Source organism: Helicoverpa zea, chromosome 22 (assembly GCF_022581195.2).
Source record: "Helicoverpa zea isolate HzStark_Cry1AcR chromosome 22, ilHelZeax1.1, whole genome shotgun sequence".
Classification (NCBI taxonomy): Eukaryota; Metazoa; Arthropoda; class Insecta; order Lepidoptera; family Noctuidae; genus Helicoverpa; species Helicoverpa zea.
The window spans coordinates 5101932-5382545 of NC_061473.1; the positions used below are offsets into that span (position 1 = coordinate 5101932).

Here is a 280614-nt window from a genome sequence, read left to right on the forward strand (position 1 = left end):
TTTTTTCAACTCAATTTGAAAATTAATTGAAGATGCCATGCAATTGCAAGACAGAGAGAGTCATCGTTTTAATTAAGTTACGAGGAGTTGATATCATGATACTAAGAAAGGATCGAGCGTCATGTGACATGTGCAAGCTTAGGAGGCTAATACGTCATCAGTCTTATACATTTTTATGATCTAAGAATTGGCGCGTGTCTGTGGTTGGAGATCCCAAGTAAGAATATTTGATTAGCGCAACTAGACGAAGAAAAACAACTGAATTAGGGTATATGCACACCAACGTCATAAAAGCACTGGTACTCAGCTACATCCGGTTAGACTGGAAGCCGACTCCAACATAGTTGGGAAAAAGGCTCGGAGGATGATGCACACCAACGTCATGAATCTTCTGTAGAAGTATTCGTTGATGCATTTTTATGCACGTTGATAAGAGGGCATAGATGACTGAAAAAAACTGAATAAGAATTCTGTCATCTTATCTTACGTTTTAGGGAATGGACGGACAGCAGGATTCAGGCCAAGGAAGACGACCGGCCAAACGACTGAAAGTCTAGGCGGATGATTGATGAATAGAACAGTTTGTCAATGTCATCAATGTTTTAAGAAAATAATAATAAAGTGATAAGCATTTTAGAGGAACTCTTGACTATGTCGTAGCAGCCATATGTGCTAAGCTGGCTTGAGTCCCGGCTGTTGGCTTGTTGATATTTAACAGACGTGACTAGTCAGAAGAATGAAAGTCTGACAGCCAGTCTTACATAAGGGTATCATGTTGAATGGTAACTGGATAGAGGAAGCCCAGATATAAGATCACCAGTTGTCTCATGAAAAACTTCTAGTACCTATTCAGCTGCAGTTTGTCTGGAGACAAGCTCGAAGACATTATGGCAGATACCTACCTTTAATAATTAATGAATTAGCGTAGAAAATAACAATGCGCTGACTACAATGTAGCAACATGAAGTTATGCAGTTAATATTCAATTGCGGTCTCTGTTGTCAGGAACGAATTAATTGATATATATTATCAATGTGTTCCGTCAAATCTCGGCGGGATCCAGTCAGTAAGAGTTCGCTTGGGCGCCGCGGTTGGTTCGCGCGGGACTGCGCGCGCACGGTATGCGCTCGAGTTGAAATTTGAATATGGCGGTTTATAGGTAAGCTTTTGAATATTTTATGGATTATTTAGTGATAGGAAGTAATATTAATTGATCGTTTCGACTTATGTTAACATGTATATCAATGAGTGATGGGTACTATGCCATCCCAATTAATTCTAGGAAGTGGTGTAGTTTTGGTTGGTCTATGATTGACGAGAAAAGTGCAAAACTATAATTAGCTCTAAGCTCAATAAATAATTTTGACTATTAATTTGTGTGGGTATTTGGGTATGCTTTTATATTTAATGAATGAGGTACTTCATTAAGTTCCTTAAGTTCATTAAAATATTCAGGATTCAGTTTGTGAAACTAGAATTATACACTTTTGCTAAATGACAATCGAATTTTAAATTTTTATTCTAATTGATTCACAATAGGAAAGTTAGGTAGGAAATAGGAAAGGCACGTATCTATATACCTACCTATTTAATATTTCTCAATAAAATAATATATCTAAATAGTTTTTTTTAATAATCATTTAGCCAGCTTTATAGCCATAAGACATTGATCCTTGTCATTTACGTATGCGGAACCTAATATGACCAGAGTCGTTAACAGCACGTCCATTAAACGGCACAAATGAATTAAATGATTGTATCACATCGCCGAATCATGCGCAACTACAAATATAACTACGTTTGTATAATTTGCGTGTGATCTGTGAATTAAGCTTAATAAGTTTCTGCTTATTAAATTCTTATCTGCTAGTGATACTCCTATTGAAAGTCGAAAATTTCCCGAAAAAAAGGAGTTATACCCGAGTAAACAATAAAAAAAAATGACTGTCTTTCTGCGCCATTAGTTGCTAAACATGAAGTAGACTTTAACTATCATCTCCCGAGGCTTTTCCCAACTATGTTGAGGTCAGCTTCCATTATAACCGGATGCGACTGAATACCTGTGTTTTATAAGGAGCAAGTATCTAACCTTCTCCACCCAGTTACCTGGCAATCCAATACCCCTTGGTAATGACCGGTGTCAAACTTACTAGCTAATGACTACCCGTAACGATGGCCAAGGATGTTAAATGATAGACGGGACCTACAGCTCAACTTGCCTTCCGAAACACAGTCATTGTTGTACAAAATATACTTAGAAAGTACATTCACACTTAGAAAAGTTTAATTGGTACTTGCTTGGCCTGGAATCGAACCCGTACTTGACAGGTCGGTTCATTACCCAGGCCAACACGACTTTTATGAAGTGGTACAAATTGAAATTTCGAAAATTATGACCGTCATTTGTATATCTAAATCAGTAGATGATACTGTGCTTCCGAAGATGAAGTTATGAATCACTTCAGCTGGGTCATCGTGATTCTTATTTTCAACATTATAAGTAGGATGATATGGAATACTTGTTCCGACATTACCTACACGTGGAAATACGCAAATGGGTCCTGATGTGTCACGGTTTGGGCTTGCCCTAGCTGTTGTTTTCATGTCTTTATTCGAATATAAAGTGTAGATATTAATTACAGAGACTACCTATTTTTTCTACTTTTCCATCACTTGGTGCATCTACTTCACGCATTGAAAAAGACCCGAAAAATTTCCTTAGAAATCAGTAACGCACACGCTGATAATACATTTTCTTTTCTCAATGCCAAGGTGTCTTGGCATTCAGGTATTCCCAAAGGGTATGGATTTTTCATTACATTGCCAGTTAAGCGTCTATACATGTAACCTGCATAATGCACTGAGGAACGAAACACAGAGAGTAGGTACCTAATTCTTGAATCGACGAAGTGCTCAAAAAGTATTATAAGTTTATAAGGTAACAATTTCCCAGTAGAAATCAAGATGCAGCTACTAGAAAAGCAATGCACCAAAGTTATAGCTCATGTTTTCCATTACGATCCCGATAAAATTCTTAGGCTGCATTCACGTTTGCTTATGAATACTCTCAGAAGCTTCAGTGTCATCACCACCTGGTCTATCATCCTAAACTATGGTCTCAAACTCACATTGCTTTATAAATAGTTAAATTATCGTATTATCTTGTGCACTAAAACTTTTGCCTTTTATGTAGGCACCTTTCTTTAGTCCTTTCATATTATCACCCATACACATGCATTGCCCTCATCTTCAGTAAGTACCTATCTACCTACTGTTTTGTTGTCACATTGACCCACTCAAGTGTTTTGACGTCAAAGTTCCGTTGAAGACCATCAAATTGGCTCATTGGCTGCTGAAGGTCAATCAAGTAGGTCGGAGACGCGGTTCAATTATTTGTTGACCTGAAGCTATCGAGATTCGATGCCCGAAGTAGGACGCTGTTGATGTTTCTATTTATTTGATGCGTTGACTCGCAGGTTAAGGTTAAGTCTCCGTAGAAAAATCCAGCGTTTATACGAGCTTCTTAGGTATATGTAAAAGTGTGGATTGAAACTAATATTCTAGGGCAACAGACAGAATTTTAAATTCAATGTCTTTAATGGGTTTTATCAAATGATCGCAATCAAATTAATATGTAAAATTACCTGCTCCTTAAGCCACACAAATATTTTTAATACTGAAATCCTGGATATCTACTAACTTTCTTTCAATTTATACAATAACAGTCTTTGAATAGTTATACTTAGTACCCTTACAATATTCTTACGGTCTTCAAGTAAGTTAGGTAAGTTGTTCAAATCCAGTCTAATTATGTTTATCTTTTTGTTTCAGGTTAACTATTTTTATAATCGTGATATCATCATATCCAATCAGTCATGGACAAACAGGTTAGTTTCATTATAATAATATCAATGAAATCAAACAAACAAACAAAGTAAAAGATATAGCGTACCCATGAACACTTATGTACGCACGCAACACAATTTTCAATGAATGCTCGTTTATCGATATGTGAATTTAGATGAGAACCATATAAATCATCTCTGACTTGTCCTCATCAACAGAACATTAAAAAACACATTAAATTGATATTGCAAGAATTGATCTGAACCAGTTCTGTCAATATTGGTCAATATCAACTGATTTCCAATTCACTTTTTGATGCGCTGAATCGATATTCCTTTAATGATGATGTATCTGCTATCCAGTACAATTTCTTTGGTACATAAATTAAAGTACCTATTCGACGATAGACACATGTCATCATCATCCTTTATTATTTCATACACACTATTTACACATAGGCATTTCTGGGAACAATGATATAGGAAATATTCTAATATGATTTACTTTTCTGCAGAAAATGATTGCCTGCATTACATACAACAGTAGCTATTAATAAAACAGTACAGTCTATCTTCTTTTAACAAGGCTAGATATATAGATAAGACACGTTTAACATCCTGAATTATTGCCTTCAGAATTAGGCTTCCTAACGCTCTTCAAGAGCCTTCGATGGTCACAACAACCGCATTAACCGGCAATTCCTCAAAACATTAGGTATATATCCCTATTTTCTACATATCAAGTGGCGAGACCCAAGTTCTCAACACAAATATGCTTTCAGAAAACGGCACGACGACAACCACAACATCAGAGCGACCGCAAGGGGACATGGGGAGTCCCTGCTCTCCCCATATGCCAGGAGACGTGGACTTCCAGACGGTAGACCTGATAGCAGTGTACCGCATGGACCAACCTGATGCCAAGGGTATCACGCTGGTGCAAGGGTCACAGGATTTGCAGAGAGCGTATAGGATTGGGCTTGATGTTAACTTGACTTTGCCTTTGCGGTGAGTACTTCATTTACACATAGAATTGCAGAATTCAACTGTATTTGTCAGGATATATCTTACAAACACAGCTTTCGTTTAAGGCTGCCTCTATTCTAAGACCATCTGTTGAGGTTTTTGTACCAACCACTGACTCACCACCAATGACTGTGTTTCGGATGGCACGTTAAACTGTAGGTCCCGGCTGTCATTGAACATCCTTGGCAGTCGTTACGGGTAGTCAGAAGCCAGTAAGTCTGACACCAGTCTAACCTAGGGGTATTGGGTTGCCCGGGTAACTGGGTTGAGGAGGTCAGATAGGCAGTCGCTTCTTGTAAAGCACTGGTACTCAGCCGAATCCGGTTAGACTGGAAGCCGACCCCAACATAGTTTGGGAAAAAGGCTCGGAGGATGATGACCCCCAAAACCTAGCTATACCTTACGTTCTCTTATGTATTATATAGAAAAAGTGCTCGTCACACGCAAAATAGCAGTTACCGCTCTGTTACGTTTGAATAAACCGACTCGTAACTCCATCGTCGTTTGAGGTCATAATTTTTCGTTGAATACCTTATTTTCCTTCAAAAGTAAATCTTTTGACCTCCAAATAGCCCAAATAACCAACAGTTTTATACTAAAATATGTGTGTATCCTCCCCATAGCGAGGTGTTCCCAACTGGTCTACCATCGCATTTCACGGTGGTAGGCACATTCAACGCCCGAGGTCAGCGGCGGCCCTGGAGCCTGGTGAGAGCCCGCTCCGAGTCCAGCCTGCAGTTCTCTCTCACCATGCTGCCGGTCTCCAAGAAGATTGCTGTCTTCATCGGCGGGTCGAGAGTCATGTTTAATAGTTATGAGGTATTTATTAAATGCATTTTACAGTTACAGTTACAGTTACAGCCTTTTTTATCGTCCCACTGCTGGGCACAGGCCTCCTCTCTCACGGAGAAGGATTGAGCATTAATCACCACTAATAATGCATTTTGCATAATGTAAAATGACGGATATAAAGCTTTCCATAAAGCTTTGGGTATTTTGTGTTGTAACTTTGTTACTGAAAACAAGGAGGTTGGTTTTTAATCAGATGGTAGAACTAGGTAGAACAGGTTATAATTATTTTTTCTTTTGAGTTTAGGGTAGTTTTAAGTCCCATGTTTGGGCTGGGCTGTAAGTTTGATGGAGGCTGTTAAATTAAAATGTTATTTTAGTAATTGATTGCGATTTTCCTCAGATATTCACTCCGGGCTGGCACAAGATTCACGCTTCTATTTCTAACGATACGGTTCATGTTGCTGTCGACTGCGTTGAGGTGAGAACATAAATATAATTACTGTTAAAAATCGAATACCAAAATACTAATTATTGAGTTTTTTTCATAACCTTAAATGTTTACAAGGTAGAGGTTTCATAAAAGTTTTCTTCGGAAAATGGGTTATCTAACACAGAAAGAATTTTGATAATTATGTAGTCGAGCTTCATCAGCTTTACAATACTAGTATGGATCATTAGAGTAAAAAAGTTATCAGATTTGAATAGTAATGGTACTTAAATAAAGTGTTGTAAATATTGTATCTCACAAGACAATAGTGGTATAACTTTAGCAAGAACGACAGCATCCAGAACAGTTTCTGTTGAAGTTTCATGTCATTGCACCGTTATTTGCGGCTTTGTGGGTTTTAGAAGACTTTCACAAAGCAGCCCGGAGCCTGGAAGCTGGTGATTGATACACCCGTGCATCGGAGAGCACGTAAATGTCGGTCCTGCGCCTGATCTCTCTCCGGTCGTGTCGGATTACCGTCCCATCGGGCTATGAGAGTTAAGGAATAGTGAGTGCACCTGTGTCTGCGCAAATGCTCGTGCACTATAATATGTCCTGCGTAGTTGGCTAATCTCCTTACATGAGAACAGCCGCCGTAGCCGATAATCGGCTAGGAGGACATCATCATCATTTGCGGCGTCAACTTTGTTACTTGGATAGTTGGCTGTAGCCTGTATGAAAATTGTGAGGGTGTGTGTGTTTTGATATTAAGTCTATGTAAGTGAATGTGTGTGTCTTGTCAAGTACTGAATCCTACTTTAATGCCCTAATCTCAGGAACTGGGGTTAGATAGCCTACTTCGGCTACTTTTTATCCATGTCCGTGAAGAAGCGGGAGAAACTTCTAGCAGAAGTTATTTTAAAGATGCATAGTTGACCTTCATTTCCTGCATTTTGATGTATTTTTGGTCACATGGCTTAAAACTAAGTCAGTGGCATCACTGAGTAATAATATTTTAATGTTCTTCCAGTTAATGCCAGAGAAGATCAGCTCTCGTGACTTCACGAACGCGACTTCTGTCACCATCGTGTCCAATGACGACGGCACTTCAGCACCTGTATGTGATTAGCTATTTAAAAGAAACTTATTAGGTTTTATACCAATGAAACAAATTCTAATTCTCCATCAGCGGGTCTTCTTCGTTTTTTTATGTGAAATCATTAAATGACCCCTCCCGCTGTGAGTGCAGTGTGAGGGAGTGTCAGACTCTTACTGACTAAAACCCATCATGTTCTTTCTTAAGCCCTTTATGTACCAGGGCTGCGGTAACTCTGTTGAACAATCTCGCGGGTCTGCTGGAAGAGATTTCATTAGATAAAAGCAGTACCTGTGTACATAAAGGATTGATTAAATAAAATGACAGTAAATCATTATTACTGAGCTAGGTATTAAGTGTACTTGTCCAGTCCATTCATATAAGTCGGTATTTGAACTCATGGATAATAAAATACAAGGTACTTTTTTCTCTATAATTTTTGTAAAAATATAAAAGAAAATACACAGAAAATAAATCTTACCTTAAGTACATAAAAAAAATTGTCCCGGATCCACAGTCCGCAATATTCATACCAAAAATTGTCCGGTTCATTTGGAGGGATTTGCGAGGTCGTCTCATATCCGGAGCAGGTATTAGACGGATGTGGTACGGCGTTATAATACCGGAAGAAGGGTCATTATATCCTATAGGTATGGTTGACGGTTGACACAGGACGATGTTTTATCTTGATGATCAAGGAATCCTTTATTAATTCAAATTATTTAAAGATTATAAAATTAAAGCCACCTGTTCGCTCTACCCGTTTGCCGAGAAAGTGTAACACAATCGAAAAATTTCAAATTAGTACAGTTTTCGCCAAACTTCAGCGCTTCGGAACATTGTGCTTGTCGCACAGAGATGATTTTTGCGGAGCAGCAACATGCAAATAACATGTGCTCGGAATTTAGTTACGAACTACCATTCACTTCAGCAAGAACTATAATTATAATAATTGCCTATGCGTAGTTTAGAAGGTCATTCACACACGTGTGTTTTTTGTTTTCAGATAGATCTGCAATGGCTATCGTTGAGCTGCGACCGATACAACCTGAGCCGAGATAGCTGTGAGGAAATTGTAAGCCACAAGCCACAACACCTCTATTTAATACATAATATCCTAAAAAATAAAGTTTTCCTTAAATATAACATTTAATCTGAAATTGTCTTACTCCGTACAAAACGTGTGAGCGAGCAATTTTAGGTGAATCTCGCCATTAGATCTTTGCCCAGAAATTCAATAGGCTGATTGTAATAGTGTTATGTTCTTTCTAGGATAAACCTCAGTACTTAGTGGCTACCTCACCACCAACGGTAAGTTAACCTTTTAATATAAAGCCAGTTTATTCTAAAGGTGCTAGTTGGAGGCGAGCTGTCGACTGCAACTGCAGATAAGTAGCACGTGCAGCGACTGCGAAACTGGTCGATAGTGCACTTAACGTCGGCAGTTGTGCCGTTGTCAGCTCGCTTTGAAATAGCACCTTAATGAAAAGGCATTCAATTGACGAATCTTTAAATGAAATTGTATTTCTATTCGATATGGTTTGTTTGTTCATTTGTTTTCAGTTTGACGTGGACCCGGCGTTGTTGGATCCTTTGGACTCGACAGTTTGCAATACCACCTGTCCTCCGGTAAGTTAAGTAGGTAATATTACAACAACGGCATACGTACTGAAAGTCCTGTATTGTTAAGACAGGTATATAATTGTGTATCGGTTAAAAAGTGATGTTTGATTGAAAATTAAGATGTCATGTTTGTTAATTCACAACCTCATAATAATAAACTACCAATTTTGAATAAGAGAAAATAGAGGGTAAATAGTATATACTTATATCTACTCTATATGGATTATATTGTTGACATTAAAATTTGAACTGTAGGTATTACTGAATATTTTTTTGTCATTTAGGGTCCAGAAGGACCACGTGGTCCTAAAGGGGAACCAGGACTGAGAGGATATACTGGTATACCGGTGAGTAGCAAACTAATACTTAATAGCACTTAAAATACGTACTTATTACACTATTTCAAGGGGAAATAATTACTATTTTAATTACAACTTCATAAAGGGGTGTTTTTGATAGGGTTTGAGTAGGTTATATTCTTGCATCGAGAACTTACGTTTCAGGGTATACGCGGTACAAAAGGAGAGATCGGGGCCCCGGGCCCCAGAGGCTTCAAAGGCGATATGGGTGAACCGGGCCCACCTGGACCCGTAGTCAATGTGAGTAATAAAATAAACTGTTTTTTTCTTCATGTCTTGTTGTTAATGAACACTACATAACGAATGCTATTTCTTTTGCTATTTTTATACAAGAAAAAAAATGCATGTAATAATTTGAACTCGGGAAATCAGTATGGTTAAAAAAAGTGTAAAACGAAATCTGTTGCATTTTAAGGCATCTGGTGTAGGGTACGTCGGACCACCAGGTGAACCGGGGAGGCGCGGACCAAAGGGAGAGAAAGGCGACGTGGGACCAAGAGGTAAACTCACATATTAAGTTTTATGTTGGACAAATATTGATGTTGTTTATAAATAATGTCAAGAAATATTTTCTAGTGTAAAATAAATCAAAAAACACATACCGACACTTTTGACTCAAAATATGTCGAAAATTGAGAGAGTAGCAAATTAATGATGAAAAATAACCCATTAGTATCATAATACACTCTTTTGCAAAAAAAACGGGCACCTATGCGAAATCTTAGTTTTAAGGACTTTACGTGTATTTCAAAGGGTTTTAATGATTGTAGTATGTTTCTAGCATCAAAAGAGTTAGCCGAGCATGCGTGAGAGTGTATTCTAAATTTGAATGTTGTAAAATTGCTAAGAAATTGGTTAAACCTTGTTTTGGACTAAATGCTGGCAGAAAGTTCGTCGGTGTTTTGAAAAGTTTTTGAAGTGATTTAAAGGAAAATGATAATGCAGTTTTAATTAATGATTAATGTACTTTTTTGTTAGATCAAAACATTTTTGAAAAACTATGCGTATTTGATAAAATTTTTACCTGCTCTAAATGGGCTATACTGATGATTGATGGCAATGTTAAGAGTTTCGGTATTTTAGTGTAAAGCGTTCTATTGTTTAGATATTGTACCCACGTGTTTTAAAATATCGCTTTTTCATAAATAAACACTATTTAGAAGAGTATCAGTACCTTTGGCTGCGACAAAACCAATTTAAAGTAAGCAGTGCCCATCACAACTCGTCTCCTATCGGACTTTGACATTAATAAAATACCAAATTTTGGGATAAATGTTAAAATTAAAAACATGAAAAATTATGAGAAGGGTTAAAGCTATCTAAAAAGTCAAATTATTGCCTCGTTGAAGCTCTCGACACTCTCACGCATGCTCGGCTAACTCTTTTAAACCCTTTGAAATACACGTAAAGTCCTTAAAACTAAGATTTCGCATAGGTGCCCGTTTTTTTTTGCAAAAGAGTTTATTTCAGCCAAAAATAAGTTAAATACTCAAGTAAATGATGTTAAAATAGGTGATCCAGGCGAGCGAGGGTTCGATGGAATCTCTGGACTGCCAGGAATTGATGGGAAAAATGTGAGTTTACGAATTTTACTGATTTAGACACATAACTTTATTAATCCTTTGTTTATTATATTTCTTTATTTTTTATTTAGGGTCTGCCTGGACCACCAGGGCCTGTGGGTCCCCGAGGCGAGCAGGGCTTCCCTGGTCCTCCGGGCCCTGCTAGTAACATCAATGCTTCTCTGATACAAGGTAAGTTGGTAACAATTTTTTAATCTTTTGGACATATTTTGCAAGGTCGATTACATCGCTGCGGTAAATATTTTTTATGAAATGTCAATATTCCAAATCAAAATGTTGGCTATCAACGTATTTGACAGTCAACATTATGTTTTTTGGGACTTCTCGATTATTGTGCTACAGGTGCTAAAGGCGAGAAGGGTGCCCCGGGGCGGGACGGCAGAGACGGCATCGCGGGCCCCAGAGGACCACCGGGGCATGACGGACCGACGGTAATAACAATAAAATAAATAATTTCCAGAAAACAGAGCTCATTAGGGGAGCTCATTAGTTCTTTTGTTGTATATCTATTAACTATTATATTTATTCTGCTGTCTTTCAGGGACAACCAGGACCGCAAGGTTTTTCTGGTGCGCCAGGCGTGCCGGGAGTGAGGGGGCCCCCAGGCCCTGCCGGTCCAGAGGGGAAGAGAGGATCAGATGGACTACCGGTATATGTCATGCAATAAAACGGAATCTGAAGCGACAATTAAAAGCGAAATGGACGTTTCTCAATTAAAGTAGCAACAGTAAAATTAACGATCTTCACATTAAATTACATATTGTCCCATCTTATATTTTATCATGGTAATAGACAAACAGATGTAAACGGCTGAAAATACCGACTAATAAAATAATGTAGTTTCATCTTATTTTATCTCTTTCTAGATCAGTTAGATCTTTTACTGCAGGACTAAAGATAAGATTTACAAACACAATTTTTTCTCAGGGGCCTGAAGGTCCACCAGGGGCCCCGGGTCGACCAGGGCCGCCGGGCGCTGCAGCTGCAACAGGCGCACTAGTTTCTATGCCTGGTCCTCAGGGCCCACCCGGACTAACAGGACAGGTAAATCTTACTGATTTTAATAATAGAATTCTTATTAAACATAATCTTTTCTCTCGTGATTTAAAACCGAAGTACCAACAGTCTTTTATATTTTTTTATGTAATTATTCCAAGGCATAATATGCATTATTCAAGTTTGTTGTCGAATTTAGTATTTTCTTTTCATGTTTTTAGAAAGGAGAGCCTGGTTTCCCAGGGTTCCCTGGCAAGCCTGGTGTGGATGGGATACCGGGGGCTCCGGGACCGATGGGCGCGCCAGGACTACCGGCGCCTCCTAGTATTGTAAGAGAGGTGAGACGCAATAGCTTTGTATTGTTAAATCCCGTACCTACCATAACACGAAATAACATTATAGTGTGATCTTCAAATTCTCTAGATACGATTTCATGACTTGCTTTTATGTCGTCTTTTATAATTTCAGGCGCCTTCTATCTCTGAAGCTGAAATAAGAAACATTTGTGAAGATATTATTAAAGGTTGGTAATTCGTGTGATTCTTGTGGGTATGCCATTTACATACAATATAATATGTATGGATATATATTTTTACTTACGTATTTAACCCACAATGTACACTTGCTGTTGAGTAAGTTGAATTTTTATGAGTTTAATATAATTTCTAATTTGAGATCCCTTATAAAATATTTTTCAAGACATTATACTACTGCAGCATCATCTAGAATTTAGTATAATTACTGCATACAATTTTCCACAGAGCGTTTACGAGAGCTGACTGCCAACCTAATATTGGAGACAAAAACTGTAGTTGGTAAGCGAGGACACCCGGGAAGACCAGGTCCACCGGGGCCACCGGGTAAGTACCAAATCAACATTATTCATTCATCCTTCATTCTTGTGTGTATTATAAACTTGAACATATTTTAAGTATGGCTTAGTTAGCCTTCGTTATAATGCAAGTGCGCTAAAAACCGTACCTAATTTAATGGGGCCCTTTAATAGCTCTTTAGATTAGATAGTTTAATTTGGAAAAATAATATATATTCAAGGCAAGGTTCTTCAGCAATTGTCCGTATTTCGTATCTGCCTGTAATATATACATAAGATACACAATTTAGCCTAGAATAGGTAACATTTAAACCAACTCTATTTATTTATTTCTAGGAATACAAGGTGATTCCGGAGAGCCAGGTCCGCGAGGATATCCCGGAGAAACAGGAGAGCCGGGCAAGCCTGGCAGTCCCGGGCAAGCTGGAGACAAGGGCGACAAGGGCGACAGGGGCCCTCAGGGCTTTGGAGTACAGGGGCCTGAGGGACCTAGAGGACAAATAGGTAAGTAGTAGCTGACGATGAGAAAACTAGGTATTTACTAGAATATAATTAAAACCTTTTAACCATTGTCATGAAATAAAGGTACTATTTATTTATTACAAATCAGTAAGACTCAAAATAAACTTTAGCCTTGCGAAATATTAAAATCTTCGGAATAAATAATAAAGACTTTAGCAGAAAACTAGTCAAAGCACGATTTACATAAACATTAAGGGCCTTACTACAAAAACTTTAAACCCTGTTTTACACTTGTCTAATAAAATTTTGGCTGCAAAATGAACCATATGTCAACGTCATAATTTGACATTTTTTTAGACAAGGTATAAACTGACGTTTAAAAGTTTTTGTGGTAAGACGGTAAGAGTTAAGTACAAAATATTCATGTTTCACAGGTCCCATGGGCCCAGCAGGCCATCCTGGAAGAACTGGAGACAGGGGCGACCCAGGACGAGAAGGTAATAAAATCAAAACATATTAATTGGTATACATATCACTTCAAAATATCCGAATGTTCTTGTATATTGGTGGCAAAAGATCAAGATTTTTAGAAAATTAGCAGGCGTAATATTGTAAATTTTTTTACAGGAGCGATAGGCCCTCGCGGTCATCCAGGGCCCCGGGGCACGTGCGAGTGTCCAATGGCCTACTACGCGTATTCGCCACAAGGACTCAGTAAGGGGCCCGGATGATCAGAACTAGAACATACCTGTACTTAATAAAACTTTAAAGTGATGCTCGTCGTTTTACTACATTGTATAAACCTTTTTTAAATGACTTACAGTAAGTGAAAATAAACAACATTCTAAATAAAACATAATTTAATAAAATTATACCAAAACATTATCGTCACTAAATACAAGAAATTATCTCCATACTTTATTTTATAAAAACAATGTAGGATCGCTATGATTTCCGTAGATTTAATTAAAGATATTGTTATAAATCGAGGTGTAGCCGCCATTTTAGATTGTGACGTCACAATATGGTGTCAGTTATTGGGTTCTATTTCGCGCACAGACTCGATGTCTGCTTTACAAAAGAAGCACTGTTTGCTGTTCAGTAAGTGTTGCATTATACAAGCTCTGGAAAAATAATAAAACATTATTTGTCTCGCTAAAAAAAAATTAACAGATTCCTAGAAATTTTTGCCAGTTTTGTTGTGCCAACTATTGGCACGCTCGGACTTGCATACTCATATGCTTGAATATTTTTCATGGATCGTTCTAGCTATTGGTGAAAATACATGAAAATCTGACAATAAGCTTTTCAGTAAGTATATCAAGTCATAACAGTAACACAGAACATAAAATATTGAAGTTCCTTTAACAAACCTGCAAGAATGATGTCCACAAGGCACAAAGGCTGTGTCAGCCGGCCTTGCATAGCATATGGTGCATAATAAGTCGGACTGCGCCCCGCTGGAGCCCGGGGACTTCGCTCTTACGATGGCGTCTCGAGCCACGCGTAGCCGATCCGCTACTATTTCTAGGGCTTTTAACTCGTCCATTGTTACATCGTCAGGGTCTAAAGAAGATGGCGTGATTCAGAATGAAAGGTACGAAGAGATAGTTTTAACGCATTATTTTTATTTAATTTGTATTTATAATAGTTTATAAGGTTGTTATATGTAACAGGAACCTTCCCTGTCGACTTCTTCTGCTGTTGAGTGCTTCAACAATATTTATTTTACTGGGTTAATCGTAGTCCCATCTTCAATAATTTTTCATGTATAATTCGCGTGTATAATGTTGCGTTTCCGGAGTTTGCCATTTAATTCTTGCACGTTAGTTATGATTGACTTCCCAATAGTAAACAAAGTACAAAATACTGCTGTGTATGTGAACTAGCTAACTTCAAAAACGCAAAGATATGTGGTGTGAACTGTAACCTGGTTTACTTACATTTATAAAATGAAAAGTGTTTGCTGTCTTTGGCCTTTCCAAGCATAAATTCCAGTCCATCCATTCTGAAGAGTGGTTCCGTTACTATTGCTTTCGTCACTTTGTCTAAATGCTAAAAAAAAAGTTATATTTTAAAATATTCCTTTTTCATATAGCTAATTAGACCTAAACCATCATCCACTAAAGTAAGCACCCGATATCGTTTTGAACCCAAAAGTCATATTGAAAGCTTACAAAACTCGGAATATTTGAGCTTGGAATTAAATAAGTCTGAAGCTAAGTACTGACTGCCTAAACATGGTTAAACATGGTTAATCAATGCTTTTGTTTCCTCTGAATGAGTATCGTACGTAATCGTTACCCGTAGTAGGTATATTTGAAATAAACATCCCTAACTTTGTAGATCATTAGACCATGAAAAAATGCTCTCAGTTTGTGACTAACCTCAGGAGGCAGCTTAGAATCCAGCATCCTGATCAGACAGCCGGCCACAGGAGCCAGTGCCACATAATAGTGTACACGATCCGTGTCGGGCAGGCCCCGGGCCACTAGGCGAGCGAAACTAGCGCCCCCACCGCCGCGTATACATACTCGAGATACTACGGCCATGAGGATCTGAAATTGAAGTGGCAAAATGGTTGAGGTTGGTATAGAAATTATTAGGGGCTTCTGAAAATTCTATGAGTTCGTTTAAGATCCATTTGGGTTATTTCACTGAAAATAGCCCCACCAAAATGTTCCTAGCCTGAAAATATCCTCTTTAATACTTCGTCAACATAATATTATTACCATGAACAGTGTATGTAAAAAAGGTATGTCTTTTTCCAGTCTTAAAAAGTTCAAAATTCAAGCGTGCCATAAGTCGGAGAATCCGCGATTTTGACTGCCAAATTAATGAAAGACAGCCTAGAAAATGACTCACACTTTCTACCATAATAATTTCTTTTGGAAAATACATACCTGGTGGGACAAAGTTTCCATCAACATGTAATAGGTACCTGATAGGTCCTGCCCAGTAGCAGCTCGTTCTGACTGTCGCAGGCTTCTGGCTGCGTCAGCAGTAGGGGTGCCAGGTGTAGTGTCATCCCTAACGCTCTGGCTAAGCCATGGTACAAGTTCAGCATGTTAGTGAGGATACCTGACAGGTCCTGCCCAATAGTAGCTCATTCTGACTGTCGCAGGCTTCTGGCTTAGTCAGCAGCAGGGGTGCCAGGTGAAGCGTCATCTCTAACGCTCTGGCTAAACCGTGGTACAGGTCGAAGCAAGTCGCGCATAGCTTGATCTGTCGCGACTCTAAGTGAGCGTCTATACTGACGCGATCCATCTAAATGCACATTCAAGGATTAATTGTTATCAAACTGAAATAAAATTTGGTTCTTTACAAAAGGTTGGTCATTCGTTCAAGGTTCCCTGGATTTGTTGCAGTTTTTAGGCGATGCCAGTTCTTTAAAACAATGGACCTTGACGGTTATTTATTATGATTTTTGGCCTTTATTTTGTTTAAAAACTTGATTGGAGGGTCATATGATCAAGGGACTTATGTTTATATTTGATAGCTACCTTCTGCTAATCTCCTCTCTTACCTCCTGCATCATCGTGATGAACTCTGAGAAGGCCCAGTTGAGTTGACTGAGCAGCGAGTTGAGGTACGCCGCCGCGGCAACTGGATGACCCGACAAGTAGTCCTTTATCCGACTCTGGATCACTTCCGAGGGGCAGGGACCTTCGTAATCAAAGAAGATTTGCAATTTTGATGCAATGTTTACAAGATGGCGCAATTTACATATCTAGTTTTTGAGCTTAAACCAAAATATCCCACAATGTGCTCACCAATACGCATGCCCAGCACGGTGAGTACCTATGGGTAATTTCCCCTCAACTCGGGGGAGCTTTTATTCAGGGGTGGTTTGGGCTCCAACAACGAATGTACAATTTTGTGAGGTGTTTGATTAATTAAAGAGTACTTACCAAAACACTGACTCATAAGTCCTGCGTCTACTTTTGCACCGAGGTTGTTGACTGTCGGTTCTCTGTCGCCATATCTATGTGAAAGAACACGTCATAACTTCTATTAGCTTATGTACGGTTTCCCATTCACGGCTTAACCGAGCCATGAAAGATTTTACAACTTTTCACCAGCACTTCCAAACGTCGAAAATATCAATTTACATTGATGCAATGTATCTCCGTCGTAACGTTCACTTCAATGGGTTCCATTTAGATATTGCGCCGATAAATCTCAATGATGTAAGGCCAATATATTTCAACGCAGATTGCTGCTCACTTACACTAACAGATATTGACCAGGCGATCATTTTAATGGGGATTTGAGACCCTCGTTTGTTTTATAGAATGGTGCGCTTAAGATTTTGCCAACAATAAAGGGTGATAATGTTGCTTGTTGAGAAAGGAATAGCGAATGAAGGATACCAGATTTTATCCTTTTTTGAGTGTGTAAAATTATTGGACATTGTCTGCCTCTTATTCTGACAGTAGACAACATTTTCAAGTAGTAGTTGCTTAAAGGTAAATTCATCAGGTATCATATAAAACAGCATGCGGTTTTAAAACCTGGCAACTATAAATAAGGCCTTCTTAAAATATGTTTCTCAGACAACGCTATTACAAAAGTCTAGCGAACAATGTTCATGTATTCTTGAAAAAAATTTAGAGACAGCAGTAAAAAAATAGTTTTAATAAGTAAAAAGCACGCTAATCAAGTATTGTCATCAAAACTCAGATCGTGTGCAAAATTTCATCCTAATCGAACACCGGGAAGTGGGTCAAATTAAGATTTCAAAATTTTCTTACATACATATTTAGTTACAAGTGAAGCTAAGTAATATAAGAGTATTCAAAATATTGTGTAACATAATATCCATAATAAACTATGTAAAATCGTACCTGGCAGCCAAATGTGGCCACTGTCGATGTCGGAAGCCGAACCCTGAGCCGTGCCAGAATCTGACAAGCACCCAGTTGGACTGCGCCCACGCACGGTTCTGATACGGACGCACCAGCTCCTCTACCATTGACATCTGTCTGGAGCAATGGAAGTATGCACTGTATTTGTGAAGTGTTTATACTTAGGAGATGGATTAGACAGATTAGACCATCTTTTTGTTACTTGATAGATAAAAGGTGATGGGAAGCTATTATTGCCGCGCGGAGACACCAGCAACATTAGAGAGAAGTCTTTTAAAAGGGAGTTGGTACGCTGTTTTATAAGAGGTTTGAAAGAAGTGTTGTTCTTGTGGTATAATGCCTTATAGTTGACGCTCTTAACAAACTTACTAAACGTACTTGTGAGCCTAGGTCTCTGATAGCCTTACTCCTACTGTGAATTAAATTCACAGATAACAGTATCTGATTGTCTTGCCAATTTTACGGACACTGAGTACAATTAAGCAGGGTCTGCTAGCTTGAACCCTGGAGCTTGAGAGAAGTAGTTCAGGGTACCAAAAAAGTTACATTGACATTCCATTTTTCATAAATAAACCAAGTAAGTGAAATCTACATAATGAAATCTACAGGTATGATATTTATTATTTACTCACTGTTTAAGCGGTACTCTTTCAATAGCTCTCATAGTGGCCGGTTGTGTGGCGAAGGACGCTAGTGTTTGAACTAGAGACTCTCTGGTACTAGCCAACACTATGCGCTGGTCTGCGAACTCAGCACAAAGGAACGATGCGCAGGATACCACCAGCTCTTCCCATTCTGAGAGAAAAAAAATAATTAAATACTCTAAACTTTGGTGGCTGGACAAGTCTCTTTTGGGTATAGGATCTTATTGGATTTAAAAAGTACCTACAGTTCGTGCCAGTTAGAGTGTGTAGAAATAAGTCATTTAACTCCTTGCTTCTTATAGATAGATCTTGTCGAGAAGCTTTACTTGTCCGAAGGCGTCTAGTTTTGACTTCATAATATGATGCCAGTCAAACATATAACAAACAAAATACTACTGTGCATGTGAGGCGTCAAATGGCTTGTTGCAGAAATGCAAATAAAATTAAAAATTACAGACAAAACTGAGGGACCAAAGGGCACGTATCGAAGGACTAAAAAGATCTAAATCTATAATAACCTATATAAACGAATACAAGTTTAACCAGAAATACTCAAACGTTTCTTGACACTACTCATAAAACTCTTTTCGCTAGAGCTTTTTGCCATAACAATAAAACACTGACGTTTGAGTCTTTAAAATTAAGTGAAGTTTAAATATTCGGGTGCAAGTCACCTGGTATCTGCTGCACCGGCACAGTGGGATGCATGTAAAGCCTCAGAGTATTGCACAGTTCCAACATGGCGTCCACATGGTATTCCGGCACGAAGGCGAACAGAGACTCTGCAAATTCTTGGCCGCCTGTATCTAAGCCCAAAATAATCCGTAATATGTGCTGTGGTACTTAAGCCCTGACATTATCTACGTATACTGCTATAAGGCTGAAGAGTTTTCTTGGACATGCAAATTTTAGGAACTATTGGAATTATTTGAAAAAGTATTTCAGTATTTATCCAGGAAGGTTACTTTTTATCTAGGTAGATGGAGTAGTTCCAAAGGGACCAAATGAAACCGCAGGTGGTTTATTATTATTAAATGAGAATCGACGAAGATATGCATGGATTGCTTGATAGACGGTGTGTGTGTGAGTAGAAAAGAGTTAACTTGAAATATGATTTTAGAAAAGATCTATGAAAAAAAAGACCAAGCTGTGCTTATTCCAAATGGAATTGGAAAAAGTGCATGAAGATAAATCCACAAAAATATATTTGTATATATTATATTGTATATATTTTATGTAATTATAAAAGGTATATATTTAATTTATTAAGGTATTATACATATATATTCTTTTTATTAGTATAAAGTTGCACATTTGCCCTACCCCATCAAATCACTCTTTCACTGTAAGGTTGGCTGTAAGAGAACCCAACACTGGGTTAAGCTCGCCGTTGTACATAATCTCTCTGTTTTCAGTGTGTCAAATGTATTTATGTGTGCAATAAAGAATAATAAAAAGTAGTATTTGCATAGTTCATTGATTTTTTCATCACTTAAGCAATCTTTAACTCTTTGAAAACCTTTCATTACAGTTTGTTATCACTATAATTATCAGGTTTGCTTTTGGATTAGCAGACTGAATATTAATGCTTACGATTTGAGGATCCTATTTGTGAATTGGACCCTGTTCTAGGAGTTGCCGCTCTTGATGTGGGACTCTGGGGACTGAAAATATTTAAAAGCTGTACATAACACATATTATTACTACGAGCGGCGAAAGCATTTTGCTCTCAAGAATAAAGTGTTCGATTTCAGGTCAGGAATCAATTATTTTTTTCTAATATGTCATTTACTAAAAGTATCATTGACGGCAATAACTGAGGGTGAAAAAAACCTCGTTGAGTTAACCTGGACGAGCGAAAGTGTGGAAGACCTAATCCGCTTTGATCAGGCCTGGTCATTAATACTCATTCTTTATCAGTGTGAGAAGAGACTTACGTCCATCAATAGGTTTACAAAAAGATGATGATGAGCACGAACCTTTGATCAGAACTGGAGGTATATTCAAGCTGCAGTGATGCGTAACTGGTGCCTCCCAGTAGAGAGCTTTTGCCGGGAAGTATTTCCTTACTCGCCACCTGTGCATACTGAACAAAGGTCAATTTATGAAGAATCAATGTAAAAGTATTAGGTAAAGGCTGGTGTATAAAATACAAAGGTAAAATGTTAATCAAGTTAAAACCATATTTTTTACAGTTAAGCAAAATTAGATTTATGGTTAAAGGTAATTAGTTAAATACTGTTTTTTTGCAAAAAAAAAAAAATCAGAGAGTGTGCTGTGGCAACATGAGAAAAAAGGAGCCGTGTTTTAGTAATTTCCATCATTTAACATAATCAACGATAGAATAATATTTTAGACCATATTTTAGACCACATACAGATACATTCACATGTATCGTTGGATTTCTATTATCCATCCGTTGATTTGCGATTAGAGCTTAAATTTTGACGTTTGCTCCTTGTAAATTATATGAAACATTGTATGTTAATTAAAATGCTAAATTGAAATTGCAAAACTCACTTGCACATGTGTGGCGTAGTCCGGGTCTGAAGAAAGTCGTAACGAGTGCAGGGTCCCGGAGAAGTGTTTTGCTAGTTCCGTCTGTCTCTGCTTCGTCCATATTGCGCCTATCACCCACGCCATTTGTAACGCTCCTGCTTCTAACTTCTCCTATCAGAGATATTGTTTTATTTTAAGTTCTCTAGTAAATCTTGCCTTAACTTAACTCAAATTAGGCAATCCTAATGTTATTTTTGACTAGATTCGTCGAATTCAACTTTTGAAAATTAATAGATCCTTTTATTTATCCCTTTATTTATTTCTAGTCGTTAATGTAATTATGCACTTAGCAAAAAAGTTAGCTATAAGTGCTGACCTCGTAAACCGTTTTGGATCTCTCTAACTCCTTGAGCATATTTTCCATTAATTGTTTTTTAATCTTATCTTCTTCCGACTGTATATTCTCAGCACCTGAATAAAAATTATGTATATCGTTAATGCGCTTTCGCTTCGCTATGCTATCTACGCGTTTTGTTAATGGCGTTGTTTATCTAACAAAGCTTTCACACGAGCGGAAAAAAATTGTAGCGCTATTTCAGGTGGCATCTTTGTACCGAAAGTTTTCAGTCGTTTGCTGTCTATACGAGCATGGTCGTGGGGAAAAATCGAGCGGACCATCCGTTAGAGTGAAAGCGCAGTAAAAAATAATAAACTAAAAGTGCTTCTTATTATAGGTTTTTGAATGAAATCGATGTACCACATCAATGTGTCAAGGATCTTGTACTACAAGTATATAGGTAGGTACACTAGGTACATTATAAAGGATGAAACAGACCTGTCCCAGTCTGCAGCTCCGCGGTAACAGTGTATATCCGATGTTCGATGTCGTGCAGACAATCCGCCATGTCCAGTTGATTGTCTCTGAGCTCACATAACTGTGATAATAAAACAAGACGGTTAAAGGATTTTATGTTATCACTTAAATGCAGTTTGTTGAACAATGTTACGTTACAATTTGTAGGTGATGTGTGCTATGGAAAAATTACTAGACTGTTTACTTGTGAAAGAAATACTGAATTAAGAAAAGAAAATTATTCTGGCAAGATTAATTCCGTAATGTCAAAAACAATTGATACAATACTTGAGAAATTAAGGACACTCAGGAAAAACGACCTTTTGGAGATAATTTAATAAGGCGGACAACCTCAAAGAACGCCAAACTTCCCTGTAAAATATCTCAAGACTTTTCCCTTTTCGACTAACATTTGCAATTCTTGTTGCAATTTTTACAGGCTAACAGATGTTCAAAGCAAACAGAAACATCAGTAAACTGCATACCACGCGGTGTGCAGGCGAGACGTGACCACGAGGTTTATAGTCGTGGGACACGCTACTGTGCATAGACATACAGACAAGTTGTAAACTTTATTGTACGTGACAGAGACAATGTGGTTTTTAACATCAAAACGTTTGGGCGGTTTCGGCTTTTAAAACAATCAAAATTAAGTAAAGGTTCAAATTCCAGACTTGATAATTTCCTCCTTTTTATGACTTTGTATGAAGAAGATGACCGCTTCAGAGAATCATTTAAGTGCGAAAAATATCACCCACGTTTATATATCTTTCTAGCATAATTATGTATAAATATAGATGGTTGATGGTTATTATTAAGACTTTTTATTACTACAATAACTGAGCCATTTACATCTATTCATTGTGATCAATGTTTTTATTTGTTTCCTACTTTCCCTAAAATAAAAGAAGCAAATAGAATAACAGAACGTTCATTCAGCAATATATCCCCTTTCATCCCCATACATACCTTCTCAGCATGCTTGATAGCCGCCCCATGGTACAAGGCGAGCAGGCCGTCGACCAGGCGAAGGTATGCCGACCTGATGTCAATGGAGCCAGCACCAGGCATCATGGACCTCGTGCCTTTGAGTGCCAGCGCTGTTTCACCTGTTGTTCTGTATGGACAGGTTATGGAGTCAGAAATCTTTGGTGACATTACAAAAAATATATATTATATGACTTACATGAATACTTTTAAATGGACAATATTTTTTTTACTTTTGTTAAAAGTTAAAAGCTACTTAAATCTCATTTAAATAGGTTTGTCGGTATTTAAGTTACGAATCGAAATAGGCACGTACATACAGTCTGAAATGGAATTCATCGGCAATATTTTTACTACGTGTTTTACTCATGATTGCTTTTTTGGCTAATAAAATAGTGAACCAAACTTAAAAAAAAAAACGCACAAAAACTTCCTATTATCAAACTGAAAAATAAAATAAACAAATCAATTTCTACGAAACAGCAGAATTTGCTTACAACAAGTTTGTATGGAATATTTTGATCCAAGCCACGTGTATGGATTTTAATCAAACAACTGTTCGTATTTTGACGGGTACTGTGCGGATTCCCAGAAATTCGTGTTAAGCCGAGAAGTCGAAGTTTTAGGTGCAATGGGAATTACATTTTGAAATGTTGCTATGCAGTATCTTATTTTCATGATATTTTGAAAATGTATGTAATTTTGAAGTATTTACAAGCTACTTTTTAATACACAGGAAGCATTTTTTTCTACGTTTGTTTGTACCCTTAAAGCTCCGGAAATTCTGAACCCATTTGAAAATTTCTTCCACTGTTGGAAAGCTACACTCTTCACGAGTAGCATAGGCTATATTTTATCCCAGTATCAGTAATAGTTCCTAAGGGACGGGCGCGAAACCGCGGGAAAACGCCTAGTAATAAATAAAAAATACTTTATCGCCAGAATGCTACGCCGTAGCAGTGGCTACGCCGTAGCCGGACGCTACGTAGCTTTATTGCATTTTTGTTCAACAGCTATCTCTTTAGTAAATGCCAGCTAACCAATTTTGGTTAGAGGCCAATTTTCACTGCACTAAAATACAGCCTTGTTGGGAAATTTCAGAATGTCTACATTACAAGCTTAATAGGTCTAAGTTTAAAAGTGGAAAGTACAAAATTGTGGAAGGCCAAAGAGATTATTTTATATGGGAGAAGGTTGTTACATATTTTATAATATTATATAGCATAGCCTATCAGGAAGCTATCTCACGGATATATTATATCTTTTGGTTTCACAGTTCTCGGATAGTAGTACCTGGCAGAAATTATAAGCAGCCTCTATCGGGTAGATACCTGACACTTTATCAGTAATCAGTGAAACCGGGCTTACATAATCCTAATAGTTTTCTATGTATTTCCCTTTTAAAATACCATCTACCTACATACATTAACCATGCTCTCACTTCAAGTAAAATCATTGATATATAAAATAATACAGTACCTGTTAGGCACCGGTGGCATCGGAGGATGCATGAACCTCGCCATTGAGGAGATGACCTGAGGCAAGGTCGCTAACCCTGGCGACCCGGCAGCCATGTCACTAACACCTGGTGACGTTCAATGGTAGAATGATCAAGGATTGCAAATGTTCTATCCATATTTCTGAAGATCATGATGACCTGAAAATTGTTTGTCGAAGGGGCAGGAATGGTGAATGAACTAGTTAAAAGGACTGCGTACATTGTTAGCGCTTACAGTAGGCAGGTAGGCACAAGTAGGTTATTATTATTTTCTTTATTGAAGAAAAAATGTACAATTTCTCAGTAGCAGCCTCTAGTTTGAGCTCATTTCTGACAATAGCTACAGCTACATCATAATCTGCCTAGTCTTTTCTTTTGTTTTTTAGGTTCGTTTTCCTTTTCCTAACATAGGATATAAAATAGAACCGTCTTTCAAAACCACTAAGTACGTTCAGGTACACAGTAACTTTAAAGTCATCATCTTCGCCCGAGCCTTTTCCTAACTATGTTGGGGTCGGCTTCCAGTCTAACCGGATGCAGCTGAGTACCAGTGTTTTACAAGGAGCGACTGCCTATCTGACCTCCTCAACCCATTTACTCGGGCAACCCAATACCCTTGTTAAGACACAGTAATTCTAAAGTCATGATGTTATATCAAATGACCACTCCAAGTCGGCGAGTAGTCCAGGGTCCTTAACAAAAGCGAGTCGTTGTGGGACCAACCGCGCGGCGAGTTGTGATGGACTGACCGCGACCGTCGCGCGCCAGCCTCCCAAGCCTGATCGGCCAGTCGGGGCACCTCTATACAATGAAATTATATAAAAAAAATGCTGCAATATTGCCATTTGGTTACACCAACCAGTACGGGATTGGTTCAGTTTGTAGGTCGGATAGTTATCAATATCCTCCATTCATATCCCATTTTCCTTCTTGTAGCTCGGGTAGTACCTACTTTGTAGTATTTTACAGTCAATTAATTTCTAGACTAAATACGGCAGCCATTTTATGACCTAACACTAACTATGTATGTGGTTACTATTGCACATGAAGATAAGCGGTTACAAAAGGATCACAGATGACCTGCTATCAGAGAATAGCATATCTCACGTGCCAATTGTGCGGTGATCTATTAAACACAGAAACGCTGCTTGATAGCAATTAAGGGAAGGTACAGTTCTCGTCAAACTCTATGGCAGCGCGGCACATTGTGCAAATCACACCATTTTTGTTTAAGATATTGAGTTCGACGAGATCTATAATGCTGGTTGTATTTCTCCGACCCCTCCGACCCGAAATAGTGTAACTGAGATGAATTTACCTACATATTTGTAAGTAATAAGTGTTTGTTGTACCTTACCTGTATCAATTCCTCCAGCGCGATTGTAGTTAGGTTCAAAACTCTGTATGAATGGATTGTCTTCTCCCAAAACACCCACTAGGTCTTGTCTGTCAAAAATTGGTATTTATTAAAGGTTCCGACAGTAGCGATTACATTAACCTCTACAATACAGCCCAATCGTACAGGCTAAACAAGCTCTTCTCCGCGGTTCCCAGAGTTCCCACGGTACTATTTCCTGCACTTGGATAAAAAAGTACCCAATGTCCTTTCTCAGACTTTAGACTAGCTATGTAATAGGCAAAGCCACAGCTCTCTATAAATTAGATATGGAGATTTACAAGTACTTTTTCCGTCAATTTTTGTCTTTCTTACCTCAATGTCCTGACTAGAAAGGGCAATACTCCACCAAGACGGTCAACGTTGTAGAAGTCCAGTTCTCCGTCAATAAACGTTCGAGCCGGCAAGTGGGGGTTTGTATGTCTAGAAATAAATGTCTTTTAAATATACGGCGTGTGTAAGAGTTTATTTAATTTCTACTTTATGTACAAACTGTAAAATGTAGTTTAGAAAATAATGAGATATTTTTGTGAAAAGTCCAAGACTAAGATTGAAATTAGCGTCAACATAAATGTCAGTTTTCTTAACGCAACTGTTTACTCATTCACTTTTAATTTTCAAAATAAACAGCTGTGTTAAAGAAAAGGGGCTAATGATGATCACTGATATTCTATATGATGAATGTTATTAATATTTTGTGCCTGTGTCAAATCAGAATTCTGTGTATGGAGATAAGAATTTTAAAGCTGCATTTGTGTGAGACAAGACAGTCCAATCTCAAATTCTATACTCGCCTAAAAGACGTACACTTGTACAAGATACATAAATGCAATAAAGTGAATTCTTTCTATCTCACTGTAACTTTAGAGCGATATAAAACATTCTAACACGGAATGCTATATCACCCCGAGGAAGAGACGTGTGAATTTCTATTTAAAGATAAGCTAAACCCACGGAGAAAAGAAATATAGCGGAGATGTCATAAGGAATATGGGTCAGGCGCCTGCTTGTAGGTCAAGCAACGTATAGAAGGCGTGATCAGTCAGTTACTAGAGGTAGAACTAACGAGACGTTCAGAGTCCTTGTCAAATCAAAACCAATCTGTCAAAGATTGGTCTTGATTGATTGGTGATTTTATTTTGAAAATAATGGATGGGTTCCCCAAAAGGCGTATAAGGGCGGAGCTAGTAACGTGCCTCGTCTCCCGAACACCCGCATTTAGGCGCGCTACTGTCTTTTTTATTTTTTGCGTTATGACATCTCCGCTAGTCTTTTGTTCTCCATGGTGTTACCCTTATCAGTTAGCTTGATATATGAGGGTGCAGTTTATTCAAATATATTGTTATATTATGTAAGGGCTGTCCTTTTAGCGGGATTTTGGAAAGTGAATAAAATGGGCTATTCGGAAAATAGTTTTAGATGACATTTTTATTTTCAATTGGATGGTGTTTTTTGGTAGGGTTTCGTTATTTTATTAAAATACATACTGCATTAGATGCAAATGATTTGAGCTATCAAAGCTATCAAAGTTTTTATAGATATAGTATTGTATATATATATTGATATGGTGAATTTTTATGTATTAGTTTATAAGTATTGTAATGTACGATATATGTGTATTTGTATTTTTATGGGCCCTAGTTGCCTGAAATAAAGGATTAAAAAAAAATAAAAGGACATCCAAATTGGTTAACAATTGAGCACTAGACAACTATCATTATGAATTAAAGTATACTAGCTGTTTTCCAATCGTTTCACTCTCTTTTAAATGAACGAAACAATTTCAGAGCTGGAAAACTTGTCAGTTTTAATTGTAACATGTAGACAAGTCTGTTGTACAAGTATATATCTAGTCAGACATACATATATGTAACTGAGTTACTACACATTATCATAAAGTCACAAGAAAATCTTACGGATTCCCAATAGGGTTTTCATTCCACAGCCTCAACACAGCAGTGAGGAGCCTCGAGTGGCAGCACCACGATATCGCCGGCGAATTCCGCGAGATGTTGAACAGCCTCTGAAATATGGCCTCCTGACACTTTTTATCGCGAAATTCGGTTACCCGAAATAAATAGAACCAAGTACAATTTAAATAATATCGGGACACCTTTTCACACACGGTCGGTTAGCCCCATGCTAAGTTATTAATTAATTTGTGTTATGGGTGCTAACACAACTGATAAACTACACATAGCCACCATGTAGGTATACATATTTATAAATACATGTAACATCCAGACCACAGCCAACAAGCATGTTCATCACACAAATGTCGACCGAACCGGGAATCGAACCCGGGACCTCAGATTCGGCAGTCAGGCATGGTGACCATTGCGCCATCGAGGTCGTCTCTTTGTAATCTGACTGATACCTTTCCCCACTTTTCTATATAATTTATTCGTCCATATTACACTAAATAAATTCCTCATTTAAAGAACTTCAGAGGAAAAAACAAATAATGTTCAGATTACCATATCGAGAATGCAGTTGTCCATGATATACCGTCGGAACTTCTCCAGGAATATCTTCCTGGTGGAGGGCACCATGTTCGTGCCGTCAGTGTTGTCCAGCAGAAGCAGGAGGAACTCTAGCTGTTGCCAAAAATGTACTTTAATATATAGGCCACCTAATTCAGAGTTTCTTTGATCTTGAAGAAAATTCATTGCAGACAAAAACAATTGGATTTGGGGCACTATTCTTGATGACTTCACTACTTTGGAGATGCTACGATGGATTTTCTCAATTTTGAAAAAAATAGGCAAGAAAATCATGTTCTGCTTATTTATTTTCCTTCTGTAAGACTAGTTTAGAATTTTTGAAAAGTGGAGCGGAGCGGGGAAATATTTAACAACCAATACAATTTCTTCGCTCAGTGACACTTTGCGAATTGGGAAAAGACGAGATGTTTTCAAAAACGAAAATCTATTGGTTGTTTAAACACTTTTGTACACCATAGTCTAGACCTAAGTACTTGCCTTCAAGGCACACTGAATTTTCTGCAATGCAATAACTGCATCTGCCAGTTATTTTGCATAACAACCGTCCAATGCGGGAAAGGCGCCAAAAGCAAAACGTTTTTTCGCGAATCGACCGTGAACTTTATGTGTTAGGCCTTCCTAGAGGTCACGGGTTTTGGCATGTTGTATCGGTATGCTTGTAGGTAGTTAGTATTGGTTCAGCTGGCATAAATATGCTATAAATATAAACGGTTTTATTTTTAGATATAGTGCCTTTTGCTTTGTAGTTATTGGTTGCCTTGTCATGGTTAGATGTAACCTAAAGAAAAAGAGAAATAAACTATTCCATTACTCTTCTTCAATCAATCTAGCGTTTTATTACCTTCGTAGGTAAGCAAGATATCGAAATTGTTGCATATTTATTGAAAAAGCTGATGCTATGGTCAGGATTATGATTGTGAATTATTTTATGTTAGGTTCTTTTCAACAAAAATACGAGATGCATTCAGAACCCACCTGCACCTGCACTCTGAAATGATATTTTATCTGGTACTTATTATTTGCTTATTTATTTAGCTTATTTTACCTGTACTTGTTCCAAGGGAGCTACCGCTTTCGTGATCTTACTGCAGTCCTCTCTGTACTGTGCTTCCAAAGCTGAGTCGTCTTGCACTGTCGGCAGTAGTTTAGATATTTTCTCTGAAATTATTTGAATAGTTCAATTAGTTGTATGTAGTTACTTCGGTAACATAGTTATGCGTGCTATAAATCGGTTTGTTCCTAAATTCGCAATTTTATATAGGTGTTACAAAAATATGAGACACTTAAGGGCTTTAGGGCGTTTACACATGACGCCACAGCTGTGGCGGTACCTCACACTCTGCAGCGCAATGTGTAAACGCGCTAATTGATATTAGTGATATTTTTGCTAAATCCATTCTATTTACTAATAACATAACATGTCATAGTTAAACGACTAAATATATTATCCAAAAAACAATGCGTTGCATATGTATACTTGTACATTTACCTAATAAAAGATTCAGATATTAGATATTACCTGTCCCGGTTGGCGCGAAAGGTGACCGCTTAATGGTGCCCTTCTCAGCCATTTCTGTGAATAAATAACAATATGTAGACTACATAACCTTTGCTATTTTTGTTTTGCCCGTAAATATATTTTACGAAATATATTTTGATAAAAGTGTAAATAGTCTAGCGCCTAGCGTTTTGTCTCTAAATGATAAGAACTGTTAAACAAAAGATTAATTATCATACTAAGATTTCATTAAACGACCTCAACATAGGAAAACGCTTGCTGAATGGTGAGATTTTGTAGCTCATATATTCTACTTCCCAAAACTCATAAAAAACTACTTTTAAGATTGGCAGTTTTAGGGAGACTCAATTATTCCCTATTGCTACGTCATTTAATTAATGTGTTGGTTACCAGCTATCCTAGGGTCTGTCTCCCCCTGTACGGAGGTGGGTCGCTGCCACCACGGTTTTCTGATGACAGTTCGCAGCACTGTGTCATCTGGACACTTCACGTTTAGGAAATTGTCGAACCTGGAAGTTGTGAAAGAAGTTATATTGGATTAAATATAAACCTCTTTGCGCAAAAGTACTGGAATTTTGGTTATATACTAAGCATTAGGTACTTTTTCAGTCTAAACCGCAATGTTCATGTAATTTTCCTTATAACCCAAGAAGCTCAGAAGACACTCATAACTAATAGAGAATAAACTATCGGCGGATTTCAGTAACTAATCTATCGTTGATTTCTGAATCGTTGATTTGCCTACTAAAGACAGGCAGTTGACATTACATATCATAGGGCTCAAAACTCAATCTCTAGAAGCAACTCTACACACAGACAGATTATTAAATTCAGCAGTATAGAAAGAGAATCTTATTTTAATATGTTCTCACGTGATCTTATTGAAGAACACGTATTTGACGAGATGGTGCCGTGTCTCCCGATGCTGCATCATACCGCACAATACGAATACCCCTTCCATCTGCTGGTTGAAGTACATGTCCTGGAAAACACCAGGAAAAGAGCTATTACATGGGATTGAAAGATTGTGCCAATATTGACTGGCTCTTTTCGCAAATGTAAGAGGCTTACCTCGCAATCCAACGAAAGTTACCTACCAATACGGTTAGGTTTTTCCAAATCCTACTTATATTATAAACGTGAAAGTTTGTGAGAATGTATGGATGTATGTTTGTTATTCAATCACGCAAAAACGGCTGGACCGATTTGATTGAAATTTGGTATGTAGATAGGTGATACCCTGGATAAACACATAGGCTACTTTTTATCAACACACCACGCGGGCGAAGCCGCTGGCGGAAGCTAGTATTTAATAATATAGACCTAGAAGATGGTTGGAAGCCTCGATCTATAGGACAAAAAATGCCTTAAGCATATGCCATGAATTAATTAATACTCCTGAAGAGGAGTGAATCTTCTGAAAAACTATGAATCTAAGCAATATTTTGACTTCTTATTTATCTAGAAACTGGCCGATTTCCTGCGGTTTCACCAGCGTCCCAAGATGTTGTGAAGCGTGACCAAGGGATATGCGGATTCATTTTGTGTAAAGAAGTATATTATATATTTATGTATAAAGAAGATGTAGAGTTAACATGCATTATATTACCTGTGACACCAAATCAAAGAGCAGACACTCTCTGACCACACAATGTTCTAAGACATCACACAACGCGGATTCGTCTAGAAACGTCCACAGCAAGTCCAGCATCATGCAAAGCCGTGGTTGAGGCTGCGCTAGAAGTTTTGCTGCAAGACCCACCTATTCCCCCAAGAAGAAGAAGAAAACAATTAAGTACGTAGGAACCAAATGTAATACTTAAAAAGCAATTATTCAAATTAAGCAAATTGTTAGACTAATTCAAGATTAAAAGACCTAAATATCTCGATTATCTCGCGAAGAAAAGATTCAAACCAATTCCACATATTCATTTAAATAATGTTTAGTTAACGAGTGTAATTTTAGAAACTGACCCCATTACCAGACATTTTTAACTCGAGCCTAAAGGTCAGTTTTGAAACCGGCAGGGATTACATAATATCGTATAGGTACCTATGTTTTTCTGTAAGTTAAAACACATTACAGAACTCTCTACTCAAAGGTAGTGTATAAACATTATCCAGAACTTTATATCGGGTGTGTCGTACCTAAGCACATTAAATCTTAGGTATCACATATACTTTATAATATTCTATGGCGTTTTTTTTCTTTGTGCTAATCGACACATATTAACCAGTATATTAACGTATTTAATTTAATGTGATTAGGCACGACACACCTGATATGTATTTTTACAATTCCAAAAACACATAGAACAATCTACTAACAAAATTCTCGTCCTTGCACTTGACATAGAACTCAGCAGCGTGCTGATCAGTGTGTATGCTCCTGCTCTTCAAGCCGATGAGGCCTCGGAGACGAGGGAGCAGTTCAGCTACCACAACGTACGAAAGGCGGAGGACTGTGCCTAATTCTACTACCACTAGCCGTGATAGAGACATAAGGAAGGCCTGGAGACGATCGTTAAACATATAGTGATATAGGATTCAATAATCTTTATAAAGCTAGGTTATTGAAATCTGCAGAATGTAAATATGAATACATATGAAAGGTTACAAGTTAAGAAAAAAGAGGGAATAGGATGAATGGATAGAATTAAAAATATTAGCAACTGTACGGACAGAAGAAGACTCAAATGTTATGCTATTGGTAAAGTAGCTAAGATATCACTAAAATTGGACCTGGTTTTGGATGGCAGGTAGCTTCAGGCGATTATTATGAACATGAAAGCAAAGAGCATTTGGAGGATAGGGGACCTATATAGGGTATTTGATCACTTTCTTATAAAAAAAAAACTATTCTAAAATATGTAAATGAAGTTATATTTAGTAAGATTAGAGCTGAACTTAAACTGCTAAGTTAAATCAACAAAATAAGCCAAGGAGATAAAAATATTCCGTACCTTTTTAGACATCTTCCTGACCTCCGTATTCTGTGCATCCACTATGGCGTGTGGTGAAGCTCGCGGACTGTACACAGACCCTGAACTGTGGATTCTTAATGCCACTTCCTCTTCAGCTGCTTTCGAAGAGTCTGATTTCGACTGGATAAAGGTATCATATCATATCATATCAAGAAGTAATTAGTTTTCTAATATGGTTCTCGCCAAACTTTATGTCGGCTCAGAACACTGCGTTACTTGTTGCGTTGAAACTATTTTAAGGGTTAAAGTTAAAATCGGATTTTAACTTTTATGGAAACTCTCTAGGTCCGCAGAGATATTCGTGCAAATGTATGTCCACATTTGTGTTCTAGAGATTTGTAGAAAAAAATTCTTCAGTGAAGGTAAGGTATCTATAACTATGGAAATATTTATTATTGAAATCTACATTTTTGGCAAGGATATGAAGCTCAAATACAAACCTCACATTTAAAGGATTCAAAAGTATTTAGAATTATTTATTCACATAAAACATACTACCCATTCAAAGATGTTACATAGGGTAAATCACACAAATTGACTATACCTTACTACTCCTAGCAGTGAGTGAAGTCTTCATATCTGAAGGTCGCGCCAGTTCATCCAGCAAGGCGTCTAAAGACTTGAACAGTAACGCTGCGCGCGCGCACTCTCGGTTAGGCGGAGCCTGTAGAGCTGCATAACCTTCTACTGGGAAACTGTTGGAAAGTAAATAGAATGTCACCATTAGCCTAGCCTTTTCCGAACTATGTTGGGGTCGGGCTTCCATTATCACTGGAAGCAGCTGGACGTAGCTCTACGCCCGTGAAAAAGATCATGGAAACACTGCATATCTGACCACTTTAACCCATACCTGGATATCCCCTTAGTGAGGACTCTGATTACCTGTAACGACCCCCAAAGTAATAACCAATCTATCGTATTTGACATACCGAGAAAAAAGGCAGAACTAAAGTAGACTCTCTTCTCTTTCATATAGATTCAAATCTTGCATAGCAAATATTTTCTACTCACACAAACGGCACATGTCCGAAGTTTGCATACAGGTGTTCTTGCATCGCCAGTGAGACGGCCGGGAAGTATGCCAGTCCAGCTCCATGGGTCACCTTGTCGAATGCCAAGCCCATTGATATGCCATTCCTATACGCAAAAATATGTTTTAAGACTTATGTAATCGGGCAGGATTCGGCTTGTATTAGAAGATGCAAACTCCAAAAAGGGGATACCGAAACAATAGGGCAAGCGTGCTTACCGACGTCAGATTGTCATATTGCCAATGTAAAGTATATCTAAAGAGCTATATATAAAGTCTATATTTGAATAATATTATTTGAATTTGGTAGTTTATTTATTTATTTCATAACATATTGTAGGAAGAAATATAAATGGGTTTGGTATTTACATCGATATATTTACATAATATTTACAAGATAAATTGAGACAATAAAAATATACATTTTCTTCCTACCAAAGAGAAAAAACCGACTGCCGACTGGTTTGACAAGTCTTCATTTTTACGAACGTAGCTGCCAAACCAGCCGGCCAGTACCAATAAGTGGCGAAAGAGGTAGGTCACCACATCACCCCCCCCCAGAGACCTTCAAGGGCGATAATAAGCTGGGAAGTGGACGCGACGTCCTGACCGCGTCGTTCTGATGACGCCATCGTCAGCCGAAGGTAAGCCTCGGTTATCCGCGTCAGGTGAGTAGTGATGAGTGTTATTGTCGAGTGGTGACTGTGGTGAGTTATGTGCGATAGTGTTGTGTGGTGAGTGTGCTGTGGTGTCAGGGTCACGCAGTATGAAGGCCGGCTTGATGCGGTCTATCGATACTGTGACCTGTTTACCGTTCACCAGTAGTTTGAACACCTTGTCACCTCGTTCGAGCACCTTGTGAGGTCCAGAGTATGCCGGTTTCAGACCACCACCAGCAGTGCAGTCCCTAAGGAACACGTGCGTGGCTGTAGCCAGCTCCTTGAAGACAAATGTCTTGAAGCGGCTGTTGTGTCTGACTGCTGGTGCTGGCTGCAAACTCCGGACAATACTCCGAAGCCTAGAAAGGTAATCGGTCATGTCGACCGTTTCCTCGACCCGCGGGTCGAAGAACTCGCCTGGAAGGCGCAGTGGCTGGCCGAACACTAACTCGGCAGCGGAAGCCTGTACGTCTTCCTTGAAGGCACTGCGCACTCCTAACAGCACAAGTGGAAGAGATTCCACCCAACTGCTGCCTGCGTGGCAGGTGATTGCAGCCTTCAGTTGACGGTGGAATCGCTCCACCAGTCCGTTGCAGGCTGGATGGTAGGCAGTGGTCCTACGATGCTGAAAGCCAGCAATGCCGGATAGGCACTTAAAGAGGGCCGATTCGAACTGCCTACCTCTATCGGTAACGATATCCGATGGGCAGCCGAATCGGGCAATCCATCCACCCAGTAAGGCCTTTGCCACGGTTTCTGCAGTGATGTCCGCCAGGGGTATTGCCTCAGGCCATCGCGTAAAGCGATCGACGGCGGTGAGACAATACCGGAAACCTTGACACAGCGGCAAAGGTCCTATGAGGTCAATGTGGATGAAGGCAAATCTCGCCTGGGGCAACTTAAAGGTCTGCAGTGGTGCAGAGACGTGCCGTGTGGTTTTAGAGCGCTGGCAAGCCAGACAACTCTGAGCCCAGTTACGACAGTCCTTCCTAACCCCAGGCCACACATAGCGGGCTGCAATCAGCCTGGCAGACGCCTTAGTACCAGGGTGACTCAAGGAGTGCAGGCTGAGAAAAATTGACCTGCGCAGCTCCTTGGGTACAAAAGGTCTAGGCGTGCCGCTGCTGAGGTCGCAGTACAGCTGCTGTTGTGAACCTGGGACGCTAACCAACTGCAGACGCAGTGAGTTGTCCCCGGCGAGCAGCTGCTGCAGCTCCTGGTCATCTTCTTGTGCTGCAGCGATCCTCTCGACGGGCACAGGTTGAGTAATCTCCTCAACCCGCGAAAGGGTATCCGCCACGACATTATCCTTCCCGGAGATGTGCCTGATGTCAGTAGTGAACTGAGCAATCAGGTCCAGGTGACGGAACTGTCGTGGGGAACAGTTTTCTTTACGAGAGGTGAAGGCGAATGTGAGAGGTTTGTGGTCCGTGTAGATCACGAAGTCACGAGCCTCCAGCATATGCCTGAAGTACTTCACGCTCTCGTAAATAGCGAGCAGTTCACGGTCGTAAGGAGAGTACTTAACCTGCGCGTCGCTCAGCTTCCTGGAAAAGAATGCCAGAGGCTCCCATGCTCCTCCGGTACGCTGCTGTAGAACTGCACCTATAGCCTTGTCAGACGCATCCGTGACCAGCGCCATCTTGGCGGTGCAGTCAGGATGCGCCAACAGTGCTGCTCGACACAGACTGTCCTTGCAGCCCTGGAACGCCTCACGTTGGTCCGCTGTGAAATTGACAGGGTGCGAACCCTTCACGGAGTCGGAGAGCAGGCTGTTGAGAGGTGCTTGACAGGCTGCGGCATTCGGGATGAACCTGCGGTAGAAATTTAGCATCCCGAGGAATCTGCGCAGCTCCCTGACCGTTTTTGGCTCAGGAAAATTCTGGACAGCCTCAACTTTGGCAGGCAACGGTCTCGTCCCTTTGGAAGAGATGTGATACCCTAAAAAATTAACCTCCGACGCACCAAAGACGCACTTAGCACTGTTGATGACCATACCATACTCTCGCAGTCTGGTGAACAGCTGACGCAGGTGCAGCTCGTGCGTCTTTTGGTCTTTCGAGAACACCAAAAAATCGTCAAGATATGCGTATGTAAAGTCCAAACCCCTGAGCATCTCATCCACGAAGCGCTGAAACGTCTGTGCGGCATTTCGAAGCCCGAACGTCATGAACGGAAATTCGAAAAGCCCGAACGGAGTCGTGATCGCAGTCTTCGGGATGTCATCCGGATGCACTGGAATCTGGTTATAAGCCTTAACTAGGTCAATCTGCGAGAAGATGGTACAGCCAGACAAGCTGTGCGCGAAGTCCTGGATGTGCCGGATAGGGTATTGATCCGGGACAGTGCGTGCGTTCAGCATCCTGTAGTCGCCACAAGGGCGCCATCTATTGCCCTTTTTAGGAACGAGGTGAAGAGGCGACGACCACGGTGACTCGGATAAACGGCAGATACCGGACCGCAACATGTCATCAAACTCAGCCTTCGCAATTTTTAATTTGTCCGGTGCTAATCTGCGTGGGGATGAAGATACTGGTGGCCCTGGCGTAGTACGAATGTGGTGTACTGTATTGTGTTTGGATGTGTCGTGTATGCCGCGAGGTCGAGTGATGTCGGGATATTCCCGCAGTATGTGTGTAAACGCGGAATCACCGAGACTCACCCTCACCGAAGACACATCATCAGAGCGGCGGACAGGCGACGCCGGGGTGGAGAGCGTAGTATGGTTGTCGATGAGGCGTTGGTTCCTGCAATCGACAACCAAATTATAATAAGACAAAAAATCCACACCTATTATCGCCCTTGTAACGTCTGCAACAATAAATCGCCAGGCGAAGTCGCGGCGCAACCCTAGGTTTAATGTTAAGCTCACAAAACCGTAAGTGTTTATCACAGTGCCGTTTGCTGCACGCAGTTCATACTCTGTTTTTCCTAATCGTCGCGGAATCGCCGACCGGGGGTATACACTGAGGTCGCTGCCGGTGTCAACCAAAAACTGTATCTTCAACCTTTGGTCGGTGACGAAGAGGCGACCAGCGCTCGGACAATCATCGGCCGCCATCACAGATTGCCCCGCGCATTTCCCGACGTTGTGTAGTCGCACGGTTTAATACACTTCTTAGCGTTATCACCGAACCGCTGGTGGTACCAGCACTGCGATCTTCTGGAGCTGGACCGGTGACGTGAGCGACTACGGGAACGGCTTCTGTTGCGGGATAACCTCTCGAGCTTGAGCGCCATCTTCTGCATCTGCCGGTTTAGCGCGGCGATCTCGGCGTGCAGACCGCTGGTGGACGACGACGGTGCAGTGGCGACGGCAGCTGTTGATGCCACCTGCGCGGGACCGGTGATGACGTGGATACGGTCCGCTAACTCGGCCAGCTCGGCCAAGTCCAGCTTGGATTGCGACGCCACTATGGTCTGCGTACCTGCTGACAGACGGCTCGTCCACATCGTCCGCAGAAACTCCTCGGGAACACCTGGACCGGCGAGGTTGAGGAGGTGCCGGTAAAACTGCGACGGCTTCCGGTCGCCGAGCTCCTCGTGCATGAGAAGCTGCTTCACCTTCTCCTCGCGTGAAGCTGACTGCCTCTTGATGAGCTCGGCCTTGAGCTTTTCATACTTATCGCTGGCGGGCGGGTTGGCGATTATGTCTTCGACGACGTCGGCGTATTTCGGGTCGAGGTGACCCGTGACGTAGAAGTATTTCGTCTCGTCGGTTTTGATGTTCGCCAGCGCGAATTGCGCGTCCATCTGCGCGAACCAAAGCGCCGGCTTCTCAGGGTAAAACGGTGGAACTCGCACGCCCACGCGGCATGCCTCCGCAGCGTCGATGCCGACTTTGCTAGTCTCAGCACCGTCAACGTCGGCTTTGCTGATCGACATTGTTGTCGTGCTCAGACAGGGTCACCAAATGTAGGAAGAAATATAAATGGGTTTGGTATTTACATCGATATATTTACATAATATTTACAAGATAAATTGAGACAATAAAAATATACATTTTCTTCCTACCAAAGAGAAAAAACCGACTGCCGACTGGTTTGACAAGTCTTCATTTTTACGAACGTAGCTGCCAAACCAGCCGGCCAGTACCAATAAGTGGCGAAAGAGGTAGGTCACCACAATATAATTTACATTTTTAAATATTAAATTATAAAAATAAAAATTATTATTATTTGAATTATTATTTATTGTGAGCTAAAGCAATTTCTTTGCCCTGGTAACTTTGCTCTAAGCATCTTCAATAACACTTGAGTTTATGCTAACAGCCTACCTAAAGTACGCTTTTTCAGGAAATATTGTCTATGAAGACCATCTTCTTCTTTAAGCCTTTTGTACTATGATGAATTATAACTATAGCTTAAATTAACAATCCATAAATCGTGATACGAAACGCTATTCCGAATTCAGTCCTCGCCTTGACATTTTACAAGGCAATGAAACATGAATAAATCTGAACGGTTATACATAACTCGATGCCCTTGTATTCGAATTGGTAAAAATAGCTAAAATCGATTCTCATACTCGAGATTGCATCGAGTGAACGGCACGAAGATGAATTTCCTGATCAATTTACGTTGGAATACAGTCAGGAGCTGAATTATTGATGTTTAAGCTGGAAATTGACGTAACAGGTTGGGAAACTTCGTTACTGAGCGAAGTTCGGTGCTTATGTGTTGTTAGTTTGTGTTGCTTTTAGAAGATGTTTGGTTTATTTTTAAAATGTCAAAACATTGTCAATTTGTTCAGATGCTAATACGCATCTCTGTTACTGAGTTTATCCAACTCCTGGGGAGTTTTCTAAGATCAAGTTTATTTAGATAATACGTAAAAAAATACTTGAAAAACTTTTACATAATAGGCAAAATTTTAGCTATTGCCTTATCCTCCAGAAAACAACAGTCTATTAATTTTAACTTCAAAATAACGTGTTACTAAATTCTTACCTATAAAATTCCAAAACCCCTTTATCCAGATCGATACAGGATCCTATAACATCACCAGGCAACCAGGCCTGGCCATATGGCGACGTGGCTACATTCCACTTCCTCACTCTGCCTCCGTCATATGCGTAGGAATGCGCCGTATCACCGACTCCTGTGTCCATTGAGAAGATGCAGGAGGCAGTGCACCAGCCAATCTGGGGAGAGTAAAAATGTGAAGTGTCTTGGGAAAAAGGTTAACATTAGGGTTTTTAAGGACATAGACATCTTGAAGTTGAAACCGTCAGATGGGCTTGATGTGAGCATGCCATTTTCAAACAGTTTTACCGTTAGACCTTGTTTTATTACGTGTTGAAGGAAAAAAAGCATTATGCAATATAAATGTTCCATCAAAAATATAAATGTTGCAAAATTAATATAAAATATAAATGTTGCAAAATTTAAAATTAAATTTAAGAAATGGCTAATTGACAAATGTTTTTATTCAATAGCTGAATTTATGTCTTGTACGTCGAGAAATATAGAAAGTTATTTGTAATTTTTTTTTTTTTTTGTTAAATCGCATTTATTTATATACATATAATTTGGTTTGTCAAATATGCCTAATGACTTTGTTTTAATATTCAATATTATTTTAGATTTTTTAAATTGTAATTCCACATTATGATAATGGTCATAATGATATTTGCATGCCGGTTAAACGGCGAGACATGTGAAACACATACCTACTGTAACATCTTGTAATACCATACCTGTTTCTAGCAAATAAAATTTCTGATTTCTGATTTCTGATTTCTGATCATACCGATTTACTTGGACGCTATGGCCTGATGATGGCGATGTTTGCCTGTATTTGTCTCAGCTGCAACCCTTTCTTTCGGTTCTCGTCAAATAACTTTACCCCTCCGAAGTCAGGCGTTTGATGCCCTTCGACGGGCAATTTGACTGTCACTAGCGGGCAAGACACACAGACGGCATAGCGGCAATTTTTTTTTTGGCTTCTTCCGACGTCATGAGGTAAAGTTATTTGCCGTCATTTAACAACATACTCGTACACTCAACTTCTACCTCACCTGCATAATCCCCTTAGTTCCAAGCTGCACCTCATACATCCATCTGCCAGCGTACACGCAAGCTGTCGCCCTGATGGTGGCGAAGCTCGAGAGACCCTGCACGCTCACCCTCTCGTCTCCCACCAGGACCAAGCGGCCGGTACCTGGAGTTAACGGTATGAGAGTACTTTTTATGTGATTGTTCAAAAAAGTTACGATGGCCCTGGTACAGAAATAGGTCCAGGAAGAACTCAGGTGGGTTTTAGGGTATTTTGTATATTTGTCTTGCGTTTGTGGTTGTCCATTGAGATGCAGGTTTATATGAAGATGATTTGAAATCTGGCGTAGTATGTAGGATATTTGGTATCCGGAACGTATGATGCAGCAGTAATTTACAGGAGATAAAATTGTTCCGAGGCAAAGTCGAAGTCAAAATATTTATTATTTGTAAAACATAGGTATAAAATAAAATGTAGACCTTAAAATTAAAATAGTGCGCTATGTTCTGTCTATGGACTGATGTATTTAGCTATGGTACCTAGGTTCGGGTTTTATTCTAAGTTTATCTCAAAGATCCGACTGAAAAACTATTCATCAAGGATTTCAAAAATGTAAAACACCAAATTATACTTAAATGTTAAACAATAAGTTATTGGTTTGACAAGCAAATAAAGTACATATATCTAAGACAATATCTCAAAACAAGCTACATAACCGCAACCAAGTCACAAAACCACACACCATTGAACTACAATTACCGATCTGTCCAACAAGCCTGGTACTATCACTAATTACGGTAATTATTCCACTAGACCCAGGCACAGAGCTCTGTGACGTAATGTTAACGGACTTTTGATGACGTGTCTACGCTAGCAAATGAGAATCAAATAACTACCGAAAATTATTGCTCGTTTAGTTAAATAGTGGAGCGTGTTTTTTTTTTGTAATAGGTACTTGAGGTTTTCAAGTGGTTATCAAAGAAGCTTTTTATTTAAAGTTACAGCGTAATATTTGCGGTTGTTTAATATTAGGTACAATCGCGAAAGTTTGTAAGAATGCTATGTATGTTTGTTAGTTATTTACGCAGAATCTATTGAATGGATCTTGATGAAACTTTGTAGTAACATACTCGTAGCTTATACGCATATCAGAACAACATAAAGTCTTTATCCATGTGTGTATTGCGTTTGAAAACTAACTACATCATGTAAAGAAAATATAAACTACAAGCTCACCTGTTGATGCATCGAAGACTACAATTTTCGGTCCAATCCGTCCAAATCTGTCATCTGTAGTGTCTGTCGTCTGAAAAATATAATATAGGTTTTATGTACTCCTATTTGATATCCCTGAAAAATACTCCTTAAGGGTACCTAAAACTCTATATTTTTCGTCTTTATCTGTCTACTTTATCGCGACACAAACACACTTTCGCATTTAAAATATTAGTGAAGGACAGTGTTCTCGTTACGGTAAAGTTCTTACCTCTGGTATGACGGGAGCGTGTTTCTTTGGCTTACTCTTGTGACTCAGCACTTTGGCGTCCAACATCTTGGGTAAGTTCTCGCGAATGTGACTCACGTATTTACTCCTTCTGGAAAATATTTGTTTTAGTTTGTGCTCGTTGAAATATGTGGTCTATACATAATTTAGTAATATGTATGTATATCCAGCCTTAGCACAATTCTTTTCAATGTGAAAAAAGGCTTGTGCCCCGCAATTGGACTGTAAAACGGCGGATAATGATCCACTTTGAGATATAGAGGTACATTTTTAATGAAATTATCTTTTATATGCCTTTGTGACAACTAAGCGTATTTTGTTTTTCCTCCGTTCTGTTTTCATTATAGTAAGTTCAACTCAGTCGTGCGCGCGGCCCTATGTGTGGGTAACCCTTGTACATATACAGTGACTTTGTGTGCGTGACAAGAGGTACAGTCGGGTACAAATACAGTTATTTAGGGGTTGTATACGGCTGTTTAAAGTACAGTTATTACGTAATTTAGTTTATTTATTTATAATGATTCTGTATCGCTACTTGAAAAATCAAATGATGAATTTTCGGATTCGCTACTTTCACCAATGTTAATTATAAATTCTGACTCCATGTCAAAATGTCTATAGTATTCTTCTTTTTTCTTTTGTACATGTCGACAAGTATTACCCAACATCCCTTCATCAATTTGACTTAAACGTTCATTTATGAGTTTCATTATTTCCGTCTTATTTTGGTCGACATTATGCGAAGCAATATAATTTTTTTAAATTCCCCACACATTTTGTTTCCATTATTATACTAAATTATAGGTCTTTTACATTCTTAGTCCACACATTTATTTATTGTCCGCGTACCCCGAGCTAGAAAATATGTAAGGAGTATTTAATTCATCTTAGATATTTCACTTCATTTATTTCTTAGATACTGTCAATGTCAATTTGAAAAGCCGTATGAGAAAATAATGATAAACTGTAAAATGTAATAATAAAAAGCTTTGAATGTTGTTTCATTTTTTTGAAACGCTACCTGACTCCTTAAAACATTTTCTCCGTGAAGAACTAGACATTTTCGTAAACGACTGTACCCATAACAAAAAGCGATGAGAACACGTCATGCTCGGACGACGTCACTGTCACACGAATGAAAGTTGTATATTTACAAGCCGACGCACACATAGGGCCGCGCGCAAATCTGAGTTGAACTATCTATACCTTATTATAGCATGCAATATCATCACATATATTTTCAAAGAAGACTTTTTTACGATTACAATTTGCTAAGTCTTTCTGTACCCATAAACTAAACTATTTAGGTACACTATCTTCACCAGTAGACAGTATAATTTATGAAGAAGGTTTAGGTATGCTATTATTATATTCCGAAAAGCCTGCTATTAACTGATTTGCTGCGTTCGCCATTTTTCTACGTCTAGCCTACCTTGGCCTCGAACTAGCCAGTCGTGGATAAAATTCCTTGACAGACCTTTGAAGGTTATTCACGCTTATTAGAGGTATAATGACAGGTGACAATCGCCAGGTGGCGTTACTTATTCCATTCTCAGCCCATTTGTCGCCGCAAAGTGGAAATTATTTATAATTGTGGATATATTATTGAAATTGCCACGTTATTATAAGTAGATATGCGTGGCATACAATGGAATGGATATGGAGTTTAAGTATTTGACGAAAATGTCTGCTAACTATACCAAAACGTTTGGTGATAGCAAAAGGTTTAGAAAAGAAATCTATTATAAAGGTGTAAGCGAATGAATTGCAATGCGATGTTGAAGTCTTAAAACCTTTGAATTTGCTTGCATCATGTTTGCTCGTATTTGCGGTAAGAAACGGTATGCGGGCTCCAAAGGAACTACATTGTACGTGTTTAAAAAGTAGGGTTCTTCTCTTCGCTAAATTATCTATCTAATGTTCCTAGGATAAACGCGTTCATCCAAACAAACAAGAACGAACTTTTCGACTTTACAACATTAGTAGAATATGCAGATGTATGTACTAACTGGAAATGTCTGTCCGTATTATCTTTCATGACCATTTCGTTGCCGAATACTCTCCGGATAGTATCATGGACCTCCCCCTTCTCAGCAGAACTGCTGCAGACACCAAACATGGACCGGAGGACATTCATCATTGGTGTTCCTGTTCCAGCCGTCTTCGAAAAATGCTCTACCAGTCTTTAATATCGACGGAACTTCAATCGCTTTGAATTTACACAGGTTTTTGAAACGGAGATTTTAACTTGGTGTGACGGTTCCTTCCTTTGCAAATATAATATTCGGTCCTTGCTATTAGCTCAGACCGTAAATATCTGCTAGAATATATTCATAGTTCATTATGCACACTGTACTATCAAAAAGGAATTTTAAAGCAATATTTTTCGAGCAAAAGCTAGAGGGTAAGTTTTCACAACACAAAAATGAAAGTCAAAAAAATATCTCTATTGTTTAAAAACGAGATGGATTTAAATAAATTCTAAAAGTAATTTATGCTACTATAATAAAGTTTTCACAGTACAAAATTATTTGTAAAATATATTTCAAAATCATATGGTGGGTAAGTAATTGTCAAAAACGCCACGTCATTTTGATGGAAGATGGATACGGTTACCAAAAAGGTTTATTGTAAAACAAGGTTTATTTTAAGACCGCACCGCGGATTTTTTGATTTTAGATAGCTCCGCCCACTACACTTCCGCGTCTATCGCGTCGCGCAAGCTATACTCTTCACTCAATGTGTAAAATTTGAATTTCGCGCCAATCGCACACGCCGAGGTCAGCGCGGGGTCAGGAGAACCGAACAGGGAAGATAGGGAGCCGCAACTTACCTAAGTTTTTTATTTTTTGATCGGATTTTTTTTTGTTGTACTTACAAAAATTATTTGTAATGAAAACTTTTTATGAAGAGTAATATGATAATTTGGACGCGTATGGTTGTGTGTATGTATGTGTGGTGTGTCGTGTATGAGTGTTTGTATATCCAGAACGGATGAATCGATATGTATTTAGGTTTTTTTGTTTGAAATGAAATTCATCGGGAGTGTTCCTAGCTTTATTTGGTGAATATCGGCCCAAGATGGCCGCCGCCACAAAATGGCGAATAACATATTTTTTTTACAATTCCTTCAGTATGGATATCAAATGAAAGGGCTTGATTAGTATGTAGAATCATGTATAATATTATTTAAAGTCCAAGATAGCCACCGCCAGAAAATGCTGAATTGCATTGTTTTTTTATAGCTCTCTCAATATGGGTATCAAATGAAAGCGTTTGACCAGTGTTAAATAATTTATACTAATGTTATAAAGAGGGAAGATTTGATTGTTTGTTTCTGTGGATTGTATAAGCTCTGAAACTGCTTAACTGATTTGATTTGCTTTCACAATTAGAGATTTACACTATCCCCAGTGAATGTAGGCCATATTTTATCCGGGCACAGGAAGAAGTTCCCCGGGAATGCGGCTAAAATCGCGTTAAACAGCTAGTAAAAATTAAGTGGTTAAGGAATAAAAGCGTCGCAGATCTTGTGTGTTATGTATGCTATAAATGTATGTAGTGAAGCTGTAAGGTATCAAAGAAGTAATGAAGCTTAGTAATTCATTTTTAAACATATTTATTAAAACTGAAATATAAATAATAATATAATGTAAAAAAAAAGAATTTATAGTATAACACGGTCTCCATAGATTTTTTGTTCTCAGAGTGCTTATAGTAAGTTCAACTCAGTCTTGCGCGCGGTTATGTGTGGGTAACCCTTGTACATATACAGTGACTTTGTGTGCGTGACAAGAGGTACAGTCGGGTACAAATACAGTTATTTAGGGGTTACGGCTGTTTAAGGAAAAACAGTTATTATAGTTCGGCCATTCAGAGAATGCGTTCCTGACACGTCGCGATTGAACTGACGACGTAATAACATTCATTGATTATTGATATAATAATGTTGTTTTAATGCTCCTCAATTGTTAAAACGGTAAACAACCAGCAAAAATATTTTTATCGTAACTGCAACGCCATTGCAAAGTTACGTCGTCAGTTCAATCGCGACGTGTCAGGAACGCATTCTCTGAATGGCCGAACTATACGTAATTTAATGTTTATTTATTTGTGTAAATATCTATTGAAATTATTAAGTTAGTTTTTGATTTGTTTAATACCCAATAAAAATATTTATTTATTTATAATGATTCTGAATCGCTACTTGAAAAATCAAGTCCACACTTTTATTTATTGTCCTCGTACCCCGAGCTAGAAAATATGTAAGGAGTATTTAATTCATCTTAGATATTTCACCTCATTTATTTCTTAGATACTGTCAATGTCAATTTGAAAAAACTTATGAGAAAATAATGAAAAACTGTAAGATGTAATAATAAAAAGCTTTGGATGTTGTTTCATTTTTTGAAACGCTACCTGACTCCTTAAACATTTTCTTCGTGAACAACTAGACATTTTTGTAAACGACTGTACCCATAACAAAAAGCGATAAGAACACGTCATGCTCGGACGACGTCACTGTCACACGAGCGAAAGTTGTATATTTACAAGCCGACGCACACATAGGGCCGCGCGCAAATCTGAGTTATCGTCACAAATTATTATACCTACGGCCGGAGCGACAACATGCGCAGGTCCGACCTCGACGAGGGCTATCGCCGGACTGGCTCGTCTCCGTACACATTGTGTATCAATCGCTAGAGCACGGACATAAGGTTCAGAATTGCGTAGCGTCTATCATGATCGCTGCCGCTCAAAAAATCCAATATCTTAAAACTTTAATTAAAAATGTTTGGTAATAGTTATGGAAAAATGACTTTGACAGAACGTTAATATTGATGTTAAGAATATATTAGAGTAATTTTGAAACATAAAGATAGTATAACTTCCTTGTAATTTCAAAAATAGTACTTTTTTAGACGTGTTTTCGGAATTAATTATGATCGAGTAAAATTATCAGTATCGTGTTTTCGTTCTGGCAGAATCTAGATAAAGATATCAATTTACCTATATCAAAATTTCAGATCCATTGGTAAGCGGGTAGTCCTATAATTTGGCATGGCAAACGGCTATCAAAATCACGGTGGCGTCTTAATGATAAAGGTACGCGTGAGTATTTTTTATTCGATTTGTTTTACATACCTTTATTAAGTAAAATTTCTTACTGATTGCAATTAAGTGTTTCACAACATAATCTGAGTATGTGAAAGTAGCTTCGTCTGTCTTTCAGTATGACCAACTAACGTAAGTTGCTCTTTTAAAAGAAGCGGTTCTCCTAGGATGTGGGACAAACTGGGAGGAACATGCTTATATAAAAATAATATTAGTGCTTCAATGGTAATGGTTTGGTTGAACAATGAGAACCCACACCACATTTTAGCTGTTTGATTCAACGTGTTAAAACAACGCATATCGGGTAACCAATTAAGTGAATGCAATCTGTCCATTCACAAAATCAAATAAACATGCTTTGTACGTCGATAATAGCCATTCCGATTGAATAGCCATTACAAATAAACATTTCTCTTGTGCCGGAGAGGCTATACATTTTAATGGCCCGGATCGAGGCTTCGCGTCCGTCCTTTCATTATTTTGAACAGCACCCACCCTGTTATTTATTGGTTTCTCTGAAGTTCACGTGACGTTGTATTTTTCTATTTACGTATATTATTAATTTACTGAAAAAATAACATATAGAGAGGAAATTAATTCGCTTCAAATAAGGGTAACTTTATCCTAATCCAAAATTTCGCTCAGCTCGGACTTTACGTATGTTTTATTGTCCCTCATTGAATATTTGGACAATAACAGTGTTACCAGGAGGTATCAGTTTGTCCGGGTAAATGGTTTAAGGAAGTCAGATAGGCAGTCGCTCCATGTGGCACACTGGTACTCAGCTGCATCCACTGAGACTGGAAGCCGACCCCATTACAGAACAACACAGGGGAGAACCAGTCAGATCATGATCGTTTTTTTTGTCTACGTGAAACAGTTGTTTTAAATTATCACATACCAAAAATATTTTGTACAGATATATGTACTAATTATTTCTGTGAACAAACTGAAGCCAACCATTTTTAATAACCATCAACATTTTTTCACGTGCTAATACCGAGGCTTGTAAATTTTAATGGTCTGTGAAAGTGTTTCGAGGCCTGGCTCGGCAATACATGGCGTGTAACGGAATCTGGTCCATAGCTCATGTTATTATTTCAGGCTATTTCACCCAGTTATTTAGAGATTCGCTTATTTGTCGTGATAGTGTCCTTTACTTTTCGTATTTTTTTTGGGTACAATTTTATTCCATGTTTTCGTTTACAGTGCGATTTTATGAAGTTTTAAGTGTAAGAGTTTTATCATCAGTTTTTTTTTTCTAGAAAATATATTTTTTACTAGCTCCCAGTGGCAGTTTTACCTGCTTTCAGTGGGTATGATTTCGCACCCGAAATCTTTCAGAACCCTTCCTCGATAAATGGGCTATCTGACACTGAAAGGTTTTTCAAATCGGAACAGTAGTTCTTGAGATTAGGGCTTTTCAGTAAGTACCTAAATAAACAATTCAGCTGTAAAAAACTAAAGTGTAGATTCTACAATAATTTTCTAGCTCTAAATAGAGTTATAGCTTCTTTCTTTTTTACACACTATCTGCATCTCTTCTTATTCTAACTCTCCCATAACGGGCCTGCTGGAAGAAATTTCTCTTGAAATAAGCTGTGCCTATGTACTATGTGTTCTATCTTTCTTCTTTTCTGTATTCTGTGTGTGTATCTGTGTACATGAACTATTAAATAAATGATTAACATTCACCTCTCATTTCAGTAGCAAAGTGTGACGTCACAGTAAACATGTTATACAAGTAATAAAGTGCGGAACCCGCGTGCCGGCAATATTACCCAGACTCGAACTGAGGTCAAGGTCAGCCCGTTTGTTTGTCAGTCTAGATTTTAGTTACGTGTTTGTTTTCTAGGTGGATTTTTTGGTATTGACGGTATGTTGGTAATTTGATATTAGGCTTTTTTATTGTGATTTTCGGGGATGTGGTCTATTGTTTTCATTTAAAATATGAGGTGTCTGATAGTGCTTGCTTCTAGGGATAAAATTATCCAAGGAGCTACTCTTTTTTTGATTGTATTTTCTAGAGGTATATTCTTTTCTATCATTATTGTCATCTGCCTTTTTCGAACTATGTTGGGGTCGGCGTCCAGTCTAACCGGGTGAAGCTGAGTACAAGTGTTGTACATGGAGTGACTGCCTATCTGACCCCCCCAATCCAGTTACCCGGGCAACCCGATATTACTACCGGTAACGATGATTTATGATAATGTTTTAATGACATTATTATAATGTTACTTATTACAAAATTATATTTCATACGCATATTTGGAAAATCGATATTGTTTATTTCCCACCATATTTCAATACTTAGTGGGATAAACTAGTCTTTATAATCTTGTGGAATGAAACTCTCCTGAGTTCATTCATTTCCATAACACCGCAAAGTTTATAGTATTTATACTTCTCTGCTAACATAATAAAGATGAATTGTTCTGTTTGTCTGTACCCTAAAAGCTCCAAAATCACTAAACCGATTTGAAAAATTCTTTCACTGTTGGAAAGCTACACTTTTTCCCGAGTAAAAGAGGCTATATTTTACCCGTGTACGGACAGTAGTCCTTACAGAAAGCTTGTGAAGTCGCAGGAAAACAGCTAACATTATAAAATAGATTCTACCACCGTTTTCACTCCCATGAGAATTACAACCTAAAGTTCAAAGTGCGATGCCAAGCGTCAGAGCTTAGAACAATGTAGGTTCTTAATTAACCTGATCCGAAATGCCGGTGAGAGCTAATTAAGCCAGACGGAACTATTGTATCAAATCGCACCAGTAACAGCTTTGTATGTACCCACTGACAATGGGAGACGTTACTATTCAGTTGCGAGCTAATTAATTGTAGATTTCCTGAATCACATTGTAGAGTTTCGTATCGACTAGACATTGTAATTTAACGTGTTGGAGGTAGATGCTTTAACTCACGAAAACGGGTGAGCCATACTAAACGTATGTGTACGTAAAAATACTATATAAAACTTTGAACTTTTGAACTTCAGATAAAATTTTATTTAAGTTCTAGAATGTTTAGCCAAACTGCTTTTTTTCAGGTGTTAGCTACTATCATTAGATTAATTACACAAAAAAACATCTGTAAATGTTAGGAAAAAAGGTAAAATAGAAAAAACAATGTTGAAATGAAATACACGGAAAAAAATTAAAAACAATTCTAGCTCCTAAACTATAAAAAATCGCTGAACATACATGGGGGTGATTCGGATACCCCACAGCATAGAGCTTCTAAATTTTTCTTTTGGACGCCTATGGATGGGCCACCCTGTATATGCATATTTGCATGGTATAGAAATATGGAGTACGTAATTTAAGTGCATCTTACGCATACAAGACATACCTTTTTTTTTTTTAACGACATCAAAAATCATCAAATGACCTCTCCCGCTGTGGGTTAGCAGCGGTGAGGGAGTGTCAGACTCTTACTGACTAAAAACCGTCGTGTTCCGTCATAGGCCTTTTATGTACCAGGGCCGCGGTATCTCTTTCGAACAACCCGCAGCCCCGGCAGGCCTTGGCCCTGCTGGGCCCCGCTGGGGTTGCTGACATCTCTTTGAGGAGCGCGTGGAACAACGCGCGCCGTCGACACAGGTCTGTCGTCTAAGTAGACAGAGGGGCGATGAGCCACCCGAACTCACCGCCCACAGACCCACGCCTACGGTGGCCGGTGTTTACCTGGTCCAGCGCGGCGGCCGGGATGAGAGGTGCGTACTCTCTGGCGTTCCGCCTCCTCCTTCTCGAGCATGACCGCTTCGCAGAAGGAGGCGACGGCATCCCATTCCCTCTCGCCCCGGACCATGGCATGAACCAGGGCCGGACGCGAGAGGTCGCCGCCGCCCAAAGCCTCGACGAGGACCCAAAACAAAAGAACATTTAAAGAGAACTTCTCAATAAATAACATTCATAGTTTCTTTGTATGCTTATATTTACATTTAATTTACTTCATCATTCACATACCTGCGTCCTATTTCAAGGAATTTCCATTAATACCTGTACCCTGGTACATATTATTGCTTGTACATATGGAATTTCTTGGCATTCAGACACAAACCAGATAAATTGTGATATTTCCTAAAACAATTTGAAGCGTTCACTACCTGTAGTATTTACGTGTTCAGAAATTATTACGTAAACAAACTGTCATTGTGGAATTATCAGGAAATGTGAATTTATAATCTGTAGTTTGATATTCTTGGTATAGGTTTGGGCCTTATTTTCGTGTATTTGTGTAATGTTATAGTGATTTTAATAATTCCACTAAAATAACTAAAACTCTGAACAATTTCCCCCACTTTTCAATCGTAATGAATACTCGTAAAATGTTTATAAAGTGAGAATCAATAATGAAACTTACATGTAATGCGTTGTCTGTCTTTCCTAATAAGTATTGAGCGTTTAAGCTATAGCCGTATAAACACAGGGTCTTCTTGATTTATTCCTGATTTTACTCACCAATTAAATTTTATTGATGCTCAGCTGATGCCACTTGGTTCAAATTAAATTCTTATTCTCATTAATAAAAAAAAAAAAAAAATCAAGCAAGGCAACGCAATTCGCGCCCTTTTTTCATTTTGAATGCGCGACTGTTCGAATATGGAACAAATTCTTTTTCGTCTGTAGCCAAAAAAGTGAAAAAGAGTTTTTATTGTGATTTGAAGTTCAATTTCTTATGGTTTTTGTGCTCTATGTGATTTCGTCTGAGGATTTTTTATACTGTGGATCGTTTTAGCTGATGAGTTAAAGTACCTCGTCTTGATATTAGTACTCAGGCAAAAAATAAGTCCCATTTCATCAGACCTAATCCAGCTATAAAATCAACACTCCAGTTTTACTAATTATGAGCTCAAAACACATTGCATAACATACAATCGAGTTCGTTGCCAAAATAACACGTTAATAACAGTTAGAGCGAGTCCCCGGTCGCATAAGCACCGCAATCTAAATATAATCGATACGAACAAAACGATTCATGCATCGGACTCGATTTAATCGATGTTTACAAGCGAATGCTTGTTTGTGGTAGCCAAGAACCAACCTCTATGTATGAATGTAGGTTCGACTTCTGGTCAGGCAAGTGCTAGTGCAACTTTTTCAAGTGTGTATGTACTTTCTAAGTATACCTTCGACACCAATGATCGTGTTTCGGAGGGCACGATATAAACTGTAGGTCCCGGCTGTCATTGAAAATCTTAGGCAGCCAGAAGCCAGTACTTTTGACAGTCAGTCTTACCTAAGGGTATTGGGATGCCAGGGTAACTGGATTGAGGAGGTCAGATAGGTACTCGATCTTGTAAAACACTGGTATTCAGCTGCATCTGAATCTGGTTAGATTGTCCCCAACATAGTTGGGCAAAGGCTCGGCATATGATGAAATCGAATTTAGCAAGACTCGGTTTAATCGATGTTTACAAACGAATGCTTGTTTATTTGAACGTTGGAACTTGAAGTTTGTAGTTACGATTGCAATATCAGTCGGAGCTGTTTATTTGGCTTCAGTTAGTATTGTTACTGGAACTAAACAACTGCACTTCGAATCGATCCTGTAATTCATTCGGTTTCCTTGAACTGGGGATAAGATAAGCATCTTGGGTACCTACTATATGTATTTGCCTACCTAAATGAGAGTTGTTGGTGGGTACTGGGTATAAGAAACATGTGGTAATTTTTGGGGTACATGTGGTAACTTTTGGGGTACATGTGGTAACTAATAATACTATTTAGGACATTAGAAAGTTTGTGAGGATGTATGGACTTACGTATGTTAAAATCTGTTGAATAGATTTTTATGAAACTTGGCAGTGACTGCTAGCTAATAATGTATCAAAATAACATATAGGTTTGCTATTTATCCAAGTACCACGGTACTCCGTACTACTGTACTCTCGGGACGTGGGTGAAACCGCAATTTGAAGGTAATCTTTCATACACGTAAAATGCCATTTCTAAACTATAATTACAACAAAACAGTATCTACACTCACATTAGCCTAGTACACTCCATGTAGAACATAGGTACACATATGTACATGATAGATACATACTAAAAATGTTTACAAATTCTCAAAATACCCCTTAGGTACGTAGATTCGGGAACAGAAAATTAATTCCAGTCAATCGCTCCACGTTATTATTCAAATGTCCGGATGTGACGTAACGTGTCGCCATATTGTTATGACCCGCGCCATAAATGGCTGGTCGTTGAAATGACCCGGGTAGCCCGGGTATTCGTGCGGGAAAGAGATGGTGGTTGGACTTGTATAGACGTTTCTCTTTCACTCTGGTGAGAAAGAGGTGTTAAGTGTGTCTTACAAGAGCAGCTTATAATATTCTGAGTAGAAAAGTAATAACTGTGTCGGTATTTAGATTATATTATTGTGGATTAATATTGTTTTATGAAAGTATGTAAAGTACGTCCCACGTATGTAGCTATCTCAAAACCCCAATAGAACCAGGTAAAAACACCGTAACCAAGTTGGTTTATCCGTGTAAGAGATACGGTGCCGCAGACACACTACACTACACACGATAACAGTATTTTTTTTGCGTTGCGGGTTAAAAATTATCATAATATATTTAGTAATCTTAGACATCAATGGCTGATAAAAAGTTGAAGGAACACACATCTTGAGGAAACCTGGACTATAAAGTCTGAAATCACCAACCCGCATTGAGCAAGCGTGGTGATTAATGCTCAATCCTTCTCCGTGTGAGAGGAGGCCTGTGCCCAGCAGTGGGACGATAAAAAGGATGTAACAATTTAGTTACATTATTATATTTACCATTGAACACAGCTTTAAGAAGGCAGCAATTTCGGTATAAGACGAGATTATCTTCACACGCGTGACGTAATACAAGATTAATGGATCGGCAGGGGATTAAGCAGTGAGGGATTAACAGCTTTGTTAATGAAATTGTAGGTCTTGCTTTACGTAGTTTGGTATATACCAAAGATTAGAAGGAACAATATATTTCACACTTTTAAATAAATAAACGATTTATCGTCCATGTGCGAACTAGTTATTCCCTGGTAAGTAAATCAATAAATAAATAGAATATTGGGCATGGCTGATAGTCAGTAAGATTCAGACCCGCAGAGAAAGGGGAAATTTCACTGTTAAAACTGTCATAATTAAAAAAAAAACTCTCTCTCATATTAATTATTATAATCAAAATAGCTGCTTTTTACTAAAATATAACTATCAACCCAATCACCAATAGTCTACAGCAATAATAAATTGTCTCAATAAAACCCAGTGTTTTCCTGTAAACAGTTTTATCGGCGTCCTGTCTGCTAGACTGGAAATTATTGCCACCAAATTCTAGGTTGTTCTAGTGATATGGTTGTTTTTGAAATCTGTTTTGTACTAATATTGTACATAGTCTATACCTATCCACTAACATCATACGCAGTCTTGCTTAACTAGTGGCTAAGAGCCGCACATTTTCGGAGGTAAGGTTCATGAAATGCTTAACGCGGTCGATCCGTGGATGGGTGGCCATAAATTGATGGGGCTGTCATTTTAAAATCTTTGTAAGTCATTATGGGTAGTCAGAAGCCATAAAGTCTTTCCAGCCTATCGAGGGGTATCGGGTTGTTCGGGTAACTGTTTTGAGAAGGTCAGAAATAGTCAGCAGTTCCATGTAAAACAGAGGTACTCAGCTGAATCCAGTCAGACTGGAAGCTAACCAAACATAATTAAGAAACGGCTAGGTAGATGATCATTATACGTAGTCTTTAAACTTGTAATAAATGTTTATAGAATTGTAATAGTACTTTTTTGATTTGAAGCGTGTATTTCTACTGCGATTGAGTGATTATTCTCAGCGGGCAAAGTCGATTGATTGATCACAGATGGGAGACTTTACCTATAAGCAATATAGTAAGTACCTAATTGTTTTCTTTAATTGATTTGTTATGATATTTGTATATACGTATCTCGCGGGAACTACTTTGCGCACCTGGCAAAAAGGCTCATATCTAACTTTGAAGAAATTTTTCAAAATTGGTTCATGGAGTCCTGGGGTTAGTGCGTTAGCAAATAAATTCTCAAATATACAATAGATACTTTTATTTGCATTGAAAAAGTCGTGGTGGCCTAGTGGGTAAAGGACCAACCTCTCAAGTATGAGGGCGCGGGTTCGATCCCAGGTCAGGCAAGTACCAATGCAACTTTTCTAAGTTTGTATGTACTTTCTAAGTATATCTTAGACACCATGGACTGTGTTTCGGATGGCACGTTAAACTGTAGGTCCCGGCTGTCATTGAACATCCTTGGCAGTCGTTACGGGTAGTCAGAAGCCAGTAAGTCTGACACCAGTCTAACCAAGGGGTATCGGGTTGCCCGGGTAACTGGGTTGAGGAGGTCAGATAGGCAGTCGCTTCTTGTAAAGCACTGGTATTCAGCTGAATCCGGTTAGACTGGAAGCCGACCCCAACATGATTGGGAAAAGGCTCGGAGGATGATGACTTTTATTTGCATTGAATATAGGTATATACATAAGTTATTTCATCAACTATACCAATGTATTCTCCAACTTTAATATATGAGGTATAGATAAGTGTTGTCTAATTATTTTAACATTTCTTTTCGCAATAAATCTACCCGTTAATTAACTGCCAAAAAACGAAAAAAGCTACCAAAATTCACTAGAATTTCATGGCACAAATTCTAGCAGAAATAGCAGCAATTCAGTGAAGTTAGTGTTGCAAGTTAACTCTAGTTAACGTAACAAGGATTTCAATTACTCGTTAGCTGCAGTTCAGAGTTGGCACGTTAATTCTGTTAATGCACTCGCCGCTTCCGATATCAGTAGAGACTTGTATGAGAATCTTGAAGTGAATTATGCGATTTTATTTGGATACACTTGTACTCCTCTTATGTACTCTATTATGAAGTCCTTTTATGTGCTCTCCTTATGTACTCTCTTATGTACTCTCAATTATGTACTCTCTTATGTACTCCTCTTATGTACTCCCTTATGTACTCTCTTATGTACTCCTTTTATGTACTCTCTTATGTAATCCTCTTATGTGTTTTCTTATGTACTCTCTCTTATGTACTCTCTTATGTACTCTCAATTATGTACTCTCTTATGTACTCTCTTATGTGTTTTCTTATGTACTCCTTTTATGTACTCTCTTATGTACTCTCTTATGTACTCTCTTATGTGCTTTCTTATGTACTCCTCTTATGTACTCCTCGTATGTACTCTCTTATGTGTTTTCTTATGTACTCTCTTATGTTCTCCTTTTATGTACTCTCTCATGTACTCTCTTATGTACTCCTTTTATGTACTCTCTTATTTACTCTCTTATGTGTTTTCTTATGTACTCTCTCATGTACTCTCTTAAGTTCTCCTTTTATGTACTCTCTCATGTACTCTCTTATGTACTCCTTTTATGTACTCTCTTATGTACTCTCTGATGTGCTTTCTTATGTACTCCTCTTATGTACTCCTCATATGTACTCTCTTATGTGTTTTCTTATGTACTCTCTCATGTACTCTCAATTATGTACTGTCTTATGTTCTCTCTTATGTACTCTCAATTATGTACTCTCTTGTGTGTTTTCTTATGTACTCTCTCATGTACTCTCTTATGTTCTCCTTTTATGTACTCTCTCATGTACTCTCTTATGTACTCCTTTTATGTACTCTCTTATTTACTCTCTTATGTGCTTTCTTATGTACTCTCTTATGTACTAGTCTTATGTACTCTCTCATGTACTCTCTCATGTACTCTCAATTATGTACTGTCTTATGTTCTCTCTTATGTACTCTCAATTATGTACTCTCTTATGTGTTTTCTTATGTACTTTCTCATGTACTCTCTTATGTACACCTTTTATGTACTCTCTTATGTTATCTCTTATGTGCTCCTGTTATGTACTCTCTTATGTACTCTCTTATGTACTCTCTTATGTTCTCTCTTATGTACTCTCTTATGTTCTCTCTTATGTACTCCTCTTATGTACTCTCTTATGTGCTCTCTTATGTACTCTCTTATGTACTCTCTTATGTGCTCTCTTGTGTACTCCTCTTATGTTCTCTCTTATGTACTCTCTTATGTACTCTCTTATGTACTCTCTTATGTTCTCTCTTACGTACTCCTCTTATGTACTCTCCTATGTGCTCTCTTATGTACTCTCTTATGTACTCTCTTATGTACTCTCAATTATGTACTCTCTTATGTACTCCTCTTATGTACTCTCTTATGTTCTTTCTTATGTACTCCTCTTATGTACTCTCTTATGTGCTCTCTTATGTACTCTCTTATGTACTCTCTTATGTGCTCTCTTGTGTACTCCTCTTATGTACTCTCTTATGTACTCTCTTATGTACTCTCTTATGTTCTCTCTTATGTACTCCTCTTATGTACTCTCTTATGTGCTCTCTTATGTACTCTCTTATGTACTCTCTTATGTACTCTCTTATGTGCTCTCTTGTGTACTCCTCTTATGTACTCTCTTATGTGCTCCTCTTATCTACTCTCATATGTTCTCTCTTATGTACTCTCTTATGTAATCCTCTTATGTACTCTCTTATGTGCTCTCTTATGTACTCTCTTATGTACTCTCTTAAGGTGAGTATAGACTACAACATTTACTTGTAACAGAACAAAGAGCAGCTCTATGAGATGTTCTAGTGTATCATCCTTCTACGAACAAAACGTCGAGCACGCTCGCCTGTTTGTTACAAACCAACGAGCATATTGGTGTAACATTTCATCGAGCGTTTTGGTGTAACATTTCGTCGAGCCAAGTGCGGGCGATGCGCGGTTGCGGGGTGACGCGGAAGGAGAGGGACGAAAGACGCACGCGATCCGCGCGGTCGTTTAGGGCATTTCCAGCTTTTGTCGGCACCGGTCAGCGCTTATCGGCGCGTGTTCATATATTTTTCTGCGCGGGTTACCAGCGCTGTCAAGCGCCGATAAGCGCTTATAAGTTCCAGCTTCTTCCAGCTTCCTTTCTGTATACGGCCTTAAGCTTGTCTTTTCAGCCTGCGTATTTGATACAATTACACCTTCAACTGTTCTTAGAGTAAGTACAAATAAAACAACTCCAATCTATAATTGCACAAACAAAATTAGAAAAAACATTAAAAGTTCTTATAGAAATAGCTTGAGGCAGTAGTTTCTAACAAAGATTTCAATTACGTTCCAGTCTGGGGTAGTCGAGAGTCGGGGGCAGTTGAGCGTAACTTTGTTAGGGCCCCGACTAGTGACGGAGATTGTGTTACATTCTCACTGAACAAGGGAAAATTAATTCTTGGATTTTTTTTTAACGACGTCAAACATCATCAAATGACCCCTCCCGCTTAGGGTTAGCAGCGGTGAGGGAGTGTCAGACTCTTACTGACTAAAAACCGTCGTGTTCCGTCATAGGCCTTTTATGTACCAGGGCCCTACTGGGCCCCGCTGGGGTTGCTGACATCTCTTTACTTCAATACTTGGATTTGTATTAAAATAGTAGCCCATAACATATTGAAGTGTTTTTTTTATGATAAAATAGGTTAAGCTGTTTTTCGATTGTTTAAGAGAGCAACTCGTACACATGTGTACAAATAGATAATAGTACAAATGTACGTTAACTTTCAGTTCATTCATTCATAACTTTATGTCCTCGTGGACTCCTAGGTACCAGTACCTACAGAGTTGGCAAATGAAAGCAATTACTATAAATCGTTGGTACCAGCGGTTTGCGGTCCCTGATTGGTCGGCCGCCCCCCGCTGGCAAATTAACTTGTAGTGCAGATTAAAATCTTTGGTCTGCTACTAATATATTGAATTATTTTAAGTGCTGTTTGTTTAACTTGGATTTGATTGTTTGATTATTTGTGGAGTGAGACCATTAGTTAATTTTTGGAGCAGATTCTTATCTCACGGCCGAATACTGAAACGTCTCACAAAATCACGTAAGACATTTTATTTGAAGTTATATCCCGTGATAATGCCTATATTCCTTGGGAATGGCTACAGTAACCAGAAGCTCCCATGTACTAAATGTAAAGTTTTAGCACATTGCTATACAGTTCTCATAAAATAAGTTTACCCCTCTGAAGTTAGCTTTACTGACTGTAACTGTACTGACTATTTGAAGAGATTTATATTGAACTACGTTCAATTACTTAGATTTAATTGTGTTGTCCTAACAGACAGAAACAAACACTAACTAAGACATTTGTAATAATTAGTAAATTAATCCACTTATTGTAAAACAACCAATAAACCATCAGCTTTCTAATAGTCGTATCAAAGAATTAGAAACACATTTATCTTTATTTAATTCACTATTTTTTCATTGGCAACATCTATTTTGGGAGCCGATCAATACCTACCATTAATCTACTACAAGTCACGCTTCTCAGAGTTATCTAAAAATAGGATTTCTTTGATCCAATTGCCTTTGATGTCCGTCGCTAGATAAACAACTGTAAACAGCATCTTGTACGTTATTTTAAAAAAAAAATAGATCGTGTATTACGAAAAAACCGGCCAAGTGCGAGTCCGACTCGCGCACGAAGGGTTCCGTACCATTATTTATAGAATGAGCAAAAAAATCACGTTTGTCGTATGGGAGCCCCCCAAAATATTTATTCTATTCTATTTGTTGTTATAGCGGCAACAGAAATACATCATCTGTGAAAATTTCAACTCTCTAACTATCACGGTTCATGAGATACAGCCGGGTGATAGACGGACGGACGGAGGGACAAAGGGGCGAAAACAATAGGGTCCCGTTTTACCCTTTGGGTACGGAACCCTAAAAGTAACACAGTTTGTAACTTAACTGTCCCATGAGTCATATGTGATACACACCGATTGTTTAACTATTGTGTCTGCTTCGTGGACAGTCATCATCATCATCCTCCGAGCCTTTTGCCAACTATGTTGGGGTCGGCTTCCAGTCTAACCGGATTCAGCTGAGTACCAGTGCTTTACAAGAAGCGACTGCCTATCTGACCTCCTCAACCCAGTTACCCGGGCAACCCGATACCCCTTAGTTAGACTGGTGTCAGACTTACTGGCTTCTGACTACCCGTAACGACTGTCAAGGATGTTCAATGACAGCCGGGACCTACAGTTTAACGTGCCATCCGAAACACAGTCATTGGTGTCTAAGATATACTTAGAAAGTACATACAAACTTAGAAAAGTGAAGTGGCAGTGAAGTGGTTAAGAATTGTTTGCGAATTTTTCTTAAATATATTTCGAACGTGTATAAGAATTTGCGAAATAATGTTCCAATCAAAATCATCTAACCACCATAACCCTTAAAATGGATTATTACCAAAAAGAAAAAAACACTTTATTTTGCAATCAAATTATCCGTATAGAAGTAACATACAATCAAATCAAACGAAACGAAAGAATCACATTTATTTATGAAGAAATCCTAATTCACTTACGAATCAAATTCACATCAGGGATACGAAATAGCATTAAATGATACAGTGGTTTGAGAGAAATCATGTCAATATTATATATACGCAATTGTATGTTCGTTTACATATTTATACGGCACAAAAGCTGAAGAGGTTTAGATAAAATTTGATATACCTGCCATATCAAGTTTTATCTAAATCTCTTCAGCTTTTGGGTATGAGATTTTTTATCCTGATACCAGAAATACCTACATAGTTACTGAGGAACACGGGTGAAAGGGTTGTATGTAAGTATATGTATTTTTAAGAAAATTACCTAGACAAAAAATTAGGTTCTTTCATTTTTTGATTTTTGACAAATCTCCATTTAACTTAAAGAGTGCCCCTTTTGCGAAGTTCACAATTTGAGAAGAGCACCAGTTGCGAAGTGTACCATTTGAATATGATCTACAAGTTAAGAAGTGCACAAAATGGTTTTTCACCCGGGTTTGACCCCGGGTGAAACAGCGGGAACAATTAGTTATTTTTTGGCTTGAGTCTTTGTTGTCATGACTAGTAAATATGATACAACCGTTTATCATCGAAAGGGTTGATTGAGTTGATCGATATGAAGTTAGTCGGCAGCCGTGGTCGACGTATACTTTACCGATTTTCGTGGTTAATAATGTAAATGGCTTCGTATTGTGAGTGGCCTGACAAAAATAGCTTTTGTTATGTTTATGCTGCTTATAAGCCGACCTCAATAAATAACTTATTCTTCTTCTTCTTTCGTGTCGATGACATGTCTTATAGTGAGACTACACTTTGTCAGCCCAATATGCCGCAACAGCGAGAGCACGGCCGGATGCTCTCATGAGGTCCTGCCGCGAGCAAGTCTCAGGGCACAGTGGACATGTGATGAGGTGGGACATGGTCTGCATAGCAGCCCCGCACTCGCACCCAAGGTCCGTCCCGCCCGTGAAACCCCACCTGGACCGATTGTCTTTGCTTCAGCCGACCTGCGTTCGGAGTCTGTTTAAGGACTTATAAATATTACAATTAGAATTCCAAGAGAACATCAAGAGTACAGGCAAAAAAGTAATAACTTATTTTTTTTTTTTTTTTTTATAATACCTAAATATTTTTATTTACAAATAACTTTTTACAATAACTTAATAATAAATATATAACTTAATTAGATACTTTTTTCATTTATATAAGTTAAATATAATCTTTAAAATACACAATACATAAAAAAAGCTGAGTACTAATACTTTTATCATAGGTACACTTACTATTCTATATTCAGACCTAACATCAAGGCCCTTCAAAAAGGTTAGAGCTTTGATTTCGTCCGTTTTTGATCCGGGATCGAGGCGGGCTTCGTTCAAACCCACCCTAATGAGGGCAATTTGGAAATAAGACCAATTTAATTCGTATAAGAAATAGCTTATCCCGTAAAATTGCTCTTTATTTCCAAATCAGTGGAATTTAATCTACTTCAGGGCGCAGACGGGTGGACTAATTTTAACATCGTGCTGACTTCGGAACCTTTTTTTTTTCTTTGAGAAATATAAAAGAGGGTATTGGCCTGAAAAATAATTGTAAAAGGTCCAAAGGGTTTTCAAATGTTATATAGACGATTTAAAGACATTTAAGTCTTACTACAAGTAGGTATATTGATCTTTTACTCATTTATTTAATTGTGTATTTGTTCTTCAAAAATCTGACAGACTGATACATAATTAAAGTAAGATAATTATATTTTGGCTTAAACGTTGCGATTTTCATAAAACAAAGATCGTGTTATTGAATTATTCAAAGTCAAAGTCAAAAACGTTTATTGAAACTAGGCTATTCTCTTTTCAAAATCTTCTTTTTTTTTCAAAATTCTATTATAAAATCACTTACACTAGCGTAATGTGTACATTATATAGTAAATTATTGTCAGGTCTACTAAACTACACAACAAAACTAGACTACTCTAACTTTGACAATTTCACTTGACAGCTCACGACTACGGGAATCGGCAGTCGTACTATAATGTTTGGACAACGGCATTTAACTGCATGGCATATGTTATGCATGCATACCATTTGAAGTTAGTTATTGACTGACCTAGACTAACTATAACGTACTTCCACAACGAATTGATCAGAATCAAAGTCCACTTTCTTTTTCTAAATCTAGATAGAAATAGATCTACTTATTTCAAATAGATCTAGATAATGGTAATGGTGACTGCACAGCTGTCAGAATCAATCGCAAAGAAATCGAATTCCCTCAAATGTCACATCTGTGATTCTTCCAGACTTGGATTATTTGACCGATTAGTCGTTAGTATGGAATTAATACGATTTCATATAAAGAAAACCAAAATTCGTTTTTACGGACGCTGCAGTCGATTTTGATAGGTGTGCATCTTATAAAAAGACAAGCTACACAAAACTAAAACTGTTGAAAACACTCCTGCATTTAATATTATTCCCAAGCGAAAAACGGTTAAAAATTTACAGAGTCGTTAATTAATTTATGAATCATTTAAATTCAGTTTTACTTTAATCTGTGCCATTTTCTCCGGCTACTTAGTTCTTTCACAGAATAAAGATATACAGTTGTGAAGCTACCTGCTAATGTTCGTGAAAATGTCACTCACACACGCATGTGCATCGATGAGCTTTTACCGGTGCTACCGGTGCTGTCAGTACTGAGTGTCGTGCGTCGAGCATATGCGTGTGTGAGTGACATAATATTGTTACGAACGTTAGTATGAGTTAGTTGTTAAGTTATTGATATCGAAAGATGTTTATTTTGTGACCGATTTTACGGTTACAGTCGTCATAGTAGGCCACGGCGGCAACGCGAAACCGGTTTACTGACGCGAGCGCTGCTCCAAGCGCGTAAGAATAGTTGGTATCCATATTTTGCTGATTTTAGGGCGGACAAAAGAATGAAAAATTTTACTGATGATGCAGATATGTTCTGTTAATGATTCTGGATCACCAGTTTTTTTTGCGCTCTGCTTTAAATTCATTCCTGTATATATTGTGTAAACAGCGGTTCTGTTTAATCCGTGGCACGGGCATTGGCGCTGGCGTGTGTAGAGGTAGGAGTAAAATCGGTTAAACGTTGTTCACTTGACTATCTTGTCACGTTGGCCTGCAGTGCGACAGCGGTCGATCTCTTCGGTAATCTGTGGAGTTGAACACCTGTTCTATTTTGTAGATGGGATATATCATAAAGCTGCGCGTCTAACTGTGATTAGGAGACTGAGTTCAACCAACAGAAGGCAGTATAATCATCGGCACGAATCTTGAGCGCTGACCTTCACCTGCGCAGAAGTGATTTATTAGCAAAGAACCACCCCGAGTGACGGCTATGACGCGATGCACTGGGACACAGTATCCCTTTTGAACAATCCTGCAATACGCGTATCTGAAAATCTTATGTTTTTTGTTCCAAGACCGTTTTCCAAGCATTTTTGATCGGTTTCTGCGAAATCTTCCACGTTTCGCAATTTATTCGAATGCCTCAATTTATGATCTTTAAGAAAAATATATTTGATCAATTGATAAAAGCTGCTAGGCGCTTCTTATGACAAAAAGGTGATGAATAAGTTTTACGCAAAACTGAACCTTATTGCATTGATTTAAAGGCGACACGTCAAAAACATCAGTCGTCAAGACATTACAGGGTGAGTTATAAACGTTAAAGGCCGATAAGTCAAGTGTTTATTGCGTGTTTAAAGGTCCTAGTGAATTTTATGAAGCCTTAAGTGTTACCACCCTGTATAACGGAAACTATAATAATATTATATTGTGAGAACAGCCTGTGTGTAGAGGCGTTTTAGTAGTTTTGTTGGCTGGAATAATAATTCGTACAGATAGATGGTTTATTTGATTTATTTCATAAAACCAGGTGAGCTTTACTTGTGTGTACGCACACACGTTATCTTTGTATGAATATGCGGCTCAGCCAATTCTGAGCGCTCTTCCATGCAAGAGTAATTTTTAGGAGGAAATCTGTGATAGCTACCTTCTCAAAAACTCGATATGTGTGTATAAGCGACACGACAACACGAGACTGAATGGTGAATATTAGATAGGCTACATGTCATAGATAATATGTATAAGGGACTGCGTTACAAAAGGCCCGCAATATGCTGATACAAGATTTTTTTACAATAGAAAGCTAGCTACGTTATTGTCTATCATTGTACATTGTGTTTTGTTCTCCTGGAAAAAATCCGATAGATCGAAAACCACACAGTCGTAATCGCAGTTGGAAATACTTATGAAAATGCGAAGGGTTTGAGCTAACTGAAGAAACGTATACTTGGTGTCCTATTGATGATTAGGTATAAGATTTAAAATGCCTACGTAACATAATAATACGTGGTAATTTACTTATACACGTGCCTCGCTGTCAATAATGCAATAATCTTGGAAATTTATGTCAGCACTTAAATGTATTATAGGCAATTACGTTCATATAAGCCCATACAGCGCTCAGGAATTCAGACATCGCTCCATGACAGACAATTCGCCCTTACATCTACATGATTCTGCGAATTATTTCAATAGACGTCTCCTTCACAATAAATACGCAACAACTAACAAAATTCAGAAGCACATCACAATACCCGAACATTTACACAACAAATGACTTTTGAAATTGGCAGGCTAGTCGCAGAATCACGTCGAGTTTTCCATGAAGCTGGGGATTTTAGAAGGTCATTTCTCGTATTGACGCGAAAGGAGGGCGCGGCTTTTCAATTTGGCAGGGTGCTGTTGCCCAGAGCAGCCCCGCCCACCATTCGCTACCCCTGAATTCATTCATTCATTCGTTACCGGGGGCTCGCCCGCGCCGGGTGTGTGTGACGTGCCGTGATCGCGAGTTTACGTGGAAAAATATAAACAAATTGTTGATCGCCATTTCGAGGTATATCCTAATATAAGGTAAGTGCTTCTTCGTATTTGGGTCACGTACGGTTATTGTTTTTATTGTAATTTAGTGTGACATCGTGAGTTTGCGATAAAAGCGTGTCTGTGAAACAGGTTGAATGTTTCTGTGTCTTTTGTAGCTATTTTGGAATATTCCGACGTGTTTTGGCTGTGACAGTAACGTTAAGTGATGGTAGACCAATCTATTAGCGACGTGTCAAAAATATTGTAGGAAGCCTTCGACGAAATATTTTGTTTTGTGTGACGATTTCATATAAGTGTTTCGGTTATTATTTTAATAATTATTTAGAAATAATTATGAGAATTTACTGTCAATTTACTAGTTTATTTTATCCACATTAATACGCACGTGGCTACCGATTCCTGGTCCTCTATTCTTTATTTTCTGTATAATATACGATCATATAATTTATATCAACAACAAAAAACCTCATACACACAGAAAAATACCTACCTACCTAAATATTACGCATAACTGTCATAAATATTACGCATACAATGCATAGGGTATGGTAACATAAAATTACTCTAATGCAAACCCTGAAAAGCAATTTCCACATTGACAGCCAATATTTATTTATTTTCAAAACGACGCCATTTGGTTCCAGCTGTACTGGAACCAAACGGCTTGGCACGCGACGACGGTAAGAGACCAGACGGCATGTCGTTATTCCCTTGGAAGATGGGTAGGCCTTTAGTATGGGCCGCAACCTGCGTCGATACTCTTGCGCCATCACACCTTCCAAGTTCTGCGTGCTGTGCTGCTGCTGCCGCTGCGGCCGCGGAGTACCTCAAGCGGCGGAAATATAGTGGCCTTGTCGGCAACTATATTTTCGAACCGTTTGGGGTTGAAACCCTCGGGTCGTGGGGTCCGAATGCGCACACCCTATTTAAAGACCTGTCTAGGCGGCTGGTTGACGCTTCTCGTGACCAAAAGGCTGGCTATTACCTCGGACAAAGGATCAGCATGGCCATCCAACGAGGTAATGCTGCCAGCCTCTTGGGTACGCTCCCAGTTGACAGCGATGGGGATGAATTTTTTGACGCCTTTTAGATATAGTGTATATACAAGCTGTTGATTTGCATCCGTGCCATATTCAAGGAGGTAATTATGCTAATGATTCTCGACCCAAATAAATAAAAAAATTGGTACGTAATTTTTTTTCTTTATTTTTTTTTCGGAATTCCGTAAATGTCATCTAGCCTTATTGAAACTTGGCGCGTATGTTACTGGCGTTAAAACCGTGCTGCACCCTCACACAAACGCAAACACAAAGCATAGGCAATGATCACTCATAAATTTCATTCATAAAATTGGATTACTTCGGAAATACCACGACATTACAATGGCAAAAAAAGCAGTGCATATTAGTTATTTCCCCATCTACTGTAATTCCAATTGATTATTTACGTATTGTATGTCCTCCTCCTGAACTATGGCACAAATGCAAATCAACAGCTTGTATATATATTTATATATTTTTTTTATTGTTCTACTAGGAAAGTTTTTTTTTGTGTTGTAAATATCTATGTATATAACTTTTCAAAACCATTTTACAATTTCTCGCCAAAGTACCTAATAAAACCACGCAAAAACCTAAAACTAGCCTCTGCACCTCTAAAAACTATTTCTAAATATTCCGCCATACGTAGATATATATACGTATATACATATAAATAGGCATGTCTGTTGAAACCCGTCTGTCTACGTTAAAGATTAATGGCACCAGGTCTGCCACTGTCATTGCTCCTCACGCTCACTCTTGACATAAAGGTCGATACCACATTTATACAAACTTCTATAAGTACTCAAATAGATCAGGCCATCAATTTCTGATGGGGACTGGTGTGCTGACATTGAAATATAGACGGGTAAGAATAGGCAACTATTTTTATATAAGGTACAATTTAAAATGCCACGAAACGTCATCATTATCTGCCTAGCCTTTTCTTAACTATGTTGGGGTCGGCTTCCAGTCTAATCGGATGCAGCTGAGTACCAGTGTTTTTACAAGGACCGACCGCCTATCTGACCTCCTCAACCCAGTTATCCGGGCAAAAAATCGTATGAAAAAGGCGTTTATGGTAGATACGAAACCTTACTTTTTCACCCGAGAAGATTGAGTTCATTGATCATTACTCTTGCTTAAAGCTGATTGACTTTTTGAAATACTTACTTATATGAGTCCAAGCTATGTCGTGGTTGCGGGATTGTTCGAAAGAGTTACCGCTGCTCTGGTACATAAAAGGCCTACGACGGAACACGACGGTTTTTAGTCAGTAAGAGTCTGACACTTCCTCACCGCTGCTAACCCACAGCGGGAGGGGTCATTTGATAATTTTGGGAGTCGTTAAAAAAAGCTATCTGGTTGTGCTTTCATCAACAACTATGCAGACATTTGCCATCCAAAGATACAAAATATAAAATAACAATTTGAAGACCTAACTTACTCAAATGATCGTTATCTAGCCCTGAAAATCTTATTGATTTTACATTACATATTAAAATGAACTTGCTTTCAAATCAATTAGTAGTTGGTCTGTTAAGTTGCAAAATAAGTCTGATATCGCTTTTTATACTCATATAAAATATAATTTTACAGTATTTATACTTAAGTAAATAAAAAAAACTGGCCAAGTGCAATCGGACTCGCGCACGAAGGGCTCCGTACCGATTTATAAAACAGACAAAAAAATCACGTTTGTTGTATGGGAGCGCCCCAAATATTTATTTAATTCTAGTTTTCAGTATTTATTGTTATAGCGGCAACAATAATACATCATCTGTGAAAATTTCAGCTCTCTCACTATCACGGTTCATGAGATACGGCCTGGTGACAGACGAACGGACGGACGGACGGACAGAGGAGCGAAAACAATAGGTCCCGTTTTACCCTTTGGGTACGGAACCCTAATAAAGTGATTTGTGTTTTGACAGCTCATTAAAGAAAATTGATTGCGGGTGTTCACAAATACGAATTTGTATGTTCAAATAGTGGTGATAGGTACTTCTTTTGATACGTACATATTTCATATTATTTTCAGTGAGTACAATATTGAAGTATGTGAGGTATAGTGTTGTGAAAGGAAACACGTCAGGTCACGACAAGCGTTTATTGTAGACTACTAGGGCTACATGTTGCTTATTACTAAGTTGCTTATAACTACATTTTACCTCTTCACCTCCGGGGGTGAAAGAAAAAAAAAAGAATACATATATTATTATTTTTTTTTTGACAATTAATTATAATTAAGCAAAGGTACCTTTTCTTAAATTTTACTTACATACTAAATTTTTTTGTCCTATCCTTATGTATGACATCTAATTTACCATTTTTAATTATCTTTACATTAACGCCTAAATCTTCCAACACTTCAAATGGTCCATCAAAAACGCAGTCTAATTTACGAGCACATTCATTCTTAACTAAAATAAGATCATTTTTCTTATAAAATACAGGATTACATGTTTTATCATATTTGTTTTTTCTTTTTTCCTTACAAGTTACCAAATTTTGTCTTGCATCTCTTAAAGCTACTTGCATTTTATATCTTAAATCTAAACAATAATCATCAGTATTATAAAGTGGTTCTACATCATGTTCTAAACTGTTTGGCAAACGACATAGTCTTCCAAATACAAGTTCGTAAGGGGTATACTTTGTTTGCGTGTTTACACTAGTATTAAAACTAAAACACCAAAAAGGTAACCAATCCGACCACGAATGGTACACGTTATTACAATAAGTTCTTAAAAATGCTCCTAAGTGTTTATGAGCTATCTCTAGGGAACCGATTGTTTGATGGTGGTATGCAGTGGATGTTAACTTTTCTATTTTTAATAATTTACACACGTTTTCCATAACTTGAGAAACGAATTCTGTTCCCCTATCCGTAGCTATAGATTTAGGGATACCAAATCGTAAAATAAAATTATTTACAAAAGCCTTGGCTACAGTTATCGTTTCCTTATTTTGTAAAGGGTATGCTTCTATGTATTTTGTCAACTCGCATTGTAGGGTTAAAATATAACAATTTCCTGACTCATCCCTATCCATAGGTCCAACTAAATCGAGGAAAACTTTATCAAAAGCAGCAAACGCTGTGGTAGTTATAGTCATGGGTTGCCTTGTATATTTACTTTGTTTCATTTTCTGACACGCCTCACATTTACCTATAAATTTTTGAATATCTGCATTTAATCCTGGCCAGTAATATTTGCGCTTAATATTATTGGCCATTCTATTTATACCCGCATGGCCACTAGTGGGTAATAAATGATAATTATTCAAAATAAAATCTTTTTCTTTCTCGTCATATATTCTTTTAATTCCTCTCAAAATACATATTCGGGGTCCTGCCCATTCTTTCATGGATTTTATTTCACTACATAATCTTTTAATAAATTCCTTATTGCCATCGTCTTTTACTATGCATAGCTCTTTTACTTTTATTCCTTCACAAAACTCTTTTAACTTAGTTGCAAATTCGGCTCGCGAGAAATGCAAACTAAAGCTAAGATTAATACACAATAACATTTTACTCGGTATATAAACAAAACAATCCTTTTCTTTCTCTATCCTGTTTTCTCTTTTAAACTTTTTTATAGTTAAATCTTCTACTAATTTCATTTCAATAGAATCACACGGCTGTCTTAGTAATTCCACAACTCTTGGTTGATCAGGCCAATCGTCGGTATATTCTGGTCTGTCTGAATAACAGGGCCGTTACATTGACGGAATTTGTCGCGCGTAGCAAAATGAAACGCGTGGCGCGATACATTCCGACTGGAAAACATCTGTCGCTCGGTTATAAACAATTGTTTTCACGTATAGTTGTTAACAGTCGCGATTTCGGAAACTTGGAAAAACTGTGCAGAAAGTCCGCTAGAGTGAAAGAGCTGTAAGACTAGGTTTACCAGCCAATTTCTCTATCAGTCTGGGCAAATGAGCCTTCATTTGTTTTCAAATGTAGTTGTTTAACCTTTTATACTGAATAGGTGTTGTTTAGTTTTTTAGAGGCCTTGCTCAACCTCATAAGATTGTCAACATTATTAAGGGTATATAAACATGAAGTAGCAATACCATCAAAGTTGATTCCTTCAATAAATATTCTATAAACTGACAATGATTGCACCGTAAACGGTAACACTGAGTTAATGGAGCCGTGACTGTGAGCGCTGAAATTCGATATCGTAAATGTACCAAGTATACAGGTCGCGTCACATAATTTTGCATTTCTGAAGTTAGCCATTTGACTTCCTATAGATTATGTCTTCGCGTGGGAAAATATGGCTGATAAAAAGGTGAAGAAAAACATCTTGAGGAAACCTGGACTATAAAGTCTGAAATCACCAACCCGCATTGAGCTAGCGTGGTGATTAATGCTCAATCCTCGTGAGAGCAGGCCTGTGCCCAGCAGTGGGACGATAAAAAAAAGGCCCTAACAGTGACAGTATGGGAAAACAGATTTTATTGATCTAGTTACTTCTGTACTCTATTACGGATCATACATTGCGTTCTTGGACCGTGTTAATGGCAAGGTTAACTTATTGTAGCTCGTTACAGAATAATTTTAGAACTGAATATTAAAGAGAAATATATGTCACAATAAAAAAATACATTGTTATTAAGAAAAATACAAAAAAATAAAATTAATTATAATAGTGTTAAAAGATAAATTAGTTACTTAATTAAGAAGCAGAGTGGTAATAATGATGTACTGACCAATTTTCGGCACCGGGAGCTTTTTTTGTGGAGATCAGCTAGCTACACAGGGCATTTTAAAGTCAGACTCTTATGTACTCACTGAAAACTATTTTAGTCGGACCCGGGAATTGAACCCGAGAAGATTGAGGCAGGGTACTATATAATTGTCAATTCAATCTGTTTTATTTGGATACCCTTGTCCGTATTGGAATGTTGTAAACAGTCCTCTTACGTTATCGATTCTACGAACTTTGACGGTTTATGTTTAGCTATAGCTAATACTAGCTGTTGCCTGCGGTTCCACCCACGCGTCCCGAGGGTATTACTTTGCGCACCCGTGTAAAAAGTAGCCTAAGCTGACTCCAACCTATCTCTTTAATACATCTCGTCTTTTGTTAAATTAAACTATTTTATCTAGAAAAGCGTAACAAACAAACTAAACTACACATTTTTATTTCTACTTGTACTAATATTATAATGCTGAAGAGCTTGTTTGAACGCACCGATCTCAAAAACGACTGAACCGATAAAAAAATTCTTTCATTGTTAGATAGCCCATGTATCGAGAAAGATTCTGCTTTTTATCCGAGTGCACTGCCATCCGGGATGCGGGTGAAACCGCTTGAGGAAGCTAGTCTTAAAATAAAATATAGGTATAGCTTATACCTATTGCGTGTTGATTACAAGTTCAGGGAAATTAACAATATCAAAGGACCCTCAGTAAGGTCAGATTATGTCCTTCGAGGACATTTCAAGGTCTTTTCGTTATTGTTTATTATTTTTCCAATGGCGTATAAAATGCCCTTGGATGGTGGTCGATTGATAGACAAGGTTGTGCTTTCCTTGCTAAGGGTCTTGGTCTTCCCACGATCTGTAGAAAAAAGGGATGGTGATATACGTTGTATGCTTCATCTCTCTCTCTCCTGAATAGTAAAAAAAACGGCCAAGAGTGTGTCGGGCCACACTCAGTGTAGGCGGGTTCCGTAGTTATAAAATCTATATGAATAAAGTTCTACATCTGAGATTTTTATCATATTTTTAAATTTATGGTTCAAAAGAATTATTTTAGCAAACCTCTATTCATTTTTGAACACCTATATAATGAAACTGTTTACTACGGAACCCTAAACTGGTAGATAGAAAATACGTGTCATGGCTAGCATTTAACCTGAGGTAGACATTAATAAATCTAACTTTATCTATCTATATAAATAAAAATGAATTGTTGTTCGTTAGTCTGATTAAAACTCGAGAACGGCTGGGCCGATTGAGCTGATTTTGGTTTTAAAATGTTTGTCGTAGTCTAGGGTAGGTCTAAACGGTGAGCAAATAAGGAAAACAATTAAAAAGTATTGTGTCGTGTGTTTGTGACTTACGGCCAGTTTCTTCATCAAAAGTTAAAGTAATGTCTAAAGTAAAAGTAACGGTCAAATACGTTTTTTCAAGGCTAAAGTGACAGCAAAACTAATAGAAAAATTGAATTTGACCGTTATTTTTACTTTTACTTTGGCTTTAACTTTTGATGAAGAAACTGGCTGTTACTAAATATGCCTCCAATAATTAGGCGGTACGAAGTTCGCCGGGTCAGCTAGTTACTATAATAAAGAATAAAGAGTGATTATCCCAGGTTGGGCTTTTTATGACATGTGTTTCTATGACCTCATAATATGTCACGGCGGCAGTAAACCATATACAAAATTTATTTAATTACTTTTTGGCATCAAACCTCTACCTGCCAACTTTTTGTAATGAAAGAAAAAGTTAGTCTGTCCGTCGCGCATTTATGTCGTAACTACTGAACTGATTAGGACACTGGAATGCAATTTTTTTAAATAGTAGCGGGAAGTGGTGAAAATTTGTGAAGTTTCTCGGGATGTGGGTAAAACTGGTGGGAACATCTAAGTAATTGTTTTATGTATTTAAACCATCAATGTTATCTATACTAATATTATAAAGAGGAAAACTTTGTTTGTTTGTTTGTTTGGTTGTAATGAATAGGCTCAAAAACTACTGGACCGTTTTTAAAAATTCTTTCACCATTCATAAGCTACATTATCCACGAGTAACATAGGCTATATTTTATCCCGGTACGGGCAGTAGTTACCACGGGACGCGGGTAAACCCGCGGGAAAACGGCTATATAAAACTGGTATGTAAACCAGCGCTATTTCAAGTAACATATTCCAAGCCTTTCAATACTTTGAAAAACAAATGCCTACTACAAATAAAGTACCTATAATCCGTCCTCACATCGCCGGGGTCCCAGAGGCCCCAGTTTGCTTAGCTAATGACTTCTTTTGTGCTAACTTTGTGGGTTTTCCGCACTTCGGGTGCCTCGGGCCCCGAGCGGTTTTGTCATTGAAAAGCGTGAATGTACCAGTCCGGATGTTTTGAAGGTTCTTCAGCTTATATATGAAGATTTTGCTATTGTTTCTATGGTTAATTGTGGGACATACTTTAACCTTTACTTTGCCTAAATACCAAATATATGCTTTCTATTTGATTCGCGGCTCAGTCCATCCAAAGGTTGCCCGAAAGAGATCGCTTGTTGCGATAACACCGCCTATTATGTCACCTACTTAGTGAATTTTAAGATCAAAACTGTAAAAAATGGTGAACCTAATAAAGTCCCTGTGTATCTATCTATAACGATTTACAACAGTTTTTTCTGAATTGTCGTTGGGGGTTTTTGGAACTCACCCGGAAAATGTGTAAAAAAAGATAATTTACTAAATGCGTCTGGGTAATGGTGCCAAATCTGCCAAAAAAGACAGCGACTATGCAGGAAATTTACTTTTAAGCAATTTTTTCAAACTTTTAAAGCGTAAAATCAATAAAAAAATACTTTGCAGAGTTTTTAAACGTACATTAATTGAAAAGCATGTATTCATGGCATGGTGTTTTATGAATTTCCCAAGTTAGGTACATTAAGCGCTAATAAATAAGATTTAAGTATAAATAATACGATCCTTGATTATGCATTTTGCAACATAGATACAATACTTTGTATATTCCTCCATTTGATAAAACCTACCTCTACATCTGACAAATACATTCAAAGTGCGTGGCCCGAAGAGGTTTATAAGCCTTTGACAGCCAAGTTGGCCTGTTCATGTCAAGTTTGCATGTCAGGAGTGCGTGGTACTCAGCCTTGGCCGTCACTTTATAAGCATTTGCGTTTTTTCATGACATTTCACCTCACGGAAATTATGGTTGGTATAATTGTGTTGATTCTGTTTTAAATGGTCAAGAGTGTGGGATACTAAATCATATTAATCAAGTTATGAGATGAAATGAAATGATTACTAATATTTTTTTCTGATTAATTTACATTTGATCAACTTTCTTAGTTGAGAAGTGATCAAGAACAATGGTTAAAAATTTCATTCGCACTTAGTTTTAAATATGTGAACACAGTATGTAATTTTCGGTAAATATTTTATCAAGAACTCTATCTTAATGATCAGTTTAAATACTGTAAAAAGTTAACTAAAAATAAGTTCTAGATTTACCAGTATAAAATAACAGAGAGAGTGTTTTAAAATCTATGTAAATGAGTTTCTACGTTCAACAACTTACCTCGTCTGGGTAAGAATGAACTGCGCAAAATCTTTGAAAATAATAAAATTATGAAGTTTTAATTCGCGAAGTTACTCAGACTTTCTTCATTGCTTTGGACTTGATAATTTATTTTATATGTACATAAATTAAACATACCTCTTAATTCCTTAGTCTGTGGAGTCATATGTATATGAGTGCGTGTATTTTTGTTTGTGTGCTTCACTAGCCGTTGTCCCGTAGTTTCACCCACTACCATGGGAACTACTGCCAGTACCTACCGGAACAAAATAATCAGAGATCAACATCAATCGACATCAGAGACGAAAAAAAGAAAAATAAATTTAAGCTTAATCTAAAAAAATACCTACTTAGTACACTGCCTTAACTTTTTATTGTATTACATATTCTACTATCTACTACTACGAACGACCTACCTACCGACTACTTTTCTGACTTAAGCTATATCTATATCTGTACTAATCTATATATATAAAAATGAATTGCTGTTCGTTAGTCTCGCTAAAACTCGAGAACGGCTGGGCCGATTGAGCTGATTTTAGTTTTAAAATGTTTTTCGTAGTCCAGGGTAGGTCTAAACGGTGAGCAAATAAGGAAAAAAAAATTGCGAGTAAGATTCCCGGGACGGGAGTGATTAGACAAAAACCAACTTACGGAATGCCGCAGAACCACAAAAGTAAAGTACTATAACCTTAGTAAAGTATACCAATAACGAAATTTCGATGCAACTGCTAGGACCGCGGGGAACGGCTAGTTTTACTATATAATGTTTGACTTTCATACTTACGTACTTAATATTAACTATTACTACTTATATACATAACATTATATAATACCTACCAATATATTATATTTCGAAATAATAATAAAATTATTTATATACTAATACTACATGTAATTGTAAACTTAATAGCTATAGTTAATACCTAACAGTATATTACCTAAGTAAATAGTTTAAAAAACCTGATCCAACAGACAAACTGTTGTATACAGTTTTGTTGGACGTTTTGTACCTTTTAGAACATATAATGTACCTTGTAACAAGCAATAAATAAATAAATAAATAATAAAATAATACTTGGGAAGACTGTAGCTTTCCAGCAGTGAAATAATTTTTCAAATTCGTTCAGTAGTTTCGGAGTCTTTACAAAGAAATAAAAAAATATATAGATATTATTCACAAAATTCCCGTTATGCAGCTTATGCCAAAATTCAATCTCTAATCGCAAACGGATAGATAGCATATAGAATTTCACCTTTAAACCCAACAAAGACAGCACGTTCAATGAAAAAAAGCTTGAATAAAAAAAGGAAAAAAAAACCCGCTATCTACACATGATGGAAAATAAAAAGGCACAGCTGACTGCAGTTTTTAATACCTCGTGCAGCCAACTGCGCTCATTGCGGCTTCAACGTACAGTCAACTTCAGGTCAGTGGTAACAGTTTTATAGGAAAATCATATTTATTACTATTGAGTTAAGGTGCATGACAGTTACCACTGATGTGCGGTCTACAGTACATTGAAGATTTATAACATAAACCCCGGCGTTTTGTTCAATGTACGCCGCAATGTATGGCGGGATGTAAAAGAGGTATTATGTGTATTTTTGTTTTTTTATTACAGCTGGCAGCTTGGCTAATATGTATCGTCGTAAATGTTCCGATTTTTCCTTTATTTTTTTTAAAGTGGGAAGTGATGAAGAGGAATAACACACAAGTAGCTTTTTCCCTATACTTTTTCCCGCGGTTTCACTTACTCGTCGTGGGAAATACCAAACCCAGATATATTCGGTCTTTAGTATATTGAAAATTTCAAAGTCTGACAGACAAACAAAGCTACTGTTACGATGTTACAAACAGTTATACACCTATATAACCTCTATAATCGACCATTATGATAAGTTTATTTATTTCTTTCTTTCTTCTGTTTGAACCTACGCGATTATCTCATGTTTGAATTGATTCTAAGCATAGTATTTTCAGACTTGGAGAAGGTTTTAGGTGTATTATTGGTTTTCCTTTTTTGTAAATTATTTAGCTCTTAATTAATGAGTCACTCGTTGGCCCTTTAAGTACCTACCAAGAGAAAACTTCCCCATAATTTATTCCAAGTTCCTAGCAAATAGTGCCTCAAGGAAAATGGACGGATAAACAATAAATAAAGCAACTCTTAGTAGAAGCGTTTATTCTCGAGCACGCAGAGTCGGCAATGTTGTCGGCCAATCGATATAGACGTTAAATAAATAATCTTCGGCTACTGCCTACGAGTAACGACATTTCTTTTAATAAATGGTTATTTTTGGACTTGTGATTTGAGCTTTTTTGAAACTAAGTTTAGAGTTGGTGGCTAATTTGTGAAGTGTGTGTGTTTTGCGGGTTAAAAGTCTTGATAATATATTTTACTATTATAAGACGAATCAATCATTATTAGTGAACACAGAAAACTGTTTACAGTGATGGATGTCGTCTAATAGGTACTCTGAATGCTTATAAAGAGTTTGCATGTTTACTTAAACGCGATAATCTCAAGAAGCACTGGGCCGATTTGAATTAGGTCCTCTAAGACGCGGAAGAAACCCCTGCCGCGACCAAGCAATTAATAAAATCTAAATGGTACCCGTATCAAAATCCTTAATTACCCGTTACAGATTGTTCAACAAAACGTGAGGTAAAACTCAAAATTTCAAAGTAATAATTCTTCAAGCAAGATAAATCTGAACTTTCTCTAAGCCGTGCCCAAGAAAAGTGATTTATAGACGAATTTTCATTTAAACTTTTAAAGTATGGAAAGTTTTAAACGTGCTGCGAAGAGGGCCATTTAAGATTATTTATTTAAGTTTTTTGAAAGGTTAATCATTTGTGGAGCGGGAAGTTAGATCGACGTTCTAAAATTCATTAATTCCTTTCTTGCTGTGAGTTCTTGTGACAGCGTTATGTCACGTCTTAACTGATTGAGACAAAATAAACTAAATGGGTGTAAGTGTTGTGGCCGAAACCAAAAGAAGGTTCGGTTAGTTTAAATGATCTTTCAGAAAAAGATTTGTATTTTTTTACTTATATTCAATTGATTTAAATAATATTTTGTAGCTTTTGTCCATACATACTTCGACAATGTTGAAACGATGTTTAAACCAATACACAGCATGATAAAAACACCAAAAAACATACAGGGTGTGTCGTTCACAATCACATGAAATCCTATCGCATATATGTACTGTATAATATTCTAAGGCCGATTGTAAAATAACCTAATCCATTCAGTGGTTTAACCACTGGAGTCATGTTTCGTTTTTATAATTTACAACATCATCACCAGAGATAAAGTTAGGAGTATCGAATGTTTTGATCAGTTGACAGCTGTCAGTTTTCAAGGAAGAATTTCAGTTGTTTGTAATGACTGACTTTTATATGGTATTCTTATTTTCGCACATTTTTATTCTATTTACTTTATTTGAAAAAATATTATTTTTTATTTTTACGTATTTTTCTTTGTGTTAATCGACATATATTAACCAGTATATTAACGCATTTCATTTAATGTGATTGTGAACGACACACCCGATTTACATAAGGACCTAAGTATTGTCACACAAATATAATACATTTTGAAAGTTTCATTCGCCGACATTTAGTTAACCGTATCGATATAATACCTGCCGTAAATTGATGGCTATGAAACATAAAAATAACAATTATTACCTAACGTTCGAATAACAATGACATCGGTGTATAACAATTATTTTGTCAATACATGATGTTTTATTGATGGGGACGTTACATGGTGTTTTCGCCCTACGTACGTTTTTATTTCTGTCCTTTGAGTGATATTAAAAAAGCTTCGATTGTTATCTTGGTTTTATGTATAAATTGGAATTAGGTTTTGTTTCTTTATTGTAATGAAAAGGTTCCAAATGTATACAGAATTTATTTTTAATAAACGATTTGACCTTTATATAGGAGGCATCAGCAATTAATGTAGGTTTGACATCATAGAAAAATACTGGGTAATATTTTACCGTATAATACGCCGATGACCAACATGGTGGGACAGAAGATTTTTTTTAGAATCACCCTAATTGGCCAAAATTTGAATTAAGTATACTAATCTTAAACCTATTTCGGAAGACGTAGGTAGCTTATTTAGTTCATGCAAAAGTCCATTATCATTTAAATATTTAACAAACACGATACATTTAGGTACTGAGAAAAAGAAGAGCTAGTAAAAAAACTTTTCATTGATAGTAAAATATAAAGTAGTGCCTTTTACCATTTTTCTTAAGCCCCTTAATGGAAAGTAAAACGCGAAAGGTCGCTTTGTATCAATAATAGGCTTATCGTAACACAAAAGAAATAAAATAAAAAAAAAAGTTCTTCTCTTCTTGATACCTTTTAGAATAGTTGTCAGAAGTGCAACTGTTAATTATGAGACCTTGGGCTCAAAAGGATGACTTGGTTTTGATTTTCCATATTATATCAAAAACAAATGACGCATAAGCCATTAAACAAGGAAAAGAAACATGAAGTGGCAAAATATGCGTCACAAAAGCGAAATTCAGCCCTAACTCAGCATAATGCCAAGCCAATGCAAGACAGAGCCCCAGCGCTGATATTCAGCTATAATGCTAACGTGATGACGATCAATATCATTTCATATCAAAAGAAGCCAGATTACAGTTACCACGGGATAGCCTAAACAGTTACCGCTGCCCTGGTACATGAAGGGCTCCACAAAGAACATGATCCATGTCTGACACTCACGCTGCACCCAATGTGGTCATTTGATGATTTCTCACCACGAAAAATAAAATAAAAAAGGACAGATTACGATAACAATTTGAATCCAATTTTGTCCCCATACTTCCTTTCTAGACAGAAACTCCATCAAGCCGGTCCATTGTCTCGCGAGGGTCTCAACTATTTCCCTCAACTCTTAAAACTTCCCCGATCACGGCTACAATAGGACCTTAATCCTGAAACTTTTTTATTTCAAGCAATTCACTTTGAACGAGTCTCTAACTTTTATGTCCTGTATTTTTTTGCTTGGCTTTTACGCGTTTCTTTATTGCAACGACTTAGAATGGCAAGTTTATGGGGAATTAAATAAGAACTGCAGTAATTGTCGCAGTTAGAATATGATAAAGGTACTGTCGTGCTTTGGGAAGTGGAATAAAATGAGCGTGGTTGAAATCAATGGATTTCTAATTGTTTCTAGAAGGATTTTCATTAAACTAGGCAGTGATACCTACGGCTTGTATGTCTACAATCAAATCAATCAATGACTAGGCTACTTCTTTTCCGAGCTCGGGTAGTAGATACCTCGGGAAACTACGTGGAATAACATTATATGCATCCACAAAAATATGTAGGAAATAATTTCAAAGACAGCATAACTTATCAATTTTCTATTACACACAACCCCATCATAACACAAGTCACCTTCGACCCGTCTTAACCTTCCAAGACAGACAGCTGATTTAATATTCTGCTTACTACCTAAAATTTAAGAAATAAGTAATAGGAGGTCAAGAAGCCAACAATTTATGTGTATGTTTGTGTGTCAGACGCTAGTTTATGTGTTTGTTTGTCTGTCGTGATCACGTGAACTGGTCTCGGTCATGGTGAATTAGGTTAGACTTAATTTTTCAGTTCATCCTTATTTGTAGTGTGTGTGTGTATCTCCGGCCGTCGCTTTTTACATATCTACTGAACTCATTTAAATGAAAGGTACATAGACAACTTTTAATCTGGGTGCGGGAAGTGGGTGGAACCGCGGAGAACAAATGGATAGAGCTTCAAATATTTATAATCTATACTAATTTAATAAATACTAAACATTCTTTTGTTTGTTTGTTTGCACCAAAAATACTCCGACACTACTGAACCAATTTGAAAAATTCTTTCACTGTTGGAAAGCTACACTCTTCCCGAGTAACATATTCGGGCAAATGGCTTGTATTTTGTGGAAGGCTTTGGAAAGTCTTATTTCAATTCAAAATAGATATATCGAGAATCTTATACAACATGTAACGTAATTAACGCACACCCTCAAACACCCCAATTAGAAAATAATGTTATAATCATAATACATACACTGAATTTTTAATTTAACATGTACATGCATTGTTATTTACTAAATTAGTTATACCAATTCTTGGAGAACTTCTTGGTCATACTACTGCGCACGCAAATATCGCGCCGCGCGCCGCTCGACTCGACACAACATAACGAAACTACGGAAAAAGCCGACAATACACGAAGTCTTATTACTTTGAGTTACGGTCTATTTGAATTTGTTTTGACTGTACAGGGTTAATATGACAATAATTTCCGTAGTTTTAATTATTTTTGGGATAAAAAATTACCTATATTAAAAATGATATAAATCGATTCAGTAAACGATTCTGAACAAACTAATTTCAGGATGTGCGTTAAAATTAAGTTACATGTTGTATAAACTCCAAATAAGCACTCAATATTCAGCAATACCTACACACATTTGAAGCTTATAAGTACTTATTCAAGAGCAGTGGCGTGACTTAATCTCCCCATCAGATCGCAGTCTCACGGTGACCGGCGAATCTTTTGTGTAGTAGCCCACTTAGCGCGAAGCAGGCTTGTTACCTAGTTTCGGAATAAGCATAATCATGCAAGCTTTATGTGCGTCTTAAAGGTCTTTAACGTGTTTTGGTGAGTTTCCGATAAGTTATCGGTGTGTTACTTCTGGTTACTTTGATATATTTTTCGGGTGCGTGGTAAATGGTCGTTTTTGTGGGAAAATTAAGTCTTATAAGAATATGAATTAAAACTAGAAATAACCACCAGTAAAATATATTTAGATATAGTTGAATTTATATAATATACTAAGAAGTTAGCATCGGGCATATAAAGAAAGCTTAGCAGCTTTAAATCATAATTATTTTCATACCAGCAGTTTCGCATGGTTGCAGGGAAACACTTTCCGCACAAAGTAGCTTAGGTACTTCTATGTTACTCTGAAAAGTTTTATCAGTCAATTGTGCTTGGAAAAGGAACAAACATACACACATACAGCCACAGACTTTTACCCTAATATTAGTGTGATTTCCTATTTCTTATTTAGGTACCTAATAAGGTTTAGTTTGCCTATTTTTCCTATCACTCTTTTAATCATATAGAAAAACTTTTGCAGATCATTAAAAGTTCCTCAAACAAAATTGTCGGAGACAACCCCTTTCACACAAGACCTTTCATGTGATCTTCCTTTTACTTCAAAAGTAGTATTATTATACATACGTTTAGTAGATAAAAGGTATGTTATGTCATATTTTTGTCATGTCACATACGACATTTAGCTTTTGATCCATTTCAATGGAGAGTACATTATAATAACGCGCCCAACTTAACATGGTACTTCGGGGTGGCGCCACTTGTCAAAGGAGCGTGGGAGTTGTATGAGAATTTTGGAACATATAATTAGTTCAATATTTCGCCACCTCTCAAGTTATGTTGGGCGTTATTTTTATGGGAGTTGGTTCGCAATGACGTCATATGAGAAGGTATTATGGTTTTCTGATGAAAGACTTGACAGGGTGTAGGCTTGGGACTAAAAATAGACATAAATGACATATTATTATGAGGGAAAATATGCCACGCACACATTATTAGGTAAAAGCAAATAACAAGGTAAGTTTACGTTTATTGTGGTTTATAAAAAATAAAATATTGGTGATGGATAAGGAAGTCCTTTTAACGATAATTAACACAAGTGTAAAATTTCAAAATTGAAATAAAAAAGCAAGATAAAAACATTAAGAGACATTATATTTAATGAAGGCGTACCTTATTTGTAAAATGATAATGACAGCAGAAATAAAATTCTCTTTTCTTAACAAGAAAGTTTAAAAAGACAAAGTTTCTGAATGCATCTCAAGTTTAATTAAAAGTAATTCTTTAATTAAAGACGAGCGCTCTAGAAAATCTTTACTTGAAGTGAAATAAGAAGGTACGCAACGAAACATAATTATAAAAAGCTCGACTTATAAGCCTCATTACTCATTTGATTAAGTACTAGAAATAATTGGTCCTGTTACAAAAAGGTTATACAGGCGACAGCATTTCCCATAAACACGTGACACATGTGTCTAAGGCCCGGTATCCACCAAAGCGGAGAGGAGAAGAGACGAGAGGAGATGTGCCGCGAAGCTGGCAGGTTATTTCCACCAAAGCGGAGAAGAGATGCGTTGCGGAGAGATGTGAGATGTTGTCTACGAAAGGAAGACATCATGTCGTTACAAAAGTTATAACTGAATTTGCTTGAGGAATAAGAATTAGGGGTTGAAGAAACACAATTAATTCTTCAACATTTAAAGTATCGACGGCAACATAGATTCTGGATAAGAAACCATATAAAATGTCACAGTCATGGCGAATATGCCACACTGTTTCGAGACTTTGATGATGAGTTTTCATAAATCTTACAACAAGGAAAAATTTCTACCAGTCCCCGGCCCGGCCGCCCGACTAGACACTTCTCCGCTCTGCCGCGCCGCTTGCTCACTCGCTCAAAATTCTATAGAAAAATGAGACATCTCCTCTCCTCTCCGCTTGACCCATTTCCACCAAAGCTAAGCGGAGAAGAGATGTGGAAATAACGAAATCGGATTGGTTTATTCAAACACATCTCCTCTCGTCTCCTCTCCTCTCCGCTTTGGTGGATACCGGGCCTTAGGGTCCGTTCAGAATAGACCGGATCGGAGAGCATCGGCGAGCATTTTTCTTTTCACACAGACCGGAGCCGATCGGCCACCGAGCGCATTCGAGCATTCTCAATGACAAAAGCAGTGCGCATGCAAAAATAAACCTTACTTCAAATACTAAGTACTAATAAATAAATTTTCAACGTGCTAAGAATTTGCTCTGCTCTCCGAGCCGGTCTGTCTGAACGGATCCTCAGGGTAGGTTGCATCATTTAACTATAACGATAACCAAACCTTACCAAACCAATAGGTCAGCATAAATGCCCGCCCATTGATTGGGTAGTCAGAAGCCAGTAAATCTGATACCAGTCTAACCAAGAGGTATTGGGTTGCCCGGGTAACTGGGTTGAGGAGGTCAGATAGGCAGTCGCTCCTCGTAAAACACTGGTACTCAGCTGAATCCGATTAGACTGGAAGCCGACCCCAACATAGTTGGGAAAAGGCTCGGGAATATGGATGGCTCACCGTTCACCTGTGGAAAAATAGTAGTGGTGTAACTTCTTTATAACAAAAAAAGTTTTTTTTTTTTCAATTTCCTGAGATTTTAAAAATATTCGCATACAATTTTTACTGTTTACTAGAGCGAGTAGACTAGATGAAGCACTAGGGTGCGTCAAAGTGCCGAACACCGGTGGAATCTCGCTTTTATAGTCTAACAACAGCTTTACCAAAGGGCATTGTATTACGCGAGATGACTCCCGGCCACCGTAGGCGTGGGTCTGTGGACGGTGAGTTAGGGTGGCTCATCGTCCCTCTGTCTACTAAGACGACAGACCCGTGTCGACGGCGCGCGTTGTTCCACGTGCTCCTCAAAGAGATGTCAGCAACCCCAGCGGGGCCCAGCAGGGCCAAGGCCTGCCGGGGCTGCGGGTTGTTCGAAAGAGATACCGCGGCCCTGGTACATAAAAGGCCTATGACGGAACACGACGGTTTTTAGTCAGTAAGAGTCTGACACTCCCTCTCCGCTGCTAACCCACAGCGGAAGGGGTCATTTGATGATTTTTGACGTCGTTAAAAAAAAACAAAAGGGCATTGTAGGGCACAGTGTATGCCTGAATTCGATCCAAATAGGTTGGTGGAAAATTGCTGGCAAAGTGGTAAGACGATGATTTTATCTTTTACTTCTAATAAAGTCGGATGATTTTTTTGTTTGTACCCTAAGGCCTCTGCCTCGAATTTTGCGGGCAGCGGGGCGGCGGCGGCGGCGGCGCGGGAGCGGCAGGATCTTACGCGTATAATCATATGGACCGGCCCTCGAATACAGCGGCGCGGGAGCGGCGCGGCGGCGGGCAACGAGCGGTGCGCTCCAGTCAAGCGGTGACCGCCCGCGTTGGGCGTCTGCATTGTAGGCATAATGTTATACATTTTTTTTGTGACGTATCAAAATGTCTTCGGACGTGCAAGAGCTAATTATTTCGGCCATCTTTGAGAGGACACCCATATGGAACAGCAAACACAACAGAACACAACACTACACTGCTATAGCGCCGCGCGATCTGCCCGCTAGTTTCGAGAACAGGTATGCGTTGCCCGCCCCGCTCCCGCGCCGCCGCCGCTGCCGCCCCGCTGCCCGCAAAATTCGAGGCAGAGGCCTAAAGGTTCCGAAACTACTAAACCGATTCAAACAATTTAGTTTTGGAAAGCAACTTGAGCAACGTATTCTTAGGCCTCTGCCTCGAATTTTGCGGGCAGCGGGGCGGCAGCGGCGGCGGCGCGGGAGCGGGGCGGGCAACGCATACCTGTTCTCGAAACTAGCGGGCAGATCGCGCGGCGCTATAGCAGTGTAGTGTTGTGTTCTGTTGTGTTTGCTGTTCCATATGGGTGTCCTCTCAAAGATGGCCGAAATAATTAGCTCTTGCACGTCCGAAGACATTTTGATACGTCACAAAAAAAATGTATAACATTATGCCTACAATGCAGACGCCCAACGCGGGCGGTCACCGCTTGACTGGAGCGCACCGCTCGTTGCCCGCCGCCGCGCCGCTCCCGCGCCGCTGTATTCGAGGGCCGTTCCATTTGATTATACGCGTAAGATCCTGCCGCTCCCGCGCCGCCGCCGCCGCCGCCCCGCTGCCCGCAAAATTCGAGGCAGAGGCCTTAAGGCCGGTTTTACAGTCACACTGACCATCGGCACTGACAGCAACGCGCGTAGTTTGTCTGAACATCGTCTGCGCTAACAGCTACGCATCATTCAAAAACGCTTCATAGAGTTTCAAATATTTGCGGTCGTCGGCGCTGATGGTCAGCGCATGATCAGCATGACTGTAAAATCAGCCTGAGTTGCACCGGGTATAGTTTATCCTGGTTTAGTTTCGCCGGGACGCGGGTGAAACCACGGGAAATCAGCAAGTTTATAATAGAAACAAATGTGATTTGAAGGGCTCAAATTAATGGGAAAATTATTTTTACTAGGAAATGGTGGAAAAAAACATGAATCACTTCCACAGTACAATAGGCACAGAGCAGATAATTCCTAAAATTCAAGCGTTTAGCGGAATAACGTGTGTTGGTAATTAGACCGCAGGGATTAATTATATTATGCATGATGTTTGAATCAAACTCCCACCTGTCGGTAAGCGTATTACGCTGCAATATTGTACATTGTTTTCACGTACATTAGTAGGCTTTAAATCTATTCTATTTAGCGACGAAATGAGATATAAAATCACGGGTGGTTGTCAGTGCGTGTTCCAAATGTGATAAGTGTTTTAACGTCGTGTTCTGTATGGCAAAATAGCAGATTTTTAAGTTTGGATGTAAATAAATATGTTTATGTAGAATACTATCTAGCTATTCCTGACAGTTTAACCTACACACACATCACCGTGGAATCAGGAGCAGTGCGTATCCATTTCTCACATAATTGTCACCCAAATATTTAATTTAGCTTCAGGATTTTTTTTACAGACGGTCTTTGTGCACTTTTTCCCAGCAATAAAACTAGATGGCGCTACATAGCAGCACAATACCGGTATACCAAGCTGAAAATAAAATAAAAAACTCCTTTGATCACAAGAGCGGTCAAGCGTGATCGTTAAACGTTGTATGAAGGTCTAAAAACAACGAGGAATTTTCAGTTAAAATGCGTATAATCTTTCGAATATCTGTAGTGGTTTTTACTTCATAATTTGTGATATTACCTACACTAGATAATATTTTAACGTGAAAGTTTGGATGTTAGATTCTTAGACTCTTTCACTCAAAAACTATTCAATGAATTTTGGTAGATCTATAACATATATAGGTAACATTCTGCAAAAGTATATCCCTAGGACAGGCGTAAAATAAAATAAATTAATACCTAAAATTAACCTTCAAATAAACTGTTCATATTTCTCGCCGCCTTTCTGAAGTCACTTAAAAAAAGGCGTGAATCTCAAATTATTTACTGGCCCAGTAATCCTTATTCTCCAGAGAGCTCCTCAACCGGGTGAATGTGGCGGATAACCGGGATTACCAACGCGGGGCTCATCCCCAATCGGACGGCCGGATCTCGACAGTTATACAATTGAATTTTATGAGATTTCAGAAATAACCCGCCGTGATCCGTTGGGATTTGATGTTCGTATTTTGTTTTGAAGTTAGGAAGAAGATGGATGCGCTTTTTCGTGGGTGTATCTTTTGCTACTTTCAAAGATACAAGTTTTGCGAGAACATAAACGTCATTTTTTTGCAAAACAACTTAACTTTGATAATTGAATGTGAAAATTCATAATAAACAGTTGTTTTTATTGAACTGACGTTACGTTTTCTAAGAACTCGGGCCCGAGTGTATCGTTGACACCAATGTCTGATTAACCCGTTGTATGGCGGACCGCAGATATACGCGAGACACAATTGATTTTCTATTTTCTTATAATTAGCGGCATACAAGCAGTTAAAGGCGAATGATTGACAATGTGCGCACTACCATTCATCTCCATACTAATTTACGAGCTCTGATCAAACTCTCGGCCGACTTAAAGTTTGTAGTGTGCGGGCTCTTAGCTAACATTTACGATGCCCTTCAAAATGTTAATATGTTACGTAATACGTAACTGAGTCAGCAGAATTTAGCATTACGCCGAAATAACATGTTCAAAGTGTTCTCTACAAATACGCGTTTATTTGTGAGCCCTTTAATTTTGTTTATCTTTAGATGAGATAATTTAATCGAATGAATAAATTAATATAGCTTTTGATATTATGAAAAGGTCAGAGGTGTCTGTACCTCTATAGATTGGGTATTTCTATAACACTGGATCGATTGATCGAGGTGTTTTTTTTTTCAACAAGTTTTTACTTTACGATCTCGACTGTCATTTGAACATCATTGGTAGACACTACTCGTAGTCGGAAGCCAGAAATTTAACCCCGGGTAACTCGGTTGAAGAGGTCGGATAGTCGTTCCTTGTAAAGCACTGGTACTCAGCTGCATTCGGTTAAACTGGAAGCCGACCCCAACATAGTTGTTAAAAGGCTAGGCAGATGATGTAGGACTACTTGATAATCATCTGATATAATGCTTGATTTAATTTTTAGAAAAAGATATTGCAAGGACGGGAGTAGCTTGTTAAAGAAAAGATGTTTATTGTTCGATAATACGTTTATGACTGCCTTATAATTTATTAAGTACATTCCTTTTATTAGACTTACCACTACATCACAATATTTGTCGAGTTGAATTGTTCAAGCTTTTGGAATTTTTCGAAAAGGAAAAAGAGATTGCATTATTTGATAGTTTTCCTACATAACCTCTCATAATGTTATCTAACGTTCATAAACCCAAACACTAAATGGTCCAACTGATCCACGTAGCAGGCCGAAGTGTCATATTTCTCACGTTACACGGAGTGTGAGGACGTTTATACCCGGGCCTAGCGTTTACCCGGATAAACCGGATCGTTTGCTCCGTTATAGGCCTTAGCCTTAATTTATTAAGGATTAAGAGCGTCACACTGATTATACTGTATAAGAAGGGTGCAGAATTAATGTGGGCTTTGTGGCTGAAAATCATATTTCATGTATATATATTTATACATGGGATATGATTTTCAGTAAATCTTATAAGAGAATTTGAGTGTATATTATTAATTTTGTTATACAAGCTGTTGATTTGCATCCGTGCCATATTCAAGGACGTAATTATGCTAATGATTCTCGACCCAAATCAACAAAAAAATTGGTACGTATTTTTTTTTTTTTTTTTTTTCGGAATTCCGTCAATGTCATCTAGCCGTATTTCAACTTGGCGCTTGTGTTACTGGCCTTAAAACCGTGCTGCGCCCTCACACAAACGCAAACACAAAGCATACGCAACGATTATTCATAAATTTCATTCATAAAATTGGATTACTTCTGAAATACTACGACATTACAATGACAGAAAAAGCAGTGCATATTAGCTATTTCCCGTCTACTGTAATTCCAATCGATTATCTACGTATTTTATGTCCTCCTCCTGAAGTATGGCACAAATGCAAATCAACACCTTGTATAGTTATGTTTTAAGAATTTGTTATTTCTGCTGTCACGGTTTTCAATTTTTCCACTAATTCACACATTTTCTTTGTCGGTGAAAAGTTTTACACTTCCACATATACTAATGTTTATTTATTCTATGTAATTAATTTTAGGTAATCTATAAAATGTTATTTAATGACGAAAATATACAAAACATAATTCTTGTTCGCGCTCTCTATACAACAGGAAAATTCTCAAATCGTTTATTCTTAGATATAAAAACTGAACTTGTTAAAATAAACCAATAACTACATAAAAAACTACAACATACCTCCCTGATAAATCACTACCAAAATAAACGCAAAATTGTCCATCCAATAAAATCAGCAAAATAAAACAAAAGAGGTAATCTCTTGAATCAATTAACCTACATAATGATGCGGGTTCACCCGGTTATCCGCCTAGATATCGTCGCACATCCGGGCATTGACGGTCACTATCGCCTGATAACGTTCACACTACTGATTACTGATAACGTATGTAGGTTATTCCAGTAGCGTAGGAGAATTTGTTTTTTTCCAAAAAAGATACCCTTGTATAAAAAAACCCTGAGGTTTGGCAAATTTCGAAACACACGTGAATGCACTATTTAATAATTTTTGATAATTTCCAAGATACAGGTGAAAGCATACTTTTGCAAATTTTCCTGAATTACAGGTCTCAATGACCGTTGCCAACTGGAGTCAAACATAGACTGATTTCCTTTAAAAATATTAGGTACTAGCTGTTGCCCGCAACTTCGTCTGCGTGGGCAATATAGAATAGTCAAAATACTACTTATCCCGTAGGTGCATTCTTTCACGTGACAGTATAATTAGGATTAGCACTTAGCAGTCGCATAGATTCATTGATCAAGGTTGTGTTGTGGATGTGACCATTTATCTAAACAAAAGAAGTAAAGTTTGTGACGTTGTGAATATCTCTGGATCTAGTCAGCCAATTTGGAAAATTATTACGTATGGTGCGTATGTAATTTTCACAGGAAACAGCTATAATCTATGTCTATATGCTTTGAGTCTGACAAAGCTGTCATTTGTACATTTTCTGCAGCTGCTGCGACTAATCAGAAGCCAGAAAGTCTGTCAGTCTTACCATGGATATCGTCTTGTGTAGTTGACTGGATTGAAGATAGGTAGATAGGTAGTTGCTCCAAGCAAAATATTGGTACTAAAACAGATTCGGTGACTGGAAGCCAACACCAACATAGTTGGGGAATAGCTGGATGGATGATAAAATGAGTCATCATCATAAGCAGGCGCATAGGGTAGGATAGTTTCACTACTGGGGAGAAACACTTGTATGACGGGGATTTTCTGTGCACTTACTCACTATGGTAAGGCTGACCCCACATTAGGCGTGCGTGATCCTCGGGCGTCGCGAGCGCGCTGCGTGAACGTCGCGTTTTGCTGCCTGCGGCATGTGTGAAGAGTGCAAGCGACGCGCTCGCGGCGAGCACGCGGCGCTCGAGTTGCGTTCTTACCCCTTCGCCCGCTATCTCCGCCGCCCGCTAAACGCCTTAGCAGTTAAACGTCAAGGAGAGCGGCGCGTGCGCACCGCGAGCGCGCTGCAAATGCCGCAGGGCAGCAAAACGCGACGCTCACGCAACGCGCTCGCGACGCACGCGCGGCGCCCGCGCTACTCACACGCCCGAGGATCGCGCGCGCCTAATGTGGTGGCCTAAGCCGGGACTCCACCGAAATGTTTGCATTAGTTCACGAATAGGCAAAATGTACGTATCTGTGCGAGTCCACTTCATGTGTTCGTACTTGAAACCTGCAGTTTTGCCAAGATTTTCAAAATGTACGCTCGCAATTTGCCATTTCTTGGTGGAGCCAGCAAATCAAAAGAAACATAAGTGTTGTATACTGAGCGTCACTACCGCACACCGGGAAAATTTCGCTCTTGCGGAGGACGTTTATATACCATATTTTGTGTCACACGTAAACAGGACGACAGTAAGTATCCACCGAAACACTTTCAAAGATCTGATGAACAAACAAATCAGACCTGACTTGGTCACCTGGGGCCAATCAGAGCTCTATGAAGCGATAATACGCTTTGGCTCCTACTGTTATTGTGGTTTCTGAAAATTTAATCACCTCATTCAACGATGAATGTAATTCTGATGGTACTATTAAGAACACTTGCTTAGCGCAGAAGCTGACGTTAGCAGGTCAAGTCTTTTGACTTCTCGAATAGGATACCATTGGTTTTTGTGCAATGCATACCTGCAATGCATTCTGGATTAGGATAGGATGTATGTGGATAGGATTTGCAACAGAGAACAATTCTGTCTTTGTGATTAAATGACATCAAATGTAGTTTTATATAAAAGGTGTTTTTTTAGACTTGGCTCGGGTCTTACTGAGACTGTTCGTAATCGTGAACAGTGTATTTGCGATCAGAAGTTGAAAGTAAACATGTCTTTGGTATGCGGCGCGTAATTTGTACGTTTTCAGACGCATAAAGCATTTTACGTGTGTATGGTATTAAATCGAGAAAGCTCCCATTTCTTATCTGCACTTTGTATCTGGGCTTGTTTTTAAAGCTACAGAATCCTACATTACCTACCTCACGCTTAGCAGCGCTTGCGAGAGATAGATCCTCATTTCTTCTAGGATTAAGTTTACATATTTTGCATCAGAAAAAATAATTAAGGTCTACTTAATACAACCCCAGCGGGGCCCAGTAGGGCCAAGGCCTGCCGGGGCTGCGGGTTGTTCGAAAGAGATACCGCGGCCCTGGTACACAAAAGGCCTATGACGGAACACGACGGTTTTTAGTCAGTAAGAGTCTGACACTCCCTCACCGCTGCTAACCCACAGCGGGAGGGGTCATTTGATGATTTTTGATGTCGGAAAAAAAAAGGTTTACTTAATACTACTCACTCAAAGTAATTTGTTTTAAGGCCACCACATTAGTGGAAGAAAAGCTAAACTATGTTTATGAAAAAATCCTGATATGAACTCCATCTGTAACTGTAAATGATAATTAATTGTTCCACTAAAGTCATTGTTTTTGACATAATGTTCAAAAAATAATTTAGATGGCACCGTTTTAAATTTGGCCGAGAACTATTAATTTTCCTTTCATCAAGGTAATAATTATAGTTGGATTTTGATGTGGCACGGCAAACTGACAAACACTATTGAAATGTCTATCGAAAAATTACACTTCGTGTTAAAATATGGTGAATTACGGAAAATACACAACTCCATCTGTTGAAATAATAATCCTCTATAAAGAATGTATGGTAATATTGTCATTAAGGTGGTCTTCACACTGCCCCGCATCACGCTGCATCTTGCGTGTCGACGCACCTACGCGCGTTCCTGCGGGAGTGCAGATCTGCATCATCGTGCGGGTTTTTCGCGCACTCACGCGCGTAGGTGCGTTTAGTAGATTCACGCACGGCGGCTTCCATTTTCAAATATACACGTCACGCCCATTCAAAATCACGCGCGGCAATGCGGGATTCAGTGTGCCATACCTTGCGTCTCGCCCCGCACCTACGCGCGGGGGTGCGTGTTTCTCCGCATGTATGTGCGTGATCCGCATGAACGCGTGTGGATGCATTTTCAGTGTGTTGGACTATGCGTGTTTTCCATACAAACGGAGATATTTACAAGCAACGGAAAAAAACGCATCCACGCACTACGCTGCATCATGCGGGGCAGTGTGATAATCGCCTTACCACCTCGCTCCTTTGACAAATTGATGGTGTATTTTATTTACCACAGATGGAGCTACTTTAACCTTGGCTAAAAAAAATTTTCATATTTTTTTTTCTTCCGAAGTTACTTATAAAGGTGTGATTTTCTGTGTAAAGATTTATAATAGGCCGATCAACTAATATAAGTACAACATTCAAATGTACAGTTTTGACAAATAGATTGCGTGTCGTAATATTTTACATCTTGAATTCACAAAATTAATCATATCTTTTGATAGAGTGAATCGATTTCGATGAAACAAAAACCAAGTAATACCCCAAGTTACGTAGAGATTTTGTATATAAGCATTGTCTGCATTTAATTCGTAGATTTTACGTGAATTGCGAACAAACAAACAGACAAACAGACAAAAATGACAAAAATGATGGAAATGGGTTCTGTTAGTTATCCTTTAACATGCTGGCTATTTTTTTTGTCAATTTCTTCAATGTACAAAAATTACCTTTCTACAGATTTATTATATGTATAGATATAGATATGTATAGATTATTAATTCTACACGAAATATAGCAATAATATTCAGTTTTACTGTTTTTAGAGCCTTAAATTTATCTACGCTTCTTTTCTAATTAAAACCCGAGGTAAAATTATTGTTGACGCTTGTCCCACGAAAATGTACTTCAGATCAAACAGCTGTTGACATTTTAATTCAATTTCCATAGATAACGCGGCACGGACGTTGTTTACGTGGCATTAATAACAATTTCCGAGCAAAACACTCCATTTTATATTCTAAACACGTAACAAAATAGACACCTAGCTACAAAACGATATCTCTTCGGAGTTTTATCTAAAACGTCAAACAAAACAACAATGCGAAAATAAACCCTATTTCCAAAGCGACAAAGTTGAAATTTAAAACAGCTTAAATTTGTATTTACATTTTCAGTGGCCGCTCCGAAACAAGTGCCAAGGGAAAATGAAAATAACGACGACGGCGTTGTTCGGCACTAAAGGTCATTATTGCTTGTGTCGTCAGGTGTTTATGCAGCGGTGAATTTGTTAGATGTTGGTAAATAAGATTTTTGTGTGACCGTGAGGTAGATGCCTGGATGCTATTAATTATAATATCCTAGTGGCCCAGAATATACCTAAATGCGTATAAACATATATATGTATACATCTTAATGATTCATGACGAATTCTTTAATCTATTGGTGAAAACCAAGGGAAAGTTCCTTTGTTAATTTTTGAGTTTATCGACATACGGAACTACTCCACGCACTCGGATAAAAAGTTACCTAAAGCCTCGCTCGATAAATCAAAAGGTCATGGCACATTATAGCGGCACCGCAACAGCACGACGTCGCCTCGAATTTAGACTACGGCTAGCTGCCAGCGCGCTAACTACGCGTTGTCCGCAAGGTGCAAGCTCGCCGTCCGCGCGCCGGCCGCGAGGTGTAAGCTTGCTGTCACCGCAAACTCAATATTATTTTAAGACAGTTATGATTGAACACGACATAATGACGTTGTTTCGCTGCCGACTCGGAGTCGGCGCGTAATGAGCATGCCGTCGGCGCGCTGTACGCATAAGGTCCGCTCGCTTGCAGCACGCGGGCGGCGAGTCGAGTTGTGTGGAAGCGGCAAGCGCGCTGACTGCTCGCCGTTGGCTTTTTCATATTGACATTACGAAATATATTATAATATACACGATTTAATGCTCTAAATTGAATGACAACTTAAATGCTGGTGTGGAGCCGTGCTGTTGCGGTGCCGCTATAATGTGCCATGTCCTTTACACTGAAATAATTATTCAAATCGGACTAAGTAGTTTCTGAGATCAGCATGTTCAAACGAAAAAACAAGTGATTCAATTATATAACATTACGTAATAACAAAAACAAGTGATTCAATTATATAACATTACGTAATAACAAAAACAAGTGATTCAATTATATAACATTACGTAATAACAAAAACAAGTGATTCAATTATAAAACATTACGTAATAACAAAAACAAGTGATTCAATTATATAACATTACGTAATAACAAAAACAAGTGATTCAATTATATAACATTACGTAATAACAAAAAAATAATCGTAGATAACCCATGTTAGGAAAAATGATATTATTAATTTTCTACACAATCATTTTACACAGTTATATTTATACTTTCTTAGTATTACAGAAAGACTAACCACGTTTCCTTTCAGGAAGAAATAAACGATTTTCCTCTTTACAGTAAAAACTTAAAGTGAAATCTTAAGATGTCTCACGCGATCTCTTGTTTCCACTTTAGGTATACATTGTTGGCCTTACTACAAAAACTTTAACCCCTGTTTTACACTTGTCTAATAAAATTTTGGCTGCAAAATGAACCGTATGTCAATGTCATAATTTGACATTTTTTTAGACAAGGCATAAACTGACGTTTAAAAGTTTTTGTGGTAAGACCATGTATGTTCAAGTCACGGAAGATAGAATTCTGTGATCTGTCAGAGGTGCAATTTCTTTTTCTAATTGAATTGTAAAATACCTATTGTTTGCTGCTCTTTAGATTAACTACATAATATACATAACACAATTTAGATTTTAATTAATTTAGGGAGTATGTACTAGTATATAGAGTGTACTTATATGTTATATAGTGTATATTAGTCTGTTCGGGTAGCACAGAGTGTAAAATACAAAATGTGATTTCCGAAAAAACTCGGAAAGAAAAACCATGAATTTATTTGTAGTTTTGATATGGCTTTATAAGTCGGATGCGTATAAATACAGAAATAACCGCAAGACACCGACTTCTAGAGCTGCATATTTCATGTGGTTTTTCAATGTTTTTGGAAGCTTTCACGTTTTGGTAAAATCTTTTTTGGCCTTTTAACGGTACGCCAATGCCAGTCATAAACCATATTGGTTTAAAGTTATAGAGACCTTTAACGACTTCCAAAAACTGTATTATTCGAACAAATCCCCCTTTCTAACAAATCCTCATTTTTAAAAGTCGGTTCAAAATAAAAGATTCCTTATGCCTACGGTTCCCTAAAAAAGCCCTGTTTCCTTCTGTATAACATGTCTTAATTCAATAAACAAATTCTGCGTACAGCGTCGCGCACATTCGAGGCATAAATATTTGCCTACCCGCCGTCGCCGTGCAAACAATCCGTATAGTCGAGAAATATTATCTTTATTACAACGAATGTTCTACCATATCTGTGTGTTTGAATAAAGGGTAATCTGACTGTTGTTTGCAGAATAATTTCTTTGTAAGACTTTTTGTACCTACTAATCATCAGTCTAGCCGTTTTCAATCTATGTGAGGGTGGGTACCAGTGTTTTTGTTGGAGCGACTGCCTATTTGATCTCTTCAATCTACTCACCCCTGGGCAATTCGATACCCTTTGGTATACTGATTGTCGAATTTTCTGGCTTCTGATTCGCAACGAGTGCCGAATATTTTCAAATGTCAGCCAGGACCTACAGTTTAACGTACCCTGAATCACAGTCATTGGTGTCCAAGATATACTTAGAAAGTACAAACAATCTTAGAAAAGTTGCATTGATACTAGCCTGACCTGGAATTGGACACGCACAATCATACTTGAGAGGTTGGTTCACCACTACCACACCATTAGGTCACCACGACCTATCCTACGACCACATCTTTCGAGCCTTTTTTCCAACTATGTTTGGGTCGGCTTCCAGTCTAACTGGATGCAGCTGAGTACCAGTGTTTTACCTATTTGTTGTACCCTATCCTAAGACATTTTTTTACGACACCAAAAATCATTAAATGACCCCTCCCGCTGTTAGTTAGCAGCGGTGAGGGAGTGTCAGACTCTTACTGACTAAAAACCGTCGTCTTCCGTGGTAGGCCTTTTATGTACCAGGGCCGCGGTAACTCTTTCGAACAATCCCGCAGCCCATCTATCCTAAGACCCATGCTATAGTTATCTTTAAAGCTAAATGGTGTAACTCAACCTTAAAGTTTATTCATTCAAATAATTGACGTTTACCGGGTAAAATAAATTATATTATATAGACGTTAATATCCATCAATAAATACCATTTAAGTAACGTCTGAATAGCACTGAATACAAGGTAACTGGTTGAATAGCATCGTTTAGTTTACGCTTTGAGTTAAACGCCTTCAAAGCCTTTCTCGGAATAGTCCATTACGAATATTTAATGTATCAAGCTTTGTGTTTGTATTCAAATTAATTGATTGTTAATGGTTATTTGTACTGGTGTTTTACTGTGGTTTTACTTGTGAAGAGAACTAGTATAATAATATAAAGCTTAGAATGTTGATATTTTTTTTTGTCATACGTATTGACCTCGAAAATTACTAGTCCGTTTTGAAAAAGAAGTGATTTTCATATTAGTTTATTTAACGCAGAAGGCTACATAGCACAATACTTTTAAGCCCGGTGCGTAAAGTACCCACAGAAAGTCGTGGTGGCCTAGTGGGTAAAGGACCAACCTCTCAAGTATGAGGGCGCGGGTTCGATCCCAGGTCAGGCAAGTACCAATGCAACTTTTCTAAGTTTGTATGTACTTTCTAAGTATATCTTAGACACCATGGACTGTGTTTCGGATGGCACGTTAAACTGTAGGTCCCGGCTGTCATTGAACATCCTTGGCAGTCGTTACGGGTAGTCAGAAGCCAGTAAGTCTGACACCAGTCTCACCAAGGGGTATCGGGTTGCCCGGGTAACTGGGTTGAGGAGGTCAGATAGGCAGTCGCTTCTTGTAAAGCACTGGTACTCAGCTGAATCCGGTTAGACTGGAAGCCGACCCCAACATGATTGGGAAAAGGCTCGGAGGAGGATGCGTAAAGTACCCACAGAACGTGAAACCGCGGGTCGAAGCTAATAGCTTATATTATACTTCCATTGATACGTATGCTAAGTTATTTTCAAATGAAGTTACATTATTTACCATATAATTTCGCTAATATATCTTACACGTGCCAAGTTATATTTTATTGATACTACTATGACAATTTGTAAGCAAAACCAAGGAAAATAGACTTTTCAAATTCCGGAACAATAAAAACCAACAGTAGACACTCCTCGCTGTATGAATAATGCCAGCATTGGTGCTACGCTGTAGTCGTGTTGATGTTACTGCTACGCCGCTACGTCGCTACGTCGACTACGCTACCGTAGCCTACATAAATTATTGGCTACGAACTGTCGTAGCATTCGTGAAGTAGATAAGTATAGACAGAACACTATTTTGATCATTTTGTTCGTACTTTGAAGATAGTGTTAAGAATTTTACAAGTAAATAATGTATGTGGGTATTCCCGTGGGAAATGAAGAAGTTTTAAAAAGATTGAGAAGAAAAGAAAGTAACAAAACCTTTTTACAAACAAATAAAACCGACTTCAAAAATATACATAAAAGTTCTCGTAAGTCTGACTGTTATGCTGAAAACCGCATCAAAATCGGTTCAGAGAAATGCGAGGTAATGGCGCATAAACCAAACTGAGAATATCTTTTTTTAAGTCGGTTAAAAATATGCCTAAACTTGTTGCACTCAAATTCAGCAGAATATATAAAGCTACAAATAAAAGAAAAATAGTCGATAAGTTAACTTGAAAATCTTGTTAAAAAGCTAAGCAAGCAAGTGAGATGCTTCTAGCGCTGTCTGCTAGCTGTTGAGGCATTTACTTTCAGCTTATGCCTCGTTTGAACTACTTGTGCTACTGGAATGGAATTATTTTAGTTTTATTTTTAATGTTTATTTATTGTTTACTGCTGATAAAAAAATAATCGTTAATCGTAATTTTGTAAATTTTGAAAGTTTATATGATTGGATATAACGTTTTCTTCATTTATAGAGAGTAACAAACAGTCAATGATTGGAATGAAAAACAATACTGTTCTTGAGTAAGTTCATTGGTGTACCATTTCAGATATGTACGCCAATTGAGCTTAACTGAACGCAGAATATTAAAATAATCACAATATGCTAAAAAAAACGACTATAAACGAAGTAATTAATTACAAGAAGGATATGATATTTTATAAAGTAAGCTAGTAAGACAGTTTAGTAAGGCAAGCTAGTTATTCTAGATAGTAAGTCAGACTAGTAATATCAAACGCAGCACGAGTCGGTGTTCACGGTAAATTGATTTAATAGGTCTGAAGGTTGCGACGGCGAGCTTGTTTGCTGATCTTTCGATACTTTATGTATTCTACATTATTTTACTACTAGATTCCTCCAGTAGTTTCACGCGCCTCCCATAAGAACTACTCCGTGCACCCAGAGAAGAGTCCTCTACACCCTTTTTCGATTAGTGGGCTATCTAATACTGAGAGTATGTTTCAAATAATACCTTCGTGGGATTAGCACGTTCAACCAATAAAAACTTTTAAATATTTTTTCCAACTGTTAATAATGTTTTTATAGTTACTACAAAAATCGTACAAACAAAAGGTTTCCTCCTTATTGTATTAGTTTAGATAACTACGTATAATACGTATATATATATATATGTATTATATTATGTTACCCTAACAACAGTAGGTATTATTTATTCAAAAGGTATTCTCGAATTTCCAAATTCCAGGTAAAATAACAAGATAAGATAAAGATATGAGCCTATGAGGTCTTAGCGAATTCCCCTGATATAATATGTTTTTGTTTATATTCAACTTCAAATATCCTTTTGTAAGAATATTTGCTATCAACTCGTATATGAATAAAGTTGAAGAGTTTGTTTGTTTGTTTTGGTGTGATAATCGAAAATGAAATAAAAAATAGATTCTGACGAATTGAGGACCTCCTCCTTTATTTGAAGTTGGTTAAAAAACAAACGGATCATCTAGTTATCGCGTTCCTATAAGGTGACCTTAAATAACTGGTAAAATATTGGAGTATACTTATTTTCGTAAAAACATACATGTTACACGTAGAAACCTCCAGATTAAATTAAACACCCATGTAACACACAAATATTTAACTTATACAAGAAACGAACATATGACTTACACGGGAATCGAACCACCACCTTCAACGTGGCAGCCAGATACGTTAATCATCATCCTCCGAGCCTTTTTCCCAATCATGATGGGGTCGGCTTCCAGTCTAACCGGATTCAGCTGAGTACCAGTGCTTTACAAGAAGCGACTGCCTATCTGACCTCAACCCAGTTACCCGGTCAACCCGATACCCCTTGGTTAGACTGGTGTCAGACTTACTGGCTTCTGACTACCCGTAACGACTGCCAAGGATGTTCAATGACAGCCGGGACCTACAGTTTAACGTGCCATCCGAAACACAGCCAATGGTGTCTAAGATATACTTAGAATATAGATACGTTAATCACTTCACCATTTATTCTCATCCTACCATATGTCAGAGAAATACTGTGAGAACGGGACACAAATTATAACTAATATTGGGTACGACACATTTATTCTGGGAAAAAACATTTTGCGGATTCAGCCGGCTATTCTGGTCCAATTTTCTCTCTTATATGTATTACAGCTTTTGTGCTACCGAAATCTTTTACGCTGTGTTTTAATATACTTCTAGTGTTTTTGTATGGTACTAGACGTTATTATTTATGTGATTTGTATAATATAGTAAGCTTTCCTCCGCAGTTTTATTTGGGATCTATTTCTAGAACCTAACTAAAAAACAATAATGACGAACCAAACAACCATTGACGTGCTAGGCCAGTGATGTAAAAAACTAACTGTTTACCCGTCCCGGAGGAACTAATGCCCGTATCGGGATAAAATATAGCCTTATATCGCTCGCGAATAATGTAGCTTCAAAATACTGAAATATTTTTTTAATTCGGTTGAGTATTTTCGGAGCTTTTAAGTTACAACCAAAACATGATTCTTCATTATATTAGTATATAGGATAGATTATTATTATATTAGAATAGAAGCAAAGATAATATACCTAATTTCAATGAATGACTTCTCCCGTATAACTTAATAACTGTGCTCTTATCTTTTATTCGATTCTCCTTGAAACAACTTTGGGCAATAAATAAAAACTTCTATTTCAGTGAGTTTCGGTAATAGCTATTGATTTTCCCAATCTCTAGTGATTAACTTGGACATAACTGTATCGGGGTTGGCACCGACTGAATAACTTAGTACGTCAGTCTGTCTGTCTCACTTTGTACTGATGGGCTAATGTCATTTGTTTTTTTTTTTATATAAATAGGTACGAGAATGAATATTTTACTTCTTGAACGAATTTTATAGGTTGAAAAATATATCTATGTTTTCGGCACGTTAATTATCCGCAATAGATTGTTGTTATTGTAGTGTCATCATTGCTATATAATAATATGTAGGTATGTAGTGATCAATATACGGGTACTTTATGTCTTTGCAAATGAAAGTTGAGATGTTCGTAGGTAATTTTATCTTTATAATCAGTCAACTTTAGATTTTAGTGGACATGTTTTTAAATGTCTGAATCCTGGCTTTGTCATTCTTCCAATTTCAAAAACGACTACTATTCTTATAACTATTTGTCACACATCTTTGATGACCAATAGTGAAAATGAACTTAAAAAGTCATGTCAGTATAACAAAATTCATCAAGTTTTGTATAGAAACAAAGGCAGTTTTCTTTCGCAACTGGAATCTCTGTTACATAAGGCTTTAAGAGCTAAAACAAAGCACTTATAAATTACAATTTATTGCCCACTTAAGGCGACGGAACGTGGACGCGAAAGTTTTTTACGCGAATACTCCAAAATCCCTTTCTGGCCTTCTCGGTTTCGCGATTAACGGGTGGCTAAATATTTTGCGAGCGACGCTAAATTTATGTGCGATAAGATGCGGTGGTAAACGGCCAGTTTTTATTTTTTACTTACCCGCTTTTCAGGTTATGAATAAGGTATATGTAACTTATTTCATATAGTTCTGAATAAATCAACTTAACTTTTAGATCGTCTAGGCACCTATTACTAAAATGGTCCCTTAGTGGAAAACCTAATTTCTCTATTTTTTAATTCTAGCGTTCATCGTAAATCAAGGCTATTTTAGGGTTCTGCAAAATATTCTCCAAATCATAACGTTTAAAATCAATACAAATACATAACAAAAAGCAAATAGCATATAAATCCCTTACTACAGACATATATTTCATCATTTATGTGTCATAATCTGGCTGTATCGAGTCGTTTCGACGAGCGTCGGCGTAACACATAATCGGCCGCTCAAAGGGATTATGATCGCAAATTGCTCTCCTGTCATATTAAAACCTATTTACCTACGTAAGTGGATGCTACCGTTCATTCTCCGAGCATAATCCGTGCTCTTAAGACAAGTACTTGCCTTTATCGGATGAAAATTTGAAGGGATTTGCTGAGATTTTGTTGAAAATAAGGGACAAAGTATAGGATTGCGTATCTGAGAAGTTGGTGTCGTGTTTTAATGTTATTAGGCTAATCAAATAAGCATTTTTTCACGTAATAGGCATTGGACAACATCCCCAAAAACGGCCCCATTTCATTTCTTACCAGTGTTATGGTTGAAAAGAAGTACCCGTGATGGACAAATTTCACAGCAACTAGTAAGTCCTGATGTCTAAAAAATATCATGTTTGATTATCTCAGAGATAAACAGTGGATTACCTAATTGTAGCAGTAACATTTATATTGCTTTTGTGATGAGAGGAATTCCTTTCCAAAAATAACCAGCCAATGGTAGGTACTCCCACACATACAAGACAAATGTTCTTAATACCATTTGACCATGTAGAGTAAGACCGAACTTTCTACTTTACTGCAATACGTCACTTGGAAACCAGCCAAAAATAAACCACAATATCTCACCCACCATAGTATACCCATATAGTTTGACAAACAAATATCACTTTTATCTAAACATTCCATTTTCAAAAGTACAAACTGTCAAAAAGTTTAAATGTAGAATGTTTAAGGAGTGGGCGACGGAACCCTTATCACTTGGCTTCAATCGCTCTTGACAGTGACAGTTCTAATGTTTCGGTGTGTGTGTGTGTGATCTTTTATTGGAATGTCGAAGTGTGCGTGAGTGTCTGTGTAATTGTTGTACCTAATATGCTCTTTATATAATACATGCTTAATGATGTGTGTGGCAGTCTAATGATTGTGAGTCTTGTCTTTATAATTATATTTTTAAGTATTTCCCTTAATCACGAATGAATAAAAATGCCACGCTTCGGGTTAAAAAACGTAACATAATTAACTCATAACGGGTCCTCAATAACCACCCATTTCTTTCTCCCAATAACTGCCTATTTGTTTTTCCCAAACTCAGCCAAAAAGAACAGAAATTTACGACCGCACCGCTCTACCTTTTTAATCTGACAATATTAAAACAAATAAGTTCAAACGGTCCGTAAAATATTGTAACGTAAGCGAAAACATTTATGAGCGCAAACAGTGAAGTAATAAAATATTATTGGTTGAAATTCGCAAGTTGCCATGGCCACCTGCTACCAATAATGCTGGCTCGCAGATTTTTTGGCAACTGTTAGTGTACCTAAGGATATGTGGACTGTGTAATAATACCTAGTTTATATTGTCACTTGTGACGTAACATGGGCTAGTGGTTACCCAGCCTGTTACCTAATATTGTACTTGAATTGCATTTATTTCTTCTTTCACACAGTTTAATTTCTAACAGCACGCTTTAGCAGTCGTTATGGGTAGTCAGAAGCCAGTAAGTCTTCCACCAGTCTTACAAAGGGGTATTGGATTGCCCGGGTAACTGGGCTGAGGAGGTCAGATGTAAAACACTGGTACTCAGCTGCATCCGCTTAGACTGGAAGCCGACGCTAACATAGCTGGGAAAAGGATCGGGAGATGATGATGATAATATTACCTTCACTTGCGTTGTATAACTTTCTCAGTGATAACTTATACCGTAAGAGAACTATAATAAACACTGACTTTTTAGAAAATTTAAATCCTTTTAAAAATAATCCCTTAATAAACTAGCTAAAACCCGATAACATTTTCAGCCGCTCAGCAAGACAGTGTAATCTTCAACAGAAAAAAGTTTAATCTACATACTTTATTTTATTGGAAAATGTTCTCTTCGTCGACGTGGGCTGAAATAAATCATAATATAATCTGGTAATAATCCTCTCACTTATCGAACATTCTCTGGGGCTTGGGGTATCTGCCGAATGCAGTAACAAAATAATATCTCGGACATTTTTGCCGTTGAAAAACTAGTACAAAAAGATTACCTTCTAATATTATGAACGCGTATGTATACATTTTTGTTCCACATTCACGCATAAACTGCTGAATAGATTTGAAAATTAGCTTACACATAAGAATAACGTATATACTCGTTCTTATTTGTTTGTAGCTTATAAACAGATGGACCTATTCCAATGCAAAATAGTTACTAGCGGGGTTTCCGTTCGGGTTTTTTATCGAATAAGTTCGGTTCATACGACACTAGTCTAACCAAGGGGCATTGAGTTGCCCAGGTTACTGGGTTGAGGGGGTCAGATAGGCAGTCGCTCCTTGCAAAGTATTGGTACTCAGCTACATCCGGTTAGACTGGAAGCCGACCCCAACATAGTTGGGAAAATGCTCGGAGGCTGATGATGATGAAGTTCGATTCGTACAACATACAATAAAATTGTCAATTACCAGTAGGTACAAAAGACGTTTCCCGGACAGTTTTTTCCGCTCGAAGTATGTCGCGTGAATACGCACGGTTTTGCTACAGGCGACTAAAACACCAGTGTGAAAGTCTACTGTAACCCAGCTGCCGCATTCGCATATTTTATTATAAGTGACAGTTATGCAATCTCCGCAACCCATTCTGAATATATGCATATTATATGCATCGCGGCTGTTAGCGGACCGCTTCAATTTGTGAACTGAATCTGCAGTGTAGTTAGCATTGCAGTTACTACTTGAACTTGGTTTTTAGAATGTATTAAAGATAAAGTAAGTGACTCTTTAAAAAAAGGGAAAATTATTCGGTTAAAATTTCTTTAAGTCATTTTAAAGGACCTTACTTGTGTCCGTCTCCTATTGTCAGTGTTTTAGATTAAGATATTATCTATATAGATGTTTATAAAGGCTCCGAAACTACTAAACCAAATTGAAAAATTCTGTCACTGTCGGAAAGCTATACTCTTCACGAGTAACACATGCTATGTTTTACCTCGGTCCAGTCAGTAAGTTCCCTCGGTTTACCCCGCGTCCAATTGGCTAGTGATCATATAAATATTTCGTTATTTCAAGTCACATTTTACATTCCTAAGTCACTACTTTCCATCACTAAGTACTCCGACATGCTATTTTGCCGCTTTTACGAATCCGGCTGATGTAATGTTTTGAATTGAATGACTGAATTGTTACAACGACAACTACCAACGAGGCGAGAGTGCACAACCTTTATGGTGCCCACCGTTTTCTGAAAAGCACTTTTGTTTTTCACAGCATATCGACCGGTTGACAGTTGACATATACAAGTACTCTAGAGCCATTCTAGAGCCCTGCCAATGTTCGTTAGGCGTTTTCCTCCTCGCTGAATTAGTTTCAAATGAAGACAGATTATTCGAAATTGTCCTTCCATTTAAATTAGAACGAATGAAGTGGAAACAGGACAATACTTAGGCCGGAGTGCACCGAGAACTTAAACGTCCGTTTTTAGGGTTCCGTACCCAAAGGGCAAAACGGGCCCCCTTTTGTTTTCGCTCCTCTGTCCGTCCGTCCGTCCATCCGTCTGTCACCAGGCTGTATCTCAAGAACCGTGATAGTAAGAGAGTTGAAATTTTTACAAATGATGTATTTCTGTTGCCGCTATAACAACAAATACTGAAAACTAGAATAAAATAAATATCTTGTTTCTTAAAACAACTGTTTACTTGGAAAATTGTATGTGAGAATTAAACAATTATTTAAAGAGAACTGACGTTTATATGTATTGTCGGTGAACTTCGGCAATAATAGATATTTCCGACATTCGTTTGTTTTCTATGAATGGAATTTTTTATTGTTTATTTTTCGTACCTACTAAATGTTTTGAGCGCTTTAACAATAGCGGAATTTTAAACGCGTATCGCTCGATTTTACCTACGTGCGACCAGCCGTAACTTTGCTGTATAATTTTATTGAAATGTTTATTTACTGTTTCTATAGGAGATTTAAGATAGAATTCCGTGGATCGCGGCTGTCGCAGCCGCGCGCGGCCTACGACAGTCGTCGGCCGCGCGGACAATAGTCAACCTATGAAAATGTATGGCAGCGCTAGACCATGTTGAGATGCGTACGGCCACGAGCGGCTCACGAAATTCGTCGGCCGTGCGCGACTGTCGCGGGCCTCGGCAGCGGTGCCATACATTTTCATAGGTTGACTATTGTCGCGCGCGGCCGATGACTGTCGTAGGCCGCCGATCCACGGAATTCTACCTTAATAAGCTAGAGTATGTATGAGTATGTAAACTTCATTATGATCTTCCATATTCGTTTCTAACCTATTTTTGTTTTTGTTTCAGATGAGATGAAAATCCCGAACAAACCACATAGTGTTATTTAAAACAAAATACGTAAAAAATACATTTTATATTTATTAACACATTGACAATAAATCAAGCCAAATCATAGTAAAAATTAGAGTCTATTTTAAAAAAAGGAAATTATTTTCATATTTTCTTTAAAAAGTTCAAATCAAATATTTAAAATTCGAACTAGTGATTGCCGTTAACTATTTTTATCGATACTTTTTGAAAGTGATATTTTAGTCGGATTATTTTTGGTATAAAAATGAGTATCGATTCTAATTCGTCTGCCAAAAGGCTTAACCTCGAGAGGGCCACAAATTTTATGAGGCAGTTTCGGGACCCGGACTCTAGGGAACTCAAGAAGCTGTCTGCCAACCAGTTCATGGAAGTTTGGAGCCATTACGATAGGGATGGTAAGTCTTCTTTATATTTTACTTTGGATAATAAGGCTGTACTGCTGTCGATAGTTTTATCGATATCTTGTATTGTTTTAAATTAACTTGATTATACGAAAAATATTTTTAATTTTCACTGAATGGATTTGTGTTGTATGGAAATTACTAAATCGTGAAACAAAGAGAAGGCGTTAGTTGGTTGCGAAATTAAAAAAAAATATATAATAATAAGGGTTTGTTGGATAATATTTTCGGAATGGTATTAGGGACATGGAAAACTTACCAGATTTAGCCTTTAAATCTACGCCATAATTAATGTAACCTTCAGAAAACATCTTTATACATACATAGACTAAGAAACTAAAATTAAGATGCGTATAAAAATAAGCAGATTTATGAAGACTCTAGGGTGTTCTAAAAGTGTTGGATCCAAGTAATTTATAGCGCAAGGCGATGCAGCATCTCTCGTGTACTTAATAATATTATAAAACTAAATTATTAAGATGTACTTAGAAAGGTATTCTACGGTATCACCAGCGCCCTTTGGTGTTTCCAAAAGTCTCCTTCTATGACTTACTTAGCTCTTCTTAAAAAAATATTTTATTTTATTTAACCATTTAAATAAAAAATAAATATTAATTGGTATGAAATGATCAGCTTATAGAATCACTATATTTTTTCAATCACCTAGTCAGATTAATTATAATTAGTGTCCCATTTGCTAGCGGATTGGCATTTTTTGGCTATAAACTTACCTACTATCGTACTACCACTACCACTCTAAAATTCTTGTTTTTACTTGAACTTTCAACCAATTTTATTTCATTTGTCAAAATGGCGATCACAAGTGGAAATGTCAAAGAAAATTAATTTACATTAAGGTACCTTAAAAACTAAAACCTGTTTCAATAACTCTTAACCGCACACAATTTTGTGAACACATCAAAATATAACATTGTCCTAAGTTTGAATATAACTAAAAACTTTGCTTTACCCAAGTTGCCGCCAAAGTTACCGCCTAATGGCATACATGAGTCACTTAAATGTTACGTAACATGTAAAACTTGGCAGTGTAAGGCTCCGAGACTATTAAAATGGCTATAGTATTTTAGTTAGATGGTTTACAAACCGGGTGACCAATAGTATTGATTTTAATTAAATTGGAATCATTTCATTTATTTATTGATTCGGGAACAAATAGTTTGTGATATCTGTATGATCTTCCGTTGTTAATATGATTAAAAGGAAATATTTATTGTTTGTGCCCAAAAATTATTTCAGTTTTAAAGAAATAAGCTACTACATAAAATAACTGTTCAATTTGTTCAGTAGTTGTTAGTACTGTAATGTTTTTAACTGCCTCGTTGGTCTAGCTGTCGCAAGTGTGGCTGCTGAGCACGAGGTCTCGGGTTCGATTCCCGAGTCGGGCCGAAATCGCTTTGTGGGTTTTAGAAGAATTTCACAAAGCAGCCCGGAGCCTGGAAGCTGGTGATTGATACACCCGTGCATCGGAGAGCACGTAAATGTCGGTCCTGCGCCTGATCTCTCGGTCTTCGGTCGTGTCGGATTACCGTCCCATCGGGCTATGAGAGTTAAGGAATAGTGAGTGCACCTGTGTCTGCGCAAATGCTCGTGCACTATAATATGTCCTGCGTAGTTGGCTAATCTCCTTACATGAGAACAGCCGCCGTAGCCGATAATCGGCTAGGAGGACATCATCATCATCACTACTGTAATTACTATGATTTTATGCTGCATTTATTTTTTTAAAACAAGTCTTATCAAAATTGTTTACATCTATTAAGGAGCGTCCTCAATCGGAGTTATGGGTAATATGCTCAAACTGTAGGAAAGCTAATTTGACACAAAATAACAAACTCTATTCTACCTACTAACATAAAATTGTTTTGAAGATCCACAGACAAACAAGCCTTGAGTTATATTGTATTTATTCCATCCTTGGACTAAGTTACGGGCGACAGGGAAACACACTTAGCAAAACAGAAACATTTTTAAAAACAAGATGGCGTTTATAGGACAAACTATTGACGCGCTGATTTAAAAAGAACAATTTTAATGTGTATGTGATAATTACGGTACATTTATATAACCGATATTTCCGAAGTTTTACGATTGGAGATTAAACCTACATCGGGTGTTTCGTACCTAATCACATTAAATCCTATCACATATACTTTATGATATTCTATGGTGAATTGTAAAAAAAATAACCTAATTCATTCAGTGGTTTAGCCACAGGAGTACTCTGATTGATCATTGCTGCAATATTCTACAATTTTTTTCCTCTCACGCCAAAACCACTGAACCGATTTAACGCCCGCGGGCCAGATTTGATGTGATTAATACTCGGAATTGCGGAGCACAGCTATTTCTACTAAAATAAAGACCAACAGCCTTACTTATAAAAATCATCTAATCATCTTATAAGCATCATTTTAACTAATTACTACTTATTATTTAGCCTTAAGTAGTGATTAAATATTTGGATTCATTAGTTAAGACATGCTTAAGCAACGTTTCCCTAAAAGTAAGAATATTTCTTAAACAGCCCTTAAGTATTACTTATTATTTAATTCACGTTTATAAGTAAGGCTGTTAAAACATTAAAAAATCACAATTTTTCTTACATTACTTGGATAATCTGGCTAGTTATCAGAAAAAGAGGTTTACTAGGTTTGAATACTTACCACACGAAGCGAATAAATTCACTTCAATAGGTTTCACATTGGTTATTTCTTCCAGCGAACAATTCAGGTTTACTTCTACCATATAACACAATAACTTGGATCGTTTCTGTCTGAGTTCATTCAAAGTCTCGTTGTAAAAATGTATTAACACTGTTGTTTTACGGTTTTACTTGCTTTATGAAGGAATTCCTTGTATACCTATCTGTTAAAAATAGACTGATTTGAATTGGTCTAAATATCATGAGTCATGACACATGTGTACACAGTTTCTTTCAAAATTGATTTCATATATGAGTGAATGATAACATTATAACTACGTAGTTTGTTGCATAAACTACTTAACCACGTTACTGCAAAGTAGTCCTATTTGTTTTTATTATCGTCTGTATTCTTTTAGTTTTTTTTGTCTATGCACAATCTATAAGTTAGGTTAATATTTTAAAGAGGAATTTGTTTTAAGACTCCGAATCTGATTTAAACAATTCCTTTAATGGTGCAATGCAATATCCCGGGTATCTATATTTTATCTGGCTACGGGAAGTTGTTTCCATGAAACTACACGAAACGGCTAGAGTTCTCGTAAATCAATGTTTTTCTTTCCCCAATCTAAAAATAGAAACAAAATTCGACTCTACTGTAGATACTACAAAAGATACATCTCATACTTATCCCAACCATTGACCTCAACCACGGCTCCCATTGACCAAAGGTATATCTCCTGGCTATCTGTCACGCCATCTACACCTGGGTATTAATCAACATCAGATCTTACCACCTAACTGTCCTGGTAACGGGTCAACTTGAAGTCCCATTCACACTTTGACAGATTTTCCTAAGAGATAAGTAGAAGACAGACAGATTCTGTAAGCTTAAGTTGGTTTGTTAGGTGTGAACTAGAATGTAAGATGGTCAAAGTGTATTATTGAAGTTCCATAAGATTCGGGCCTTGGAGGGACAGTTTTGCTGCAATTAATATGACGGTTATTAGAGATATTTAGAGCAAATAAATGACGTCATTTTTTTTTCTTCTGGATCTGTCAGACACAAAGTTGTTGTTTGGTTCTAAAATATTTCTTTTTAATGCTCACATTGAAATGAATTTATCGTTTATGAATGAATTCACAGATAGGCTATATCTTAAACAGGTTAGAACAACACTGGATTGTTTGAGAACGTCTTCCTTTTTGTGAAATCAGTTGAAAAAAATAGAAAAAATTGATATTTTCTGTAGATTTTCTTATGGTGCTATTTGTTCTTGTGGGCTGAAGTAAATAGTTAAAAATCCCTACATAAACACGTGTGTTATTTCTTAGACCTTTGTGTAACATCCCAGAGGTAACATAGATCCTAATAAAATAACAACGCATGGAGGTAGTCAGACGTAGCTAGGACGTAAATAATACAGGTTTCATACAAAACTTTTGTAAGAACTTTCTTTTGTTTATGTGATTCCGTGAGGAGGTCTTGTTTCAAGGAAAAATATATTCTTCCACGTGTGTATGGATACTTGTATATTGAACAGTTCATAGGTAGGAATGTATTTGTAGACGAATAGGTTTTAGAAGATGCTATTTCTAATAATAATGAAATCCCAGGCCATTATTGGGCTGTTCTCATATAAGGAGATCAGCCTGCTACGCATGACATATTATAGTGCACAAGCACTTGCGCAGATACAGGTGCATTCACTATTACCTCAATCTCATAACCCATCCGAGCCTTTTTTCCCAACTATGTTGGGGTCGGCTTCCAGTCTAACCGGATGTCGTTGAGTACCAGTGCTTTACAAGGAGCGACTGCCCTACCTGACTCCCTCAACCCAGACAATCACCTCTTCAATCTCATAGCCCGATGGGACTATTAATATCTAATTAATAAATAGGCCGCATAAAGGTAGCTAAAACATATGTGTTTTAAGCGAAGACTACATCTAACTGTTATATTTTTCTGTTATAATATTTTTAATACATTCTTATTATTGTCACGCAGATGATCTCACAGCAGAATGAGAAATGTTTTTTACTTACGTAAAAATAGTTTAATACTATTAGTGAAAATGACTGTGTTTGTCATCGAAACAACCCAGATTTGGGTTGTTTCGATAGATACCCATTTTAAAGTTAATAATAGACCGACAAACAAACCAGTCTTTACGTAATTATTCCACTTTAGTCAAAACAAAACGTTTTGAAAACTTTCGAGTTTGCTGGAAACTTAGTTATTGTTGAGTACGATGTTGTAAATACAATTGAATATTCACTGTTTATAAGATAGATGGGTACTCCAAACTTCGAAGTTGGTAAATAGTCTTTAGTTTGCAACTATAGAGTGGTTAAGCAGAAACTATAGTTAGTAGTATAAATAATTGAAGGGTTCAATTAGAGAAGCGTTTAACTGTAATTTTTTATTAATCAATAATAATGGAATTTTCCATGAAACTAAAAAAGTCAATCCGTCACCGTATAGAACTTATTATAAACTATTCGATATTCTATTTTAAAGCTACTTAAGCATTTTTTTTGACCTTTGTTTTCCTTTTGTGGGAAGATGACTCAAAATTATAAATTTGAATTAACTATAAATGTGATTGTTTAGGATCTTAAACATTTGACTTGCATTTGAAACAGATTTATTTATATTTACCATAAGTTACTAAGGTAAAATACAAAATCGACAAGGCTTTTTTTTCTTTATGTCCTTGGTGGCTAAAATAATATTTCGTTCTATCTGCACTGGAACCATAAAAGTGAAGGGTACTTCAATGGGACCGTAGAAACAGAAAAAAAGGTCAAGCTTAGAAACACTTGTATAGATTGTAAAAGTCAAAAGCATATTTTTGTCCAGCGTTTGTCAAAAATAGACCCACTGTGTGACAATGTGGGTCTGTTGTGCCCCTTACCCCACGGTGCAAAGTGTAGCGGCTACACTGTAGCCTCTTCAATTTTCATGCGAAGGCACTCAACCGTCCCGTGTTTTCATAATTGTGTTAACTCACGAAGCTTCGTTAAGTATTGCAATTATTTTAGCGAACTATTCAGAAAGAACATCTTTAATGTAGAGTAAATTAATTATTGTTACTTTTTTTCTTGTATTTTCGGAATTTAACCTACTAAGATTTTTTTTACTAGTTTATTTTTTAAAATTTATGTTAATAAAATTAACATAAATTTTACCCGTTAAGTATACACCTTTCTGAAAAAAAAAAAACAGTTTTGTAGTTTTGAATGTTTTGGGGTACTTGAAAATAAATAACAAAAATGATTTCACTTTATTTTATCACTAGAGGTTATTATGTAAAGAAGTATCTAATGAAGACGCATGTAACTTACCAGTAGGTACTTTTGTTTATGTACACTCACTAAGTAACAACGAAAAATATAAAGAAAAAATGCACACACTTTGTAAAAAAACACTTTTTAATAATCAATTCCAACACATATGCCATTAAATCGTACCAAACCCGAAGCACAAGCATTTCCCTCGAACGCAGAAAATGGCACTATTGAGTAAGGAGGTAACGAAGTCATAGCCGATGACTTCGAAGTCAAAGTCGACGGCTTCGAAGTCAAAGTCGACGGTTTCGAAGTCAAAGTTGACGGTTCAGAAGTCGTTAAACTCGAAGCTGGAAAATTCGATTGATTCGTCCTTTTTAATCCTTTTGCAACTGATTTATTTTTCACCACTCGAACATTTTTTGAATATCCAAGCACTTGGCCTAGCAAGGCCACACAAAATATTAAAATTAAATATTTCATTATAGGAACCACACAAGACTGACTTGGAAAGATAATTTGAAATGAATTACTGTATCAATATTTTATAGTTATTTAATAGAGAACTAATTACTGTAATAGTTCTTAATAGTTTTAATTAGTAAATTAATTTGTTCAACTGCTTGTGGAGGTTATCAGTATGTTTATAAATAGGTACCTTCTTTGGTATCACAGATTCATAGTAACTCTCCCACACTTTCTATTTCCTAAAATCGTTCGATAAGACATTCCTCACTTTTTCATTTCTTGAAAGTACTAATATTAGATGGTAAAAAAGGCAGGATCGGCAATAGCTTCTAAAATTGCCAAGTAAAGATAAAATGAATGCAAATTTAGAATAATGAGGGGAATTTGGCCAGTTCAATTTCCTTGAAGATGCGGCGGGCCACGAAATACGATATAACTTAGAACTTACTACTTAATTTTTTGATGGGAAATCATCAAAATACCCCTCTCTGAGGGTGCAGAGTGAAGGATGTCAGAGTCTTACTCTTATTGTTATTATCAATTCAAGATTCCACTGGCGACCGCTTCTTTAATGTTGACTAGAGACGTACACATTTTTTGTTAGTGATTTTTGGTAGAAAATCACCTTAAGGTGGATCTCATAATGCTGAAATCTGATGATCTACATAAAAAAGTTGTATGTTTTTTTAAGGTCAGAATGATTACCAAAATCTTTGTACCGTCTTGAATAAATAAACGTATAATTTAAGTGTCACCAGCCTTTCAAGCAACTTGTCTAGGTGACTGGATGACCTTGACCTGATCTGAATGACCTTTAGCCTTGACGTCAATCATATAGCTTACATTTTTTAATATCAGGACAGTAACTGTTAAGTTTTAATTATTATGAAAGGATGTATTTATTCTTTATTAAATGTCTTGGCTGTCATTTGGACATATTTGGCAGTCGTTACGTGTAGTCAGAAGCCTGAAAGTCTGAAAATCAGTCTTACTTAGGGGTAAGGTAGCCCGGGTTGAGGATTTCAGATGCGCGGTCGCTCTATGTAAAACACTGGTACTCAGCTGCATCTGGTTAGACTGGAAGCCGACCTCAACATAGTTGAGAAAAGGATATGAGATGAACTGTCGATCACTGCCTATTACGTGATTCTTTATAACGAATGACCTTAACCGATATTGCTTTTTGCAATATTTGAAATGCAGATATTTAGTCATCCGAGTAGGTAAGTACGTACCTACATGTTCTGAATTGAATGTACGTAAGTACTTGTGGCGCACGCCGCAGTAGATATTGGCAATTAATTGAGAAATCAATTTAAGTGAAACCCGTTTTAATGATGGCATTCATTACTCTAAGTTTGTATATTTTTTTATCAAATAGTATACAAATAACAATAAACAAATATAAAACAAGTTTTTTTTCCCTCGGTTTCACTACTTACCTACTGCCAGAACCTAGATAAAATATAGCCCATTGTCAACGCAGGTAATCTAGCTTCCTAACAGTCAAAGAAAGTTATTCTAATTGGTTCTGCAGTTCCGGAGCTTATTCGAGTCAAACAAACAATCAAATCTGTTTTCTTTTTTTATTAATATAGATATAATATTATTATAAATTATATTAGTATAGGAAACGCCGTGCCCGCTGTTTTCGGAGCCTCTTTCTAAACGTTTCTCATTAAACACTCTTGCTGTTATCTAGATGGATCTGGGGCCGCGATACTATCAAACGTTTTGCTCCTTACCTTTTTACTGTGGATTTCAATAATCTATCTGGTCTGTTGATTTGCTTACTAGAGATAGGAGTTTGAATATGGCCTATGTTAAATGTTATTTGTAGTAGGTAGATACAGAAATCGATGGATTATTTAAATCAGTACTAACCTCGTTCGTTTTGAATATTCTCTATTAACGGCCGGTTCACACATGTCTCCGTTTTACTGTTCCGTTTTATCGTGTACGTTTTTTTTCGTCGATGGCGTATGTAGTTGTATGAGTGACTTCACACATGGCACAGTATTCTGTATACAGTAAAAACGCCATCGACGAAAAAAAAAACGTACACGATAAAACGGAACAGTAAAACGGAGACATGTGTGAACCGGCCGTAATTTGTCGATTCGACAACTAGACATAGAATTTTGAACTTAACTTTAAAACAAAACGTAGAAAAGGCAGAAACATAATGATAATAATTCATTTATTTTCAAGTAATGTATACTTATAATTGAGGACAGCCCTAGAAAGACCTACTTTCATGCTGAATTTACTTCTCAATTCAGTACGTCGATTCTATAAAATTCAGACAACAACTCGCATTTGACTTCACATTTCACTTCGTATTTCACTTCGCATTTCACATCGCTATTCACTCTCACTTTATCTGTCAAAATCTCGAGTTTAATTTAGTTAAACTCGCAAACACGCTCGCAAGAGTAGCGCTAGTGTAGTAACTCACGGCGGATTCAGATGCGATGTTTAGAGTAGAGTGAAGTCTTATAGAATCACACTGCAGCTATCGGCTCAACTATTTTAGACTGAAAGTGTAAAATACAAATTCTCATTTTCTGTAAATATTTCTAGTGATTGTGACAAAAATGTGATACTTACGTAGAATATTGTTGTTTCTAGGTAATGGCTACATCGAGGGAACAGAGCTGGACGGGTTCCTCAAGGAGTTTGTCTCCAGCGCAAACTTTACTGACATCAGTCCGGATGTGAGTACCTAGCTTTAAGGCCGTCCCTAATATTCTATCTACTTATCTATTGTTTTGCTTAGGTTAACATTACTTGTACGAAGCCAGTGTCAAAATTATGTCTCTAATTCAACAATTAGATGGAATATTGGAGTGGAGTAATGATTCCTTTACAACTTTTTATGACCAATTTTGAGAGAACGTGATATCCAGAATATTGTTAAATGCGATCGGCTACTACGATTTTTACTTGTTCAAAATATATAGACACAAGAATGTACTCCCCCAAAGCTGAATCCCGAAGTACCTAGTGCTATTTAACTAGTTTTTGAAAATTATGTAAAAACGAGATTCCACACGTGTGCAACAATGTGACGCACACATAATTTTTTTTCTTTCCTACTCTCTCTAGGTAATAATTTGTCGCCAAACTTGCAACCATTGTGAGCGAATACAGGTTAACTTTAGGTACACGCTTAGGTATATCCTTCTTCTGTTCGCGAACAAATGTGCGCGAACAACTTTGGTGGAGTCTCACCATAATAGTTACCCACGTATTGAATTACCAAAAATATCAAATATCAAGTCTACCATTTTAGGTAAAATATGTGAATAATCTTGAAAATTAAAAGGTCAAAATATTTTATTCTATGATACCTATTTTATATGCATTGTGTTTTTTAGTGAATCAGGATATTGTCTGCAAATTGTTCTCAAATCAATCTAAGTGGTCGAGCACACTACAAACTTTTAGTCGGCCGATAGTTGGTTTGGCTCATAAATCAATATGAAGATGAATGGAAGTGCACACGTAGCAAACATGTTTAATTTGCAGTGTGCGTAGTCTGAACTCGTCATATGTAAATGACGAGCTAGTTAGTTTCTACCTGCGTTTTCACCCGCGCCCGAGAGAACTGTTTATATTGTATGTAATTATTCATTACATGAGAAGAAGCCTTTATGTTATTTTGATATTATTAGCTATATAAGTATTGCAAAGTGTCATCAAATTACATCCTGACGTTTTTGCATAAAAGAGTTACAACCATATACATATATGTATGTATATACTGACCAACTTTCGCGTTACAATTATTATTAGGATGAAAATCATTAACCTCATATCGCGATTAAGATTCTTCTTCCATCTTCTGTCGCAGTCGGTTAAGAGGAAGTATACACCGATTTATATTTTATTATTAATATTAGAAGCTATGAGGTCGAGGTTACAAAAATTGACAAGTCACCAAGGAGATGCGTCTGAGGTCAAAGACTAGACATGTTGACCTTTCAATAATTGATCAAGTTAATTCATCATATAATTAACAAAATATGCTTGATTTAATCTGAATCGTAAACGATTACCTGGGGCCCGATTCTCCTAAGTTAATAATGTCAAAATCGAATAGAAATCGAATCGCAATATGATCACAATAGCAGTTTTAACCATATCGGGCATTCTGCTACTAATACAAGACCAATCGTATTCCAACGACATTCGATTGGTGTGCGATTGGTCTGCTATTTTGGTGATTTTGGTCTATACTGTAGTTGGTGGTTTGCTCTACAATCATATTGCAATCGTAAATCATTTGCAGACAAAATGATTCATTATTGAATGACAGAAAAGGATAAAAACGTTTATTTCAAAGAAAAAATAGCGGAATGCCACATACGCTTCAATCGTAATCGAGTCGGTGGATCGCAGTCGAATGTGAATCGTATGTTGCTTAAGTAAAATTAGGAGAATCGGGCCCCAGTAACTTAAATGGATTGTAAACAATCCATTTAAGTATACCTTTAATAAAAAAAAAAAAACTCATCCTCCGAGCCTTTTCCCAAACTATGTTGGGGTCGGCTTCCAGTCTAACCGGATTCAGCTGAGTACCAGTGCTTTACAAGTAGCGACTGCCTATCTGACCTCCTCAACCCAGTTACCCGGGCAACCCGATACCCCTTGGTTAGACTGGTGTCAGACTTACTGGCTTCTGACTACCCGTAACGACTGCCAAGAATGTTCAATGACAGCCGGGACCTACAGTTTAACGTGCCATCCGAAACACAGTCATTGGTGTCTAAGATATACTTAGAAAGATTGGTCAATAATTCAGTCTGTAGGTAGTACTTATGACTGGCTGAAGCACAAAAGATTTAAGTATCCTATCTGACATATTTCTTTGAAAGGCTAAAAGTAACCGTTTAATTAATTGGTATTTTTTTTTGGAACATCGCAATACATAAATAGGTTGTCTACTTACATATATAAAAGTAAAAAGTCGTGGTGGCCTAGTGGGCAAAGAACCAACCTCTCGAGTATGAGGGCGCGGGTTCGATTCCAGGTCAGGCAAGTACCAATGCAACTTTTCTAAGTTTGTATGTACTTTCTAAGTTTATCTTAGACACTGTTAGACTGTGTTTCGGATGGCACGTTAAACTGTAGGTCCCGGCTGTCATTGAACATTCTTGGCAGTCGTTACGGGTAGTCAGAAGCCAGTAAGTCTGACACCAGTCTAACCAAGGGGTATCGGGTTGCCCGGGTAACTGGGTTGAGGAGGTCAGATAGGCAGTCGCTACTTGTAAAGCTCTGGTACTCAGCTGAATCCGGTTAGACTGGAAGCCGACCCCAACATAGTTTGGGAAAAGGCTCGGAGGATGGATGACTTACATATATAAAAGTTTATCTGCCTACCAACCAATAAGAATTTCACTCAACACTACATACCTCTAGTGTTTGAATGAAAATTAAAACAAATTGTAACTAACACAATATTTATTTGAACAATTCATTGATAAACTGTCAGGATACCGTCACAAATCGGGGTACATCATCACCGATTTCTTCATATCATTTTGACGACACATAACTGGTTTATATGACATAATATGCATTGATGATATAATTTTCTTCACTGCGACCACATTCAAGCACTGTATCTTTCCGTATTTAAAAACCACCCCGCCATTTCCGCACGCAAAAAATATTATTAATTAAGTTTTTTATATATGTATGTTTTTTACGTCGTTCTACGATTCTGAGTCTTGAAATCTGACATGCAGTTGTTGTGTAGCTTGTAAAACTTCGATGTTATCTTCGCCATCGAATTCGCACACCCAATCTTCAGCACTCGGGTAAATAAAGTTAGCAGTAACTACCAGTACACTAAGCGACATTATTAAAACACAAAATAGATATATGTTCATGACTGCACGTTCTGAGAATAACACCGCAAATGATTTGATAACCGGATCACTAAGACTTCATTTGGTATACGGAGGCTAAAATTATTTTGAAATGGTCATAAATATTGAATTAATTTTGGCTTAATTAACATAATTGAGTATAATATTTGAGATTAGTGGCTAGTGTATGGGGCAACGAGTTTGTACGTATTTTTGAAATTATACCAAACTTAAATATGTACTTATGTCTCTTATCCTGTTTTAAAATGAGTGTGCGTATGTGTAAATGTACATAAGTGAAATAAAAAACAATTAGTTATTTCATTGAACGTTGACTATTTTATATTATTAGCGACATACTTTGATATTAATAGAATTCAATAAGAAATTGACCATTTACGTCAATGTTGGTTTTTTAAGATTAAAACCATAAAGACTGTATAATGTTACTAGTCAACCTTGGAGGTGAATCTTTTAGTTGAAAAGCTTCATTAATGCTTACTACTATGATCTATTTCATTGATAATACTTACATATATTACTGTGGCTTAAGTACCTACTCGTAATATTATCAACTGTAAAGGATATCTATCGGAGACGAACCAAATTCTAGGGGACGTCACACACTTCATCATCTCCCGAGCCTTTTCCCAACTATGTTGGGGTCGGCTTCCAGTCCAATTGGATGCAGCTGAGTACCACAGTGACTGCCTATCTGACCTCCTCAACCCAGTTACCCGGGCAACCCAATATCCATTGGGAAGACCGGATATCAGACTTACTGACTTCTGACTACCCGTAACGACTGCCAAGGGTTTAATACCTAACTGTAAGCTGCTGGAATCGGATGACGTCATCCGAATTCCTCAGTTGTTATCTTCTCAATTTTTTTTAACTTCTAGTGGTTACAGTTTCTGACATTTCATGATGAGTGATTGAGTGACCTATAGCTATTATACTATATTTAGATTTAGCCCGCGACGTCGTCCGTGCCCTAAGAGAAATACGTCCCGCGTTCGGATTAAAAGTTATCCCTATCTATTCCTATTACTTATTCCCGCATCTGGGGTACCTATCTATCTCAATCGGTTCAGCCGTTTCAGCGTGAAAGCGTAATAGACAAAAGATAAAATAAACAACTTTTTTTATTTTAATTACTTTGTAAACACAAAACTGTGCATTAGCAACCACATTTACCTTAATGTTGCCTTTGTGCCTTTGCCTGACCTCCTTAACTCCTTACACATGTTTTTTTGGGAGTCATCAAAAGTCTCCTCCCGCTGTAGGTGCAGCGAGGGAGTGTCAGACTCATATTAAATAAAACCCATCATATTCCTTCTCGAGCCCTTTATGTACCTCTTTCGAACAATCCCACAGCTCACTTCTTATCACGCTGAGATTGCAAATAAGTCACTTAAATATTGTAAAATCACCAAATTAATGGGTATTAGCCGTCTTTATTAATCAGGTGTAAATAAAACGCCCTTGTTCGGAAACACATGTATGTATTACGTATATCGTCACTGTTTTTTTGCGCACGCACCGCTAGGAACTCTTGCTCCGCCAGGGCACGCATCAGCATTTGCAACATTACCAGGAATAGAGTCGTCACCCTCATCATCTTCAGGGATTGACACTATCAATTCGTCATCAGGTATCGTTCCATCATCGTCATCATCATCATCTTCATCTATAGCATCGTTATCGTCATCTATAACATTACCATCACCACTGCGCTTAAACTTCAAACTACCAATATAATTATCCTCAAAAATGTCCACATAGTCACACTCCCAGTCACCGAAACTTGGATACCGAAAGTCTGCCGCCACTAATATCACAAACATTATTGAAATAAATAACAAACACAGCTTCATGACTTTCACCTCGGCCGTCAACTTCACGAGTGATTCACAGACATAAGATATTCTGCTCAAAACCTTACTATACATAAACACTGTATATGTTTGATTCAGGTTTATTAGTATTAAAAAAATAGGCTATAGAAATAACTTTTGCTCTTTGTTTTGAAGATCCAAATATCATATGGTGACTGAAAAGGCAAGACCTGTCACAGCTTGTAGTTTACCTTGAAGAACCATATAAGTTCAAGGTATTTAATATATGTATTTATTTTTTGAGAGATCCCCGTCTATTACCGTAACAAGTTCCTCTGCATTTTGGAAGGCACGTAAAATTGTAGGTGTCAGATGACATTACTAAAATACATCTTTGGCTAGCCTAAGGGCCTACGAAGACCACGTTTTTTAGACGCACCGTCAAAGCGCGCGTGTCGCGTTACCAGCGACAACAAGCTGCTCTGTAGGATAAAGCGAACCCTACACTGAGCGCGGTCCGACATGCTCTTGGCCGGTTTTTTAAATAGAAACATCTGGTCGTTAGATCGCTAGTTTTTTGTTCAACGTTGATAAAGAAAAGTATTCAATAAAACGAATATGTAGATATAGAAATGGACCATTTACGTCATCGTTGTTTTCACTACCCAAGTAGCACAAAACTGTTGCTTAAGAGCTTTAGAGCCAATCCGATTATTACTAAAGGTGCCAAGCTTAAGCGCCAGAGCGTGCTTTACAGACCTTATGCAGCAGCTTTGCAGCCAAAGGGGCACAACTTTTTGCAGTCTATAGTTCCATTAGAACTTCATAGTAGAGGCATAAAAGCGATACAGGAGCGGCAACTAATAATTAACACCATACTAAAGCTCTTATGGCGATGATTGAATGAATGACAAAGGACAATGCTCATGAAGTATGAGAAAAAAACCCAGGCCCGGCGCAAAAGAAATGTAACTCAAAATATAGGTAAAAATAAGTAATTAAATATTACATAGGGGGCATTATCGAAATCAGTGGCTATATGCGTGAAATTGCTATTCGAATTTTAACATCTGCGGTACATTGCTACTCAAGATTTTAGAGGTAACATAATGTATTAGTAAAAGGAACAGCAAACAGATACAGTTGTGGTTTAAGAGCAACATAATGACATGTTTATAGCAACTTCTCCACTATTCTACCTACTTTTACAAAATAATAGGATGATAGAACTAAAACAGGATATGAATGCACTTTTCATTTTAATATCTAATAACGCTTAAAAGTCATCGATTCTTTATTTCTAACACGACGAGATCCAAAAATGTTGCGGGATGCGCGAACTGTTCCTCATGTCTAGCCCACCCTAAGTAATGTAAAACGCTCATGACGCGATGACGTGGGCGCTGCAGCCTGTATTTCGGTATTGATTTATCTTTTTGGAGAAGCTTATTAACTACTTGCCATATTACTTGTTTGTTGTTTCAGATAGCACTTTAATTAAACTATAAGCCCCAGCTGCTCATGTTACCCCTTTAAAAAATCAAATAGCAATTTCATACATTTAGCCATTGATTTCGATGATGCCTCCTATGCAGTATTTCATTACTTATTATTACCTATAATTTGAGTTACTTTTCGTTTGCGCCGGGCTTGGGTTTTTTTTGAGCATTGTCCTTTAGCTGAATGACGAAAACTTCACTGATCGTTCATCTTGTCTCTCATTTATAAAATATATTTGTTGTTCCTGAGTCAGACATTACTGAATACAAATAAATCCCACCCAAAACAAAAATGTGAAAGACTGCCAAGTTCGATAATATGGGAATGCTTCGCCTATAAAAGGAGTGAGATCTGAATAAGTACCAAGTTCCATACACATGCCTCATTTAAAAATGGTTAGTTTTTAATGATGTTACTTTGCAAGTTTTCACACACCTTGTTATAAACCGACTAAACGCAATGAATCAAGTGTTTAATTTTCTATTAAAACTTGCCAAGTAACATCATTAAAAAGTAACTATTTTTAAATGAGGCATGTGTATGGAACTTGGTACTTATTCAGATCTCACTCCTTTTATAGGCGAAGCATTCCCATATTATCGAACTTGGCAGTCTTTCACATTTTTGTTTTGGGTGGGATTTCATTTATTTTTGTAAGGTTGTTTATTTTATTTTTTTCTTATGATTAAGTTAGTTAAGGAAATGTCTCATTTATACTATCTTTCAGATTATTGAATATGCACTATGCTTCTTACAAAGAAATGAACTAGATTAACTAAATGGACTAGATTTACCAACTGACTGACATGACATGTTATCATATATTATGTTCGTGGATCAAAGTTACACATTCGTTATTTTCGAAAGTGACTCACACTTGGCCGTTTTCAGATTTTTACTTTACTTTGACTAAATACAAACCTTTGTAACGAATTTCAGATCGGTACGACCATTCGAAGATATATTATATAAATATAGATTTTGGTTCGTTTTAGTTCCTTAGCGGTATAAATTTACACCTTCATTATTTTGAAACCGACTCACACTTGGCCATTTTCAGATTTTTCCCTTTACCTTGACATAAAGACCTACCTCCATGCCAAATTTTAAGTCAATACGACCATTGGAAGTGGTCTAGGTTTTTGATGAGTGAGTCAGTCAGTCAGTCAGTGAGTGTATAGTAAAAATAGCGATTTTCTGACGTCAATATCTCAAGATCCACAATAGGTATATTAATGAAATTTTGTATTTTAGATAAGTGAGGGGGTCTCAACAGATACTAGAAATTTGATATCCGTAAATAAAATAGATTTTGAGTTATAGGGGGGTCGAATTTGGCCCGAAATGGTTCGTGTAATATAACCCACGGCCGGTGTGTCGCTTTTTTTGCTCGAACTTGGCGGACACACTGCCGTGTGTCTAGATATTAAGTGAAGGTAAGTGTTTTTGAGCTATATTTTGTATTATATGGTAGATAAGTAGCTACAAACGCAGATCAGTTTATCGTGAATATAGTTGATATTGTTGAAGTATTTTTAACGCGCCTCAATAATTACCTCAGAATATCGTAAAATATATAAATTATTATTATATAAATATTTTTGTATCACATACCTACACTATATTGAAATTACATACTGGACTACATTCGTTTTTAGTAAGTTGCTTGTTCGATATTTAGATACATTTTACTACAAATGCGATAAAAACCTATTAATTTCTCGATTACTAATAAATAATTATCCTGTAAACATGGCGTCCATTGAAAGCAGCTTTAAGTTGTGCTAAGTTTCACTCTGAAGGTCCAAGTAATATCTGTACCACTATTGCAGTTCAAGTCTGCACTGTGATACTGCAGATATCAAACCACACTACTAATGTCTACTTGTTTAGAGATCCGTAGAAGTCGTTGGAAACTCTATAATACGATGATATATTATTCTTAATTGTTTAACACTTAATTACTATGTGTTACCTTGTTTTCAGAGTACCGTTCAAAATAATTCAAACTTATAATGCACAACAAAATAAACAAGAACTTTGCATCTGTCCATCTAAATGGGAAAAACGGAGTGTTTCACTATACTTGAGAGTAAATAAATGGTGCTACTGATTTTTTTATATTCTTGAATAAATACATATTTTCTGTTATAAGTTTTTTTTATTTCATTTTTCCTCTGTAACGGATTCGTTATCAGTAATTGAGATAACAAAATCTTGCTTGTGTTTGTGAATAAAACAACAGAATGTATCCAAATGAGCAGTCAATGTCTATTAACCTCCTGCTTCTATTGTGGAGCCTTAATGTGGCTATAAGTAGAACAGAGGTTCAAATTCCTACTTAAGCCTGCACAAAAGAACAAATCACTTCTGCAATGGAACCTTTAGTGGCAGAAAAGTGATAAATATATCTTTTATACAGTTCCGTTAAAAAGTCTACAATTAGAGTCTTTATGCAGTTCTAAAGCGTACATCAGCGGCAATAGAAACTTTTTAGCAGCTTTAACGTTTAACATAATTGTTTGAACTCTCTTTTAAAGATGTAGGCTGCAAATGGGTTGTAGAATGATCTCTTGTAAAACCTAGAGTGACATTTGGTTCAGTTTCTGCTGCCTTAAGTGATATTTACAGCTATGAGCAGCCACGGAAGCAATAGTAGAACTTAAAGCTACTTTCGGAGCCCCTAAAGCACTACTGTACAGCTAACAGTTGCAAAATAGGCTGCTATTTCCACCAGTGTGCTAGTTGGGTAAACATAAACACTGTATAATATTTCTAGTCAACCTTTGATGTGAATCTTTTTTGTGGGAAGCTTAACTTATACGTATCGAGTGACCTATAGCTATTGTTATAAGCTAGGGTATGATCTCCTGATATTTATATTTACATTTTCACAAATTACAATCGTTTTCATGTCGACTTCCATCATTCGCCCTAGCTAGCTCTTAGTGTGGGTCCACACTGCAAGCGCGGTGATTGGAGCCTACGCGGACGCGGCGAGCGGTGGCGTGGAGTGGCCACAGTGAAGGCGCGAGCTCTTGTAGCGGTTTGACGTACATCAGGAGTGCAACACCTTCACTTCCAGGAAATTGTTATTTTATTTCACTCCATAACTTTCTTGTTTTTGTGCGATTATTGTGGTGTGGATGTTGATTTGCCAGATCGGAGGTTTAGATTGAATTGCACTTATGAACGATTCAGTATTCACCGCCATTTTTTAGACAAACAAATATAAACGCACATACGACAAGATCGAACTGGTTTGTTACCCCAGCCGCCCGCGCATCGGGTCGCTCGATGACTAGGCCCGTAGTGTGGCCAGAACGCGAAGATAGAAGCGTTTGAAATTTACGCGCGCTGTCTCGCTCAGTCCCATCGCACTAGGCTTCCGCCTTAGTCACTACAATATGGACGCAAAGGCGAGTTTCATATATTTGATACTTCGCGCCCGTCATCGCAACCGCGCTAGGCTCGCAGTGTGGACCCCATAGATGTAATATAATAAACAAGATTGCGCACGCTCGAAATATATATTTACGAAAACTCTATTCCAAGAGAATAAGGTACTAAATTTGTTGCATAATACACAGAGGCAAATCCGAGCCGAGAGGGATAGTTAGAACGGAGGCTGTTTGTCTCTTTCTAACACCTTGCCAGCATAAAAAAATGTTGGGATCAACAGTTTTGTCTTCCCAAAAAAACAATTGAATCACATATATTTTTATCTTATTTTAACGATTGTAAGTCAACAAATTAATAAAAATCGCATTAATTTATTATACGAATAAATTATTTATATAAATTATTATTCTTAAAACATAAACAACATAAATTTTTATTTTGTTTGTTTTTTTTTTTTTTTCTAGCGGTTACCCTGAACATTCTTGGCGCGTAATCAGCATTTAAAATTTTGTTTATATTTTTTGTATTAAATCAATTTAAACTATTTAAATGGTGAAAAAGTGTTGCGTTTATACTTGTAAAAGTGAATCCTATGGTGGTTGCAATATATCGTTCCACAGGTTAGCTAATAATAACATTTTCGTAAACCAAACAACTAGGGTGCCCATGAATTCTTGTAATGAGTGAAAATATGGGTGATGGATTTTAAAACTGTTGTACTATTGTTATAGCTTCCCAAAAAATGAAGAAAGGCGACATAAATGGCTCAGCAGTCTATATATGAAGTAGAAATAAATTAAAAAAATTTTTCACTTCGAATTTTCCTGCTTTTATACTGCTAATTCCCGCTAATTATTAAAAGCCTTTATAAGTATCTTAAGGTCACAAACTGCGTAAGTTAAAACTTCAATACCAATCTGCGTTTAATAATCTTAGCAAATTCGGATTTGTCTCACATAGCTTAATCTCATAGTCACTCTATTAGAAAGGGACAGACAGCCTCCGTACTAACTGTTTCACTCGGCTCGTTTTTTGGGTTTATATGCGCAGTCCTGTTTAGTAATATTATGTCTATGGTGGACCCACACTTAGTTGACAGATGTCAAAAATCACACTATAGTTCGGCCATTCAGAGAATGCGTTCCTGACACGTCGCGATTGAACTGACTGAATTATAACATTCATTGATTATTGATATAATAATGTTGTTTTAATGCTCCTCAATTGTTAAAACGGTAAACAACCAGCAAAAATATTTTTATCGTAACTGCAACGCCATTGCAAAGTTACGTCGTCAGTTCAATCGCGACGTGTCAGGAACGCATTCTCTGAATGGCCGAACTATAGTTCTTAACAGTTTTGTCAGCACAAATATTAAAGTAGATCACAAAAATTAAGTAACCTACATGATACGACAATAATAATACATAATACCCTGTACATCTAGCATAGATTACAATTAAAGTAATAATATCTATGTCCGAGACTATGTCCGTGTCTCGCGGGAATTACGTTCCACATCCGGATGAAAAGTACCTTCTTATCCCCGACTCCCGGGTACCACCTATTTATCTCTATCAGTTCAGCCGTTTTAGTACCAATGCAACTTTTACCCCAACATACTTGGGAAAAGGCTCGGGAGATGATGATGATGATTTCAGCCGATTCAGCATGAAATCGTAATAAGCAAAATATGAAATATGCAAAGTCAACTTCGTATATTTATAATATCAGTAATTCCCGACCTCCTCAAGTCACTTCTAATTATATTCCAAGATCGATTTCGATCACAGCGGCTGTTTTCATATAAGGAGATGAACCAGCTGAGCAAGACATATTAGTGCACGAATATTTGCGCAGACACAGGTGCACTCTCTATTCCTTCACTCTCTGCGCCCGATGGGATGGTAATCCGACACGACCGGAGAGAGATCAGGCGCAGAACCGACATTTACCTATATGTCTACAGTATGTCTCTCCGATGCACGGATGAATCAACCACCAACTTCCAGACTACGGAAGCGATTTCGGCCCGACCCGGTAGTCGAACCCGAGATATCAAGCACAGCAGACGCGCTTGCAACCACTAGATCAACGAGGCAGTCAAGTCAGATGGCAATGTAGTCACTTGAAATAAATATGATCAACTTACCAACTTAATGGGTATTATAATTACAGCCGTCATTATTAATCAAGTGTAAATAAAACGCCTTTATACAGAACTACATGCATGTATTGAAGGTATCGTCACTGTTCTTTCACACACGCACCGCTTGGACCTCTTGTTGTACCGGGTAATAATTTCGGTGCTAATTATTAGGTTTTTTATTATTAGGTGTATTTTCATTTATTAGGTGCTAATTTCATCCTCCTTGAACGATGTCTTGCAGATCTGTAAGATGCTAATCTCGTCGATATAATCGATGGCATCTATACTAATATTATAAAGCTGAAGAGTTTGTTTGTTTGAACGCGCTAATCTCAGGAAGTACTGGTCCGATTTGAAAAATTCTTTCAGTGTTAGATAGCCCATTTCCAGCCCGTTTCCACGGGATGCGGGTGAAACCGCTGGCAGAAGCTAGTATTTGATAAATGCCAACACTTCGTTGGCTATGAGCGTTTGTGCACTAATATGTTGCACAGAAATGGACCATTTACGTCATCGTAGTTTTTTTTGTTGTTTTATATTAAAAAGATAAACACTGTATAATGTTACTAGTCAACCTTTGAGGTGTTTTTTTTTATTGAAAAGCTTCATGAATGCATATCCAGTGACCTATAGTTATTACACTATATGTTTAAGCCCGAGACTACTTCCTACTTGCATTCAGATAGAAATATTGTATATTAATTTACCAACTTAATTGAGGAAATAAAATCGTCGTATGCTACATTAGATCACATACAAGAGTTAAAGGCTACATTGTTACAGATGAGAAATGATTCGTTGCCACCTACATCTGCTTTCAAAGTTAATACAAAACGGGGTGCCTGTTTATTAGATAGTGGTCCGGATGGTCTTTCGCACCTGCATAACTCATCTTTGAATGAGTCAATCAATGAACAAAATTATGACTCCAATAAATCACCTCAATATCGAAATATTATGCAGGTACATCAAAAACAACATGATCAATTTTCGAATGTGCAGCAACGGTCAGCTGATAACAGGCGACGAGCTACGGCCGTCCCGAGTTGCGAGCCGAATGAAGCCGAAGATACACGAGGGAAGAGTGCAGTGATATCCCCATCGCGCCAGACGTCAGTGGTGGTGGCGCCGCCTGCGTCACAGCTGACTGTCACAGATCACGAGCGACAATTTGAGTTAAATGTAAACAAACATGACGAAGGATGGCAAACAGTATCGTATCGCAAAAAACAATCAAATAACTACCGTTATATGGGAAAATCAGGCAAAGCGAAAGATTCTGAATGTAACTTCCGAGCGGCGGATAAAATGGTTCCGGTATTTATCACAAACATACACAGAGATACGACGGAAGATGACATAATTCGATACATACAAAGTAAGACGAATGATTTGGTGTACTTAGAAAAAATTAATATGAAGATAGAAAGAAATCACAAGGCCTATAAATTCCTTGTATTTGAATCTAAGTTATCTTCTTATCTTGATGAAAATATATGGCCTCAGGGCATTGTGTTTAGACGTTTCAATAGTTTTAAAAACAGACATGCGAATAATGTGATGTTTAATAACGGCCAGACAAATGAAATTAATGGACAAATACCGGTTCGCAAGCTTCAATTGTAAGAGCATCAAGCGTTCTGTTGACAGTGTCAGGGACCTATGTCGAACCTGTGACCTGATAGCTCTGCAGGAAACGTGGTTATTACCGGAGGACATACCATACCTGAGCACGATCGACAGCGGCTTCGGATATGTGGGCACATCGGCGGTCGACACGTCCGCCGGGATACTCATAGGAAGACCTTACGGCGGTGTTGCTTTGTTATGGAAAAACAGCGTGTTCCAACAAGTGTCTGTGTTACGGTGTGACAATACTCGTATGTGTGCTATAAAAATAACGACAAGTGATCGACCACTGATTGTGGTATGTGTTTATATGCCTACGAATTCTAGTGAAAACCTGCCGGAGTTTATAGACTGTTTAAGTTCGGTAAGTGCTATTATTGAAGAATATGGAACTGAATCAGTTTTTGTATTAGGTGACTTTAATGCAGACTTATCGGGGATGTTTTATAGTGAACTTTCTAATTACTGTAAGGAGCAATGTTGGACATGTATCGATGTAGATTTATTGGGTGCTGATTCGGGTACTTATACCTTTATTAGTGATGTAACTGGCACGTGTAGTTGGTTAGATCACTGTGTAGTAACATATTCAGCAAAACAAACAGTCATGAATGCTTATGTTAAATATGACACTTTATGGTCTGACCATTTCCCTCTCATCATTACTTGCAATCTAAATCTTATAACACGTAAACTGCCTCACAAACATACGCCTAACCATAGGGATGTTTTATGGGGGTCTCGTAGTGAGGAGCAGATTGCTAAATTTACCGAAGAGTGTCAAAAGAGGCTTAGGTGTATTGACTTTCCGTCCGAATGTTTAAAATGTGCTGATTATTTTTGTGATGATCCGGACCACCGGCATGTTCTTGACAGGTTGTACTCAGACATTGTGACCGCCCTTAGCGATGCTTCTTCGCTAAGTCGAGGAGGCACAAAAGCAAGTGGACGTGGGACTCGTATCGTGGGTTGGAATAAGCACGTTAGAGATGCCCATAGTAATGCTAGGAGGTCCTTTTGTGAATGGGTTGCGAGTGGCAGGCCCAGAGGCGGTTTCATGTATAGTGAAATGTGCAAATACAGAAAGATATTCAAATCGCGACTTAAATGGTGCCAAGATCATCAAGATCAGATTAAAATGGACGCTTTGGCTGAAAAACATTCTAAGGGGAACTTTCGTGGTTTCTGGCAAAGTACCAAGAAAATAAACCCGAGGCCTTATCTTCCTGTGAGTATTGATGGAGTAAGTGACCATAAAGGCATTGCTGATGTCTTTAGGCATAATTTTTCTGTGAAATCGCCTTTGGGACCCCCGCCGACGAGGGAGGGTCTTAGTACTGGGAGGCCGACTGGGAAGGTGGGTGTACAATTCAATGGTAATCAGGTAGCCAAAATCATTAAAGGGATGGTGAGGGGAAAATCCCCGGGGCACGACGGATTGAGCATTGAACATCTACAGCACGCTGGAATACATGCGCCTAGAGTTCTGTCAATGTTCTATTCGTTGTGTGTGAGTCACTCTTACCTGCCACAGGACCTCATAAAAACCATTGTAGTGCCCATTGTTAAAAATAAGACCGGTGACCTTGCGGATAAAACCAACTATAGGCCCATCTCCCTGGCAACCGTAATTGCGAAGATACTGGACGGTTTACTTAACATACATTTAAACATAAAACTGCATGATAATCAGTTTGGTTTCAGACCGAAATTGTCCACTGAGAGTGCTATATTATGTTTAAAACACACCGTCAGATATTATACGAAACGAAAGACACCAGTTTACGCGTGTTTCCTCGACTTATCGAAGGCCTTTGACCTGGTGTCGTATGAGATCTTGTGGAAGAAACTTGAGGATATTAAACTACCCCAAGAAGTAATATCAATCTTTAAGTTTTGGTACACGCACCAGATAAATAATGTCAGATGGGCGGGGGCAATGTCGGAGTCGTACAAACTTGACTGTGGCGTTAGGCAAGGCGGACTAACCTCGCCAACGTTGTTTAATTTATATATGGACTCGCTGATCGTCGCACTCAGTAGCCAACATGTAGGATGTCATGTTGATGGATTATAATAATAATAATAATCATTTATTTCGGATTTCATCCATATAGTGTTAGTGTTACAAAAGACTTACAGCTACGTTAGTACAATTAAAACTCTAAAATAAATATATTAAATTAACACTTCATAGAAATTGATTGGAATTGGAATTGGAATAAATTACATTAAAATTATAACTTCATTGAACAATAATATAAATATCATAAAAATAATCAAAATTATATTCAATTCAAATAAATTTAATTATGCGTCAATAATTTGAGCTACGCAGATGATATGGTGTTGCTGAGTGCGTCGATATGTGGCCTGAGAAAACTGTTGCGTACGTGTGAGGAGTACGCTGATGTGCACGGTCTAAAATACAATGTAACGAAGAGTAAATACATGGTTTTTGAGGAAGCCGGCGCTAAATGTCCACAGAACCTACCACCTGTTCGACTCAATGGTATTTCTCTAGAGAGAGTGAGTCAGTTCACTTATCTGGGTCATATAGTTACAGTCGACCTCAAGGACCATGCGGATATCGAACGGGAACGGAGGGCACTATCAAGGAGAGCCAATATGTTGGCCCGCAGGTTTGCTCGATGTTCCACAGATGTGAAGATCACTCTTTTCCGTGCATACTGCACGTCTTTGTATACGTGTAGTTTATGGGCAAAATACTCACAAAAGTCCTTTGGTTCCCTTCGTGTCCAATTTAACAATGCGTTTAGGGCGGTTTTGGGGTTGTCTCGTTTCTGTAGCGCATCAGGCATGTTTGCAGCAGCGAACACCGACTGCTTTAACAGTAACATGCGCAAAAGAGGTGCTGCCTTGGTGCGCACGGTTCGAGCCAGCTCCAATGCCGCTCTAGCAATGATAGCAAATAGACTGGACTGTCCCTACATACGGCATTGCTGTGAAAGACACAACCCGCAATGTCGAATGAAGAGATTATTTTAACAAAATGTGACTTTCATTTCATTTTATGGTGACATGTAATTATAACTTTGTAGTAATGTAATTTTAATCGTATTTAATGAATTAATTGTCCATCTTTATTAGGTAATTAATGTATTTAATTTTGATTTTAATTTATTTTTATTTTACTTAATCAATTCTAAATTTCTATATTTTATTTTATTGGTAATTTTTATTGTTTTATTTATTATAATATAAATGGCAAAATTGTTATATGTTATATTGTTATATGTGTCAATTTTAATTAATTTTTCGTAACTATTAAAATTAAATTAAGGTCTATGAGTGTCACAATATGGGTTATGATTACCTGAAATAAATGTATTTTATTTTATTTAAAAAAAAAAAAAAAAAAAAATGGGTATTATTGATAAATGATACCGTTATGTATACTAATATTATAAAGAGGTAAACTTTGTTTGTTTGTTTGATATTGTAATGAATTTACTTTTTTTGATTGTAATGAATAGGCTCAAAAACTACTGAGCCGTTTTTAAAAATTCTTTCACCATTCGAAAGCTACATTATCCACGAGTAACATAGGCTAATTTTATCCCGGTACGGGCAGTAGTTACCACGGGACGAGGGTAAAACCACGGAAAAACGGCTAGTTATTGATAAATGTAAATAAAACACCTTTATACAGGTATGCATATACAAGGTGTTGATTTGCATTTGTGCCATACTTCAGGAGGAGGACATAAAATACGTAAATAATCGATTGGAATTACAATAGACGGGAAATGGCTAATATGCACTGCTTTTTTTGTCATTGTAATGTCGTAGTATTTCAGAAGTAATCCAATTTTATGAATGAAATTTGTGAACAATCGTTGCGTGTGCTTTATGTTTGCGTTTGTCTGAGGGCGCAGCACGGTTTTAAGGCCAATAACACACGCGCCAAGTTTAAATACGGCTAGATGACATTGACGGAATTCCGAAAAAATAATAATTACGTACCAATTTTTTTGTTGATTTGGGTCGAGAATCATTAGCATAATTACGTCCTTGAATATGGCACGGATGCAAATCAACAGCTTGTATTTATTAAAGTTAACGTCCATGGAAAAGGAAAGAAGAGCGGAGATGCCATAATGCCAGGCGCCTTCTTCCAGGTCATACGTACGGTGGGCATGACCAAAACGATCAGTTACTGATGAACTCACGAAGCGTTCAGGTTCTTTGAAACATCCGTCAACGATATTTGGTATAACAAAAAATGACCGGGTCCGATGAAGACGTATGAGTACGAAGACAGTAATGTTCCTTGTCTCTGCTCACCCGCATTTTGGCTGGTTACTATACTTCGGCCGTTCAGAGAATGCGTTCCTGACACCTATCAGTTAGTCACGACTAGTGATGGGCACAACATAACACTGAGTTCGTTACCGTTCCTTCAAAATGAACCGCCGCATTATTTTAAGATTATTTTCGTTTTAAATTGGCGGAATCATTTGTTTTATATTTTAGTTATTTAAGTGGAAACCAAAAAAAGGTAATATTCATATAATAAAATTGTTTTATTTATTCTTTGTTACAAGTACATTGAATTGAATGTGCGAACAGAATATTAATCAGACTCCGATTTGCTTGAGGAGGTGGTGTCTTCATCATCATCTTCGCCTACATGTATAATTATATTATTATCAATAACAGAATCAATCCTGATATCTCGGTCTAACAAAAGCCGGGTAATCAAATAAAAACAGATCGAAAACACTTGAAAAACGTGGTCTATGCGCACGAAACGACAACGGACGACTGTTTTAGCGTCACAAAATGGCGGCCCATAACGCCATTTGGGGTTACCATTTTTAATCTAAGTATAAAAATGCGGTTTGGTCATAGTTTTATTTTTATATTTCATAAACGTTATAATTAAGTCTTATAGTCCATTATTTTCCAATTCTTAAAAAGAAAATCAAAACGTATTATTTTATATTATAACTGTATAAGAACAGATTACGATACTTGCCTGTTATTTTTAGCACAGCACTACAAAATATAAACCGCTGACATAACCTTGTAATAGCGCAGTATAGATTTAGAAAAATATTGTTTACCAAGTTATTTGACACTCAGTTTGGCACAAAATTATAACATTCATTGATTATTGATATAATAATGTTGTTTTAATGCTCCTCAATTGTTAAAACGGTAAACAACCAGCAAAAATATTTTTATCGTAACTGCAACGCCATTGCAAAGTTACGTCGTCAGTTCAATCGCGACGTGTCAGGAACGCATTCTCTGAATGGCCGAACTATATTAGGCAATTTTCAGTTATGCCACCTCCGCTAGTCATTTTGTTCTTCATGGTATCGTCACTGTTGTTCTACGCATGCGCCGCTTGGACCTCTTGTACCTTCATGACACTTAGAAGCAACTAATGTCAAATTATTTGGCGGCAATTTGACAAAGGTGCCATTACTTAACTTATAACAAAATACATATTTTTTTACAGGATTATCCATATAGTCCTTAAAATTTGGAAACTGAAAGTCTGCCGCCACTAATATCACAGACATTATTGAAATAAATAACAAACACAGCTTGATGACTTTCAACGCGTCCGACAACTTCACGAGTGATTCACAAACAAAAGATATTCTACTCAAAACCTAACTATAGATACATGTTATATACTTTATATGCTTGATTCAGGTTTATTAGTATTTTAAATAATAGAACTAACTTTGTTTGTTATTTTGAAGATCCAAATATCATATGATTACCTACACAGCTCGTAGTTAACCTTAACAAAAGATATTCTACTCAAAACCTAACTATAGATACATGTTATGTACTTTATATGCTTGATTCAGGTTTATTAGTATTTTAAATAATAGAACTAACTTTGTTTGTTATTTTGAAGATCCAAATATCATATGATTATATACCTACACAGCTCGTAGTTAACCTTGAATATCTAAGTTCAAGGAGTTTAATCTATTTAGTTTTCGAGAGGTCCATGAAATGCTAAGCGATGCTTTTCGCGGTTAGTCCGTGAATGGCTGACCGTCTTTTGCCGTAACAAGTTCCTATGAATTTTGGAAGGCACGTTAGCATATAAAAATGAAAAAAAATAAAAAAAAGAGATACATTTCACAGTATTGTTTATTAAAATTTTCAGTAAGTATCTTAATTAATTTTTTAACATTATATCACCAAATTCATATCACGTCATCAAAATCGTTGTCAGCAGCGCGTTGCTTATCGGCCCCAGATTTCGATCATGTAGTAGTAGCCCCAGCCGCGGGCCGAAGTCAGTCTGATGGTGGCGTTGCTGAAGTTGACTCCTCCGGACCTGAGGGAAGGTTGGCCCCACTGGGTCTGACCGACCTCAACGGCCTGGATAAAGGAGATGCGAGTGCTGGAACTGCCACGGTACGTAATATCCTGGTACTGCACTGCGTTCGCGATCGGGGCTTTGTAGTAATAGTTTCTGTAAATAGAGATGAGGGGGTCAGAAGTGGCTACAGGATTGTTCGAAAGAGTTACCGCGGCCCTGGTACATAAAAGACCTACGAAGGAAAACGATGGATTTTTTTCAGTAGAAGTCTGACTGACACTCCCTCACCGCTGCTAACCCACAGCGGGAGAGATCATTTAATGACTATTACCATCGGAAAAAAGGGAGTCAAAAGTGGCTGTAAAGGATGCGTGTGATGTTACACATGGTGCTGCTCGCTTAAGCTTGGCTTGACACTCTAGATTACTAGGTTAAGATTTACCTACTCGAGAAATAATTTCCTAGTTCTCACATAAAAATCAAATATTACTTTTAAAGTAGGCGCTGTCTGATATAGTTGTATATAATGTCGGGACACCTTTTTCACACACGGTCGGTTAGCCCCATGGTAAGTTATTAATTAACTTGTGTTATGGGTGCTAACACAACTGATAAACTACATATAGCTACATATATACATATTTATAAATACATATCATAACACCCAGACCACGGCCAACAAGCATGCTCATCACACAAATGTCGACCGAACCGGGAATCGAACCCGGGACCTCAGGTTCGGCGGTCCGGCATGATGACCATTGCGCCATCGAGGTCGTCAACGTACATCATATAACTGTTGTATATGTATAACTACCAGGTACTAAAAGGTAGCAACTGGGAGCCGACCCCAATATAGCTGGGAAAAGGCTCGGAAGATGATGACTAGAAGGTAGCAACTGTCTATGATTGTGAAGGCTCCATAGAAAATCAAAAGGTGCCTAGTGGTATCTGTGAACGCCCTAAGACTTTATTGCACAAACAATATGATTCATTACTGAAAACACCTATCACTGTATTTATAAATAACTGTTTTCACATACACGTTATCATTAAGTGATAATAATTGTAATTATCAGTGCTGATTCGCTACTTCAGTGGTCCTTATTTGATCTTATCATCAATAATCTAAAATGAGTCATAACAAGAACCTAAGTAATTTATTTTTATACACAAGTTTCAGTATCTTTACTGAAATAATAAAGAGAAAATATTTTTTTGTTTGTTTGTTGGTAGGTACAGTAAATTGCACATAAGTGGTAACTGTCATGCGCTTTAACTCAATAGTAATAAGTACGATTTTCCTATAAAACTGTTACCACTGACCTGAAGTTGACTGTACCAGAAGCTTCTAAACTAACTTAAAAAAATCTTTCATTGTTGAAAAACTACACTCTTCCAGAATAACATGGGCTATATTTTATCCCGGTACAGGTCAGTAGTTCTCACAGCACGCGGGTGAAACCTCGGCAATCGGCCAGTTCTGAATATTTTAAGATTTGTACAACATTGAGAAAGCATGGTCATCCAACAAGGTAACGCTGTCAGCCTCTTGAGTACGAGTCGACAGCGATGGGGATGAATTTTTTGACGCGTTTTAGTTATACATACATATATTTTTTTGTTTTACTAGAATAGTTTTGTATATGTCTTGAAAATATGTTTAAATTTTAATTGTAAATATGATTAATAAAAGTAGTAAATAAAAAAATAAAAAATCATTGAGAAACAGTGAAATTAAAAATAAGTTAAAATAGTACAGCTATGTTTTCCTTGAATGTAAATCAGATCTTGTTTATTCTCCTTATCTTTAAATATCAATAGACTTGTTTTACCCGTGGTGGTTCATAGAGTGATAACTATCAGTGTGTCTTTCCATTTGCTATCGTCCATCTCAAAAAAACGTCACAATCGGTCAGCTATTGATTAACAGTTGATTAATTTAACCTATCTATGTATTGATTTGCGATTAGCGATAGAATTTTGAGATTAGCTTCCTAGAAATGATGTCTTTCGATTCCTAATCACAAAACTACGGATAGATAACTTACACAAATCCCTAATTAGCAAATGCGAGTTGTTATTGCGTATCCAGTTGCCCGATTCTTCTAATTTTAGTTAAGCGACATACGATTCACATTCGACTGCGATCCAATCACGACTCGATTACGATGGAAGCGTAAGTGGCATTCCGCTATTTTTTCTTTGACATAAACGTTTTTATCATTTTCTGTCATTCAATAATGAATCATTTTGTTTGCAAATGATTAACGATTGCAATATGATTGTAGAGCAAACTACCATATAGACCAAAATCACCAAAAGCAGCAGGTCAATCGCAAACCAATCGTATGTCGTTGGAATACGATTGGTCTTATATTAGTAGCAGAATGCGCGATATGGTTAAAACTGCTATTGCAATCATATTGCGAGTCGTTTTCTATTCAATTTTGACATAAGTATCTTAGGAGAATCGGGCCCCAGGGTTCTTCATCCGGCCCGATTAATGAGCTATCTAACTCTGGAAGATTTTTACTGAGATTGGCGCGTCCAAGGAAACAGACAAACTTTATAATATAGAAGTTAGTTATTAGGCTGCGCACGACTGATATTTTGTAGGAGAAAAATAGAACTCACTGAAAGCAATAGTGAAAACGCACACGTCTTACAAAAAGGCGGTCAGATATCCTTGTCAAAAGCTACAGCCAATCGGACCGATAATATGTCCTACAATTCCTACGAAGTTGTAAGTCTGACAACCAGTCGTACCAACGGGTATTGGGTTGCCCTGGTAACTGGGTTGAGGCCGTCAGATAGGCAGTCGCTTCTTGTAAAGCCCTGGTACTCAGCTGCACCAGGCTAGACTGGAAGCCGACCCCAACTTAGTTGAGGGAATAGGTTCGAGAGGTGATGAGGTACACACCTGTAGAGAAGCCTGTCACCAGGTCTGATGGCTCCCTGGTACATGTTGGCCCTGAAGGCAGGGTTCTGCTGCAGAGCAGCTGCATCACTGCAGACTGCCAGCGCAGCGAGGACTGCGACGAGGATAAGGCTCTTCATCTGTAAAATAAAATAGCATAAGCATTTAGTATTAAATCGTTTTTATACTAACACTAGCTGTAAACCGCAGATTCACCGAAGGAGTCTCAAGGGAGTAATAGATAGAAAAAGGCATAAACAAATAGTATTATATCGTTTTTATACCAACGCTACCTATTTCCCTCAGTTTCACCTGGTACCTACTGGGGGGGTTTCTTTGCGTACCCGGACAAAATACAGCTCAGTTACTTTAATTGTCATTACAAGTTTCAACAACTAAATATAGTTATGTGTATCAGAAACTATACCATGCAATTGTTTTCAATCTACTTTCCAAAAACAAAAGAAAAACAATTAGAACAATTTCATTCCTTAACACTTAACATGAATTAAAAAATTACTTCTCAAAATACCAAATGTAAAACCATACTTACATTTTCAGTAGGAGACAGTTGCTGTCTGGAGTACTAACTGAATATAATTTAACATCTAAAGGACTTAGTATATATAGAAAACAGATACATCACGATAAGATTACATTATCAGTATGACAATCCATCCAGCGATCGTGTCATCGTTGCGAAGAACTCTTTATCTCAGTATTCAATAGCTTAGTTAATGAAAGGTAAATAATATGAGGAAAATAATATGCATAAACAATAGGTTATGAGTCACCTTCTAATCTAGTTTATGTAGAAAAATTAATATCTCTGCTAATATGTTTAGATTAAATTAGTTTGGTTCATTAATTACCTTCTAATGTTAACTACTAGCTTACGCCCGCGGTTTCACCCGCGTCCCGAGATAACTGCTTCCTATAGCCTTGTGGTGACAAAAACTATTCTATGACCTTCTCCCGGGCTAAGCTACCTTCCCTCAAATTTTCGGCTTAATCGGCTCTGCCGTTCACGCGTGATGGCGTGACTAAGGGATACCTATAGGGTTTCATTTTTATATGTAGATGTGGAAACCGGCTGTCATGGTATGGGCATGTGATGCGGAGAAGTAAGGATTATGTTGTGAGGAAGGTGATGAGCAAGAATGTGGATGAATATAGTGGAAGGGGACGACCAAAGAAACGATGGATGGATTGTATGAATGTCGACATGGCTAAAAATAATGTTACGTATTTGTGAGATGACGGCAGATCAAAGTGTATATGGAAGATGCAGAGAAGATAGTAAGGAGAATGTCAAATCAAATAAAAAATAATTTATTCAAAGTAGGCTGAAAACAGTACTTTTTGAACGTCAGGATTACACGAGACAGCCTCAAAAACGCCCACCATTCACCACTTCCTATGTGTTATAACTGGGAAGAAGAAGTGGCGCAACAACTCCCCAGCAACACATGTCTGTCTTTCTTATATGATAGCTGATTTTTAGGGTTCCGTACCCAAAGGGTAAAACGGGACCCTATTGTTTTCGCTCCTCTATCCATCCGTCCGTCCGTCCGTCTGTCACCAGGCTATATGTCATGAACCGTGATAGTAAGAGAGCTGAAATTTTCACAGATGATGTATTTCTGTTGCCGCTTTAAAATACTGAAAACTAGAATAGAATAAATATTTTCTAAATAATGGTACGGAACTCTTCGTGCGATTCCTACTCGCACTTGGCCAGTTTTTTTCCCAACAATGCTGGGGTCGGCTTCCAGTCTAGCCAGATGTAGCAGAGTACCAGTGCTTTACAAGGAGTGACTGCCCTATCTGAACCCCTCAACCCAGCTACCCAGGCAACTCAATACTTATAGCTTGGTTAGACTGGTGTCAGACTTTCTGGCTTCTGACTACCCGTAACGATTGCCAAGGATGTTCAATGACAGCCGGGACCAACAGTTTAACGTGCCATCCGAAACACAGTCATTGTTGTCTGAGATATACTTAGAAAGTAGGTACATATAAACTTGAAATTTTTCGATGAATTCATACGGAAAAAAAAATCTATGCCAGGAGTAGTTGTAACGTTTTGAGGATCTGAATTCCAAATAATTAAAAAAATACAAAAACTAAATAAAGGCTCTTTCAATGTATTATACAATATATAAGAGATTTCACATTTTAGTAATTTTAAATGGTGATCATTTTACTTCGCATTTGCGCAATTTTTGAAACTGAAAAAAGTCATGTCTAGTTGAGCGGAAATGGACGATTCTGATTGTATTACAATGTGCAAAGTTTAAGTTTAGGACTTTGTACATGGTAAGACAACAATAAGTCTATCCTCCCCACTCAGAGACATTTAATGATTACTTAAGTCTCTCCTTAGTGACGGAATTTTATACAAATCCTTCACTAAGGAATGGCTTAAGTAACCATTAAATGTCTCTGAGTGGGGACGTATATCTACGTGTACAAAGATGACACATTCAATAAACACACACAATAACTTTACTAGATAATCACAAATCAAAAAGATTAAAAGCTAATGGATTTTCCAATCTTTAAATAATAATACAAAAGTACATTTCCAACGTCGATTAATCAGAATTAGATAACAATGATTCTAATTTGGCTAAAATCATACTTGTTTTTTTGCAAAACTGTTTGCACAACACAATTTGTACAACAGTAGTTTCGAGCCTTTGAGGTACAATCATCATCACATTAGTACCTATGTACACTATCTAATTCTTGTATCTGAAAAAAAAAAAACATTTTAAAAACATAAGCGCCTGATGACAAAGTAAGTCGTAATTAGTTGCAAATTGCCAAAAAATATTTTGCAGGCGTCCCAAAAATAAGACAAAAAAGCGAAATTGCCGTCGCAATTTGTAAAGGGACTTGCTTTTCAATTGTTTTGTCAAACGTCACGGATACGTCACTCCAAATCATCGCAAATGTGACGTTCCTTTGTTTCGTCAAATATCGACTCTTGTCGGGGTACAGTCGGGCACGTTTGAAATTGTTCTTTTGAGCTTATCAAGCCGTCAATGTATAGAGTTAAATAAATATATGTATAGACGCGTCAATGATACGCTTCTTCGTCGTTCTTTTATAATTTTTAACACTCTTTTACGCGGACCTGTCTAACTGAGTTGTAACTCTCTTACCGATGTAACTGAGTTGTTTTTGAAGATAGGATAAAATGGTCAGTCCTGGCTGTCATTTGAACATATCTGGCAGTCGTTATAGGTGTTCCAATAAATATTATTTTTTTTTTTTTTGTATTTTGTATATCTGGCAGTCGTTATAGGTAGTCAGAAGCCGGAAAGTCTGACAACCAGTCTTAAAAAGGTTAACAGGTTGATCCAGTAACTGGGTTTTTGAGGTAAGATACTGGTACTCAGCTGCATCGAGTTAGACTGGAAGCCAATCTGAAACCCAACATAGTTGGGAAAAGGCTAGGGAGAGGTATAGATGATAGCAACAGGGCCATAGTATATTAAGCCTTAGTACTTGTATTTTTCGGTGTTTTCTATTGATATTATGATTCAAAAATATTGGATTGTAAAATTATATAAATAAGTGAATTGTAATAGACAGCTGTGTTGCTGGTAAGTTTATTCTTCACCGCTTCTTCTTTCCAGCCATAACACTAGGAAGTGGTGAAAGGGGGTGTTTTGGGCGTGCTGTCATTTTTGTAATTTTGAAGTTAAAAAGTGCTAATCTAATAAGCCTACTTTAATAAACGATTTTGAATTTGACTTTGAGCCATACTTTAAATTCGACATTACAGGTACTTTATATTAACCAACAGCATTCCCTACAAATTATAAGTAGGTATAAATTGAGTACGGAAGCTGAATATATGCTTTAACTTTGGCAAGAGTCCAATGTCAACTGGTTAGGTAATACGGTGACTAATCACATTGTTTGTGTCTGAAACACTTAATTAATCAGGATTGTAGTTTTGTTTATTAAAACGAATAATACGCATACATTGGTACCTATATTTTTAACGACGTCAAAAATCATAAAAGTGTAAGGGAGTGTCAGACTCTTACTGACTAAAAACCGTCGTGTTCCGTGGTAGGCCTTTTATGTACCAGGGCTGCGGTAACTCTTTCCAACAATCCCGCAGCCATATAGAAGTTGGTACCGCGATCCTTAATCTAGGAAGTTTTTTTTTGTGGGAAATCATCAAACGCCGGTCTCACCGGGGGTGCTGCGTGAGGGAGGGTCAACCAGTTATTAGTGAAATCAACGATTGCTCTCACATAAAAAGTGCTCCGCATTGATAACATAATCTTTAATACAAAGCAGGATACGACTTTGAAAAAAAAAAATTAGTTAGGTAAAGTATTTTCTTAATACTTTCCAAAGCCACCGGCATCAGTCAAACTTGGTAGTAGTCTATCCCCTGGGGAGAGGCGGAGGGGTGAGCCGGACTCTTACCGGCTAAAATCCCCCTTTGTCCTCTTTGCACGGGACGCGGGGCCGCGGGAATCCAAATTCTTCCGCAGCCCCACACTAGTGCTGGCCCTCGCTCGGGCCTCATCTCTTTCTCTTGCACTGGGTACTTACGTAAGGTTCACACACAAAGTTTCAGCCTTTATAAAACAATGTAGTTCTGGCATTCGCTGGCCCTTGGGCTACAACCATGCTCCTTTCTTACGCCCTTCATGTACCAGGGCCGCAGCAATACGATTAGATTGTACTATCAAGCATTCAGATTCCGCAATTAATCTTACTAGCGTCAATATTTATCTAGATTATCAAATCAATAGCTTGTTAATTACAGGATATTATTGGTAAATTGCTTTCAGATTTTGAACTGAAATTTTGTCGTGTCATGTTTGCCGGAATAGAGTATTTGTTATTACGGATTTAAGCTTATTATTTTAGCTTGGTCAGTTGGGTAATCATTCTAATATTAATCGGTATTAGTTGACAAATATACTGAACTAGAGCTCGACAGTTAGGTATTGTTTTTATCCTTACTATATTATAAGTGCGAAATCAGTCTGTCTGTTACGCTAGACCTACTGAACCAATATAAATTAATGGTATACAAATAGATGAGGTAGAAAGGCAGGTATTGTACACGGATGTGGTCAGTAGTTCTCTCGAAGAATTCATCTATATTATAAAGAGGAAAACTTTGTTTGTTTGGTTGTAATGAATAGGCTCAAAAACTACTGGACCGTTTTTAAAAATTCTTTCACCATTCGAAAGCTACATTATCCACGAGTAGCATAGGCTATATTTTATCCCGGTACGGGCAGTAATTACCACGGGACGCGGGTGAAACCGCGGGAAAACGGCTAGTAATAAATAAAATTGTTTGCTTGCTTTTAACACACCCGAGGTGAGGCTTACACCAACTCTTCTTCCTAGCATTCTTCTGGCAAGGGTATCATCAGCTTGCCAATAATGCTTGTTCTCTGTCAGATATGTACTCTCGTCCCATCACATTCACGACGAATTACACAATTTAACTACATAATTATAACCATAACCGGAACATTTTCAGTTATGGTTTGGCTATCGTTATATTTAAATGGTGCAACTCATCCTAAAAGTTAGTGAAAAGGATGTACAATATAGAGTACTAGCTTCTGCCAGCGGTTTCACCCGCATCCCGTAGAAACCTCTGTACGAACCCGGATAAAAAGTAGCCTATAGCCTTTCTCGATAAATGGGCTGAAAGAATTTTTCAAATCGGACCAGTAGTTCCTGAGATAAGCGCGTTCGAACAAACAAACAAGCAAACTATTCAGCTTTATAATATTAGTATAGATAATAACTGTAATCATCTACAAAGTACCTATTTTTTAAATGTTGTGAAATACACTAGTACACTGAAGTAGCAGAAACTGCAAGTCACGTAAATAAAGGCCAGACGTTAATAAGATTAGCATTGATTGGGCATATAATCTTAATTGTTCAATATTTTGATTTGATTATGCTTATTTCATCTGATAAAAGGAAAATACGTTGGTATAGGAACTATAGTGTGACTAACCGTCTTACCACAAAACTTTTAAACGTCAGTTTAAGCCTTGTCTAAAAAAATATCAAATTATGATGTTGACATATGGTTCATTTTGCAGCCACAAAATGTTTAGACAACTGTAAAACAGGCGTTAAAGTTTTTGTAGTAAGGCCTTTAGTGTTTTAGGAATAAACTTCGAAGTTATTAAACGTTGCTCAAGTAGAAAGATATCAGGAGCACTTTACAAGTAGGCACACATTTTCGCCTTTTTTACCAATTTTCTCCGAAACATAGTCGTTGAAATATTCGTGAAGTATGACGTAATAAAATAAAATATTTACGGGTGTCAAAAAATAAAAAGGAGGAGTATATAATTGACTCCTGTCATAATCTTTGTATGTCAAAGTGTCAACAGTGGTTTTCGATAATTTACATAATTAAATATTTTTCCTAATAATTATATTAAGAATGGACCAAGGAGAATGGGCGCGGCCAGACCCGACTGATTTCGATAACTTTGTACCGTGGGCTTGTAACCAATTGTCCGTCGAATCAAATGTTGTGGTTACCAGAGTCGCTATGAGTAAGCATTTTTTACATCAGTCCTCATTATATTAACACCTTTTAGCCTCTTGAGACTGGGGCTGCGGGATTGTTCGAAAGAGCTACCGCCGCCCTGGAACATACAGGCTTAATAAGAAGGAACATGATAGGTTTTAGTCCGTAAGAGTCTGACACTCCCTCACGCTACTAATCCACAGCGGGAGGAGTCATTTAATGATTTCCACAAAAAAGCTGAAGTTCGTCCGTTTATATACATATTTACATTCTCCATATATCATGTTACAGGTGAATATGTAAGCGTAGTAGTAAGCGATCGTCCCGAAAAATCGAAAAAAGCAAGAAAATCCAAGACACCGTCTCCAATAGGTTCCAATCACTCCAGCGAATATGCCATGGGCACTTCAATCGACGACAACGTCGGTGACAAACCGATTCGCATACATACGGTCTACGATCAGAGCATGCACCTAGTACATATTAAATTTCTAAAAAACGAGAGCATACCACAAGAGGTCATAAAGATCATTGCCCTCGTAATACCAATGCATAAACACCTAATATCTATTACGATCGACAGTGGATTGCGCGTCCACACCATATATGAAATAGCTAAAATCCTACCCACATCCACCATCACGGAAATGTGTTTAGACTTCACAGATGTTCCCGAAGCTAATTATCACCTTCTATTAAATCACAACTCTTTAAAACTTTTGTCGTTAGCAAAATGCAATCTGAATGATGACGTTGTTCAAACAATAGCCGAGAAACTTGTTCTGCCTAGTCCTGCGGCTAAGTCATTAACCATCCTTAATTTAGCGACCAACTTTATCACAGATTTGGGGGCAAAATATTTAGCAAAAGCGTTACGTTCGAACCGACGTCTCGGCTACTTAAATATATCTGACAACTTAATCACCGATAAAGGAGCAGGTTATATTTTCGACATTTTAGTGGAATTCCCCTTAACTGGTCAAGAATATGTTGACAAAAAAGCTAGGTATGCGGTGTACTTAAAGGAAAAGTTGGATTTAGTATACACAACTATTAAAGATATCAAAATAATGGAAAGAGAAAAAAAGGTAGCAAAAAGAAGGGGTGTTAGATCCGCGATATCTTCTACGACAAAGAGAAAGACTGGCAAAGATACTTCCAAGGCTGACATGACAGCGAAGAGTCGGTTGAATTTGGAGCACGCAGTTCGGGATAAAGCTGACGAAATAGTTGAAGAAATGGTGGGACCTTACCGTGATCCTTTCGACCGCAATAATACTATAACGAGAGACGGTGTAGTGTATTGTTTTGGTAATAACTCTCTTTGTTACTTGAATATAGCTTACAATAATCTTAGTCTTATGAGCGTGGAGAAATTGCGTGATGTGTTAGTGACGCAGACATTGTGGAATAGGAGCCCGAGAGGTCTGATCAACGTCAGGATCGATGGGAACTATCTTCCTTCCTGGTGTCCTCTGTTAGAAGAGATTGATGAGATCCTTGAATCTCAACTACCAACCGTTAGGAAACAGTCGGTTCCAAATAAAAAGAAAAGTGCTAGGTCGGCCGTTAGTAGGAATATAAATAGTTCGTAATTTTTAATGTACGTTTACCAAGTAATTTTTAATATCAACTTCGTATTAAGTGTGCTGTGTAGGTACTTTATTACTATTTAGATTGCACTTACCTAATTTAAATACCCCATATAATGTTTTAGATTTAGTCTACTCATAAAATATTTAGATAGGTACTTACTTGTAATTTTATATTAACTTATCGTTATTTTAGATTTATCTACTTAATGTATAATTTTAGATTTAATTTCAATTATTATGCCTAAAAATTAAAGCAAAATATTCCAGCACAGTTATTTTTATTTAAATACTAGCTTTCGCCCGCGGTTTCACCCGCGTCCCGCAGCCGGATGGTGACAAAAACTATAAGGTCTAAGTTACCTCCCCTCTAATTTTCAGCCAAATCGGTCAAGCCGTTTTCATGTTATATCGTGACAAAGGAAAGCGGGTTTCATTTTTATATATATAGATAGAAGATAGATATAGATAGATAGATAACAATTGTGGACGTTTTCGAATTCCGAAGACTTGAGGAAGAGGTTCAAATTTTAAAACATTCCATATAAGGCTCTAGACAGACGGACTGCATTTCAACTGCAAATTTGCAGTTCAACGGCAGTTCGAATGCAGTTGATACGACTGCAATAGAATTGCGAATCAACTTCAGAACACGACTGCACGCCAACTGCAATTCAACTGCAATCGGACTGCACGTTTGATTTGCAGTTCTTTTGCAGTCGTGTCAATTGCATTTAAACTGCCGTTGAACAGCTTTGCAGTTGAAATGCAGTCCGTCTGTCTAGAGCGTAAACTCACACTACAATGGAATTTAGACAAAAGCTTATGAATCACTTCTTCTATCCTTAACATTTTTAATGTTTTGCAAGTACACACGCATAGTGGGATCCATAAGGACTGTTGATCTTATAAGGTCTTTGTAAAAAAAAAGGTATGTTCAATGTCAGCAGTTTATTCTATACATCAAGGTTTCCGTTATATTCAAAAAGCTCGTCTGTCAAAAGGTATCAAATGTGGTGACAAAACTTTAGGCTTATCGTCCCCAGATCTCGATGGAGTAGTGGTAGCCGAAGCCCCTGGCAGACGTGAGCCTGACGGTCGCGAAGTTCCGTCCAACGCCTCCTGACCTCACGGAAGGGATAGCCCACTGTGTCTGTCCGACCTCTGACGCTCTAATTGCGGTGATGCGAGCGCTGCCACTGTAGGCGATGTCCTCGGATTGTACCTCATTCGCGACAGGAGCCCGCAGCACGGTGTTACTGGAAGCAGTTCAACGTTCAACACCAAGGAGACATATCGAGCAGACAATAATATAGAGGTACTATACACACCTAAAGTTGTGGTGGCCCAGTGGGTAAAGAACCAACCTCGAGTATGAGGGTGTGAGGGGTTCGATTCCAGGTCAAGCAAGTACCAATGCAACTTTTCTAAGTTTGTATGTACTTTTTAAGTATATCTTGGACACCAATGGCGGATAAAAATGTGAAGGAAAACATTTTGAGGAAACCTGAACTACATAGTCTGAAATCACCAACCCGCATTGAGCAAGCGTGTTGATTACCGCTCAATCCTTCTCCGTGTGAGAGGAGGCCTGTGCCCAGCAGTGGGACGATAAAAAGGCTGTAACAGTAACTATACACACCTGTACAGCAGGATGTCGTCAGGCCTGGCGTAGCCGTGGTTCAGGTCGACTCTGGCGGCGCGCTCAGCTGCAGCCGCCGCGCTGCTCACTGCCAGCGCTGCCAGGACTGCTAACACCACTGCGCTCTTCATCTGCAACTAGAACAACATCAGCTGTTGACTCACCCTCAATGTTCCTCATGTTTCTAATACATCAATTGAGTATACTCACCATGGTTAGGTTTGGTTAGTTTGGTAGACCACAGAGTGACTATAAGTTCTCCATCACAGGAGTTAGTATATATAGAAAATATTTCGATAAGATTGTAATAATCACAGACTCGGTTATGCCGAGTAATTAATCTTAAAGTCTTGCTTTATCTCAATATTAATGCAAATAATAATATAATTTTGTTATTAGATTAATTCATGCGGATATTGTTTATTAGATAAAACGATTTGTGCAGTCATTATTTTGAATCCATATTGGATTACCTGAACAGACAAATGAACTGTCCAACACTGATATAATTTAAATCTGACCAGTCCTCTCTTCAGCCGAAAGGCATTCACGCAAAGGCCTCCCCCTAGATTCGCCTTTTTGTGCGGTTTTATACAACGTATCCACTACTTTCCGGCGACCTTGGCCAGATCCTCCGTCTATCTAATGGGGGACCTGGCTGCACTGCGTCTGGGGTCGTGGTTCGTGATCGCCACTCGACAACTTTTCTGTCCCATCAGCCAATAAGGTACAAGTTATTTAACCACTGTCAGCACAAATATTTTTTAAATCTGCATCCTACACCTTATGATATTATCATGATTCGTATTTAAATTTTGATCGATTCCAAGAAAATGCCTTTCAAGAATTTAGCCCAGATGTAAACACTTTTCAGAATAATGACACGACAATTTTGTAAATAAGAAATGTAAAATCATTTACCTTGTATTTCCGGATATACAAGTGATTGACTGAAACTATTAAGATAAACACATAACAATCAGTGAGATTTCTTGTTGTATTCTTAAATTGCGATAACATAATCTTATCGACAATATTTTCTATATATACTAACTCCTGTGATTGAGAACTTATAGTCACTCTGTGGTCTACCAAACTAACTGAAACTAACCATGGTGTGTATACTCAACTTGTGTATTAGAAACATGAGGAACATTGATGGTGACTCGATAGCTGATGTTGTTCTCGTTGCAGATGAAGAGCGCAGTGGTATTGGCAGTGCTAGCAGCGCTGGCAGTGAGCAGCGCGGCCGCTGCAGCTGAGCGCGCCGCCAGAGTCGACCTGAGCCACGGCTACGCCAGGCCGGACGACATCCTGCTCTACAGGTGTGTATAGTATATTACTGCCTGCTCGATATGTCTCCTTGGCCTAAACTGCCTCGTTAGTCTAGCTGTCGCAAGCGCGGCTGCTGAGCACGAGGTCTCGGGTTCGATGCTCGGGACGGACCGAAAACACTTTGTGGGTTTTAGAAACTTTCACAAAGTAGCCTGGAACCTGAAAGTTGGTGATTGATACACCCGTGCTTCGGAGAGCACGTTAATGTCGCTCCTGCGCCTGATCTTTCCATTGCCGTCCCATCGCGCTATGAGAGTGAAGGACTAGTGAGTGCACCTGTTTCTGCGCAAATGTTTGTGCACTATAATATTATTATGTCCTGTGCATTTGGCTAATCTCCTTACATGAGAACAGCCTCCGTAGCCGATGATCGGCTAATAGGACATCATCATGTCTCCTTGGTGTTGAACGTTGAACTGCTTCCAGTAACACCGTGCTGCGGGCTCCTGTCGCGAACGAAGTACAATCCGAGGACATCGCCTACAGTGGCAGCGCTCGCATCACCGCAATCAGAGCGACAGAGGTCGGACAGACACAGTGGGCTATCCCTTCCGTGAGGTCAGGAGGCGTCGGACGGAACTTTGCGACCATCAGGCTCACGTCTGCCAGGGGCTTCGGCTACCACTACTCCATCGAGATCTGGGGACGATAAAACCAAAGTTTTACCACTACATTTGATACCTTTTGACGGACGAGCTTTTTGAATGTAACGGAAACTACGATGTATATAATAAACTGCTGACATTGAACTTACCTTTTCTTTTCAATTCCTATTATCCCATGCGTACTACATGGCATGTGTAGGTACTTGCGGAACATTAGAAAGGTTAATGATAGATTAAGTGAATGTAAGGTTCTACCTACTTGCATGATAACTAACAATTTGCCGGAAGATATATCAACCGGATCATTTCAAATTTTAAGGGTTTAGAAGTAACAGAGTTATAAAAGGCTAATAACGCATCGATTATACATTTAGGACGATCGAACCAGAAGTTTGTTGATGAAGTTGTGAAAGTTTTAGAGCTTAATTAGCCATTTTTTCTAGCCATATAACTTTCGATGCGATACTTGAAAAGTATATACTTACATCCTTATCCATCGAGAACAAAAAATATACAAAACATCCTGTTTTTTTCTGGTATTAACACTGTTTGTATCGGTACAACCTAATTAATTAATGAAACCTCACAAATGAGCATGTTATTAATAAAACCTATCACATGTTTTCGTGGTTTGCCTTCATACTTATTCAATAAGTTTCGCAATCGGGAGAGTAACAAAAGTTTACAGACACAAACACGTAATATGTGGCGTGTCACCTCTGGCTGTGTTAGTACCCAGTGACATTGGAGTCTTGCCAAACGAACCAACATCTATTTTATTTAGGTACCTACGGAATACAAACAACTGGAATATCCTTACATACTGACCCGTTTTTTTTTAAATTGCTGAAGCTTTGAATTAGTAGCTTCGATCAATGGCTTCATCATTAAAATGAAAAACATCAAGTCACCTATTTATACTAACACTAGCCGTTTTCGTGCGGTTTCACCCGCGTTCCGTGGGAGCTACTGCCCGCACCGGGATAAAATATAGCCTATTATGTTGCTCGCAGATAATATAGCTTTCTAATGGTGAAAGAATATTTAAAATTGGTCCAGTAGTTTTTGAGTTTATCCATTACAACCAAACAAACAAAGTTTTCCTCTTCATAATATTAGTATAAATAATAAAGAAAAAGTCCGTTTTTATACTCTTCATCTCCGAGATTACTGACCTGATATGAGAAATTCTTTCAATGTTAGAAAGCTACATGTTTATCAAGTAACATAAACTGTAGGTATTTTATCCGGGTAAGAAAAGCAGTTCTTTTGGAAGGCGGATGAAACCTAGGTGACCAGTTATTTATTTACTAGCTTTTGCCCGCAACTTCGTTCGCGTGGAATAGTGACTACCAGCAGATTTTTGATTTGACCAATAGATGGCGCTATATGTCCGGAATATTTTTTTTTTTTTTGTAATAAAAACTATCCTATGTCCTTTCTCAAGTTTCAAACTATGTCTGTACCAAATTTCACACAAATCGGTTCAGTAGTTTAGGCGTGAAGAAAAGACAGACAGACAGACAGACAGACAGAGTTACTTTCGCATTTATAATATTAGTTTGGATTTATTTAGTTTGGCTCTTCAACAATGATTACACGGTTACATCTATAACTATACATTTAAACTTATATCTAAGTGTCTCATCACTTAAAGAAGAGCACTACATGCACTATAATTTGCACATAAACTACTTAACTATGTAAGATAAAGAAAAGAAAAAGAGGCAGTGAAAAAACAAAACAAAACATGTTTTTACAGACTTAACACAACATGCTGTCAGACAAATATTTGTGACTAAATTAATTATCACGATTTAGAATCCTATTAAGTGAGGTTAGAGGGGTGTGAAACAAATCAATGTCCCCACTTCATTGCTCATTATTTTCGTATAGACACCCTAAACTATAACCAGCCGTGAAATTGTCGCTCATCGGTGATTCGATGGGATGAGGAAAGCCGAGTGTCTCTAAAGGTAAAAAATATATATGTGACAGAGAACTAAAGAAGTTATCAACAAGCATTGGGAAGCAGACGTGACTAGACGGAGAAGTTGGTGTATCATATCCTTGATTATTATCAAAACCAATAAATTGTATGTTATTGTTTTTGTTTACACAACAGAATAAATAATGAGCAAGTCATTCAAAACATGAATTTACTAAAACATCTGGATACACCCTCAATAATATATTACAAGTCATTGATAGTTACCATATTTATCAGATAAGCTCTGATTGGAAATCAGTATTAACTTGTGATATTTTTATATAATCAGTATAACAGGCTGATATATGTATGTATGTAAAACTGCGCGTTTGATTTCTATGTTTGTTTGTCTGTTTTTTTGATCATTACATAGTCTTTATATGATGCTATAATGATATAATTTTGTTTTCGTTTTTAACCAATTTATATGTTGCCAATGATCAAGATCTTGTTTAGAATTTTACCGCCACGTCCTAAAAACCATTTTATTATATTACATTACACAAGTATACATCGTCGTACGTCATCGTATAAGTCGAGGTGGCCTAGTGGGCAAAGAACCAACCTCTCGAGTATGAGGGCGCGGTTTCGATTCCAGGTCAGGCAAGTACCAATGCAACTTTTCTAAGTTTGTATGTACTTTCTAAGTATATCTTAGACACCAATGACTGTGTTTCGGATGGCACGTTAAACTGTAGGTCCCGGCTGTCATTGAACATCCTTGGCAGTCGTTACGGGTAGTCAGAAGCCAGTAAGTCTAAATTGAATGACAAGTTAAATGCTGGTGTGGAGCGGTGGTGTTGCGGTGCCGGTATAATGTGCCATGACCCTTAATCTCCTTACAATCCCTAGTGTCAGAGTTTTCTAAAAATACCCCTGAAGACCTCTGACGTGGAATAAAAAAGTACATATGTTGCCAGGGAAATCAAAATATACAAAGAATTACATACAAAAACTTTAATTCATTTACAAAAAACTTCAAAACATATCACAAGTCCTTAACAAGAAGCCTATCATTGTCGTTAACATCAAAACTGTTCGTCAGTTTATCGTCCCCAGATTTCGACCATGTAGTAGTAACCACGGCCTCTGGCTGACGTCAATCTGATGGTCACGTTGTTCCTGTTAACCCCCCCTGCCCTGATGCTGGGGACGCCAAACTGCGTGGCACCGACTTCTGTAGCCCTGATAGAGCTGATGCGAACAGTGGAGTTACCCCTGTAGGTAACGTCTTGGTATTGCACAGCGTTGGGGATCGCGTTCCTGCGGTAGTAGTTCCTGTAAAGATAGGTTTGTATAAGTAAGGATGGTATAAAGATTGCAAGAGTGTCTGTTGATAATGAACCCCTTAAAATCCCCATAAACGGCAGCCTAAACTTTCGGGCCCTACAAGCTGTCGGCCGATAGTTGAGCCATGGTTTTCTTTGACAGTCCAGAAAAAAAAATGCTTTTGCATACTTATTGATAGCTTGATTAGACTATCACCTGACTAAACATTGGCACTCTAATCGGGGGACTTATAAACCTGCAGAAGGAAGATGATTGGCGATTGAATTCTTAACTGTCATCATCACTCGAGCCTTTTCACAAGTATGTTGGGGTCGGCTTCCAGTCTAACCGGATGCAGCTGAGTTTTACAAGGAGCGACTGCCTATCTAGCCTCCTTAACCCAGTTACCCGTGCAACCCAATACCCTCTGGTAAGAATGGTGTCAGACTTACTGGTTTCTGACTACCCGTCACGAAAGCCAAGGATGTTCAATGACAGAATTCTTAACTGTGTATGTTATGAGTTACGAACCTGTAGAGTAGTCTGCAGAACGCACTGGGGTTACCCTGCGACAGGTTGGCAGATTGAGTGCATACTGCAAGTGCTGCCAGCACCACGATCAGAGATAAAGTCTTCATCTGAAATTAACAAATATAACAATTATATATTTGAGACTGAAACCATTAATGAAAAAATTTATCGTTTCGATTTTGATGCTTTATTATATGTTTTTTGAGAGAATAAGACGAAGAAGATTATACAGCTAAATAAAGGTAACTGATGTAATGGTAACTTTTCCTTTATGGTTAACCGATTGAAAATTCTTTCACTTTTGAGGAGCTACACTACATTCCTGTGCATATTTTTTATCTGGGAAGTTGTTTCTTCGGGACGCGGGTATAACTGAGAGAAAAGTTATTTTATTATATCGTAGTTCCCTAAGTTTTTGTGTTTTTTTAGAAAGATTTTTTTTTTTTTTTCAAAAAACAAGGGTCTTACGTTTTTGATATTCTGTATTAGTTCAGAAGTCAGCAACTATCTTAGAACCACTGATTGAATGTGAGTAAATATCAGAAGCATCGTCAATATATAGTAAAACAGATATAAAATGATAAGATACTGTCATGACTCAGACACTCATAAATTCGTTAAGTGTATTCGTTTCATAGAAATTATTTGTGTTTTATCTCCCTTAATCTCTATTTCCTCTTTTTTCCAAATTACAGAAAAATAAGGAAAAGTGATAATTATCTTTTGTTAATTAAACACAAACGAGGTGCTTTTCAATTCAGATTTATGTATATACCTATAAATACGTATATGTACGTATACCTATATATTATACATCAGGTGTTTCGCACCTAATCACATTAAATCCTATCACATATACTTTAAGATATTTTATGGCGAATTTTAATCAAAATATCCTAATCCATTCAGTGGTTTGGCCGCAGTGGTGTGATTCTGTAAGACTTCATTCTTAACTTCGCATCTGAATCCGCCGTGAGTTTCGTGATTGGCATTCTCAAACTACTCTAGCGCTACTCTTGCGAGCGTGTTAGCGAGTTGAACTAAATTAAACTTGAGATTTTGACAGATAAAGTATGAGATGACTTTTAGAACGTTTTGAACCGAATGCGAAGTGAGAGTGAATAGCGAAGTGAAATGCGAGTTGTTGTCTGAATTTTATAGAATGGACGTACAGGAGTCATTTTTCATTTTCGTAATTTACAACATCATGTGTAAAGCAGAGATAAAGTTAGGAGTATTGCAAGTTTTGACCAGTTGACAGCTGTAATGACTGACTCTTATATGGTGTTCTAACTCTCGCACATTTATTTTCTACATATTTAATTTGTTTGAAAAAAAAAATATTTTTGCGTAAGTATTTTATTCTTTTCTTTGTGCTAATCGACATATATTTGCCGATATATTAACGTATTTAATTTAATCCCGAGTAGCACAAAACTGTTGCTTAAGAGCTTTAGAGCCAATCCGATTATTACTAAAGGTGCCAAGCTCAAGCGCCAGAGCGTGCACTACAGACCTTATGCAGCAGCTTTGCAGCTAAAGGGGCACAACTTTTTGCAGTCTATAGTTCCATTAGAACTTCATAGTAGAGGCAGAAAAGCGATACAGGAGCGGCAACTAATAATTAACACCATACTAAAGCTCTTATGGCGATGATTGAATGAATGACAAATTTAGCTGAATGAAGAAAACTTCACTGATCGTTCACCTTGTCTCTCATTTATAAAATATATTTGTTGTTCCTGAGTCAGACATTACTGAATACAATTAAATATTAAGTGAAGGTAAGTGTTTTTGAGCTATACTTTGTATTATATGGTAAGTAGCTACAAACGCAAATCAGTTTATCGTGAATATAGTGCCACTATACTTCAACAATATCCACTATAATAGTGGATATTGTTGAAGTATTTTTAACGCGCCTCAATAATTACCTCAGAATATCGTAAAATATATAAATTATTATTATATAAATATTTTTGTATCACATACCTACACGATATTGAAATTACATACTGGACTACATTCGTTTTTAGTAAGTTGCTTGTTCGATATTTAGATATATTTTACTACAAATGCGATAAAAACCTATAAATTTCTCGATTACTAATAAATAATTATCTTGTAAACATGGCGTCCATTGAAAGCAGCTTTAAGTTGCAACTTCAACCTTAAAAACTCCTCTCTGCGCGTCATAGCGCTAAGCTTCATTCTTCTGAAGGTCCAAGTAATATCTGTACCACTATTGCAGTTCAAGTCTGCACTGTGATACTGCAGATATCAAACCACACTATTAATGGCTACTTGTTTAGAGATCCGTAGAAGTCGTTGGCTCTATAATACGATGATATATTATACGTTATTGTTTAACACTTAAGTACTATGTGTTACCTTGTTTTCAGAGTACCGTTCAAAATAATTCAAACTTATAATGCACAACAAAATAAACAAGAACTGCATCTGTCCATCTAAATGGGAAAAACGGAGTGTTTCACTATACTTGAGAGTAAATAAATGGAGCTACTGATTTTTTTATATTCTTTAATAAATACATATTTTCTGTTATAAGTTTTTTATTACTTCAAAACAAACATTATTTTTCCTCTGTAACTGATTCGTTATCAGTAATTGAGAAAACAAAATCTACGGGACCCTTGCTTGTGTTTGTGAATAAAATAACAGAATGTATCCAAATGAGCAGGCAATATCTATTAACCTCATGCTTCTATTGTGGAGCCTTAATGTGGCTATAAGTAGAACAGAGGATCAAATTCCTACTTAAGTCTGCACAAAAGAACAAATCACTTCTGCAATGGAACCTTTAGTGGCAGAAAAGTGATCTTTTATACAGTTCCGTTAAAAAGTCTACAATTAGAGTCTTTATGCAGTTCTAACGCGTACATCAGTGGCAATAGAAACTTTTTAGCAGCTTTAACCTTTAACATAATTGTTTAAACTCTCTTTTAAAGATGTAGGCTGCAAATGGGTTGTAGAATGATCTCTTGTAAAACCTAGAGTGACATTTGGTTCAGTTTCTGCTGCCTTAAGTGATATTTACAGCTATGAGCAGCTACGGAAGCAATAGTAGAACTTAAAGTTACTTTCGGAACCCCTAAAGCACTACTGTACAGCTAACAGTTGCAAAATAGGCTGCTATTTCCACTAGTGTGCTAGTTGGGATATGATTAGGTACGACAATCCCGATATATCCGGTATCGAGTTATGAAGTAAGGAATGCCGACAGAAAAGTCGAAGTGGGACGCCAAATTAGTTGGAAAAAGCTAGGCAGATAAGGATAATGCTAAAATTAAGAGCGAAGTGGAGAAGAACCATTCGGAAAGCATACCCCACCACCATGTGGGATACATAGCAGGAAAGAGAGAGAGATAAAAATAATGCCAAAATGGATAGGTACCTATGTTTTTCTTAACGCTTTCTCGCTAAAGGAGAAGTTCACATCCTTGATCATTATAAAAACCAGAAAATTGTATGTTATTGTTTTTGTTTACATAACAAAGTAATAAAAAGTTGTGGTGGCCTAGTGGGTAAAGCACCAACCTCTCAAGTACGAGTGTGTGGGTTGGATTCCAGGTCAGGCAAATGCAACTTTTTTAAGTTTGTATGTACTTTCTAAGTATATCTTAGATACCGTTGACTGTGTTTCGGATGGCACGTTGAACTGTCCCGTGTTGTAGCCTGTCGTTACGGGTAGTCAGAAGCTAGCAAGTCTGACACCAGTCTTACCAAGGGGTATTGGCTTGCCGGGGTAACTGGGTTAGTCAAGGCAGTCGCTCCTTGTAAAGCACTGGTACTCAGCCGCATCCAGTTAGACTGGAAGCCGACTTCAACATAGTTGGAAAAAGCTCGGAAGATGATGAACAAAGTAAATAATATTTAAGCAAGTCATTTAAAGAATGAACATGAATCTGGATATACGCGCCATAAAATATTACAAGTCATTTATATATGTAGTAACGACATTTTTATCAGATTAGCTCTGATTGGAAGTCATCTTTTTTACACAAATACTTCGACAGCTGTTATATGTAAAAATGCGCGTTTGATTTCTATGTTTGTATGTCTGTTCGTTTGCTTAATTACTCATTTATGTTATGCCATAAGCAATTTATATTAGAAAATGCAACAGGCTTATTCATAGTAAACAGTTGTTTTCTAAAAAAAATATACACGCATTCGCATTGAGAACCTCCTTCTTTTTGGTAAGTCGGTTAAAAACGAAAACAATTTTCATATTAACAACCATCAGAATAGCTGCGGAAACTACTACAGTTCATTTTGATTATCTAAAAATGATTTTCATTGATAATGGGATGGTACAATATCCAATCAGAATGATTAAAGCATCAGCTCTTAATGTATCTAGAAGGTTCGCGCATCTTGTTAAAGTTCTCGCAGAATGTTACGTCGCTCCGAAACTACATTCTGAGAACAGGACCGCTCATGAGTCTCTTCCCCTCCCTCATCCCTCCAACCGCTGATACCCAACATTGGTTTCCGCGCAGCTACTCACGCAACGTTCAGTGATAGCAAAAAGTTTTTCGCGAACTATGCCACGGAGGAAAGAGAACCAGTTGTGTTTGTATTTTTTAATTACCTACCAAATGAATTACAAAAACATTTTTTGTTTTTCCAAATATCCTTTAAACTCATAAATTCAGAATTTTGTCAGTACTCTCAAGGAATGTCAATTTCAATGTCATACCATACCTCAAAACATGTTTCTTTATACAATTTATACATTGATCAATGAGCGTCGTCCGAGAAAAAAAAAATTGAAACAGCGCGCATGTTTAATCTCCTTATTGTCCCCTATTGTCAGAGTTTTCTAAAATTCCCCTGACGACCTCTGACGTGGAATAAAAAAGTGCATAGGTTGCTAGGGTAGTAAAAATAAAGAAATAAATAGGTACGTACAAAAACTTTAATACAAAAAAAAATCTTCAAAACAAGTCCTTATCAAAAAGCCTATCATTGTTGTTGACATCCAAACTGTTGCTCAGTCTATCGTCCCCAGATTTCGACCATGTAGTAGTAACCACGGCCTCTGGCTGACGTCAATCTGATGGTCACGTTGTTCCTGTTAACCCCCCCTGCCCTGATGCTGGGGACGCCAAACTGCGTGGCACCGACTTCTGTAGCCCTGATAGAGCTGATGCGAACAGTGGAGTTACCCCTGTAGGTAACGTCTTGGTATTGCACAGCGTTGGGGATCGCGTTTCTGCGGTAGTAGTTCCTGTAAGGATAGGTGAATATTAGTGTTGATTAGTTGCTACACCAGCAGTGTTGAGGTTGCAATCGTGATTATTGAGAATAATTAGAGAGAGACCCTTTATACATCAGACTAAGCTTTCCGGCAACGGCCTAACATATACTATTGGTCCATAGTTGAGCGATGGTATTCTTTGTCCAGATGGTTTTTTTTTATAATAATAGAGACAGTCCAGAAAAATAATATGCATTTGCATACTAATTGATAGCTAGATTAAATTATCAGCTGACTAAACGTTTGCAGTCTTCAGGGGGTCTTATAAACCTGCAGAAGGAACATAATTGACGATTGAATTCTTAACCGTCGTTACCCGGGCAACCCAATACCCCTTGGTAAGACTGGTGTCAGATTTACTGGCTACTAACTACCAGTAACGCCTGCCAAAGATGTTCAATGACAGAATTCTTAACTGTGTAAGTGATGAGTTACGAACCTGTAGAGTAGTCTGCAGAACGCGCTGGGGTGACCCTGTGACAGGTTGGCAGATTGAGTGCATACTGCAAGTGCTGCCAGCACCACGATCAGAGATAAAGTCTTCATCTGAAATTAACAAAAACAACAATTATTGGAAACTGAAATAATCAATTTAAAAGAAAAACATTTATCCAAGTTAAGATTTTTATGATTTTTTTGTTTCTCGGTGAAGAAGATATACATAGCTAAATAAAATTAAGGCAAGGGATACTTTTCCTATGTTAAACCGATTTAAAAAATTATTTCAATACTGTGAAGGTACATATTTTTTATCCTATGGCAAGTTGTTTCTACGGGACGCGGGTATAACTGATAGAAAAGCTACTTTATTATCTTTAAGCTTTTGTGTTTTTTAAGAAAGTTTTTTTTTTAAAAAAAACAAGCGTCTTACGTTTTCGATTTTCTGTATTACTTCAGAAGTCAGCAACTATCTTAGAACCACTGGTTGAATGTGAGTAAATATCAGAAGAAGCACGAATTATATAGTACATATAGAAAATAAAACAGATATAAAATGATAAGATACTGTCATGACTCAGACACTCATCAAGTCGTTAAGTGTATTCGTTTCATAGAAATTATTTGTTTTTTATCTCCCTTAATCTTTATTTCCTCTTTTTTTCCAAATTACAGAAAAATGAGGAAAAGTGATAATTATCTTTCGTTAATTAAACACAAAAGAGACGCTTTTCAATTCAGGTGTATGTATGTACATACACACCTGCGTTTTTAAATATACATGTATATACAACATGTAACGTAATTAACGCACACCCTCAAACACCCCAATTAGAATATTATGTTATAATCATAATACACACACTGAATATTTAATTTAACATGTATATGCATTGTTATTTACTAAATTATATAGTTATACCAATTCTTGGAGAACTTTTTGGTCATACTACTACGCACGCAAATATCCGCTCGACTCGACACAACATAACGAAACTACGGAAAAAGCCGACAATACACGAAGTCTTATTACTTTGAGTTACGGTCTATTTGAATTTGTTTTGACTGTACAGGGTTAATCTATATCTATACATCTATACATATAATAAATCTGTAGAAAAGTAATTTTTGTACATTGAAGAAATTGACAAAAAAATAGCCAGCATGTTAAAGGATAACTAACAGAACCCATTTCCATCATTTTTGTCATTTTTGTCTGTTTGTCTGTTTGCCTGTTTATCTGTTTGTTTGTTCGCGATTCACGTAAAATCTACGAATTAAATGCAGACAATGCTTATATACAAACAATCTACGTAACTTGGGGTATTACTTAGTTTTTGTTTCATCGAAATCGATTCACTCTATCAAAAGATATGATTATATATAATAATTTTGTGAATTCAAGATGTAAAATATTACGACACGCAATCTATTTGTCAAAACTGTACATTTGAATGTTGTACTTATATTAGTTGATCGGCCTATTATTAATCTTTACACAGAAAATCACACCTTTATAAGTAACATCGGAAGAAAAAAAAAATGAAAATTTTGTTTAGCCAAGGTTAAAGTAGCTCCATCTGTGGTAAATAAAATACATCATCAATTTGTCAAAGGAGCGAGGTGGTAAATGACAATATTACCATACATTCTTTATAGAGGATTATTATTTCAACAGATGGAGTTGTGTATTTTCCGTAATTCACCATATTTTAACACGAAGTGTAATTTCTCGATAGACATTTCAATAGTGTTTGTCAGTTTGCCGTGCCACATCAAAATCCAACTATAATTATTACCTTGATGAAAGGAAAATTAATAAGTTCTCGGCCAAATTTAAAACGGTGCCATCTAAATTATTTTTTGAACATTATGTCAAAAATGATGACTTTAGTGGAACAATTAATTATCATTTAAAGTTACAGATGGAGTTCATATCAGGATTTTTTCATAAACATAGTTTAGCTTATCTTCCACTAATGTGGTGGCCTTAAAACAAATTACTTCGGGTGAGTAGTATTAAGTAGACTTTAATTATTTTTTCTGATGCAAAATATGTAAACTTAATCCTAGAAGAAATGAGGATCTATCTCTCGCAAGCGCTGCTAAGCGTGAGGTAGGTAATGTAGGATTCTGTAGCTTTAAAAACAAGCCCAGATACAAAGTGCAGATAAGAAATGGGAGCTTTCTCGATTTAATACCATACACACGTAAAATGCTTTATTTTATGCGTCTGAAAACGTACAAATTACGCGCCGCATACCAGAGACATGTTTACTTTCAACTTCTGATCGCAAATACACTGTTCACGATTACGAACAGTCTCAGTAAGGCCCGAGCCAAGTCTAAAAAAACACCTTTTATATAAAACTACGTTTGATGTCATTTAATCACAAAGACAGAATTGTTCTCTGTTGCAAATCCTATCCACCTATATCCTATCTTAATCCAGAATGCATTGCAGGTGTGCATTGCACAAAAACCAATGGTATCCTATTCGAGAAGTCAAAAGACTTGACCTGCTAACGTCAGCTTCTGCGCTAAGCAAGTGTTCTTAATAGTACCATCAGAATTACATTCATCGTTGAATGAGGTGATTAAATTTTCAGAAACCACAATAACAGTAGGAGCCAAAGCGTATGATCGCTTCATAGAGCTCTGATTGGCCCCAGGTGACCAAGTCAGGTCTGATTTGTTTGTTCATCAGATCTTTGAAAGTGTTTCGGTGGATACTTACTGTCGTCCTGTTTACGTGTGACACAAAATATGGTATATAAACGTCCTCCGCAATAGCGAAATTTTCCCGGTGTGCGGTAGTGACGCACAGTATACAACACTTATGTTTCTTTTGATTTGCTGGCTCCACCAAGAAATGGCAAATTGCGAGCGTACATTTTGAAAATCTTGGCAAAACTGCAGGTTTCAAGTACGAACACATGAAGTGGACTCGCACAGATACGTACATTTTGCCTATTCGTGAACTAATGCGATAAGAACTAAATCGATCTCAGTGGCGTGCACTTGGAGAGGCCTATGTCCAGCAGTGGACTGCGATAGGCTGATGATGATGATGATGATGATGATGATGATGAACTAATGCAAACATTTCGGTGGAGTCCCGGCTTAGGCCACCACATTAGGCGTGCGTGAGTAGCGCGGGCGCCGCGCGTGCGTCGCGAGCGCGTTGCGTGAGCGTCGCGTTTTGCTGCCCTGCGGCATTTGCAGCGCGCCTCGCGCCGCGCGCACGCGCCGCTCTCCTTGACGTTTAACTGCTAAGGCGTTTAGCGGGCGGCGGGGATAGCGGGCGAAGGGGTAAGAACGCAACTCGAGCGCCGCGTGCTCGCCGCGAGCGCGTCGCTTGCACTCTTCACACATGCCGCAGGGCAGCAAAATGCGACGTTCACGCAGCGCGCTCGCGACGCCCGCGCTACTCACACGCCCGAGGATCACGCACGCCTAATGTGGGGTCAGCCTTACCATAGTGAGTAAGTGCACAGAAAATCCCCGTCATACAAGTGTTTCTCCCCAGTAGAGAAACTATCCTACCCTATGCGCCTGCTGATGATGATGACTCATTTTATCATCCATCCAGCTATTCCCTAACTATGTTGGTGTTGGCTTCCAGTCACCGAATCTGTTTGAGTACCAATATTTTGCTTGGAGCGACTACCTATCTACCTATCTTCAATCCAGTCAACTACACAAGACGATATCCATGGTAAGACTGACAGACTTTCTGGCTTCTGATTAGTCGCAGCAGCTGCAGAAAATGTACAAATGACAGCTTTGTCAGACTCAAAGCATATAGACATAGATTATAGCTGTTTCCTGTGAAAATTACTTACGCACCTTATGTAATAATTTTCCAAATTGGCTGACTAGATCCAGGGATATTCACAACGTCACAAACTTTACTTCTTTTATTTAGATAAATGGTCACATCCACAACACAACCTTGATCAATGAATCTATGCGACTGCTAAGTGCTAATCCTAATTATACTGTCACGTGAAAGAATGCACCTACGGGATAAGTACCTAGTATTTTGACTATTCTATATTGCCCACGCAGACGAAGTTGCGGGCAACAGCTAGTATGACAATAATTTCCGTAGTTTTAATTATTTTTGGGATAAAAAATTACCTATATTAAAAATGATATAAATCGATTCAGTAAAAAATTCTGAACAAACTAATTTCAGGATGTGCGTTAATTAAGTTACATGTTGTATATGTCGGGTAGCGGGTTGTGACGTCAGAAACGCTTCTAGGTATTGGTATTGCGCTGCTGCATCCAACTAGACTGGAAGTCGACCCCAACATATGTAGATGAAATAAAGCGTGTTAAAAGGTTAGGTAGATAAGAATGCTGCCAAAGTTGATAAGCTTTCTTAATAAATGAAAACAATAGTAGGAAGCTAGTTTTTACCGTCAAACTTTTCGTCCACGGCCGATTTCGGCCACGGTGGCTGTTCTCATATAACGAGACTCAGCCAGCTGCGCAGGACATAAGTACATATTACAGTGCACGGTCATTTGCGCAGAAACAAGTGCACTCACTAATCCTTCACTCTCATAGCCCTAATCTCTCTCCGGTAGTGTCGGATTTATCTAGAATTCATTAAAAAAAACAGAAAAACCCACACTTAAGCCCTATACCCATTTATAGATTATCACGCCTTTTCCGCCTATTACAATTCAAATAAACCAACCTTTATCAATTTATACTATCATCAAATTGAAAGTGATTTAAGTAGCTTATCCAACATCGGATGATAATTACTTTTATCAGTTATCCAATCACATAACTAATTTATCGGAATTATAATGAAACACAAAGTTTAAGTGTGGTCAGATTATGATGTAGATTCGATGAAAGTTATGCACCTTCCTTCCTAGTTCCTGTCACAAGATTTTAGACAAATACCCAATTATATACTACAGTTTATATACCCAATTACACGCTATAGCTACAGTTAAAACTAAAAAATGAAATAAATACCTCCCGATCACTGTCTGTATCACTGCGTGCCCAAGATCCCAACGCTTGGTTTTGGCTTTTTACTAGGATAGTTTTCATTTTGATTATTATAAATATTTATAGTGCTGTAAATATCTATTTAACTAGAAGCAACAGTTTGTATGAGCAAAACATAAGTCATCGGTTCAAAACGAAAATAAGCAAAAATGTGATCCTTGGACCTAGTGCTCTGGATACAGGCTGACTCAGTCTAGAATAGCAAGCAGTCTCGTTAAGCTAGCAAACTAGTGCTTCTGCTTCGTGTAGACAAGACTATCTCAATTTCTATGCTAAAAGGTTCAGTCTAGTAAGCAGTTTTTGAACCTAAACCGTATTTCCAAATTTTAAAATATCCCACACTGCGCTCACCAACACACATACATGACCAACGCGGTGAGTTTGAGCAAAATCCCCTCAGCTTTTTCATCTGTGGACGTTTTTAGGCTGTGACAACAAAGCTAGTAAGCTAATTTACAAGCCAGCACAATTCGGGGAATAAAATTCTAATTTTGGGATAGTAGTGGGCCGCACAGTTGATTTACTATCCTAGCTTACCTATATATTTACTACACTACGAAGCTTGCTTTCAGTTCTGATTTCGTGAGTTAGCAGAAACCACGGCCTGAGGCTGTCTTCTAGTTCTAAGTTACTGTTACAGCCTTTTTATCGTCCCACTGCTGGGCACAGGCCTCCTCTCACACGGAGAAGGATTGAGCATTAATCGCCACGCTTGCTCAATGCGGGTTGGTGATTTCAGACTTTATTGTCCCGGTTTCCTCAAGATGTTTTCCTTCACCTTTTTTTTCAGCCATTGGTGTTTAGGATATCCTTTCCTTCCTTTTGTCTTTGTAAAGCACTGCATAGTTGGGAAAAAGGGGCGAAGGATGATGATGATGTCTAAGATATTGGAAAGTACAAACAAACTTAGAAAAGTTGCATTGGTACTTACCTGACCTGGAATCGAACCCACACCCTTAGGTATACTCGAGAGGTTGGTTCTTTACCCACCGGGCCACCACGACTTCAGTTCAAAGTAATCACCTTAAAATAACATAGCCCTATGAAAACAGCACTAGCATGTTTCACGTCAGAAAGCCAAGACCATTCTATAAAAAATTGTGTCCTAGATTGTAAAAGTAGAAGTCTCCATTGTTATTAAAAACTTTAGACATTGTACTTTGTTCTTTAGACTTTCGTCATTCATGCTATCAAAACCAAACTATACTAATATTATAAGCTGAAGGAAAAGTTTGTTTGTTTACTTGAATAATCTCAGGAACATTCTGGTCCGATTTGAAAAAAATACAATATTTTTGATAGTGTTAGAAGGTCCAATTATCGGGATAGGCCTTTTTATCTGAATACATGAAGAAGTTCTCACGGTACACGAGAGAAACCGCGTGCAAAAACTAGTAACCGATATGATTTCAGGAAACCGTCCATGATCACCTGATTTGTAGAATTTCTATAAATAATATCATTTAGATAAGATTTGCTAAAGTCATTATTTTTATCTTCAGCGGTTTTCCTCGTTGGGCTTGGCACGTGGATATTACAACGATATTTCGCAATATTTAAGACTTTTGCTTCTTAGGCGGGTTTTAATCTAGATAAACAATAATGTGAATTTCCAGTTAATTGTAAGTACTTTCTTAGTGTATATTTGGTACAAAATAGCCAGCGTTTAAGGAAAATAGCGTGATGTTAAAGCCTGAAACTGGTTATATCCACTATTTGAGTCTTCTAACTTCTTGATCAGTGTTATATAAAATTTGGTAAAAAAATAAAAAGGGCTGTGATGGTGTGAGCATTTTCCTTCTCCATCGTAAGATCTATAAACTCTTTTCTATTATCATCATATCCAGTACCCTTATGCCAATGTATTATTTGGGGTCGGCGCTCTTCTGTCTCCATTGTTACCTTCCTATCTGACGTCATTTCACAAGTACACTCTTGTGCCATAGTGCACAATCATTCACACAATCTATTCACAAATGTATGTACGAAATGTTATTATAAATGCGAAAGTAACTCTGTCTGTCTGTTACGCTTTCACGTCTAAACCGCTGAACTGATTTTAATATTTGGTACAGAGATAGAGTTGACCTTGACAAAGAACATGGGATAGTTTTAATCCCGGACTTTTGAAGAATTCTCTTGAAAATGCGATATAACCGAACTGGACGCGGACGTAGCCGCGGGCGGAAGCTAGTTGTATTATATACCTTAATTATAAAACTATGATGTGTGACTTTGTACCCATTGTACTTACCTATAAACAAATTCGGAGTAGATAAGTTCTTTTACAGATTATCTCCTGCTTACTCAGAAAGTTAGCATTCTCAATCTGATAACATATAAAATCCATTTTATAATATTGTTAAAGGATATTGAAAACAAGAAAACAAACACATATTTTCTCATACCTACATTACATTAAAATAACCGAATAATGTTGTTTGTGTACGTACACCCGCTTTTCAGGCTAAATGGGAAAACTTGAAATCACGTAACATTTCTCTAGACGTATCGGTTCGCCTTACATAAGAAGCGTTTTAGAATTGAACATTTCTAGCACGCGATTTCAAATATATCGGTAGCATTTCGATCCAGTTTTCATATTCATAAGTTAGCATTTCACATTAAACGGTTGAAATAGGAAATATTTGGACTACGAAGCCGTGTAATAGAAAATTGATACATTCATGATTTTTTTAAGAATGAATTGTAATGTGAATGAAAAAGCACATATTAAGCCACATTATTTGTATGGGTCAGTTCGTGACTGAAGCTTCGTCACGTTACATTCGATTTTGAACTTATGACCAGACCATTTTAACCAAAACGTTTTACTGTTTCGTTTGATTGAGAAATTCGCAAACTAGTAGGTGTTCTAGGTAGATATATCGTGATTGTAATAAAAGAGCAACATATTATTACCCTTGTATAAATGCGGATAAATATTGCAAGGCGCTTATGTGTCTGAGTGGACTATTAGTAACAAACCTAGTATCCACATGATTTACTCCACCAGCCCTAATATCTGATCACTGCTAAACGTATCGGATTGCCGTCCCATTCTGTGTCATTGCCGCCCCCTTCTGTATCTACGTCAACGCCACGTATGACTGGCTGATCTAGCTGATCAACCTTCCAAAACAGACGCCGAAAATCAGTCTTATTAGCCTTGAAGAAACGCTTAACATCTTCATCATATTTAACACGAATCACTATTAAATTATGTACTGCTTTCAAATTGTCATAACAAAATTACTTTTATAAACTACTTTTTGTGGCAATCATGTTAAAAGTTACTATTCGATGTTGCCCGGTCAAATGAATCAAGCAATAGACGAATTTTCCATCGTTACACGTGAAATCACTGTATAATCATAGTGTAAAGAAAAAGATACACGTATATTGACGACTATCTATAAGGAATAAATCTGGTGTTTCTTGGAAAAGTACGCGATTTGTCAACTGTTGGAGCTCAGCCAATGTTGCCACAGTTTTAAACTTTATTGGTTAGGAAACCGCTGCGAGCAGTTTTATTACGTCATTTATAGAATGTTATTGGTATCGAAGATAAATTGTATCAGTTTTCAGTAAAATATTTTATCGTCAGGCGCACAATTATTTATACTTTTCACAAAACTGTCTTCAAACCTTCTCTTAAATCTTACAAATATCATGCAGAAAACCGCATCTTTAGTTCAGTCAAACGTGATTAACACCTCCTTTTTCTGAAATCGGTTAAAAATACATAACTCATTCTTGTAAACAATGCTGAAAACAATTAAAAATTAAAGGCAGTTTTGATTAAATACCTACCAAAAAATGTTTAATAATGCATTTAATAAATTAATTGTAATGCTAAATTATTTCTTTTGTCAACACAAACAAGCGCCTGTTAAATATTAATAGCAATACCACCGCAATACAAATTGCAATATGCCAAGTGTCGGGCGCTGAGAAGTTTCATTCATATTCCTGAATTGCTTATTATTATTAAAGCAAGCTTGACTATAAACGGTCTTACATTAAAATGGATTCTTCACTAGATGTTTTCCCGCGGTTTTACCCCTGTCTCAAGGGAAACTACTGCTCGTTCCGGGATTAAAATATAGCCTGTGCTACTCAGAGTGTAGCTTTCCAACAGTGAAAGAATTTTTCATATCCGTTCAGTAGTTTCGGAGCCTATAGGGTATTTAAATTATAATCCGTTTGACTAGATAAAACATCTATTAATTACTGTCTTATTTACAATGTTTTTAAACTATGTAAGTTATAGGGGTCACACAAAGTGTTCAAATAATTTTTAAGATCAATTTTTTACTTAGGTTTATTCTTTAAGAATTCTTTTGTTTTTTTTTTACCTAATTATCACATTAATTAGAATGCCTAATGATAGTCCAATGGTCTATAGTCTATACAGTTTATTGTATATTTGAAGTTCGGCTTTGTGCCCTAAAATTAATTAAAGTGTCGTGTCATGAATAATGCAAATTGTTATATGCAAGCCATATAAAGGCAGGCATTTAATTGGATGATGATTAATTATAATTACTTTTTGGTAACTCATTAAAACTTCTTTAAATAAACTTATGTGTTATTAATTTATAGTTACTTACATTTGATTTCTTTACTTCTTTACTTTTCTAAGTCTGTATGTACTTTCTAAGTATATCTGGGACGCCAATGGCTGATAAAAAGGTGAAGCAAAACATCTCGAGGAAACCTGGACTATAGTCTGAAATCACCAACCCGCATTGAGCAAGCGTGGTGATTAATGCTCAATCCTTCTCCGTGTGAGAGGAGGCCTGTGCACAACAGTGGGTGAATAAAAAGCTGTAACAGTACATTTGATTATCAGGAATGCTATGAATATTTTTCTGAGCGTTTACCTATTCTAATTAAATATTGTATAGCATACAAACTTATATTTGTACCATGTTATGCAAGAAAAACACACGAATACAATGCCTATAATTATATCATATGATAAAGTAATCCTTTTTGAAAATCTTATCAATTGTTGTTCAAAACAACCGTATTAGTATTGATAAGTTTATATTTTTGGAACAATTTCAAAATTATTATCTACGAGCTAAAATATACTATCAATTTCAATTTCACTTTTTAATTTACTTTGATACGTAGCTGTAGAAGAATTTAAATTTAGATTTTTTTTTTTGGTTATTGTTATTTCTATTGTTGTTACATTTAAAGTTGTACATAATATGGTTGCTATAAATATTTGATGGGATGAATAATACAATCTACTTAGCTGAAAAACTTGTCTTTAAGAGACAAGATGTGTACCAGTACTCAATTATAAAAGCTGTTATTTAGTCTTACGGGGGTAAGACGTAAAATAACGTAATAATTACTTAAGTCACTCCTTAGTGACGGATTGTCAAAGAAACCCTTCTGTAATGACTTAAGTAACCATTAAATATCTCTGAGTGAGGGGGTTAATTTTGTCAAATTAAAAGGGTCACATTGAATACAACAAAAATAATATCTAAAACTTTATTGAATCACTAAAAAACTTACATCAAACTAAACCTTATCTAAAAAACCATTTTCTCCAAAAACCTTAACGTCCCCAGATTTCAATTCTATAGTGGAAGCCGCGTCCCACCGCGGACTGCAGCCGGATGGTGATGGAGTTCCTCCCCAGGTATCCTTCGACGACTCTCGCTGATGCACCCTGGCCGGAGCCGTAAGCTCTCACAGCCAGGATGATGATTGCGTTACTGCCGGTATACCTCACGTCTACTGTCTGAATAACATTTGGTATCGGATTGCGGGAGTGCGTTGAGCTGGAAAAAAAATAGATAATAGAAAGATATTATTTTGTACCTTTTTGATATTAAGGCATAGTGTAGATATTTCAGGATATGACTTTTTCAAATCATCAAATGCCCTCTCCCGCTGTGGGTTAGCAGCGGTGAGGGAGTGTCAGACTTTTACTGACAAAAAATTGGCCTTGTACACGGGCCGCGGTACCTCTTTCGAACAATCCCGCAGCAGGATATGGCCTCTCTTGCAAATTATAATAATCGTGTCAAGCTAGATAACCAATAAGTATCGTGTCACTATATCAAATACACTATATGTATTATTATAGTCTTTGTGAGACAAGCATTGCTTGTATGAAGTTAGTCGCAGGCAAAGTTTATGGGACGGGAACTATAATTAAGTTATTTAAGATACATGTTTCATCTAGAAACTGTTAAGGATTGGTAATCTTTACCATCTAAAATCTATTATCATATAAGCTACTACTTGCGTCCCGAGGGAACTACTGGCTGCTCACAATTCTATTGTAATCGGCTCGGTTATAAGCACACAGAGTTAATTTTGCATTTCTAATATAAGTAAGGATATTTACTCACGCAGAAAGCAGTCTATCACCAGCCCCAATATTCCCCAAGCTCATCCCACTTCGCGGAGCAACAAACGGCATCTCTTCATCAGCCAGCAGCACCTTCCTGATGAAGACTGCCATCTCGGACATGGACACTTCGTCTGCATCAGCTACTTGAAGCTCCTGTGTCTCCGAACCCTCGGGTAGAACATCTGCTGCAGGCTCGGGTGCCTCGTGCGTGATCACTGATGCTGCTGCAGTGACTGCCAGCAGGGCGATGACAAGGAAACTCTTCATCTGTAAAAGAAATGGGCTTATTAAGAAATAATCTTCTTTTTCAGATACGGGTAGTCAAAAGCCAGTAAGTCTGACAAACAGTCTCACAAAGGGGTAAACATTCGCTCCTTGATAGAGTTACAACATAGTATCGAAAAAGCTCAGGAAGTGAGATAGTGTAGGTGCCCTTGAGAGCATGTCTCTGTCTCACATTTTATGTTGTTTTACCGTACCTATCATACCAACTAAAAACAAATTCATATAAATAATAATAATAATGTCGAGACACCTTTTCACACACGGCTGGTTAGCCCCATGGTAAGTTATTAATTAACTTGTGTTATGGGTGCTAACACAACTGATAAACTACATATAGCTACACATAAACATATTTATAAATACATATTGTAACACCCAGACCACGGCCAACAAGCATGCTCATCACACAAATGTCGACCGAACCGGGAATCGAACCCGGGACCTCAGCTTCGGCAGTCTGGCTTGGTGACCATTGCGCCATAGAGGTCGTCAATTACATTATGTATGCACAATTTACAGAAAAAAACTAGTCTGTTGCAACTAGTTTTTCATTTTTCACTAAAAAATAATATTCAAGTGAAAAAAAATCTTACCTTTATATTTTCTTTCAGTTTGTCTCTACGAAATGCTGAAGTAAGTTCCTGTAAATACAGTGTGTGTATAAGTTGTTGCTGAAAATGTTCGCTATTTATAGTGAAATTAGAAATCAAAACAACTTGATAAGATTGCATCCGACCCAGTTTTTAATTACTGTTATCCTTCCAAAATCTAAGCGATGACATATTTTCACAAAAACAACTTAACTAGATAAGTAATGCACTTTGGAACTACCTACAGAACTTTAAAAATTGTTTACTTATGAGACAAATTCTGCTCATTGAAAAAGAGGGATGTATGGAAGAGTGCATGTAGCAGAAATGAAAATGCTGAGATGGATGTGTGGTGTTACAAGAATGGATCTTCTTCTTTCTCCTGCCCTGTTCCCAAATTTTACTTGGGGTCGGTGCAATATGTCATTTTCTTCCATTTTCCCCCGTCACTCGTCATACTGACACTCACTCCCTTCCTATTCATATCATCTTTCAGGCAATCCATCCATCTTTTCTTAGGTCTTCCTCTTCCTCTCCATCCATCTACATTCATACTTAGCACACACTTTGTTGCATGCGTATAATCCCTCCTCATTACATGTCCATACCACGACAATCTTCTACTTCTCATCTTTTCTGTAACTGGCGCTACTTTCAGACTTCCTCTAATGTAATCATTCCTCACTTTATCCATTCTTGTAACACCACACATCCATCTCAGCATTCTCATTTCTGTTACATGCACTCTCTTCTCATCCTTCTTTTTCAATGCCCAACACTCCGATCCATACAGGACGACAGGTCTAATGACGGATTTGTAAATTTTGCCCTTCAGTTTGAGGGGCATCCGCGGGTCACAGATAGCGCTAGTTACCTGTCGCCACTTCATCCATCCAGTGGATGTTACAAGAATGGATAAAGTGAGGAATTATTACATTAGAGGAAGTCTGAAAGTAGCGCCAGTTTCAGAAAAGATGAGAAGTAGAAGATTGTCGTGGTATGGGCATGTAATGAGGAGGGTTGATACGCATGCAACAAAGTGTGTGCTAAGTATGAATGTAGATGGATGGAGAGGAAGAGGAAGACCTAAGAAAAGATGGATGGATTGCCTGAAAGATGATATGAATAGGAAGGAAGTGAGTGTCAGTATGACGAGTGACAGGGGAAAATGGAAGAAAATGACATATTGGGCCGACCCCAAGTAAAATTGGGAACAAGGCAGGAGAAAGAAGAACAGACAATTTCTGCTCATTTTATTGTGATGATTTCAAAAACCTAAGAAATACGCCTCATGGGAACTATTCCACGCACACGGATAAAATGTAGCCTATAATATTCCTCGATTATTGGGCTATATCTAGCACGGAATGATTAACGCTTTAAATTCAAGAAAACAGACAAAATCTTTAGCTTTATAATATTAGCATAGCTGCTGTAACCGTCGATACTACGCGGGTCGCTACGGCGTAGCACGCCTCGCTACGATCGCTGCGCCTGCTTAGTGTAAGCTTTGTTCTTCCTGGTTTAAGGAGATGAATTTATATTTTCCTTACTAAGTTTCTATTATGATTATTTTTCGCACTGGTATCAATCTACAAAACACACTACAGACACTTTCTTTAAAAAAATATGTATTTTTAAAATGCGCAATTCCTCTTCTTTCGTGTCGATGACGTCATGTCATATAGTGAATAAATAATCTAATGCGTAGTAATATTCATTATGTAAACTATTTTACAATGTGCTTCTGTGTTTGTACATAATAATATGGAATATCTTTACGTATTAAGATTTCATCTTAAGACTTCGAATGTAAGAAATGAAATGGGTATAAGGAAAATAATATACTTTCGTCCAAATTGTTGAAAAAAAGGAACAGGTCGTCAAAACATGGCAATTAGTGTATGCCTACATACGATAAGATAATTATCATCATATATTTTTGAAAACATTTTGTACTACAGTGTGAGGGTGAGAGAGGTGCCCGCTTGCAAAACTTGATCATGGATGTACACTTGACCTATTGTATACAAACAATAACCGTGTTTTGTCGTGAGAATTCTATCATAATGTTTGTCTTTTATACTTTAACCATTCAATGCTCACCTCCTCAAACATTATCTATGCGCACACACACACTTATTCCCAACAATATCAGCTCAATCAGTTCAGCCGTTTTGTGGTGAAAGCATATTAAAAGACGACAATTCATTTTGTGTTTTACCAAGGTATTTCCACCCGTGTCTTCCATCATCCGGACGAAAAGTTCGTGACCTTTTTCGGGGTCTAGACTACCTGTATACCAATTTTCATTAACATTGAAGAGAAGTTTGGCTTAAAAATACGGTATCTACCGTATTTTTAAACTGTTTGTCTATATAGACAAACAGTTTAAAAGGTCGTTCCGTAGATGGATGAACATTTTTGACCAATATTGTGGATTCCAGCTGTCATTTGAGCATCTTTGGCAATCGTTACACGCACCTTGTCAATTAGGTGAAATAATAGTTTATTATCGAATTAAAAGGATAATACCAACTGATAGTAATAGTAAAGACAACCACATCATTAAGTCATAACGCACTATGCCGACCATCGTTTCAATACGTTTTGTCGTATCATATTGAGATGGCAAATAAGGCCTGTATCACAATGTCAGTGTACGTTCATGGTATCTAAACGTTTTATGATAAGCATGTTTTTTTATTTAGCCTGTGTTGTCCCACTACTGGGCGAAGGCCTCCTCCATAGCCTTTCATCTTTCCCTATCGGTCGCCATTTGTGGCCAGTCCTTGTGGAAGTTGTCTAGGTCCTCTCTCCAGCATTTTCTTGGTCTTCCTCTTGGTTGCCAACCATCATTAGGGATCCATTTTGTGGTGATGTTGGCCCACTTATCCGGGTGCATTCTGTAGATGTGACCCGCCCACTCCCACTTCAACTTTGCAGACTTATTGCCCACATCGACTATGCCCGTCTTGGACCGGATAATGGTATTGCGTATCCGGTCACTAAGCCGTATGTTGAGCAGGCTACCATCCATGCTCCTTTTGATGATGATATGCATGATAAGCATGTGCAAATAAATAAATAAAAATCAAAATACGAAAATAAACTATTTATTTCTTTAAGAATCATTTATCAATCCTATGTAGGAACGTTTTTTCTTCTTCTTTTTCTTCTCTTACTTTTAATCACAACCACAATTTGCGCTTCACAAAAAAGCAACCTCTGCATAATAAACAAAACGTAAACAAGTAATAAAAAGTTAGGAACTAGTAACATTATCAGTCTTGTGCCATTCCTCAAAGCACAGTGCGCAAAGTGCGGGCTTATCTTTGCACCCCTTACGTCTCACTCCAGTTTCCCTGCGGCGTTTATTCTTTGCACACATTTTGCATTTCAGGTAGTTGTTCGTTTTTTTGGAACCAGTAGGAGGTGGGATCTTTTCAGGCCAATGTCCACCATTGCTATTATCGGGTTGTATTGAGGCCGGTTCTGGGTTTACTTTCCGATTTACTGTCCTGTTGTCGTTCTTGGAATGCTTCACTAAAAGTTCGGGTTTTTGAGAAAGGCTAATACCGATTAAATTGCGAATTAAATCTTCTCTAAAATGTAAAAATTCATATTTCGTACTGTTATTCATTTTGTATTTTCTATACAGATAAAAACTGTTCCATACAGTTAAATCAAGTAAATTAAAAAACACCTTTTTATACCATCTCAAACATTTTCGCGGAGACGAATAATAAGACACCATTTGATCAGCGCGGTCAATACCAGACATAAATGCATTGTAAGCTGCCACTTCTAAAGGTTTCCTTTTTAACTGTCCGCGCTTATTTGTAACATTAATCATCTTTGGATGATCCTTTGTAGTGATCATAGTTACGGCTCGCTTATCAACCCACTTTGAGACATATACATTATTTTTACGTACCCATACATGTTCACCTTTCTTTAACTTCTGGTTCATAACATTCTTCGGGTTTTCTTTGCGATTTGTTCTAAGGGTTCCGACAGTATGAGTTCTGAGATCAAGTAATTTTTGAGACAAACCGTATGAATTATAATAATTGTCCATAAACAATTCGTGGCCTTTTAAAACATATGGTTTCATTAGTCTCATGACAGTTTTATCCGTTTTTTTTCCTTGTTCCGAGTCAGTCGAGTCATCTTTGCCGGTATACATTAATATATTTAAAACATAGCCGTTCGCTTCCGTTAATTCATAGAATTTTATCCCATATTTTGCCTTTTTTGATTTTATATATTGTCTAAAGGATAAACGTCCCCTAAATAATAGAAGTGACTCATCTAAAGAAAGTTCTTTCTCGGGTGAGTAGCACGCTTGGAAATTGTTTGTGATAGCGTCCATGAATTCCATTATTTTATCTTTCCCCTTGGCACCCAAAGGTCCTGTGCATAGGCACCTTAACAATTGTTCATAACGTCGTCCTGACATTGTTGAGACAAAAACAGGGTGGTAATATAAACTGTCAGACAAAGTAAAAAGTTTTCGCTTTTGGGGTACATGGACTTGGCCAGCAAGCAAGCACAGTCCTAAAAACCTCAACATCTCCTTTCTGTCTGTCAATTTAAATGTGTAAAATCGACTGTGCCTAGTTTTCGGTCGATTAATTTGACACATATTTGTCCCATATGCATTAGTGCATTTGATGACATAATCTAAAATGGGAGGTGGAAACAAACGGTTAAATACATCAAACACGGTTGTGTTATTATCTACTAGCTGTTGCCCGCAACTTCGTCTGCGTGGGCAATATAGAATCGTCAAAATACTACTTATCCCGTAGGTGCATTCTTTCACGTGACAGTATAATTAGGATTAGCACTTAGCAGTCGCATAGATTCATTGATCAAGGTTGTGTTGTGGATGTGACCATCTATCTAAACAAAAGAAGTAAAGTTTGTGACGTTGTGAATATCTCTGGATCTAGTCAGCCAATCTGGAAAATTATTACGTATGGTGCGTAAGTAATTTTCACAGGAAACAGCTATAATCTATGTCTATATGCTTTGAGTCTGACAAAGCTGTCATTTGTACATTTTCTGCAGCTGCTGCGACTAATCAGAAGCCAGAAAGTCTGTCAGTCTTACCATGGATATCGTCTTGTGTAGTTGACTGGATTGAAGATAGGTAGATAGGTAGTCGCTCCAAGCAAAATACCTATTGGTACTCAAACAGATTCGGTGACTGGAAGCCAACACCAACATAGTTGGGGAATAGCTGGATGGATGATAAAATAAGTCATCATCATCAGCAGGCGCATAGGGTAGGATAGTTTCACTTACTCACTATGGTAAGGCTGACCCCACATTAGGCGTGCGCGATCCTCGGGCGTGTGAGTAGCGCGGGTGTCGCGGGCGCGCTGCGTGAACGTCGCGTTGTGCTGCCCTGCGGCATGTGTGAAGAGTGCAAGCGACGCGCTCGCGGCGAGCACGCGGCGCTCGAGTTGCGTTCTTACCCCTTCGCCCGCTATCCCCGCCGCCTGCTAAACGCCTTAGCAGTTAAACGTCAAGGATAGCGGCACGTGCGCGCCGCGAGCGCGCTGCAATGCCGCAGCAAAACGCGACGCTCACGCAACGCGCTCGCGACGCACGCGCGGCGCCCGCGCTACTCACACGCCCGAGGATCGCGCACGCCTAATGTGGTGGCCTAAGCCGGGACTCCACCGAAATGTTTGCATTAGTTCACGAATAGGCAAAATGTACGTATCTGTGAGAGTCCACTTCATGTGTTCGTACTTGAAACCTGCAGTTTTGCCAAGATTTTCAGAATGTACGCTCGCAATTTGTTATTTCTTGGTGGAGCCAGCAAATCAAAAAAAACATAAGTGTTGTATACTGTGCGTCACTACCGCACACCGGGAAAATTTCGCTCTTGCGGAGGACGTTTATAAAATGGGTTCTGTTAGTTATCCTTTAACATGCTGGCTATTTTTTTTGTCAATTTCTTTAATGTACAAAAATTACTTTTCTACAGATTTATTATATGTATAGATTTAATACAAAAACGGAAATACGAAAGAAACACAAGAGGCAAAATAAAATCCTACTATTAAATTAAAATAATACAAACGGAAACATGGTTGAAATCAAATTAAAGACTTATTCAGGTATAAAATATAAACGGAAACACAATTTTAAATCTACAGACATACTATATAATATTGAATTATTAATCACAGCCGGAAACACTTGTAATATCACAAACGGAAATACAGTTGTAGTCAAAAGAAAGATTTACAAAATAATTAAATTAAATCGTAAACGGAAGTTCAAAACAAAAACTTAATAAATTTAAATCAACCGGAAGTTCAAAATAAAATAAATACTAAATTTAACAAAGCTGTCAAAACAAATATCAATATAAAAACGGAAATGACAATAAAAATTACTTGCAATATTATAAATATCGGTAGTTGATACAAAATAATTACAATTTAAATAAAAATATTACTTTCGCGCCCATATATACGTCCGAGAGAGTAAGTCCAATTCGTGTGTTGGCACTTGAAGCCTGCAGTTCTTCCAAGATTTTCAAAATGTACGCTCGCAATTTGTCATTTCTTGGTAGAGCCAGCAGATCAGAAGAAACATAAGTGCTGTGTATACTGCGCGTCACTACTGCACAACGGTAAAATTTCGTCTTTATAAATAGCACAAATGTTCGCTCTCTTGCGGAGGACGTTTAAATACCATATTATGTGTCACACGTAGGTAAACAGGACAACAGTAGGTATATTATCATCGAACCGCTTTCAAAGATCTGATGAGCGAACAGACCAGAACTGACTTGATCGCCTCGAGAAAATCAGAGCTCTATGAAGCGATCATTCGCTTTGGTTCCTACTGTTATTGTGGTTTCTGAAAATGTATTCAATTAACCAACGATGAATATAATTCTTAGCAACCCCGACCGGCCGACTCTTTTGACTTCTCGAAAATCATAACGTTGGTTTTTGTGCAATGCACAAACTGAAATTCGATATATTACACATTCGATATTCACACTTCTACAGAATTGATATTAAAAGGTTTGACAACGGGCTATAGTAGCGTAGTTAAACTAACTGAAACAATGTTAGTGATCCTTCAATAAAGTTAGAGAAGCGGGTGTGCATGATGAACATTAAGAGTTGGTAAATACGTGATGAAGATGACCTAATTCATTACTATTCTAATTTGTTCATGCACCACAAAACTCAAGTTAAGGTGGAGAAAAGGATTACCAAGCTCCCAAAGGCCTGGGCATTTGCAACACGTTGCATGGCATCCTGGAAAGTTACGTAATTCTCAGCCATCAGTTTGAGCAGCGTGAGGGAGTGTCAGGCTTTGGCCCTAGTGGGCCTCACAGGGGTTTGCTGAATCTCCTTGAGGGGCGCGTGAAATAACGGGTCTCCCAGAAGCCGGAATGTCGATGACCCACTCAAAACTAATCGCTCACGCCTACGGTGGCCGGGAGTCGTCTCTCGACATCCGGCTTTCGTGGTGTCTTACCGCAGTGGCTGGGATGAGAGTTGGGAATTTTCAGTCGCTCCGCCGCCTCATTCTTTGTCATCCCATTTCTTCTCGCTCCAGATCATGGTTTAAACCGGGGCCGGGTGCGATAGGTCGCACAGTCCGCACAGTGGTGACACCCGGGCGCCACCTCCATGAGATCAGAGTTGGGAATGTATGTTTGCAAAAACTAATAGAACATTTAGCGAAAACACGTTTGATAGTAATTCTGTCTTTGTAACTGAATAATATCAATGATAATAAGCGTGTGACTGTGACTGTTCGTAATTGTGAACGGTGTATTTGTGATATAATTCTTAGCTCGATGATTTGTGATCAGAAGTTGAAAGCAAGTATGTCTCTGGCCTGCGACGCGTAATTTGTACGTTTTCAGAACGAACGAACTCTTGTCTTCTGTTGACATCTTGTTGACGTATTGTGACAGGTAGTTATAACCATTGATGTTAATTTTAGAAGTGACACAATGTGTTTCGGTCGTATTTTGCCTACATTCTTCATTACTCAAAAAGTGTATTAAAACCAGGAACTTATTTTTAAGGATGTTTGAATATTAATTACAATGTTTTTTTTTATAATAATAAAATCTTAGACTCGCAATACACTTTCAGTGTGATGCATGTTTGTTATTGGATGAAATGAATGGATATTCATGTTTATGAGAGGTATAGCTTATATTATGTCAGAACAACATATGTAGAGTTTTTAAGAATGTGGGGAAGTTCATAATTTCTTCATGACGTGGGTGCCGCTTCCCATGGGAACTACTGCCCGCACCGGGATAAAATATACCCTATGTTACTCGCAGATAATGTAACTTTCTAATGGTGAAAGAATTATAAAAATGTCCCTGACGATGCGCTGATATTTCTTGTAGTGTTTTTATAGTAGCGAAATACACACGTCGTCATAAATTTTTTTCTTGAAAGTAAGACCATACCATGACAAAGTGAAGTCTGTTTTCATTGTCTGTTTGCTGGGGAGTTTGTTCCACCACTTCTTCTTCCCAGCAAAAACACATAGGAAGTGGTGAAGGGCGGGCGTTTTGGGGGCTGTCTTTTGTAGATTTGACGTTCAAAAAGTGCTGATTTTCAGCCTACTTTGAATAAATGACTTTTGATTTTGATTTTGATTGATATTTTACCTACTACCAGTTTTATGGCACATCTGTTTCTGCATGATTTTCTTCATCTATAATTTTAGAATATCATTTCTTTAAATTCAGTTTTTTGCTCAAGTTACTTATAAAAGCGTTATTTTCTATGTAAAGATTGATAATAGGCCGATAAACTTACAAAGTTCAACATTCAAATATGTGTCATTATTGCGCCCGCTGTTGCAGAAACGTTAACAGAAATTATAGTTCATTGCTCATCCCCCGTAGGTGATAGCGTGATAATATATATCCTATATGTTGAACTGGCCCCCAGGTAATATTCATGCAAAATTTGATTTAAATCTATGCAGTACTTTTCGAGTTCAGTGAGACCAAACATACAGACAAACAGACAAACAGACAAACAGACAAAAATTCTAAAAACTATGTATTTGGGTTCAGAATCGATAATAGATCACCCCCCAAGTATTCTTTTAAAAAAATATTCAATGTACAGTTTTGACTTTCCTATCATTTTATTATATGTATAGATACCGAATTTTACTCCCATACTATCAGTATCAAAATTGAAATCTGGTATAGGCGCTGTAGTTTCTGTCCAATCTTCTATATTTGTAGTTATATCTTGCGGATCATTAGATGGTTGGTCGGAAGACATCTGCTGTTCTTGGACTGTCTCGTTTTGGCAGTTTTCAGAAATAACAGATGTCAAATTTTCTAAAGCCAACTCTTTTTGAGATTCGTGGGATAAAGGTGGTAGTTCGTCACATCTAAATTCACCTGTATTGTAACAGTTTTCTGATAAATTCGAAGAACCCAATATCTCATTTTTAGAGGTGTTGTATGAAGCTTGGTTATCCTGATTTGTAAATGAAGCCACGTATTGAGAAGGTACCATAGTTTCAGGTTCCATTTGAGTTACCTCATTTGAACTTTGATTCGCAGTAGGCTCGGTCGCAGTTGGAGATTTGACCAACTTTGACCGTTTGGCTTGAGGAAAAAATTCTTCTGAGGAATCTGAGTCATAATCCTCTTCTTGAAAACGTGATGAGGTAGAAGTTTGAGGTGACGGTGTGTTCACAGTGCACAGTGAATGATCACTCCCAACACACTGTGTATCGTCTTCATCGCTACTAGGTTCAGAAGTAATAGGTTTCCGAGTTGAAGTACCGACCAAATTTGATTGACCTTTAGTAGTAATTTTTGACGATTTGCGTCGGTAATTTATAGAAAAAGAACTCTCACTATCTGATGTATTTTCTTGTGGGTCAAAATCTTTATCCGAACCAAATTCTCCATCATCATCTTGGTAAGGATCCGCCTCGGAAATGTTGTCGGAATCATCGAAAATGCTCATCTGTCTTATTTTGCGCTTATCCATCTAAAATACGTAAAATAACCCATTAGACATCAATTTCACAGAGTAAAATTATTAATTCATAGTGAAATAGTATACTATTGGGCTAAGGAATAATACATAAGTAAAATAAACTAAATACTTACGATGTTTTGTCGCGGCAAATATTACGATACACCACGAAATGTTTACCGAACGCGAGCGCAACCCGCAGTGACGTTGCCGCACTGAATGTAGGAGCGCGGTATGCGCGCGAGACGTATTACACGTTGTGCGTGTGTGACTACCGTTACCGCCCACTGTCAACGGAACTTATTTGAAATAGTTTAAAACTTAGGGACATGGCACATTATAGCAGCACCGCAAACGCACGGCTGAAGCACGGCGTCGCCTCGAATTTAGACTACGGCTAGCTGCCAGCGCGCTAATTACGCGTTGTCCGCAAGGTGCAAGCTCGCCGTCCGCGCGCCGGCCGCGAGGTGTAAGCTTGCTGTCACCGCAAACTCAATATTATTTTAAGACAGTTATGATTGAACACGACGCAATGACGTTGTTTCGCTGCCGGCTCGGAGTCGGCGCGTAATTAGCACGCCGTCGGCACGCTGTACGCATGAGGTCCGCTCGCTTGCAGCACGCGGGCGGCGAGTCGAGTTGTGTGGTAGCGGCAAGCGCGCTGACTGCTCGCCGTTGGCTTTTTCATATTGACATTACGAAATATATTATAATATACACGATTTAATGCTCTAAATTGAATGACAACTTAAATGCTGGTGTGGAGCCGTGCTGTTGCGGTGCCGCTATACTGTGCCATAACCTTTAGTCTACGTGACAGTAAAGCTTCGGGTATTTTACATGTTGTGACACAAGATACATTCAATAGGATTTTAACTTGAACATTCATCGGAAATGAACGTTCTGTCGTAAAGTCAAAATGTTATTTGTGCCGTCGGCTTGGATTGCCGGCGGCATAGCAGCTCGGCATAAACCCGGTGGCAATCCCGCCGGCATGTGTGTAGTAGCCTTTAAAAAACCCATAAAGAAAAATCCTATGGACAATTTAAAGTTAAAACTAGTATATTTTGGATAAGAATTACATACCTTTCTATTTTTTTATTAAACAAAAATAAATATTTTAGCAAAAAAATCTTACCTTTATTATTTTGTGTTTTCTTCTTCACAAAATGCTGAAGTAAGCTCCTGTAAGTACAGTGAGTGTATAAGTTGTTTCTGAAAATTGACAGTATTTATAGTGAAATTAGAAATCAAAATGATTTGATAAGATTGCGTTTAACCCAGTTTTAAATTACTGTTATCCTTCCAAAATCTATGCGATGGCATATTTTTCACAAAAACAACTTAACTAGATAAGTAATGCATTTTGGAACTACCTACAGTACTTTCAATATCGTTAACTTATGAGACAATTTCGGCTCATTTTATTATGATAATTGAAATAAGCCAAGTATTCACTTGGCGTACTATATTTATAGTAATTAATGTAACATTCCGCACACCCGGGTAAAATGCCTTTAATATTTCTCAATAAATTGGCTATATCTAGCACAGAATTATTAACGCTTTAAATTCAAGAAAACAGACAAACTCTTCAGCTTTATAATATTGGCATAGATGCTGTAACCGTCGATACTACGCCAGCCGCTACGGCGTAGCACGCTGCTACGATCTGGCTACGATCGCTATGCTTGCTCGGGGGTAAACTTTGTTCTTCCTGGTTTTAAGATAATCATATTTTGGCCTCTGAATATTATATAAGATTTTATCTAGCAATGGTATCAAAAAATAACTCACGGAAAAACTTTCTTTAAAAATGTATTTTGGAATGCGTAATAATAGTTTCATTGTGTTAACTGTTTTACAATATTATGCTTATCTTTGTGTATATATGATATCTCAACGTACTCATCTATCTAAATACTTCGAAGGAACTTTAGTCCAAATTGTCACTCTGATCAAAATTCTAACTATCGTTATCAAAAATAAATCGCTAAAATAGAAGCAGGTCGTCAAAACAAAACAATCAATACATACGATAAGATATTTATCATATTTTTTGAAAACATTTTGTAATCAAATGTTATGTGGTAGTTAGGGGGTGTTCCTTCGCGATACCTAATTATGCATTTATACTTGACCTACTGTACTGAAACAAAAACCGTGTGCAGTGTCAAAATCAAAACTCATTTATTCAAACTTGGCTGCAAAACAGCACTTTTCGAACGTCAAAAAAAAATTACAAAAGACAGCCCCCAAAACGATCACCCTTCACCACTTCCTATGTGTTTTTGCTGGGAAGAAGAAGTGGCGCAACAAACTCCAAAGCAACAGTGTTTGTCATGAAGTTAGTATTTTATACTTTGCACTAGCAATCAATGCTAATCTATATCTATTTATATGGTTCAGCCATTGTACGGTGCAAATACTTGTATAACAAAAAATCCCGTGCATCGGAGAGCACGTAAATGTTGGTCGTGTGTCTGCGCCAATACTTGTGCACTATAATATATCCTGCGGCGTTGGCTGATCTCTTTACATGAGAACAGCCACCGTAGCCGATAATCGGCTATGAGAACATCATCATCATAACAAAAAAGAAACATACATTTTGCGCATTTATCCAGCTGTTCCCCGTAGTGCATGAGAGAACTACTTCCATCATCCGGCTAAAAAGTATCTCGTGTGCTTTCTTAGGGTTCAAAATCGATCAAAAATTTGGCGTGAAAGCGCGATAGATAAGATAGAAGGTTAGTTTTCGCGGTCGTTCCGTAGATTGATGCTTTTTTGACTAAAAACGCTTTTCACTATGGGATATAATATAAAATATGTCTCCTGAGATATACATAATAATTATTGTAACGCTCGTCATACATTTTACCCTGTGCTATAATATATATTACATCCCAAACTATAAATATTTTTTCAAAACGTTTGACGAGCGATAAAACATTATATCTCAGGATGTAATATATATTATATTATATCCCATAGTGAAAAGCTAGCTTGATTGTGGGTTCCGGCTGTCATTATCGTTCCGCGTACAATATAGCTCTATATATGTAGGTGAAGTAATAGTTTATTATCGAATCAAAAGCATAATACCTACAGATTGACAGCACTTTAGATAACAATGTTTATGTTCTTTTAATACCTTATAATTTGTCTGTTATGAAAAGTATTGCGATAAAATTGATATCAGTAATTGTCTACGTTTTAAGTACGCCACCTATTAGATATACTATTTTATGTTATCACAATGTAATTAAAAAAAAATTAACAAAAAGGATTTGAAGTAGTCCAATAAACTAGGAAGTAAAGTCACATTTTAAACGAATTAAACAAAAATATGTAATTAATGATAAGATTTCATTGTTTGTTTGTTTGCACTGAATGAGCCCCAGAGCTACTAAAATTATTTAAATATCAATTCCACTGTATAGAAGCTATGCCATCCCCTAGGTGTCACTTTGTGACCTCACACTCTTTATTTCATACTCTTCTTATACTCTCTCTTTTTATTCCCCTTACAAACTACCTAATATACCTATGTACCACCCCTATACACTACCTTATATACCCTATGCGGTCTCCTAAGTACTCCACGTATTAGATATGCTTCATGTAAACACAATCAAATTAATGTGAATATACGTGCATGTGATGTGTGAAAACAAAAACACAGAAACACTTATTCCTTAACTTTAATTAAAACTTCAAACCAAAACATTTTAATATCCTTAAAATTAATAGCACCATCAATCAATATAGGATCAAAATTCTCTCCAAAATTTTTGAAGACTCAAGTAGTTATACTGCAGTTTATCGTCCATAAAGTTCAATGCGGTACTGGTACCCAAAATGCACCAGTGACTGCAACCTGATGGTGACCACGGTACTCCCGACGCCACCACTCCTGATGCCGGCACTGGCGCCCTGGTAATTCCCGTAGTGTGTCACCCGGATGGCAGTGAACCGGAGGCCGTTGTTGGCGCGGAAGGTAATGTCTTGGATGTGGCGGTGGCCAGGAATACCGCTTCTGACGTGATGGGTCCTGGATGATTTATTTGTTACTTGTTACTTTATGTACAAAAATGTATAGTTTAAAAAACTAAAAAGTCACGCTAGTCATGTAATGTCATCAGAACTCAGAGCGTGTGCCATCTTAACGGAAGACAGGGAAGTGGGTCAAATTAAGATTCTAAGATTTTCTTACATACATAGTTACAAATGAAGCTAATATAATCGTGTTAAAAATTATACATTGGCGCACAGACATTCTCTACTAGTCAACAATTGGGTTAAAGGGAGATAATAATTAGGTCCAAAAAGTTAATAAATCATCATAAAGACGATCATGATAGTAGGCATATTTTCAAGTCATTTATTTATTTAGAACATATAATTTACATTTTTAAATATTAAATATAAAAATAAAAAACATTTAAAAATATAAAAAATAGGTTGCCACCGATATCGGGCACAGGGTCCAAGGTACCGGTGGTTAGGGTCCCAGAGACAGAAACCTCCTCACAATACGTGCCGTATCAAGGAGTACTGCCTTCTGAATCAGTCCCTTGATCCAGCCGCCCAACGAGAGCCTCCTGAGGTGTTCGTCGAGGCTCTTGGCTATTAAACCATTGGCCGTAACGACAATCGGCACAACAACAGCCGTGTCGACACTCCACATGGCGACAACCTCGTGCGCTAAGTCGAGATATTTTATTTGTTTCTCTTTCTCAGCTTTCGACGATCATGATAGTAGGCATATTATTATTATGATAGTAGGTCGATAGAAATGGCACTGTGGTTACCTAAACGCTGTCAAATAACTCTGTGGCACAACACACAATCGTGATGATTACTGACGTCACGAGCACTGCTCAGTAATTTAGTAATATAGTGTTTTATGGTAAAAACGATATGGTACATATTTGTATCTCGGTCACAGTATATGCAAAAATAAAGACCCATTTCTCATAGCAAAGGGGAAAGTATTGTATTTGTGAAGTTAGTAATGCAAAGCAAAGGCAAAATAAGACCAAAGACGATTTTGAAAATTCGTCATTTACCGTCATTACACTTTGAAGAAAAATATTTCTTACTAAATAGACCCCTACAGTTTTCTATCACGCGCAAAAGTTTGTTAGATCTTGCAAGTGATTTTCTCCATACTCTTCCCATTAAAAAGAATCTTGTGATCTAGTAATCCCTGGTAGTACCAACCTGGACAGCAATCTACTGTTGCCAATGACGCCGACGTTGATGTTATTGCGTGACGCCACAGCAGTCACATCAGCCACGTCAGTCCCATTGATGTCCTCATACGTCACCACCACCTCTGGCATCTCACTGTCGATGGAAGCCGCGGTGGCTGCAGCAGCTAGCAACATGACCACTAGTAGGCTCTTCATCTGGAAGACAATATAATGATGATTGCAGGAATGTGTATAAAAATATCCATGCAGTTATTGGTGAAGGGTTGCCTGCCGATCGTTTCAAAGGCAAGACTGGTATGATTCTTTTCGGCGATTCTAAAGGATACCAGAAACCAGTCCCTATGTGAGGTTACTGGGTGGCGCTAAGGTGAAGTTAATAACCTCTAGGGAAAGGGTTTTGAGTCAAAACTTTTGACCATGTGACCACTCAATAGGCAAAGATGGACCGGCCTAACACCATACCGGTATGGTACTTAGAATAGCCAGCTTTACCCAATCACATGCATATGACGCTTGATGCAAGTGTATGTTAGTATACGTTCTGTCCAGAACTTAACCTATATTTCATCCACCTTCATAGAGAATCGAATTGTATATAAAGAAAAACATTTTACCTTTTGATTTGAGAGTGTAAAAGTTAATTCTCAAAATACAACAGCTGGCAGCTTCAAGTCTACTGTGAGTGTAACTTCCTTAATAAGGAAACAGTATTTATAGTTACAATAGATAATACTATCTGACCATTGCTAAGAATAATAACAATCAACTTGATAATATAAACCGATTGATTATCTTTTTGAGATATCACTTTCCTTCCTTCCATCTTTCGTACTTTTTAAGATGCGAAAGCATCAAAAGATTCCTCAAGCTGTGGGTAAAGCATGACTCTTACTGACTTAAACCCATCATGTTCCTTATGCCGTTTGTGTCCTAGGCCCGTGCTAATTCCTTCGAACAATCCCCGGGGGAGTACCTGCCGAATTTCACTCCGGTACTTTTTTCTTATCAATCAATCACTTTATATCAAAAATGGCATAATTGCTGATAAGGCAACATAAGGTCATTAGGTAGGTGATTTACGTAGAGGTTATCTTTATGGCTTCGCAAGCACCAAAAAAACAATGTCTGTAATTTTTTTTTTCTGGGCCAATCTGCTTTATGGTATGATTTCAAAATCAAGCTATAGTACAAACGTCATAGTAATCGATTTTCAAGCTTATCACAATAGTGTAAGGTTAATGTTCGATTGGTTAAATTTGACAAATTCGGGTAGGTTGACCTATTGCCGTCTGTACCTTATTTGGGATATAACATTATAATCAGCGGGAACAGTTGCGGTTTCAATTAACTCATTCCAGATTATTCTGCAAAGCTTTGATGAATTTTTAGTTTTAGTAGCTATGCTTTTGCGCAATTGATCTAACAGTGTATTTCTCTTATTTATTAAACTTTAATATATATTTAACCACTTGCTACATATACCAAACTTCATTATATCACGAACTCAAAAGTCAAAAGGAAATAAAAAAGTCAAAAGAATACCATGCATTAAACATTTTATTTATTCAATAATGTAAATGTAAGTCCTTTACGTAACAATTCTTAAAAATAATACTACCATTAGAAAATAAGTTGACAATCTTTCTATCAGTTTAGCGTCCATAAATTTCGATGGTGTAATGATACCCGCGTCCTACCGCAGTCTGGAGCCTGATGACCACGAAGGAGTTCCCAACACCTCCCGACTTGATGGATGAAGTGGCGCCATCTACAGAGCCGACATGTGTCACCCGGATCGCGCTGATCTTAATAGGATCGTCCGATCGGAATGATATGTCTCGGACATGTCTTGCTTTGGCAACTGCATTTTGGACGTGAACACTCCTGCAAATGTGGGAAAACGTTGGTCAATGGTCGCTTATCTCGATCTTATTCCCTTGGCTATTCTCCTATACCTGGTTAAAACATATGTTCAAAAGTAGAAGTATTGAAGATTTTTTTACAAATCGCACCCACGGTTTCACCAGCGTCCCGAGATAATTGCTTCCCGTAGCCGGATGGTGACGAAACTATCCTACGTCCTTCTCTCAGGTCTAACTCCTCTGTAATTTTCAACTTAAGCTGTCCAGCCGTTCACGTGTGATGGCGTGACCAAGGGATTCGTTTTTATATTATATACTAGCGAACCGCCCCGGCTTCGCACGGGTGCAATGCTGATACTTAATACACTACATTACACATATAAACCTTCCTCTTTAATCATTCTATCTATGAAAAAAAAAGCGCATCAAAATCCGTTGCGTAGTTTTACAGATTTAAACATACATAGGATTATAGGAACAAAGAAAGCGACTTTGTTTTACACTATGTAGTGATATAGAAAATTAACCTAAACGTGAAATTCGAACTTCTAAGAATACAAATTGTTAAGTACTTGATTTTAGGAAGACATCATCATTGCTGGTACCTGGCTATCAATCTACTATTGCCGATGGTGCCGACACTAATATTAGTGCGAGTAGCGACCGCTGTGACGGGCACATCGGTGACAGTGTCGCCATCTACCTCCTCGTACGTGACTATCATCTCCGGAGCTTGCACCAAGTCGGTATGGATGCAAGCCGCGGTGGCTGCACCAACTAGCAACAACACCACTAGAAGTTTCTTCATCTGGAATACAAGAATATCTAACTCTCCAAAAATATTCTCTCAGGATATAGGATCTTGTCCACGTTCAAAAACCGAGTCGTGAACAAGAACGCTACAAAACGTGCGGTGTACATGGCACGCCAATTCTATCAGGTGAGAAAATAATTAAGTGTGGCACAGTTGTGATTTTGGTTAGACTGGACCCCAACATAGTTGGGAAAAAGCTCGGGAAGTGATGATGATAAAAGGTCCCAGATACCAATTTTAGCACTACTTCTGATACCTTGTGATGACCATCTAAATAATTTTCGGGAACGTGCGAAACGGTTTTGTTACGCATAACAAATAATTTATGCCCTTATGTGAAAGTATGTGGCTTTAAAAAAACGCTAAGCCATATGGTTCAGCATCAGCACCTTGACTGTCTGCTCAGGTCTCTTCTCAAACAGAGAAGGAATGGGCCTAAATAACCATGCTTGTTCCTAAAGTCCAGGTTTCATCAAGATGTTTGCCGTCAACTTTACTCACAAATTGGTGTCCAAGATACCTACAAGATAGTCTAGAAAAGTTACTTGCCTGACCTGGAATTGAAAAAGCCCACTTACACTAGAGAGGCAAGTGATATAACCACTAGACCAAGTTCCAACGATGTTGAGTAGGCACAGTCCGATAGAGCTAGGTACGTGATGGCGTATGGGCAAAATAATACGCAAGTAAGTTGGTTAACAGCAAATACATAAACTTCAATTCAAAAAGTACGTCGTCCGTACAATAATAGTACAATACAAGATACAAGAATGATGGAACCTGTCACATTCAATTGACGTAACATTTTAGATGTGTTCACAAAGTTTGCAACTTGTAAGAAGTTCATCGTTTTGAGTTTTCATTCCAACATCTGACGATCAAGTCCTGTTGGTTCCCTTGAGTAGGGGTTACAAGCACACCAACACACAACTTTAGATCAAAAGGAGTAAATCAAAGAATGAAATACATTTAAACCATACATTTATTTAAAATTTTAAAGCCTTTATATAACAATTCTTAAAATTAATAGCACCATTATAAAATCGTCAAGTTTGACGACAGTTCAGGATCAGTTCAGCGTCCATAAATTTCGATGGTGTAGTGGTATCCGCGGCCGACAGCGGACTGCAGCCTGATGGTGACGAAGGTGCTCCCCACTCCTCCGGATGTGATGCGCGAGGTGGCGCCCTGCAGGGTGCCCACGTGTCTCACCCGGATCGCGGTTATCCGGACGGCGGAGTTGGTGCGGTACGTGATGTCTTGTACCCACCTGCCGCCGGCGACTGCGCCTCGGATGTGAGCGCTCCTACAAATGTTACATGATAATGGTCAGTTGTCACTCATCTTGATCGTACCTCTATATCATGACTATCATGAACAGAAGTCGCAAAGACATTTTATAAGTCATTCAAAATTAACCAAAATATACCAAAAGGTAAACTTCGAAGTAAACAGATTAATTGGCTCCAAAAATACCCCTAACTCGTAAATCAAAGACTTTATTACAGGTTCTTTTGAAACGTCAAAAGCTATAGTTCGGCCATTCAGAGAATGCGTTCCTGACACGTCGCGATTGAACTGACGACGTAACTTTGCAATGGCGTTGCAGTTACGATAAAAATATTTTTGCTGGTTGTTTACCGTTTTAACAATTGAGGAGCATTAAAACAACATTATTATATCAATAATCAATGAATGTTATAATTTTGTGCCAAACTGAGTGTCAAATAACTTGGTAAACAATATTTTTCTAAATCTATACTGCGCTATTACAAGGTTATGTCAGCGGTTTATATTTTGTAGTGCTGTGCTAAAAATAACAGGCAAGTATCGTAATCTGTTCTTATACAGTTATAATATAAAATAATACGTTTTGATTTTCTTTTTAAGAATTGGAAAATAATGGACTATAAGACTTAATTATAACGTTTATGAAATATAAAAATAAAACTATGACCAAACCGCATTTTTATACTTAGATTAAAAATGGTAACCCCAAATGGCGTTATGGGCCGCCATTTTGTGACGCTAAAACAGTCGTCCGTTGTCGTTTCGTGCGCATAGACCACGTTTTTCAAGTGTTTTCGATCTGTTTTTATTTGATTACCCGGCTTTTGTTAGACCGAGATATCAGGATTGATTCTGTTATTGATAATAATATAATTATACATGTAGGCGAAGATGATGATGAAGACACCACCTCCTCAAGCAAATCGGAGTCTGATTAATATTCTGTTCGCACATTCAATTCAATGTACTTGTAACAAAGAATAAATAAAACAATTTTATTATATGAATATTACCTTTTTTTGGTTTCCACTTAAATAACTAAAATATAAAACAAATGATTCCGCCAATTTAAAACGAAAATAATCTTAAAATAATGCGGCGGTTCATTTTGAAGGAACGGTAACGAACTCAGTGTTATGTTGTGCCCATCACTAGTCGTGACTAACTGATAGGTGTCAGGAACGCATTCTCTGAACGGCCGAAGTATAGGTGGACGATTCTTATGAGTAGGCCGTATAGAGAAGAGACTCCAGTACTGAGATGCATTTCGGAGTATGAGCCGAATATCAGTTGACAGCTGTTACCGACCTGGCCAGCAGTCTGCTGTTCCCGATGGTACCAACGCTGATGTTGTTGCGCAAGGCCACCGCAGTGACCGGCTCATCAGTCACCGTGCTGCCGTCCACCTCCTCGTACGTGACCGTCATCTCCGGCGCCTCCGCCGTGTCGGTGTGCACGTATGACGCGGCGGCTGCAGCGGCCAGCAGCATGAACACTAGTAGGCTCTTCATCTGGAAGACAACATAGTGTACTGATGAGAAAATTGTTGGTAAAAGTCTTGGATATCAATTCTAGGACTGTCAGTATCACTATCAGTCGTTACGAGTCGGTTTTGGTCTTCAGACTAGAAGCCAGTAAGTCTGACACCAGTCTAACCAAGGGGTATTGGGTTGCCCGACTGGAAGACTGGAAGCCGACCCCAACATAGTTGGGAAAGGCTCGGGAGATGATGATGATATCAATTCCGGGACAATTTGTGACAACAAGACCACCTAAACCTTTTCTAAATTAATAAAAATTTAGAAAATATTTTACCTTTGTAGTTAAGTATAGAAAACTTTAGTTCTCAAAATACAACAGCTAGCAGCTTGGAGTTCACTGTGAGTGTAACTTCCTTATGAAGGAAACAGTATTTATAGTAATTCGGAGGATAAGTCAGATAACACTATCAGTGAACTTACCAAAATAATCATAAAAAGTGATTGATCGTATCTTTTGGCGATTATATCGAAAGCCCCGAAATTAAAGTCAAAGGTGCTTCATGTATTTTGCTCATGTTTCTTTTTAATAATATTTTAAGTTTATCTTAGCGTATATATGTACTACGAGATTGTAGTATGTAAGTGCACTATAACTTAGTGCTTTTGGTTACGTAGAAGACAAAAATATCTTACTTACCTACTTATAAAAAATAATAGTCCAACGGCTAGTAGCAGCCTCAATATTGACATGAACCCACTCCGCATGATCTAGATAACTTAAAGGGGTTAACAAGCCTACCAGAAATGTATAACCCACATTGCTGGTTAAATATGCATATATTATGGGATATATAACACAATATCATAAGTCAATATTTATTTATTCCATCTTCATTCATTCTACCTTAACGCTCAAGACCTACAAAACAACTGCCTATGTGGACTTAGATGACATCGCTGTCTAATACTGATCTGGCTGAAATATTTACCTGAAGTGAGGCTTCGATATTAAGGTAAATCTTTCAAGAGGGCTTTTGTAATTAGCAATTTGGTATTGACCCAAAAACTAAGTAGGACGCAACTCTCATACACCTTTTTAAGTGGCACTACCATTACTATCAAAAAGAGAGTCAAAAATCTTGGTGTGTTCATAGATTACTCTTTCTTGGGGTCCCTGAGTAGGCCGTAAAATTTTCTCCTAACCGCCACTATGTAAAACTGCACAATCCCTTCTGCTCCCAGTTCTTGATAACGCTAATGTAAGTTAAACGGATTTCACCGGGGCACAATTAGATAAACTAAAGCAACTTCAAATGTTACTATTACAGTCATAATTATCCTGTGTTTTTTGTTTTGTTTTTTTTTTTTATATATTGAATATTTTAAAATGTAATTAATATGTTCAAGAATAAATAAATGAATAGAAAATCCTGAGCAAAAATAATAATGATTAATCATGTTTCTGCATATTGTTGAACTCAAGTGGCTTTGTAATAGATCTTTCCTGGAATACTCATACCCAATCTTCGCTGTACAACATTCTCTTTAATCCTTGAGTCTAACCCCTTTCTCTCGTTTCAAGTTCATTCATGAAACACATAAAATATCTACCGTTGTCTAAATAAATTTGAAGCCAGAGATGGCGAACTATTCCACGAACTTATTCTATGAAACTTTTACGGTTCTGGTTGTTCGGTCATGGAATGCAATGCCCGTCACGGTAAGACAGGCTCAATCATTAGCTATGTTCTTTAATTTTTTATAAACATGTGTATTTATTGACATTAACTTTGCTTTATTTTTTACTTTATAAAATACTAGCGACACGCCCCGGCTTCGCACGGGATAACAGTGTTTCTCCACTATTTAATGTATATTATTATACATATAAACCTTCCTCTTTAATCACTCTATCTATTGGAAAAAACCGCATCAATATCCGTTGCGTAGTTTTGAAGATTTAAAAGTACAAAGGGACATAGGGACAGAAAAAGTGACTTTGTTTTGTACTATGTAGTGATACCTAAGTGTATTGTATATTTTTTATATTAGGTTTGTCTATACTTGCTTTACTCTCTATCTTTTTTATTCGTTTTTAAGTTCAAACTGTATGCATTGATACAGCTAAGGCAGCCTCTCTTTCCTTCATGTATCTTATATAAGTTGTGGATATTTATTCCTTTCCACTTATTGATTTTATGACTGCCTCGTTGGCCTAGTGGTCGCAAGCGCGGCTGCTGCGCTCGAGGTCTCGGGTTCGATTCCCGGGTCGGGCCGAAATCGCTTTGTGGGTTTTCTAAAACTTTCACAAAGCAGCCCGTAGTCTGGAAGTTGGTGATTGATTCACCCGTGCATCGGAGAGCACGTAAATGTCGGTCCTGCGCCTGATCTCTTTCCGGTCGTATCGGATTGTCGTCCCATCGGGTTATGAGAGGGAAGGAATAGGGAGTGCATCTGTGTCTGCGCAAATGCTCGTGCACTATAATGTCCTGCGCAGCTGGCTGATCTCCTTAAGTGAGAACAGCCGCCGTGGCCGAAATCGGCCGTGGACGCCATTATTGTTTATCACAAAATCTTACGTCAGAAGGGATTAATAAAAATATGAAATTCATCTAAATCTTTAATTTATTTATAAACGTTACAATTCTTAAAATTAATAGCACCATTATTCTTAAAATAAGTCAAGCTCTTATAGCATCAGTTTAGCGTCCATAAATTTCGATGGTGTAGTGGTATCCGCGGCCGACAGCGGACTGCAGCCTTATGGTGACGAAGGTGCTCCCCACTCCTCCGGATGTGATGCGCGAGGTGGCGCCCTGCAGGGTGCCCACGTGTCTCACCCGGATCGCGGTTATCCGGACGGCGGAGTTGGTGCGGTACGTGATGTCTTGTACCCACCTGCCGCCGGCGACTGCGCCTCGGATGTGAGCGCTCCTGCAAATTACACACAATACTGGTTAATAGTCACTCATCTCCATCATATCTCATGACTTGCATGGACAGAAGTTGCAAAGATTTTTTATAAGTCATTCAAAATAGACTAAAAACTACCAAAAGATAAACTTCGAAGTAAACAGAATCAAACAGGTATCTGTGGAGATCTAAGGGGGAGGCCTATGTTCAGCAGTGGAAGTCTATGGCTGAGATGATGATGATGATGATGATGAAACAGATTAATTGGCTTCAAAAATACCCCTAACTCGTAAGGCAAAGACATTATTACAGGTTCTTTAGAATTGTCAAAAGCTAGGTACAAGGCTCCAAAGAGTCAGTCGTTTGGAGAAGAGGCTCCAATACTAAGATGCATTTCGAAGTATAAGCCAAACAGTTGCTAGTACTGACCTGGCCAGCAGCCTGCTGTTCCCGATGGTGCCGACGCTGATGTTGTTGCGCAAGGCGACCGCAGTGACCGGCTCATCAGTCACCGTGCTGCCGTCCACCTCCTCGTACGTGACCGTCATCTCCGGCGCCTCCGCCGTGTCAGTGTGCACGTATGACGCGGCGGCTGCAGCGGCCAGCAGCATCACTAATAGTAGGCTCTTCATCTGGAACACAACAGAATGTACTCATGAGAAAATTGTTAAAAGAAAACCTAGATATCAATTACAAGACTGTCAGTATCACAATCAGTCGTTACGGGTAGTCAAAAGCCAGTAAGTCTGACACCAGTCTAACCAAGAGGTATTGGGTTGCCTGGGTAACTGGATTGAGGACGACAGATAGGCAATCGCATCAGCCGCATCCGGTTAGACTGAGGCGGACTGACCCCAACATAGTTGAGAAAAGGCTCGGGAGATGATGATAAATTAATTAAAATGTATAAAATATTTTACCTTTGTAGTTAAGTATAGAAAACTTTGGTTCTCAAAATACAACAGCTAGCAGCTTGGAGTTCACTGTGAGTGTAACTTCCTCGTGAAGGAAACAGTATTTATAGTAATTCGGAGGATAAGTTAGATAACACTATCAGTGAACTTACAAAAATAATACCAATGAATTTGCTTATAAAGATTGATCGTATCTTTTCGCGATAACATCGGTATAGCCCCGAAAATATTGACACCAAATCCTTGCATCTTTATTATCGATGCATTTGCCATTGTGATTTTTTATAACACTAAGATATACTATATGGTGCTAAGCTATATAATTCAGTGTAGCAATATACTATAATGTAGGGTGTGTTTAAGGTTCAGTACAAGTAGGTATTTTAGCTGATTGGTTGTGTAGAAGACAGTTACCAAAAAAACCATAGCACTGCCAAGCACAATTACTATTCTAAGGCGAAATAGCGGCTAAAATATCCGCTCACTATTGGCCTGAATCCACTTATTTCACTTACTTCAAGGGTTACCAAGACTACCAGAAATGTATCAACCACATTGGTAGTTATAAGCTTAGTTAATTAAATTATATTTTGTCATTGTTTTCGCTAAATAATAAAATAAAATAAGTCAATACTTATTTACTAAATCTCGAATAATCTTCATTGCCCCTTTACGCTGAAGACATACAAAACAACTGCCTATGCAGACTTGGCAGATGAAATCGTAGTTATTAATACTGATCTGGCTCAAATATGTGACTAAAATGAGGCTTACGGTGTGAAGGTATTTTTTTTATCCAGTCTATAAAAAATCGAGTGGCAGTTCTAGGACGACGCAAAAAAATAACCAGGACGTAATGCTCCTCATTAATTTCAATGGCACTACTTTCCTGTCATGGAGAGAATAAAAAATCTCGTGTGCTTATAGATTACAATCTTCAAGAAATTTGACATATGAATCACTATTATTTATAACTAGCTTCTGCCAGCGGTTTCACCCGCATCCCGTGGGAACCTCTGCACGAACCCGGATTATTTATTATTATATATTTATTATTTATTTATTTTCTCCCTTTAACCCGATGGTTGACTGGTAGAGAATGCCTTGAGGCATTAAGTCCGCCAATGTACCTATTTTGTACATAAAGTATAAATAAATAAATAAATAAAAAGTAGCCTATAGCCTTCCTCGATAAATGGGCTATCTAACACCGAAAGAATTGTTCAAATCGGACCAGTAGTTCCTGAGATTAGCGCGTTCAAACAAACAAACAAACTCTTCAGCTTTATAATATTAGTATAGATGATATGGCGGCAATATGGGTCTGAAGTGAGGCTAACGGACTTTATTAATCTTCTCTCTTTTTTAGGCTTCTAATAAGTCTTCGCCATCTTCGTGGTCTTCTCATAACCTGTCTTTGCTATACAACATTCTCTTTTTTAAGTCCTTCTGAGTCTGACCCCTCTTATCCCAAAGAACGTTTTAAGTTCCTTTATGACACATAATATACAAAATATCTTACGTCGTCTCAGAATTTGAGGCTATAGATGGCAATGTATTCCACGAACTTATTCTAAAAATCTTATACTGTTCTGGCTGTTTGGTTATGGAATGCATTGCGTGTTACGGTAAGATAGGCTCAATCATCAGCTATTTACTAGGAAAAAATCACTTCTTTTTCATTAAGTTTTTATTACATCATATCTCATAACGGAAGCTTTAAATTTTATAAACCTGTGCATTCATTAATATTCACTTTATATTTACCTACGTGTATTGTAAACGTCTTATATTAGGTTTGTCTTTACTTATTTTAACGATGTGTAAACTAGCACTAGAATATTAGCAAGTATACGCCTTGCTTTACTTTCTATATTATTTTCGTTTCGCCTCCGTTCTTCTAAAGGTTGCATGGAAGAGAAGCGTTAAGATCGCCAATTATGCCAATTTTATTAGTTTTTAATTCAGACAGTAAAAAGGGATAGATACAGCTAGACAGCCTCTCTTTCCTTCACGTATCTTATAAGTTGTGGATATGTATTCCTTGTCATTTATTTTTTTTATTATTTTTGTAAATATTTAGATTAGGTAGGATATGTGGAATATATGTATATGTTAAAATAGGATATTATGTTATAATTGTAACTTAAAGTTAATAAACCATTTATTGAATCATATTACGTCAGAAGAGATAAATCAAAATATAAAATTAATTTAAACACATAATTTATTTAAAAACATTACAATTCTTATAACTAATAGCACCATTATTCTTAAAATACTCAAGATCTTTTAGCATCAGTTCAGCGTCCATAAATTTCGATGGTGTAGTGGTATCCGCGGCCGACAGCGGACTGCAGCCTGATGGTGACGAAGGTGCTCCCCACTCCTCCGGATGTGATGCGCGAGGTGGCGCCCTGCAGGGTGCCCACGTGTCTCACCCGGATCGCGGTTATCCGGACGGCGGAGTTGGTGCGGTACGTGATGTCTTGTACCCACCTGCCGCCGGCGACTGCGCCTCGGATGTGAGCGCTCCTACAAATGTACAATATACTGGTTAATGGTCACTCGTCTCGATAATATCTCATGACTTGGCATGAACCGAAGTCGTAAGGATTTTTTGTAATTCATCCAAAATTAACCAAAAGGTAAACCTCTAAGTAAACAGATTATTGATTTCAAAAACAGGTTCTTACGAAACGTCAAAAGCTAGGTGCACGGCTCCAATAAGTGGGTCTTATGAAGAAGAGACTCCAAGACTAAGACACATGTCAAAGTATAAGCCAAACACCAGTTGACAACTGTCACTGACCTGGCCAGCAATCTGCTATTGCCGATGGTGCCGACGCTGATGTTGTTGCGCATGGCCACCGCAGTGACCGGCTCATCAGTCACCGTGCTGCCGTCCACCTCCTCGTACGTGACCGTCATCTCCGGCGCCTCCGCCGTGTCAGAGTGCACGTATGACGCGGCAGCTGCAGCGGCCAGCAGCATCATCAATAGTAGGCTCTTCATCTGGAACACAACAGAATGTACTCATGAGAAAATTGTTGAAAGAAGACCTAGACATCAATTACAAGACTGTCAGTATCACAATCAGTCGTTACGGGTAGTCAAAAGCCAGTAAGTCTGACACCAGTCTAACCAAGAGGTATTGGGTTGCCTGGGTAACTGGATTGAGGACGACAGATAGGCAGTCGCATCAGCCGCATCCGATTAGACTGAGGCGGACTGACCCCAACATAGTTGAGAAAAGGCTCGGGAGATGATGATAAATTAATAAAAAATTATAAAATATTTTACCTTTGTAGTTAAGTATAGAAAACTTTGGTTCTCAAAATACAACAGCTAGCAGCTTGGAGTTCACTGTGAGTGTAACTTCCTTATGAAGGAAACAGTATTTATAGTAATTCGGAGGATAAGTCAGATAACACTATCAGTGAACTTATAAAAATAATGCCAATGGTCATCAACTTGGTCATAAAAATTGATTGATCGTATCTTTTGCCGATTATCAGAAGTTCTAAAAATACTGAAATTCATGCTTTTTTGCGTTATCAATGCATTTGATAATGAACGAAGTCAATTTATTATAATACTTGAGTTGTGCTTTTTTAACGTCTATCTATATTAATGTAAAATCTCGACGGTAATCATGCAACAACATAGAAACCAGTTGTCATGTCATGGACATGTGATGCAAACAAATGAGGATCACGTTGTTAAAAGATAATCCCACTAAAAACATTAAATTAAAAAAAGCCAATCCTCTACGCAATTCCTCCGCCGTAAAAAATTTTGAGATCGCATAGAAGCCAAGTGCTGTTCAACTTTATTTGTAATAATAAATCAATATTTTGTGACTATATCAATAGTTTCGTTCACTTTACAATTATATTGACTTGGCCATGAGCACGAAGATCGAAAACCTAAACTCCTAGCTTTGTTCACATGGAAGATACAGGGGCTGAAATAACCGCGAAACGCTTCGAGAAAAGATTGTACGGCCGTGCCCGCTTTGCTCGAGTCTTGGCTGGGGCACTGCCGTGCCCTCAGATATGGATGGATATAAGGAAGGGGACGACCAAAAAAAAGGTGGATGGCTAGAAGGAATGTCGCTGTGAAAATAACGTCAGATAGAGTAATTACAAGCAGACTAATAGAGGAGTACCGATGTAAAAAGAAGACGTCCTGCACCGACCCCATACAAATCTGGAATAAGCGCTGAAGGACTAGGTTATGTGTTTCTAAATAAACGAAAGACCCCTTAGAGACCCATACTTCAAACCGTAGTAAGTTGTAAACAAATATTGATAAGCTAATTACAATCATTCCGCATCGATAAGTCAATTTAAGTATCAATTGAAGGTGAAACATATTTTATTTATTCACAATATACATATTTACATTAATTGAAAATAAAATAAAATAAACTTATATATATATATACAACTTAAAACTAATACAGTGCATCAAAAAATTGCTCCTCATCGCTGTCACTGGGTAATGTACCCAAAAGACTGGCAGCATTGCCACGTTGGATGGCAATGCTCAACCTCTGTGCGAAATAAAAGCCAGCCTTTGGGTCCCGGGAAGTGTCAACCAGGCGCTGTCGTGCAGCCGGAGTGCCGGCCGCATACCACGACATGCCAACATAAACGACGTGATCCGTCGCGCTCTTGTTGCCGTCGGCGTGCCAGCCGTACTCGAACCAAATGGCTTGGCACGTGACGATGGCAAGAGACCAGACGGCATGTCGCTATTTCCGTGGAAGGTGGGTAGGACTTTAGTGTGGGACGCGACATGCGTCGACACTCTTGCGCCATCTCACCTTCCCGGAACTGCATGTTGTGCTGGCTCCGCCGCTGCACAAGCAGAGAACCTCAAGCGGCGCAAATATAGTAACCTTATAGGCAATTACATGTTTGAGCCGTTTGGGGTTGAAACTCTGGGGCCGTGGGGTCCGAGGGCGCACCTTCTTGCCAGGGATATTTCCTCAATTGAAGTAAATGATTTTAAGTAATGTTTTTAAAAGTCAATAATTTTCATCTCGGCTACCAGGATTCTGATTTTTTTAATAATGACTCTACGCTAACCTATTTTTATGTATTTTCCTAAGCATTATTGTTGAAACTGAGAAAGGTTCGTCAAACCTCCATAAAGAAATGTTGTTGGGAAGTTTGTTCGCATTAAATGACATGAGTTGCTAATTCTTAATCAATAATCCGAGTAAGTACTATCCCACACACATGACCACCTGTAATTTTTCTCATATCAATAGTAATTAATAGGTAGTCGTGGTGGCCTAGTGGGCAAAGAACCAACCTCCCGAGTATGAGGGCGCGGGTTCGATTCCAGGTCAGGCAAGTACCAATGCAACTTTTCTAAGTTTGTATGTACTTTCTAAGTATATCTTAGACACCAATGACTGTGTTTCGGATGGCACGTTAAACTGTAGGTCCCGGCTGTCATTGAACATCCTTGGCAGTCGTTACGGGTAGTCAGAAGCCAGTAAGTCTGACACCAGTCTAACCAAGGGGTATCGGGTTGCCCGGGTAACTGGGTTGAGGAGGTCAGATAGGCAGTCGCTTCTTGTAAAGCACTGGTACTCAGCTGAATCCGGTTAGACTGGAAGCCGACCCCAACATAGTTGGGAAAAGGCTCGGAGGATGATGAATAGTAATTAATATATTAATACCCATGTACTAATTGTCAATCCTGATAATAAGCTTTATTTATTTATTTATTCGACTTACACGGCTTTAACAGCCAATTACATAAATCGTGAACTTAAAATTAAATTTAAAATACAAGCTTAAAAATACTGTTAAATACAACAAAAGTATAAAATAATAATATAAAAAAAACACATATAAAAATAAACAAGTAATAAAATTAGGAATTGTTTTCACAAAATTTTAGGCATACGCCCATTATATGAACAAAATCGTCTTCGAATATATCGCAGTCCGGGTTGGCTTCAACGAGTTTGTTGATCGTATTCAACACGCGCGGTATGGGAGCCGTAGCGCGGGCTGCGGTTCGACACGGAGGCACGTCTAACAGACGATGCCTTCTGCTGCGGAGATAATTATTCGGCGTGTATAGTCGAATCAGCTCATTAAGGATATCAGGTGCATCTGTCAAACCTTTACAAATTTTGAGCATAGTTCCTATCTGGTCACACTCCCGCCTTACCGCCAACATGTTATACCCCAAACATCCCAAAAGGAACTTGGTAGGGTAAAGGTAAGGATAGTATCCGAAAGTTCTTCTGTAGAGAAACCGCAAAAATGCTTTTTGCACTTTTTCTAAAAGAAGAGCATATTTGGCTTCATGCGGATTCCATACAGAAGAACTGGCTTCTAATTTGGTTCGTACTAGTGCACTGTACAGAAGCTTTATCACGTGTTTATTGTTGAATTCACGAGCAATGCGGAGTACAAACCCTAACCTTTTAAAGGATTCCTTGGCAACCGTTGAGATATGGTCGTGAAAAGTAAGCTTCTGGTCAAATGTGACACCCAAGTCTTTCATGTTATTCGATCTTAATATCTTAGTACCATTTAATGTATATTCAAAATAAATTGGATGTCGCATTCGACCAAAAGTCACTACACAACATCTGGACAAATTGAATTCCATTTTATTCTGGACCGCCCACTCGTGTATGGCATTTATATCTCTTTGCATGGCTTCACAATCCGAAAGAGAGTCAACCGCACCGTAAAGCTTAAGATCGTCCGCGTAAAGGAGACTTTCTGCGAATTTAGGGACAGATGGTAAGTCATTGACCATGAGTAGGAAAAGAAGAGGACCAAGTATTGACCCTTGACTTACACCGGAACGCGTATGGTAGGGGTGAGAATCGTAGACACCAAGCCTTACAAATTGCTGACGGTCCCGGAGATAGTCGGCTAGAAGTCGGAGTAGATTAGGACAGAAGCCAATGGCACTAAGTTTTAAAAGCAAGATGTCATTATTGACTCTGTCGAAGGCTTTACGAAAATCGAAATAAAGCACGTCTACCTGGCGTTTTTTATCAAGATGTTTTGATATGTACTCAGTAATTGTCTGGAGGTTGGTATTGACAGACCTCTTGCATCTAAAACCGTGTTGATTGTTACGTAAATGCTTTTCAACTTGCGAGTATATTAACTTGTGTAGAACATTTTCAAATATCTTTGCAGGAGATGATAATATAGCTATAGGTCGATAACCTTCGACTGCTGATTTGTTACTAGTTTTAGGTATGGGCGTGACACGTGAAATTTTCCAGTGATGTGGATATATACCCGTATTTAGACATAAATTAAAGATGTGACATAAAGGAGCAGAAAAATGTTCTTTGAAATGTTTCAATATAAAAGCCGGAATACTGTCAGGTCCTATTGAACTTCTAGGTTTTAGTTTATTAATACCATATTGAACATCGTCAAGAGTAAATTTGAAAACATTAATGTTTTTATTCAGCTTTATTCAGCTTGTGTTAAAAAGCTTGTTTTTATTCACGTACGTAACGTACCTACGGAACGTTCTAAAAAATTTGCCTTCATTTGTTTTTGAATGATTCTCCTTATAACAAATAATGATATCTCTCTTATCATTTTCCTTATGTTTTGTTTATAAAAAAATATCGATAAATTAATTGTGTGCATACTGATTATATAGGCGTAGATAAAAATATAATATTATATAGGTATATTTGATTGAATAAGTACAATCATCGTTCAAGTGTTTACCCGTTGACCTAGTTGGCAATTGTTTTGTAAACTCATCATAATGAATATGTGTCTATCAGTTTTTTATAAGTCGTGGTGGCCTAGTGGGCAAAGAACCAACCTCTCGAGTATGAGGGCGCGGGTTCGATTCCAGGTCAGGCAAGTACCAATGCAACTTTTCTAAGTTTGTATGTACTTTCTAAGTATATCTTAGACACCAATGACTGTGTTTCGGATGGCACGTTAAACTGTAGGTCCCGGCTGTCATTGAACATCCTTGGCAGTCGTTACGGGTAGTCAGAAGCCAGTAAGTCTGACACCAGTCTAACCAAGGGGTATCGGGTTGCCCGGGTAACTGGGTTGAGGAGGTCAGATAGGCAGTCGCTTCTTGTAAAGCACTGGTACTCAGCTGAATCCGGTTAGACTGGAAGCCGACCCCAACATAGTTGGGAAAAGGCTCGGAGGATGATGAATAGTAATTAATATATTAATACCCATGTACTAATTGTCAATCCTGATAATAAGCTTGTTTTTATTCACGTACGTAACGTACCTACGGAACGTTCTAAAAAATTTGCCTTCATTTGTTTTTGAATGATTCTCCTTATAACAAATAATGATATCTCTCTTATCATTTTCCTTATGTTTTGTTTATAAAAAAATATCGATAAATTAATTGTGTGCATACTGATTAGGCGTAGATAAAAATATAATATTATATAGGTATATTTGATTGAATAAGTACAATCATCGTTCAAGTGTTTACCCGTTGACCTAGTTGGCAATTGTTTTGTAAACTCATCATAATGAATATGTGTCATCAGTTTTTTATAAGTCTCGGTATCTAGCTCAAATAATATTAGGCACTCCAGTGATAAAAATAATAGTGAATCAAATCTACATGTCTTACCAAGAGGGTATCAGATTGCCCGAGTAACTGGTTATGGAGATCAGGTAGGCAGACGATCCATGTAAAGCACTGGTACTCAGCTGCATTCGGTTAGACTGGAATCCGACCCGGAAAAAGCTGGGAAGATGAAATGATCAGACGATATGACAAAGGTCTCGGGATGGCACTAGACGCAGCCAATGAGTTTTTAGCAAAATCTCTTACCTTACCATACTACATAAAATGTAGACTTTAACACCCAATTTCACAAAACATACGTGAGTAGGTAACCAGTGGCAAGATGCACATAGCCACTAAAAACACACAACAGGATAAAAATACAATTAATAAATTGAATAGATAAAAAGTGGACTGTATTACCGGATCTTCTGATAAGAAATCAGAATACCTACATAATTGTTTATCATTTTAATTTGTTCGTTTTAGCAAGAAATAAACGCTCTGAATCGGTCTTTTTGCGGCCATCATTTTATTGATGATAGGTAATCGTGTTTTAAATGCGGGCTTTTGATCTCTTAACATAATGTTAATATAAGCGTAGTAACTACACTCTTTTGCAAAAAAAGCGGGCACCTGTGCGAAATCTTAGTTTTAAGGACTTTACGTGTATTTCAAAGCGTTTTAATGATTGTAGTATGTTTCTAGCATCAGAAGGGTTAGCCAAGCATGCGTGAGAGTGTATTCTAAATTTGAATTTTGTACAATTGCTAAGAAATTGGTTAAACCTTGTTTTGGACTAATTGCTGGCAGAAAGTTCGTCGGTGTTTTGAAAAGTTTTTGAAGTGATTTTCAGAAAAATGATAATGCCGTTTTCATTAATGATTAATGTACCTTTTTGTTAAATCAAAACATTTTTGAAAAACTGAGTATTTGATAAAATTTTCACCTGCTCTAGATGGGCTATACTGATGATTGATGGCAATGTTAAGAGTTTCGGTATTTTAGTGTAAAGCGTTCTATTGTTTAGATATTGTACCCATGTGTTTTATAATATCGCTTTTTCATAATTAAACACTATTTAGAGGAGTATTAGTACTTTGGGCTGTGACGAAATCAATTTAAAGTAAGCAGTGCCGATCACAACTCGCCTCCTTTGCTTTTTTTGCAAAAGAGTTTATTTAGTAATCTGTGGTATAAGGTGTAATTTTTTGTAACTAGACAATGAGGGTTTTCGATACTTTTTCTGCCGCCAGGCGGCGCTTCGTATGCGTCAGGTCCAAACAGCTGTCAAATAGTATGGAATTGTAGGGAACTACTTATTGTTATTGGAACTTATTGTTTATTGAAATTCTGTTATATTGGAAGTGTTATTGATTTTATTATGGACTACGGTCAGAATAAGGTTTCCGAACTAAAAATTGAGCTAAGAGAGAGGGTGCAAAAGTCACTGGTACTAAGGAAAAGCTTGTTGAAAAATTTGTTAACACAATATGATTTAGTTTTTTTTATTTACTCAACCTCAATAGTAAAACAATAATGCAGTGCTTTAATTATAAAATAAAAAAAAAACACTAAAATCGTTCACTATTCATAGTAAAGATAAGCACTTTGACAGTTACCTGGACCTGACGACTCGGTGCTGCCACCTGGTGGACGCCATTTTAGAAAACCCTCATTTGATAAAGAATATATAATGGGTTGTTAATATATAAAGGGTTATTTAAGCAGTTGGTTCCAATACATAATCTTTTCAGCAAATTTTATTTTATACATGCCAAATTCTATTCTAATATTTATGTTTAAACTTTTAATATTTTATCGCAATTATTCACGTCCACAAACTAAAATTATTGCATAACATATTAAACTAACATGCAGACCAAAGCACAAAACTTATTCAGCCAGCATTCGTTCTAACAAAGCGCGAAATTCATATTTCAAAACGTGAAATTCTGAATTTAATTCGAAATCCAGACAGAAATGGCGACGCGGGCGGCATTCTAAGTTTAAAATTGCTTCCCATTCAGTCGCCCACTGGTGAACAATGGCTGGAGCAGCAAAACGTTGGAGTACGGAAGCAAAACCTGTATTTATGTAGCTGAGATTCAAATTGTGCTAGACTTTCAACCTATTTATTCGTTGTGGTACTTTGGGGTTTCGTTCAAGGTTTTGACTTATTATTAGCTGATCTCCTTGGTTGACGTTTTCCCGTTATTTCACCCGCATCCCGTGGGAACTACTGCCCGTACTGGGATAAAATATAGCACATGTTACTCTGGGATAGTCTAGCATTTTCAAATCGGGTCTGAAGTTTCGCAGCCTTCAGAGTAGAACATATAATCTGTGGTAGATCAACAAAAAAATCTCCTCTACATTATATTACGTCGTAGAGATAATTTAAGCCTAATACGAGAATTTTCTGTTCCTGCGACCTTATTAATATTGTTTTTTTTTCATCTTTCGCAGGCGGTGTCAGATGAAATGCTGGTGGAATTAAAGGCGTGCTTCATGGAGGCCTATGATGACAACCAGGATGGCAAGATCGACATACGAGAGGTAAAATATTTTTTTATCGTCCCACTGCTGGGCACAGGCCTCCTCTCGCACGGAGAAGGATTGAGCGTTAATCACCACACTTGCTCAATGCGGGTCGGTGATGTCAAACTTTATAGCCCAGGTTTCCTCAAGATCTACAAAATATCTTTTGCCGCTTTAGGACAGTCGGTGAATGATTTTGATGATTAGCAAAAATGAGATACTTAGTCCGAATGCTTAGCCTTTATCGTGATATTTTTCGTAGAATAATAATTCGCTAATGAGCTAAATTGGCATTTTCACATCGGGACTTTACCTATTATTTATAATAGTCAAGGTAACTTTGACCTTTCTATTCTGCAAGTTTTATTGAAAATTTCGTAATGAATTGGGGTCCGATATAGTTTCGCATAGGTTTTCATCCCACAAAATGGAACCCATACTAATGAAGATTTTCAAAAGGATTTTTTTGTTTGTTTCTTTGTACCTAATAAAGGCTTCAAAACTATTGGCCTTATATGAAAAATGTATCCGCTGTTGGGAAGCTACACTATCTGTGGGTATAGCTACTTGTACTAAAAATAATTAGCAAATTATTTTGATATTATTTATGTGAAAAAAAACAACATTATTATCTTTGCTTTTGTTACAGTTGGCACAGCTACTGCCGATGGAAGAGAACTTCCTACTTCTGTTCAGGTTTGACAACCCTCTGGAGTCCAGCGTCGAGTTCATGAAGGTAGATCAAAGCACAGAAACTGACTTTTTAAAAAGTTTAAAATATCCGACAGTACAGCTACTTAGTTTAATAGCTGCCCCCAATAACTTGACAGTGCAACAGCGTTATTTACCGTGGCTTCAATGGTGTCTGCAAACCATTTGAAAAAGAAGTCTTATTAGAAAAAAAAAGTTAAATGGGCAAATATATATTTTTTATTGCGTTATGTTTTCAATTAATTTTCATCTAATATTCATTATTATTGTAAAGTTATTTAAGTAGTGTGTATACATGTTATGTAAATATTACATTAAAACCAGTATAAAATTAAATTAGTTTTCATCTTAAAATGTCGTTTATTCTTCAGATTTGGCGGGAATACGACACGGACGGCAGTGGCTACATAGAAGCTGATGAACTCAAGGTAAATAAAGCCTTGTGTATACTGAGCCAAGGTTTGTTTATTTAACTACAGAACTTAATAGTAAGCGACTGGTCCTTTTACTCAGTAAAGTTTGTCTTTTCGAATAGGGTATTACTTACCTGCTTCCTGAAGAATCACCCGAGTCCTGGGGAAACTACTTCCCGTACTTTCTTATTATTACCTAAAACCATTAAGGAATAGATACCTACTATTAGAAGGAATAGATAAACAACTTTGACTTTGTCTATATGTAATAATAATCTAACATTAATATTTCAATGGCCGAATAGAGCATAATTTCAAAAGAATCTATCTATAATGCATTCAAATTAAGACCTTACCATACTTCATGTAAGAATACAGAGTATGTGGTCGTACCTTTACCCGTTGTAAAATAGCTCTGTAATTGGCCTGGTCTGTGTAAATATTTTAACACTCAGCTAGACTGAGGAGATGATACTACATTGTCTGACACGATGTAAACAAGACTCTTTGTTACAAGAGAAGTAATTTACAAATGTTTGTTTGTGACTGCAGACAGGAGCGCATTTCTCTAAATTAACATTGTTATTTTTCACTTTTGAATAGTTTTTGTAGCTGTGGGTAAATTATAGGGGATTTTGAAGGCATTTGATGCCTTCTAGTAAGTTGTGACGATTTTAGCAATGGCGTAAAGTTATAAGTGAATTATTTGTTTAACTTTTTTTCTAGAATTTCCTACGAGATCTTCTGAAAGAGGCAAAGAAGATTAACGACGTTTCAGAAGATAAATTGATCGAATATACTGACACTATGGTAAGTCCATACGTTGGTTTTTTCCTACAGTTCCGCCAAGTACCGGCTGTCAGTGAACATCTTCGGCAGTCGTTACGGGTAGTCAGAAGCCAGTAAGTCTGACACCAGTCTAACCAAGGGGTATTGGGTTATTTATTTAATACATACAGTTACAGAAATAATGTATACAGTTACAGAAATGCATCCTTATCCTAGGTATACATTACCCTGTTAGGGCGCAGCAAATTAACATAAAACTATCTCAACACACCGGTTGAGGAGGTTAGACAGGCAGTCGCTCCTTGTAGAGCACTAGTACTCAGCTGCATCCGGTTAGACTGGAAGCCGACCCCAACATAGTTGGGAAAAGGCTCGGGAGATGGGTCAAAATGTACGAATGCAAGTGTAGGGTGCTATATGGCTGAAAAAGGCTTCAAAAGGGGATCTAAATTACTAAAACGTTTTTCATTATTAGGTTCGGTCTAATCAAAATCTGGGTATTGAAAACAACATGATAATGTAAGTATTATCTGTAATAATAAGTAATTCATAACATACTTATTAGCAATAGGGAAGAACATATATCATAGTCGTAAATATTGCGACTACAAAGAGCGATCTAAATAGATATATAATTGGTATCATTATAATCAAAGACATAATAATTAAATTATCATACTGTTAATAATTTCAAGTTATTACTTATATCTTTCGCAAGCGGTACTGTTGGAACTACTTCGCGCAGCCGTATAAAAATTTGCCTATAAGTAAATTTAGCTGTATTTTTTCTAGTAGTTTCCAAGATAATAGATGTGATAATAGTTGTATTTTGTGGTCATTATATAAATAAAAAAGATTAGGGTGTTCAAACCAACAAAACCCTTCACAGTATAATAAATTAAGGTTGGATTTGAAAGTTTACCTACCGGTCATATTTTTATCCTGTGTTTATTTTACAGCTCCAAGTTTTTGACTCAAATAAGGATGGGAGACTACAGCTGTCAGAAATGGCCAAGTGAGTATGATGATGCAAAATGAGGATTCATTAATAATATAGTTTCGTGCTATGCATCCCATGTCATATCAGCCAGGCAGGATAGAACTCCGGAGAGTACCTACGAAAAATTACCTAATTATATCCAGGAGGTAGGTACATTATAAAAGAAAACAATAACACAGATAAAAATAATATAATCAATGTAGGTATATATAATTAAAAGCAGCAGGGGAATAACAGATATAATCTATTGAAATCAAAAGTCCTATTAATAAAATTATCTTCTAGATCAAGCATTATCAAAGTTAAGTAGGTACCTATAGTAGAATTAATTGCTTACCTACCTACCATGATTAATATTAAAATAGTTGTATCGTTAATCTGTTGTGAGTGATAAGATACAGAAGATACCTCGTAAGCTATGAACATATATGTGTAAAATCTAAAGCTGGTACTCACTAGCAAACTTAAACGACAATCGTTGCGTGTATGTTACCAAAAAACATAGTGCTTCAGGAAGTCATAGCGTACCGAATATTCGCTTTTGTCACAAATTAAAGGACGCTAGGCTTGTGTATGTCTAAGAACATGTACACCGGAACTAACTTACCGTATCATGCAAGGTACAGCCAGCTAATGTGTACCTGGGTGAACTTTAAGTATCTAATTATGTACACAAATTGTACCTACGCTCATTAATTTTGGCAGTTGAATGATTGATTTCTTTAATTAATGTTTCGACCAAATAAACTTTTAATTAATGCAGCAACAGCAGATCCCTATTTTTCAAAAACTCATCAAAAATATAAACGGAAGTATTAAAAATATCGTGATCACACGAAGACTGAAGCCTTACTTACAGTCAGAACAAAAACTTAAGAAATATAAAACAAATTACAAAATAATCTCATCTATTTAATCACAAAATACCCAATTCGCAATATCAAGCAAAAGGAATTTAACCAAAAGTTATTCTGGGCCGCTCTAAATAATCCGGAATCCTATCATTGGATATTCGTGTGATTTCGGACAGACGCTCCTCGACCCAGAACTTTAAAATAAATTTAATTAACCCGAGCTTTGCTCGTCCGCAAACAGATTAAATGGCGATTGCATTAATTGATTTGGAATTCTGAACAGCGGCAAAGATTTACAGAAATAAATTGAGCGCTGTTGGTAGCTGGGATTAATGTTGAACAGATGGAAAATCACATGGAATTAAATTACATAAGTGTACAATCCTTGTATATTTGCTCTATGTCGAATATTTTTGACGACGAAGAATTTTCTATGTAAGGAATAACATTGAGAATGCAGGTCTCCATTATTTTTTATACGTATTTACGTAGTAGTCAATTCAACATGTACTTAATCAATGCTAGGATCAACCACTTAAATTACTGTCTAAATATTAAGGTATTAGTTTGTTACTTTTACTTTTTTTCGGTTCTCCAGAATTTAATTTCCCGACTTCTCTCTAAAAGAATTTTGATCACAATACAACATGTTTCAGACTGCTGCCCGTCAAAGAGAACTTCCTCTGTAGACAAGTCTTCAAGGTGAGTGACACTTCATTTCCCGCCATTGTTGAACCAGACGCCATATTGCCACGCACCATAGAGTAAATGGAGTTCATATATAAAATGAAAAGAGGTTTTCATCTGAACAGAGTTTTTATTGTTATGTGCAATAATATGATAGATTCCGTTTGATTCTTAGTTGAAACTTTAGCAAAATTAAACAATTTACAGTCAATTGGAAAAATTAACAAGGATGATGATTATGTTCTAAAAAATGAATTTATGCTTATGTCGTTCATAATTATTGTAATTATCATAACGATTATTATTTGGATACTTCATAGTATGTTTCTTCAATAAATTCACAACAATTTTATATTTTTTTATATTGAATGTTTGTATTTCTTACAATTTCCGGTAAAAATCTAAAATTGTTGAATCATGCTCTAAAAAAATGCCTGACATTTGATTATTTTTCAAGCATCTTTCCAGTAGATTAAATAGTTGATAGTTGAAGCACTCATTTCCTTTCCATTACGTTTTGCTTTTAATGAATTAATTTTGATTTTAATAATTAACCATAAAACGTTAAAAATAAAGTTTAATTTTGCATACATCACACTATTGTACAGTTTGAACGCCAACATATCAGACACTTACATTTACACGTATTTTTCATTAGAAACATACATAAACTCATTCATATACGAAAAAATCCATTTTAATTTACCAAACCTAATTGCTTTTATACATGGCAACATCTTTAAACAATAAAGAAATGAGAATGAAACTGATTGTAAAAATGGAACACCCCTATTCAAACTTTAGCATACTTTACAAGAAATTAAATAGAAAATAAAAGAAGTTTAACTTAAAATAGCACGTTCCTACAATTGGTTGCCTGTCTGTCTGTCTGTCTATCCTAACACTAACGCTTGTGTCTGCACTCTGCACTCCTAGGAGGGCATAGAGGTGAGTCCTCACGGCGCGTTTACACGTTGGCCCACGTTGGGCTACACTGGCCTAAAAATAATTATTATTTTTCTATTCATTTGAGTTGCAATTACCTATTTGAAACTGTTCTACAAAATAAATATTCTTAACATTTGAGTAAGCATTTAACTAAAGATAAACAATCTTGATATGACTTTATATGGCGGCTGTTCTCATATAAGGAGATCGGCCAGCTACTTAATCAATTGAATAATTATTTTAAGCAGTAATTTATTTGTTTAATATATATACAACATGTAACTTAATTAACGCACATCCTGAAATTAGTTTGTTCAGAATCGTTTACTGAATCGATTTATATCATTTTTAATATAGGTAATTTTTTATCCCAAAAATAATAAAAATTATTGTCATATTAACCCTGTACAGTCAAAACAAATTCAAATAGACCGTAACTCAAAGTAATAAGGCTTCGTGTATTGTCGGCTTTTTCCGTAGTTTCGTTATGTTGTGTCGAGTCGAGCGCGATATTTGCGTGCGTAGTAGTATGACCAAAAAGTTCTCCAAGAATTGGTATAACTAATTTAGTAAATAACAATGCATATACATGTTAAATTAAAAATTCAGTGTGTGTATTATGATTATAACATAATATTCTAATTAGGGTGTTTGAGGGTGTGCGTTAATTACGTTACATGTTGTATATATATATATATATATTTGCATAAAAAGTTCTATAAAGATTGCTCGGGTAACTGGGTTGAGAAGGTCAGATAGGCAGTTGCTCCTTTTAAAACACTGGTTCTCAGCAGCCTCCGGTGAGACTGGAAGTCGACCCCAACATAGTTGGGAAAAGGCTAGGCAGATGATGAAGTGCTTATTCAAATGGAGTATAGAATATTACTTCTATAAACTCTAACAAGTATCAAGTCTGTTGGCCACCGTATAAAATGTGACGTCACTATACTATAGTAACACAATATAATTGTATATAACACTTAACGCTTCTATTAAATAAAAATAACTAAAATTTAAATAAAAATTAGCTTTATTTATTCGTAGTGCACTAGTTAATTATTTAGATTTTTAAAAAGCTTATTTTTCGTTTACTGGTTTATTACTTTTCTGCTTTTGTGAAATACAATATCGTTATTATTATACATAGCTGCGCCAAAAATGTATCGATTTCTCTCTTTTATTAAAGTTCGTATATTTTAAGACTAAAACATATTTTTATCACTATGCAATTAACCAATGCGAGTCACTCTTATTCTGTATAAAAACATCAGAAGACGTTACGCTCCACAATTTATTTATCTCTCTCAAATATCTTAACTAATCTAATTACCTACACTAATATTTTCATGTAATCACAATTGCTTCACTTTTTCCTCTCTTTTATACTTAATAAAACCCAAAAAATAGTATTTTCGTAAGTATAAACATATAACAATAAGTAAATAATACGAAAGGGATTTGGTAAAGAAAGGTTGGCGCCCAACGTGGGACTCGTTTTAAATTCAATGTATGTTTTGACACTATAGTTCGGCCATTCAGAGAATGCGTTCCTGACACGTCGCGATTGAACTGACGACGTAACTTTGCAATGGCGTTGCAGTTACGATAAAAATATTTTTGCTGGTTGTTTACCGTTTTAACAATTGAGGAGCATTAAAACAACATTATTATATCAATAATCAATGAATGTAGTTACGTCGTCAGTTCAATCGCGACGTGTCAGGAACGCATTCTCTGAATGGCCGAACTATAATACAAGTTGGTTTTTATGTTATCAGGGAGCGACAAAACTCACGAAAGATGACATTGAAAGAGTCTTCTCTTTGTATGATAGGGTAAGAAATTGTTTTTTATATTATTTCACTTGCTTCTGCCAGTGGTTTCCCCCGCATACACGAACGAACTTCTCCACGAACCTGGATAAAAAGTATCGTAAATATGAAATAATAAAAGTGTAGCCTATAGCCTTCCTCGATACGTAGGCTATGTAACACTGAAAGATTTTTTCAAATCGAAACAGTAACTCCTGAGATTAGCTCGTTAAAACAAAAAACCCTTCAGCTTTATAATATCAGTATATGTTTTTACTTTTGTGACGCTAGTTTTACTGAAATACAATTACGTATAACGCATCTGGTTCCCAAATTCAGCATTATTAGAAAATACTAAACTCTACAACTTTATATCTCAATCTTTTACTTAGTTTGTCACTTTCACAGCATTAATTAAGAATTCGTTTTCCAACCATAAAATCAGCTCAAGAAAAACCCTTTTGTTAAAACCTAAGTCAATTTGAAGTTATATAACGAACCCATTCAATGTTTCAGGATAACAATGGCTCGATCGAGAACGAGGAACTCCGGGGATTTCTAAAGGATTTATTAGAATTAGTTAAAAAGGTTAGTGTTTTTGCTACGGAACTTTTTGGTTTGAACTTACGAAAATAGAGAATTCGTTTTAAATTTCGAATAGAGAATGAATATCAGTTTTATTTGTTCTTTGTAACAAAGAACTAGCAAAAAGGTTTTAATTTTTTAGGTTTAGGTAAATGAAATGTAAATGAATTCGTTCTTAATTTTAAATCAAACTCCGTCGGAACTTTATTTTGACCAATGGTAACCTTTGTTGAAATTACCATTCATCATTTTAGTGTCATTTAAATCTTATTCAAATGATTTACCTACTTACATAACGTACTTTATTTTGTCTAACTTTTCCCTTACCCTACATTTTAAAGCGATTTTTTTCGCAACATACTTATTTGAACGTATGTCCTTTCAGGATTACGATGCGCAAGACCTCCTAGAGTTTGAAGAGACCATTCTCCAAGGAGTCGAGTACAGCAGTGAAGGCAAGATAAGCAGAAAACAACTGACAATGATACTCTTAGCCCTCGCTAAACATCACCAAGAAGAGGAACCGGCAACTCCATAAGTGTATCCGAAGTCGACCGCCACTCCGTCCCAATATCCGAACGAATTTCTAGCGTTGCGTACGTTTTGACACATTCGGCGCCATCTTGGTTAATTTGACAGTTTAGTTTGAAATTCGAATTAGTTCTTTTTTTTGTATATTACAAGGTTGAGGTTTGGTTTTCCGAGGGTTTCATTTTGCAAATAGTTTAACTGTTAAATTAATAATTTTCAATAATTTATTTTCCTGCGTCCAGTCGTTATTAAGTATCCAAATGGTATAAAAGATAAAAGCTTTTTTTCTTGCAATGAATGTGTCAAAACAAGTTTTAAGGGCTGGGATAAATAGTTGTAACTTAGTATATGTATTAGTCGATTTAACTGTTCCGTTTCTAACTCGAAATAGTGAGCCCCCCAGTTTGAGATTGTGGCTAAGGTTTCCTTTGCTAAAATAATTTAAAACACATATTTTAGTCGGAAATAATGCACAAACTAGCAGTAATTTATTAATAATCCAATATCAATAGCCCATTTAATCATTTTCAAGAAATATATCATAAAACATTATTTTCAATACTTTTGCTGAGAAGCTGGGTAAAGTTAAGACCACAATCTCTTTTAATATTACGAGTACCTATGATATTTTTTAAATTGCACCCACAAATAATAATAACCGCTTTCTTTATATTCGGCATTTATTGGAAAAAAGAAACATCAATGTCAGAGGACATCCCTAACTCGACTAAACTATTCATCTCGACTATTTATCGTATCTCTAATTATGAGCTTAAAAAAAATTACGTTTCTTTTTTTTAAGCTAAATTATTACATTGACATTCATACTTAAGACACTTAAAATAGAGTGCAAATATTAATTATATACTTATAATATATTAATATACAATACATGATCATTTACAAAGCCAAATCGTATGCCAAATATTTTATACCTAGCTATTTGATCGACTCTTGGTTTAAATGAAAATTAGACACACAGTTCTCTGAAAAGACGTTTTAAAATTGGAATTAAATAGAGATAGAATAGCTCATCGAGACTCAAAATATAAAAATTGTTATTGAGTCGATTATTTTGGATGACAATTTCTAATTTTTAAAGCCAGTACTAAAATTAATTAAAATACTTTTTCATTAGGAACTACTTCACAAAATTTGTAGTCACTATTCTCTAGTAGTTTGACTCGAACAAAATATAAACAGTAAGTACCTGACCCTCATTTTCATTTCTACCAAGAGATCCTTTAAAAATATTTTCATAAACCATTTTAATGAGAAATGTAGTTGAACGTAACATGTTATTATTCTGATGCGTACATATCATTGCTGATCACGTGGCATACTATTTTAGATACACACTGTTTCAATCAAGAAATATCTATATTCCACTTATGATGGGCTAACGAATCATTTGACTACGGAAAAATATAAAATTCTTCATCAATATATGGATGCACACGAATGCATATACTTAGGTATCTGCTACGAACTATAAGCGATAAATACGTGATAAAACATCATTTTTTTGCTACCTACTTAGCTAAATGCTACTTACACTAGTTTGTACCTATCGTACCTAAATTCCAATGGACGAAGACGATCGATTAACTTTTAATGAGCACATTTATAGAGACTAGGCATTCAACGTTTTTAAGAGCGCCGCTTTTATCCTACAGTTTGCTGTCGTTGGCATCACGACACACACGACACAAAACGTGGTCTGCACATGCCCTTAATTACCTACCTATGTGATATTGAAATTTTGGAGAACACACTTCAAAGTAAAATGCCAGGGGAATTATGTTGATTGAATCTTGCGTAAAAGTGAAGATCAATCACTCTTAAATTCAACTTACCCTTTTCTATCTTCCAATTATATACCATTCCTACATACTACTTATCGTAACCTCAAAACAGATAATCGAAAATCATCACAAAAAAATAGTAAAAAATCCAAAACTTTTATTAAAGTTACTGACTTCTACTTAATAGAAAAAGAACATAGAATTTTCAGCTCAATTTTTCCACTTTAAAAAATAACTTTGGCCTAAAATTTTAAGAATAAATTTATTTACAATTTACCTCTCTACTCTTATCCTACCTTATCCTTAACTTTCGTCCACTCGTAGGAAAAAAATACTACGAAAAAATGGCTGCAAAATCATTCTAGAATAATTGATGTAGCTTTAAATTGTCTTGTTAGATTTTCTCTAAATGTCTTCGCTTAATCCCTCTGTAGATACGAAGCTAAATATATTAAAATGTGATAATAATAAAACAACATAAAAGCATATTGGTGTTAAATAAAATTTGCTTCTTCATGGGCTAAACATAATTCAAATAAAAAAGTTTTCGGAAAAGAGGTTCATGTGTGTGCCGGTATTTTTTTTTCAAATAAAATTACGTAAGTATTATTTTTTTCATAAATGTTTTATTATCTTGTTGAATAAAAATAAAAACTAATATAAGCAAAAATATTTAATTTGATGTCTCACATAAGTATTGTTTTATAATGAATAAAATATTGTGATGTTAATTAGTATTTTGTATAAAAAGGTTTGATGACTGCGAAAATTAAAAATAAACCTTGTACGATAAAGAATAACGACGTATAATAGCCCTGGATAAGTACAGATTTATTTTTGATTTTATGTCATCCGAGCTTAAATCGATGTTAAATATAAATGAGTATAATAATATAGTTATTGTTGAAATACCCTGATTGTGTGTAGCGGCATTCTGTGTATTATTTTAAAAAAATATGTATATTAAATTAATGTACAGTGAGCAAAAGAGGCGAGTGAGCAACAAAATGGTTAGAAGGAACAAGAATCTTGTGTTTATAACTGGAGGCCAGTCTAAAGTACATAAGTACAAAAAAAAATTAAATTACAACTCATATGAACTTGATGTGACATTCTGTTAAAGCTAAGTCAACTGTTCAAATGGTGTGTGCTCAAATGTTAATTGTTAAGTTTTATAGATGTTTCATTACCGATAAAATGCTTAATTTGAGTGGTAGATTTCTAACACGCTCTGCATAAAAAATCTTTACTGTGATCTCCAGTTTTAACATTGTATTATCATCATCTCGATAGACAAACTGCTTTGAACACAAAAGACGGAGACACTCACTTACCTCTTTTGCCGTTTGTAGTCTATGAATATTTTATATTAAATAACAAAAATCTTAAATATGTGTTGTGATGGTATAACGTGTAGCTTTAAATATTTACCAATGAGTTTAACTTTAGAATTTTTGCACAATGAAACATCGCTCAAGTATCTTTAACCTACTTGCTAACGCTTGACTTTTTTTTATATCCTCTTTATTTTCAATCGCTTACTGTCTGAACGTCCTTAGGTAAATATTTTTAACGTTTTTCAGAACGCATTATTTTGTACTTGTTACTTACTAGTCTTTTGGAATTAAAGAAATATGATGAATGAATGATTTCCCAACTCGTGGAATAATATTGAATAATGGAATCGGCCATTATCTTTTCCCATCGAGTTGTGTAACCAGATTTACAGAATTAACTCAAATAGTAAGACATGCGCTTTATTTTCGCCTTCTCTACTACATTATGAATATGAGTAGGTATATATTTATGTAAATAATTATTATTTTATGGTCATGTTATAAAATGTTTTTGATGTTTCATTGTCTAGTCATTTTTTTTTAATTTATAGCTTTTTTTATATAATAGATGTCCGTATTAAACGATAAATGGCTATTTATTATAATTATGATTAATTCCTTCGCCTGGCACTAAGTGTTAAATGTAAGGTTGGAATACGATGATGTTTGTTATAAAATGTTTATATTTATAATATGGAGTTTTATTATTTTCATTCGTTGGCGACGTCGCACCACAAACGTCCTGTGCTGCCCAATTTGCCCCAACTCCTGCCTTATCCAAGATTTGTGTAACGCCACTAACAATGCTGGGTGCACGGCAAAACACTGGACATTCAAAATATAATTATAATAAATATGGGTATTACATAGGGGAGTATCCGTCAGTTCTTTGCAGAAAGATCCATTAAAATTAAAGCTTCTTTAAATGGATTGCTAACACTTTTTATCTTGCTGACAAAGTAAGAGCCAGCAATAGATTTAAAAAGTTTTAACTTTAATGGATCTTTCTGCAATTAACGGTCAGTCAGGGGAAGTACATAATGGAGTACAAATAGGGAGTACCTACGTAAAAGAGTATAAGAAGAGAGTACATAATGGAAGTATATATGGGAGTACATAAGGGTAGAATATAATTTTAAGGCAGTACTTAGAAGAGTACAGAACTAGCCACCGTACTGCATGTACGGTGGCTAGTTCTTAAAGGAGTATATAAGGGGGAGTAATTAAAATATAACATAAAGGAATTTATAGGGGAGTAAATAACGACCATAGTAAGGAACATAGGAGGAACAGATTATAAGGGAGTAGGTAGGTACATACGGGGAGTGGCGTAGGTATTATAACAAACAAACTCTTCATCCATATAATATACTTCAGATCAAACAAAAATAAAATGCAAATAATTAGGGGTGTCGTCTAACCAGAAACAGAACAGCGAGGACTCTCTGTATTTTTTTTTCTTCTGTCACAGTATTCAGAAGTCGTTAATGGCGAGATTGCGGGATTGTTCGAAGTTTGGTACAAAAAAGAGCGCCTTAAGGAACGTGGTGGGTTCTCTCATAAGTGTCTCAGAATCCTTTACTTACGCTGCACCCACAGCTGGCTGCACGCCCTAAAAAACAGAAAGAAAGCACCGACACGATCATAGTGATGACTGCAAAATGGCAGACTAGGTAATAAATGTGGTAGTGTACTAGAATTAGGCCTATTTGCCTAGCCGTAGATGTAGAACAAACCATCAGGATATACTTAATGCACATATTACGAAAGTCGTACTTATCCACTGACAGACACATTCGAATAATTTCATATAGCTAATGAGGGATTTTCTTTTTCATTACCTATTTTGCTAGCTTATGACTAGATGGGGCTGACCAAGGTAGGTACGTGAATGCAAGGAACAGAACGTCATATCTTACCAACGTCATTTTGTCAAAAGAAGTCAGTCAGATCATTATCCGAATTTCTTGGGATCTGACTGAAATCGGAATTTCTTCGGTATTGGCTCAAAGGGCTCGCGACAATGTTTTGTTCTAACTTGGCAAAGGTACACAAACTTACGTAGTAAGAACAACGCCATCTATAACTTTTTGGGGAACTATTTCTTTTTAATTCTCAAAAAGAAAACCTCCCATTCGAATTTTGTAAAGTTGTTGATTATTTACTAATACAACACTTTATTTAATTAATAATCTTTCGCAGTGCGTGTTACTTTTTTCATATAAAAATTAAATTATATCATAGACAATAGACAGCATTACAGATTTTACCGATGGCAACACCAGTTTTCCGCGGCGTCCGCCATCATTGAAGAAAATCGGTGTATTGGAAGCCGCGTCGCGTGGTATTGGATTTAAGAAATCTTGTAAATAAATTATTTAAACAACCATGGGAGTTAACGTTGAAACCATTTCTCCCGGAGACGGTAAGTTTTTAATCCGATATGTATTTTTTTGATTTAAATGTCATGTTGCAGTGGTACTGAATTCCGGTGCCCTTTTTCTCATCTCAATGTACGAATTCACCTTTTTTGATATTCGCTTTCTCACCATTGTGACTAAATCAGTTAAATTACTTTAAAATGAATATGTCAATAACACCTCTTCGCACCAAAATTACTTTCGGTCACTGCACCGGGCGGGCTCATATCCAAGTCATAAAGTAATTTGCACAAACAATGACTAATCTATTTTCAAATACCGATTGGATTATTTGTTTTCGTCACTTTTGCCTGACAATTAAACATTCCATGACTTCATTCACGATAATCACGTTATTAGTGAATAGGGCTCCGCTTAGAAAAGCGTCTAAAGAAGTGCGTGTGTATTTTAGAAACACGTGCATCGCAGCCTAACATTTTAGTTTTGAAAATTGTATGTCTCAATTTACTAAGTCATATACATAAGTCCTTTGGTAATTATGAAAATATGAATTTGTTATCAATGTCTCCATGTACCTAATGATAAGTGAATAGACTAACATGATAACACTGAATAAGTATTCAATATTATAAATTACTTCATTCATATTGTATGTATTTTTCATTTAAATTGATCAAATTGCTGCATCACAGCTGTTTCTTTGTCAACGTGAAAAGACAGCTGCGAGAATACTGCATTGTCCTTGAAAATTGTTATGCAGTTTTTCTTCTATGAAGATCTAAAAACTTATTTTACAAAAACATAAAACTGACTTAAATATACCTAAATACTACGCTGAAAACTGTACTGTAATAGGTTCAACCAAAAATGAATTATGTCGCACACAGACATACAAATGTACAAGTCAAACTGTAAACCGCCTTTTTTAAGTTGATTAATAATATTTAATCTTATACTTACTGAAAAACAACTGACATCAAAAGTCACTATCATTCATTACACTTTGACACAATATGAACATATTAAAACCTATACAAACAAGTTTTTGTGCTATACTTAAGTACAGCATGCTGAAGTTAATCATCAGCATCAATAAATTTTCCATTATAATCACACTTTTTAGTTCAGTTATAAACAATCATAAATTAATTATTAGCTACCTATAGCTCTTCAAGTATTTATCTGCTAGTCTGGCCTTGCAACTGCAAAGCATAATCATTACAACGTAATTATTTCTACCATATTCAACTTAGCAGTTTTTATACTTGCTTATAATATTATAGTCCAACCATGATGGTCTAGCTAGATACTGAGAAAGGACAGAGGCTAATTATTCTAGGTGCTGCATAAGTAGGAATCACTTGAAGTAGCTTTTACATCAGTATTTTTCACACTATGTCCTTATTTGGTCAATAGTCATCCATCACCCATGATGCACAGGAACGAGGATCATATTGTGAGAAAGGTGAGCATGGATGTTAGATGGATACAGAGAAAGGGTATGACCAAAGAAATGGTGGATGGATTGTGTGAAAATCATCATGGCTAGAAAGAGTGTTACTTGTGAGATGACGGTAGACAGAAGTGTATGGAAGAAGAAAACATGTTGCACCAACCCCAAATAACAAAATTGAGATAAGGGCAGGAAGATAGAGTCATCACCCGTTAACACATTATCTATTGTGTAGTAGAAGTTATTGTAATTTAATAATAAGCAAAATTTATTATCATTATTTCTAGAGTCCACCTACCCCAAATCAGGCCAGACCGTGGTGGTTCACTACACCGGTACCCTGACCAACGGGAAGAAGTTTGACTCCTCCCGTGACCGCGGCAAGCCTTTCAAGTTCCGCATTGGCAAGGGAGAGGTCATCCGAGGCTGGGATGAGGGTGTTGCTAAGGTGAGAACAGCAAAGTTTTATTAATTATCAAACTTAGCTTTTTCCTAAAAAAATAGTTTTTTAAAAGAAAAGTGCCTACAGACCATTTTAACTGACAAATAAATAAACAATTGAATGTGAAAGTAAAAAAAAGTTTGTTTTTTAAGAAAACTATCATTTCCGGTTAATCAATTCCAGTTAAGTTGCCAATGAACTCGGGTCTAAGATATGTTTTCACACTTAATGTAATAGGGCCTAGATTTGCTTGATTAAGACCAAAAGCACGGTTATAATTGACAGCAGCTATAAAATCACAATTCATGCAAATCAAAGAACATTTGTGTTATATAGTAACTGGCGTGTCATGATGACTGCATTGTTTAGTAAACATAAGTGACTTACTATTGTTCCTCACTGGGTTGTTCCCATACAAACAATTGTACACAAGGATGTGACCTATTGTTGCTTTTCATTCATTTTTCATAGATATTTTTACTACACATGAGCATTGTAAACTTTGACTGGCTGAGTTTTGCCCACTGCCTAAATAGGAAGTAGTTCCCTCACTTCCAGCATCCAGATAAAAAGTAGTCTATACTGATATAAAAGATATAGTACTGCCATCAAAATCAGCAATTCAGTAGTTTTATTGAAAGAGGAACAGACATCCATACATACAAACTTACGCGTTTATAATATTACTACCTCAACTTATTGTATTATCTTTGTTCCCAGATGTCTGTGGGCGAGCGCGCCAAGCTGACGTGCTCCCCTGACTTCGCTTACGGGCAGCAGGGCCACCCCGGGGTCATCCCCCCCAACTCCACCCTCGTGTTCGACGTCGAACTCCTGCGTCTCGAATAAAACCTTCAAGCAACCACCTACTTATAATAATTAACATTTAGACATTATCTATTTCAACTCTCAACAACTTTTTATCTAAAATATGTGGATCAAATACCACTCTGCCAACAAAAATAACAAACCTCCCCAATTTATGAATTTACTTACTAATAACTGTGTGCAAAGGGAGTCTTTTACAATATTATCTTAAGATACTGCACAATTACTTGTGTCAAATGTGTTTGATATTTTACGCAACCGTTTTATGAAATAAGTACATCAAGATTATTTACAAAGAAATTTTTCATTCTAATTAATGTCAATTACATTTCACAATATACTTTATCACATTCAAGGGGGCTGTCTTAATATTTCAAAAAGCATTGTATGTGTATCCAAACTAGTCTTATTAGGTACATTGTGAGTCTGTGGACAACCCTTAGCTCATACGACATTCCTTACGCATTTTGATTACTAGAATCGTGCAATATTTGTCTAATAGTCACATTTTGAAAGTCTTATCACTCTTAATCACATGTATGATGGAGAAGTGTAAGATCTTGATAGAATAAGGCCAAAATATGAGATGTACGCGAAGCTGTAGGCCAAAACTGTATATAATTTATGCACAAGTTGATACTAACTTGAATGGATTCTCATTTCTGGATGTGTGGTAGGTAAAGGTGATTTCAATGATAGCTTTATCATATAACTAAGATGAATAAACTTATTGCGGAAATGATGAGTTTTATTTTTAATCACACATTCCCACTGGTAGCCCAGTCAATAATTACATTTGAAATATCAAAAATTCTCACCTACAGACCTATATTCTGATGGAGACCTTGGGCTTTCACTAGTTACCGAGTGTCAGTTATTTTTCTGAAGTTAAAGCCTGCTTTTCACTATGGGATGTAATCTATACTAATGCTTAATCTAAACTGCCCTATCTATTCCCTTATGTATGTAATGGTGGCGCTACCGGCAGTTCACGTGTTGACGTTTATTAGTTTTTTCTTTAATTCTTACCAAAAAACATACCAAGATCTACAGAATCCCCAGATTTGAACCAGAAACTGTTCTACACTAGCTGTACCGTTATCGAGGAATTCAATCACTGTTTTATATCGCGAGTGTCGTACCTAATCACATTACGTTAATATACTAGGTGTCCCATAAGTCCTTTGAAATTTAAAATTCAAATGGCAAGCGGCTTGCGGGGATAGCATCAACGGTCTTTCGGAATTCATTCGCCATGGAAAGTTTTACCGAAGCAGACCTAGTGTTCAAACGATTAAAAATTGGGTTCAAAAGTTCGAGGAGACTGTATCTACAATTTTATTTTGTTGCATAAACAACGATCGGGCCGCCCAAGGACATCACGGACGGAAGAAAACACCGACGTAGTGCAAGAGTCAGTTCGTGAAAATCCTACTCAATCCATTCGTAAGCGTTCCAATGCATTAAATACATCCAGATCGACGTTACAGCGCATTTTAAGGAAAGATAAGAAATTACCATCCATACAAAATTCAGTTAATACAGGAATCAAAAGATACGCCGCGCAATGGTGGCCGAATCATTGTTGTGATAAAACTCACACACATAAAGACCACGGTCTGCTCCGGTAAAACTTTTCATGGCGAATGAATTCCGAAAGACCGTTGATGCTATCCTCGCAACCCGCTTGCCATTCCCGAGCGCCATTTGAATTTTATTCTAAATTTAAATTTCAAAGGACTTATGGGATACCCAGTATATGTCGATTAGAACAAAAATGACTCCTATGTCTAAACCACTGAATGGATTAGGTTAATTTTTTTAAAATTTTCCATTGAATATCATAAAGTGATAGAATTTAATGTGATATACCTAGGTACGACACACCCGATATATCATTTGGGTTCAGGGTACTAAACGGAGATAAATAAAACCACTGGTATTTTTCACAGATTTTTATACACCAATTATATTGTAAATCTACCTACATACATACAGACTAGGTGTTCCAATTTTCGCGTAACTACCTACTTATCTCATCATCTCACGAGCCTTTTTCTACACTACCTATGTTGGTGTCGGCTTCCAATCTCACCGGAAGTACCAGTGTAACACTGGCAGTGTTTTACGAGGAGCGACAGCATATCTGACCTCAACCCAGTTACCCGGGCAACCCGGTACCTAGGTAAGACTGGTGTCAGACTCACTGGCTTCTGACTGCCCGTAACGACTGCCAAGGATGTTAAATGACAGCCGGGACCTTCAGCTTAACGTGCCATCCGAAACACAGTCATTGGTGTCTAAGATATACTTAGAAAGTACATACAAACTTAGAAAAGTTGCATTGGTACTTGCCCGAAATGGAATCGAACCCGCACACTCATGATTGAGAGGTTGGTTCTTTACCCATTAGGCCACTACGATACTAACGTACATTATAACATTATACGTAACTACTTACCTTTTCAAGAAAAAAATCAGTACCTACCTACCTACCTACGGACTTCTATATCTTCTATCTTGAGCCATTTGCTCATGCCCTCGCGTCATTGGAACGCCTAGTATGTACAATATCTACTTAAGGAACATTGAGATCTCTTGAAATTGAGTAAAGCTTACAAACTAACTTCGTTTATTGGGTGCAAACCAAATGACCCTAAAGCCCTTCACGGTACACTAATGTATGACAAAAGACTGTCAAACACGATGTAGGTATAAGGGGAGGGTATAAGTATTAGAATAAAAATGTAGGGGTATTTGCTGCGGGTTGTTCGAAAGAGATACCGCGGCCCTGGTACATAAAAGGCCTATGACGGAACACGACGGTTTTTAGTCAGTAAGAGTCTGACACTCCCTCACCGCTGCTAACCCACAGCGGGAGGGGTCATTTGATGATTTTTGACGTCGGAAAAAAAAAGGGGAGGGGTATTTAAAGTTTCACCCTTAAAATTCTCTATGGCAAGGTACCCATTAGATTTCTATGGCGGGACCTTTGCTGTACCTACAGGTGAATAGATTTAGATGCAGTGTTTTTATTAGAAAGTATGTTTTCATAAAGAGCTTTAGGTAAGCCATTTTGGCAGTGGAGTAAAAATTTGAATAACAATGTAGGTACTTATATAAACTTTGTAGGCTCATAATACTTAAAATACCTAAATGATATATCTACAAGGGCCTACAATTAAATAATGGTGAAAAAATTTAATTAAAGTGTCTGTTATTAAAATAAAAATATATGGTTTTATAAGTTCTCTTTGTGTAAAGTATAAACTGATACTTAGTACCTACCTATATAAAAGCAGTAAAAATATACGGCTAAAAAAAGTATACCTAAATACTTATTTGTTAAACAAGAGTGCAAAGTTGCTTTTTAACCGCGGGCTCAATTTTGATGAACGAGCAAGCGAAGGATTCTAAAATTGAAACACGAGCGTAGCGAGTGTTTCAATAATTAGAATCCTGAACGATAGCGAGGGAATCGAAAGAGCACAAGGTGAAAAATCTTTGCACTCGAGTGCAACACGTAACTTTTCATCCCACCTCATCGAGGAAATTTCTAAACTCAAAAAAGAAAATGGCACGTCACACATGGCAAATTAAAAAGATGTATCTATTAAAATTTATTGATGCAAAAACTCAGTTTAACCTCATTACAAGGTTTAAAATCGACCTCAAAAAATAAAAAATATTAATTTCTTCCCACTTCATCGAGGAAATTACTAAATGCAAAAAAACAAAATGGCGCGCACATATGAGTATCAAATTAAAAAGAAGTACCTATTAAAGTTCATTTATTTGAAAACTTCGTTTAAAATTGAAACGAGGTTAAAAATGTACTTAAAAACAATAATAAAAATTACTTAATTAACTTCACAAAAATTTTAAGCAGTATTTTATTTGTTTAATATGTATTTGTTTGAAAAGTCTTATCAAGTTTGTCATAAATGGAGTATTGCACACGATGTTCTAAATTCAAATCACTTTGCCGCTCTAGAGGATAAAAACGGCTTTTGCACTCAGATATCAAAGGATAAAACTACTCTTTCCGAGATGGTGGGATGAAAATTGCGTTTTGTTTATGATATTGTCAAATGAATTGTGTTGTTGCTAACATACAACCTTAGGTAACTTACGTATATTAATTGAGTTATTATTATAAATAGGTCGATATATTAGTCCGTAGTTATAAGGAGTCCCTGCACAAAAACCCAAAAGCCAACTTTAGTTCGAAATTATATTATCATCAACTGGTGTGCGAGCGTGACAGCCTTTTTTTCTGTTCGTAGAAGGGCTTCGAAATGACTGGACAGATTTAAGAAATTCTTGCACTGTTGGAAAAATACACCATTCCTAAATAACATAGACTATATTTTAGCCCGGTACGGGAATAAGTTCCCCCTGGCAACGGGTGAAACCGCGAGAAATTAGCTTGATAAAGTCGGTCGGTGAGTTTTGTGCGTGTTACTCCTTTAAACCGGCTTCACACGTTGGCCAACATTTGTTCCTTTTGCGTCGCGTTCAACATAAAGTGCTTGAGAAGAAAACACCTACATACATTGATGAAGGTTGAAGCAGTGGCGGCCCTAGGGGTGTGCGAACTGTGCCATCGCACAGGGCCTCGCGCTTGGGGGGGCCTCGCGCTACAACCCACACTAATATAAAAAAATATAATGTGTATATACATCTGGTCCAAGAAAAAAAAATTGCATTTTTTCTTTATTTCTAATTCATTCTGCGTTTACTTTTTAAGTCCTCAATTTAACAAAAACTTGAAACACCAAAGTAACAAAAACAACTGGCTCTCGGTCCAGTCACGGATTCTTTTATTTTTGCTTAATTCCGAGTTTAATTTGAGAGTCCTTAAACAAACTATTTAAAAAAATTCGCGCTCGCTACGCTCGCGGTTGTTCACTTGACAGTACCAGAACTTTTCTTCTAACTTGATTAGACTACTTTTATGTCCTAAAACTCAAAAATTTTCGCGCTCGCTACGCTCGCGACTTCACCCTGCACTGTTGTTTATTATACAACTTTAGGTGGTTTAGTGACCCAAAGCTCAAAAATTTTTGCGGTCGCTATGCTCGCGGGCGGGCAGTAGCGGCGTAAGGGCGGAGGGGGCGGTCCGGCTGTCACCCATCTCTTTCTTGTTTATTTTTGTTTTTATATGATTACTTAAATTAACTCCTCAAAGTTTATAAAAAAAAACCGCTAGCTTCGCTCGCGGTTTTTTCATAATTTCTCATTTATTCTGCGCTTACTCTTTGAGTCCTCAAGCTAATAAAAAGTTAAAGCACCGAACTTTCCACGGGTTTTTTTTCAAACTTGTTTGAGTATTTTTGTGTTCCAAGACTCAAAAATTTTGCGCTCGCGCTTTTCAGTAACTTTTTTCTTAAATCTTTAGGTATCATTGCGTCCCAAAATATGTATTTTCGCGCTCGCTACGCTCGCGCCTTTTTTCTTTACCTACGGCGGCCTCTTTTAAATTCGTTTTGGTACTTTAGATACTGTTCCAAAACTCAAAAATTACGGGCTCGCTTCGCTAGCGCTTTAAAAGTTTGCAGTGATCTGTCTCCGGTTTCTTTATGGTAAACCTAGAAAAAAGCATCATGAATCATATGTACACGATTTTTAAGTACTTTAATTTATTTTGTCGGCCCTGAATCAGAAATACGAAGAGCTGAATATTATCTCGGTGCTGAAATATATATTAGAAAATAATTTAACTGAAATTTATCCCACTACCGAAATAGTCTTGAGAATTCGAATAATAAAATAATAATATCGAAAAAGCAGTTCTTCGAGGCTTAAAAATATTACAACATGTTTAAGGAATTCGATGACACAAGACATATAAACTGTAGTAAAAATAAAATTGTATTAATTTGTTTAACTTGAGCATTTCTCCTCAAACATGACGTTTAGCTAAATCAAAACACCAGCTTACTCTCGCAACACATACTTTTCACGTAAGACAAAGGGCCTCGCATAGACCTGCCGCACGTAGCCTCGCAATGGCTAGGGCCGCCGCTGGGTTGAAGGTTCCCACTACGAAGGTAACTTTGACGAATGTTTGAGCCAACATGTGGAACCGGTCTCACAAAGCGAGATTATTCCAAGATGACGAAAGATCTATCATTTATTACAATTTTGATCTATTATAGAAGTAGGCAAAGTCTGTTTCGTTTAAAAAATTGATAATCCCTCTTAGCGATCGAGTAAGCAATATTATTCACTCGGGGCACTTTTTTTGTTGGTCTAACTATGTCAAATAAGCTACATCGCGAGACTCTTCAAGCGCGACGCGCTGCCGCGCCATCCCACGCAGAGAACCAAAACGCGTGGGGGGCAATGTCCGTCGCCCACGCCTGACAAGTTCTTTTTTCTATTTGAAAAAGTGAATAGATATTTTGTTTAATAAGCTTTAACGGCCTAAAACATATTTGGTAATTCAAAATTAAATCGTTTTCAGACGAGCGGATTGTGGCGTTTGTATACGTAGCTCGTTTCTCTACGCGTGTCACAATGTGAGCGGAAAAATGTTTGTCGTGCGGTTCTACCTGCCATTGGTGTACCATTAGTTGTCAATTGTTTTCAGCACGCGCTCTCTGTAACGCCCGTACAACTCGCACGTTGCCGGGCGGAAAAAACCGAGCAGAAAATCCGCTAGTATGTAAGTACTGTAAATAGTGATTATCTGTGGGAGACAAGGACCCTTTCCGTGATCTAACGTCATCTTTTACAAAACTTCACAAAAATACCTATTTACAATTTTCCATCTCGTATTGTATCGTATTCTCTTAAATTAACCTCATAGGAATTGAAGAAAATAAGCTTACAATTATCAGGTCATCTCGCCTTGTTTTCAATCCTTAAAATTATCATCAAGCCTACATTTGTAAGTTGCTTCCGTAAATTGTAAGAAATTACTGTAAGCGACCTACAGGTATCTGTGGAGATCAAAGGGGGAGAACTATGTTCAGCAGTGGACGTCCTATGGCTGAGATGATGATGATACCTACGAAGGGGTTTAACATAAGTAAATTACGTTAGCAATACTTACAAGTGTAAGGTCGGCCTATTACATAAGAACATCAAGTTCAGAGCTCTGCCTAATGCGAGTCTTCGTAAAAACATCAAAAGCAGTATAGGAATACATAGACACTTGAATACAGGTATATAAAATGGTCTAGAATCTTCCATGGTAACTTTTTGACTTTTTTGAGCATTTCTTCAGGGGTTTTATTCTTAAGACCATAGTACATAATTTAAAGGATAATTATATACCTGTATTTTAGGTAAAATCCACAGTTTAAGGGCTATAACGCTTCTCAGTAATTATTTTATAGGTAATCAAATTCGTATCACCCTGTATCCGATAACCTCAAATTCAAAAACTAAAGCATTTTTATTGTAGTCTTAATATTATGCTATGGCGATTTGTACTTTTCAGTGATATAAAAAACGTTGTTACAGATTTTAATTCGTTCCCGGTTCTCCGTTAACACGCGACTAAAAACAGCCATAGATAACAAAATATTCTCGTGTTTTTTTTTTTAATAGTCACTGAGTTTGGTCTCACCCCTAACTGTGAAGGTTCGCGGGGGTAACAGTACAACAATCAGGGCTTCTGACAGCCGTTTTATTTACAATGAATGTTTGAGAACACTTATATTATCAGATTACAAGAAGGACAGTATGGTCAGCAGACCGAGAGACAGTGAAACATCGAACACTCGTATTTTCGAGATATAGTGAGTGTTATCGGAGAAGTGAGTAGTTGAGAAACTTATATCTACAGACTTCGGCTCTTTACTTCTCGCTTGAAGAGCTTACTTCATCTGGAAAAGGAAAAATAAACACGTTAATTAATACAATCATATTACATAAGTTGCCTTGGAAATCATAGTAATAATTTTTAGCCATTTTTTTTTCGTTTACATATTGAAATAAAATGTTTTAAAAAAGAAAAGGCATTACTTTTAAAACCTTTGAAAAAGCATGAGATAACACAGAGTAGTAAGCAAATGGAACCTCGATTTTTATTTTTTCTTCGAGCCAAAAGCAGAAGTAGGTAGTAAGATTTATTTATTTCGTCTGAGATTTAAATTGCGTGATTACGTCTACCGTAATCTAAGACACACATCATTATCATATCCATCATAAGAGATATATGTACCTACTTCTATTTAGTCGATTTTTTTCAGCCCTTACATTTTAAGTTGTACAGTGATTGAATTTCCAATGACTGACCGTTCCCTTCCCCCTCGCAAACCACGTTCTCAATTAGAGTAGGTATCAGTGAATGATTTTTATTCAATCCACAGGCAAAGCTTACTACTCCATGGATTGTTCGCGTTTTTTATAAAAAATAATTCAAACTTGCAAAAGAAAAATAACTACCGTTTTAACCTACGTGCCTTTATTTTTCGTAAAATCGACGAGATTTGCTTAAAGACTTTTGAAAATCTTCTATTTTTAATGGTTAGTTTAACAATCTGTTTCTTTTGCAGCATGATGATAGCTTCGGCTTTCTCGTAATCACTCATGTTTCCGCTTTGAAGTTGCATTTTAATCTTCCTAGCCTCTCTAATTTCTGCGTGTGCTGCGGAGATTGCCTACAACAATACAAAATGACAATCAACCACAACATTATTGCAATATTAGGGGAAGGGAGTGCTAAATTTTATAACTTATATTAATCAGTGCATGGGGGAAAGAAACGTCTGGGGTATAAGTCTACTTTGACACAAACCATACCGCGAGAATGTGCTAAATTATCATCGAAAATCGAGCTACTACAAGTGGTCAATCCGTTTACTTAATACTCTGTGGTCACTTTGGCAGGATTTTTTCAAAGAGACTTTGGGAAGTGTTCGAGCACTTTTAATGAACTGTAGGTGCGTTATCAAGCCTTATGAAGGCGCTATTTTATAAGTAAGAGGTCATTTTTCTTTAGTTAAAAAGTGCTCGAACGTATTCCTTGTGAACTCACGTCCAATTGGTGACGAGGAGGCCCCTCGGGACTTGCGACTGGATACCCTCCTTCTCTGTGAAAATTTTGGACCAGAATATCGTGAGAAATCACGGTGGCATATATCTATCACTTCAAGGGTAAAACTTTATGCACCATAAGAACTTAAAAATAAAAATATCATGTTAGGTTCATATAAGGATATTCAGACAATTTCTGAAGAAACTGCTTCTGCTCCCCAATAACAAGTAAGTATCTTACATTCTTTGTCAGTGTGTACGGTGTACCCATTTTAAGCGGTCCAGTAGTTTTAGCGAGAATGCACGACGGACAGACTTATTTTTGCACTTATAATATTGATAAGGATAATTAAATTGAATTTAATTAAACTATGCCACTTACATAGTTATCGAAATAATTTACATAGGTACTCCGTTTGGGTAAGCACTAAAATAAAGGTAAACAATCCTGATATAATTTGTTACTGAAATACATATTGAACAAAGAAACTACTACTTAAAATAATGATTCAATTTATCTAGGCATTGGTATTGTTCTGTTTACATTAAGTTATAGTCGCATTTCATTTTTTTAAGATGAGTTTTTAAATATAAAGTCGTAACAAGTTTGTATACCTTTAGTCAGGTACTATTAATGATATAGACAGGTAGACAGCCAGACGGATTAGCCCTCCCCAATTAGGGTGTCGCTAGGGGCTTTGATTTTGATAAAGGGGAAAGCTAAATGGATGCTTTTAATAAAGGTACAAAGTTTGTCTGTCGGTCAGAAGGGGCAACTTTTATTGACAACGACATTTTTTTTCCTTTACAAAGATTATTCATATTAGTTGATTCAAAAGTTACCTAGTGACTTATTTGTTTACTAGCTTCTGCCCGCGGCTTCCCCCTCGTAGAGTTCGGTTATATCGCGTTTCCAAGACATTTCTTCAAATTCCGGGATAAAAACTATCCTATGTTCTTTCTCAAGGTCAACTCTATCTCTGTACCAAATTTTATTAAAATCAATTCAGTGGTTTAGACGTGAAAGCGTAACAGACAGACAGAGTTACTTTCGCATTTATATTATTATTAGGGAACCCACATTGCTTTTCAACAATCAAAAGTAAGTATTTTTGTTCGATTTCTCTTCCAAATTACTGTTATTTGTATACAGATAGATTATCTTGTTATTTTTTTTCTTTAAAAGTTGAACATTAATATTTAATTACAAGTGATTTCTTTTTACGTAAAGTATTTGGTAAAATCATGGCGATTTTTTGTTTTCAAAATGATGCGTTGGGTACGGTTGTGACAATTTTTTTGGGTTCGGTTGTGACGAATATCTATACATATTATAATTAATCTCATATTATTTTTTTTTGCTTTTAGATGTCCAGAATACGTTTGTGGAAGACCGAAAGAGCGCAGTGTGATATCAAAAAATATAAAGATGCCGATGAAGAAGTGAAACAAGGGATTTCGTACGTGTAGCTCAAGCTACAAGCCTTTCTACAGCTACTAGTTTTAACAGAGCAAATGTTGTTTTGCTGATTGTTAAAACTATGTTTGTAAGCTTATGTTAAACATTTCTACAATAAAAGATATTATAGACCATTTTGATATATGTTTATGCATGTAACAACCGCCCTTGGTATGTGGCCGGTTGTGACACTTTCCCATTTTTTTTTAATCGATCTTATGAGTAATACATTGTATTAATCCAAACTAATATTATAAATGCGAAAGTAACTCTGTCTGTCTGTCTGTCTGTCTGTCTTTCTGTCTGTCTGTCTGTCTTTTCTTCACGCCTAAACTACTGAACCGATTTGTGTGAAATTTGGTACAGACATAGTTTGAAACTTGAGAAAGGACATAGGATAGTTTTTATTACAAAAAAAAATAAAATTATTCCGGACATATAGCGCCATCTATTGGTCAAATCAAAAATCTGCTGGTAGTCACTATTCCACGCGAACGAAGTTGCGGGCAAAAGCTAGTGAACAATATATTAGTGTTTTTACGTACACAAACACACAAATTGCGATACAAGTTCCTTTTCTGCGAGCTAATTAGTCAAATAACAAAACTATTATGATCAAACGAAAATTGGCACAACTGTAACCAGTCTACCCTACCTTTCCTACCAGTCAACCTTTGCATTGAAAAAAATCTGTGTGTTTTCCCCTTCATCTTGCAAGACGTGAAGACTTATAGAAGTTCTAGACCATTCTACATACAGAAAGCTAAATAAAATAAAAATAATACTACTAAATATTTTTTGAAAGCGGACCGATTTCAAAAAATATTTCAGTGTTGGTTAGCCCATTTAACGAGGTGGCTATAGGCTTCTTTTTATCAGGGTGCACGACTGAAACTGAAGGAAACTGAAGTTTTATATTCTTACCTTTTTGCAAACTTTATGCTTGGACAGGAGACGTTTGATTTCCTCCAGGGGAACGTTGTCATCGATCACGGGGTTCATCGGGGGAGCCAGGTCTTGCATATGAGGGTTCAGCTCCAATGGAGGGCTAGGATTCGTAGCCGGCTGGAAGTTTCATCACAAATTGTGTTGTGGCTTTACTGGCTTTGCGTATGACGCTCTCTAAATCATCAATTATTGAGCAATATTATGTGTTGTGCTATAGTGATGGTACGTATGGTAGAGTCAATATTATGTGTTGTGCTATAGTGATGGTACGTATGGTAGAGTCAATATTATGTGTTGTGCTATAGTGATGGTACGTATGGTAGAGTCAATATTATGTGTTGTGCTATAGTGATGGTACGTATGGTAGAGTCAATATTAAAAATGAAGTATCTATACTAATATTATAAAGCTGAAGAGTTTGTTTGTTTGTTTGTTTGAACGCGCTAATCTCAGGAACTACTGGTCCGATTTGAAAATTTCTTTCAGTGTTAGATAGCCCATTTATCGAGGAAGGCTATAGGCTACGTTTTATCCCGATACGGGAAGTAATTCCCACGGGATGCGCGTGAAACCGCTGGCAGAAGCTAGTTAAAAATATTGAAGGTTGCGCACTGTTTCTTGGCGACTAAAATCTATATTGCACAATATTATTCTGTCTAGAGGCCAAATATACAGGGTTACTGGTAAGTAGACCGCATCCTTTCATGAGGTGATAGTATAGGTCAATACGGACAAATTTGAACATGGGATACACTGGGCAAAAGTTAACCCGTTTGAAGATAATCGAATTTCAAGATCTTTTCTTTACAAGTCGTCTAGGTACACGTATGAATTTTTATTATTAGTTAAAAGTCTCGTTTTTGCGGATTTTTGTGTATTTTGTGCCTTTTTGGATAGCTAGATAAATGTAGATGTTTTTTAAGTATTCTGCACAAAAAAATGAAGAGTAATATTTTTGAGAAAATAGCTACTAAAAAAGTAATTGCTGTTCGCTATAATTTCCTCTGTGATTTGTACAGTTTTATTATGGTTTGTTATTATGAAGTGATTCATCTTCTATTCAAAAACACACAAAAATCCACAAAAACGAGACTTTTGACTAATAATGAAAAGGAGATGGCCAAAAAAACACCCAGAGTCGACAGGAACTTCATATGTATGATTGGATTCAGTATAATTTGTGGATTTTAAAAAGTATTTCAAGTCATCTAAAAACCATGGGGTTCTCTTTTTATAACGTTTTTTCGATCAAGATTTTAGTTCACAAAAAAGTTTACTTTTACTGTTTGATGTTCGTTAGAAGTTGAATGCAGACTCGTGATTGGACCGTTTTACATTGCTAAGTCATTTGTTATATTTGACAATGTCACATGGCGCGATTTTCAAAGACAATTTCTCCAAAAACATTTCATAGCCAGTTGTGAAGGTTGCATGGAACTGCGAAACCTCTCCAAGTAGGTAAGGTCGGTGCTTAATCGTATCTGGAGTGGTTAAATACAAGACCTTTTAATCACCAGGCCAACTCTGAAACTATGGGGTTATTACTAGTGGCTTGTATAATGTTAGTTTACTTTGCTTTTTTATGTCCCTTGATGTTAATAATCTTTAAAATCAACATATATTCAACATAATCTATTTTTGCGATAATATGAAATAGCTCCTATACCCCATTGATTTCAGTCTGGATTTTTTGGCACCATCAAAGGTCTATCATAAAGAACCTATTGGTAACCATTTCATTGCTGTCGATTCTGGGTTTTTTTTCTATGAAAATTTGGGCATCTCCTTTATACGTGTACCTAGACGACTGATCTTGAAATTCGATTATCTTGAAACGGGTTAACTTTTATCCAGTGTATGCCATGGTCAAATATGTCCGTATTGACCTATACTATCACCTCCTGAAACGATGCGGTCTACTTACCAGTAACCCTGTATAATGGGTACAGGCATAGGCGTGTATATTTTTTACTACGATAAGCAATAGTAATGTGAAAGAAAAACAAGCGAAGCTTGTGTTCTGAATTCTCTACACACGGAGGTTTGCGGGATCGTGAATAGCAATAGGGAATTGTAATGTTACCCGTAAAATGGACCTTTTCCAGCTCTGTTTCTTTAATTATATCAACTTAAAGAAGGGGGTTAAGTCACAAAAGAGAATAGGTACTACGAGCACTTCTACATATTTTCTCATCTAGGGAGTATAACTTACCCCGAATTCTCGTTGATAACGCTCCTCGAAGCTCGAAGAATCAATGTCAGATGAGCGTCGTTTGAAAATCCTGGACCGACGAGTTGCCGGTGCAAAGTACTGACGGCTCTAAAATCCAAAAACGAAAAATAAGTGTTATTTACAATAACTTCCTTTTTATGGAGACTGAAAAAAAAAAACTGACTAGTGTATTTTTTGGAGGTAGTAATAAAAAATGTGTAAAGCTTAAAATAGTAGTACCTACCTACGACTAAATTATTATTTTTCAAAATATATTTGTGGAGATATTAATGAACTGTTTACCAGAAAAATAGCGAATCGGATTCGCGCTCGAATTGTTCCTTACCAATAGCGACCAAAATAATCACATCTTACATAGACGCCCAAATGTATGTTATTTTAATCTAGTTTTCAGTATTTTTCAACTACCTATGTAATTTTCATGATTCATGAGATACAGCCAGGTGACAGACAGCCAACAAAGTTTAACTAATTAAGTTATATTCCACTTTTCCCTTTAGGTACCTACTCACCGCAAAATGCTCCCATCCAATATCATTTTCATTCTGATCCATATCATAGTCATTCCCAAAAGTGGTATCAGCCTCTTGGAAAGGTGACAGGTTAAGCCCTGGTGACATTTGCACTGGAGACAATGGGCTGGGGCTGGATGGCACTGAAGAAAGGAGGCCGGGTGTTGGAGCCCGGCTTGTCTCTGGTTGGGGTACCTCCACCTCGTTGTCTTCGGGCGCTGGTGGTAATACTTCCTCGTCAGGCTAGAATTAAGAATAATAATCAACTTAAGGGATTGATTCTTGATATGGTGAGGTTTCTGTCTCTTGGGCCCCGACCACCGGTACCTTGCCCGACATCGGTGGCCACTGGCCACCTAATTGTTATATATTTTTTTTGTTTTTAATTTAACGATGTAAAAAGGTGTTATAAAAAAAATAGTCAATTTCTTTTTAATATAAGCTAGTATTTTGTACCTAAAAGGCAAACATAATTTTTGAGCATTTTTAATTTCACACCATACTTAGTTTATTATTTAACACCAACTGATTGAAAAGGATATCCGCATTGCTTTGAAAGTTTTTAAAACCTTTATCATTATAAGTAGTGCTACATCGCGTTAAAGCCCCGATTGTTTTATGAGGCGAATTGTTTTGATAGCAATAACTTAAAAATAAGATCTCGTCAGTTCAGAATAAGTCTGGCTGGTTTCAGCAATTAGGTACAAAACGATACATAGTAAATATGATTATTTAAAAAAAGAACGACCGCAACACCTTTTCAAAACTTGAAAATACTTATTTCGGCAGAAGGCCATCTATTATGCCTAGTAGAAAAAAGATAAACGAAGACAACACCTGAATTCCGTTTTCACAAAGGCATAATTTGATGGATCTCGTTAATGTAGATCCAAAGATAAATAATAAAATTGGGATTATAAATAATGTTAATGTTCAAATCTCAGGCAAAAAAGAAATCCTGAGATTGATTATATTTTAAGAGACCAACGTTTACGAATATTTGCAATATAAAATTATATTCTATACTTTTTTTTCCGACGTCAAAAATCATCAAATGACCCCTCCCGCTGTGGGTTACCAGCGGTGAGGGAGTGTCAGACTCTTACTGACTAAAAACCGTCGTGTTCCGTCATAGGCCTTTTATGTACCAGGGCCGCGGTATCTCTTTCGAACAACCCGCAGCCCCGGCAGGTTATATTCTATACTTAAAGAATAACAACCACGATTACTTCTTAATCATAACTTCGACATCCTAAAACAAGAGCTATGAGTATAAGTATGTATTCTAATAACTTGTTACCTAACTGCACTTTTATTATTCACTTACCTTTGCACACCTCATCAATAAAAAAAATAATATCCCACCACGACGTATTGCAATTAAACTGCACTAACCAATAACTTATGCACACTTCTTGAATTAAAATCGCAGAATAATCTTTTATTTCCACAAATAATAACTAAATATATTCACTGCTTTGTGAACATGTAATATTACTAGATACACTATGACTCTTTAACAGGAGAACATAATTTTGCAATTGACAAACTGGGCTTGAACCCGATGGAACGGCCAGACAGACAAACCGATATAATATAAAATGTATATAGGTACGTCTATATAATGTTTGGAGTTTCGACAATAGAGGTGTGTCAACTTATCGAGAATGCGGTATCAATTTTATTTTCGGAATAGAAGTTGCAAAATGAATTGTCTTTTGTTTTTTGGAAAATAAAAGAATTAAGTGTTTTGTCTTTCATGTGTAGCTGTTTGACGCGTGTAGTTATTTTATGAAAACAAAATTATTTTTTATATATTACGAAATATCTACATAGATATTTATTAACCCTTAATAAAGAAAATCGTAGGTACCAACAGCTTTAACTATCTGTAACACAGCCTAAAAACACGTTTGTTTTATGGAAGCCTATTAAAATATTCATTGTAATCTAGTTTTCAGTATTTGTTGTTAAAATGGCAACAGAAAAACATCATCTACTTATGAAAATTTCAACTGTCAAGCTATCACGGTTCATGAGACGCGCAAACATCAAACAGGTATCATCAAAATCCAAAATGTTGATGAAACTTAGCAATAATATAACATAGCGTATACATAAGAACCACAAATGACAATGATGTACTCCTAGCCGATTATCGGCTACGGCGGCTGTTCTCATGTTAGGAGATTAGCCGACTGCGCAGGACATATTATAGTGCACAAGCATTTACGCAGACGCAAGTGCACTTACTATTCCTTCACTCTCATAGCCCGATGGGACGGTAATCCGACACCACCGGAGAGAGATAATAATCACGTATAGGCCAATTTTTATCCAGATGCGAGAAGAAATTCCTCCAATACGAGACTGAAACGTGGACAAAACAGCAAATATACTTACATAAAGGTACTAATAACTATATGTACTCACATATAGATGCTTATACACCACATACTCGCAAGGTATGGCGGTAGTCTTGAGATATCGGTTGCCAGACCTCTTGATAATATAATCGTTGTCCCGAAAATGCTTCGAGCAGACCACATCGTCTAAGGCCGGGTGCCAGTTGTACCGGCCTGTCATGTCCACCCATTTGGCTCTCAACTCCTCGTTAGATGGAAACCTGCAAAGATACAGTTGAATATGATGTCCTTGCTGAGGGTTCTGGGTTCGATTCCCGGTGCTGTTGCGATGAGCATGGTTTTTGGCTTTGTGGGTGTTATACGTGTGTGAGAGTATATGTAGTTTATCAGTTGTGTTGTTAGCACCCTTAACACAAATTAACAACCGGGGTGTGTGAAAGGTGTTCCAATATATTTTTGTTAGCTACCAGTCTCTCTTATGAACGCCTGATTTTCAGGTTTTTTATAAAATAAATAATTTAATTCCAAATATCTCGCTAGCTATTATTATTTATAAGTCCGTAAAATCAACTAAATATTTCAAAATTTCAAAGCAACGTCTACGCTATGCAAATGCCTACGTAGGCCTACGCCGCTACGCCGCTTGCTACGCACTACGTAGCTCATTCATTTTAAGTAAAAATATCAAAAAGAAGTTCCTTTATTTTAAGTTTGTATTTTTTTAGAAATAATTTAAATATTTTAAAGTTTTTTTTTTAATATAGTTTAAATTCAGAACAAAGCAAGTCGCCATATTTGTCTAAAAGTGGATTCTGTAACGAGTTTGCGCAGAACGTGATCTGTTATCTCTGTCTGATCTTGACGTTTCGAAAGAGCTTTTATAAGCCTATTTGAAATAAAAAAAATTGAGTTTGAGTTTGATGTTCCCTGAAATTTTCGAACAAAGGAAATTCCTTATATGATTAGCCAATGCACGATTAAATGCGCGGGACTTATGATTAGACACTGATCACAAGCAATTACTGTATATGAATAATATTTTGGCGATTAATATTTTAAATACAATTAATACAAAATCTCACAAAAAGGGTTACCTCACTGTAACTGCGTAGGTCTATCGCAGGCATCTTTAAATTTCGCATTTTGCACAACAATATTACATTACACTACAAATTATATTTAGAACATGTGAAACAACACAATACACTTCATTTATCGATAAATCGTCGTAAATAAATAATAGGAGCACCTCTAGCGACTGGCACCACGACACCCGGCCCGGGCTCGCGACGCTATCGGTCGCCGCGTAATACATTGCCCTTTATGATAGCGCGGAAAACATCACGAGCGAACATTGACAGCAATGTATATCTATTTCAATGCAACAGATTAAAGGTCGCCACAGCAGGTAAATTGTAATTTTAAGGTCTTAAAATTTAAAGAAAAAATGCGTTTTTTTACTCACGGATGAAAGCAGAGGCGGTCCGAGGAGCCACTGGGCTCGTCCGTAGTGGACTTGCACGTCAGGACGGAGCAGGCTGGCATTTTTGAATTTTTCTTTACCGGAACGATGCACTCAATGGTGTACGCCGACAACTAAATATCGCATGCGCTTATTTCGATCGATAGGTGTATGACCAATTGCTGTACGCGCAGCACCTCGCAGCCACCCCCAGATTCTATATTTAGCTCGGTCTAGGTCCTGGGAAAACAGGAAAGCAATTTATCAATACTATGCAAGTACGCAGCGAGCCTGTGTCAGCCGCCATTACAAATGGAAATCAAAAAGTTTTCACCGGAGACCGCGAGCCTTGTAGCGATGTTCTGATATGCAAATTAGTTTGTATGATACTACTTTACTTACTTTTCAGGTTTTGGGTATAAGATTAGGATTTCTTTTTTGATATTTTTACTTCATCAAGCTTATAGTTTGTGGAAGATTTTTTGCATTTTTAAGTTACACAGTTTTCTTGTAACTTAAGATTGATTTCAAAACCAAGATCGAACGATTTGTTATGTAGAGCCTTATTCAATTATTGCGTTAGTAAAAAGTAGGTAATTGTTTTTGAAATTAAATATACCTAACTATTAACTAAGTAGTAAGTATTATTACTACGAGTTGATGAACTTCGCAATTTTCTAAGTGATTAATTTTAGATTTACTTCAGCCATCTAGTACACAATTAAGGTTTTTTTTTAATAAATGATTCCAGACGTAAGTAGGCAAGAACTTTATAAATTACTAAAGTTAGTACTGAACAGAAGTTCATGAATCATGAAAAATATATTATTTTTTATTTTGCAGAAGTCTAGGACTGATTCTTAGTACTAATTTGCTAACTGTGCAGTTAATATTTATTATTGTTATAGATAAAAATTGGTGTTTTCGTCATTTATTTTTCACACCTTTCCTCATCTATTTAGGAGTTGATAAAAACCTTACCTACGAAAATCCGTGAAATATTTTTAAAGTTCCTACTTCACTACTCATATTCCTATGTTTGTTACCGCGTTACAAATCAATGTGGGCATTTAAAAACTTTTTTTAAATCAGTCTCAATCCTCCTTTTCTAACTGATATAACTGTTATTAATTTTAATAGTTAGATTTTAATTAAGAAGTGAAGTAGGAAATATTTACTAAGCCTATTTAAGTTTACATGCAGGATTCACATCGAGTAGGTAGATGTCAATCTCATTTACAAGTATCCATTGCGTGTAACTTTATTGCAGGAAAATGATTGAAGGTATATCAGTTTTGTATGTAAATAAATATAAATATTATAATGTGACACCTTTTCACACACCGTCGGTTAGCCCCATGGTAAGTTATTAATTAACTTGTGTTATGGGTGCTAGCACAACTGATAAACTACATACAGCTACATATACGTAGCTATTTACATGTATACATATTGTAGCACCCAGACCACGGCCAACAAGCATGCTCATCACACAAATGTCAACCGAACCGGGAATCGAACCCGGGACCTCAGGCATGATAGCCATTGCATCATCGAGGTCGTAAACTAAATAAATAAATAAAAAACTCTTTGGTTTAGAAAGCATTTATGTAACGCAGCTTCGATGTTAGAAATAATCGTCAGATGTCACTAATTAGCAACCTCACAACTTCAGCTAATATAATTTCAGGGGCCCGATTCTCCTAAGTTAATAATGTCAAAATCGAATAGAAATCGAATCGCAATATGATCACAATAGCAGTTTTAACCATATCGGGCATTCTGCTACTAATATAAGACCAATCGTATTCCAACGACATTCGATTGGTTTGCGATTGGTCTGCTGTTTTGGTGATTTTTGGTCTTTACGGTAGTTTGCTCTACAATCATATTGCAATCGTAAATCATTTGCAGACAAAATGATTCATTATTGAATGACAGAAAAGGATAAAAACGTTTATTTCAAAGAAAAAATAGGGGAATGCCACATACGTTTCAATCGTAATCGAGTCGGGATTGGATCGCAGTTGAACGTGAATCGAATGTTGCTTAAGTAAAATTAGGAGAATCGGGCCCCAGGTCATTATTCAGTGTTTTCAACGCTCAGCGCCAGTATTATAGTTATGTATGACTTATAGCATACTTTTCTTAAAATACACGTAGATAATTAATACATCAATAAGTACATAGGGAATTACAGAAAAAATTAAGAAAGTAGTGGATTGGGTAGCACATAAGCGAGTAGGTAAAGTAATGTATGAGTAAGTTCATAGTAAAATACTTAAGGAGGATAGAGTAGTGCATAATCAGGCATATTATTAAGATAAGCAGGTACATATAGTTGTATATAAGCAAGAAGGTCCATCGTGAAGTGGTTATAAACGAAAAAGGTCACAATGTTTTAACAGCACAAACGCCAAAACTTAATATCCTAAGCTTAAAAAGGTAGATGAATAAGGCAAGGTATTGATGGCAGTTTTGAAAATTTCGATTTGTTCAACTAGTTTTGAAGCTGTACTGTACATAATATAGTCCTATTTAGAATAGTTAAGATAGTAGGTACTAAGTTACAATGCTAATTTAAAACTGGACTTAAGTCATTCATATTGTTTAGCACTTCAATCAAAGCCATTCAGCCAAAATATGTTAGGTATTTGACTGGGCTTGTAGGTTTGTATTTGTTAGGCTGATAGATAAACTAAATGGTTACCGAGCTGATGCACTATACGTAATGTTCGTGACCTCTTCTGATACAGAGAAGAAGCTTAAGCGTTATTCAACACGTTTGCTTAAAAGTGGAGTCGCAATTTCAGACTTTTTAGCTGTTTTCCTTCACATTTAGGTACTCAGACATAGAACTTTTCTGAACTTGACTTATTCGTTACTAAACCTCATGTATTCAATAGATCACCTACTGACAAAACATTGGTTCGACAGCTGTTCTATTTAGTATCTAAGTACTGCAAGACTTGTTAATTTTATAGTGTAGGTAATCATGTAGTTTTGTTTAAGTTTTTAACATAATTCATAATTACCTTTTGTATTTACTTTTCTCTCAAGCATGCTCTTCATTAATAACTAAATGCAAAAACATGTAATTGGTTAATCGTCGCATAATTTGTTGTTTTTGTTAGCTGTTAATACTGTATGTTTTACGATTATAATAAAATAAAATAGTGTAAAAATATAAAAACATACCACTAAGTTTTTTATATTTTCTAATTATACTTAAAAAGCACAAACAACTTACGTACCTACTTGCGTGACCTGGAATCGTACCCGCAGTACCGCATACTCGAACTTGAGAGGTAGATGCTTTAACCTCCCTGCCTCGACCCTCGACGGTGCGTGTAACATGAAACTTCTCAGAATATTGGAAATCATACCTGTTACCTAAGGCTGCTTTTCCACCAAAGCTGTTGTTGTATAAGAGCCAGCCAAAATCTTTATTTTATTCTAGTTTTCAGTATTTGTTGTTATAGCGGCAACAGAAATACATCATCTGTGAAAATTTCCACTCTCACGTTTCATGAGATACAACCTGGTGACAGACAGACGGACAGAGGAGTGAAAACAATAGTGTCCCGTTTTACCCTTTGGGTACGGAACCCTAAAAAATGGGGGCGCTAAAAAAATATTTATTCTCCAAGTGGGCAGTAGACAAAGTAAGTTTTTGAACCACTGGTCTAGCCAATGTCTCCGGGAACGAGTTGCTGAAAAGTGTCGAGAAACCCGCTTGGTATTAATCCCGCAGCGTTCTTGCCAGAGTAAATCAGCAGTTGGGAGTTGTTATTCCTACTAGGTAGTTAAATTTATATTTAAACCATTTAGTTACATTTATTTACATTTAGACATTTAGTTACATTTATATAAAACTGTTTTCCCAGGTTTTCACCCGCGCCCCGGGGGAAATTCTGCACTTACCCGGATAAAATATAGCCTATGCTACTCTTTAACAGTGTACCTTTACAACAGTGAAAGATTTTTTCAAATCGGCCCAGTAATTTTGGGAGCCTTTGTGCCTTGGTTTAGGAAAAGGGTTTGAAAGTTTTCAAAGAAGCCTCACAAGGTGCCACTGTATTATTAAAATCTCTAACTGCCGACAGGAATCCAATTAAGATCAAATTAAGCCGTATGGCTTAATTTCAATTTTATTATGATGATTTAGAATTTAGATATACATATAATGTACTGTTTTCCTCAAAACAATACATATTTCTTAAACAATTGATTGAATAACTTTAAGAAAACTGAAGCTTCATTCATTCATTCATACTTTTTTTTCAAATCATCTTTATTTTCAGGCATAGACAAATACCTTAAGAACTAGCATATTGTATATGTTATATGTGGTGTGAGTCCTGTAGCGGCATCGCAATTTTATTTAACAAAACCCGCAATGTTTTGAAAAATGTTTAAGATTTTCTGATATCAAAATAAAGAAACACCACAAAGACCTAAAGCAGCAAATATTTGGTAATAGATGAAAAAGTCACTCAACTGATGTTCCTATTTTATTTTTGGCTTCCCTACAATCCCTCGATTGCCGATAATCATCATCTGGGTCACCTTTTCCTGTGTTGGGGTCGGCTTCCAGTCTAAGCGTATGCAGCTGAGTACCAGTATTTTACAAGGGGCGTCTACCTATCAGGGGCCCGATTCTCCTAAGTTAATAATGTCAAAATCGAATAGAAATCGAATCGCAATATGATCGCAATAGCAGTTTTAACCATATCTGGGGCCCGATTCTCCTAATTTTACTTAAGCGGCATACGATTCATGTTCGACTCGATTCGACTGAGATCCAATCCCGACTCGATTACGATTGAAGCGTATGTGGCATTCCGCTATTTTTTCTTTGAAATATGCCCGATATGATTAAAACTGCTATTGCGATCATATTGCGATTCGATTTCTATTCGATTTTGACATTATTAACTTAGGAGAATCGGGGCCCAGGCATTCTGCTACTAATAAAAGACCAATCGTATTCGATTGACATTTGATTGGTGTGCGATTGGTCTGCTATTTCGGTGATTTTGGTCTATACGGTAGTTTGCTGTACAATCATTTTGCAATCGTAAATCATTTGCAGACAAAATGATTCATTATTGAATGACAGAAAAGGATAAAAACGTTTATTTCAAATAAAAAATAGCGGAATGCCACATACGCTTCAATCGTAATCGAGTCGGGATTGTATCTCAGTCGAATCGAGTCGAACGTGAATCGTATGTTGCTTAAGTAAAATTAGGAGAATCGGGCCCCTGACCTCCTCAACCCAGTTACCCGGGCAATCGAATAACTCTTGGTAAGACTGGTTGTCAAACTTACTGGCTTTTGACTACCCGTAACGACGGCTAAAAATGTTCAAATGACCAATAAATAGACTTTCTGGATGTTATTTCCATCTAAAGTAGAAAGATGTCTATGTGATGGTGACACTATGGCCTGCCGGGGCTGCGGGATTGTGCGAAAGAGTTACCGCGGCCCTGGACATAAAAGGCCTACGACGGAACACGACGGATTTTAGTCAGTGAGAGTCTGACACTCCCTCACCGCTGCTAACCCACAGCGGGAGGGGTCATTTGATGATTTTTGACGTCGTTAAAAAAAATTATGACACTAGATGTATGTTGATCAATGCACCCTCTACTTACCATTATTTTTTCTTACCCACCTTTAGTGTTATTTTGCCCTAGTAATTATTGAATATTTTTTTTCTTGTAGGTAAGTATACCTAGCGACTGCAACTGCAATTATTTGAAATCGTAAATATGATAACATAAAATTATTTATTTCCTTTCAAAAGAGACTGACTTTTTATTATTATAAAACTAACGGTGAGTCTAGTGGTAAACACGGGGGTGTGTCCATCCGCATTCTGAGGGTAACAAATTCCCGCACCCCAACAAAAAGTTGTAGTTTGCTCATCGAATGCTGGCAACCCTAAAAAACTCTCCCTGTTCTCTAATAAATGACTACAGGAAATGTAATAAATAAAAGAAAAACTATTTTGTAATTAATTTATTAATTTTAATAATTTTCGTATCTAACGTTTTCACTTATAACAGATACATTCTAAATACAACCAAAATAGAAAAAACTTAGAATCACTCGTTAAAATTCAACTTAGGAATAATCTCTTCTTAGCTTAAGTTAAGTTAGGTAATGCACCAAGAACGCGCATTATTTAGAAAGCGAACTAAAAATATAATAATATATTTCTCTTGTGTACACAGGTTTTTTATACTTAAAACTAGATATAAACCATAAGATCTGTTGATTGCACGACTTCTAAATCTCAAAATTTTAGGGTTTAAAACGACAAAAGTATTTATATTTGATCCAAGTGTAATTTTTTAATCAATGCCACAATACATGTACATTTATTTTGATGGAGTAACCGGGACCAAGATCCAAATATCAATTTTCGTGATTAATTTAGTATACGTTACAGGATAAAACATTTAAGTACAACTGTTATGAAAACATCGTCGGCCTAGATGCGATAACTCGTGCAATATAAGATTTTCGAGTTAGCATTAAAACCGTTTTATGACCTTGAGACCTTTTATATAAAAAACAACAAAAAAAATGAGGTGTACGAACTAAATCAACGATGATTCGGTACCAAACACACAAGTAAATTGCATAGAAGTAGGTATAAGAATAGAGTGCGCGAGTGTTATGGCCACCTATCTGCAAGTGTGTATATAAGTGGCTATCCCTCTTTTGTATCGATTTCAATAACTTATCTGTCTGTCAATCTGCTTACTGTGATAGGAATTCGACATTGCTTTTACGGAGCTATATCTAGTAAGCAAAGTCACGGATAGAGATAGGTTATTGAAATCGAGGTTTGGAATACTCTGTCTAACTGACGCACTTCTAACGGTGTCTCGCAATCTATTTTTATGTCTCTGTTAAATTGGTGTTTATGAACATTGAATATCACTATAACAAAATTATAGAAAATATACATTAATAATGCAATAATTATGACAGCTCAATTTCATATAGGTAAGTACACACATACTTTCAAAATCATTACAATTGGCATTCGTGTTAATATCGATAGCTTACACTGGAAATATGAAAATAAGTTTCAGCACAGACCACAAAACCACCTTTAACTTTTCACAAAAAAATGTTTGTAGATTTGTTTGTCAGAAAATGACTTCCCTTAAAGCTATATTTCAATTACAAAATCATTGTTCAATACAATATCTAATTCGGGCCACGGAGGACAAAATGACTAGCGGAGATGTCATAACGCAAATTTTTAAAAAAGTTGGCGCGTCAAAATACGGGTGTTCGAGGGACGTAGATCGTCACTAGCTCTGCCCTCATACGCCTACTATCCCCGATGATTATTTTCAAAATATAAATCGACAATCAATCAAGAACGATCTTTGAAAGATTGGTTTTAATTTGGCAAACAAAACAAACGCCTCGTTAGTTTTAGTAAAAAGAAGGCACCTGAACTACCTTCCTTATGACTTCGCTCATCTTTCCTTTCTCCGTGGTCCGGGCTCAAATATTTTCCGTGGGATTCAATCGTGTGCCCCATAATCGAAAAAATTATACATGCAAAGTATTTTACATATTTTAACTGACCCTATAACGTATACGTAAATAAACAACTCTGTGTTTCGAAAATAATAAAAAGTATATACGACAGTAGAACGTACAACATAAACTGGTGTATCTATATGGTGACTGGTAATTTGGGATCGATACTTAAACACATGATTCTACTCAAGATTAAAAACAACTTTCCCAAAGTAACTTATTTATATATTAATTAGTTTAGTCACAAATTCGGGCAAAATCCAAAGTTTGAAACAGCTGAAGTTTCTTTAGGAAAGTTGTTTGCAATCATGAGTAGAATCACGTATTCAAATATCGGTTAGACACCCTATAAATTGTTTCTTATTTTCATGAAAATTAATCATTTATTTTAACAAGGCACTTTTATTCATGCAATAGAGTGTATATAAAAACGCTGGCTTGGATAATTATATATTGCTAAGTTACTGCAGTTATACTTCGTTTGTTATCTTCATGTAATCTTCATATGACTTTTTATTTATAAACTCAAATCTATACCAATATAAAAAAGAGGGAACATTTTTTTGTTTGTTTGTCTGTACTTCTTAACTCCGGAACTACTGAAAAATTCTGTCACAGTTGGAAAGCTACACTCTTCCAGAATAACATAAGCTATATTTTATTCCGGTACGGGCACTAGTATCAACAGAACGCGGGTGAAATTGCGGGAAAACAGAAATATTTACAAAGAATTCACGGTCAAGTGGAGATATAAAATAATCAAATGTTTTTTTTTTTTAATGTCGTGCTTTAAAAACTCAATCATAAAGGAAACATTATACAATACAATTCGTAAGTACATCAATTCAGTCTTTCATTAGCTACATTCCTAGTTGTCACATACCTTTTTAACCGACTTTCCAAAAAGGTTCTCCACAATTTTTTTTAAGTTAATATTTACATAGCTTCAAAACTTTTATTCTTCACAAGTTATAACATAATATATAGCAGGCATGGCGAATGAAAAAAAGTAATTAGTCCGTCTTTAGATAACCCTAAATTATTGGACACATATTTTTTCTCGTCTCTCATAATCAAATAATAGCAAAGATACAACACGATAGAATTTTCTTGTTGCGTTATATCTTAGTAAATATCATTATTATTATTTTTTTGTTAAAATAAAAGATACGTGCCCAATACTTTTGCCAATTTAAAATGCGGGCTAATTAGAATCAATATTTTAGCCCTGTTGTCACGCCTATTACAACCTTACTCATGTTTTATACAAAGCGAAAAAATATATGCGCCTTGTTAAAATAAATTTTCCATAAATTACACAAAAATAAACAGAATCATTTTACACAATTTGGAGAGTAACAATCGTGCAATATCATTTTACACAATTTGGAGACTATACAGGAATGAATTTTATTCAGTGCGAAAACTTTGTCAACTTATAGTTAAATAAGTTTTATAGATACATTTTTATTTTGTTGTGTTTAGTTAGAAAGAATAGTTATTGATAGCGAAAGATGTGTTTGGTTTTTAACCGATTGTACGGTCACAGTCATCATAGTAGGCTCGGTGGCATCGCGAAACCGGTTTAATGACGCGAGCGCTGCTCGGTGCGCGTAAGAATAGTTAGTATCCATGTTTTACCGATTTTAGGGCGGATAAAAAAAAAGAAAAAAAAAGTAGTGATGATGCAGATATGTTCTGTTAATGATTCTAGACCACAGTTCTTTCTGCAGTGCTTAAAATTCATTCCTGAATATTAACCACTTCACTGTCCACAATGCAGACAATCAATAGTTAAAAAATCAGTGTGTATCAGATATGACTCATGCGTCAGGGAAGTTCTCAAGAGTGAGCTAACATAATTTAGCTTAATGCTAGTACATATTAAAATAATGAAAGTTAGAAGTCATACTCGCAACATCATTAGGAACAAAAAAAGAGTTAAACAAATTAAACTTTTCTTACTATTTGGCAGCAGAGAAGGAAGATAACTTAGTATTCCAATTAAATTAATAATTGTTATTTAAATAACCATTTTTGAAACAAAATACAATACATGTTGAGTCTGGTATTTTCTGCTCTCAAAATACAAAAAACTTTTTTATTTTTTTTTTTCATTTGTTTATGGGATTCAATGCTTACTGTATCATATTACAGTTTCCATAGTTTGTAGATTATTCCTGATATTGACAACAACAACAACAATTGAAACATAATTTTATGTCAAAAAAGCAAATCAAATTGGTCAGTATTTCTTAGTTTCTACAGACCTATTCCACATCAATGGATAGGCAACCCTATGGTTTATATTCTACTACACTGAACCCAAGCCGAAACGCGTCAACACGGTAATTACTGTATCCCTGACTTTACTTACATTATATGTATAATTTTCTAGGTAAGTAGTTGTTTAAAATTTAGGTCACATAAGTTAAAATTTTATCACATAATACTCAAAATTCAATTATTTCTTGTATCAGCTTGGACCAGATAGATAATTACATAGGTGATCACCCCACACAGACCCCAACATAGTTGGAAAAAAGTCTCGGAAAATTATGATGACCATCATAGGTGACCCAGTTTTTTAAGGGCATAAAGATAATACATATTTCTGCTCAATTGTGCGTGTGCTGTTGTGACTAACTATTAAATAGTAATCTTTTACAACTGTATTGAAATAATAATAAAAAAATATATAATTTTACATGCGTCTATGTCTATCTGGACTTTGAAGTATGTATGTACTTTATCTGTTCATTATACATTAATATATGTATGGATAATCTTATGTAAACACATAAATAATTTCACTCATTGCAAAAACGTTTTAACTTTTTCAAGTTTACACAGCAAAATAAAGTCTTCTCCACACTATTAACTGTCCAAACTCGGTCTACACAAAACTAGGTAATCACAGTCTCCGCACACAAGTCCATTCTAAATACTTCTGTATATTTACACAGTCTATGAGTTCGGTAGAGGTTTAAGAGGTCCTAAGCTTAGCAATCCGTCTGCACCTAAAGCTTGCAAACTGTTTGTCATACCATTTTGTACATTATGTACTGAGATTACTGGTATACCGAAACAGCCGCCAGCTTGTTCCCTATTCGCTAAGGGTATAAAACTATATATGCCTAAACTACTCAACCGCTTGAGGTTGTCCTCTTGTGACAGGTCCACGACAGGCAGCCCTAGTTCTCTATTAGGCCCCGTCACGTTATGGAACACTCTCTTGTGGTGCTGCAGTTGTAACGACTTCGGATACGAAGCCGGGCACTCATCGCACTTGAACACTGGCAGTTTACTCTGCGGATGCGCGGACGACATGTGAACCGACAGCGAGTTGTGGTTCATGAACATTTTCTTGCATATTTTACAGGACAGCATACCACCACCGACTTTTGCTTCAGGTATGGAGAAATTGCTAGATTTTGAAGTGTGTTTGATGCTCATCCCAGCACCCAGGTTAGGTATGTGAGGGAGTGGCCGTTCAGGAGTCGGAGATCGACTCTTTTGCTTCTGTTTAATGGATATTCCTCGCGATGCTAGCACATTCGCCATAGCGTTAGCTTCTTTATTCACAGTCTTCTTAGTGATAGATATTTGGCTGCCCAGGTTAAGTTTGTCTTTCGCGCCTTGCACGCTCTGGATCATGGGCAAGCCATCCCTTTGTTTCTGCATGGCCATCACCTGGCAGTCCTCGTTGTCATGTTTACCCGGTAGCAACATGTCTGGGCGTCGCTTCTGGCCCGGGCCGCCGGCCATGCCTGCCGGCCTCTTCATGGGCATACGCGCACCTTGTTTCTGAGCTCTAATTTGAGCATGTACTTGCATACCAGGTCTAATGGAAGGTCGTGGTCCTCTAGGGTTAGCCATGCGTGGTCGTGTGCCGGTAATATTAGCACCGGGTGCCATTCTAATTTGAGTTGGTGCAGGCATCTGTCCTCCTACGGTTTGACCGGGTGCTGTAGGTTGTCCGCCCATATTTTCTGTTCCGGGCATCCCAACTACTGGTTGGCCCGCTGGAAAGGTTTGCACGTTTTGAATCTTTATGCCACCGGGAGGAGGTTTCATAGCTCCGCCGGGGCTTGATGAAGGAACGTAGGGTGCACCAGGTGGACCCATTTGGCCCATTGTTTGGCCCATTGGTTGGCCCATTTGTGCGTTCATTCCACCGGAAGGTGCTTGTCCATAAACAGCCTGCTGCATACCCTGAAGTGGAGAAGCGTAAGACGACGAAGGTGGGTACTGACCTTGCGGCATTTGCCCAGGATACCCGCCCGGCTTGGACATCGGTTGTTGGAACTGCCCATACCCCGGCTGATTCATGTAAGCCTGTCCTGGATACGTACCAGGCATTGTTTGCCCTGGCCCGTACATGTTATTTCCGTAATCTTGTTGCATATTGTTTTGTGAAGATGGATAAGAATTATATCCTTGCGGATTCATCATCATTCCTCCGGCTCCTGGGTAAGCTTGGATATTGATCATGACATTTTGCTGATGGGTGAATCCTGGCCCACTTCCACCAATGGTCGATAGCTTCCCGACTTGATCAGCAATATGCTTCACAGGTAGTATTGAAGACAATATGTTTGAATTCGGATTGTAAGGCATAAGAGTTGAAGACGATGATGGAAGCGCCAACGATTTGGTATGACCCGTCATCCTTCTGTGCTCATCGAGCAAGGCTATATCAGTAAATCTTGTATTGCACACATCACATGAATGTCGAGGACCTAAAGTATCTAAGGATATGTATTCACTAGCGTCTGATATTGAAATAGATTCTTTCTTTGCACTGCTCGACAATAGACTCTCGAATATGTCATCAGCACTTTTCTCGAGCATGTCTAAAGGTGGTTTGGAATCAGGGGCGTTCCAATTAAAGTTATGTTGTTTCTCAGTAGAAGGCGCGGTCAGACGACTGCCGAGCATAGTTGAGGAATTGAAGCTTGGCTGCGATGACGGGTACGCCGGTGGAGGGTACGTCGCAGGGGGATTCTCAGTCTTGGGAATAACTGGTTTGATGTCAGGCGCTGGTGTTGCAGATACCACGCAACAATCATCATCTTCGTCGTTGGAATCTCCATTTATCTCTATAACGGTAACGCTTGGCTCTTCTTTTTTTGTGACAGGCAGAAGTGGCTCCAAAGTACTAGGCGGCGCAGATTGGTGCGACGCCAATGCATCTGGTTCGGACTTTACTTTAGCTAGTATAGGAGTAGAAGCTGCGTCAAGTGGCGGCGGCGAAGACCTTTCAGACTTAATTTGAGTGTTAAATATTGGAACATTTGACGATTGTGTTTCAACTGTCTCTATTTCTTGCTTCACAACAACGTTATCTAGGCTTGTACGTGACTCTCGTCTTTCTGGCGTAGGGGTATTTGGGGTAGTTGGCTTACTTGGGAGTTCTCTCTCCTCTGAAGTTTCTTTAGAAGAAATTGTTTGGTTGGGTCCTCTTTTCGGAGTCTGTTTGACAGCAGGCCTCACTGGCGGTTTAAGTTGCTGCACTGGAACCTTCACGGGCGTAGGAGGGCCCTTCTTTTGCATTATGGACAGTCCCTGCAAATTTTTAAGTTGATTGGGTTTGACTCTTGGAGATTTTTCTGAGTCATCACTTTCTGATGTTTTGCGAGTACTGGGCGGAGTTCGTTCATTGTCTCCATCGGAATCATTTTCGCCTGACTTGTCGGGGTCCTCATCAAAATCAGCTTCAGCGTCTTCTCTACTCTCATCATTCCCACTACCTCCATCCTCTTCGTCTGATGCTGTGAAATCTTTGAGCCCGTTGATCACTTTGAAAGAGTTTGAGTTCCCATCCGATTTTAACTTAAGTTTGATGCCTCCAAGTTTACCAAGTTTTTGCATGACGTCGTTATTACTTTCCGGTTCTGGTTCACTCTTTATGGGAGTGTTGCCTTTCTTTATAGTAAACCCTAAACCGCTAAGCTTGTTCAGTGCTGAATCAGAATTCGTGGCACCATTGTCAGGTTTTTTCAAAGAGATACCGGTCTTTTTAAGCAATTGTGATATGTCAATTTTTGTTGGTGGGACTTTTTGCGGGGGCGGGGCTGCTTCTTCTTCCTCATCTGACCAGTTCTCATCTCCAGAAGGAGGGGCATCCTCGTCGTCGGAAGGCAGCTTGTCAAGTACCACAGACGGCAGTGAAACGTGCTGAATCAGATGATTCTCTAGGTCCTCCCAATCCTGAAAATCTTCGTCGCAAGTAAAGCAATGATACTCCTGTTTCGGCTTTTTGATGAGAGCACAAGTGGACTGGAGCCTCTTCAGAATGTTCGCGACATTCGAGGCATCGGTCTGTTTCTCTTCTTCCTCTTGTTCAGGATCGGAGCCTACGGAGTCCTGTGCCTCATCATCTGCAAAGGAGAACAACATCATTTTTAGTGGTATGTTTTAAAATGAAAAATTTTATAAACAGAAGGAAGAAAGTGAATATGAAATAAACTGTGGGTCCGACATGACGACATGATGTTTGGACGCAATCATCATTTTTGTTACTAAAAGTCAGACTATTAATTTATTTATTTTTTCTGGATAGTGGAAGATAACGACATCATTACGGTTGAAACAGGAAGCATTGCACAATAATATTTCGAGTCACATTTAATGATATAACTTTCGGAGCTTTACTACTTTCATGTAATATTATTTCCGCGAATTATAGAATCCTCATATATTCACTTAGATTCTTAGATAAACCATCATAACACTATTTATATTTGAATTTCTCGCTAACAGTCGGAGTATTCACGTTAACTGCCCACTCGAATGGAGTACAGACTCGTATAAAAGAGTAAGCTGTAGCTATTATAATCTGTAGGTCATGGCATATCCACATAACCAGATTGCCAGGCTGGCAGGGCTTGAAGATCCCGGAACCGGTTTGGTTAGACCACAGCCTTTCCTGAATATAGGCATCCCGACTAGGTTCAAAGCAATATTATCTAAACTAGCGACCCGCTCCGGCTTCACACGGGATAACAGTATTTCCCCACTATTTAATGTATCTATACTAATATTATAAAGAGGAAAACTTTGTTTGTTTGTTTGTTTGGTTGGTTGTAATGAATAGGCTCAAAAACTACTGGACAGTTTTTAAAAATTCTTTCACCATTCGAAAGCTACATTATCCACGAGTAACATAGGCTATATTTTATCCCGGTACGGGCAGTAGTTACCACGGGACGCGGGTGAAACCGCGGGAAAACGGCTAGTGTTATTATACATATACACCTTCCTCTTTAATCACTCTATCTATTAAAAAAAACGCATAAAAATCGGCTGGGAAGTTTTAAAGATTTAATTAAGCGTACAACGGAACAAAGGGACAAAAAAAGCGACTTTATATTATACTATGTAGTGATGATACTAGATGTTTCCTGTGGTCTGATTACCCACATACCTACACATGATATTACTTAGCGCACGCGCAAAAAATAAAAAATCAATATTTCAGTTCGAAAAATCTAAATCAATTTTTGAAATTGGCAGTGATCGTATAGGTATTTTAAGTTAGGCTGCCTGCCGAAAAATCTGTGATTTTTTTAGGAGAAAAATTTAGCATGATAGCAATAGTGAAAATCCGTGGTGGCCTAGTGGACAAAGAACCAATCTCTCGTGTATGAGGGTTCGATTCCAAGTCAGGCAAGTACCAATGCAACTTTTCTAAGTTTGTATGTACTTTCTAAGTATATCTTAGACACCAATGACTGTGTTTCGGATGGTACGTTAAACTGTAGGTCCCAGCTGTCATTGAATACCTACGCTCGCGGCTAAATGACAATGTATGTACTGTATTTCTGATTGTTTATTTTGTTTTATTGACGCATCAAATCAACGAACACAAATGGCACTCGCTCTAATCACGGTTTCTTTTTATTTGTACATAATTCCCAGTTTAATTTGTGAGTCTTCAGACAAATAATTTAAAAATGTTCGCGCTCGCGGCTACTTGTTGCTTTACAATGTCCTTAATCAGGTACTTTTGTGTCCTAGGCTAAAAAAATTTCGCACTCGCTTCGCTCGCGCTAATTTTTACAGTTACATTGTTCTGTCTCGACTTTCATAACTTATACCTGGCCAACAGTTTGAGCCTACAATGATTTGGAAACATTTTTTTAAGTCCTTTACCTACCAAAAAAGCGACTTTCGTTCGAACGTTCTTATTTATATTCCTTGTAACTACTCTAAGTACTTCGATCAATATGTACTATATACTTAAAATCTTTCAACAGATACATACATAGATGGCGCTTGGGTGATGATTGCACCCAGGCGCTACATGAGCTAGAGACGGCCCTGAGTCTGTCTGTCTGTCTTTCTGTGTCTGTCTGTCTGTCTTTTCTTCACGCCTAGGTACAGACATAGGTTGGAACTTGAGAAAGGACACAGGATAGTTCTTATTACAAAAAAAATATATAAATAAAAAGTAAAATTAATTCCGGACATATAGCGCCATCTATTGGTCTAACCAAAAATCTGCCGGAAGTCACTATTCCATGTGTATTATTTTATTTTATTTTAATTTAAAATATGTACTAATTTCATAAGTATTCTCACTTAATTTCTAGTACCATCAAATTGACCGCTGCGGTCTTTGAAGGTATAGCATGAAGCCCGGCCCTTCTAGTGTTAGGAACAGTGAGCATAATCGATTTTCACTCACCAGAGACAGAAAGCATTTGCCATGCTTTCTGTTTATTTAATTTAAGCATGGCAAATGCTTTCTGTTCTGTTTATTTAATTTGTAGTAAAGGCGCGGCTCCACCGCGGTGCACGGAGAGGCTACGCACGTGTATTAAGCTTCGCTTTGTAAGAAAATGTATGTGGCTGTGTCCACTGCAACCCACGGAGAGGCTACGCATGAATTGACGTCATTGATACACGCGTGGCTTGCTCGAATAGGCGGTTACATAGCTCAACGCTGTCAACGTGGGTCTACGTTTCCACTGGAGTACTCGAATAAGACCCACGACTATGTACAGCTCGGTTATCGCAGAGCAGTTGTTGTAAGCGGTTACGTAGCTCAACGATGTCAGCGTGGGTCTACCCGTGCGCCGTGCCACGCTATACATAGTCGTGGGTCATATTCGTGTACTTCAGTGGAAACGTAGACCCACGTTGTCAAACAAATGAATACACGCAGCTAAAATGCGCCGCGTGTCCGTGCACAGCGTGCACTGCGGTGGAGCCGCGCCTTAACAAAATAGTCAACCCACATATTTTGTCTAAGATGTGGATCTTGTAAACTCATTTTGCACAGCGGACATATGATAATCAAGTATTTAACCTTGTGTAAAATCATAGCTATTGATAAATATACATATAGAACTGGCATGGACGGTTTGAAACTTGACCCTACAGAAGATCTGATTACTTTCTCACAGTGCGAGCTACACATTTCACATGAAATGTTTTTAGTGGGATATTGTTGTCAGTTGTATATTTTCAGCCGCAAAAACAAAATTTTATTCCAGCTGAACATCTTTTGCTTTCTACTAAAATAATGAAATAAAACTAAGCATGGGCTTACCTGAGGCTCAAGTTCACCGAACACATAAAAGTCCGGATTTCTCAAATCAACTGTTTACTTTCAAAATTGAATGTGAAAATTAATAAACAGTAGTTTGAAGAAAACTGACGTTTATGATGTATGTGAACTTGGGCCTGAAACTATTAATCAGTATGGCCATGATAAGCTATACCTGTGTTAGAAGTGAGCAAACTTATTTTTGATCGCAACATAAAAAGTATTTTCCTATTATCTCCAAACTTGGAATACATTTGTTAAAGTAAACATACAAGAATTTTTGAGACACATTACTACACTCTAAAATACTTCATAGCACAAACCTACTCTCTAAAATAGTTTGATGCACAATACTACTCTCTAAATTAGTTTGAGGCACATTACTACATACTAAAATAGTTTGAGTAACATTACTGCATACTAAAATAATTTGAGGCATATTACTACATACTAAAATAGTTTGAGTAACATTACTGCATACTAAAATAATTTGAGGCATATTACTACATACTAAAATAGTTTGAGTAACATTACTACATACTAAAACAGTTTGAGTAACATTACTACATACTAAAATATTTTGAAGTGCTACTCTCTTAAATAGTTTGAAGCACATTACTACATACTAAAATAATTTGAGGCACATTATAACAAGCCTTCAAACTAAAATCGGCAAATGTTCTCCATAAGACTTATAATCAGTTTAGCAATTTGCCTGTAGCTCAATTAAGCTAATTATTATTGAAAATGTATAAATATGAACACTCGTTTCATGACTTGAATGAACCCGCTAAGTCAAATTACATGACAAGTGTGTAAAAATAGTGACAAATTGGATCACAGATCAGAGGGTTCATATTTGAGCAACGTGGAGGTACAGATTACGTTCTGTATTATAGTAGACAACGTATCTCTTTTTTTTTTCAAATGCATTGAATGTTTTTTTAATATAATGAAAGTTGGACTAACCTGATTCATTGTTTGTAGGTGGCGAGGACAGAACAGAGTCATGCTTAGTTGCCATCATCTATGATGCCTGTGAACAAGTTATAATCATCATTTTTAATTCAACCTCTTTGAAAGAATTCATTTGTAATTTCGTTCAATCACTCTATGGTTGCAATATAGTTTCTCATTTTACACTTATTTTGATTGTGTTTTATCACACTGCCCCAGTATTTTACATCTAGGTTATTATTGTTAAATTGTTTTAGTGTTAAATTTTATTGTTTTAAGTTAATTATATTATAGACTCATTCACAGATATTAACAATAACAACACATTTCACAAACACCAAAATGTTAGTAATATTATCTAAAAAGACAAAGCACTATGAAATTAAGTATATTGTTTTGTGTTCTAATTCAAAGTGGTTTCGATAGGTTACTTATAACCATAATATTTATAGCAAAACATTCATAGTTCAATAAGAATTTTTACTATCTAGCTCAAGCAAATAGTGCACATAGTTATTTAGATTTAATAACGAATGCTATAAACAACAATTCACTTGTCGGATAATTAATTAGTTGTATTTTCAACGATCCAAACAACTCGATGCAAACTCAAAACATTCAATCAAAAACTCATGCCACAAAACAATGGAAATACAATAATTGATTAACACTTACAATCATTATCCGGACACCAATAATATTTGTAATTGCTTTTCACACTTATTTCACAGTGATTTTGTTCATAATCATTGGAAACTCGAATTCAAAGTCGGCATACACCACTACAACACAAGTTTACAATAAAGTCATAACACTCGGTGATATCGTCACTCCGCAAACACAATAACACATTCACCACTTTTCCGGCTTTCTCCGTGTTAAATGATAACCTTGAGAAAACGATCACGTATAATAACAAAATGCAAATAATTTATTTTCCGCGAACTTCTGTCACTTCGATTCTGCTGCTCTACTGCAGGAAAATACAAAATGGCCGGCCAAATAAACGAGTGCTGTCAAAAAGTCTAATCAAGCGATAGGCGCTGAGCAGAAATTGCTTTCTGACCTCTTCCTCTCAAGGTTTATGTTTAAGTTTAGAATAATTTGGTATGCTTATTCAATTAAAAACAAATTATTTTTCTATACCCAATTCTCGTATCAACAGAACAAAGTGGCTAACCTACGCTTTCGATCGAAACGCACTCTCAAACTCTCATTTTACCGACGACCGAGGCAGACCGAAACTTTGTTCCTTTCACTCACAGGCAAACGTCGCACTCGGCAGACGCGGTTGCCAATGCCAGTATGGCGGACTGCCAGTATTGGTCGGATGGCAAATTCCTAGCGGTTGTCGGCAGTAGCGTATCCTATCTTTGTCTGGCTGGGTAAACGCAAAGCACAAGTCGATATTTCTGTCTCTGTTGCACGCTTTAAAGCGCCATCATTTTATCGTAAGCATAAATAACTCAGACCAACACAGTGGTTTATTATCGGAATGGTTCGCCCCCATTTTATCCGTAATGACCTCGCTCACTCGACTCGCGGCTCAAGTGGCAGCGCGATCGGCAAACAACGCCGAATTGAACGCTATGTCGACGGAATAATAATAATGTTGCGGATTGAGCCGGAACATTGAGTTGTGTTGAGTCACGGAATTATAAAAGAGCGAAGTGGGTTAAGCGTAACTTGTTTCGCTTCGCTCCGCAACAAAGTAGTTTAGGTCTTTAAACGTTCTAATAGAAACAGCAATAATGGTAAAAATATTACGATTATTTGTTATTTACTAAGTATGGTGAGGTGGAGCTAGATGAAACGATTTTTGATGAGAGGCACAGAATAGAATACCTACCTAAAATACTACTTACCTACACTTTATTTCTATTTATTTATTTTTTTCATTTAGTAACAAGTAACCGCCCGCGGCTCCTCCCCGGGTAATCACGCAGTGTTCCGGGAGGTTTGTTTATCGCATGTAGGTATTATAAGTACATTTAAAAAGTAGAAAATATCCCTTTTTTGAGTCTATCTGATTTACGGTACAGTGGTTCAGTACAGGTACAGTGACATAAACCCGTTCCTACCTCCAATAGTTTTGCCGTAAAAGCCGGATAGACCGACAGACGAAGAGAGAATACAAAGGCTTTAAGCCTTTGTAGTCTAAAAGAAAAAAAAATGGACAAGAGCACAAGGAACAATGGGAAGTGGAACAAGGGGAAGATATAAGGGTTGTGGGGAAAGATTAATAAAGTTTCTAGTTAATATGATGGACGTTGTTTAAGAGTCTCTATAGTCATCCCTATAGTTATCGGCACGGATATTGAGCTCTCGGCGGAAGAGTGGGGATCGCTTTGCGCACTGTATGTACATCAGTGGTAACTGTCATGCACCTTAACTCAATAGTAATAAGTACGATTTTCCTATAAAACTGTTACCACTGACTTGAAGTTGACTGTACACATACGGCAATAAATCGCTTCTGCGCAGGTGAAGGTCAGGGCTCAACATCCCTGCCGATAATTATACTAATATTATAAATGCGAAAGTAACTCTGTCTGTCTGTATGTTACGCTTTCACGTCTAAACCATTGAACTGATTTTAATAAAATTTTGTACAGAGATAGAGTTGACCTTGAGAAAGAACATAGGATAGTTTTTATCCCGGACTTTTGAAGAATTCTCTTGGAAACGCGATATAACCGAACTCTACGCGAGCGAAGCCGCGGGTGAAAGCTAGTTATACCTACATATAAATAGTTGTACCTAAGTTTAGAAAAAAGCAATTGTGACTATCCGTTGAGTCAACACACCTTGTTTGTTACAGAGAAAAAGCAAGAAATAAGTTTCGTAAACTTTCTTATCGCACTGGGTAAAGATTTATGCAATAGTTCTCATATTTTACACTGTGTTTTAATGAAAACAAAATAAGTACCTAGTTATGTCCGTTATTAGGTATGGTAAGAGATGAAACTTTAAAAAAAATGCTTTAGCCACAAACAATATAATTGCGCAGTGCGTAACATTACGATATGGTGCATAGGTACCTACTTATTTATTGAAGTTATATCAAAAAGTTTGTTAAAATCATGCCAAAATTAAGGATTTAATAAATCAAGTTTTTGTTGCACAATATTATTTATTGTAAGTAACAATAACTATAAACTACATAGCGCAATAAAAATAATCTAAAAAAAAATTCAATTATTCGGTCAATAAAATTGCGCAACGTTCAATTATACGATCAATAAAATTGCGCAATTTAATTGATCGTCAAGGCCGCCTCTAAGTAAAGTCAATAAACACTGTGTCATGTTCTGCAAATCCATCATGTAAATGGGTACTTACTTAAACAGGTAAAAATACCTTCCTGTTTACTTCTAATCTAAATAGGTCTATCTAAATGCCCTAATTATCACCCTCAAAATAGATACCTAGCAAAACAGGTTTTATTTACATATTCTAATGAATCAACCCTAGAGATATCGCTCTCGCCGCTTTTTTATACAATCCGAGAAAAGAAGAAAAAAGTTTCGTATCGACGTTCTCGGGGCGAGGCGCTAGGCCGACATGCGCGGCACGCTCCGGCTTGAACCAGTTCACGGGCAGTCAAACGAACATTCTGTCTCTCGCTCTGGCAAGCAGGCCGAGGTAGGAATACAGTTACTAGTTTATACTTACTTATTTTAGTATTATGACGATAACGGTCGATAACTTCGTAGCTCGGCGAAGTCGAATGTGTGTGGGTAAGTAATAGTCAATGTTTTGATACGTTACTCGCGGCGCTTAATGTAGAATGAATCATTGATTGTCAAACAACCGGTTTATCATGTGGCTTCTATTGATGTCAGACTTATTTGTAAAACAGTCTGACTGATGCGTTAGCGAATCCTACTTCCTACTTATATTATAAATGTGAAAGTTTGTGAGAATGTATGGATGTATGTTTGTTATTCAATCACGCAAAAACGGCTGGACCGATTTGATTGAAATTTGGTATGTAGATAGGTGATACCCTGGATTAACACATAGGCTACTTTTTATCAACACACCACGCGGGCGAAGCCGCTGGCGGAAGCTAGTATGAATTAAGTATGACATTATAATGCGTAGGGGACTACGTAGTGGGTATTCATTGGTCGTATCTCAATTCTCAACAAATACGTTTGTAGGTAGCTAATGTTTCGAGAACTAGGGTAACGTTTTGTATTAGGAATGCGAGGCAGTAGGTAAGGTAAGTAAATAACGCTACCTACCTAAACCGAAGCACATCCCACAGTTTAGGTAACATTCGTTTTTAGGGTTCCGTACCAAAAGGGTAAATCGGGACCCTATTGTTTTCGCTCCTCTGCAGGGGCGTAGCTACCGCCGTATCTGCCGTATCAATTATACGGGGCCCCCGGGCCACGGGGGCCCCAAAAGTGTGTAAAGACAAAAAATAAAAACTTCCTAATTTATTTTATTTTACAAATATCAAAATTCTGAATAGCAATTCTTTTTTTTTCCCGCCTTAAGCGTGCGTTCAAAAGTTAACAACACTCTACATCGTTATGGTGGGCTGCGGGACTTCCCCGTTTTACTTACTTCATCTTCAACTCAGCGGGGAATCCTTCATCGATATCGCGATTTACGTGTACGTTGTTGTACTTTACACTGGATATTAAACCACGGAGTTAGTAGCAGCATAAGGGGGGGGAGAGGGCGGTCCGCCACTGGTACCACGTCTCGGGGGGTGCCATCTCGGTCGACACATATCTGCACGACCAGGATGGCACGGGCAGAAGGGACAAGTCACTGAGGGTGCCATTCTAATCTGCAAAGCCTAGGTTCACTACCAGTCACTGCATGCTATTCAAAGAAGACGGATCGCAATCCATACAAAATTGCCCCACGTCCTATAACAATGTGACGAATCTCAAAAAAATGATAAAAATGTTAAAAATAATATGGCATACTCTCTAATTTCTTTTTTTCACACCTTCATATGAAAAAAATGCTTTAAAGATTGTTTAGGCGCTGTTACGAAAACATCGTTCATGGGACTATTTATGGAATATTTTATTAAATTATTTTTTTCTCAAAACTTAAAAATTTCACACTGATTTTTAGGGTATAGTTAGAGAGCTGATATTTTCACAGATGATGTATTTCTGTTGCCGCTATAACAACAAATACTGAAAACTAGAATTAAATAAATATTTTGGGGGGCTCCCATACAACAAGCATGATTTTTTTGTCCGTTTTATAAATAATGGTACCTACGGAACCCTTCATGCGCGAGTCCGACTCGCACTTGGCCGGTTTTTAAAACATGTTTGGGTTTTTTATATCCCAAATTTCAAAAATAGCTCTTTATAAGTTTGCAAAGACCCGTTTCCGGTTTCTTTACGTTAAATTAAACCTAGCAAAAACCACCACGAATGATTTCTACACGATTTTTAAGTACTTTTATTTACAATTTTAATCCATGATTATTGGGTGCTCAATAGTTAGTCCGCCGCGGGTGCCACCCGATGCTACGCCGCCACCGCACGGAGTGCAGTGCACTGTTTATTTACGCGCTTTATATAAATGTGCATTAAATGAGTGAAAGGAAAATAGATTATCCCAGCGGCGCTGAGAAAAGAAAAAGTTAACAGAAAAGGGAAGAGGTTATAAAAAAAGTGCCATATAAGGGCCTCCAAACAATTTTTTATACGGGGCCCCGACAAGGCAAGCTACGCCACTGCTCCTCTGTCCGTCCGTCCGTCTGTCACCAGGCTGTATCTCATGAACCGTGATAGTTAGAGAGTTGAAATATTTTGGGGGGCTCCCATACAACAAACGTGATATTTTGCTCATTTTTGCTCTGGTACGGAACCCTTCGTGCGCGAGTCCGACTCGCACTTAGCCGGTTTTTTTTTATTGGATGTGCGACTTCTATGACTGACTTTATTTCCTACAACCTTGAGTTAAGGCAATTGTAGAGGGTGGAGTGTGCATGTGACATAGGGTAGACATGGATAACCTCTCCCATTACTTACACAAATAACAGGGGTTCAATTCTGCTAATTTAATAATGTGTCTAATTTAATAATGTGGATATCAATGGAATCTCAATAGCAGTTTTAACCTTAGCGGGCATTCTGCTACATATATAAGACAAATCGTATTCCAATGACATTCCATTGCTTTGCTATTGGTCTATGGATGAGGTAGTCTGCTGCACAATCATATTGCAATCGTAAATCGATTGCAGACAATATTATCCATTATTGAATTACATAAAAGAATAAAAACAAAATAATAGCATAACTCATTTAAATTCACGGTAGAATTTGAATGGCAACACCTACAATGATTCAAATGAGAGTCCATTACAGTTCGAATACGATTCAATGACAACTCAAGTATTTGCGGAATGCCGCATATACTTCAATCGTAATTGAGTCGTGATTGGATATCAATCGTATGTCGTTTAGGTAAAATTAGGAGAATCAAGCCCCGATGGATGAAAAATAAAGAATAAATATTTTGAGTACTTTAATAGCAATTATAAGCTTACAAATATACCATTTATCATATGGGTCACCGAATACATTGCTTAATATTACAACAAAAATATCTTAGAATAAAAAATAAGTAATAATAGGCACCAAAGATGTTAAATAATTGCGCTTATATCAATATTAACTCCTATAATAGTCACTACATTCACAATTCGTATTATTGCGCAAATTAATCGACTAGATGGCGCCTTAGCTCCTTTTAAAGAAAATTAACATATTTATAACTAAATGCGAATGCACTCAGTGAGGGGTAAGTATATTATGATGTAGAATAAAAAAGAAATTAAATCTTGAAGTACCTTCTGGTTTTATAGCTATTTTGTAAATTATGTTATCGGTGGTTTAATTGTGATCTAAGTACCTAATGATTTTATTCGGATAGTTTAATAAAATATAAAACACAGAAAACAATATGAAAGGCCATCCCCATGACGGAAAATAAGCAGGTTTGTTCCCATCCATTGACATCTCCGCGTTACGGACCAATTGAAAAACTTTATTTAATCCACTTACAATAAATAATGAGCCGTTACAGCTAAAATCCTGCGAAAAATATCTTGGGCTTAGAATAGACAGCTCCCTCTCCTGGACTGTTCACATTGATTACGTCAAAAATAAGCTTTCGTCATTAGTCGGAGCACTGCACAGTATAGTCAGATGTATTCCACAAAGATTACGATACACTATATATAATTCACTAGTGAAGCCACATTTGTTATACTTGATTGAAATATGGGGCAGTGCACCAAAAACAAAACTGTCACAACTACAAATCACACAAAATAAACTAATAAAAATGATTTTCAACTATCCATACCTAACAGAAACGACAAAGATATACAAAGACACAAAATTAATGAATATAAAACAATTATACACTTACAACATATGCATTTTCATCAGAAAAGTTGTTAACAAAACCATACACTCAAATATTACTCTTACACAACACAAACAAGTCACTCAACGAAGTACCCGGCGAGCAAGTCTATTAGTTTTACCAAAAATAAGAACAAACTATGGCAAAAAAATGCTCACATTTGAAGGAGCACAGCTTTACAATAAAATACCTTCACGCATAAGAAACCTGCACTCATTCAACGCATTCAAATCTCAACTTTACAGATATTTACTAAATATAAATCAAATACCCGAAAAATGAATGTGTTGAATGGGACTTGTTTATTGTCGTGTTTTGTCCAGATGTTGTCGAACCTAACCTTACCTACCTATGTTGTTATGTTCTCAAGTAAGTGACATGTATGTTTTTATTGAGAATAAAGATTCTTTAAACCTAACTTTATTTTTCATTTCTACTTGAGTTGTCTTATCGAATTTTTGAACTATCTTCCCCATACTTAAGAAGAAATCGATTAGTGGATCTGTGGAACTGGATGCTGTGGATCTTGATATTTTGCCCTCAAGAATATCTTCTTCGGCGTGTATAAACGGAGCAAGGAATAACATCTGCCGGGTATATCCCGGTCTTTTGCAGGGTATATCATTTCTTTTTGCAATAATCATTTCTCTAAAGTTCTTTTCCAATTCCTTCCATCTGCTACTGCATACGAATTCTGTGGATGAAAGTATAAAATTTTGTTATGTTATAAAAAAAAAAAAATGTAGGATTCCGCGTCACCTACATAAAAAGTGAAGCACCCAAAACAAGCCAGCTCCGTGTAAATACGAACCTACACTCACGCGTAAGTGGCCTTACTTACGTGTAAAGGTCAATTTTCAATTTCATTTTCCCCTGTATTTTTAGTACACTTAACAATACATAATAAAATAATAAAGTTTATGTACAATGGCGAGCTTAACCCAGAATTGGGTTCTCTTACAGTCAACCTTAAAGCCATGGAGAGATTTTATAGTGGTAGGGTAGATTAAAAAGTGCACAACAAACATTGATAACTAAACAAAAATATCCAATAACAATATACTAAACATATATATGTAGTAAAACTACACAATACATAAACATAATACATATAAAATATATATATATATACATACGAATATAAATGTCATTCATGTTGATAAATAGTATTCCTTTACTCGTCTCTTGAATGCACCCAACGATGGGCTTTCGCGTATCGAATGTGGAAGGGAATTCCACAGTCTCACAGCACGAACAGTGAACGATCCATCATAGCGGCTCGTAGTGTGGGAAGGGACACGAAGAAGGAGAGATGAGGAAGTGCGACAAGGTTTGCCTCTCGGAACAAGAAACTCAAAACGTTCCCGAAGATATCTTGGTGAGCGGGGATCGTAGAAAAGAGAGAAGAGAAAAGAGAAAAGAAAGAATGTGAGCATCTAGACGCCGCCGAATAGGCAACCACTTCAACCGACTTCGAAATTCCGACACGTGGTCGTACTTCCTGAGCCCGAAAATGAAGCGGATGCACAGATTCTGCAGACGTTCGAGCTTATCTAGAAGTTCCTCAGTCGGATCAAGGAAACAGACATCAGCATAATCTAAAAGTGGGAGAAAAAGCGACTGGGCGAGAGTAATTTTTGTTGAAAAAGGCAGGAACTTTTAGAGCCGTTTGAGAGACTGAAACGTGCAAAATACTCTCCTGCTTACTTCCGCAATGTGTTTACCCCAAGACAAGTGACTGTCCATTAGCACACCCAGGTTTTTGACGTGCGAAGAGTAAGTTATAATAACATTATCGTACAAGAGCGGCGGAGGAGATTGTAACCTGTTTAGAAAATATCTGCCACCAACAATGATAGCTTGAGATTTAGAAGGGTTGACCAAAAGTCCAAAGCTCTTAGCCCACTGACTTATGTTGTCAAGATCATTATTGATGGCATCAATTGTCCTAGGAAGCTCCTCAACGTTACAATGTTGAAATGTTGAAATGTTGTAAAGGTAGGTACTTTACTTTGAAAACAAATCACTCAAACGCACATTGTATTTTTTTTCTAAAACCTACCTCCATATTTATTGCACGTCGATATAGTTATCGGCACGGATATTGAGCCCTGACCTTCACCTGCGCAGAAGTGATTTATTGGTTTATTGCCTTAGTGTACAGTGCGCAAAGCGATCCCCACTCTTCCGCCGAGAGCTCAATATCCGTGCCGATAACTATAGCAAACAAGAAAATTAATGAATTTTGTGTATTTGCAAGTACCTACTTTATCATTCAGATAAAACAAAAAACTGAAACTCAACCAATAGAGATTCCGATATCAGATTGGAGGATCACTTTCTTTTTATTTAAACTGTGTGTGTCAGAAACATAAGTAGCTACCATTTTCAGAGTCCCGACACTCTGATGCACGCAATGACGGGAGAATTCTGTGTTAACTGGCATCGCGTAACGCACACATTGACAGTATAAGTGTTGCTTCACTTGCTATAGGTACCCTATTCACGGAGCCATGAGCCAAATGGTAAACAGACCATTAAAAGGGTTCTTTATAAGTCACGATTTAAGTAGTCAACATATTTTATAAAAATAACTACGGAAGTAATCCACTGACAACATTAGAAATGATATTTTAGAACGATGTCTGTAGAACTTAACGTAATCCGTTCAAACGTATTTGAAATCAAATATAAAAAATTGCGTAAATTATTTTCTTAATTTTAATTAAATATATATTAAATCGTTTACATTTATGAGAACCTAGAAGACTTGACTGTCAAACATAGAACCCTACTAAATTGTAGACCACAGATACAACTAGGTACTGCGAACATTTTACATAAAAATGTGACGTTTTGGCTCACGGCTCGGTGAATAGGGTATACATATAGTATCGCGGTGCGGAGTCTTTACTTTTTTACTAGTCCGTGGTGGTGTAAAGATGTTTTCAATATCCCCTTCTTTTTACAGAAAACAACATAAACAGATAAGTACCTACATAGAAAGAAACAATAGTAAAGTTTTCGAAAAAAGATTGAAACTACCATTAGGTACCTAAGTTTTCCTTATTTACGAACTTGTTACGAGTAGGTATCTCCAATCTCAAAACAATGGATGGATCGGTTATTGTAATCCACAGTTATTAGCTAGATATTAGTTATCATACTTAATTGATACTTACTAGTTGCATGTATTTCAGCAGCTATTGATATCCACGTGGCTTCTCGAACTTTAGAATTTTGAAAATCTACATGTTGTGTGTCATATAACTCTGGATGTAATTTGACTTGCCATATTAAATCTAAATCCATATTCATAGAGCATAACATTTCAGATAAGTTTGTGGTAGGCCCTACTTTTTTTTACGTTTTGCACTGATAGTTGATGACAATCACAGGATCACTTGATAAACTTATTAGTATCTAAGTTAACGGATTCTTATCCAAGAGATAAACACTTGAGAACTGATTTAAACTTCTTATGTGAAACACACAAATCAGTCCACTAAACAATTTGCAATGTTTTTATAACTCGAACATTATGCCGTATGTAACCTTGACTTGAAACTTTTATAAAAGTCACGTTTCAGTACATCGTACATCAACATTCTTGGCATATCAGTATATACATCTCTTTCGTTTGGAATGTGAGAGACAAAGACAAAGGATATTGTCATGAGAGATTTCCGTTAATCTAAGCCGTATGGTACAACATTTCAATGCTATTTTTACGTTTGCTTTGGGTACATATTCTGATTTTGTCCTATTAAAATGTTATGGATGGGAAATCCCCGCCAGTTTAGTGTTACTCGCAATGGAAAAAATACGTAGGTACAATATTTAACAAAAACTATTTTGAAATAACCAAGAACTTTGGAGCGTGTGTAAGTGGCTCCGTAATAATACCTACACTTATTTTTTTACTACTAGCAGGCCTCTGTCACTCGACGTACTTGCGCGCGATAAATGCCTATCGCTCGCTGGGTTACCGGTAGCCCCACGCGGCTCAGGGCTTTCAACAGTCACACGCGCCGCGCGCGCTCCAATATTATTATTTTTTCATCCCACCATCTCGGAAAGAGTAGTTTTACCCTTTGATATCTGAGCGCAAAAGCCGTTTTTATCCTCTAGAGCGGCAAAGTGATTTGAATTTAGAACATCGTGTGTAATACTCCATTTGTGACAATCTTGATAAGACTTTTCAAACAAATACATATTAAACAAATAAAATACTGCTTTAAATAATTATTCAATTTATTAAGTAATTTTTATTATTGTTTTTACATAGATTTTTAACCTTGTTTCATTTTAAAACTGAGTTTTCAAATAAATGAACTTTAATAGGTACTCCTTTTTAATTTGATAGGTACTCATATGTGCGCGCCATTTTGTTTTTTTGCATTTAGGCATTTCCTCATTTTCCTCGATGAGGTGGGATGAAAAGTTACGAGTTGCACTCGAGTGCAAAGATTTTTCACCTTGTGCTCTTTTGATTCCCTCGCTATCGCTCAGGATTCTAATTATTGAAACAACTTTGCACTCTTGTATAACAAATAACTATTATTTCGTGGCATGTTATACTGTTGGTTTTTATTAGGTTTTTTAAGCTACCTCACAAACTGATGGATTATTTTGAGTTGTGTTGGTTTATATGCGACTATTGAAAGATTTAGAAACATTTTATGTGTATTTATTTTATCTAGTAATTCTATTTTTTTTTAATAAATTAATACTTATCTACTTTATGATTTTAACAACAGAGATCATTAGGTACTTATTTTACTTTAGATACCTACTTAGTTATATGAACTGTATTGTGAGTTTTGTAGCTCAAAACACATCTCGAGTGTAAGTAGGTATAATTCTGGTCCAACTTAATGACGACTCGGAACATTACGCGTGTCGCTACGCAGAAACCAATTTTTGGTATGTATCAACACTCGACGGAGTTGTACCATATGGGGTATGGCACTTGTGCTCGAAAAATAGTTGTAAACCGCCTTTGATTTTGACGAAAGCTTTACTTAAGTATTTACTGTAGTGTTCTGTATTCAATAAATGTGTTGTCTCGTACACACGGGTAGTGGAGAGGGGGTAGTTGCGCGCGAGCAGTGAGCGAGAGCGCACGTTCTCCCGATACTGGTGTGTGACCGAGCCAATAGGCAGTGTTCGTGACATAGGGAGTACTACATGTGGCGACGAGAACAAAGGTAAGTGGAATAATTAAATTATTTCATTTTTACAGTCGATATGGTTGAACTAAATTGTGAAATAATTAAAATAAAAATGGAGGTAGAATGATGTTTGGTTGTGATAATTATTAGTAAGAGAAATGAGACGGTTGTTAATGATGCTTGTTTTTATCTTTGAATAAGGAAAGCATATCGTGACCCTAGATTTCGTTTGCATATTTATATGGAGGTTGCAAAAAAATAAAATAAATAAATACCCGTATCTCATACTGATTATTTCCACAAATAAAATAAAGTTAAGTAACGGAAAATAATTTAATGTTTTGGATGTGTTATTTTATGGATAAACTAATTACACGGGGTGAATACATTATTTTGTAGCTTTGCCATTTCACAATACGACATAATGCATTAATACAATCGATTTACGGTTCTAGCTCAGATCAATTAAATCACATATTAAGATTTTAATGCCGACGTCTTTCTCATTAACGGGATTAATGGTAGGTATCTAGTGTCTTGGAGTACTTGAGCTATAGTTAACATGGGGGAATTATATTAGTTGTATTCTTCTAGTAAACATAACAATTACGATTATGAGATAATAATTTCACTGGAGTCATAGGGAATGCCTAATTAAGAGTAATAGAATAATTTTGTTCGATACCATGATACTTATTCTTAATAATAATTTATTTGAGTGTTCAGCTACTTCATCGGCGAAATTGTATACTATATATTGGGTCAGAAATTATGTGTTATTAGTTACAAAAAGGGTTATACGTATTCCATTTCATACGCTGTAGGTACTGGTTTTGGGGACTTGGAGACAAAGTGTGAATATCATAAGTATGTGAAGGCTGTATGGGCCAGCATGAAATTGCGAACCATATGTGTGTGTGAAGGCTGTATGGGCCAGCATGAAATTGCGAACCATATGTGTGTGTGAAGGCAGTATGGGCCAACTTGAAATAGTAAACCATACGGTATGTGTGAAGGCAGTATGGGCCAACTTGAAATAGTGAACCATACGGTGTGTGTGAAGGCAGTATGGGCCAACTTGAAATAGTGAACCATACGGTGTGTGTGAAGGCAGTATGGGCCAACTTGAAATAGTAAACCATACGGTATGTGTGAAGGCAGTATGGGCCAACTTAAAATAGTGAACCATACGGTGTTTGTGAAGGTAGTATGGGCTGGCAGGAAATCATAAACAATGCTAGTTGGGTGTGACTCATTTGAAAAAAAAGCAATGAGCAAATTGTCAGCCTGATACTGTATATTGGTTCCAGGTTGCCCCAAACCTACTACACAAAATGGCGAACATCCTTCCAACCCCAGAAAAGCTCGACCTCGAGGGAGACAATGCGGTGGTGGCCTTACGTTGGGAAAAGTGGAAAAGGTCGCTAAGTATTTACTTAGATGCATCAGGAATAAGTGAAGCTTTAAAAAAACGAGCAACCTTACTGTTATTAGGAGGATCTGGACTACAAGAAATAATTTACAATATACCAGGAGCATACGTTGTTGGAGAAGCAAACACTGACGTTTACAAAACTGCAATTGAGAAACTTGATGCCTACTTCTTGCCTAAACAGAACAGAATATTTGAGAGACATGTTTTTCGTCAGATAAAACAGGAAGAAGGAGAGAAGTTCGAAAAATTTGTAATTAGATTAAGACAACAAGCAGAAAAGTGTAAGTTTACGAGCCCAGATGAACACTTGATTGATCAAATAGTAGAAAAATGTTCTTCGTCAGAATTACGGAAAAAAATACTAACATTAGGAGACGATGTCACCCTAGATAAAATCATAAAGGAAGCAAATACATTGGAGATTGTAGGACATCAACTAGAAGAATATGGACAAAAAAACACAATAAACGAGATAAACGCAGTCAGAAGTACTACTAGTAAGTTCACGGATAGAAAATACAGAAGCGATAGACAAACATCCAGAAATAATATGGGAAGTGGACAAGGAACAAAGGAATGTGGTAGGTGTGGATACAGGGAACATACGCGAGCAAATCAGGCCTGTCCAGCAAAAGGAAAACAATGTAACTCATGTAACAAAATAGGTCATTTTAGTTCTATGTGTAGGTCTATACCAAAAAAACGGAAAAATGAAGATAATGAGGAGTCATATAATAGGAAAAGCCAAATAAAGCGAAGCAAGAATGAAGTGAATACAGTAGAAACGGAAGAACCAAGTAACAAATCAAAAGGTGAAGGGATTTATTATATCTTCAACTTGAATGATGACGCTGTAATAGAATGTGAAATGGGAGGTGTCAAATTGAATGTACTGATAGACTCTGGTTGTAATTTAAATGTAGTTACAGATAAAACCTGGAATAAGTTGAAGGATGAAAAAATAAAAATATGTAATGAGGTTAAAGGAACTAAAAAAACACTATACGCATATGGAAGCAAAGTTCCACTAGATGTTAAGGGAACATTTGACACTGCTATAAGAGTTAATAAAAAAACAGAACCAGCCACAGTCTATGTTATCAATAATGGCACGAGAGATTTACTGGGCAAAGAGACGGCTATTAAATTAGGAGTATTAAAGTTAGGAGTCGAGGTCAATACAGTCGAACAAAAATACAAACCTTTTCCTAAATTCAAGGATGTTCTGGTCGAAATACCTGTCAATAAGAAATGCCAACCTGTATCACAGCCTTACCGAAGAATACCTATCCCAATTGAAGAAAAAGTTGAAAACAAGATAAAAGAGTTGTTGGATAGCGATATTATTGAAGAGGTACACGGCCCATCACCGTGGATTTCACCAGTTGTACCTGTACTAAAAGATGATAATGACCTACGTTTGTGCGTGGATATGAGACGCGCAAATGAAGCAATTCTAAGAGAAAACCATCCCCTACCCTGTATGGATACCCTATTAACAAAAATAAGAAAAGCCAAATGGTTTTCTAGATTAGATATAAAAAACGCGTTCCACCAAGTGGAAATTCATCCGAATTCTAGATACCTCACTACGTTTATTACGGCCAAAGGGTTATATAGGTACAAGCGATTGATGTTTGGAATTACGTGCGCGCCAGAGTTATTCCAAAAAATAATGGAGAGGATGCTGACTGGATTAGACGGTATCATTAATTTTATAGATGACATTTTGATATTCGGCGTAGATGAAAATAATTAAACAATACTGAAATACTGAAATTATTTAAAAGAAGCTAAAAATAATTTCAGTATTGTCAAACAAATAATACACAAAATAAATATAGACCAATATAATAAAAGCTTCTTATCTTTCAACAAAAAACCTACCAAAGTTGCTCCAATTGTTAAAAAGTCATACACTGTCAAGGATACACCCTATTTCTTTCAAAAATCTCGTAACATTAATCAGAAAACGCAATGTACACAGCAACCACGCAGAGGCACAATCCCCTATTACTTTCAAGTGATTGACAAAACTAACAAGCCACCTTCGCATGTCCCGGATATCGATAGCGGCAAAAATAATTTATTTCGTGACTAATGATATCTATACGAATACTTTTTCTATACTCCACCAAAACATCGCTGGAGCATTAAATAAAATTCATGATTTAGAACTTGCTATTCAAGATATGTGTGAGTTAGGAACATATGTTGATGTGATATGTCTAAGTGAACACTTTATAAAGAGAGGTTATGATAATTATATGGTCTTAAACAATTATCGAATGTGTGCTATTTATTCACGTCTAGATAAAAGTCGAGGTGGAACTTGTATACTTTGTAAAGACACATTTCAATGTACTGAACTAAAAGAAGTAAAAGACATGAGCATCGAAAAGCATTTTGAGGTATGTGGTACAGAAATAAAACAATTACGTCTCATTGTCCTTTGTGTGTATAGGACACCAAATTCGAATATAAATATTTTCTTTGAAAACTTCGATAAACTGCTACAAAAGGTTGAACTCAAAAAGTGCCGAATCGTAATAGCCGGTGATTTTAATATAAACTTTCATCTAAAAGATAGCAATGCTATAACATTTGATGAACTTATCTCTAACTATGGTCTAAAACGCCATATTCATACTTCTACTAGGTTAAATACTTGCATTGATAATATTCTAAGTAATATTCCTGACGCAGTTGGAAAAACACACAATCTTTGCCTATCGGATCATAACACAGCTCAAGTTATCGAATTTAAGTATCTAAAAAAGAACTTTACTAGTCATTACTTCGTTAATAAACATGATCTTAGCAAAGAAAACATTAATAAATTTATAGACTGTATAGGCAGCATATCCTTCTCCGAAGTCTATGACTCCCCGCTTGCTAACGATGCTTTTAATAGTTTCCATGACTTATTAACATTATTCTACAAGTTATGCTTTCCAGTCATGAAAATTAAGGTAAATCGTAAAACGTCTAAGCTGAAATGGATCACGAAAGGACTTAAGATAAGTTCTAAAACAAAAAGGTTGTTAAGATACAAGTATTACAACAATAGATCAGATGAAAATAAAGAAAGCTTTAAAAAGTACTCAAATATTCTAAAAAAGTGTATTAATAATTTACAGTCTTCATGTAATCAAAAACATATCACTAACTCTAACAATAAAGGTAAAGCGACGTGGGATGTAGTAAAACGCACTATGGGTAACGAAACTTCAAAGGAATACATTGAAGGGCTTACTGACGACAATAATATTCTAAGTACGTCTGGCTCGGATATTGCTAACATATTTAATAATTTCTTTATAGACACTGTTGAAAATAATATTACCTCGAAACATAATGATACCCAGAATATTAACACTAATGATCGAAGCATTTTTCTTGAACCAACTAATGCCATAGAAATTAACAGTACAATAAAATCTTTGAAAAATACAAAATCTTCAGGTTACGACAATATTACTACAGAGCTCATTAAACTAATATCACACTTCATAGCACATCCTTTATCTCATATTATTAACCTATCATTAGAACAGGGTTGTTTTCCGGAAAAACTTAAGCTTTCCATAATTAAACCTCTGCATAAGAAAAATGCAAAAACAGATAAAAATAACTACCGACCTATCGCCCTAATCCCTATTTTGTCAAAAATTTTCGAAAAAATCGTTTATAAGAGGCTAATTAATTTTCTAAATAAGACCGATGTACTTGCCAAAGAACAATTTGGGTTCAGAAAAGGTAAATCTACCCAGTTGGCAACATTTAATCTGATAAATTCAATAATAAACAGCATAAATCATAAAATTTCTCCTAGCGTTCTCTTTCTAGACTTAAGTAAGGCATTTGATGTTGTTGATCATACTAGACTCATAAGCAAGTTAGAAAAATATGGTGTGAGAGGTATAGCGTTAGATTGGTTTAAATCGTACCTAACAGGCAGAACACAAATAACTCGTGTAACTAAATTTAATAGCAAAACCAATACTCTCGAAAATTTCGATTCCAATCCCAGATTTAACCATTTTGGAGTACCACAAGGAAGCATTTTAGGTCCTTTATTATTCCTCATCTACGTTAATGATTTTCCCCAGGTGGTCTACAACCACGAATGTGTTTTATTTGCGGATGATACCTCAGTAATTATACGGTGTGATAATGAAAAAAACTATAAAGAGGAAATACATAAACTACTAAAAGAGATTACTGAATGGCTCGATATAAATGCATTAAAAATAAACTTAGATAAAACGAAAATAATTAATTTTAGGTCACATAAAAGCAAATCGAAACAATTAGACATCACTTGTAATAATACACCCATCGAACAGGTCAAAAACATTAAGTTTCTTGGGATTACAGTAAACGAACACCTTATATGGAAAGATCATATCGATAACATCTGTAAAAAAATTAATAAATCTGTTTTTGCTATAAAAAGAATCAAAGATTCTTCTTCGAAACACACATCTTTAATGGTGTACCATGCCTACGTGTGCTCCATTATACGATATGGCATAGTGATATGGGGGTATACAGCAGATCTTATGCGTGTTTTTATTGCACAGAAGAAATGTATTCGCGCTATCTTTAATGCTAAATGGTCAGACTCTTGCAGGCCCATTTTCAAACAAGAAAAAATATTAACTGTCCCTAGCATGTACATTTATGAAGTGGCCAAATTCGTTAAATCCAATATTGAATTGTTTGAACGTAAAAATAATACAAACAAGCGCAAAGTCACTCATTCTTATTTAAAAATGCCAAATCCACGGCTGGAAATGTGCAGACGAAGTTGCGTGTACATGGCGCCGCTTATCTTTAACTCTCTGCCTCAGAAGATAATCGAATTGCCATATGAGAAATTCTGTAGGTCTCTACGAACGTGGCTAATAGAAGAGAGCTTCTATTCTGTAGAGGAGTTTATAAGAAAATTTTCGACTCAATCCTATCATTTTAGAAATGCATTGTAACTACTCTTAGTAACTACTCTTATTTTAAGTATTGTGTTTCTTTTGTGTGAGTGTTACAACTGATAGATTTAGTCTGTGTTTTCTTTTTTTCTCTCTCAATATTTGCATGCTGTTTTATAACTGCGGAATGTGTCTAGCACTTTAATTAAATTTTGTACCAACTCTTGTACCACATTTTATGCAAATAAATGAAATTATTATATTATTATTATTTGATGAAAAACAACATGATGAGAGGTTATCAAAAGCCTTAGAAACTCTGAAAAAGAACAATGTGCTGCTGAACGAAAAGAAGTGTATTTACAAAGTTCAAAAAATTCATTTCCTGGGACACGTTCTGACACCGGAGGGAACTAAACCCCTTGATAAATATATGACAAGTATCAAAGACTTTAGAGTACCTACTACAGTCGAAGAGCTGCAAAGCTTTTTGGGGCTCGTGAACTATATTAATAAATGGTTGCCAAATCTAGCGACAAGAACAGAACCATTAAGAAAGTTGCTGAGGCAAAAGACAGGAAAGAAGCAAAGTATAGCAGATGATTGGGGAAAAGAACAAGACTGCGTATTTCGAGAACTAAAAGTGGCGCTATCGACCGTGGAAACATTAGGATACTACGATGTTGCTGATAAGACTGAAGTTATTGCAGACGCAAGTCCAGTAGGATTAGGAGCCGTACTTATTCAGAGGGACAATCAAGGACCAAGAATTATAGCTTACGGTAATCGTACGTTAACAGAGCTTGAAAGGAAGTACAGTCAAACTGAGAAGGAAGCGCTGGCGTTGGTATGGTCTGTGGAACACTTCAATATATTCCTTTTCGGAAAGGAGTTCGATCTCATCACAGACCATAAACCACTTGAATTCTTATTTGGGAAAAAGTCAAAACCTTGTGCGCGAGTCGAACGATGGGTATTGAGACTCCAGGCCTATAGGTACAAAATAATATACAGACCAGGAAGAACAAACATTGCTGATCCCTTATCAAGACTTTGTAAATACGATGATGTTCCAAAGGGGCACGTCGATGATTTTGTTCAACAAATAGTCGAGCAAGCATGCCCATGTGCCATCCCCTTAAAAATCATTAGCAAAAGCTCAGAAAATGATCAAGAAATAAAAAACATTAAACGTGGAATGTACAATAATGACTGGGATGAGTCCGTAAAAGGGTATAAA

General features: G+C 37.2%; 19 protein-coding genes and 2 long non-coding RNA genes across 26 annotated transcripts; 7 read left to right on the plus strand and 14 right to left on the minus strand.

The window, feature by feature from the left end:
- Positions 1-315: 315 nt before the first annotated feature.
- Positions 316-13815, plus strand: LOC124641634 (collagen alpha-1(IX) chain-like). The gene is made up of 23 exons (XM_047179792.1): positions 316-1159; positions 3832-3887; positions 4628-4853; positions 5495-5690; positions 6064-6141; positions 7121-7207; positions 8193-8261; positions 8459-8497; positions 8750-8815; positions 9094-9156; positions 9313-9408; positions 9584-9668; positions 10681-10742; positions 10823-10922; positions 11094-11182; positions 11293-11400; positions 11679-11795; positions 11969-12085; positions 12216-12270; positions 12509-12607; positions 12916-13083; positions 13476-13538; positions 13669-13815. Exons 1-23 carry the CDS (start codon positions 1146-1148, stop codon positions 13770-13772), a joined length of 2157 nt encoding a protein of 718 aa, XP_047035748.1. The 5' UTR covers positions 316-1145; the 3' UTR covers positions 13773-13815.
- A 188-nt stretch (positions 13816-14003) lies between these two features.
- LOC124641539 (E3 ubiquitin-protein ligase RNF123-like) lies at positions 14004-44123 on the minus strand. Its single transcript, XM_047179637.1, has 37 exons — positions 43993-44123; positions 41966-42074; positions 41716-41785; positions 40502-40644; positions 39432-39625; positions 33805-33930; positions 33338-33488; positions 32773-32913; positions 32138-32320; positions 31419-31571; positions 30682-30791; positions 30200-30318; positions 29810-29863; positions 29336-29448; positions 28264-28383; positions 27703-27809; positions 26102-26209; positions 25748-25836; positions 24372-24477; positions 24008-24010; positions 22875-23022; positions 21888-21987; positions 21567-21574; positions 21429-21506; positions 21074-21223; positions 20533-20630; positions 20147-20217; positions 19228-19353; positions 18542-18704; positions 17889-18026; positions 16953-17026; positions 16568-16707; positions 16123-16308; positions 15429-15599; positions 14985-15096; positions 14415-14607; positions 14004-14165 (listed from the first exon to the last, which is right to left on the minus strand). Exons 1-37 carry the CDS (start codon positions 44121-44123, stop codon positions 14072-14074), a joined length of 4380 nt encoding a protein of 1459 aa, XP_047035593.1. The 3' UTR covers positions 14004-14071.
- Positions 44124-65309: 21186 nt separating this feature from the next.
- On the plus strand, positions 65310-219941 carry LOC124641125 (calbindin-32). Its single transcript, XM_047179107.1, has 12 exons — positions 65310-65427; positions 106134-106552; positions 115614-115699; positions 207707-207796; positions 208428-208514; positions 208861-208917; positions 209629-209712; positions 210651-210706; positions 212202-212247; positions 214959-215015; positions 215508-215579; positions 215962-219941. Exons 2-12 carry the CDS (start codon positions 106402-106404, stop codon positions 216112-216114), a joined length of 939 nt encoding a protein of 312 aa, XP_047035063.1. The 5' UTR covers positions 65310-65427; positions 106134-106401; the 3' UTR covers positions 216115-219941.
- On the minus strand, positions 135503-139323 carry LOC124641132. The gene is made up of 3 exons (XM_047179115.1): positions 139169-139323; positions 138619-138755; positions 135503-135848 (listed from the first exon to the last, which is right to left on the minus strand). Exons 2-3 carry the CDS (start codon positions 138753-138755, stop codon positions 135617-135619), a joined length of 369 nt encoding a protein of 122 aa, XP_047035071.1. The 5' UTR covers positions 139169-139323; the 3' UTR covers positions 135503-135616.
- LOC124641124 (leucine-rich repeat-containing protein 71-like) lies at positions 145079-146763 on the plus strand. Its single transcript, XM_047179106.1, has 2 exons — positions 145079-145193; positions 145460-146763. The coding sequence occupies exons 1-2, from the start codon at positions 145079-145081 to the stop codon at positions 146761-146763; spliced, it is 1419 nt and encodes a 472-aa protein (XP_047035062.1).
- Positions 147697-148719, minus strand: LOC124641133. Of its 2 annotated transcripts, none has more exons than XM_047179116.1 (3): positions 148613-148719; positions 148403-148539; positions 147697-148019 (listed from the first exon to the last, which is right to left on the minus strand). In XM_047179116.1, the coding sequence occupies exons 1-3, from the start codon at positions 148613-148615 to the stop codon at positions 147794-147796; spliced, it is 366 nt and encodes a 121-aa protein (XP_047035072.1). In that variant the 5' UTR covers positions 148616-148719; the 3' UTR covers positions 147697-147793. The 2 variants fall into 2 exon arrangements, with proteins under 2 accessions (XP_047035072.1, XP_047035073.1); XM_047179117.1 differs by having other exon boundaries at positions 148403-148533; positions 148613-148667.
- On the plus strand, positions 149467-150486 carry LOC124641135. The gene is made up of 3 exons (XM_047179118.1): positions 149467-149517; positions 149597-149727; positions 150164-150486. Exons 1-3 carry the CDS (start codon positions 149515-149517, stop codon positions 150387-150389), a joined length of 360 nt encoding a protein of 119 aa, XP_047035074.1. The 5' UTR covers positions 149467-149514; the 3' UTR covers positions 150390-150486.
- LOC124641136 lies at positions 153275-154677 on the minus strand. The gene is made up of 3 exons (XM_047179119.1): positions 154601-154677; positions 154133-154239; positions 153275-153610 (listed from the first exon to the last, which is right to left on the minus strand). Exons 2-3 carry the CDS (start codon positions 154237-154239, stop codon positions 153379-153381), a joined length of 339 nt encoding a protein of 112 aa, XP_047035075.1. The 5' UTR covers positions 154601-154677; the 3' UTR covers positions 153275-153378.
- Positions 159057-160411, minus strand: LOC124641137. Its single transcript, XM_047179121.1, has 3 exons — positions 160288-160411; positions 159856-159962; positions 159057-159386 (listed from the first exon to the last, which is right to left on the minus strand). The coding sequence occupies exons 2-3, from the start codon at positions 159960-159962 to the stop codon at positions 159155-159157; spliced, it is 339 nt and encodes a 112-aa protein (XP_047035077.1). The 5' UTR covers positions 160288-160411; the 3' UTR covers positions 159057-159154.
- On the minus strand, positions 170392-183333 carry LOC124641126. Its single transcript, XM_047179108.1, has 4 exons — positions 183315-183333; positions 172155-172202; positions 171275-171543; positions 170392-170698 (listed from the first exon to the last, which is right to left on the minus strand). Exons 3-4 carry the CDS (start codon positions 171541-171543, stop codon positions 170473-170475), a joined length of 495 nt encoding a protein of 164 aa, XP_047035064.1. The 5' UTR covers positions 172155-172202; positions 183315-183333; the 3' UTR covers positions 170392-170472.
- On the minus strand, positions 185865-188104 carry LOC124641130. Its single transcript, XM_047179113.1, has 3 exons — positions 188010-188104; positions 187403-187590; positions 185865-186230 (listed from the first exon to the last, which is right to left on the minus strand). The coding sequence occupies exons 2-3, from the start codon at positions 187588-187590 to the stop codon at positions 185999-186001; spliced, it is 420 nt and encodes a 139-aa protein (XP_047035069.1). The 5' UTR covers positions 188010-188104; the 3' UTR covers positions 185865-185998.
- Positions 188988-190065, minus strand: LOC124641131. The gene is made up of 2 exons (XM_047179114.1): positions 189863-190065; positions 188988-189279 (listed from the first exon to the last, which is right to left on the minus strand). Exons 1-2 carry the CDS (start codon positions 190063-190065, stop codon positions 189048-189050), a joined length of 435 nt encoding a protein of 144 aa, XP_047035070.1. The 3' UTR covers positions 188988-189047.
- Positions 191036-193264, minus strand: LOC124641128. The gene is made up of 3 exons (XM_047179111.1): positions 193177-193264; positions 192670-192872; positions 191036-191377 (listed from the first exon to the last, which is right to left on the minus strand). The coding sequence occupies exons 2-3, from the start codon at positions 192870-192872 to the stop codon at positions 191146-191148; spliced, it is 435 nt and encodes a 144-aa protein (XP_047035067.1). The 5' UTR covers positions 193177-193264; the 3' UTR covers positions 191036-191145.
- On the minus strand, positions 195450-196815 carry LOC124641127. The gene is made up of 3 exons (XM_047179110.1): positions 196676-196815; positions 196185-196387; positions 195450-195776 (listed from the first exon to the last, which is right to left on the minus strand). The coding sequence occupies exons 2-3, from the start codon at positions 196385-196387 to the stop codon at positions 195545-195547; spliced, it is 435 nt and encodes a 144-aa protein (XP_047035066.1). The 5' UTR covers positions 196676-196815; the 3' UTR covers positions 195450-195544.
- LOC124641129 lies at positions 198879-200041 on the minus strand. The gene is made up of 3 exons (XM_047179112.1): positions 199973-200041; positions 199482-199684; positions 198879-199204 (listed from the first exon to the last, which is right to left on the minus strand). The coding sequence occupies exons 2-3, from the start codon at positions 199682-199684 to the stop codon at positions 198973-198975; spliced, it is 435 nt and encodes a 144-aa protein (XP_047035068.1). The 5' UTR covers positions 199973-200041; the 3' UTR covers positions 198879-198972.
- A 1575-nt stretch (positions 219942-221516) lies between the features above and the next one.
- Positions 221517-225092, plus strand: LOC124641474 (peptidyl-prolyl cis-trans isomerase Fkbp12-like). The gene is made up of 3 exons (XM_047179544.1): positions 221517-221674; positions 223371-223531; positions 224246-225092. Exons 1-3 carry the CDS (start codon positions 221638-221640, stop codon positions 224372-224374), a joined length of 327 nt encoding a protein of 108 aa, XP_047035500.1. The 5' UTR covers positions 221517-221637; the 3' UTR covers positions 224375-225092.
- Positions 225093-232006: 6914 nt separating this feature from the next.
- Positions 232007-242567, minus strand: LOC124641609. Of its 5 annotated transcripts, none has more exons than XM_047179758.1 (7): positions 242328-242567; positions 240930-241122; positions 238497-238739; positions 237964-238071; positions 235728-235868; positions 232771-232968; positions 232007-232191 (listed from the first exon to the last, which is right to left on the minus strand). In XM_047179758.1, exons 1-7 carry the CDS (start codon positions 242405-242407, stop codon positions 232183-232185), a joined length of 972 nt encoding a protein of 323 aa, XP_047035714.1. In that variant the 5' UTR covers positions 242408-242567; the 3' UTR covers positions 232007-232182. The 5 variants fall into 5 exon arrangements, with proteins under 5 accessions (XP_047035714.1, XP_047035711.1, XP_047035715.1 ...); XM_047179755.1 differs by having other exon boundaries at positions 232754-232968; XM_047179759.1 differs by lacking the exon at positions 232771-232968 and adding an exon at positions 233346-233400.
- Positions 234370-234943, plus strand: LOC124641610. Its single transcript, XR_006985693.1, has 2 exons — positions 234370-234446; positions 234713-234943. It is a non-coding gene; the product is annotated as an uncharacterized LOC124641610 (long non-coding RNA).
- Positions 242568-248336: 5769 nt separating the features above from the next.
- On the minus strand, positions 248337-262780 carry LOC124641316 (nascent polypeptide-associated complex subunit alpha, muscle-specific form-like). Its single transcript, XM_047179376.1, has 3 exons — positions 261088-262780; positions 260425-260491; positions 248337-256282 (listed from the first exon to the last, which is right to left on the minus strand). The coding sequence occupies exons 2-3, from the start codon at positions 260480-260482 to the stop codon at positions 252867-252869; spliced, it is 3474 nt and encodes a 1157-aa protein (XP_047035332.1). The 5' UTR covers positions 260483-260491; positions 261088-262780; the 3' UTR covers positions 248337-252866.
- A 4135-nt stretch (positions 262781-266915) lies between these two features.
- On the minus strand, positions 266916-271619 carry LOC124641533. Its single transcript, XR_006985688.1, has 2 exons — positions 271017-271619; positions 266916-268528 (listed from the first exon to the last, which is right to left on the minus strand). It is a non-coding gene; the product is annotated as an uncharacterized LOC124641533 (long non-coding RNA).
- A 1301-nt stretch (positions 271620-272920) lies between these two features.
- On the plus strand, positions 272921-276202 carry LOC124641438 (uncharacterized protein K02A2.6-like). The gene is made up of 2 exons (XM_047179506.1): positions 272921-273044; positions 274319-276202. Exon 2 carries the CDS (start codon positions 274343-274345, stop codon positions 276200-276202), a length of 1860 nt encoding a protein of 619 aa, XP_047035462.1. The 5' UTR covers positions 272921-273044; positions 274319-274342.
- The last annotated feature ends 4412 nt before the right edge of the window (positions 276203-280614 follow it).

What these genes read in the sequence shown, in the direction of transcription:
- LOC124641124 (XM_047179106.1), top strand. Translation starts at nt 145,079, where the DNA reads ATGGACCAAGGAGAATGGGCGCGGCCAGACCCGACTGATTTCGATAAC. An exon ending in GGTTACCAGAGTCGCTATGA is followed by an intron (nt 145,194 to 145,459) that starts GTAAGCATTTTT and finishes ATCATGTTACAG; the next exon opens with GTGAATATGTAAGCGTAGTA.
- LOC124641126 (XM_047179108.1), bottom strand. Translation starts at nt 171,543, where the DNA reads ATGAAGAGTTTCCTTGTCATCGCCCTGCTGGCAGTCACTGCAGCAGCA. An exon ending in GGTGATAGACTGCTTTCTGC is followed by an intron (nt 170,699 to 171,274) that starts GTGAGTAAATAT and finishes TTTTTTTTCCAG; the next exon opens with CTCAACGCACTCCCGCAATC.
- LOC124641127 (XM_047179110.1), bottom strand. Translation starts at nt 196,387, where the DNA reads ATGAAGAGCCTACTATTAGTGATGCTGCTGGCCGCTGCAGCCGCCGCG. An exon ending in AACAGCAGGCTGCTGGCCAG is followed by an intron (nt 195,777 to 196,184) that starts GTCAGTACTAGC and finishes TGTAATTTGCAG; the next exon opens with GAGCGCTCACATCCGAGGCG.
- LOC124641137 (XM_047179121.1), bottom strand. Translation starts at nt 159,962, where the DNA reads ATGAAGACTTTATCTCTGATCGTGGTGCTGGCAGCACTTGCAGTATGC. An exon ending in TTCTGCAGACTACTCTACAG is followed by an intron (nt 159,387 to 159,855) that starts GTTCGTAACTCA and finishes CTATCCTTACAG; the next exon opens with GAACTACTACCGCAGAAACG.
- LOC124641474 (XM_047179544.1), top strand. Translation starts at nt 221,638, where the DNA reads ATGGGAGTTAACGTTGAAACCATTTCTCCCGGAGACG. An exon ending in AACCATTTCTCCCGGAGACG is followed by an intron (nt 221,675 to 223,370) that starts GTAAGTTTTTAA and finishes CATTATTTCTAG; the next exon opens with AGTCCACCTACCCCAAATCA. An exon ending in GGGATGAGGGTGTTGCTAAG is followed by an intron (nt 223,532 to 224,245) that starts GTGAGAACAGCA and finishes CTTTGTTCCCAG; the next exon opens with ATGTCTGTGGGCGAGCGCGC.
- LOC124641634 (XM_047179792.1), top strand. An exon ending in CACCTGGACCCGTAGTCAAT is followed by an intron (nt 9,409 to 9,583) that starts GTGAGTAATAAA and finishes TTGCATTTTAAG; the next exon opens with GCATCTGGTGTAGGGTACGT. An exon ending in CAATGCTTCTCTGATACAAG is followed by an intron (nt 10,923 to 11,093) that starts GTAAGTTGGTAA and finishes ATTGTGCTACAG; the next exon opens with GTGCTAAAGGCGAGAAGGGT.
- LOC124641539 (XM_047179637.1), bottom strand. Translation starts at nt 44,123, where the DNA reads ATGATGAATGTCCTCCGGTCCATGTTTGGTGTCTGCAGCAGTTCTGCT. An exon ending in TTTCTAGTCAGGACATTGAG is followed by an intron (nt 25,837 to 26,101) that starts GTAAGAAAGACA and finishes AATTTTTGACAG; the next exon opens with ACAAGACCTAGTGGGTGTTT. An exon ending in GAAAGAGTACCGCTTAAACA is followed by an intron (nt 18,027 to 18,541) that starts GTGAGTAAATAA and finishes CCATTGCTCCAG; the next exon opens with ACAGATGTCAATGGTAGAGG.
- LOC124641135 (XM_047179118.1), top strand. An exon ending in GACGACATCCTGCTCTACAG is followed by an intron (nt 149,728 to 150,163) that starts GTGTGTATAGTA and finishes AACTGCTTCCAG; the next exon opens with TAACACCGTGCTGCGGGCTC.
- LOC124641316 (XM_047179376.1), bottom strand. Translation starts at nt 260,482, where the DNA reads ATGATGGCAACTAAGCATGACTCTGTTCTGTCCTCGCCACCTACAAAC. An exon ending in ACCTACAAACAATGAATCAG is followed by an intron (nt 256,283 to 260,424) that starts GTTAGTCCAACT and finishes TCTCCTTTGCAG; the next exon opens with ATGATGAGGCACAGGACTCC.
- LOC124641129 (XM_047179112.1), bottom strand. Translation starts at nt 199,684, where the DNA reads ATGAAGAGCCTACTATTGATGATGCTGCTGGCCGCTGCAGCTGCCGCG. An exon ending in AATAGCAGATTGCTGGCCAG is followed by an intron (nt 199,205 to 199,481) that starts GTCAGTGACAGT and finishes GTACATTTGTAG; the next exon opens with GAGCGCTCACATCCGAGGCG.
- LOC124641132 (XM_047179115.1), bottom strand. Translation starts at nt 138,755, where the DNA reads ATGAAGAGCCTTATCCTCGTCGCAGTCCTCGCTGCGCTGGCAGTCTGC. An exon ending in GGTGACAGGCTTCTCTACAG is followed by an intron (nt 135,849 to 138,618) that starts GTGTGTACCTCA and finishes CTCTATTTACAG; the next exon opens with AAACTATTACTACAAAGCCC.
- LOC124641133 (XM_047179116.1), bottom strand. An exon ending in GACGACATCCTGCTGTACAG is followed by an intron (nt 148,020 to 148,402) that starts GTGTGTATAGTT and finishes AACTGCTTCCAG; the next exon opens with TAACACCGTGCTGCGGGCTC.
- LOC124641136 (XM_047179119.1), bottom strand. Translation starts at nt 154,239, where the DNA reads ATGAAGACTTTATCTCTGATCGTGGTGCTGGCAGCACTTGCAGTATGC. An exon ending in TTCTGCAGACTACTCTACAG is followed by an intron (nt 153,611 to 154,132) that starts GTTCGTAACTCA and finishes CTATCTTTACAG; the next exon opens with GAACTACTACCGCAGGAACG.
- LOC124641438 (XM_047179506.1), top strand. Translation starts at nt 274,343, where the DNA reads ATGGCGAACATCCTTCCAACCCCAGAAAAGCTCGACCTCGAGGGAGAC.
- LOC124641128 (XM_047179111.1), bottom strand. Translation starts at nt 192,872, where the DNA reads ATGAAGAGCCTACTAGTGTTCATGCTGCTGGCCGCTGCAGCCGCCGCG. An exon ending in AACAGCAGACTGCTGGCCAG is followed by an intron (nt 191,378 to 192,669) that starts GTCGGTAACAGC and finishes TAACATTTGTAG; the next exon opens with GAGCGCTCACATCCGAGGCG.
- LOC124641130 (XM_047179113.1), bottom strand. Translation starts at nt 187,590, where the DNA reads ATGAAGAGCCTACTAGTGGTCATGTTGCTAGCTGCTGCAGCCACCGCG. An exon ending in AACAGTAGATTGCTGTCCAG is followed by an intron (nt 186,231 to 187,402) that starts GTTGGTACTACC and finishes TAAATCATCCAG; the next exon opens with GACCCATCACGTCAGAAGCG.
- LOC124641609 (XM_047179755.1), bottom strand. Translation starts at nt 242,407, where the DNA reads ATGCCAGCCTGCTCCGTCCTGACGTGCAAGTCCACTACGGACGAGCCC. An exon ending in GACCGCCTCTGCTTTCATCC is followed by an intron (nt 241,123 to 242,327) that starts GTGAGTAAAAAA and finishes GTATCTTTGCAG; the next exon opens with GTTTCCATCTAACGAGGAGT. An exon ending in AGCATAAAGTTTGCAAAAAG is followed by an intron (nt 232,969 to 235,727) that starts GTAAGAATATAA and finishes GTATTGTTGTAG; the next exon opens with GCAATCTCCGCAGCACACGC.
- LOC124641131 (XM_047179114.1), bottom strand. Translation starts at nt 190,065, where the DNA reads ATGAAGAAACTTCTAGTGGTGTTGTTGCTAGTTGGTGCAGCCACCGCG. An exon ending in AATAGTAGATTGATAGCCAG is followed by an intron (nt 189,280 to 189,862) that starts GTACCAGCAATG and finishes CCACATTTGCAG; the next exon opens with GAGTGTTCACGTCCAAAATG.
- LOC124641125 (XM_047179107.1), top strand. Translation starts at nt 106,402, where the DNA reads ATGAGTATCGATTCTAATTCGTCTGCCAAAAGGCTTAACCTCGAGAGG. An exon ending in TAGAAGCTGATGAACTCAAG is followed by an intron (nt 208,918 to 209,628) that starts GTAAATAAAGCC and finishes CTTTTTTTCTAG; the next exon opens with AATTTCCTACGAGATCTTCT. An exon ending in TCTTCTCTTTGTATGATAGG is followed by an intron (nt 215,016 to 215,507) that starts GTAAGAAATTGT and finishes TCAATGTTTCAG; the next exon opens with GATAACAATGGCTCGATCGA.